Source organism: Cervus canadensis, chromosome 11, assembly GCF_019320065.1.
Source record: "Cervus canadensis isolate Bull #8, Minnesota chromosome 11, ASM1932006v1, whole genome shotgun sequence".
Lineage (NCBI taxonomy): Eukaryota > Metazoa > Chordata > Mammalia > Artiodactyla > Cervidae > Cervus > Cervus canadensis.
In genome coordinates, this window is record NC_057396.1 from 38,483,422 (window position 1) to 38,685,385 (window position 201,964).

General features: G+C 44.2%; 4 protein-coding genes and 1 non-coding gene across 13 annotated transcripts; 2 read left to right on the forward strand and 3 right to left on the reverse strand.

Moving 5' to 3' along the window:
* Positions 1-293: 293 nt before the first annotated feature.
* On the reverse strand, positions 294-25,133 carry CTR9 (CTR9 homolog, Paf1/RNA polymerase II complex component). The gene is made up of 25 exons (XM_043481923.1): positions 24,519-25,133; positions 23,106-23,204; positions 21,061-21,300; positions 20,437-20,554; positions 19,384-19,473; positions 18,266-18,414; positions 17,074-17,181; positions 14,196-14,303; positions 13,853-14,089; positions 13,546-13,635; positions 13,312-13,440; positions 13,023-13,206; positions 11,477-11,565; positions 10,474-10,659; positions 10,306-10,393; positions 10,020-10,168; positions 7,843-7,959; positions 7,557-7,702; positions 6,571-6,642; positions 5,906-6,041; positions 5,608-5,754; positions 5,093-5,250; positions 3,955-4,051; positions 3,632-3,744; positions 294-1,364 (listed from the first exon to the last, which is right to left on the reverse strand). The coding sequence occupies exons 1-25, from the start codon at positions 24,561-24,563 to the stop codon at positions 938-940; spliced, it is 3,522 nt and encodes a 1,173-aa protein (XP_043337858.1). The 5' UTR covers positions 24,564-25,133; the 3' UTR covers positions 294-937.
* Positions 25,134-33,382: 8,249 nt separating this feature from the next.
* On the reverse strand, positions 33,383-33,718 carry LOC122449240 (60S ribosomal protein L36a-like). The gene has a single exon (XM_043480790.1). The coding sequence runs from the start codon at positions 33,716-33,718 to the stop codon at positions 33,383-33,385; it is 336 nt and encodes a 111-aa protein (XP_043336725.1).
* A 28,907-nt stretch (positions 33,719-62,625) lies between these two features.
* Positions 62,626-182,297, forward strand: IRAG1 (inositol 1,4,5-triphosphate receptor associated 1). 9 transcript variants are annotated; one of them, XM_043482089.1, is made up of 21 exons: positions 62,626-63,020; positions 108,414-108,571; positions 123,412-123,512; positions 124,620-124,690; positions 126,997-127,170; positions 128,229-128,306; positions 129,019-129,071; positions 129,276-129,320; positions 130,498-131,115; positions 132,966-133,044; positions 139,290-139,413; positions 147,087-147,117; positions 149,465-149,605; positions 150,064-150,195; positions 152,554-152,695; positions 161,044-161,093; positions 161,995-162,102; positions 163,478-163,542; positions 171,405-171,524; positions 172,857-172,991; positions 178,769-182,297. In XM_043482089.1, exons 1-21 carry the CDS (start codon positions 62,954-62,956, stop codon positions 179,010-179,012), a joined length of 2,736 nt encoding a protein of 911 aa, XP_043338024.1. In that variant the 5' UTR covers positions 62,626-62,953; the 3' UTR covers positions 179,013-182,297. The 9 variants fall into 9 exon arrangements, with proteins under 9 accessions (XP_043338024.1, XP_043338027.1, XP_043338023.1 ...); XM_043482092.1 differs by having other exon boundaries at positions 62,630-63,093; positions 129,273-129,320; XM_043482088.1 differs by having other exon boundaries at positions 62,630-63,020; positions 129,273-129,320.
* TRNAG-UCC lies at positions 137,460-137,533 on the reverse strand. The gene has a single exon. It is a non-coding gene; the product is annotated as a tRNA-Gly (tRNA).
* Positions 182,298-185,694: 3,397 nt separating the features above from the next.
* Positions 185,695-199,843, forward strand: LYVE1 (lymphatic vessel endothelial hyaluronan receptor 1). The gene is made up of 6 exons (XM_043482109.1): positions 185,695-186,080; positions 189,720-189,891; positions 189,998-190,137; positions 196,114-196,437; positions 197,804-197,882; positions 198,429-199,843. Exons 1-6 carry the CDS (start codon positions 185,996-185,998, stop codon positions 198,613-198,615), a joined length of 987 nt encoding a protein of 328 aa, XP_043338044.1. The 5' UTR covers positions 185,695-185,995; the 3' UTR covers positions 198,616-199,843.
* The last annotated feature ends 2,121 nt before the right edge of the window (positions 199,844-201,964 follow it).

The following is a 201,964-nucleotide window of genomic DNA, read 5'->3' on the forward strand; positions in this document are numbered from 1 at the left end:
GCCACACTACATGTGGGACCTTAGTTCCCCAACCAGACACTGAACCCACCCCTACTACATGAGAAGCCCAGAGACTTAACCACTGGCCTGCCAAGAAAGTCCCCATAAACAGCTTCTTGCATCTTTAAAAACACTCCAGAAATCTACAAAGATTTACAAAACTTTTGAGTAAACAGCCTTCAGTTTAATTCAGGTTCTTCTAAATATTTGCAATTTATTGATACTAAATTTTCATATACAAATGTACTGCCCTCCCCCGCCCCCCCAAATGACACAAAGTTTACACATAAAAATTGGTAAAACAATTTTATTATGTGGCTTAGGTAGGTCTTTGCATTCTACTAACAGAAAAGCATTTTCCCACATCTTAGTCAACCTAACAAACGATGTATCTGTGGTTTTATCTACATGGCTGCAGTATTACCCTACTGAAGAACACCTTCCTTTCATTTGTACTTTGGTGCAATTATACAGTAGATACCTCTTTCTCCAGAAAATAAAAATATTCTTCATCTAAGCTTGAAATGGAAAAAGACATTAACACCAAGTTTCTCACACCACTTGGTAAAGATTGTAATAGAAATCCAAACAGTATACTGCTTAAGATACAAAGATGACATGTGCGCCACTGTTGTAGGCAGTCAAAACTCTGTAGGAATGCTTCAGCATGTGGGTTTATTTTTCTGGGGCTTTCACATATGATAGGTGGAATTGTACCATAATGAGGAGTAGTCACCTTTTGCTCAAGAGACTCAAATATTAGACTCTAACACGGGAAACATCTCTTGCGGTCATAGTAATGTACGAATGGATAGGGAAAAAAATTGCCTTAGGAAAAATTTCACCACGGACCAAACACCTGAAATGTTTTTATCACAGCTTTCATATGTTAAAAAAAAGTTTTCTGCAGAGATGAAGCGTATTCATGAAATAATGCCTAGTCGCTATCATCTGAACCACGTTCGGAGCCCCGATCTGAGGCCTCGTTGTTGGATCCCTCGGGTTCGGATTCATTTCCGGAACCTGGGCCGGAGCCCTCATTGTCAGATGCTCTTTCGGAGTCGTGGTCCGACTCGGCGCTCGGAGACGCGGGCCGGGAGTCCATCTCAGAGCCTGCGGAGCGGCTCCGCCCTGATTGCAGGGACTCGTTGTCCGACTGTTCGGAGCCTGAGGGCCTGCGCTTCCTGGCCGGCTGGTCGCTGTCCGAATCCTCATCAGAGCGGGGTCTCCGGGGCCGCCGAGGGCTACCGGCCTCGCTGCCGGACTTGTTCTGGTTCTCGTCCGAGTCGCTCTCCGAGGAGGCACCCTTCTTCCGCCGCTCGCCCTCATCCGAGTCGCTGTTGCTGTGGCTGTTGCGGGGATGCCTGGCAAAGAGAAATGCTTGTTACATGCCAGGCTCTGGCGGACAACACCTGACAAGCAGGGGATGCGCTTTTAAAAGAGAAGGGCAGAATATTCTGGACCTGATTGGTGTTTGTACTATGATATTTCTTTGGTGTACTTTTTTTGGTAAATGAGATGCTGTTCATAATAAAAAGGGGATTAAGTAGGAGAAAAGAATAAGGCACTTTAGCTCTAAGACAGAATAAAAACAGTGAAGGATGACTCTCACTGGTCATACCAGGCACCTTTCATCAGAATAAAGCATTTCTCAATTTCACATGTAAAATCAGGTAAGGAAGGAATACATTTATCTTTATAAGCAAATCCATAGCAGCAGAGGTAAAACCTAGGACCTCACTTGGCTGCAGAGACTCAGGAATGAACCCTCTTCCAAGGGCTGGCTGAGTTGGGTTCCCCTGTCCCATCTGTGTAGGAGTCGGCCAAGGAGCCAAGTCACCATTCCTATTCTGGGATTTGCTTCTGCTCTGATGCCTTCCAACATGACTAGAGTTACTCTGCATAGGAAGCTGGGCTAAGGGGGTTCTGCTGCTTGCTTGTTTACTTTTGCCCAAGTTTCTCCTCTACATACCAAATATTAAAGGGAAGGGATTTGTGCTAATGCTCGGGATGGTGGTGGCAAAGGAATCTTGGCTTCCTGCAGGAACAAACATTCCCTTTCCCTTAACCACCGTGACAGCTGCTACCCACCCCCCCCGCCCACCCCAACCCCTTACTGCACTGCACTCACCAGGAGGGACATGTTTCTCCTCTGGCATATTCCTTGGTTTTGGTTTCCATGACAAATATTCCAAAAAAGGAATATTAAATCCTACAGGGTCAGTCTAAGAAGAGTGATGGAGGTGAAACAGATTACTCTACCCAGCAATGAAAACATCCCTACAGACTGAAGAGAGGGTCTTTGTGTTTACATCTGAAAGAAACCTAGATACACATCATGTAACTCAGGTCACTCTGAAAGGATGTGAAGCGTGATGGAGAAGAGGATGCTGGATATTCATTCCGTATATACACCAAGTACCACTGGGCCCCTGGAATCTAATTCACTCCGTTCCATCTGGCTAAAGGAGGAAACACTTCCTGAGGGTTTAACCATCACGCCTCTAATCAATGGACCAGGATAACACTGTGGGCAAGGGCCAGTGGTTTATAGAAAAGCAATCCAAATCTGTGTCAACCAGTATCTTCAGAGAAAACAGGAACCGAACATCTTCACAGATGCTTTACCTTACCAGGCTAGCCCCTCTGCAGACCCCTAGCCCCTTCAACATGCTAACCTCTCACTGCTACCTCACCTCTAACCAACCAGGCCTCCCTCTCTTGCTTTTATTTAAAAAGCTTTTTTTACTACTGTTTTTTTTTTTTTTTAATTGAAGTACAGGTGATTAGGACTCTTTATTCTTCTAAAAGACTTAAACAACCTTTTACAAAATATATCTCAGTAATAACCCTCACTACTTCAACTCCAGATTACATAGGGTCCCTGGCAAGCAATAAATGGAAAATATAAGTGATAACACTTTCCCCAGTATAATGTAGTTTTGGTTTATCTGTCATTCTCTATTGTTTCTAAAGCACAAATTCCTTTGGGCAGGGTCAATGTCTTTTTCCTCGGAGCACTTAGCACTCATCTCATAACATGGATGTTCAAATATCTGTTGGATGAATGAATGAAATGATGGCCGTCAGTGAAATGATGGCCGTCAGAAGAACAAGGCATAGTATGGTATTAAGAGTCCTAGTCTAGGAATCCAAACGTGGAGTTTCAGGGGCAAGTTCAGGACAAGTAAAACAGAATATTGTTTGACCAAGTGGGCTGTAAGCTAAAGGAGTGCAGGATAAGCCCTCCACAGGCAGGCAGTGCTGAGTCATCCCTGCCTGACAAGGGAGGAAATGGTCAAGAAAGTGCCTCTCTTCCTGTGATCAAGATCCAGCTACTCCTAATACTTTAAGCCAGTCAATGGCAGTGTAGTAAAATGATACATTTTGTGTAGGAGGATGTCATATAGAAAATTTCAACTAATATCCATGAAGAAAGGAGGTTTCAAAATAGGTTTCCTTCTGTAAGGGACAAATATTTGGTAGACAAAATGACAAGATCAGAATAAGGTGTGTGATAAGGTGTCTTCCAGTTCTAAGATTCTGAGAAACTACAGAGATGACATTCTGTCACAGTGACCACTCTCTGTTATCTTTCATTAGGAGAACACACCAAGCAAAAAATTCCTACCCTTCATCAGCAATTTTCAGTTTATCTTCATCAGACGAATCATCACTTGATGATATTATGGCTTTGGATTTTATTTTTCCCTTCATTGAAGGAGGCAGACGTTCTGGCTTGGGCTAAAGAAAGAACACACATAATAGATTAGTGAAGACTCTTTTGTTAGGATGTCATGTTAAATTGGGTTTGCACTGCAGTGATACAATCAAACAGCAACCAACAAACTTCAAAAACAAGCGTCTGTGCTTGAAGACACTGCAGGAGAAGGATGTATTCTAGCAGACATCTTTTATGCCTACCAGGGACACAAAAACGTGTTGGACACTTACAGCCTTCTTCTTCTCCGCTCTTGGTGGACGGCGCTTCTTCGGTTTGGGGCCATTTTCTGTCTCATCATCATCAGATCCTTCATCTCCCTTCGGAGGTCTATAGTGAATACCAAAAGAAAGTATGTCAAGATTCACTCATATGCCTATAAAGCCCAAGACTTCTTTGCCATCCAAATAGTATGAGTCATTCTCAACACCCTTTTCTACGGGTGCTAACTGCAAGCAGACTGTGCGCCCCTCAAGGGGAGAGGCCACAACTTACAGTTGCTGCACAAGGCTCAGCAGTCTGCCATACAAATAAATCATGGATTTATGCAAAGTCTGCTGACTACGTGAGTCACTGTTGAGCCCTCTCAATGAATGTAAGACAAGCTCAGATCTTGCCCTTGGTGAGTGACAGAGGATGTGAGAAAAGATCCAGGCTCCAGACTCAGCATCTTCCCCCTCCTCTTCCTTCCTTCCCAACTACTCATCCTAGGTCTGCTAATATTCAGCCATAGCTTCAATTCCACAGGTCAGTGTGTCTGACTGAATTCCACAAGCAGAGTCAGCCTCGGGTTGGGAAGAACAGGCTTAGGTAATCCTGGAGGTTCTTGGACAGGGAAGCACCATGAGAGGAGTGGGAGAGTTCAAGGGCCCCTCCAGGTAAGAGAGGACAAGGCATCACTTATCCTAACAGTGGATGGCATGGGAGGATTAAAAGCCCTTCTTTCCTTCTTTCAGCTAAATTCACATTTTACACATCCTGTAAAACTTGAAGTGAGCCATGACTCTCACCATTTTACAGAGAGAAACTGACTGGTTCGGGGCTTTTGTAAGTTATTAAGATGGACAGTTGGCATGGACCCACTAACTTTTCTCATTCTAAATTGCATAGGTTTTCCAATTAAGTATTGCAATTTTATAGACATAAGAAAGGCAATCATGACTGGCTCAGAGCTCTCAGAAGGAAATTTGTAGTGTTTGGTAATTGGGGTCCATTTTAGGATTAAAGTAGGAAGCAGGAGAATGAAAGGTTTCTGTCTGGGTGGATTAACAGATTACCAGGTGTTCCCAAATTCTAAACCTAACATTCAGAAGGTGAACAGTGTTTTCCCACTTTCATGAGGTGATTTAAAAGGTTATTCCATGACACTACCTTCTCCTCTTCTTCTTCTTCCTCTCGCCGCCCTCCTCTTCCTCGCCTTCTTGCTCACTACCACTGCCCTTTCTTCGCTTCTTCTTTTTGGAGACAGGAAGGTCCTCATCGGTGTCATCATTGACAAATTCATCGAACTCTCCTCCCTTCTTGGAACGCTGAAATCCAAACGAGACCACAGTCAGCACTTTCCTGGCTGGTAGAATACAGCTGTATGAAATAGGCCTCATGCCATCAGTCCTCTGAGTCACATGGAAAAGGTGCATGGTGAGGCCCATACTCTGAAGACTGCTAATTGGGATGAATGTTTCTCATAGCAAAGATCATCAACTGCAAGGTTGCTACAAGATAAACGATACTAAAACTAACACTGAAGTGCATTTCTAAATATTAGATACCATTTAAAGCACTCTGTGTTTAAGACTATCCGTTAGCAAAGAAGAAAGCCAAAGCTCAACTAAATATTGAGTGAATTTAATCAATTATCTTCATTTCTAGCTGGAGTCATATCTTACCCGTCCACCACCACCACCTCTTTTCTTTTCTTTTGTTGCTTCAGTCTCTCCAGTAAACATAAGGATATTTTTGGTCTTCTCTACATACTGGGCCCGCTGTTCCAAAAGTTTCTTTTGCTCTTCTTTTTCTCTGAGACGTTTCTCTTCCTATGAGGAGAAAAAAGGGTAGGGAAAAATCTCGTCAAAATGTTCTTATGACCCTAAAATCATGGCTATCATCAAAAGAACTTTTTCTAACATACAAAGTGTATGTATGCACACGTTTAATTCTAGTTATCACAGCAAACACAAGAAATACCTGTTCTTTGAGAAGTTTCTGCCTTAGCAGTTCTTTCTCTTGTTCTTGTTTGGCCCGCAACTCCCTTTCTTCTTCGTCTTGTTTGCGTGCCCGGGCCACGTGGTATTGTGCCTGGCTCAGTAAGTCAGAACATTGCCTAGAACGTTCCCAATTTCGAGAAATATAAATGCAGCTAGTATACTTTTTATTTAAAAACTCAGAGCATTACATTATTTACACATATTTAAAAGTTTGAAGCAGGATCATTAGGTGACACCTATAGGAAGTCTTAATTAGCAAAATTAACTTAATTTCTCATAAGCCAATACTGTCAACTATTTTAAGTTAACAAATTATAACTATCTTGCCAAAGCTCAGCTAAAAAGATTCCCAACAATATCTTCACATAGTCGGGAATCGTATCTTGATTCTGACTACACAGCTGATGTTAGTGAAATAGAAAAGTCTTTTCCCATATAACTTCAAGACTTGAACTAAATTAACTTTGGCATATTCCCTGAAAGAACCCTCAAGAAAAAGCCTTGGCCCAGGGAGGAACGTCCCAGAGAGGAGTGTGAAAGACTGACGCCTAGAAGGTCAGAATCCCTCACTACTGTGTCACTCTCCCAGTCCATACGGGTATCACTACCTCACCCAAAGTCACCTTCCATAAATAATAACATTACCTGGCTTCTGTAGCAGCGAGGGCCAAATCAAATCTCATTTTATCTCCCACTTTACTCAAGTAACTGAAATACCTAAATGGAATGAGAAAATAAAATACGTAAAAAAAAAAATTAATGAAACAGACCCTTTAGATTTTTGATCTGTTTTCAAAAAAAAGTTTGAGAGAAGGCTTACATTCTGACTGAAATTAATGAACACTTAATACTTAAATGTATTCACAAAGGGCTGTCATCTCAATAGGAAAAACACATATACAACTTACTTAAAAAAGAACTCTAAATAACATACCACGCAATACTAGCAAGTTCATGAAGATAAAGTTATATTTAACATTACCAGTAAATTCACAAACAACCAAAAATCAATTCCAGCAACTAATATTTACTAAACACCAAATTTACTAAATATGTCAGCACGGAGGTTAGGAGGCTTAAGCCATGAAAGCACATATAATTTACTAGGCAAGGCAAGAACTACTTAAAACAAGAACTCAAAAGAAGGTTGGATAAAACCTGAAGAGATGTCAGGTTTTAACTTTAACAAACACTGAGTTACCAACTAAATACTATAAAGTTACATAAATTGAGTTGAGCCAAATAAACTTATTCAGTTATTTAAGAGGAAAGGCCTTAATCTTAGCTCAAGGAAAACTAATATCTCAAAGAAGACAGTGGTATAACAGGTAAAACCAACATAAGTGAAGTCTAAAAGTTTCTAGTGTGTAAAATGCTGGGTCATATTACTCTCAGATTAATAAAAAATCTAGGGCAAGTCTGTAAAGCTAGCCAGTTATAGGGGTTGGGCTATAGTATCCAATTCTAGCAGGATCCTGGCTATGGTTTGACATCATCTAGTGGCAGCTGTCTGCTTTGGTTTAAAAGTTGCCAGAATGATTCTACTAGAGAATGATTCTCCTTTGAGACATATGGGTTTAAAGAAACAAACAATTTCAAAGGTTGTTTGGAAAACAGGTACAAAATCTTACCTGTGTGCAAGCTCCAGTTCCTTCACAGCATTAAGTACTTCCTTCAGATTACTCTTTTCATCTTTCAGAACAGAGGTAGCTAATCTTTGTAGGACCAAGGCCACATTAAACATAAGAACTGTATCACTGGGTGCCACATGTCTAGCCTATAAATAAAAACAAAGCAAATTTTTCATATGTTATAAAGACATGAAAAGAATTTTAGTTAAGAGTATTAGGCATGTAAGCATGTGTAAAACAGAGTGAAAAATACAAACCAGCACAGAATTGAGTTCTCTTTTTTTACCTTCAGCAGGGTTTGTTTGCATTCCTGTAACTTGCCACACTTGAAGAGGGCCCGGGCCAAATACAGTACAACTTCTGTGTTCTGGTGCTTATAAAACTTTCTGAGGCAGTTTTCATACTACAAAAAGAGAAAAAGTTAGTTAAAGCACAACGATTACATGATACTATTATTTTATAACAAAATTTCAAGCAATTTTAAAGCTATGTGAAAAGGTATTTTATCTTCTGGATGGTTAATTTCAAAGACTAAATTGAGACTGATTCTTGACATTCACCAGCATACATTTTCACAACATAGAAATATGACAAGAAAAATTACATACTCGAAATAGTCTTTCCATTTGAAATCTGGACCAACACTGAAAGGTGAAACGGAAGGTCTTTTTTGTATCTTTAGCAATACAATCTAGAAAAGACTTACTGATGATTTATCAGAAGTCATACACCTGGCTCCTATGGTGCTCTACCACCTTTCTTTAGGACTGGTGGAACCTATTGGCAATCAATATGAGAAGCCTCACAGTTCTGGTTGTTAATTTCTTAGTAAAATTAATATAGCAATACTGGTATTAATTTTGCCACGAACATGTCAGTTTATGACCACGCATATCCTGTCATAGGCAAGTTCTTCTTGGTGACCACGCATATCCTGTCATAGGCAAGTTCTTCTCGGTGAAGATGGTTAGATGGTTTTTCCCCGACTATTCCTAGAAATTGATTTGCAGACCAAGAAGGCTGATCTCCAAAAATACAACCTCTGAGACTACCATATGCAATCAGGGTTCTGTAAATCCTTGTGACTATTTACCTTTCCAATAATAATAATAATACTCATCCTTTTTAGAAAAAATGGTTAACTACTTCCCAGAGCCTGGATTGTTCATGTCTTCTATCTTTGGTCAGAAACTTGTTTTTTTTCTGGCCATAATAATTTCAATAAGAGCATTTTCCCTTTCTCACTAGGTATGCTAAAGATGCTCACTATGCTAAAGATGCTGGGCATGACTCTTTTACTTCAAGTAATCAACAAATATGAAAAGCATAACAAGAATCTCTAGCTATGAAAACTTATCCCCATGGAGGGAGATTTTTCTTTTTAAATGTCTTTTAATCTTTCCATAATGCAGTTCTCTCATCTGAGAAGGAAGAGGATAAAATGAGCAAATGAATAATTGCTCAATTGTGCCCAACTCTTTGCGACACCATGTACTACACAGTTCGTGGAATGCTCCAGGCCAGAATACTAGAGTGGGTACCTGTTCCTTTCTCCAGGGGATCTTCCCAGCCCAGGGATCAAACCCAAGTCTCCTGCATTGCAGACGGATTCTTTACCAGCTGAGCCACTAGGGAAGCCCAAATGAGTAATAAATCCCACTATTTTCTGGCACTTACTGCTATGCTAGGCAAATTAGTGCCAAGTATTTTTCATTCTGGATCCTCATAAAATTCTATGAGGAAAGTTATGACCAACCTAGACAGCATATTAAAAAGCAGAGACATTACTCTGTCAACAAAGGTTCGTCTAGCCAAGGCTATGGTTTTTCCAGTGGTCATGTATGGATGTGAGAGTTGGACTATAAAGAAAGCTGAGAGCCAAAGAATTGGTGCTTTTGAACTATGGTGTTGGAAAAGACTTAATCCCTTGGACTGCAAGGAGATCCAGCCAGTCCATCCTAAAGGAGATCAGTCCTAGGTGTTCACTGCAAGGACTGATGTCGAGGCTGAAACTCTGATACTCTGGCCACCTGATGCAAAGAGCTGACTCATTTGAAAAGACCCTGATGCTGGGAAAGACTGAGGGCAGGAGGAGAAGAGGACGACAGAGGATGACATGGCTGGATGGCATCACCGACTCGATGGACATGGGTTTGGGTGAACTCCAGGAGTTGATGATGGACAGGGAGGCCTGGCATACTACAGTTCATGGGGTCGCAAAGAGTCGGACATGACTGAGTGACTGAACTGAACTGAAGGTACAAGTATTTCTGTCTTACAGAGGCATGCCCAAGATGCGCAATTAATGGTGGAGTCAGGACTCGCATCTTTGTCTGGACTTCAAAGACTGGTCTTAACCTTATAAAATTATAAGCCTCTAAACAGATGGGGCCAGAATGGTTAAGAAAACAACTGCTCAACAATGACCACAAAATAAAAATATTTTGAAAAATAAAACATTACCATCTGAACAGCACTGATATATTGCTTTTGTTCCACGTAGATGTGTGCTAGGTTCAACCACACATCACTGATATCTGCTGTTGCTTCTCTTACTTGGGCAAATACATCACGAGCTTCACGGAAATATCCTTTGTGGGCCAAAACAGCTCCTAAAGTTATAAAAGGTTCACGGAATTAGAACTTCCTATTTGTAGCCAAAAAAACAACTAGAGAGAAATTCTGATCTACAAATATCCTTCCAAAAGCATTTATTTCACAATTATGGATATCCAAATCTTATAATTACCTATGCCATTAGCAGCGTATAGATTCTTTGCATCATTTCTGAGTACTTGTTTGTAGATAGCCAGAGCACGATCTTGATGACGCTTTTCCTATAAAAAGATTATTTTAAAAATTCAAATAAGAATCAAGTAAGCATCAACTTTGTTTTAAAGAAATGAAAAGAGATTACCTTTTCTCTGTCTCGGGTGGGCTGATGCAAAGTTTGAAGCCAGACATTGCCAAGGGCCAGCATAGAATAAGTGTCACTCTGAGTAGCTGGTTGTTTTAATATCCTCTCAAATTTCTTCTGGCCTGGACCCCATTCTTGTTTTGCTAAATGAAGATTACCAATCAAAGACCAAGCATCTGGATGGTCCTAAAAACACACATATAAGAAGAAGCAAAATCTGTAATTTGGATTCGGAGATCAACCATCTTTCCACAACAGCTGATTCCTGGAGAGGTTTATAGGCTACATTTACAACAGTGTTTTTCAAACTGAGAGCTGAGATGGATTAATGACTTGTAAAATCAATTTAGTGTTTAGTTATTAGCATAAGAAATGCAATAAAATGGAATACAGTAAAAATATCAACGCACTGCCTAGGGCAAGAACTCATACTGATTTGTAAAATTTTGATCTCAGCTGTTTGTATACACATGTGTGTGTGTACTAGGCTGTGACACGAAATCTAATTCTTACTGTGGGCCACAATCCAAACATCTAGATGACTCTAGACCCTTTGAAGTGAAGTGAAAAGTTGCTCAGCTGTATCTGACTCTGCAACCCCATGGACTATATATAGCCCGTGGAATTCTCCAGGCCAGAATACTGGAGTGGGTGGCTTTTCCCTTCTCCAGGGGCTCTTCCCATCCCAGGGATCAAACCCAGGTCTCCCTCATTGCAGGCAGATTCTTTACCAGCTGAGCCACAAGGGAAACTCAAGAATACTGGAGTGGGTAGCCTATCGCTTCTCCAGCAGATCTTCCTGACCCAGGAATTGAACCAGGATCTCCTGCATTGCAGGCTGATTCTTTACCAACTAAGCTCTCAGGAAGCCCTTTAGTATCTTTAAAAAGTAAATGAAAAAAAAAAAGGGGATGCCAACCTAGACAGCCATTAAAAAACTGATTTACTGAAGGAAAATGGTGAAGTAATTATTTTTTCAAACCCAAGAGTTATTATTACCAACCTGATTAATCTGAAGAGCTTCCTTAAACCAATCTGACGCCTCATAAAAGTTTCCTTTATCTCTAGCCATTGCTCCTAGGCGCAGATAGCCTGAAAATACACAAGTTCTTATGTTTAAAATATTAGCTATAAAGTAGGATCATAATTTTAAAGTTGTACTTTTAAAATAATTGCTTTTCATTAACACATCACAGGTGAAAAAATATCAAGCATCGATATAACTAATTAAATATCTAATAAGTTAAAGTGCAACTTCGACACCACCAAACCTTCCTGTTTGAAATCTCAGATTCTCTCTTCTACTCCATTCCCCAAGCTGGCACTCTGGATCAAGTCATTATCTCAAGCTAAGTTATTTTAAAAGCTTGGCATTGTTTTGTTTCCAATTTCTCTCTGATATACAGCATTGTGCTTGGCATATCACACAATAGTGAAGACATACTACTAAGGGATTACTAGTTAGAAAACCTGGGCTCTAACTATGTCTCTTTCCCTTAAATGATTTTAAAAGTTAAAGTGTCAGCCGCTCAATCGTATCCAACTCTTTGCAACCCCACGGACTGTAGGAGGCAGGATCCTCTGTCCATGGGATTCTCCAGGCAAGAATACTGCGGTGGATTGTCCTTCCTTCTTCAGGGGATCTTCCCGACCCAGGGATTGAACCCAGGACTCCTGCATTGCAGGCATATTCTTTACCATCTGAGCCACCAAGGAGTGCCACACAAATGTCAAATTGTTATTTTTTCCAGAAAATGTCACTCTCTCAAGAAACCAACGATGGTTTACAGTTGCCTATCAACTCAGTTCAAATTAAGCCTGGAATTCAACTAAAATCTCATTTATTTTAAATCACTTTTTTATTCATAATGGTATGACAGGGGCCAAGTTACTAGCCCTTGATTTGACCAGAGTCAAAACATCATAGCTTTAGGTTCTTTTAAGGGAAGTGCAGCATATAAATTATTTTTAGTTAGAAACTTCAAATTTCACACTGTTCAGGTTGCAAAAACTCAAGGTAGAACATTTTTAGGAATAATTATTTCCAGGAAAGGCACTGTCCTTTATGACTATTATAAACACTATAAATCAAAACAGGACCCACCATAAAGATAAACATAACCAAATATGTCAAGGAGTTGTTAAAAGCCTAGCAAAGGTAGCTGACCCACTGAAGAGGGACTAGTCTATAAAATATGGTCCCACTGGTTTTCAGTTGTTTCCTTCTGTTTCCAGGATAAATTTAAGTGAAGCTGCATTTTTTTTTTTAAGGCCACAAATCTGCTTTGAAAAAAAGGTATAACCTTTAGACTTGGTTTTGGTTTTTCAATAGGTTGTTTTTTTTTTTTGCTGCACTGTGTGGCTTACAGGATCTTAGTTCCCCGAACAGGGAATTAATCTTCAGTGGAATCAAGAAATCCTAACCACTGGACCACCAGGAAATTCCCTAAAACTGTTTATTATTAGTTCCAAGAAAGATTTTTTCCAGGCTAATTTTTGCTGCTGTTGTGAGCATTTAATACACAAAAAATAAAGTTTAAAATTCTTACAGTCAACATAATTAGGATGTTCCCGTAAGATGTTTTTATATAGTTTTTCAGCTTCATGGAATTCACACATCGCCTCATACAGCCTGGCTAAATTGTATGACGTTGTAACAGAAATGGCGTTATAATAATGTTCATCATGCTCAGCTTCTGCCTTTGCACGATCCAAAGATGCCAAAAAGTATTTCTAGGAGAAAGAAAAGAAAATTACATTGTGAAGACTTGGTTGATACATCGAAAAAAGTGTGCAGTGAACTTAACAGTTCAAAAGAAGGTAGTCCTTCGTTCCTACCTTTGCCTCACCCAGATTTCCAAGTCTGAAATGAAGGGCACCCACATTATTCAGAATCTCTGGGGGGACATCGGCCTGCACTTTCTCCTGAAGGATGCGTGTTGCTGTTCCATAGGCTGACAGAGCACCCTGTATTTTCATGGTGGACGGAATAAGGTGTAAGTGAAAAGGAGAGAAACACTATACCAGACTTACCAAAAACACATTAGGTAGATGAAAAATGTGATCAAATACCTGTATATCAGTCTGTTCTAAGATCTGTGCCAACTCAATCCAAGCTTCAACATCATCAGGATACTGTTCTGTGACCTTCTTCAAATGGCCCTGGGATAAAAAAGAGATCATTAAGCTAAGGCATTCCAACTCTAGGCTATGAAAGTAAGACGTGGTAGCTACTCTACCCTGTTTAATGTCAGCTGTTATTTCAACTGGAACAAACTCAGCTATCAAAACTGAGTTCAATATATTTCTATAAGCAATAACAAAAAATGAGCATCTAGGGATAGCTACCAGAAAATAACTAAGACTTTTAAAAATGTACCTTGGCAATATCTCTTTTTTCTTGGTCTTCTGAGGCAGCATATAGAGAGCCAAGAATTTTCATGGTTTCATAATTATTAGGATAAGCTTTCAAAACTTTCTCAAAGCACTGAGATGCATTCTCTTTGTCACCTCGATAAATGTACATTTGTCCCAAACCAAAAAAAGGCAGCACAAAAGAGGATGAGGCAAACTGTGTGGCTTGATAGTAGTATTGGAAAGCTTGGTCATAATCTTCCTAAAAAATGAAAATAAAACAAGACCAACAATACATACAAAAGTTTTTAAAAGATCTGGAAAACCATTAAAGAATTAAGACACTCCAGGGTATAAAATTAACTTACCTGGACATGGAATGATCTAGCCAACTGATAGCAACTTTCTGCTTGCATGGCCTCCACTTCTGTATTATGGAATGCGTGGAGAGCCAAGTGCTGGACTTTACTGTAATCCTGAACAAGGAAGACCCAAAAATCAATGGGTGAGCTCCAACAACTCTACTGGTCTCAGTCATAGGGTTCCTCAAATTTCACTTTAAAATTTGTTAACTGAATTAACAATAACAGCACTGTACCCATATTTACAAATCACTCTCCTTACTACCCGTGCTGATAAATGTAGGGAAGATGGGAACTAACATTTGTATAGTACTTAACATTTGCTCAGTATGTCTATTACTTCATTTAATCCCCACAATAATCCTTTGAAGCATCAGGCCTATTTTTGTGGTAAGAAAACCCAAGAGAAGTTAAGTCCCTTATTAAAAGTAATGGGAGCAGTTATGATTTAATAAGAACTATTATATTCAAGGGCTTCTCTTGTGGCTCAAATGGTAAAGAATCTGCTTGCAATGTGGGAGACCCAGGTTTGATCCCTGGATCGGGAAGATCCCTCAGAGAAGGAAATGGCAATCCACTCCAGTATCCTTGCCTAGAGAATTCCATGGACAGAGGAGTCTGGTGAGATACAGTCTATAGGGTTGCAAAAAATCAGACATAACTAAGCGACTACACTTTCACTATATCCAAAGTACTCTGCTAGGTATACTTAAGTTCTAAGCTTAATCAACCTTCCCTGCAAAGTATGTCATTATTACCATTTTATTGATGGGAAAATAGAAACAAGTTTGTTACCCAAAGTGAAAAGCTAGAATCTCAGTTTACTTTCTTCCCCACTCCAAGGATATGTTCTATCACATGAAAATAACAAGTACCAGCACCTGGACCTGCATATAACTCTATTTGAATGCATGGGTCATGACCTTTCTACTAGATTTGACTTTCCTTTTGATTAATCTGCCAAGTGTCTCAAAGTCAGAGTTCATACATCAGGGGTAGAAACAACATTTCAGTTTTAATAGGAATGTGTTTTATTCATCTGACCAGAAATCTGGTCTGATGTGTAAAGCTTTTGACATTTTTTTTATATTATAAATAATAATGGGATTGCAGCTTTTAACAGTGACTGTTTTCCATTAGGTAAGTATGTAATACGGATATTACATTTAACAACCCTAACTACCACCCCTCAAATCCTATAAAGTAGGTATTATTACTATTTTACAAGTGAGGCAATTAAGGTTTAGGGAAATCAGTATATTGGCCCAAAGCCAAGGAACTATATATAATGGTGATGCCAGAATCTGAACTAAGTGATTCAAACTCCAGACTTTTAATTACATGACACAGCCTTTAGCTAAATTTATATCTTGTTCACTGGAATGAGGGTATGGAAATAGCCTGTGTACCTTCTACAGCTGTTTTAATGACAAACTGAGAAAACATATGTAAACATGCTCTGTAAACCTTACAGACATATATTCAGTGCAAGAGGACCTCATGACACCCAGCACAGTACTGATCATAGATCAGCTGTTCAGTAACACTCAAACAGACTCCCTTGATTTACATATTTCACCTAGGTAATCTTTAAGGTTCTGAATATACTAATTGTGCTCAGTAGAAGCAAGTCTCTATCTTCAGCAGTGGAAGGGTGACTAGCATTGAAAATTAAAAATGCATTATTCTCATTGGTTCAAGGAAACTGTTCTAACATTTGTAAGCACTGACTACTAGATATGCACTCAAATATTCAGAATCATTAGTCTTCAGTTTTTTGTTGTTTTTTTCCAATAAAAACCAATCTAACTTGTGTAAATGTTTTATCTTAAAACAGTAACACTTCATTTACTTTTAAAACATTTCCCTCTTCTCCTTAAGTAGTTGCCTTTTAGTACTGTAACAGCTATAGCATAAAGCTTAATTAATAATTCACCATGAAAGGGGAGTATGCTTCTATAGCCAGGGAGAGTAAAGCATCATGGTTAACAGCTGTGTGACCTCAGTGTATTAACTCCGCTTCCATGACTCATCCACAAAATTAAGAAAATATTACCTATCTCACAGGATTGTTTTGAATATTACATAAATTCATGGCATGCACTTTTAACAGTACTTGGCATTTAGTAAGGATAGAATGCATACCAACAGCAACAATAACAGCAATATAGCATCTATTACTAATAAGGATGGATGTAGTTTTGTGAACTTTTACTTAAATTGCTATTTAATTCAAGTTCTTGGTATAATTTAGTACCTAGTTGCAAAATGACTTATTGAACTCATGCTTACCAATTATATAAAAACTCTTCTAGTATTTGAGAAATCTAGAATGCCACTGCTCTAACAGAATTAGTGACAACTTTAAAAATGACATCATGATCAACATACAAAAATAAACAAGCAAGAAACTACTAAGACTATTTCATAGAGCTGTGCCTTTCTTCTTTCAGCTACCTAGTGATCATCTTCTAAAAACGTAGCTCAAGAGCGTTTTCCTTCTTGGTGGTAAACACTTTTCTTAACCACTTAATCATTTCCTCTTTCATTTCTCTACCACAGCAGGGTAGAGACCTTTATTTTTACATTTACATTTGTTCACAAGTCTGGGTTTTCTATGAAACTGAACTCCTTGAGTGCAAAAACTGTCTTACTGAATTTCACACCTCCATCACAACACTGGATACAGTATACAGGGTCAATAATTATTAAATGATTGAATGAATAGACAGACATACCTAGATACTAATACAAACTCTAACTTGAAAAAACTCTCTTGATTCAAATTTCTTTTGAAGTTAAAAAGATAAAGTGTCAACCGCAGTGCAGAAAAGCAAAGATAAGGATTTAAAATTAAACAACTTTAATAAATGATTTCTCCTACCTTTTTGAAGAAAAAGTGATTTGCTAAGTGGTTTAATACCATAGGGTTGCTAGGATCAATAGTATAGGCTCTGGAAAGAAGTTGGACACCATTTTTGATGGAATCAGCCTAAGAGAAACACAGTGATGGCAGGGATGAGTGAAACATTACTTAAATAGCACTTTTTCAAAGTTTCCTTTCTAGTCTGAAGAAATAAGATTATACAAATCTAAGTTCAGATACCAAAATATAGTTCGTTTTAACTTTCTCACCAGCAATAAAAAATTTCAAACAGTGATGGTGGGATTATAAATTGGCACAGCCACTATAAAAACAGCATGAAGGTTTCTGAAAAAACTAAAAATAGAACTACCATATGACCCAACAATTCCACTCCTGGGTATACAGCTGAAAAAACAAAAATATTAATAGGAAACACTACCTCAAAGTTCATAGCACCATTATTTATAATTGCCGAGATATATAACCTAAGTGTCCATCAACAGATGAATGGATAAAGATGTGATACACACACATATACATACAATGGAATTCAACACAGCCATAAAAAAGAATGAAATGTTGCCATTTGTAACAACATGGATGGACTTGGAAGGCATTACATTAAGTGAAATAAGTCACAGAAAGATAAATGCTGTATGAATCTAAAAAATACAACAAACTAGTAAATATAACAAAAAAGAAGCATACTCACAGATATAGAGAACAAACTACTGGTTACCAGTTAGGGAGGGGAGGGACAATAGAGGGGTTGGGAAGTGGGTGGCATAAGCTATGTTCAAGGATGTAGTGTACAACATGAAGAATATAGCCAAGATTTTGTAATAACGCAAATGGAAAACTATAAAAATTTATAAAAAAACTTTAAAACTATAAAAATTAAAGGAAAAATAATGGAAATAAATTCAAATAGTGAGTTAAACTTTGAGAATTTAGCTTTCTTAACAGACTTTACTGCAGAAACACTGCCACTGGAAAGCATTTCCTGCCCTTTGAAATTGGGTGAATGTAGTAAATATACTTGATATCACTGTCCTAAACACTTTACTGCTAATCCCCAAGGCAAATAATAGAAAAGACTCCAAAAGATTGCATTTTTTAACAGCTCTGTTGAGATATAATTCAATATATAATTTAATACTATTCACTTGACAAAACGGTCAGAAACTAAACAGTTTTTTTAATCACACACCTCTTTATTATTGAGTTCTAGAACAGCCAGTCCCACCAATGCTCCCACACACTTGGAATTGAGTTCCAGGGCTCTGCTGAATGCCAGACGAGCTTTCTCCAGTTTGTTAAGTTTCACAAAGCAATGGCCCATTCCTAAACGAACTTCCGCTACAAAAATAAAATCAAGTTATTTAGCCTGTCAAACTAAGGCATTCTTGGGATTCAAATTTTTTAAAATGCTTAAACACTATTTTTAAGTTGCAAAATCCCAGAATTAACCTCAATACAATCACACTATAAAATCTCTGGGTGTATCACAATCTTGGCTTCACTGGAGGTCGGAAAACTGGAGGTCAGTCTTCCAATATGTCTGGCTATACTGTACCTTCAAGATCTAATTTTTAAAGAGCAATTTTTTAAACAGAGCTTCATTATAGCCTTAAATAAAGTGACTGGCTACATGCACATCTGCAGAACTAAGCTTATAAATGCTTCCCAATTTCAAAGCCATGCCAAAAGTCAACCATGTTCTTATCAAAGGCCAACCTCTCCAGTGCTCACTAGATGCTACCCCTTCTCATCTAAGGTCACTGCACCAGCAACCCTCCCCTCTTTTTCCTGCATCATCAAAATTTCCCTCTCAACTAGATCATTCTCATCCATACACACTCTCCTATCCTAAAAAATCCTCTCTTGATTCCATTTCTCTTTCCAGTGTCACTTCATTCCTACTTTCCCTAGAAAGTCAAGCTCCTTAGATTCTACACTTGCTGCCTCCAATTCCTTTCCTTCCCTTTTCTCTCTGGACTCCACTCTGAGGAGTATCTCACCTCTATCATTCCAACAGAACTGCTTTTATCAAGGTCACTAATGATTTGTATGTTGCCAGATCCGATGAGCAACTTTCATTCCCTATTTTACTTGGCCTAACAACAGAATTTGACACAGTCTGACACCCCTCTCCTTCTGGAAACACTTGACATTTAATTTAAAATTTGCTAAATGAATGTGATTTTGGAAAGAAAAAAGTATAGGGCAAAAAGATGTATTAAGAACTACTTCTACTCAGCCTTTGAATCAAATATCAATATTTTAAGTTGGATCATTTACAGCTTAGACTTGAAGTTTTTCTTTTACCTGGACAACCTGGGTTAGTCCGCAAAGCTTTCTTATAGTAAGCTAGAGCGCCTCTGTAATCCTTCTTGTTGAAAGAAATGCAAGCTTTACCTGTAATGATTTTTAAAAATAAACATGCACTTATTAAAGAACTCAAGTGTTATATACTCTCCACTAACTCACCTAGATCAAATATATCTCCCAGTAAAAAACAATCAAAAATAGTAAAAATGATTTCATATTTAAACTTGCTTTCCATAAGGATGTATTAGCCTATGTCTATAAATAGAATAGTCCTATATTTATGTGAAATGTTATAAAACAAAAATTAGCTTAGAGTTGTCCAAATAGATTGTTTACTGATTCTCTAGAAGTAGATTACAAATTATGCTTAACTAGTATATATTCTATTTCTGTAATTTCAACAGAAATGATGATCTACTGCAATAAGTTTTTTCCGTTTTTGTTTTTTTGGCCATCCTTGGCCATGAAAGCACTAAGTCCCAACCAATGGACCACCAGGGAACTCCCTACAAGAGTTTTTTTTTTTTCTCTTTTTTTTTTTTTTTTTTTTTTTTTTTTTTTTTTTTTTTTGCGCGTTGGTGCCCGCAGGTGGCAGGCTGGCCAGTTTTTTTGCTTTTTAAAATTTTATTTATTTTTAGCTGCACTAGGTCTTTGTTACTGCATGTAGGATCTCTCTAGTTGCAGTGAATGGGAGCTCCTTTTTACGGTGCACGGGCTTCTCATTGTGGTGGATTCTCTTGTTGTGGAGCACAGGCTCTAAAGCACTCAGGCTCAGTAGTTGAGGTACATGGGCTTAGCTGCTCCATGGCATGGGGAATCTTCCCGGACCAAGGATTGAACCCATGCTCCCTGCAGTGGCAGGTGGATTCTTAACCACTGGACCACCAGGGAAGTCGCCTCCCCATCCCATGAGGGTTTTATTTTTAATAAGGTAAAGCTCTTCTATTTTGCTGCCCAGCCCAGTTACTAAGGAGCTATCAACAAAGAGATGTATTTTAGGCACATGCTGAAAAATAAAGATTCCTAAGATGGTTGCTGAAAATGACTTACCAAGCAGTGCTGGAATATTATTTGGAGACTGGTTGAGTACAAAATGAAACTGGGCATCAGCTTGATCCATTTTGTCACCTTCAAGAAGGCAGAAGCAGGCTCTTCCCAACAAATGGTTCTGAAAAAGTAATGTACCATTTTACACTTGACTTTACCCAGGACTAACCATGATTTAAGACAAATGTGTAACATGAAAATGAAAACCATACAGGAGAGAAGTTGAACATCACACAAATTCCTCTATCACTATAGTGTGTTTAAACTATCAGTAAGCAATTGTTAATTACAAATTGAGAAATTATCCCAAAATGCAAGTTGTCTATATCAGGAAAAATGACAAAATGAAAAGTTCAAACTCCTTAAAATACATTTGAAATTCACCTGAGGATGTTAGAATTACCAACTCAACATGTTTATAAATTTCTATGCTAAATCTGCCCATATTAATTCAACAGTATAAGAAATTTCTATTTTAATAAGGAACCCTTCTCCTTTTTGACTATTTTTATCAACCATATTAAAAAAAATTTTTTTTAGAAACTCTGTTGCTTATTACACACATTTTGCTTTCATGTGGCAATTTTTTCCTCTTTCATAAATTCAAAGAAATCTGACTTAATTTACCTGATCATACATAATAATTTTATCTGCCATTGTATACAATAGGGTTGCCTGTGTAATAAGATCCTTCTTGTTGTCCTTATTCTTTTCCTTACGAGCCTGTTGAACATAATAGGCCGCCAATGTATCCAAGCAAGTCATCTGGTCTTTTTCATGGTCTCTATAATCCAAATTGCCATCTATACGCGCTGCTTCCAACAACTTGACAAACTCTTCTGTTTTCCCTTGCTTGTAGTATTCCAGCTATAAGGCAAATAATCAAGTTAGAATTATTGTATGTCCATACAAAAAGTTGTACACAAATGTTTACAGAGGCTTTATATGTAATAGGCCCCAACTGGAAACAAACAAACTGTTGATGAAAAGGTGAACGGACAATCCGTGGTCTATCTGTACAATGGCTACTGCTCAGCAGTAAAAGGAGCTACTGGATATATGCGACTATGTGGATAAACCTCAAACTAATCTTCAGTGACAGAAAGCTGATCAGGGCTTGCATGGGCACTATTTTGCTTTCATTTGGCATTTTTTTCCTCTTTCATAAATTCAAAGAAATCTGACTTAATTTACCTGATCATACATAATAATAAGTGCCTGGGCACTATGGGAGGGTGGGGAAGGGAGAGTTGGGGGGAAAGTTTCAGGGGCAATGGATATATGTGTTATTTTAAATATGGTGATCATTTCACAGGTGTATATATGTGCTAAAACTTCTCAAATGTCTGTGTTGTATTCAGTAGCTCAGTCACGTTTGCAGTTTACTACAGCCTAATCAAGTTGCTTAAAAAATTAAAATCACTACAAATGTTTCCATCGCCTTACTCAGCAATAATTGATTTCAAACTAAATCAGAGCCAAAGAGAGAAAGAAATAGTGAGAGGTATAAAGAATTTCAAACAAAAAACTTGGGTTCTAGTTCTAGATCCACCAAAAATTATCTATGACTTTGGGCCTGTTGAATAACTTCTGTGGATATCTGTTTCATTTGTTAATAATATAAGGAATATCCATCATTAGCCCCTTACTTTGGGCCATAAACAATGCCAGGAGTTTCACAGACATTATCTCTAATCTGTACAACTATCTTTTAATTCAGTGTTAACAACCTCCTATTTTAGATGAGGAAATAGGCTCAGAAGATAGATCATTTGTTGAAGGTCACGGAATTAGCAGCTGAGCTGGAGTTTGAACAAAGGCCTTTCTAAACCTAAAGCCTACATTCTTTCTTGTTTTAACAACCTGTAGCCCACAATGGTTCATGAATTTATCTTACTACAGGTGTCATGCTAACCCTGCAAGACTCCAATTTTCATATAAGTGCTGTGAAAGGAGGCATTCGTACTAAAAAAAAAACTTAAGTACCCTTCTGGTTTTAAAAAAAAATGAGTGAAAAGCATTAATGGCCTGTTTTCCAAAGACTGAGAAAACTTAGCACTTCGAGTCAGGAAGGCACTGCTTGTCACTGATAGTACCTCTCTGTAAATCCATGCCTAAGAAACTCAAGAGTTAGGCTTGAGCAATGGACACAAACCTAATTCCAGATCTATTTCTCTGACTATTCAAGGTAACATTAGATGCCTTGTTTATATCCTTACATGAAAAGTGACCTGTGGCGAACTTGCTTAGGAATAATGATTAAAGTATTCACTATATTTCATTACTATAATCATTTCCTATAATGTTCCCACAAAAAAGAAACATAATCATGCAGCTAGTACTGAGGAGTGTAGAGGGTGTTAGACTGTTTACATTGTGGCACTTTGTTTTTTCTCAGTTTATTTACAAATCATAAGCCAGTCCTCACTGAATAACCACTAAATAATCAAATGTTCAATACGGAGTACTATTTGGCTTAAGTGAATTTTACCAACATATTCTAATTTACCAGAGGCCAGCAGACCACTTAGGAAACTGGAATATAATATAATTAACTTCCACATACTTGGTACTATCATTCACCCAAGCTGGCTATTACTGTATCTGAAAACAGAAACCACATATTTTTTTCCAGTTGACATATAAAAAGTATTTGTTACATGAATACTCACCGCCAAAGCAATCCATATGTGCAGTTGTGTGTGTTCCTGTTTCAGAATACTGATAACTTCATCTCCCTCCGGCAACTGATCAAAATCAAGTTCAATGACCTAAAATACAAAATGTAGGTTTTAATTCTTATTTTTCTTTTTTTGGCCATGCCACCACAGCATGTGGGATCTTATATCCCAATCAGGGACCGAACTTGTGCCGTCTGCAGTGGAAATGCAGAGTCTTAACCACAAGGTGCCAGGGAAGTCCCTGTTTTTCTTTTTGAAATTCATGTTTCTCCTCTGACTGCGCTTTTCCCAGAGATTCATCAGTCTGGTTATAGAATTTTTTTTTTTAAATACATAGGATTTGTGTTCACTTTCTGTAAGGCTAAACAAGTATATGTTAAGAAATATTTAAGGAGCATATGCCAAATACATTACATGGAATAGTAAAGTAAAAGCATAGCAAACAAATCCTGCTAGCTGTCTTCAAATCACTAGAACTATAAAAAGCTCTGAAAAAAATGAAAGGAAACTCTGCTTAATGCATAATGCAGGTAAAATGTAGATAAGCACCCCAAAGACTCTGATGCCATTGGTCTGACAAGAAGCACAATCCTAGAAGCAAGGCAATCTTGAGTTGCCACTGCACACATTCATCATGGAGGCAGCATTTGTGTCACACACACTCCTGACTGTGGCACAAAAATAACAGTAGAAAAATTTCCTAGAATTAGATCGTGGTGGTGGTTACACTGCTTTGTGAATATTACTAAAAACCACTGTATTTTATGGTAAGTGAAACACATCTCAATATTGTACCTCAATCAAACAAACAGGAATATGAGATAGCCAATAAAACAACACCAGTTCTGAGAGCTTTACTCAGACAAGCTACTGGACATCCATAAAAGAGGAGACTGGAAGGGAGAGTGGGCAATTCTACCAGCACACAGCAGCGGCTTGTGGTCTCTATTTGGCTGAGAGAGCCTTGTGCAGCGACACTCGCGTTTCTAAGGGAGGAAGGGCGACATCCTACATATTCCCGGGGAGAGATACTTAGTTTGAGCAGCAGAGAGAACACAGTGACATAAGTGTCCATCTCTATGACCTGTGAGGTGCCTCACATTTGATCACGCTCACTCACACTCCCGCGCCTCTGAATTAGGAAGAGCAGAGGACTGTCAAATACGAACAGGTAGGAGGGGAACTTTCAAGAACTCCTTCTCGGGGTGGCCTCAAGGCTTCGGGGACTTGATGTTCCCAGCCTGGGAGGGTGCCGGGGCTGGGGAAGAAGTGGTCGGAGCTTCGGTAGGGGGGTTCGATCTGGGAGAGAGAATGCTCTTACTTCGGAAGCAAAGTCGAGAGAAAGGGGGAAGGGGAGATCGTCCAAGTTAACGGCCCCCACCCTCCCCCATGCTCGACACTTACCTCGTCAGTGTCCCGAAGGGGAATCTCGATAGAGCCCCGCGACATGGTGAGATGAGAAGGGGAGCGGGCGTCGGGCCCCGCCTCTCCACAGCCGGTACTCCTGGCTTATAGCCCGTCCAGAGACTAGCGGCGGCTCGGGCTCCGGTCGTGACTGCAGCCCCGCAGCGCCGCCGGAGCTCCGGCTTCTCCTTCCCGTCAGCCGCTCAAACAACGAACAGCAGACGGCGACCGGCGACTTCCGGCAGCCCCGCCCCCTGCCCCGGAAACTTTCCCCGCGGGAGGGCCTGTCCGTTGAGAACGCTCCTCCAGTGGCTTAGATTCCCCGATTTTAAAGGAGGGTTCGGAAGATTCGTAGTCCTACCTCTCCGAGGGCCTGAGGCTATTGAACCTGAAGCCGCCCAGGAGCGGGGATAAATAGGTGGAGGGCGTATCCGCCCCGCCCACCTTAGGGGCGAATGAGGCTCGGATTCGGGGCCTGGCCGCTGACTGACATGGGTCAGAAGTGAAGTGAAAAGTCGCTCAGTAGTGTCCGACTCTGCCAGGCTCCTCTGTTCATGGGATTCTCCAGGCAAGAATACCGGAGTGGGTTGCCATTTCCTTCTCCAGGGGATCTTCCTGACCCAGGATCGAACCCAAGTCTCCTGCATTGCAGGCAGACTCTTTCCCGACCGAGCTATAAGGGAAGCCCTTGTAACCCATGACTGGCATGGGAATTCTGGCCAATTATAGCCATCCTTTCCTGAGCCTGATTCCGCCCCCGAACCCCGGACTTGTCCTCTGCCAGGTGGGCCTGGCCAGTCTCTTTTTCTAATCTAGGTTACCATGAATGAGACTATCGGTTCATTCCTTAACCCAAATTGGCTGCTCAGTAAGCTACTTTTCGAAAAGCAGCTACTTTTCGTTCGTTCGTCATCTGTGCTACTTTTGTGACCAGCTTAAATAGAAACGTTGCAGTGAATTCTGTAATCATTGTGCTAGTTCATGTATTTTGTGTGGGTTTTGTTTTGGGTTTTTTTGGGGGGTCTTTGAAGCATATGAGAATCTGCTAGATTTGTGATTTTAATAAAGTTGTTGAAAAATTGGATTAAATTTGTAATCAACCTTTTGATTGTAGAATTCGATTAAGTACATTTAAATTAGTGTTTTCATTAAATTATAGAATGTGATTAGATTAGCTTGTAATCAGTGTTTTGAGTGAACCAGAGAAGAAACTGATTAAATAGATTTGTAAACACTGTCCATTTTACCTAGTGCCTCTTATATGTATGGGCTTCATCTCCACAACCTCCATTCTAGACCAAACCAATAGCCTCACTTTGCTGGAATAAATTCCTGTTTTATCCAATATGTCATCCACTCTTGATCCCAAGCTCCAATCCAGCTTCAGCATGTTATACATCTATCTTTAAAAAAATACCAGTTTGATATTTGTGTTTTCTCCCACCTCTCTCAAAAGCTTTAAGTGGAAACTTCATTAAATTTATGTTTTGATTAGTTGTCCAATATAGACATAATACTAGGTATGTAGGTAATTTAAATTTTTCTAGTAACCACATTAAATAAAAAGAAGTAGATGAAATTAGTTTAATATAATTGTTTTACCCAATATATTAAAAATATAGCTTCAATGTATAATCAATATAAAATTGAGATAGTTCACATTTTTTTTTCATAGTAAGTCTTGCAAATGCAGTATGTATTTTACACTTACATACTTAATTCAGTTGTTTGATTTTAATTGGAACTATTGGACTTGTACTTAAATTTCATAAAATTTGGCATTGAAAAAAAATAGATCCAGGGAATTCCCTGGCAGTCCAGTGGTTAAGACTCGATGTTTTCTTTGCTGGGGCCCTGATTCAATCTCTGGTCAGAGAACTAAGATCCTGCATGCCCCACAGCACAGCCAAAAAAAAAAAAAAAATGATCCACATACTTGAATTTTCCAAACATATTTATAAGTTTTCCAGTAATTGAATCAATGATCAGTTTAAAGTTAAAATTTTAAGTTAATTAAAAATAAACAAAATTTAAAGTTTATTTCCTTAGTTGCATTAGCCATGTTTCAAGTGTTCAGTAGGCACATATGGTTAGTGGATACTGTATTATATTTCCAGGAAATACTGTTTAATACATTTTAAGGTTTATAAAGTGAGCATTAGACAAAAGTAAATTTAGTGATGAATGTTATTATTCTTGCCCAAACCCTCCTGGCCTTAAAGACCCTAGCAATGCATTTGAATCGGTGTTTCAGTTACTGGCAATCAACAGTATCTTAACTGACAGTGCAGAACACTATCACTGAATAATATGAGAGCTTAATTTAGAGTGGAATTTGAAGGAAGTGATATTTAGGTTGCCACTGGGAAGATGAGTAAAATTTGGCTAGGTAAATGCTAAAGTGGAGTGTATATGGGATGGAAGGGACAGTATGCTGGGGAAGAGCTTTGTGAACCTGAAAGTCATTTTGCTGGAATGTAAGAACTGATGGGGAGAGTAGCATGAGTTGAGGCTGAAGACATAAGAAGTAGCCAGATCACGCCCAGGTTTATCCATGTAAAGCAAGACTGGTGCCTTGCCCTGTTTCCAAGGGCAACAGTGTAAGTGTAGACAACACAGTTAGGAAAAAGCAAAACAATTGCACTCTGAGGTAACCAACCAACCAAAATCTGTGTCACACTATCTGTAGGTCTCCAAAGTGAATGAAACCTTCAGTGTTTCCCATGTTATTGATTCCCTAACAAAAACAACTCAACCAATGACATTTGCCGGGCTGACTTTTGCAAGTTTGAAAATATGCAAGAATTTGGGAGAATACGGAAGTCATAAGAGAAAGCTGCTCTTCTTCAGTCATGAATCTGCTGACTATAAACCTTATAACCTTGGGTTGGGGGGGAGAGTGTTTGATGGACCAGTCCTTCTTAAGCCTTAACTCACTTGTAAACTTTGCAAGTATTTTTATAAGGAAATTCTTTTTCTAATGCTTGTGTCTGTGAGACTTCTTTTGACATAAAGTAGATTGAGGAGTTTGGATTTTATCTTAGGTGCAATGTAACTGAAAAGTTTGAAGTTATGTATATGTATCAATGAATAGGTGTCTATGAAAGAATTGTGGTTTTAAAGATTGTCTTGGCTACATTGTGGAGAATGGATTAGAAAGTGTTTGAGAGGATGTGGGCCAAATACATAGAAAACTACTGTCTGAGTAATGTATGATAAATAGCTAGGAATAGGTTTAAGGTGATGGAGGTAGCGCTAGCCACCTGCCAATGCAGAAGACATAAGAGATGCCAGTAGGGAAGATCCCCTGGAGAAGGGCGTGGCAACCCCCTCCAGTATTCTTGCCTGGAGAATCCAGTGGATACAGGAGCCTGGTGGGCTATCGTCCATAGGGTTGCAAAGAGTTGGACATGACCGAAGCCATTTAGCAGGCAAGCAGGCAGGTGGTGGTAGATATATATAATCTCTTCACTTTTCTCCATTTTCATGTATGTGTGTGTGTGTGTGTGTAATCTTGCGGCTCAGCTGGTAAAGAATCCGCCAGCAATGCAGCAGACCTGGGTTTGATCCCTGGGTTGGGAAGATCCCCTGGAGAGGGAAAGGCTACCCACTCCAGTGTTCTGGCCTGGAGAATTCCATGGACTGTATAGTCCATGGTGTCGCAAAAAGTTGGACATGACTGAGTGACTTTCACTTTCACTTCTTTTGCTAATAAACTGGATAAAAGGGTCATTGAAAAAGTGTGTCAGGAAGCACTTCCAGGTTTCTGGCATGGACAACTGGGTGAATGAAGTGTCATTTTCCAAGATACATATGATTAGTGGAGGAGCGCATTTGGGCAAGTGCAGATCCCTAGCAGGGTTTCCTGCCCTGTTTCTGACATCTCTGAGACAGATATCAGACAGGCTGTTGAATATACAGGTCTGGAGCTTAGAAGATAGTTTCTAAGAATTAGAGAAATAAGTCTGAAAGCTGCTAGCATATAGATGAAATTTCAAATTATGGGATAGGTTGAGATAAACTCGAGTGAGAATGTAGCATGATAAGGGAGGACCCAGGACCAAGCTATGAGGAAATGTAGCATATGCAGTAGGCAGGTAGGGGAAGCGGTTCTGTAAGGAATTAGAAGATTAGAAGGAGAGAAAATCATGAGGCAACAGTTGGGACTTAAACTGTAACTTGATACAGAGAGCGACAGGCAGCCTTTTGTGTTTGCATTGGAAAAGACCCTGATGCTGGGAGGGATTGGGGGCAGGAGGAGAAGCTGACGACAGAGGATGAGATGGCTGGATGGCATCACCGACTCGATGGACATGAGTTTGAGTAAACTCCGGGAGTTGGTGATGGATAGGGAGGCCTGGCGTGCTGCGATTCATGGGGTCACAAAGAGTCGGACACAACTGAGCGACTGAACTGAACTGAACTCAACTGTAGCAGACATGGGTGAAATTGGACTTTTTTTTTTTTTAAAGATGTATTTATTTATATATTGGCTGTGGTGAGTCTTCACTGCTGTGCGCAGGGCTTCTCACTACGGTGGCTCCTCTTGCGGAGCTCCAGCTCTGGGCCCATGGGCTTCAGTAGTTGTGGCTCACAGGCTTTGGAGCACTGGCTTAGTAATTGTGTGGCACATGAGCTTGCTTGCTCTGTGACATGGGGGGTCTTCCCAGATCAGGGATTGAACCCCAGCCCCCTGTACTGGCAGGTGGATTCTTAACCACTGAACCACCAGGGACGCCTGAAATTAGATGTTTTTAAGCTGCAGATCTAGTTTGGTAGTGAGTACAGAGATTTTCCTTCAGCTGACATGAGTGTGCAAAGTCCATTCACAAATGCCGGGCTCCATGTAGGGCTTGAGTGGACCAGACCAAGGTAAAGCAGTTAGTGTATTTGGTCAGTGAAGGTTTTTTTTTGTTTGTTTTTTGTTTTTTTTCAGCATAGGTTTTGTTGAGTACGTGTTCTAAATAGATTGCTAAGATTCTTCAGCTTTCTGATGTTGATTCTGTGGTTGGTTGTAGTGTTGGTAAATATGTATATTTAACCATTCTGAAGAGTGAGCTGTTGTACATGTTGATCAAATATAGTACTTATTGAAATATTTGATCTTTTGGTAAAGAATATTTGAGATCTCAGATTAGATATCTTTTATTTATTTATATTTTTTATTATGGGAGTATGATTGTTTTTCAACATTGCGTTCATTTCTGCTATACTACAAAGTGCATCAGCTGTATGTATACATATGTCCCTTCCCTCTTGAGTCTCCCTTCCACCCTGCTCCCTAAATAGCAGGACACAAAGGGATATATTTTAAGTAGTTTGTATATATTATTAAGAAAGAATAGGAATTGTATTCATTTGCTAGGACTGCCACAAGAAAGTACCACAGACCTGGTGACTTAAACAGCAGAAATTTATTTTCTCATAATTCTGGAGGTTGAAAGTCCAAGATCAAGGTGTCTGCAGGGCTGGTTTCTTCTGAGGATTCTTCTCGGCTTGTATATGGTGTCTCCTCCCTCTGTCTCCACCTGGTCTTCCCTTGGGTGTGTCTGTGTCCTAATTTCTTCTTCTTTTAAGGATGCCAGTCATAATTGGATTAAGACTAACCCTAATGACCTCATTTTAACTTAATTACCTCTTTCAAGATCTGCTCCAAATAAAGTCAAATTCTGTGGCACTGGGGGTTAGGATTACAACATCTGAATTATGGGAAGACACCATTCAGGCCGTAACAGAGCCTATCATAGAATATGTGTTTGCAGGTGAATTTTTATTTTTTAAATATTTTTTTTTGGATGAGGACCATTTTTAAAGTCTTCATTGAATTTGCTACAATACTGTTTCTGTTTTATGTTTTGGTGTTTTTGGCCACAGAGGCATGTGGGATCTTAGTTCCCTGACCAGAGACTGAACCCTTGCCCCTTGCATCGGAGGTTCAAGTCTTAACCACTGGACCATGAGGGAAGTTCCCAGGTGAATTTTTAAATTGTGCTTTTCCTTGTCATTTTTAAAAATAAGGCTTGTTTCTGAAGTAGTGGGACACCTGATCATTAGTAAAACTTTTTAGGCTTATAGTTTGCCATTACATTTTTCTGGGCACTTGTTTTATGATCTATGTCACAGTTTCCTTTAGTTGTTTTTTTTTTCCCCTTATTCTTCCCCCACCTCTAGGTTTTTAATAAACTTTCATCTCTAAAGCATAAGCCTATTTTCAGGAATTTAAAACTATATAAAATGTTCCCTTAGATAAGAACTGGGAATGTGAAGATCAACAAAACTATTAGTAATTTCATTATCAGTAAAAAAAGAAAAACTATGATAGAAATCTTAGTTCTGGCAAACTGAAATAACCAGAAAATCCTTCTGCTAGACATGTTGAATATGCTGCTAGATAACCTAGATATGCTGAATAAAAAAAAAAAAAACCATAAGAGCATTATAGTATGGCATGTCCTTGTAAATGCACAGCTGAGAGATCTACTAATCTGAATAACAGAAATTAAAGCCCATGCTAAGACTACCCAGATAGTGGTGGGTAAAAGTAGGATTGTTTTCCATTACTTCAGGGCGTTGAGTTTTAATGCTCACAGAGAGATAGAATTAGAGGTTTTGGGCTTATGCTAGAAGACGTAAAAGGCTATTCCCTAAGTAAAAGAGGGTAAGGAAAAAAATTCCACCAATACAGATAACAGTCTGGTCTCAGGGTATAAAATTTGCCGTTGGTGGTGGGAGAGAGGTGGGAGAATCTCCCTCAAGAAGTTGCAACCACAGGGTCTATATATCAGGTAGATGGAATATCTGGCATTTTCCTCTTGCTCTGGGAATTCCCAAGGCAAGACATTAGCATAGGAATTATCCTTAAGTGTGTGGTATCCCTGGCATGACTGGGCAAGTTACTTAATATTTTTGATTGATTGGCCCTTACTTCCCCTGCTGGTAATTAAATAGTAACTAAGAGGTATTGAATGGTTTGCTTGTTCTAGTACTTGAAATGCCGAAACTCCTTTAATCTTCAGAACAGCTTTATGACATGGGTACAGTAATCTGTCAAAGGTATGGAGGCCAAGGTGGGTGGTCATATCTCTCTCCTGGGATCAGTGTGGAGATGAGATGAGGTATAAAGCGATGGGCCAACGTGCATGTGACTACTTTGGAAACTGCAACCATATGCTCTATCCCTTGGGGTTTTCTACTTCAGATAGGATGACAGACTCTCAACGTCTTCACTTCTTCTCTTTCTTATTGTCCCCAAAGGTAAGAAGCACAAGGTCCCTTCTTATTTTAAGGACATTATAGATTCTTGCTGAAAGAAGAAAAGACTTTGAAGTGGCTTTGAAATGGGTAGGATTTGAATAGGCAGAATGTGGGAACCATCTCAAGCAAAATCTTAATGGCAAGAATACCACTCTTTAAAGGCCAGTGACAAGTAAGTACATCCCAGCATTGTTGTTAATTAGTTGCTAAGTTGTGTCTGACCCCATGGACTGTAGCCTGTCAGGCTCCTTTGTTCCTTGGATTTCCCAGGCAAGAATACTAGAGTGTGTTGCTGTTTCATTCTGCAGGGGATCTTCATGACCCAGGAATTGAATTTGAGTCTCCTGCATTGGCAGGCAGATTCATTATTGCTGAGCTACAAGGGAAGCATTAAAACTTACCAGTTCTTTGACATTCATCATGTGTCTGTTGACAAATATTCAATTAAAAATCACATTAAGAAGAAAAAAGAGGATTTTATTTGGTCAAACTGAGGATTAGAACCCGGAAGACAGACTCTCAGAAGCTCTGAGACCTGTTAGAAGTTGAAGGCAAGGTCATATACATTCTTGAGACTAAGGATTGTACATCAAAATGATATACTGATATGTAATATAACATTCACCAAAAATACATAGTCCAGGTGAACATGTACAAATTGAGCAGTAAGTTCCTACGACTGCCTACAGACTTGGGAAGGAATCATTTGGGAAGTTATGTTGCTAGCATCAGAAGAAAGAAGAAAAAAACTGATGTTTAAGTTCGAGTAAGAATTTCCATCTTTGAGGAGCTCTGGTTAACTTGAAATGCAGATGCACACTGCACATTAGGGAAGAAGGGAGGAGGCCCAAATGGAACAGAAAGGCAGAATTTTGTTTAAATGTTCTTGCCTGCCTTAAAAATATACATTTTATTTCATGTCCCATCTCCTCCAAGAAGCCTTCCTTGTTAACATCGTTCAAGAAACTCTCTCCTTTCTATTTGTCTTATTGACTCCTAAAATAGCTTGGCATTGAACTATATTCAGTTTTGTTGTTGTTCAGTTGCTAAGTCCTGTCCAACTCTTTGTGACCCCATGGACTGCAGCATGCCAGGCCTCCCTGTCCTTCACTGTCTCCCGGAGTTTGCTTAAACTCATGTCCATTGAGTCGGTGATGCCAGCCATCCATCTCATCCTCTGTTGCCCCATTCTCCTCCTTTCTTTTTGGAAGAAAGAATGTATCACCGTATACTAATTTTTTTTTACGTTAGAAAGATTGAAGTATAGTTGATTCAAAATGTTGTGTTAATTTCTGCTGTACAGGAAAGTGATTGTTATGTACACATAAATATATATTATTTTTTAAATATTCTTTTCCATTAAGGGTTATCCCAGGATATTGAATATAGTTCCCTGTGTTATGCAGTAGGACCTGTGTTTATCCATCCTATATATAATAGCTTGCATCTGCTGATCCCAACTTCCCACTCCATCCTCTCTCCCCCTTGGCAACCACAAGATTGTTCTCCATGTCAGTGTATCACATTATATTTAAAATACCTTTTTTTTTTTTTTTTAGGTAAATAACCTCAAATTTCTACTGTCTTCATAGTAAAACAAACTATGAAGTTCAGAACGGGATCATTTGCCTCTTTCTCTTCTTATCTCCTCCCAGCTCAAAATGCTTGTACCTCTTAGCCAAGATTCTCTTGTAGTTGGGCTTAATGCATTCGAGCTGGAGCACAATCTTCTTTGTAGTTTTAGCCTTTTGCCGGAAAATTGGCCTAGTCTGGCCACCATAGTCACTCTGCTCCCTGGCATGATGCCACTCTCCCCAGGCAGGCGGAGAATCCTTGCCCTTCCTGTCCTGTGTCCCTTTGTGCGGTTGGTGCTTGTCACAGTTCTTACAGAAAGTCTGGTGGGTTTTAGGAACATTCAAGCGTGTTTGTGAGAGCAGTGTCGGCATGGAAAGAGGCTAAAACACCAATTTTGTTTGAGTGGCAGGTGAGATCTTAATTACCCAGCCAGGGAGCAAACCAGTGTCCCCTGCATTGGAAGCACAGTCTTAACCCCTGGACCCCCAGGGAAGTCCCTAAAATACCTATTTTGAAGGCAATCTTTTCTCCCCTCTGACTCTTCCTTTCCTCAAGGTCAGAATACTTTTTGAATACTCCCCTCTCCCAACTTAAGGAGCCTAGAAGTTCTCAATACATAAATAGATTTTAAATTGCTTCACCAACCCTCACCCTCACCCCAGGCCTAGGTGTCAGCTGGCAGTAAGGCTCAGAAACTTTTTGAGTTGCTTCTGAGAAACAGGAGGAAAGAGACAAAAGTGTGGTGAGAGGGCAAAAGGATGGCAGAAGGCCAGGTGCTATTTAACACAACTCCATCCCAGGAGCCATTCTCCCATATTTGTGAAACCTGTGCGTATAAATTCTTGGTGTGATTGAGTTTTTCTTGTGCAAACCAGATGAGTGGCAGAATTTTGTGTTGGGGGAGGGGGTATCATAAGGGGACAGAAGTGGTGTATGAGGGAGCTAGCATTTTGAGAGGCAGAAGGGCCAAGAGACTGAGGTCCCCACAGGGAATCAGCAGAAATGCTGGAGAGGGTGTGGAACTCCTCGGTCCATGGGATTCAGAAGTCCAGGCCACTGGACTTCTGGTTCAGAGTTCTGGACATCATGTCCAGATGTTCTGGACATGTCCTGATGTCCAGATGTTCTGGACATCAAGGTTCAGAGGCCCTCAGCAGATGTCTGGAGGACATCGGAATGCATTTAAGATGGGCTCCTTCATGTTGTGCTTGACTCTTTACCTTACAGCTTGATCTCTCTCCCCCGGGAGCTCTCAAAATACTTAAACTCCACAATCCTTCAGAGCACCCATAACTGTCTTATCCATAATTATGTGCATATCTGTCCTCTTATTTACGTTCTCTGTGGGACTCTTAGCTTCTTAAAGGCCTGTCTCTGACATTACTACGTGCACAGAATGTCGTGTATATGTGCTTGTGTGCATTTTTCTGGGGAGAATACCTAGAACTTTAATCGCATTCTAGAAGGGGCCCAGGACCTAGAAAATGTTTGGAAGCTGCATAACGAGGTCTTCCAGGGACACCTGGTCACAGACTCTTTACTGCAATTCAAAGAAGAGTCATCTTTCAAAAGCCAAATCCATTTCGTCCTCTTGCTTGTCTCCCATCGAGGCTGAGCACCCATGGAGCTCTAAAGCATACAGACTATGCAGGAAGTGTAGACTCATTTCTGGTTTCAAGATTCTGTCAGTCAGGGGCTCAACCAAGTAGTGTGTGTTTATTGCCTCTTGCCCGGGACGCCTTGCCCTGCACTCAGAGAGGTTCACAAGCCAAGCTGGCATAGGTCCAGTCCCACTGTGGGTGGGATCCATGGGTGGTGTTGTGGGCTTTCCAGCCAGAGCTATAAATATTTATCAAACGAATGTGTGATGTCAGTCTCTGAAGAGTATCTGGAGTGGTGTGTGTATGTGTGTGAATGTGTGTCATGGGGGAGCCTGCTAGAGAACAAGAACCCCATGGAAGCTGGCACATGATGTCAGCACATTAATGATTGAAAACAAGAGCCGTAAAGACCCATTGCAAGTCAGCATCTCTGACCCCAGTACTGGAGGGAGGTGAACTCTGCTCTAACTAGCACATCCCAGGTACACAGCCCAGAAACCATGGGTAAACATCAGTTGCTGGCTTCTTGACAACTGCTGAGTTGATAGACTTTCTAAAGATCCCACATTTATCTCTTAAATGGATCCAGCAACACTTTCATTTGGCTGACAACTTTGCCTGTGTGGATGGGTTCAGTGAGGGAGACAGTAGAAGATTGGAGAGGGCCAGCTTAAGCTTTTGTTGACATTTCATGGTTTTTAACTTGGAGCAACTGGTTGTTAAAATGAAATGGCTTCACTCCCAGCTGTAGTCGAGGCTCCAAGATCCTGGCACTTTGCAAAGTCAGATCACCTCTGAGGGCCTGCAAAGGGTGGTCCCTCCCTCATTTAAAGATATGAAAGTGTTGAAGTCGAGGTGGTCAGTAAATACAGGAGGGAGAGTTTGAGGCAAACTGTCCCTGTGCTCTGAGTTCTTCCACTCCAGCTCTAGATGAGGTTCTGGAAGGCCTGAACATTTTCTACTCTCAGGAATCACAGAGCTGTCACTCCAGAACCATGCCACACTGGCCACAGTCTCACTAGCAAAAAGATGCCCCTCTCTCTGCCTTCTCTGGATACCCATGAGCTAGTGTCTGAATGCTGAGGCTGCTACCGCCTGTGCTGCAGAAAAAGCAAATACCTCCACGCAGACTTGACAGCAGAAATAGTCAAAGGGATGGGAGCTTGGCTCACACTTGATTCCTGCCCTCCAAGTCATGCTTTTGTGCGTATTACGGGTAGAACCTAAACTCTATCCAGAGCGCTGCTTGCAAGGAAGTCTGGGAAAAATAGTTTTATGTTAGCAGCTCCTGCAGTATCGGAAACACTGGAAGGAGGTTGGAATGGGTGTTGAGCATCAGCTCACCTGATCTAATACATTCCTACTCACACTCCGAGGCCCACATCACATCAGATGCTACCTCCTTTCGGAGACTCCCCTCCCATGGCCTTCCCTCCCCAAGAGGAAACGTTCTCTGTGTTCCCATGGCTTATGTAATCCAGGGGGACTTGTCAGTCTCCTTTGTTGAGCTGAGGGCTTCTTGATGACAGCAATTTCTTTTTTAATTGTGCATAGATGATTTACAACCTTATATTAGTTTCAGACATACAACATAGTGATCCAAAATTTTTATAGGTTGTACTCCGCCTAAAGTTTTTATAAGGACTTCCTTGGTGATCCAGTGGCTAAGACTGCCTGCTCCCAATGCAGGGGGCCTGGGTTCAATCCCCAGTCAGGGAACTAGATCCCACACATGCTGCAAATAAGAGTTCACATGCTGCAACTAAAGATTCTGAGTGCCAAAGATTGAAGATCCTGCATGCCACAACTAAGACCAGGCAGAGCCAAATAAATAAATATTTTTTAAAAAATTATTATAAAATATTAGCTATATTCCCTGTGCTGTCCAATATACTATTGTAACATTTACTTTATACATATTGGTTTATATCTCTTAATCCATGATTCCGAGCTTGCCTCCCCTCCCCCTCCCCACTGGTCATCACTAATTTGTTCTCTGTATCTCTGAGTCAGTTTCTATTTTGTTATATTCATTCATTTGTTTTTTCTTTTTCAGATTCCACAGATAAGTGGTAAAATGCAGTATTTGACCTAAAAAGTCTCTGTGTAACTTATTTCCCTTAGCGTAATGCCTTCCAAATCCATCCGTGTTATTGCAAATGGCAAAATTTCATTCTCTGCTATGTCTGAGGAATATATTATATATATATATATGTAACTTTTTGCCTTTTCATACCTACCAGGTTGGTAGGTGAACAATATGCTACTGAGGTAGGGTGGAAAAATAACTACAGGAAGAATGAAGAGGCTGAGCCAAAGTGGAAATAACACTCCATTGTGGATGTGACTGTGGTGGTGAAAGTAAAGTCTGATGCCATAAAGAACAGTATTGTGCAAGAACCTGGAATGTTAGGTCCATGAGTCAAGATAGATTGGATGAGGTCAAACAGGAGATGGCAAGAGTGAACATCAACATTTTAGGAATCAGTGAACTAAAATGGACAGGAATGGGAGAATTTAATTCAGATGACCTTATATCTACTACTGTGGGCAAGAATCCCTTAGAAGGAATGAAGTAGCCTTCACAGTCAACAATAGAGTCCAAAATGCAGTACTTGGGTGCAATCTCAAAAATGACAGAATGCTCTTGGTTCATTTCCAAGGCAAACCATTCAATATCACAATAATCCAAGTCTATGCCCCAACCTCTAATGCTGAAGAAGCTGAAGTTGAATGATTCTATGAAGACCTACATAACCTCCTAGAACAAACACCAAAAAAAGAAGTCCTTTTCATCATAGGGGACCGGAATGCAAAAGTAGGAAGTCAGGCGATACCTGGAATAACAGGCAAGTTTGGCCTTGGAGTACAAAATGAAGCAGAGCAAAGACTAACAGAGTTTTGCCAAAAGAATGCGCTGGTCATAGCAAACACCCTCTTCCAACAACACGAGGGATGACCCTATACATGGACATCACCAGATGGACAATACCAAAATCAGATTGACTATATTCTTTGAGCTGAAGATGGAGAAGCTCTATACAGTCAGCAAAAACAAGACCTGGAGCTGACTGTGGCTCAGATCATCAGCTCCTTATTGCAGAATTCAGGCTCAAATTGAAGAGAGCAGGGAAAACCACTAACCCATTCAGTTATGACATAAATCAAATCCCTTATGATTATACAGTGGAGGTGACAAATAGACTCAAGGGACTAGATCTGGTAGACAGAGTGCCTGAAGAACTATGGACAGAGGTTCATAACATTGTACAGGAGGTGATGACCAAAACCATCCCCAAGAAAAAGAATGCAAGAAGGCAAAGTGGTTGTCTGAGGAGGCCTTACAAATAGCTGAGAAAAGAAGAGAAGTGAAATGCAAAGAAGAAAGGGAAAGATATACCCAGCTGAATGCAGAGTTCCACAGAATAGCAAGGAGAGATAAGAAACCCTTCTTAAGTGACCAATGCAAAGAAATAGAGGAAAACAATAGAATGGGAAAAACTAGAAATCTCTTTAAGTAGGCTGGAGTTACCAAGGGAACATTTCATACAAAGATGGGCACAATAAAGGACAAAAATGGCAAGGACCTAACAGAAGCAAAAGAGATTAAGAGGTGGCAAGAATATACAGAAGAACTATACAAAAAAGGTCTTAATGACCCAGTTGACTATGATGATGTGGTTACTCACCTAGAGCCAGACATTCTGCAGCATGAAGTCAAGTGGGCCTAAAGAAGCATTACTACAAGCAAAGCTAGTGGAGGTGATGGAATTCCAGCTGAGCTATTTCAAATCTTAAAAGATGATGCTGTTAAAGTGCTGCACTCATTATGCTAGCAAATTTGGAAAACTTAGCAGTGGCCACAGGACTGAAAAATGTCAGTTTTCATTCCAATCCCAAAGAAAAGCAATGCCAAAGAATGCTCAAATTACATACAATTGCACTCATTTCACATGCGAGTAAGATTATGCTCAAAATCCTTCAAGCTAGGCTTCAACAGTACATGAACTGAGAACTTCCAGATGTACAAGCTGGATTTAAAAAAGGCAGAGAAACCAGAGATCAAATTACCAACATACTCTGGATCATAGAAAAAGCAAGGGAATTCTGAAAAATCATCTACTTCTGTTTCATTGATTATGCTAAATCCTTTGTCTGTGTGGATCACAACATACTCCACTGTGGAATATTCTTAAAGAGATGGAACTACCAGATCACCATAACTTCCTCCTTAGAAACCTGTATGTAAGACAAGAAGCAACAGTTAGAACAGGACATGGAACAATGGGCTGGTTCAAGTACGTCAAGGCTGTATGTTGTCACCCTGTTTACTTAACTTCTGTGCAAAGTACAGCATGTGAAATGCCAGGCTAGATGAATCACAAGCTGAAATCAAGATTGCTGGGAGAAATATCAACAACCTCAGATATGCAGATGATACCACTCTAATGGCAGAAGGTGAAGAGGAACTAAACAGCCTCTTGATGAAGGCTAAAGAGGAGAGTGAAAAAACTGGCTTAAAACTCAACATTCAAAAAACTAAGATCATGGCATCCAGTCCTGTCACTCATGGCAAATAGATGGGGAAAATGTTTCCACCAGTGTCAGATTTCATTTTCTTGGGCTCCAAAATTGATGTGGACAGTTGACTGCTACCATGAAATACTTGATCGTTGGAAGAATAGCTATGTCAAACTTAGCCAGTGTTTTTAAAAACAGAGACATTACTTTGTTGACAAAGATCTGTATAGTCAAAGCTATGGTCTTACCAGTAGTCATATATGTAGGTGAGAGCTGGACCATAAAGAAGGCTGAGTGCTAAAGAATTGATGCTTTCAAACTGTGGTGCTGGAGAAGACTCTTGAGAGTCCCTTGGACAGCAAGGAGATCAAACCAGTCAATCCTAAAGGAAATCAACCCTGAATATTCATTGGAAGGACTGACTGCTGAAGCCAAAGCTCCAATACTTTGGCTACTTGATGCGAAGAGCTGACTCATTGGAAAAGACCCTGATGCTGGGAAAGATTGAAGGCAGGAGGAGAAGGGGGGAGACAGAGGATGAGATGGCTGGATGGCAACATTGACTCAATGGACATGAGTTTGAGCAAATTCTGGGAGACAGTGATAGACAGAGAAGCCTGGAGTGCTGCAGGTCATGGGGTCACAAAGAGTCAGATGTGACTTAGTAATGGAACAACAACAGCTATATGTATGTGTGTGTATACACACACACACACACACAACACAAACTGCATCTTCTTATCCATTCATCTGTTCATGGACTCTTAGGTTGCTTCATATCTTTCCTGCTATAAAGAATGCTGCTATGAACATTGGGGTGCATGCATCTTTTCAAATTAGTGCTTTCATTTATTCTGGATATATATCTGGGATACAGTTAGTTTTTTGAGCAACCTCTGTACCATTTTACATAGTGGCTGTACCAATTTACATCTCACCAACAGTATACAAGGGTTCCCTTTTCTCCACATCCTGGCCAACACTTGCTATTTGTAGACTTTTTGGTAATAGCCATTCTGACAGTTGTGAGGTGATATCTCATAGTGGTTTTTGATTTTCATTTCTCAGATGATTAGTGATATTGAGCATCATTTTATGTGCTTGTTGGCTATCTGTATGTCTTCTTTGGAAAAATGTCTATTCAGGTCTTCTGTCCATTTTTTTAAGAATCTTTTTTAAATATTGAGTTGCATAAACTAAATATATATACATACACACACACATAACACACACACACACATATACTTTTTTTTTTTATAGCAACCCCTTATTGGTCATATTATTTGCAAATATTTTCTCCCATTCAGTAGGTTGTGTTTTCATGTTGTCAATGCCTTCCTTTGCTGTGTAAAAGCTTTTAAATTTCATTAGGCACCATTTGTTTTTAAATTAACTGATTGATTAATTTGGCCGAGTTGAGTCCTAGTTGCGGCATGCAGGACCTTCTCTTGTGGCCTGCAGGCTCACTAGTTGCCATGGAGCAACTAAACCTGTGGGCTGCCACTACCCTAGAGCACGGGGGCTTCAGTAGTTGCAGCGCACAGGCTTAGTTGCTCCATGGCATGTGAAATCTTAGTTTCCCAGCCAGGGATCAAACCCACGTTGCCTGCCTTGCAAGGCATATTCTCAACCACTGGACCACAGGGAAGTCCCTCTGTTGTTGTTTTTTTTGAAATATAATTGTTTTACAATGTTGTGTTAGTTTCTGCTGCGCAACATTATGAATCAGCTGTATGTGTACATATATCTCCTCCCACTCACCCATCCCCATTCCACCCCTTCAGGTCATCACAGAGCACCAAGCTGAGCTCCTTGTGCTATACGTCACCTTCCCACTAGCTATCTATCTAACACATAACAGTATATATATATATATATGTCAAAGCCATTCTCTCAATTTGTCCCCCACTTCTTCCCCTCACCGTGTCCACAAGGCCATTCTCTACATCTGTGCCTCTATTCCTGCCCTGCAAATGGGTTCATCAGTACCATTTTTCTAGATTCCATATATATGTGTTAATACATGATATTTGTTTTTCTCTTTCTGACTTACTTCACTCTGTATGACAGGCTAGGCTTACTGACTTGCTTATAATGAATAGACTGTGGCAGAAGTAATGTATGACTTCTGAGACTAGGTCATAAAACGCGTGACCTGATCACTCCCTGATCAGTTCAGTTCAGTCACTCAGTCGTGTCTGAATCTTCGCCACCCCATGTACCACAGCATGCCAGGCCTCCCTGTCTATCACCAACTCCCGGAGTTTACCCAAACTCATCTGCATTGAGTCAGTGATGCCATCCAGCCATCTCATCCTCTGTTGTCCCCTTCTCCTCCTGCCCCCAATCCCTCCCAGCATCACGGTCTTTTCCAATGAGTCAGCTCTTCGCATCAGGTGACCAAAGTATTGGAGTTTCAGCTTCAACATCAGTCCTTCCAATGAACACCCAGGACTGATCTCCTTTAGGATGGACTGGTTGGATCTCCTTGTAGTCCAAGGGACTCTCAAGAGTCTTCTCCAACACCACAGTTCAAAAGCATCAATTCTTTGGCACTCAACTTTTTTTATAGTCCAACTCTTATATCCATACATGACTATTGGAAAAACCACAGCCTTGACGAGACAGACCTTTGTTGGCAAAGTAATGTCTCTGCTTTTTAATAGGCTGTCTAGGTTGGTCATAACTTTCCTTCCAAGGAGTAAGCATCTTTTAATTTCATGGTTGTAGTCACCATCTGCAGTGATTTTGGAGCCCTCAAAAATAAAGTCTGCCACTGTTTCCACTGTTTCCCCATCTATTTGCCATGAAGTGATGGGACCAGATACCATGATCTTAGTTTTCTGAATGTTGAGCTTTAAGCCAACTTTTCCACTCTCCTCTTTCACTTTCATCAAGAGGCTCTTTAGTTGTTCTTCACTTTCTGCCATAAGGGTGGAGTCATCTGCATATCTGAGGTTATTGATATTTCTCCTGGCAATCTTGATTCCAGCTTGTACTTCATCCAGGCCACATTTCTCATGATGTACTCTGCATATACGTTAAATAAGCAGAAAGACAATATACAGCCTTCAAGTACTCCTTTTCCTATTTGGAAGCAGTCTGTTGTTCCATGTCCAGTTCTAACTGTTGTTTCCTGACCTGCATACAGATTTCTCAGGAGGCAGGTCAGGTGGCTGGTATTCCTATCTTTTTCAGAACTTTTCACAGTTTATTGTGATCCACACAGTCAAAGGCTCTGGCATAGCCAATAAAGCAGAAATAGATGTTTTTCTGGAACTCTCTTGCTTTTTCGATGATCCAGCAGATGTTGGCAATTTGATCTCTGGTTCCTCTGCCTTTTCTAAAACCAGCTTGAACAACTGGAAGTTCACGGTTCACATATTGCTGAAGCCTGACTTGGAGAATTTTGAGCATTACTCTCTGATCAGTCTGAGGCAAGCCAGCTGCTGTGTTGTGAGGATACTCAAGCAGCCATATGGAGAGAGATCCACACGGCAAGAAATTGAGGCCTCTTGCCAACAACCAGGGCCGACTTGCCAAGAATTTTCTTCCCCCACAAGGGAAACTCCCGTTGGACCTGGCAGGATGTTCAAAGCTTCTTCTTCCCGTGATTCATTAACATGGTCAAAAATGACAACCTGTTGACTTACCTTTGTTTCCTATGAGTTGAGGCAGGGTGGATAGAACTAAGGCTCTCTGTTATATTATTAAATCCATTTTACAGATGAGGAAACCAAAGCTCAGAGAGGTTCAATAGTTTCCCCCAAATCCCGCAGCTCCTAATTGAGGCTCTCTGTTTTCATTTGGGGTTACTGGTTGGTATTAGCCAAGCCTGATCAATAGAAAGGTGAGGAGGTATATCAGGAGCTGAGAATCCCCTCACCTCTCCTCATCAAAGAGGAGCTTATGGTCTTGGTGAACCCCAGGTTTTGGGGCATGACTCTCACTGGAGAAAGGAGAACCTATCAAGGAGGTGTCTTCTGGGCCCCATCCTACCCTGGTGCACTGCATGTGGGTGACTGGCCTGGGAAGGCTGAAGGAGAAGGGTTGTTACTCCTCAGTAATGGAAGAGTGTCCAGCCTGGCTTCCCAAGCAATGCCTCTAACAGGAGAGACCACCCTCTCTCAGCTTCCTGGGGCAGTTGAGGATAAATGAGCAAACTAGCAGAAGGTAAAAATTAGCTTTTCCAAGGGACTTCCCTGGTGGTCCAATGGCTAAGACTCCATGCTTCCAATGCAGGGGGCCTGGGTTTAATCCCGAGTCAGGGAACTAGACCCCACATGCTGCAACTAAGATCCATGCAGCCAAATAAATAAATGAATAAATACTTTTAAAAAAAGAACTATGTTTAAAAAAATTTTATTTGCTTCTCCAAGAGGGCAGGGCCTTGACAATGCTTAGAAACTTTTCCCATGCTGAAATTCTACATATTTTCTTTCTGACTTACACAGTCAACACATTTTCTTTCTTTCTTTCTTTTTTTGTGTGTGTGTGACTGTTTTTCCTTTATTTATTTAACACATTTTCATTGTAAAATAAAGTACAAACAGTATGGAGTAAAAAAAAAAGAATGTTCTCCTTTATAACCTTAATCCCATTTTCTTACCATAGGAAACAACAGTTAACAGTCTGACTCGCAGCCTGCCAGACCTTATGGATCTTTAGGCTTCACTGTATATCAGATGTGTGATATACATGTATCACACTATATTTATGACCCTGGAGCTTATTTGTTTGTTTGTTTGCTTGTTTTCATTTGACGACAAATCATTGACATCTTTTGTTCATGTCAGCACATACAGATCTAATCCTCCCTCTTTTCTAATAGCGGTTTAATTTCCATAGTATATGTGAGGGGGAGCAATGAAAAACTGTGCTAAGAATAACCACTTTTCACTGCCTTCTCTGCAGTGGGAAATGAGAGTATGTTGAATGGAGCATTTGGCAGGTTTGAGTGGAGGAATGTTGGGGAAGGAGTTATGGAGAGCAGAGTTATTCTTTATAATGGTGGTGGTGGGGGGTGGATTTGGAGCCTCTGAGCCTCGCTCCCACCACCCCTCATCCCACCCCTCTAGATTATCACAGAGCATTGAGCTGAGCTCCCTGTGTTACACAGCTGCTTCCTGCTAGCTATCTGTTTTGCACATGGTACTGTATATATGTCAATGCTACTCCCTCAGTTCGTCCCACCCTCTCCTTCCCCTGCTGTGTTCACGAGTCTGTTCTCTATGTCTGTGTCTCTATTCTTGCCCTGTAAATAGGAACATCAGTACCATTTTTCTAGATCACATAAATATGCATTAATATACAATGTTTGATGTACTCTTTCTGACTTACCTCACTCTGTATAACAGGCTCTAGGTTCATTCACCTCTCTACAGGTCCTCACATCTTTGGCAAGCTTACTAAATTTATAAATGAATATATTCCTCATCTCTTGAGCATATCCTTAGAATAACTTTGCAGGGTGCTATTACTGGATAAAAATGTAGAATTTCTCTATGGTTCTTGTGACATTGTTTGTTAAACTTAACGCAAGGAGCTGTAAGAATTACACTCTCACTCATAAAATTTTGCTTTTTCAAAATGTATGTTGGATTAGAACATACATCCTAAGGACATTCAAAATGCTTATCCATGTCCCACAAAAGTTGGTGAGGAAGTCCTACAATGGAGTGAACATGGGTGAGTAGAACCCAGAAGGGAACCAAGTCCCCTGCCACCAGCTTCCTGAAGGCTGGACTTGGTCCCAAATGATGAACCCATAAGCTCATATCTGGGCCCTGAGACACTCCAGGAAGCAGTGGTGGCCCACTGATAGTGTCTGAGAAACACTCGGGAAGTGGCTGGGCGTTTTGGTACCCTATCTTGTAGGAAGTGAGGGCCTACAATTGGAAGAGAAATGAGGGAAGTGTGTTCTGTCTGGAGTTGTTAAAGGTTTCATGACCTTGGACATGAACTAGACCTAGTAGGGGCAGAGGAACCCCAAGCAAAACCCGGGATGGCTGTAAGCCTGCCGCTGGGGCAACTGCCTTATGCAAGATTTCCTCCATTTGCTTCATTTGCACATGAGGAGTTATTTCTCCAGTAGTTAGATAAGAAGCCTCTTCTCTTCTCTTTGTTGTTCCCACCAAAGTCAAGCCCATGGACATCAGCCTCAGAGACCAGTTACTTCTGACTTTGGGCAGCATCTTCCCTGAGGGGCTCCTGTGGCCTATCCATACCTTCCAGCCTTGAATTTTAGCCTACCTGGTCTCTGTGGATCCCAGATCCTGCATTTCTGCCCCTGTCTTGCCCTTATTCCTCTCCAGGCTCAATTTCTAATAACTACCCATCTATTTCCTGCCTGCATGGAATTCTCATTGGCTTCTCCTGGTCCCCAGTACCACCCACCTTATAGAACCATGACTGAGCCTGTCAGGTCCATAAATACTGGCCCCACTTTCTTGCCAGATCCTGTTAGCTGGGCCTCACCTGTCAGCCCTTGCTGACCTGGTGTCCACCCTGGATCCTGTGTGGCCATCTGGAAACTGCCAAGTGTGGTCCATGCCAGTGGCATGTCAGGAAATCCACTGAGTTGACAACAGTGAGTTGAGCATATCCACATGGGGAGCGCAACTACCAGGCATAGCTCACGTGAGCCTGGTTCCCACGACAGCATTATTCATAACTTTTGAGGCAGTGGTGGGTGGTATAGAAAAGAACAGGGATTTCAAAGTCAGGCAGCAGAAGTCAAATCTTGGCTCCATGACATAATACATTGAGCAAGTTTCTTAACTTTTCATAACCTTAGAGGCCTTGTTTGGAAAAATGAGGATTAAAAAAAAGTACCTAGGGACTTCCCTGGTGGTCCAGTGGCTGAGACTGTGCTCCCAATGCGAGGGGCCCAGGTTCGATCTCTGGTCAGGCAACTAGATCCCACATGCTGCAACTAAGAGTTCTCATGCTGCAATTTAAGATCCCTTGTGCCACAACTGAAGATCCTGCTTGCTGCTGAGAATCCCACATGCCACAGCTAAGACCTGGCACAGCCAAATAAAATAACTAAATAAAGATTTTTAAAAGTACCTGACTCATCAGGCTATTGTAGGGCTAACTGAAATAAGTGATCATGATTTATAGTGAGAATTTCTCAATGGTGAGAGTATTCATTTGTTAGGGATGGCATTACATAGTACCAAGCACTGAGTAATTCAATAACTGGAGTATGTTGTCTCACAGTTCTGGAGGCTGGATGTCTGAATCAGGAGTCGGCAGGGTTTGTTCCTTCTAAGAGCTGATCAGGAAGGATCTATCTGAGGCCTCTCTCCTCAGCTTGTGTATGTTCATCTTCTCCTGTATCTTTTCACATGGTGCAGAGTATGTGTGTGTTTGTATCTGTCCAAATTCCTCTTTTTCTGAGGACACCAGTCATTGGATTAGGCCCACCCTAGGGACCTCATCTTAAATGATTACATCTGCAGCGATCCTATTTCCAATATGGTCACATTCTAAGAGGGTTAGGACTTTCACATGTGAATTATGGGGTAATAAAATTCAAACTGTAAGAGTAAGTTATCATTGTTTGTTAGGAGCTCTTGTGCAGCCCTGATAACTGATGGGATTTTAGTGGAATTCAGTGGTAATGTCAGGCGAGTGTACGCTCCTCAGTTTTTGTCTCGTCACAACAAAGATTTGAAGTGACGGACAGTAAAGCCCCCTCGGCGTGTCACAGCTCTCGGGTCTTGGACAGACCATGTTACAGCTCTTAGATAAATCAGTGTTACAGCTCAATGTTACAGCTCTATTGTATTTAGCAGATAGCAGGAAAATCCATCTTAGAGGCGTGAGGGCAGGTTGATCCAAAGACGCGAAGAGAAGAGCGCCTCAGCGCATGGGGGAGAGAGAGAGAGAGAGCGAGCTAGCTTTGGCTCCTCTTTTTATATGTTTTTCTCTCCCTTGGCCTGTCCTATGTAAATTGGGTCAGCCAGGAGGGCTGTTTGTTTTACCTGAGGTTCTCACTCCTGTCCTCGGACTTTCCTTTGTTGTATTTTCGCGGGCTTTTCCCTTCCAGGTCTTTTAGCCGCCGCTATTCTGGACTCTTTTTCCCTATTCTAACTACCTAACAGTAACCATTCAACATTTGAAGTGAAGTGCCTTCTACTGAGATAGTGGTTGTATCAGTCACACATTGGTAGTGGCAGGCCTGTGGGGCCCCACAAGCCTCCAAATTTATGTGTAGGAGCTAAACTTGCAGATGTTATTTTCCCCTTTTCCCTAAGCTGTGGTGACAGTGGTGGTGGGTAGTGATGGTGGTGGTAAGCTCCCAAAGTGTCAGACAGGCCATCCCCAAGCCCGCTGTCCATGCTGGATCCACAGAGCCTAGAGCTGAGGTCAGATCCCGACTCTGTTCACCTCCTTTCCCTCCTATCTTCAGCCCAGGTCACTGTGAAGAAGCTTCATACCTCATGGCAAATTACTGCATCACTGGGAATTCAATCCCTGATAAGTGCAGGGGATGTCAGCTACCTACTCTCCTTGTTCTATAGGAAACCTAGGTTCCTATTAAGGCTGGAGGACAAGCAGTGCCCAGAACTGAAAGCTGGGCCTTCTTTATGCCAGACCAAGGGAAGTGGGAAAGCTGAAAGTCAAAAGGATGTCAGGGTGTGTACAGAGTGGAACAGACGACCTTTCATCACTGATACCACTTATGCACACCCCAATACATTTGATGCTATTCATGGGAGCCCAAGGTCATGGCTGACTCTCCCTGCCTGCTCCTCCAAGGGGAGTCATATTTAGGAAAGCTTTGCCCTTAGAAGGAAGCAAGAACATAGGTGCTTGAGTCTGGGCTGCACACTTTCAGCATTAATGTGTCAGCATCTTAACACCAAGGAGACCTGAGTTTGGACAGTTGTTGTTTTGCTTCTCACCAGGTCAAGGTTCTATCTCTGAACACTGTGGCAGGATTTATGTGGCTAGAGACAGTAGTGAGCCATTGGGATGTGGCCAAGCCTGAGGACATTGCAACTTCCTCTCCAGCTTCATCCTTGGGGGTGCACTGGCTTTGTGAGGACACAGAGCCAGGTTCTCAACTCTTTCTTTCTTCTATTAACTATCACAGAATTCCCTTTCTAATTTCATCTTCTGGATCAGCTCAGATTTAGAAAATATTTATTGAATATACATACTCTGCTAGCAATTTAATATGTCTTCTTTGGAAAAATATCTATTCAAGTCTTCTGTTCATTTTTTAATTGGGTTATTTGTTTGTTGGATGTTGAGTTGCATGAATTCCCTTCTGTAAGTAGTTGTGATTTTGGTATGCCTGTGGAAAGAGGTGCGTTCAGGGTCTTCCCATTCCATCTTGGCCACAAACCAGCAATCTTTTGCAAGAAATGGCATGGACTGTTTTTGTTTTTGTTTTTGTTTGAGAGAAGTTATAGGCATTTAGGGGATTCTAAAACTTCCATTTCACATGAGCTCATTAGTCTCTTTTTTTGGCCTGTCACTAGTTAGGGCAGTGGTTCTCAAATTTCAGTGGGAATTTCTTAGAAAGCTTGTTAGAAATGACAGAACCCCCTGCTCTACAACCCTCAATCTGGAATAGAATCCAGGAAATTCAATTTAAAACATGTGTAGTAGGCAATCACATGTTGAGAAGCACTACTTTAGGAGAAGCCTTCCAGATGTAAGCCTGTCTTGACAGAGTAACTAGGGGAAGGCCCACAATCTCAATTTTATAGAATTACATTTTTGTTTATACAAGGGTTTTTGTTGAATGCAAAAACCAAATATAATAGAATGTTTAGGCCATCAGGGGACTTTTCCTCACAAATCAGAAGAGAAACCTCTCTAAGCAAAGTGTTTTCCTAGTTTTGGTTCAAAGCATACGGTCACCTTTCAAAGGGTAAACTTTAGCATGCCATTTGTTCAGATGCAGCGGTAATTGCTAACTCTCCAAATGCCAAGTGTGGGGCTGCTTGAGGCCTTGAACAGTCTGCCACAGAAAGACTCTGGCACTTGGAGTATTTTCAATATTTTAAAATTCCTGTGTTGTTCTTCGCTGAATAGGTTTGCTTCTTCTAGAAATGGGATCTCTCCTTGTGAATCAGGACAAATTAGCCTGTGCTCACTGTGCGCTTGCCGGGGGGTCCACTTTGGGGCTCTGCCCCTTTCCTAGCAGAGCTGGGCTCTCCCAGTGTGGAACTGGGGCTGGAGGCTTGCCTTTGGAGATGGACTAGAGGCAGGTAGGTGGCCAGTCTTGGCAAATGAGGGAAGGGCAAGGAAGCCATGACACTGCAGACAACCTTGACCTTTTGGGCTGGTCCCAGACAGGTTTAAAAATTTCGACTTTCAGGATGTGGAAACAGAGAATGGGGATCTTTCTTTGGAGAGGCTCCTGGCACTGCAGTAGCAGAAGGAGTGTCCAAGAGAAAATAGGCAAAGACGTGAAAAAGGAAATGGTGTCAAATTAGTAGAGAAAAAGGGGCTGAAGAGATGATGTCAGAGCAAGGGCATCAGAGGGAGGCAAGCAAATGTGGTTTTGAGAGAAAATTCTGGAGCTAAAGAGGTTTGGGTTTAAATCAGAGCTCTGCCACTTGCTAGCTGTGTACCCTTGGAAAGGATACTTCACCTTTCTAAACTTTATTTCTGTAAAATAAGGGTAAGAATACTACTTACTTATAAATTCTTGTGTGGGTAGTGGTAGTGGTTTAGTTGCTAAGTTGTATCCAACTCTTGCTATCTCATGGACTGTATAGCCCATCAGGGTCCTCTGTTCATGGAATTCTCCAGGCAAGAATGCTGGAGTGGGTTGCAGTTTCCTTCTCCTGGGGGTCTTCCCTAACCGGGGATTGAACCTGCATCTCCTGCATTGCAGGCAGATTCTTTACCATTGAGCCACCAGGGAAGCCCCCAATTCTTGTGTAGATTAAAGTAATTCATATGAAGGGCTTAACAGGACTTATCTGACATGTGTTACTGTGGACTGACTGCTAACTGTTATAACCATAAACTACCTTCACCTTCTTGATTTTGCATAAAATTGTTATGAGCTGCCTTCCCAACTTAGTGTACAAGCAAAATCATCTTCTTTGAAATTTCCAAGCACCCACAGTCCTGTCTTTTAGCCAGCAGTACAGTATCTTCCACTCAAGATGTCTTTTCCCTTGAATTTTCTAATAACCTCAGAGGTTTACTCAGTCCAAGAGTACAGTCTTGCCTCCAAATGCCAAGCAGAGAACTCTAGAGTCTTATTGCTTCTGCTTCTGTTGCCATCATATGGCGTCACAGTTGAAGAAAGTCTCAAGTAGTTGTGGATCATTGCCGTAGCAATGCCTTCATTGGTCTAGAACTCTCTGTGGTAGATTGTCTTTACCCTCCTTGTGAAAGGGTTGTATTTTTCACTTCACTGCTGTCCAGCTTGGTCCTGTGACTTGCTTTGGCCAAACTGCTTCCAATCAGAAACTTCAAGAGCCATCACTCTCTGTCTTTTTCTTCTACCACAAAATTGGCAATGTGGGGTTTGCTCCTTTAGTTTGAGTCCTGGAGTGAAGAGTTTGCAGAACAGAGTCAAACCACAGCCAGAATGTAATATGACTAAGACATAAAGCTTTACTGTTGTAAGCTGCTGAAAATTTGGAGCTTTTTGTTACTATAGCATAACCTTCTCTAACTGACTGATATATCCTCTTGAGTCACAGGAGTGTCTCTTATTTATGTTCTAAAGTTATAGCATTTTTAAAAAAGATTTATTTGTTTGGCTGTGCCAGGTCTTAGTTGTGGCATGTGGGATCTTCAGTCCTCATTGTGGCATGCAAACTCTTAGTTGCAGCATGTGGGATCTAGTTCCCTGACCAGGGATTGAACATAGTCCCTCTGCATTGGGAGTGCAGAGTCTTAGCCACTGGACCACCAGGGAAGTCCCCTAAAGTTATAGTTCTTTTAGTTCATACATTTGACTCAGGCTTTACACCCAAAGCACACCACTATATCAGGGTGGCTTGGTTGAGAGGAGCCTACAGCCTGAGTACAATCTCCACCACCCCCAACCCCCTTCCTCTGTAACTACGGAGGCTTTTATCACAGGCCCCAGCCCAGACCCTCATGGTGTGTGCCCCTCTGGGGCCCTTGGTATCACTTTCTGCTCACAGATTCCAACTGGGGCCCTCCCAATACATCAGTGAGATTGAAATAATATTCCTGCAGAAGGAAAGGGTTAGGGGCTCAATGCCCTTGCTTCCTGTGCAGATTTACCACAGTGGACATATCACAGATGTTTGGAAGAAGTAGTCTTTATCAGACTACAGGAGTTTGTTACATCTCTTTCCTGTGTACAAGTGCCTATTTGCCTTACGTTAGTTAGGGGAGGTCACTCAGTCGATTTTTCCCCCATAGTAGATACAGTCTACCCCAATGTAGTTTGTTATTCCCACTCCTAATGATAGCAAAAATTACAGGTTTTTTGGGTTTTTTTTGAAGTCTCCATTAGCAGCCCCTCTGTTATATGTAGATGTTATATGGAGGTCTTAATGAGAGGGCCTGAGGTCAAATCGCAGAGGTAAAAGATTCACAAAGAGGCAACATCGTTTGTTCTACCTCATTCTCCTGTTTCTCCTTCTAAAAACTCCAAAAAATAAGATGAAACTCTGAGAGTTCAAAGAATTATTCTAATGCAAAATTGAAGGCGACGTCACTCAGGCTTTCATATTAACACAACTAGAAAAAGTATGTGAAGGGTCTGTGGTCAGCAATGGATCTATTTTTTTAAGTTTTGGCTGTGCTGGGTCTTCGCTGCTGTGCAAGCTTTCTCTAGTTGCAGCGAGCGGGGGCTACTCTCTAGTTGCGGTGTGGGGGCTTCTCATTGCGGTGGTTTCTCTTGTGTGGAGGACAGGCTCTAGGCACACAGGTTCAGTAGTTGTGGCACATGGGCTTAGTTTCTCCATGGCATGTGGGATCTTCCTGGACCAAGGATTGAACCCGTGTCCCCTTATTGGCAGGCAAATTCTTAACCACTGGACCATCAGGGAAGTCCAGCAATGGATCTTTTAATCACAAAGGAGGAGGGAAGACCTAGCCAGGCTCAGGGAGAGGAGCTCTCAATACAGGGAGTAGAGACCTTTCAGTCACTGTTGTCTGGTGTCCCTCTGCCAGTGGGTGTAAGCAACAGGGGCCTTTTAGAAGTGTCTTTCTGGCTACTGAGGTGGGGGGACTGGATTGGATTGGACAAAGGCAAGAGTAAAGGCAAGGAGACTCATTAGCAGGAAGTAGAAAAGATACATGTTTATTGAATGAATGAATGAAGAAATGAATAGTAAGCCGTGGATTTTAAGCTGTGACTTTGAGTCCCTGAACATGCACATGCTAAGTTGTTTCAGTCGTGTCTGACTCTTTGTAACCCCATGGACTGTAGCCCACCAGGCTCCTCTGTCCATGGGATTCTCCAGGCAAGGATGCTGGAGTGAGTTGCCATGCCCTCCTCCAGGGGGTGTTCCCAACCTTGGGATAGAACCCATGTCTCTTACATCTCCTGCATTGGCAGGCATGTTCTTTACCACTAGCACCACCTGGGAAGCCCCTTTCTATCCCTACTCTTGGCCAAAGGCCATTCTCTGCGGTGTATGTCGTGTTCCCTAAGGGCTATGGCATGTCTTCAGACTTTTGGAAGAGTAAAACTCTTCCCTTACTGCTGTCCTCCACTGACTCTATGAATCCCCACTCTCTTCCTTACTGGCAGGTCCCTTGGACAGTAGCCCCTGAGATCCTCTCCTGTTTTTCTTTGAGCAATTTGGAGGTTTGGGAGCTTGACCATAAGCTGGCATAAAGTCTGGTTCTAGGCTTTGGCATGTTCCCCTTCTTTACCTCTCATAGTTCTGAGCTGTGGCTTACTTAATAGCAGGCACCACCTTTTCTTAGAGCCTTTCTGATTCACATCACAATTTTAGCCCACCGAAAATCCTCATCCCACTCCATATATCTAAATTTGAAGCACAAGCAGATTCCTGTGGGTCATAGGGTGACAGCCTCCATGCAGAGCCAAGGTGGCTCCCCAAAGCCATGCACTTCCAATGGGTAACTTCTCCCTTTGGCCCTTACGGCTCGTAGGGAACCCGTCACCCAAGGGCCCTGCCCCCAGGGTCCAGTCTTACAGTTTTTCATTCCCAGAGCATTTTCAACATTAAGAAAAACAAAAACAAATCAAAACAAGGAGCAGCATTCCCATCCAAGAAAGATGAGGGAGGTCCCTAGCACCACTCAAAACTAGCTTTTGGAGAATCCAAAACAAGCCATGATGCTTTAAGATGTCTTTTGCTTTTAATCCAGAAGAAGAAGGGATGATCACAAAGGAAGGCTCAGATCCAAAGTGAATTCTTTTGTCTAGTACATAGTTTATTTTAAATGTGAAAGTTCAAGGTTACACAAACAAATGGATTGGATGGGACATTTGTGAATTCTGAAGCATAGACATTTCTCCATGTTTGGAGGATGTGCTCAGATATGTGTTTGTGCAATTTTTGTCATTGTTGAAAAAAAATGAGGTACTGAGCCTGAGGAGCACTGCACCCAGAATGTTGTGAAAAATAAAGAAATGGTAGTACAGGGCCCAGAATCCCAAGGAGGGGAAGGAGAGTAAATATGGCCCTAGTTGATATTATCTTCACATGGCCCCAGGATACCTGGTTGAACAACCTCTTTCAGATATATCACACCATAAGTTGGATAGATTTACTGACTGAATGGAATAAATTGGGCAGATAAACTGCTGTCAAGATGATTGACTTACAGAAATGTTCCTCCTACTTTTCTTTCATTATTACCTACCTGATTTTGTTTAAATCTCTTTACGAACTTGACTTTAGCTTGCATTGACTTCATCAGGAAGCTTTGAGAGAGGGATTTCCTGGGGGTGAAAATCAAATTATTCATCAGCAACTGGATTGAAGGAAAGAGCCTGGGACTTGAGGTAGGACTTGAGCCTGGGACTTCCAGGTCTTTCAAAGAACTGTATGATCCTGGATAAGGAATTTCATTTCACTGCCTTAACCTGGAAAATGCAGACTGAACACTTTGGAGGCATACATTTTGAGAATAAGTGATGGATATAAATCACTGTGTATAGTACCTGGTACAGAGTAAGTTTTGTAAGTCATGATATAACTCATGACGAAAAAAAAATATTCTGCCTGCTTTGTAGGGTCAAAAAAGCAATTAGGAGGCAATTGCATTGATGACTGGCAAAAAATCATAGAGGCCTAGATCTGTAGATTGATAAACGTAGTAAGAAATGGTCAGATCCTGGATGTATTTTGAAAATACAGCCAACAGAATCTTCTGATGGATTCTCTGTGGGGTGTGCGAGGAGCAGGAAGGGAAATCATGAGTCATGTTTTGTGTTTGAGCAGCTCAAAGGATGGACTTGCCATTTACCAAGATGGAGAAAGCTGAAGGCAAAGCAGGCCCTTGGGTTAAGCTGGAGCTGACTGTGAAACACCCAAGGGGAGGTGTTGAGTGGGCAGTTGGATATATGACTTTGGAGTTGGGAGGAGAGGTCCAGGGTGGACATGAACATTTAAGAGTCTTTAGAGAGTTTAAATAGATGATATTTAAAATCATGAGCTCAAAAAGATTCTCTTGGGAATAAGTGCAGATAGAAAAGAGTCTAGGCCTGAGAACCAAGCCCCAGAAAAGTCTAACGTTCCATACTGGGGAGATGAGGAAGAACAAATGCAGGCTCTCTCTCTTCCTTCTCTTCCTCTTTCTTCTGCTTTTGTTGTTATGAAAGGGGACTGTTCTATTTAATTCAGTTAGCCTTCACTTGAACAAAACTACTTGCAAGAGTTCTTTTGGGTTTGCTCTTAAAAAGTGATACACGCTCTTCACAACTTCAAAGTCGTTTTAAAAAGGAAAAACACCCAACTCTGGGCTGTGGAAGCGGTCTCATGGTACAGGCATCCAATCAACAGCCAGTGCATCTGGAGATCAAGTTCCTCTCAGGATTAGTGAAATCGAGCTTTTGTTAGCATTAATTTAATGGTGGAATGTCAACTTACAAATCTCAAAAATCCTTTTATGCTTCACATCTCTTTTCTTTTTTCATAAAGAAAAATGCAAACTCCCAAACGTATGTGAAGCCTGAAAGGACAATCTGAGAAAGGTTTGTCTCTTCCTTTGGTGAGATAAACAATCTGTTGTGTCATGGCACCTGCATGGAAATCCTGTGTTTGAAGAACAAGTTGAGACTACAGTGTTATTCAGGATAGTTGTTGGTGGGGGCCAAGTAGAGAGAGCTCTATTTTGTGATAAAGATCTGGGAGTCTCAGTGGACCATGGATTTTCAGTGAGCCAAGAGTGACTTAGTTGTCACAGCACATGGTTGCTAAGTGCATGATGAAGCGAGTCTTGTTGCCTTCACATCCCAGACCTCACCAGATCCCTGAAAATTGGCTTCTGATTCCATCTATTGACATGGCCCTCCCAAATATCCAATAGCTTATTCACGGTCTTCTTCACTTGTGACTTAAGGGTCTCCTAGAGATCCATATTTCTAAAGTCTATGCCACTAGTCTAGACATCTCTCAAGGAACAATCCTTGCAATCCTGTATTTCTAACCATCTTCTGGGCATCTCCATGTGGGTGTCTCCATCTGGGTATTTCCATCCAGGCATCCCACCAGCATCTCAAACTGAACTGATCTTTCTTGACCAGTGAGCGCCTGCTCCTGACTGCCCTATGGTATTAACATTCACTTTACCTGTCCAGGGATCAAAACTCTGGAGCCACCTGACCTCTTTTTTCCACACCCCACATGCAGTTAGGTCACAAATTTATCGAGTCTTTTTCTTTCTTCCCACCCTTATCACTGCTGTTACCTCTTCTGTGCAGAGCTTCCTGTGTCCAGTTGTCCATGTGTCATCTCCACTGGGATGTTTCACAGTCATCTACAACTTAACGTGTCCAAAATGGGACTCTTGAGTCTCTTACTCCTGTACCCCAGCCGGCTCTCCCATCTCCACAAATGACTCCACTGTATATCCAGTTGCTCAACCAAGGTCATTCAACCTTGAAATTTTCTTCTCTCCTGAGAGCCACATCTCTATGGGGTGTTTCAGGAGCACCTAGGCTAATGTTTACCCTAGCCACTCCACTATAGCCATGTGTTGTTAAAATATTGAGGTACCTCCCTGCCAGTTGGTAAACAGCTCCTACTCTGAGACCCCTGACTCTCCTCCACCACCTCAGTTGCCCTGGAATCTACCCCAGAATTCCCTAGATCTCCCCATGACCTGGCAACTCAGATCGTAGGGAGATCTAGTGTTGGTGCTTCATGCTGCAGGGGATATCTAGGATCCAGTGACTCCAGTAATATAGCCATTGATACCTATTACAATTGGCCAGCGTGTGGGTCTTAACAGATATTTTGAAGATAATCCCCAGTGTTACCCATTTTAAAGAAGAGGAAATTGACACTGAAGAGATTACATAATTTCCCTATAGTTCCTTGGAGTCCATGTTACTCCAAAGGACTTTTATCAGTCATCTCTTGACTGGTCCCACTGTCTTACAACAATATTCCCAAAGCCTAACTTTCACCACACACTAGTCCTCCTTAGAAACCTCCTGGGGCTCCCAATCCACATGGAGTTAAGTCCAAACTCAAGCCTTTGGTTCAAGGTTCCTTCATAGTCTGACCAACTCAGGCCAGCTCCATGACAGAAGCCCTGCCACTGCATTCCTGAGCACTTTGCTGCTTCTACACTTAGACCCACACCACTTATTCCTCTAGGAACACTCTCCCTGACCCACTCTCCACATCTTGAAACCTTGACCTGTTTGGTCACATGACTGCCTCAAATGCCCACTCCTCTAGAATCAAACCTTCCTCAATGTCCCCACCTGTTCTTTCTTGGAGCATCTGCAGCTCTTGGTTCAAGTTCAGCAGCCCAGCCCATCCATGGTTACTAATCACATTCTTCTTTACAGAATAGTTTTACTCTAATGCCTTATGTAAGCACACGGAGAGACAGTTTGTAAACCACTTTCACCCACCTTATAATCACAGATGTTACTTACTTTCTTGCATCTTACCCCGTAAGCTCCTGGAGGACAGGAGTCACGTTTTGCTCATCTGTGTAACCTCACTGCCAACAGAGGTCCAAACACAAGGTATGTGCACAGAGCATGTCCTTGAAACAAATGGGTAGTTCAAGCTCTTGAGGCCAAGTGGAGGACAATTTTTCTGGCAGCACTTCTCTCCAGAACTGGCCTAATGCAGTCAGGATGCCAGGATCTTAGCCACTAGACCACCAAGGAAGTTCCCCAAGTCTGCTCTCCTGAAGTTGACACCCTGAGATTCTAGAGTGGTAAAGATCAGTTTTACAATTGTGAGGCACTAGCAGGCTCCTTGACCTCTCCATATCCCAGGTTCCTCATCTAGGACCTAAGGGTGAGAAGGCCTACATCACATGGACTTGGTGAAGACTGACTAGACCTTATCTATAAAGTTGCTAACAGAGTGCCTGGCACAATTTTCAGTCAATGACACCTGTCATTGTCCCTTCCATTGACACCTGGATGCCATTCCTGCCTATTTGGCCACTTATCTGTTCATTTACTCATCCAGGGCCTAAGTACTGGGCATTTCACAGAGTCCCTACGTATAAAAGGGGCAGGGAGGCCAATACTCCCAGTGAGGTCATCCCAGTCCCTGAGCTGGCAGAGTTCTTGGCAAGCTCCTGCTTCTCCTGGCTTGGCTTCCCTCAGCCCCAAGATGTGCTTTTGGCCTGGGATTTTTAAACTTCTTCCCTGGCTTTGAGTCAGAGGGCCTGTGGGGAGAGCTTCCCCCAGTCGTGTGCCAGTGTGCCTCCGTTGGCCCACCACTTTGATGCTGAGGACACGTGATTGTCTCTGGTGGGAATGAGTGATGGATGAGCTGGAGATTTGGGTAGAGTGAGGCCAAATCCCTGTGTGGCTCCAGGAACAAGGATAAATATAGCCCGAGTAATTGCTCATGCTCTTTTAAGGATTAAAAGTCAGCTTTCAGGCAAGCTGTGAAGCTCCATGACCAGGACAGCAAAGGACACAGTGCCTTTTTTAGAGTGTGGTCAACACTCCTTGTATACTGCTGGGTCCCAGGCCTCCAAATACTGTTACTGTTTAAGTAAGGGGTCACTTTCTCTGGTCTATACCGCATGCGGGCAGGGATGGCTCTGAAGTGTCCCTACCACATCCCATCAGCCAACTCTAGTCTGGCACACCCGAAAAAACATTTTAAATGAATGTGTGAGCTGTGAGAAGACTGTATTTTTAAAATAACTTTTAGAATTAAAGTACTTTTAAGTAGTACTTAATTAAGTACTATTAAAGAATTAAAGTATACACTACTATGCATAAAATAGATCACTGATGAGAACCCATTGTACAACACAGGGAACTGTACCCAATGCTCTCTGCTGACCTAAATGGGAAGGAAATCCAAAAAGGGGGGATATATGTGGTGGCTCAGATGGTAGGGCATCTGCCTGCAATGCAGGAGACCTGGGTTTGATCCCTGGGTTGGGAAGATCCCCTGGAGAGGGGAATGGCTACTCCCTCCAGTATTCTTGCCTGGAGAAGTCCGTGGACAGAGGAGTCTGGCTCGCTACAGTCCATGGGGTTGCAAAGAGTCGGACACGACTGAGCAACGAACACTCTACGCGTGTCTATAGCTGATTCACCGTGCTGTACCACAGAAACTGACACGGCAGTGTAAAGCAGCTATACTCCAATCAAAAAAAAGAATAAAATCTGTGATCTAGTTAACAATAAGGTACCAGTGCCCACTTTCTGGCTTTCCTATAGTCATATATGTTATTACCGCTGGGGGAAGTGTACATGAGACTCTTTGTACTATTCTTGAACTTCCCCTGCATTTCTGCAATTATTCAAAAATAAAAAGTAAAAAACCCAAAATAACCTTTAGTCAGGCTCATGCCAATACTCTGACGCTTGGGGGAGGCAGTGCTGGAAGATGAATTAACTAAATCCCTGTTTCTAGCAACGCTTCTGTTTCATTACTATTTTTGAATGTAAACATGTGACTAATTCACATGATTCAAACTTTAAATGTATAAATAAAATATACAGTGTATACTCTTTGCCCCAACCAGTTAGATTTCCTCCCCATAGGCTACTACATGCTAAGTCACTTCAGTTGTGTCCGACTCTTGGAAACCCTATGGTCTGCAGCCCACCAGGCTCCTCTGTCCATGGGATTCTCCAAGCAAGAATACGATAGTGGGTTGCCATGCCCTCCTCCAGGGGATCTTTCTGCCCAGGGACTGAACGTGTGTCTCTTATGTCTCCTGCATTGGCAGATGATTTCTTTACCGCTAACACCGTATGGCAATTAATGTTATTTGTTTCTTGTGTTAATTTTAGAGAGATTGTGTGTACACACACATATGTACTTGTGAGTATGTATGTGTGAATATACGTATATTTGTGTGTGTGTTTATATATCTATACTGTTCTGTCATCTTACTTTTCCCACTTACCTGTGAGATCTTAGAGACTTTTCTCGTCACTACATAAAGGGCTTTCTTGTCCTTTGCTGTGGCTATACCCATCATTTTTTATGGCTGCCAGTTGGTGGACACTTACATTGTTTCCAATCCTTCTGCTTTTACAAACAAAGCTGCAGTGAATAATCCTGTTTATTTGTCATTTCCCCAAGTGTGGGAATATGTTTGCAAAATAAATTCTTAGGTGTGAAATTGGATCAAAGGATACAAGCCTTGTAATTTTGATCATGCTAAATTGTCTTCTACAGAGCGTGCTCATTTCACACGCCCATCAGTGACGCACTTTATGAAATGCTTGTGTTAATGTAGTGATTTTCAACGTTATTTGGTGACCCCTTTGTGAGTCTGGTGAAAGCTATGGGCCTGTACCCAAGAAAAACAGAAATCACACAGTATTTTGCACACAATTTCAGTTGACTCAGAGACTCCTGAAGGCTATCCATAAACCTTAATTTAAGAAATTAGACTGAAGAGAAGGAAGTATGGTACAGGAGAAGACTTTTAGGGCCAAACCACCCAAGTTCACTCCTTCACTTTACCGCTTACTGGCTATGGAACATCAGACAAGTCTTTTTGCCTCTTCAAGTCTTAGTTTCCTTTTCAAAAGAATGGTATAATAGCTCTATTTCACAGGGCACATAGGAAGGTACATGCTTTTATGCAGAGTGTCTAATATAGTGATTGGAATATAGTAGGTGTTCAATATAAGGTTTATATAACACATACAGACACATAGACACACAGACATACACTCACACCTCCTTCCTCACATGCACACAAACCCAAGTTTCTAGTTGTCTTTACAATAATTGCTGCTGGATTCATAAAATCAACTTTTGGAGTACCATTCCCTAAAATGGGGTTATTGGACCAACTGCATAAGTAAGAATCACCCAAGGGCCTTAATTAAAATGTAGGTTTCTGGACCTCACTTTAGATCCACAAGATTAGAATTTCTAGAAAAGGGGTCCAGAGAGTTTCACATTTGATGGTTCTATTGCACAATGAAGTTGGAGAAACAGCGCTAAAGAGTTTGGTAATTCATTCTAGTCTCTATCCCTGCAGTTCTAGTAGCTATCACCTTGTGGTTTTGCCAGTGGGAGCCTGTTCCCAGTAGATGGATAGGTGTAGATGCCTGAGAAAAAGCGTGGCTAGTACCCAGGAGTCTCCTCTGGTTCCACCTACAAAAATACAGTTATTTATGGGTTTGACAGACAGCATGTACTATGGTCTCATCAGGAGTCTCTTTTGTAACAAGCAAGGAGAAGAGACAGTCCAGGACTGGATGTCTATAGAAGGGGCTGGGATAGAAGCCCAGGGGGCCAGCTTTGGGGGAGAAAGCCTGCCACAGCCAGGAACTGAGGATAAAGACCATATGCAGTCAGACACCTGTCACCAGGAGGGCTTCAGGCCACACGTCTTCAGGCACCAACACCTAGAGCTCTCGGCATGACTGGTGAGCACTTTCTGAGGTGGTAAGTAATGGCCCACGACTAGAGTTGTCAGATTTAGCAAATAAAAATGCAGGATGAGCCATTAAATTTCATTAAATTAGAAATTCAGATTTTATATATATATACATACACATATATATGGGGCTTCCCTGGTAGGTCAGCTGGTAAAGAATTTGCCTGCAATGCAGGAGATGCCAGTTCGATTCCTGAGTTGGAAAAATCCCCTGGAGAAAGAATAGGTTACCCACTCCAGTATTCTTCAGCTTCCCTGGTAGGTTAGATGGTAAAGAATCCGCCTGCAATGAGGCAGACCTGGGTTTGATCCCTGGGTTGGGCAGATGCCCTGGAAGAGGGCATGGCAACCCACTCCAGTATTTTTCCCTGGAGAATCCGCATGGACAGAGGAGCCTTGTGGGTTACAGTTAATGGGGTCGCAAAGAGTCAGACACTACTGAGCAATTAAGCCCACAGCATAGCATATGTGTGTGTGTGTGTGTGTGTAAGCTTGTCCTGTGCAATATTTGGGACATACTTATACTAAATTCAAGTCTACTTAGGTGTCCTGCATTCTATCTGGCAGTCCTACTCAGGGTTTCTCTGAGCTGCCTCAAACTGCAGAAAAGGGCTGGAGCCCCCATGTGACTGGCCAGGTCCCACAGTACCATGATCTTTCTCTGGGTGGGGGACTGCACCCAAGGTGGTGAGGAGTGAATAAGGGCAAGGTGTGGACTTCGGGAGAGAGCAGCTCTCCCTCACCTGTGTGTGAGCAGGGGCAGGAAACTCGCTGGTGTTGATCAGCAAGTCTGAGATGCTAGCACTGTGCTAAGCCTTTCAGTATCATCTCATCAAATCCTCCTACAACCTTAGGAGTTAGACATCATGACCCCAGTGATTCCCACTTTAGAGATGAGGAGACTGAGGCTCCACGAGGTTAAGACCACAGGGCTACTCAGAGGAGGAGCAAGGACTGAAGCCCTGGGGCTGGTGCCAGGTCTGGGATTAGCTGAATCTTCCAGGCCCTTCTCTCTGCTAATCCCAAGGGCTTAAGGTGGGAGCAGCCCCCACCTCCCAATCCCCGGGACAGGAAATGTTCCCAGTCTCGCTGGCGCTGGGCCAGGGTCTTGTCCAGGCTCACATGCTCGCTGGAGACTCCAGGCTGGGAGGCAGATTGGCCGAGTTGTCTTGCTCCCTGCCTGGCCGGGACATGCCCAGCAGCATGAGCTGCCCGTGGGCACTGCCCTCCACTGTGTGGGTGCCCGTGGGAGGGGCCCAGGGCCAGCCACTGCCTCTCAGACCCAGCCTGCACTGAGCCTTGGATGGCCTGGCCAGCTTCCCGGCCGTTTGCCCCCTGAGTCGGGCCAGAGGGGTCCCCGAGGAGCTCTGGGCTCTAAGTCCCAGCCCCTCTCCGAGGAGGCGGGCGGCGGAGCTCGGCAGCCAGAGGCTTCTCAGCTCCAAGCTCCAGAGCCAGATGTAACATTGACCTTAAATGGTAAAAGCTCCCCAGAGTGAAGAGAGGCTGGCCGGAGGAGGAAAGGGGAATAACTCAGTTTTAGGTAAGTCGTCGCTGTCTCCAAGAATAACCTGCCTCTTCAGCCGGGAGCAAGGGAACTCTTCTCCTCCTTAAAGGTACAGGGTGTGCTGGGATGGGGGCGCCTGACTTTAACTTTCTAGGGGAGCTGGCTTGGTCGAATGGCATTTCAGCCGAGTATTTTTATTGTTGCTGTCATCATTTCAAAATAAGATGTGAATCTTAGCCCATCCTGACTTAACTAAATTGTGCTTCTTTTGCTTGCTGTTGGAAAGCATGCACAGGTTAGGGCGAAAACGTGGGTTCTGACTGGGGATCCTCATCCCCAGATTTCCTGTGGACCACTTTGGAGTAATAGAGGGTCCCCGGATTGCGTAAGCCCACTGGGCAGGGCTCCTCACGCACCGCCTGCTGCCCCAGCCCCGCTCTCTGAGCACTTGTGTCTCTCTCTGCCACCGCCCCCCGCCCCCGACACTCTCGTCTCCTGGCACTCTGGCCCTTGTGCTGGCCCAGTCCTGTCTGTCTCCCTCCTTGACCTGCCCCTGTGTCTGTCCCCGCACATTCCATCCTGTGTTCTGGTGGCAGCCCCTGCTTTTACCCCTGTCCCCATCTCTCCTGCCTCCAGCCTTGCCCCCGGTGACCTTTCTCTGCACCCTCGAGGGGTTGTGTGTGCCTGGCCTGTGCACTGAGCCTGCACACCTCCAGAAGCTCGGAGTCAGAGCTATTGCTGGAGTGGAAGGCACTCAGGCTGCCTTTTTCCAAAGGAAAGGCCGGTGGAAGTCAGAGGCCAGAGAGGGGCCCAGTTGTCTGTTCCCTCCTGTCCAGTAAATGGCTATAAAAGCCTGGAGATACCCCACAGATTGAGTAAACGCAGTGTGGGATTGTCAGGGACCCCTGGCTGGTGCTTGCATCTCCCAGAGTTCAGCCGCAGCTGCCCTCTTAACACCCACTTTTCAGGCTGCTCTTTGAAAGTCTCGGTGTCGGGGGAGTCAAGCAGCCCATGGATCTCCTGCAGAAAAAAGGAAGTTGCTTCCCAGGCTGTTAGGCTGGGAACATTAGGGAGTCGGAGCCTGCTGGGGTCCTGTTGTCCCCGCCAGGCGGCAGTGACATGCGGGTGAGACAGGTGGCGTGAACTCCCCTCAACTTCACCCCAAGGCTTTTATGGGGAGGAAACTCAAATTAAGTGGCTTGTCTAGGGTCAGACCACTAAGGAAGAGCAGAACTGGGAGAGCTAGGAGTCAGAGCCAAGTCTGTACGAGTCCAGCTGCAATGCTCCTGCCCCTCAACACAACTGGGAATAAGAGGGTACACTTCTGCCTTGGGTAGTGTCTTGGGCTTTTTGTCCCTAATGGATATTACAATTGTCATTTTCATGTTTGTTTGGTTCATGATTCAGTGGTGTTTGTGTGTGGGTGTGCAAGTCTATAGGTTGTTTTGAAAGTGGCTATTTGAATTCACAGCTGATGTACCTTCCTCTGTGCTTGGTAGTAAGCAGGGTGTTCTTGCATACCATGTAAGATTGGGAGGTGTAATTCTGTACAAACTGCTACACCATGATCAATGATCCCCATAAATGTGAAAAAGCAAACATGCCATTCTTACTATGCACTGCTCTAAGCACTTGCCGTGTAGTAATTCAAACTTCCAAAACCCTACAAATCACAGATTATTATTATCCTCATCATGTAGATGGGACATTTTAGCACAGAGAGGAAACACAGCTGATGACCCCAGGCAGCTCATCTCCACAGGCTCTGCTCTAACCAGCATGCCCTGTTCATCTCTGGCTGGTGCCGTTTCTGAGCGGGTCGTGGGGAAGCACTGACTCTCTTCCAACGCTGAGTGGCAGGCTTTCCATACGTGATTTCATGTGCTCTTGCCAGCAACGCTAAAGGGGATGTGTCTTCACCTCAGTGTCACAGGAGGACACTAGGACCGGGGGATGTTACATGACTTGTCCAAGGTCATCCAGCCATCAGGGGACAAGCAGGAGACTTCGTGTCCTGGATGAAGACAGTTAAGGCCATGGGATGTCTTCTACTTGAAACTACCTCTCAGGTGGACCAGTGGGCTCATAATTTCAGGACAAGGGGTTGGTTCTGTGAGTCTCTGTGTGAGGAAGCCAGATTCCTTGCCTGGTGGACTGAACCTCATATATGGATTCTCAGCTTCCCAAACAATCCTTGCCTCTGTCCTCTTAGTAATAAAGGTGGATGGATGTGCCCACACCTTTAGCAGGAGTGGATACTGAGCTCTCTTAGGTCAGAGACCCCATCTCATTCTGTAGAGTGTGTCCTACACTCAGAATAATGCCAAGAGTATATCAATACAAAGTTCTCAGAAGCGACTTTTTTTCTTATGAAGAAATGGACATAATGCTTATAATGTGGTTTCTGGGTTTATTATGTATGTGTACCTGATGATCAGATTCTTCTGGTGTATCTTGAGAGAATGCAAGGTTGGTGGCGGGGGGGGTGTCTCAAGTCATCCACCCGCTCCTTACCCTGCCACCTCCCCTGGGTAGTAGCCACATGTAGCTTCTAGAGTGCCTCTCAGCCGCCCTCTCTGTGGCTTGGTGGTCAGCAGAGGGACTGTTTGATTACTGAGGAGGAGCAGAGGCCCAGATGGGTGGGGGGGAGAGATCTAGGAGCCTCCAGACTCTGCTCTTTGAGCTCTTGGAGGCAGGGGGACAGAGATAGAGAACTGAGTTCTCTTGTAGCAAATGTAAAAGGAAGGAGGAGAGAAAAATGGATATGAATTGACTTTGTGCCAGGGTGTGTGCTAGAACTGTTATTTAATTTAATCCTGTGGTAGAGATGAGAATGTTGTGGTTGAGAGAGGTGAAGCAACATGCCCAAGGGAACATAGTTGGTGGGTGCTGAACGAGGACTCCAGCTCAGGCCAGTTTGGTCCAAAGTGGGCACTTGTGGTGCTAGATGCCATCCTGCCTCTAGTTAGTAACCAGGATCTCAGGCGGTTATAGAGTGTCACAGTCCAGGTGATGGGAAGGTCAAGGGGATTTGTTTTGCCCCGTGGACCTTGGAGGCCAGACCCTGAGTCCAGGTGACAGCCCAGGGCAGCCTCACTGGATGAGGTGCAGAGGCAACACGAGTCCGTGACCTTGGGCGTGCCCTGACTTCTCTGTGAGGGCCTTCCCCACGGAAGAGGGCAAACAGGTGACAGTCAGCCAGCCAGACAGAAAAGCTCTTCTGCCTCTTGGCTAATAAGCCACAGATGTGAAAAAAGGGTTAGCGAAGGCTGGGGCTTCATCTGCTCTGGTTACTTTCTTCCCATCCCAGTACTTTTTAAATTTATGATTCTTATTCAGATTTTTTTTCCTAGTAATAAAAGTAATGTGTATTCTTTGCTAAACTTTCTTGGAAAGTATAAGTAAGAAATTCAGAAACAAATATAAATAAATGAACGATCCCTGTGGAATCATATCATTCAGAGATAAATACTGGGTTTTTGTTTTTGCCCGGACTGCACAGCATGGGGGATCTTAGTTCTCTGACCAGGGATTGAACTTGTGCCCCCTGCATTGGAAGAGTGGAGTTTTAAGCACTGGGCCATCAGGGAAGTCCCCATAAATATTGTTACTATGGTGTGTCTCTTCCTTTACATTTCTGTATATTTTATAAAACTAGGGTCTTACCATACGTGGTTTTACAGTCTGCTTAAAAACAAAAATTTTTTTAAAGGAACTCCCTGGTGGTCCAGTGTTTAGGACTCAGCGCTTTCACTGCGGTGGCCCAGGTTCAGTCTCTTGTCAGGGAACTAAGATCCTGCGAGCCACACGGCACAGCCAAAAAAAAAATTTTTTTTTTAAAGACTATTTTTTTAAGAGCAGTTTTAGGTTCACAGCAAAGTTGGGAGGAAGGTCTGCACAGAAATTTCCCTGTTCCTCCCCACCCCCACACATGCATAGCCTCTGCCAGGTAACAGCTCCACCAGGGTAATACATTTGTTACAACTGATGAACCTGCATTGACAATTATAGTCACCCAAAGTCCATGGTTTACCTTAGGGTTCACTCTTGGTATTGTACATTCTGTGGGTTTGGACAAATTGTATAATGACATGTATGCACCATTATAGTATTATACAGAGTATTTTCACTTGCCTAAAAATCCTCTGTGCTCCATCTCTTCATCCTTCTCTGATAACCCAAACCTCTAGCAATCACAGATCTTTATTACTGCCTCCATAGTTTCTCCTTTTCCAGAATGTCATACAGTTGCAATCACACACTATGTAGCCTTTCCAGACTGGCTTCTTTCACATAGTAATAAGCATTTAAGATTCTTCTATGTCTTTTCATGGCTTGATAGCTCATTTCTTTTTAGCACTGAATAACATTCCGTTACCTAGATGCACAACAGTTTATCCATTGTCCCAATGAAGGACATCTTAGTGGCTTTTTTTCCCAATTTTTAAAAAACTGAAGTATCATTGATGTGCAATATTATATGTTACAGCTTACAACATTCAGTTCAGTTCAGTCACTCAGTCATGTCTGACTCTTTGCAACCCCATTGATTGCAGCATACCAGGCCTCCCTGCCCATCACCAACTCCTGGAGCTTACTCAAACTCTTGTCCATTGAGTCAGTGATGCCATCCAACCATCTCATTCTCTGTCGTCCCCTTCTCCTCCCGCCTTCAATCTTTCCCAGCATTAGGGTCTTTTCAAATGAGTTAGTTCTTCACATCAGGTGGCCAACATATTGGGGTTTCAGCTTCAGCACCAGTTCTTCCTGATTCACAATTTTTAAAGGTTATACTCCTTATATAGTTTTAAAATGCTGGCCGTGTTCCCTATGTTGTACATTATATCCTCATAGATCATTTATTTTATACATAATAGTTTGCAACTTTTAATCCCTTACTCTTATCTTACCCCTCCTGCTTCCCTTTCCCCACTGGTAACCACTGGAGTTATCTGTGAATCTCCTTCTTTTTTTGTTATATTCACTAGTTTGTTTTTTAGATTCCACATAAGTGATATCATAAGGTATTTGTCTTTCTTTGTCTGACATTTCACTAAGCATAATACCCTCCAAGTCCGTCCATGTTATTGCAAATGGCAAGATTTCATTCTTTGTTTTTAATGTCTGAGTAGTAGTCTGCTTTTTTTAACCAAACATTCTATCATTATCATTTTCTTATGTCATCAAAGATACTTCAAAATGTGACTTTTCAGGGGTTGTATACTACCGAGTAATTCTGCTGTGTAACGTGTTAAATCATCGTTCCTCCCACTGAGCCTTTACAAGTGTGGTTTTTCTTTGGGGCCCGTCTCAGTGGCACACGCATGACAGCTTTTCCATCCACGTGTGGCGTCTGGGAACTTCGTGCTTCCAGGTGGGCTTGTGCGGTATGCTCCAGGGTGTGGGCTTTTTCTGCAAGATGCTAGTGAGTGAGATACTGACTCAGCTCTAAACACACGGATTCACGTCAGAATTGCCTTTTACGTTCTTTCCTGTCCATCTGTGGCAGCCCAGGAGCGCGGGTCTGCAGGACTTGCAGTACTAAAACCAGACATCCCAGGCAAATCGGGGCAAGTTGTTCTCCCGGGTTTGGACCTAGTGTGCCTTCAACGTCTTTCCAATGCTTTCTGTCTCTCTTCTTGACAGAAATGAAAGCAAGTCTTGGGCTTGGAGACTTCGTCAGGAATAGTTAGAATTTAATAACTGTTTTCATTAAGTTTATTTTTACAACTAACTCCTCTCTATTTGTGTTACAAATGGTACTGACTTTTCCATGGATGGTAGGGATATAAAGTTCCCTTTTAAAATAAATGTGATGACAGGGGAGGCTAACACACTGGGCACTTCTCATGTGCTCAGCGATATTCTATTGTTTTCCCTGCAGGACCTCATTTCATCCTCACAGCAGCCCTCTGAAGAAGTTACAACTGTTAGCTCTATTGTACAGATGAGGAAACTGAGGGCCAGAGAGGGTAACAACACAGAGCTGGTAAATGGCCAACAGCTCTGGCCAACAACACAGAGCTGGTAAATGGCCCAGTCAAGATAGCAATCCTGGCTCCCTGCTAATCAAATGAAAAAAATTAAATCACTAAATATTTAGGTGGCTCACAGACATGGGAGAACATGTGAGGGTGGGGTGTAGATGACTCAGGTTTAGGAAACACAAGTTTGAAGGACACGGGTTCTGTGAGCAGGCGTATCAGTGAGTATAAGATGGGGCAATGGGAAACTGAGCCACCCGAGCAAAACTAAGTGAAAATTAGGAGCCAGTAGGCCCAGGAGAGGCTGAAAGGGATGGGGCCATCCAGTGACTGCAGGGCTGCAGGGCTGGGACATGGTGCAGAGGGCATAGTGGTCACTCCGGGAAGGGACACAAAGAGGCTACTGGAGGCTACCCACAGGCTAACTGGAGCATGTTTACAGAGAGCCCAAGTTTCCTGGTTCATCAGAAGAGAAAGAAAGCCCGAAGACACCCTTGACTTTGCTCATACAGATGTCAAAAGAGCGCTGGCTCTGAGTCGGGAGGAGGGCTTGGCCTTGACCTGCTCTTCTCTCACGATCACAGTGGAAGCTAGTGGCTGGAGCTGGAAGTAGCGTCTTGCCTGATGGAGAGCACAGGCCCTGGAGTGACCACGTGACACCACTATTGACACCTTGAGCCACAGCTAACCTCTCCAAGTCTTAGCTCCCTCTCCTGTAAAACAGAGATAATGATGGTGTCCACTTTGTGGGGTTAAATCCCTCAGCTTGGTGTCTGCGCTCAGCAACCCCCTCCCATCTCACCCTTCTGGGTCAGGTCTTAGTTGTGGCATGTGGGATTTTTCATTGTGGCATTTGGGCTCAGTAGTTAGTTCTCAAATCTTAGTTTCCCTGCCAGGGAGTGAACTCTCATCCTTTGCATTGGAAGGTGAATTCCTAACCACTGGACCACCAGGGAACTCCCAGTGTGTGGCAGTCTCTATCAAGTCTCATAACCTTGTCCATGAGCAAGGCCCTATCTTCAGTTTAGTAGGAAAATACAAGTCTAGAACCATGAGCTTTCTATTAGCAGGAAATGCCATGTCCTATGTCATGAGTCCTGAGTCATTCTCTCTGACCCACCAAGGTTTATGCCCAAAAAATTCCTTGACATGGCCAAGGCCATGCAATCTGCTACAGAGGCAGCATGGAGTATGGTTGGGACCTCAGCTGCTCAAATCAAATGACCTAAATTCAAATCCCTACTCTGCAACTTACCATGTGACTTTGGGGGAAAGAATCTAACTACTTTTTTTACCTGTAAGATGAGGCTGAAGATGATAATAATTTAACTTGCTCAGAGAGTTTTTATGAAGATGAAATGGACTGCTGTATCCATAGTACTTATATATGTATAAGCACTCAATAAATAATAACTTATTTAAGCTTAGATTAACATCAAACACATGGAACACCTAGAGTTTTGTGGCTCTAGTTGGTCAGGTTTCACTAAGGGCTGTCTTGTCATGATGTTTTCACTTGTTTGGGGCTTGGATTCCTGATAGAAAGACTGTAATGCCCTTCTGGACTTCTTACCTAAGACATCTTCCCTATTTCCCAGTTGAGGTCCAACTTGTCCCTGATGGAAGATGATGATGATGAAGCTGAATTGTGTCAGGAGGAATCTAGACTGGATGCCAAGAGGACTCCCTAAGGAACATGATCTTGGGGGTATTCCAGGGTCCTGGACCTATCCCTAAGCCTGGTTGTGGCCTGGAGTTAATAATGTATATGGAGACTGACTCATGATAATCACAAGAAACTGAAGTATGTAATTCTGAATGTCTGTGTGTTAATGTATGGGAAAGGATTACCCTTCCAGTGACCAAAATACCTGGGAGATGGAGATTTAGCTCAGAAGGTGGAAAGTTCTAAGGGGTATTTCATGTGAGCCATAAAATGGCCTGATAGCCATCTCTGCTTATAACAAAGAGACTCCCCCAGAGCACAGGATAGGTTTGTCCCCTGGGGACTTTAGATAAGCATTTCTCTTTGGAATTCCTTTTGTCCCTGAGTCTTCCCTGGTGGCTCAGAGGTTAAAGCATCTGCCTGCAATGCAGGAAACCCAGTTTCAATCCCTGAGTTGGGAAGATCCCCTGGAGAAGGAAATGGCAACCCACTCCACTATTCTTGCCTGGAGAATCCCATGGAGGGAGGAGCCTGGTAGGCTACAGTCCAAGGGGTCACAAAGAGTCAGACTGAGCACTTTCACTTTTTGTCTTCTGCAGAAAGATGGGATTTGTTGGAACACAGTTCAGAGAATCAAAGGGAGGAGCAGACCTGCCCCAGGAACACAGCCCCCAGGCAGAGGTAGGGACCTGGCAGCAGGAACTTGCCAGTGTTTTCTTTAGAGCAGAGGTCTTCTCTACAGCAGCAGGTTTTGATGGTTCATCTCATCAACTAAAATATTTTTAGAATGAGTCTCTAATTTATGTGTATATCTTTATTTTTAGTTATGTTCACAAGCTACTGCATTAATGTTGTGCTTGTGCTCAGTTGTGTCCAAGTCTTTTGCAACCCCATGGACTGTAGCCCTCCAGACTCTTCTGTTCATGTAATTTTCTAGGCTAGAATACTGGAATGGGTTGCCATTTCCTACTCCAGGGGATCTTTCCAACCCAGGGATCAAACCTGTGTCTCTTGTGTCTCCTTCACTGTGTCTCCACTGGCAGTTGGATCCTTTACCACTGGCGATATGCAAGTTATTTTATAAAACTAATAAAAATAGAAATTTTTAAAAGATAAGAAAGAGAAAACACTATTTTAAAATCTTGCTTTGTTTTTACCAGTGCCAGCAACTTTTTTCTTTTCACTTTCCTTAAAAGAGTATTCTTTAGTAAGAGAAATGTGATTGCTTATGCCTCATTATGTTTTAAGATCTCAGCACTTTGGATAACCCCTGGCTTTAATAACTGTCATGGCTACATGAGACACGTACCAGTCTCCCGGCGAGGAACCAAGTTTAACTGAGTTGGCTCAAGAGATTTAACAAAAGAAAGAACCATTTATAGAGGTTTAGAAACCACGAGGGATGGTGCCCAGGTACTCCCCCAAACTAGCAACAGCAGGGAGCCAATACCAGTTCCAGCCAGGAGGGGCGAGAGGAGAAAATAGTGTGATCGGAAGCCAGTGACATCTGGAGCCATGGAGGTGGGACCATCTAGGTTGAGCTGTTATTAGGGAACGACACAGCCACTTCCAGAGATGCAACGCTGAAGCAAGAAGGATGCAGGGAAGGAAATGCCCAACCTCTCCCCCTATCCCCCACCTCCTACTGGTCTGTTGGCCAAACTCAGCAAGCACGGAAACCCGCATGATGCGTCCGGTCTTATAGGTGTCATCTGGGAGCCCAGAGCAGAGAGGATGGATCCTGGGGCAGGGCAAGGAGAAGGAGAGCAGGCAAAGGATAGCCAGCTCAGATAGCTGAAAATTGTCCTTACTTACAGAATTGTAAGTGAACTTTTCTAGTTTGATCCACCAGTTTGTAGAAACTTTTGAGAGTTGCTTGTGGTATTATTAGTAGTTATAGTATACTTATTCCACATATTCGAGGGGACATTTAAGCCACTTGCCCATTTTATGATGATTGGCTTGCTTAAAACTAGATATGTTTCATTAATCCACTTGCTCACATATAAACTGTGTCATATGTCACTGAAAGCAAATGAAGACATGAGGGTGTGACTTCAGTCCCTTAGCATTGTAGAATTTCCCGTGTTCCCTCAGGACATCTCACAAACTGGATGTGACAGTGACCTTTCGACATGTGACTGAATGAAGGCATCATTGCCAGTCTGCTTATTTAATACTAAAGAAACGAAATAAGTAATAGTTCCTGATTTTCTTCCCGTATGACATGGATCATCTTGGATATTCCCTGGGTACGCATCCCTCACCCGGAAGACCACCGCACTAGGGCTCAACTCCTATCTTAGCCAGGTTCCATGGCTCCTCGTCTCTGTCCAAGGTCTCAGGGGAGAGACCCTGATAGGCCCACCTTGGTTGGGTCAGTGTTAATCAGCCACAGTCAGGTGACAAGATCGTGGGGCATAGATGCGGCCATAAGGAGTCATTCCTCAGTATGTAAGGGTTCCTCTTAGAGAAGGGGAAATTGCTGAGAGCAAAGTTCTCTCCAAAAGGTGTCCTCACACGCTTATAATTGTCTTCCTGTCCCGCCCCCTGGAGATCCTGGTCAAGCCTCCCACCTCTTCAACCACATTTACAGACAATTTCTTGGGTCACTTCCACAGAAGACTAATCATATCCACTGCATGGAGTTTTTCACATGGTTGTACATCAGAGGGCAGCCTTGTTTCCTTTGCAGTTGTCCCCGGGTACAGCCAACATTCCCAACAATGCTGGGGTTCACAGGGCCTTACGCTGGTTGGGGCAGACTGTTCTGGTCAGCTGGGTTCAGCAGACAAAGATGGACGTGGTGATGACTTCAAGGATCTGGTACATTAGACCCAGAAACACTTGCAAGTTGTCCCTCTGTCATGAGTCCTATAGTTTGTAAACCACAGAAGTTGTGCATGCACGTGAACAAAGAAAGCCTGACTTTTCAGCCTTCTGGGTGGGGAGGTTCCACTTGCTGAATTCCCCAGGAGCTTGTTTCACTTGACAAGAACAAGAGAATAATAATGTACTTATGATCATTACTATCATAGCTGTCATTGATTGAGCACCAGCTACATAGTGTGTTAAATGCTTTACACATATTATAACATTTTTGCACCTTGTAATAAAGGTAGTAATAATATCTCTATTTTACTGATGAGAAATCGAGGCTTTGAGTTTTGCTAGTTCACTCAAGTTTACACAGTGGAAAGTGGCAAGGTCAAGGTCAGATTGCCCTTGCTGCAAAACACATACAGCCCATCAACAGATAGAATCCCACACTTGGAACTATCAGGCTAGAGGACGTAGAGGCTGGGCCAGTAAGACTTTTCAAAAGGTTAGATCATTATGATTTTATTGAGATGTATTAAGGGAAGCTAGAACCATGGCAAGTTTAAGATGGTTTTCAGTAGATAGTGAGTGAATGAAAGCATGAATCTTCCCAGGTTTGAAAACAGTAAAAGTTTGAAGGCAGTATTCCAATATCCATCTCTGGTGCTGAAATGAAGACTGTATATATAAGCAGTGGTCCCAGGTGCTAGGAATGGCTCTGCTTCTAACTCATTTTGTGCCCTTGAGCAGATGACATCTCCCTTCTGAGACCTTAGTTTCCTCATCCGTGAACAGTACACCGACCAAAGCCCAATGGTTCACCCGAGGAGTAGTTGCATGACTGAGGCCAAGCAAGAGCAATAATTGTGTCAGACGCTGCATCTGTGACAAAGGAGGATTGCAGGTGTGTTAGAGCCAGCTATTATTGTCCATTCTCTCAAAGCAGATGCAGTGCTTTTGGGGACAGTCAGAACTGGCATCAGGTCCAAATGGATGGCTGTGTTTTTAAGGAAATATTTACTGCTGAAGGGAATGCTTATTCATTCTCTTTCTTGTCACAAGGCATTTGACTCATGCTTTGAATGTTTGCTGCTTAGATTAGAGATGATGGTCTTGTGTTCATCACTAACAAAAAATGCCTCTGGAGCCTGGTCCTTCTTCCCTTTCACTACAGGGCCAGCTGCTCCAAGCCCTCCAGCTCTGGGAGCACATGGGTGTGTCCTATGCCGTGGGGAGCAGGGACAAAAGGCTGGAAGTCCCTTGGAAGACTTTGGGAGACTAGAATATGACGGCCTCCAGGAGGCATTGAGCACCCCTCAGGGTTCCCTAAGTGGAGATCTTGAGAACCTGGAGAGACTCAGAAAAATGGTCCAAACAACTAACTGCATCTTGGTGACTAAGTCTAATACAAATCGGGATGCCCACCTCCATCTTGTGGCAAGAAGTTCTAAAAGAGACCATCCTAAAAGGAATCAGCATTAAGTGAGTATGGATGCCAAGAACTTCTGGATGAGCTTGGCTGCCAAAGCCATTCTCTGTTGCCCAGTAACGTGTTCTTATACTGTATCTCATGTGATCCTTCCTGCTGAGAGGGCCACAGAGCCATTTTATCTGTGTCACCTTTCATGACTGCTCAAGATTTCACAGTTTTATGTACTATAGAAGGGTTTCACTGATGGCTCATCCAGTAAAGAATCCACCTGCAATGCAGGAGACACAGGAGATGCAGGTTAATCCCTGGGTCGGGAAGATTCCTTGGAGGAGGAAATGGCAACCCACTCCAGTATTGTTGCCTGGGAAATCCCATGGACAGAGGAGCCTGGCAGGCCACAGTCCACGGGGTCACTAAGAGTCAAATATGCACACTCATATACACTATAGTTGGCACAGCCCCTCCCACTGCCCGCCTGCCCTGTGTAGGATTTTGGTGGGATCTAGGCATTTTTGCCTTAATGAGGCCCTTCTTTTAAAAAAAGACAACTACTTATTTACTTTTACTTTTTTGCTGCGCCTTGAGGGATTGCATTTCCTTGACCAGGAATCAAACCCATGCCACACTGCAGTGGAAGCACGGAGTCCTAACCACTGGATGGCCAAGGAAGTCCCCGTGAGCCCCTTCTTGCTTACAAAGTCTATATCTCTGTTGGTGTAAAGATAAATATGTTAATGTTTTGTATTAAAACATTTTCTTTGACCTAAAAGCTTTTTTTCCTTCTGATTTTTAAAAGTGATTAAAACATTTTCAAGGGCCCTAGGCTCTGTTCTTACCATATGTAATGGATGAGTCAGCCCTGCCCCCTCCCCTTCCTATTCAGAACATAGTCTAGTGACCAGCAGCGTCAGCATCACCTGGGAGCTTGTTAGAAGTGCAGGCTCTTGAGTGCTGCCCCAGAATTACTGAATCAGAATCTGCAGGTTAACGAGCCCGCTGGGTCATTTGTATGTATATTGTAGTCTGAGACATGCTGTCTGCCACACTGTCCCATGGTACCGCTGGTATATCAGAATCAGAGGTCACACTGTTCCCCCAAATTACAGCGAGAAGCTTGGTCACAGAAAAGCCCATGTGGAAGGTACATCTAGCGCTAAATGGCTGTGTAAATGCCAAGAATTCCTGGACAGCCCTGTGTGCAAACACTGTTCTCCTCTATTACCCAACTGTGGTTGTTCAGTCACTCATTTGTGTCCAACTCTTTGCGACCCCCTCTTTGGACGGAAGCATGCCAGGCTTGTCTGTCCTTCACCATCTCCCAGAGCTTGCTCAAACTCATGTCCATTGAGTAGGTGAGGGCCCCTCTTTTCCCCTCCCCCCTCACACTCTCAGTGGATAAGGCGGACCCAGGAGGAGGGGGTCCATCTGCTTCTGAGTTGGTTCTTCTAGCTCTTCTATGACGCTCCTGGCCTCCAGAGCCATCTCAACAGGGGCAGAGGTAGGAGGCCCTGCCCTCAGCACCTCAACTCAGAGGTGACACCTGGTCTCTTGGGCCGAGATAGTTATATGGCCCCAATAAACTGCAAGGAAAGCTGGGAAATGCAGGGGAGCATGGACATATCCAGAGAGTATGAACCATCTCTGCTCCAGGTGAAAAATCAGTGAGACAAGTAACAGCTACCACAGAGCCTGAGGCCTCCCAGAGGCAAGAATTTAATAAACTGGGATGTAGACCACTAGAGACTCAGACTTGCAGAGAAGACTTTTAAAAGCTGAGAGAATTAACACATGCTCTCCTCAAGGTCTTGCTTCTCCAATAAGAGGGAGAGGAGTATCAGCTGGGCAACAGAAAAAGGTTTTGGCAGCCAAAGTCATCCAGGAATTCTTGGTATTCACATACCCACTTAATGCTGGCCATATATTCCACATAGACTGGTCTCTTCTAGAACTTCTTGCTAGTGGAGGTGGGCATCGCAACTTGTGTTACACTTAGTCCTCAAGGTGTACATGCAACACCACTAAGATTTTAGGTCTGTTGCAGCAGTTACTGTGAATTATCCTAATTTAGTATCCAAGTCCACTTGTCATATTCCCCTTCTTCCACTTCCCCAAAGGGGAAGACACATACCACCTGTCACTGGTGCTGTCCTCTGTGGCTTGGCCATCCAGCCTCTGCCTGCTCAGTGCTGTAACCCCACCCACTCTGTGCCTTGCCCTTGGTTTAGAGGCTTGTTATGTTCCATGTTGTTGGGACAGAAACTCAAGATCCCACTGGAAAAAATAAATAAGTAGGGTGCAGATTCTTGGTCTTCTGACTCTTATGTGTCTGTCTGTGAGGAAGGAAAAAAATCAAGTAGAAATAAAAGGAGCTTTCACAGCCATCAAGGATAGGAAGGGTTATTTCTAGGGAGCTGTCTTTTAATTGGCTTTGCATCATCTTCACTGAGAGGCTTTATAAAACAAAAAAAGGCTACTGTTGGCCTGGAGGCAGGAAGGCCAGGTGTAGACTCTGACTTGCAGGGCTCAAGAAGGATTGAAAATGCCAGCTGGCATCTAGTGAGTGCTGACTATGTGCTGAACATCATTCTAAGAAGCTTACATATAGAATATAATTTACATTGTTATCATCATCCATGTTTTACAAATGCAGAAATTGAAGTACAGATAGATGAAGTAACTTGCTTGAGGTTCATGCAGCTGCTACACAGCAGGGCTGGGGTGTGATCCCAGACAGCCTGGCTCCAGAGCCCCCGGGCACAGCCATCATGCTCCCTCAGTTCTGGATACCCACTAATTAGAGGTCTCAGGGGCACCTCTGATCAGGGCTTTGAGGAAGACACATTGAGCCACTTCTTGAAAAAGGAGATATTCCCTTTGACATCCCATAATCAAATAAATTTAAGGCTATCTACATATCCTTTCTTAATAGTTTTTTTTTTTTTTAAGTTTTCCTCCCTGTATTTTACTTATTATTTTATTTTTAAAAATTTTTATTTGGAGGATAATTGCTTTACAATGTTGTGTTTGTTTCTGCCAAAGGTCGACATAAATCAGTCATAGGTACATAGGTCTCCTCCTTCTTGAACCTCCCTCCCGCCCCCACCCCTTCCCACTCCTTCCACCCCCTAAGTAGTCACAGAACCTGGCAGAGCTCCCGGCATCATACAGCAAATTCCCACTGGCTATCTATTTTACATATGGTAATGTATATGGACCAGTGCTACTCTCCCAACTCGTCCCACTCTCTCCTACCCCTGCTGTGTCCGCAAGTCTGTTCTCTATGTCTGGATCTATTTATTTGTCTATTTATCTAAACCTTTGACCACACTGCAAGTCATGTGCGATCTTCGTTCCAGGAACAGGGATCGAACCCACACCCTCTGCATTGGCAGTGCAAAGTCTTAACCACTAGACTGCCAGGGAAGTCCTGGGGCTATTTTGCCTCTTAAGGGCTGAGAAGGCCTACAGGACAGACACCTGCCTCATAGTGATATCCCCGAGTGTATCACAATGTGGAACCGTTATTTTCAGAGCTCCTACTATCACCTAGAACACCAGGGTTCCAGAGGACATAACTTGGGCAAAGCTGGCTTGGGACACGTGTGCTTGAGTGGTGGCGAGGCAGATCCCATGGCCACTTTCAGGACTGCCAGGGCAGGGCCAGTCCCACTCCCAAAGCTTCTCCCTGGGAGGCAGATGGTGGCCGGGTGTGGGGCAGCATGGGCTCTGCTGGTGTCCAGTCCTGCCTGGCCACCCTCAGCTCTGTTGCTCTGGAGAAATCACCACAGGGCACTGAGTCTCAGTTTCCTCATCTGCTGAATGACATCCTCCTTCTAGTGCGGTTGGGGGACAGTGTGAGCCAATAGACCTAAAGCATCAGGGACACAGGATGCTCTGATGAATGTGAGTGTTGTCATCGTCGTCCGTTGTCTATTTTGCTTTACATGTGGTCCCACGTGGAAATAGGATACTAGGGTTGGAGGCTTCCAAGCCTAGTTGTGCCTCTTCTCTGTTCCAAAGAGATCAAGGGACTCCTCAGTCCAAGAGAGAGTTTCCTCCTGAGAAGGGGAAGAGGATGCTCTTGGGTTGAACTTGAGTTGGATTAAAGAATGGGGAGGAAATGTCAAGAGGCGGGATTGAGCTGAGGGACACACTCACATTTAGCTTCAGCTCAACATCAAAAGGGAGTATTAACCCAGGATTGCAGCAGGTCTCAGAAGATCCAGAAAAGGAAAAAGTTGATCTTCTTGCTACAGGCAGAATCTGCCCCAGGGAAAAAGTTCTGATTATAAATGAGCTGCCAACTGGCAGCATGTGTGAAGTCTGTGCCAGCACTGACCAGTCACCTAGCAAGGGGCATTTTAAACAGTAATGGAACTTAGAATACATTTCAGATATTCAGAATACGTTATTTCAAAAAAGACCTTGGACAGAGAGGGACCCTGTGGTTACATGGAAAGGGCTTGGTGCTGGGAATCAATCTCAGCTGGTCCCCTAATGGTTACGAAACTTGTCAGTCATGTCCCTCCACTGAGACTCAGCCTCTTCATCTGAAAAACAGACGTCATAATATCTTTCCGCAGCATTTCTGTGATGCACAAATGAAACAAGTGGATCTGAACAGCTTAGACAATAGAAAACTCAAAACAGCAAAAGGTTAATATTAAAAACTGGGAACATCCTTTAAGGATTGCTGTCAGGAGACAGTCATAAAGACGAAATAGCTTACTTTTAGAAAGCTGACGGACTCTCCCAAAGTAAAGTCAGTTGAGCAGACTCAGGATGTTGGTGAAATTAAAGATGCCAAGCGTGAGAGGCTTCCCAGTAGATGTAGAATTACCATGTGACCTAGCAATTTCACTCTGAGGTATATACCCAAAACTTGAAAACAGGTGTTCAAACAAAAACGTGTACAGTAATGTTTATAGTAGCAGTGTTCACAATATCCAAAATGTGGAAACAACTTAATATCCATCAACTGATGAACAGATAAACAAAATGTGATATATCCATGTGGTGAAGTATTATTTGGTCATTAGAAGGAATGAAGTGCTAACATATGCTACAGCCTGGATGAATCTTGAAAACATGATGCTAAGTGAAAGAAGCCAGACACAAAGGCCACATATTGTATGAGTCCGTTTACATGAAATACCCAGAACAGGCAAATCCATACAGACAGAAAGCAGACTAGTGGTTGACAGGACCCGCGGAGAGCGGAGGAATGGGAAGGGACTGCCTAGCAGGTATGAGGTTTCCATTTGGGGTGCTGAAAATTTCTGGAACTGGATCATGCCACCAAATTGTATACTTTAAAATGGCTTAAATTTACAATTTATTTTATATGTATTTTTACCACAATTAAAAAAAGTTTCCTGGTAAAGAGGAAATGTGACCCCAAGGCTAGATTCCCTCCTCCTAGAGTGTGGTTGACAGGAGGGGCGGGGGCCTCAGAGCTTGTGAGCTAGAAGCTGAGGGCTTGTGTCAACAAGTTTACCAAGAGCTTATGGCAGGCAATCCTTGTGTGGGGGTCCCAGGGGGATCCTTATCAAGTATGACATGCTTCCTGCTCTCAAAATGTATACATGTTATTCTCACTTAAGGACAGATTGACAAGTACTATGTATAACCAGGGAGGAAGGGCGGGGCAGTGAGACATTCACTCTGCCTCGGTCATCTGGGCAGGCTTCTCAGAGAAGATAGTTGAGGAGGTGGAATTTTGGCAGACTGGTGAGAAGGGGAAGGTTTTCGGGAAAGGCACAGGGTGTGGGGGAGGGTGCAGGGGAGCATTTCAGAGTAGGGAGCTGGCAGCTATGGATCAGGCACAATATCCATAAAGCAGCAGGTGGGGTGGCGGGGGAGAGGGTCCTGAGAGGGAATTGGGTCAGATTGTAGAGGGCTTTGAAGGTAGAGCTGGGGAAGTGGGGACTTGCTCTTTACACAGTGGTGGGGGCGGGCTGGGAAGGAGCCTTCTAAGTGAGGAGTAACGGGACTAAGCCCATGTTCCAGAACAGTCAGGGTGGGGGATGACGGACTGAAGAGAAGGAGGCTGAGGATGGGAAGGTGGGCTGTGGTATTAGCGCTGCTGGCCTCAAGGAGTCCCTCACCCCACCCTGAGCAACGGCAGGGGGAGTGGTAAAACCAAATCTGGTGAGCTCTGCATTAGCCAAGATTCTTGTTTGCATGGAACAGAAAGGCATTTGAATTAGATTAGACAAGAACCAGAATTTTCCTAGTCACATAACTGAGACGTCTAGGGCAGTTCCAGAAATGACTAGACCCATGGGACTCGTTCCCTCCATCTCTCAACTGCCTTCAGTATGGGATCTGTCTCCTCAGGCAGCCTCTGCCTCTCAGTGGCACTGTGGTTCTTGCAGTTCCCAGCTTATATCCTCCTCTTAGAACATTCCCTCATAGCTCAGTTGGTAAAGAATCCACCTGCAATGCAGGAGACCCCGGTTTGATTCCTGGGTCAGAAAGATCCTCCAGAAAAGGGAAAGGCTACCCATTCCAGTGTTCTGGCCTGGAAAATTCCAGGGACTGTATAGTCCATGAGGTCACAAAGAGTCAGACTGAGCAACTTTCACTTCACTTCACTTCACTTTCAGAACCCCCAGAAGCAAGGACTCCCCCACTTCTTCCAATGAAAGTCACCAAGTTAAATTTATTGGCCCATTCCTTTTCTTTTTTTTTCTGCAAGGGAAATTCATTTTATTTTTCCTTAGTACAATAAGAATTTTAAGAATGTCCATGGTAGTAACAGTTAAACACTTTTATTTTAAAATGGGCAATGATATTTTGTTCCCCAAAGCTATTCATAAAAATAATTACAATGCATTGATTCTCAGTAGGACAATTAGTGTGCAGACACAGGTAAGCCCAGGTGAGAGAGTGTGTATTTGGTGTCCTATTCCCTGGATAGGATGCTGTTTCTTCCACCAGTATTGGCCCATTCTGACCCATTCGGTGTTCTTCCCTCAGTGAATTGCCAGGGCCAGGGGAGTGGGGTGCTCTAATGAGCCTGGCCTCATCCCTCCCCAACAAAGGGATGATGACACTGTTGCTGCTACCAAAAGAAGGGGGACTTGCTGCAACAAGGGGCATAATTTGCAGCTGTCCCTCAAAGCACCAACTCTGAGCCAAGATTTTTACAAATCTCATTTCATCCATGTAACCATCCTAAGGTGGAATCAATTATCTTCCTTTTGCAGAAGAGGAAACAGAGGCATAGGCTAACTTGTCCTCCCTCCCCACTCCCCAAGCACTTTCTCTATTCTGTGCCACATGGGCATCTCCTAAGGAGGCAATGTGGAGCCACTAAGAAGGCTTACAACCAAGAGAATGAGAAGGAAATCACATGATCTTTAAGCTGAGAGACACTCAGACTGCATTCGGTCAGGCAACTCATGCGGTGGTTGGTTGGAGAGCCTCACCACTTCATTTTTGGAAGACTGGAGGTCAGTCCAGTTGTTGGAGATGCTCCTTCCCTGTGTCCCTCCTGTCCTGGGGGCAAGGCAACTGGGAATCCCTGTTGGTTGGGAGGTGGATGAGTCCGGGGTGTGCATCTCTACACATGGAGTACAACCTGGCGGTGATTCAGAAGCATTCACTGCAGACAAATTTCACGAACACCATGGCTTCCCAGTCCTTAGCAAGACATTGCAGAAGAAGGCAATGGGGCATTTGTCAGGCAGGGAAGAGGGGGTAAAGGACATTCATACTTAGAGCAGAAGATGTACAGAGGCACTGAGGCACGCTTGGTATGACAAGTCTTCCTGATGATAAAGTTCCCTGGGAACCCAGAATCATTTTATCAGAGAGAGATAGGCTGTCATGGAAATGTCTTCATTTAGCATCAGCATCAAGCCAGAAGCTCTGCCCCCTACCAGGTGATTCTGCTTTCCTAGTCTTCATTTTTAGGAATTAGTTTGGAATTAATTCACAGCTAATGACATAGTCAAAGCTATGGTTTTTCCATTAGTCAAATCTGGATGTGAGAGTTGAACCATAAAGAAGGCCAAATGCCAAAAAATTGAGGCTTTTTGAATTGTGGCATTGGAGAAGACTCTTGAGAGTATCTTGGACAGCAGGGAGATCAAACCAGTCAATCCTAAAGGAAATCAACCCTGAATATTCCTTGGAAGGACTGATGCTGAAGCTGAAGTTTCAATACTCTGGCCACCTGATGCAAAGAGCTGACTCACTGGAAAAGACCCTGTTGCTGGGGAAGATTGAGGGCAGGAGGAGAAGGGGTTGACAGAGGATGAGATGGTTGGATGGCATCACTGGCTCAATGGACATGAGTCTGAGTAAGCTCTGGGAGATAGTGAAGGACAGCAAAGCCTGGCGTGCTGCAGGTCACAGGGTTGCAAAGAGTTGGACACAACTTAGCAACTAAACAATGACAGAGAGTCAGCCAGGCCACTCTCTGCCCTTCCAAGCCATGTGCCAGGTTAAAGGCCTTTGACCTGGTGGCAGCAAGCAGCATAAATCTAGAGCATTTCCTGTTTGGGAAGCAGGACAAGTGATGTAGCATCGAGAAGGCCTGGGCAGGGGTGAACCCAACCAGCAGACCTTAACAGTTGCCCAGATCCCCACTTGGGTCTGACACAAGGCACTCTGGGTGAATGGGGACATTCTAGAAATACTGACATCCCCAGGGGACTGGCCCAGCCTAGGGTGGAAGGCAATTTTAGATGCTCTGAATTCTATTTTTGGAGACTGGATCACATTAATTCACTACCGTTCCAAATGGTGGCCAGCTGAGGAGGCCTTCAGGGAACCAAGCGCTGTTTCCCAGCACAGCTCTGGTTCAGCCTGTCCAGAGAGTGCGGGCCAGTGCCCCCTCCTCGCATGCCCTGGGTTTTATGCATTTCCTACTTCTCTGCTGGTCCACAGTGCCCAAGGCACTCAATACCAAATCTTTCAAAGAGAATTCTTCACACACTAATACAAAAGGATGGATGGGACTTCCCTGGTGGACCAGTGGTTAAGACTTCGCCTTCCAATGCAGGGGGTATGGATTCAGTCCCTAGTTGGGGAACTAAGATCTCACATGCCTCAGGGCCAAAAAACCCCAAAACTGAAAGCAGAAGCAATATTGTACCAAATTCAATAAAGACTCGAAAAATGGTCTACACCAAAAAATCTTAAAAAAAAAAAAAGGGAGGGGGGATGAACTACCAACTTAGGATATGACTCAAGACTATTTCAGGGATGTTATGTGGCTTGGACTCTGGCTAACTTAGGAGAAAAGGGATCAGAGCCGGAGGCATCCAGAAGCTTCCCTGCCTTCCCTCCTGAATCAGGCAGGGAGCAGACTCTGCGGAGGGAACAGCTCGTCACGTTTCCTGAAGAGCTGAGATCTCCTCTCACACGCTTGTCTGCAGTAGAGGGGACAGAAGACAGGAGAATGGGCAACATGAATGTCTTTATTGGGCTAAATCTGAATTGATGAAAGGACAATTATAACAATGTGTTCTGGGAACTTTCCAGCTGAAAACCCAGAGGAGCAGTCCTGGTGTACTTGTTACAGTTCATATTCCTCTCTGTTTCCAAAGCCAGTCCTTACAGATGAAGGGGAAGGGTACAGGGAAGCTCCTGACTGAGACGAATCCCGTCCTTGAGACTCTTTCATGGAAACTTTAGGAAGAGAATAAAAGACACCATTCCCATTTGTGCCCGTGCTTGTAAAAGTACAACATATTTGAATGTCTTTGCTAGCAGAATCTTAAATGCTTCAGGTGAGAAACGATGTACAGGGCAGGATGATTGACTTAGGGGAATGTTGCATGTGTTGAGTGTGGTCTGGAGTGAGTATGTGTATATGTTTGCGGACCTGTGTACTGCATCCCAGCTTTCACCACCCATGCCTGCAAGTGCCTGATGGCGGCTCTGTCTCTTACCGTGGAACTCAGTGACTTGCTCTAGCTGGTTTCCTAGTATATACAGAGCTTGGCTTTGTAGATGCTCAGTAAATATCTGCTAACTGGAAGAATCGATGCATGATCTGCACACACATCTTGTGTTTCTCTTTCTTTTAGATGTAGTCTTGTCTCCATGTCTCCATGTGTCTGTCTCTCTCAGCTCATGTCTCTGGTCCCTACATCTTTTCCTATTTCTTGTCATCTTTTTGTTGTCTCTTTCTCCTTTATTTCTCCCCACTTAGCCCCATACACAAACAGATATTCCATCTGTTTTCCTCAATCTGTTTTCTTAAATTCTTTGTTTTTTCTTTTCTTTTTTTGGCAAACGTTTTATTTTTTTTTAACAGCTTTATTAAGATACAATTCCTATATCGTATAATTCACCCAATCAAAGTATAAATAAATAAAACATACAATTCCAGTGTTTTTTTATATGTTCCAAGAATTGTGCAGCCATCACCACTGTTTAAAAATTCCAGAAAATTTTCACTACTCATAAAGAAATTTGTACCTGCTAATAGTTACTTCCCATCCTCCCACATCCTGTGAGCCCTAAGCAACCACTAATCTACTTTCTGTCTCTATAGATTTCTCTATTCTTGCCATTTCATATGACTGCAGTCATATAATATTTGGTCTTTTGTGGCTGGCTTCTTTCACATAGCATGAAGTTTTCAAGGTTTGTCCGTTTTTTAGCATGGATCAGTACTTCATTCCTTTTTATGGCTGAATAATATCCCATTGTCTAGATATACCATATTTTACTAATCTGTTAATCAATCGGACATTTGGTTTGTTTCCCCTTTCTGACTGTTGTGAATAATACTGCTATGAACACTGTGTATGTGTTTTTGTGTAGATGTAAGTCTTCATTTCTCTTGGGTATATACCTAGGAGTGGAACTGGCAGATCATATGGCAAATCGATGTTTAATCTTTCAAGGAACTGCTAATGTATTTTCCACAGTGGCTGTATCATTTTACATTTCCACTAGTAAAATAAAAGTGTTCCTATTTCTCCACATCTTTGCCAATACTTGTTCTTATCCGTCTGTTTTATTTTAGTCATTCTAATGGGTAAGAAGTGGTATCTCATTGTTCTTTTGATTTGTACTCCCTGATGGCTAATGATGTTGAACCCCTTTTACATGTTTATTGGCCATTTGTATATCTTCTTTGGGGGAATGCCTATTCAAATATTTTATTTATTTTAAAATTGTTTTTTGTCTTTTTATTATTGATTTGTAAGAGTTCTTTATATATTCTGGATACAAGTCTCTTATTAGTTACAAATACTTCTCCTATTCTATCGGTTGTATTTTCACTTTCTCATTCGTATCATTTGCAGTGCAAAAGGTTTTAATTTTGAGGAAGTCCAATTTATTTATATTTCCTTTTATCAATTGCATTTTTGGTATTGTATTTAAGAAGGTATTGCCTAACCCAAGGACACAAAGGTTTATTCCTATATTTTTATTTAAGAGTTCTATAGTTTTATCTCTTCAATTTAGGTGTTTGATCTCTTTCAAGTTAATTTTTTTATATGGTATAAGGAACAGGTCTGGCTTTATTATTTTGAATGTGGATATTTACTTGTTTCAGAAATATTTGTTATAGAGACTATTCTTTCCCCCACCGAATTATCTCAGCGTCCTTGTTGAAATAAATTGGCTATAAATATAAGGGTTTACTGATGAACTCTCAATTCTGTTTCATTGACCTATATGTCTATTTTTGTATAGTATCTGATATCACACTGTCTTACTGTAGTTTTATATATTAAGCTTTGAAATTAAGAAGTGTGGATTACCTATTTTCTCCCTTCTTTTTTGAGATTGCTTTGATTATTCTTGGACCCTTGCATTTCCATATGAAATTTAGGATCTACTTGTTGGACGTTGAAAAGGATTGCTTTATATGTATATAAATATATATATATATATTTTATATATATATCTCAACTGGGGGACTATGCCATTTTAGTATTTAGTCTTCTGATCTGTGAACATGAGATGGCATCCTGCTTATTCAGGTCTACTTTAATTTCTTTCAACAATGTTTTGTTGTTTTCAGAGTATATGTTTTTCATTTCTTTTGTTGAGTGTATCCCCAATTATTTTGTGCTTTCTGATGCTGTTATGAATTAAATGGTTTTACTAATTTCATTTTCAGATTGTCCACTGCTAGTGTGTAGAAATATATGGTTGATTTTTGTATATCAATCTTGTGTCCTGCAACCTTGCTGGACATGTTTATTAATTCTAATAGATTTTTTAGTGGATTCCTCAGGATTTTCTACATATTAGATTGTGTATTCTGTGAATAGTGATAGTTTTACTTCTTTAAAGCTAGAATTCTTCGGGCCTACTTCAGAGCATTTTTATTTTATTAGAGAGTCCTGAAAGGAGATTTGTGGCTGGCCTAGAAACATGCTAAAGCAATTATTCCCCCAAATTCATTGATACCAATTCCAAAGACTCACTGTTTGAAAAATAATTGACTTCAAACCTGGCATGGCTTAGAAATCCTATCAATAGCTATATTAGTTTGCTAGGTCTCCCATAACAAAATACCAAAGATTAGGTGGCTTAAACAACAGGAATGTATTTTCTCACAGTTCTGGGAAAGTTCAGGATCCAGGTGTTGGCAGATTTGGTTTCTCCTGTGGTCTCTCTCCTTGGCTTGCAGAAGGCTACTTTCTTGCTGTGTCCGCACATGGTCCTTCCTCTGTGCATGTACAACCCTGGTGTCTCTCTGTGGGTTCAAATTTCCTCTTCTTATAAGGATGCAAATCAGATTGAATAAAGTCCTAATGGCTTCGTTTTGATGCCCTCACCTCTTTGAAGACACTATCTCCAGATACAGTCACATTTTGAGGTGCTGGGGGCTAGGGCTTCAATATATGAATTTTTTGAGGACACAGTTCAACCCATAACAATACCCTTATTGTATTTTTTCTGAGGCATCTGATATCTGGTTAGTTGCAACTAGTGAAGCCAGAATTTATTTAAATAACCCATTCACAAGACCACCAAATGACGGGAACTGCAGCCAGAATTAAAAGGCACTGCCTCTAATCCCTGAGGTAAAGTACCCTCACTTGTGGTCCTGGATGTTCCTTGAGTTCATTTTAGTCAGTTTACCCTAGAGCCACATCAAGGATAGTCAGTGACCAGCCATCAAACTTACACATGCATATAACACCTAGAACCTCTGTTTATATTGCTTGCTTTAAAAAGAAAAACAAAAAACAGCAAAAGTGATTCCAGATCTTGCTGTGTAATAGCATGGTGACATACTTGAAGAAGGAGTCCTTTTGTGAAGTGAAATTTGAAGTTCTTAAATGGAAAGACTCCTGTGAAATGAACTTCAAAGTTCTGAAATGCAAACGCTCACTCTAATTTTGTTCTTTTTTGAGCAAGAGTCAGTTTTGGAAGTTCAAGATGTTAACTATTCTTTGGTCTTTATGTCTTTGCTCTTTAATTCTTACAGTAGCCCAAAGCAAAATTAGTTTTGTCTATAAAAACTGAAAATCAAGCTTTCTCTTCAAGTCATCTGAACGGAAGACATATCCCAAACTTGACTGGTGAAATTATCTCCTCTTTCCTCTACTCTCTTTTTCAGCCTTTTATTTTTAACTCTCTTACCCTCTGTTTGTTTTTACTGACATCTGGCCACACACCATTTTAGGAAGCAGGCAGTTATAAATCACCCACAGGGAAATCAATAAAATCCAGCTCAATCCATAGTAAGACTGATTTGCTCCCAGATAACCAGGATTCTGCAGGCTCAGGAGTTAAGCCCATGGGGGGATCTGCAAGGAGGGTGAGGGGTAAGGAGTGCCTTGTGGTCTGATACGAAGGTGGGCAGCCAGCTCCCAGAAGCTCAAGGAAGGGATGGATTTTGGCCACTGTCCATGCTCTTCTCATCTGGCCTCCAGGGAAAGCTCTGTGTTTCCATTTCATCCAGCTCAGATTTTTCCAACCACATCAGTGGCATTTTCTTATCTTCCAAGGATCTGCTTCAGAGCTAAAGTATCTTCTTTAAGCCTCAAGAAAGGGCAGTAGGAATGAACTGCTGAATTTGCTGGGGAGTGGGGAGGAGACAGAGGAGGTTACTGTAGCACAGAGGCAGGAAAGAAGAAAGAAGTTCTATAGAGCTGTCTGTTGTCAGGCCACTACTTTCCATCCCCACCCAAGGAGTCAAAAGTCTGAACGTTATTGGGCAGAAGCCGAAAGCTAGGCCCAGAGAAGTCATGACTGGCCCAAGGTCACAGAGTGGTTTCATAACAAGGTCACAAAGAAATGGCCTCACTGCTTTGAAATCCTAATTTTCTTAGCAAAGGGAACTTTGCTCAGGAAATGCAAACTCATGAGCAGTCAGAACTAAAAAAGAAGTAAGACTAGAGAGAAAAAATATCAGTTAGTTCATTTATTTAAAAAGAATACATCAAATTGCCCACTGTAAGGGACAATTTGGACCAATCATTTCTGCCCTCCTGGATAATGGGAGTGTACTAACTTTGTAAAGAGAATTTCCTAGAAGGAGCTTCTCGTCTCCTTCCATCAAGGAAAATATTCTAATTGCAAGGCCCAGGGTGCTGGAAGTTGGTGAGACCATCTGTGGGTGCCCTGAGAGCAGGGCCTCTCCTGTCTAAGGAGGGAGAATCAGGCTCAGAAACAGGACCATGAGGAAAAACTCAGAATGCCTGATTTTACTCCACAGGTGGCCCTGGTTTCCTCAAGTAGCACATCTCTGAGCTTCTCAGAAGTCTTGTCCACTTTCTCCTTAGGAGTTTTCAGGAGATGTATGTATTAATCTGGGTTAAAGAACTATTTGATTGAGTTCAACATTTGCCATATCCTAATTATATCTGTATCTGTTGCTGGGGATACATAGATGAGGAGACTGGGTTTTGAAGGATGACTAGGAGTCTGCCATGAAACCCACTGAGCTGCTGTCAGTGAAGTGGGGGAAACCAACCTGAAAACAAATAACTGGAATTGTGTTAGAGCCAGGTTGGTCAGCTTTTTCTGTAAAAAGCCAAATAGTAAATATTTTAGACTTTGTAAGTCAGATATGATAGTATATGTCTCACCTACTCTACTCTGCCCTTGGAGTGCAAAAACAGCCATAGGCAATGCAAAAATGAATGGTTGTGGCTGTGTTTCAATATAATTTTATTTACAAATAGAGCCAGTGGGTTAGATTTAGTTTGCTGAATCCTGACTTTGAGAAGTGTCATCATAATATGGGAACCAACCCTCTCGAGGGTCCATTTTCTGGTTCGTTATCAGTTTCTCTTACCTGGAAGTGCAGATGAGAAATTTCCAGAAGCTTCTTAAGAATGACTCAGCTTAAACTCTGCATTGAACTCTATGCTGCTAACCTGTTAACTTAAGGACTTAACCTTAATTTAACAGACAGAAGCTATGTGAATCTGACATTAAGGATAATACCTTCTCCATGATGAATCAGTGAATCCTTGGCCAGAAAAATCTCTTCTGCTCTGGTGCTGCTGTTTCTTTTCTGCCACCACCGCTGCTGGGTTCTGTAATGCCCTCATCATGGTGTGTTGCACAGATCCCTGCTTGGAGCCAGACTATTCTGAGCTCAAACACTGCTTACAGTGCTTGTAATGCCTGGAGCGAATTGCTTAGCCTTTCTGAGCTTCCCATCTGTAAAATGGGAATAGCCAGACCTTGCAGGGCTGTTGTAAGGACTTTTTAAAGGATGTAAAGAGCCAGGAAGAGCACCTCATGCAACAAATGTGTGTTCTCTTCGGTTGATGCCTTGGTATTGTTGCCACGCGCCTGCCATCTTTCCACTGTGGGAAGATGACAACTCCTCTGGAGAGAAATCCTTTATGGTCTTTCCTGTCTCAGATCATTAAGCAGCTGTTGTTGCTCATGCCTGTTCAAGTAGCAACACAGTGAAATCCATGTGCCGCAGGCCACCAAAGTTTGCTATTGGGATGGCCATTCCCAGGCTCCTGCCCTTGCCCTCCCCACCCCAGCCTCCAGGCCACTTCACATCACTGTTTATCATAGTGTGTTCTCAAGCTGTGCTTGAAGACTCAAATCCCACAGCTATTTGCATAGATCTGGACACCAAGGGAATTGCTGCGTTTGACTTAAGCACATGGCTTTTTGTGGCCACAGCCTCCACCCAAAAGGCATCTTTTGAGTTGACCAAACTGCAAGTGCAGTTTGAGTCAGATTCTCTTAGTGAAGATAAGACCCCAGCCGAGATCCAAAACTGCTCCTGTCTCTTCCATAGGCCTCAATGAATGAGAGCTGTGAGCTTCTTCCTTGTCCAGCAAACTGGGGTCCTCATCCCAAACTATAGGAGAGGGTGGGAATTGTATTCACACAGCAACCCATTGCTGGGGCCTTGGAATCTGCTCTCCTTGGGAGGGTTAGCAGTCAGATCACATCTGATTCTGAGCTGAGGAGTGGGTGGTGGAAGGTCCTGGTGGTCAATCACAGGAGGCAAAGACGTTTGATATTTACACACTGCTGTACATGTAAAAAAGGATACCTAAACTACTGTATAGTGCAGGGACCTCTGCTCAATGCTATGTGGCAGCCTAGATGGGAAGGGAGCTTGTAGGAGAATGGATACATGTATATGTATGGCTCAGTTGCTTTGCCGTCCACCTGGAACTATCACAATATTGTTAATTGGCTATATTCCAATATAAAATAAAAAGTTTAAAATGTGTCAATCAAAAATAAAGAAAATAAAATCACAAAATTTGATTCAAACATGTTTTTATGTTCATCATGCCATCTTTTAGGTAAGAACATGCTGGCTGCTCAAACCTAGTCCCTCTCACCTCTGGAGCCTGAGTTTAAGAGAGAGAGAGAGAGAGAGAGTGTGTGTGTGTGTGTGTGTGTGTGTGTGTAGTAGGAGGTAGGGTGGGAGACAGGCCTTGTGCAGGAGGGCTTTGGGCTGGGGGTTCTGGGAGGGTGCTGAGCCCATCAATGAGGGCAGGGAAAGCAGAATGAGGAGCAGGTTCTGAGGAAAGGGGCATGGTAATAAGGTTAGTCACGGAATAACTTAGGGCAAATGCATTTGCTCCAGATCTGAGTTTTTCAGATCAAACTCCCACGTAGGCAGCAGAACAATAAGAAGAGAGAAGCCTTTGGTGTCGAAAGAGACCCTGTACAGCCAACTTTACAAAGACTCAGCTGTTTGTCCCAGTTGGCACTCTTTTTTGCAAGAGACAAAAAAGTCAACATAAGCCAGTTTAAGCAGAAAGGGGTATTCATCAGTTCTTGAAACATAAAAGGCCAGGGATATCAGGCATGACTTGAGCAGAGCCTTAGATGATAGCCTTAGAACTTAGTTTCTTTCTGGATCTTTGCTGTGCTTTCTTTCACACTGATTCCATTCTTAGACAAATTCTTTACCTTCCCAATGAGAATTCTATTTTCACCCTCTTACACTCAAGGTCTGCACTTAAGAATCTCATTCCAGAATGACCTGCAAAGTCTTACTGTATCTCATTGGTTCTGGCTTGTCACATGCTCACCCTTGACACAATCACTGTAATAAGGGAAGTGATACGAAGATGGCCTCAGACTGCCTCTGCCCTGAGGTTGCCAGTTAAGACCTCTCATCACTGGTTGTCTGATTGCTCTCAATAGTCCCCGTGGACCCCAAAATAGTGGGGCACAGTCCAGCAACATAATCAGACCCAGTACTGCAATGGGGAGACTGAGGGCTGCGTGCTGAAGGAACCCATCCCCACACAGGCTGGGGACATCACAATCAGCTCTCCATTCCCCCAGACGGCTCCTTCACCAACCCGTCCTAATTCCTGCCTTTGACCTTCTGAAGCACTTATGGAGCCCGACTCTGCCATGCAGCTCTGTCCAGGTTATCGGGCCTGTCCCCACAGCTTCTGAGAACTGGGATTCCCGACGTGGAGATACACAGGGGACAGGTAGAGCTATGTCTTCTGTTTGCCTTGGGTCGTGCAGCTGCTTCCTGTCTACCCCGGGGGATGCTGGGAGGAGGACTTTAGTTCTGCACCTCAGCTAGGGTTGCCCTTGCTGGCCCTGAGGTAGGGCTGTGACCTGGAACAATCCAGAGCCCCTGTCTGGAAACCTATCCCAGTGCTCTTGTCTGTCTCCATTGAGGTTACAGAGGGACAGAAGGTGACTTTGCTCTTGAGGGAAAAAACAATACCCCATTTTGGGCACAGGAGGCCCAGGTTTTGGTCCTGACTCTGTTCCCCAATGGTGTGACCCAGCACAAGTCACTGAGACTCCATTTTCTCATTTGTGAAATGGAAAGGTAAAACCCTTCCTCACAGAGCCGAGAGGGTTCAAAAGCTAATAAATAACATTTACATAGTGTGCTGTGTGTGGACGATGCCAGATGAAAAACAAGGGTTGATTCTTAGAGTCCTTTCTTTCAAAAGGAGGATCCACCAAGTACTGAGCCCTGAACCCTGCTATGTCCCACAGCTGGGGCACAGATGAGAGCTCTCTGCCTTCAGGCTTGGCAGATGCGGCCAGGATACAGGAAACCAGTGCGCAGCAGATGGGGGCAGCTGAGAGGGCACACAGCATCCGGGAGAGGTCAGGGCAGGCTTCCTGGGGAGGCAGCCTTGAAGGACACGCTGGGAGCCCCGGTGCCCAGCACAGCACTGACACTGAGCAGGCACCCCCACGGCGTTTCTCGAATGAATGAATGAATGATTTAGGTCAGCCACCGGTCAGCCACCAGTCATCCACCTTCTGACGTTACCAAACCAGTTCCTGCATGTAGACCCTGATGGTCACTCCCCAGAACAAAGCTGGGAAGGGAGAGGAAGGAGGGGCCATGGAGGGAAGAATGGCCAAGAGAGGCAAGCTGGGACCTGGACATTTATTTATTATTTTTGTTTGGGGATAGGGGTGTTGCTGAGTCTAGGGAGAAATTTTGTTTTATTTTATTATTATTATTTTTTTGACCACATCATGCAGATTGTGAGATCTTAGATCCTCGACCAGGGATCAAACCTGGGCCCTCAGTAGTGAAAGTTCGGAGTCCTAACCTCTGGGCCACCAGAGAAAGCCCAAGAAATTTTGTTTTTGTTTGGAACAAAATTCCCAAGGTGGTGGCATGCTGTTCCTGGCTTTTCAGACAGGTTGCTGCTGGTGGTTTCCTTTATTTTCTCAGGACACCATCTTTTCTTCCTTTTAACAATTCCATTATTTATTATGCAGGCAAGTCAGGTTCTGTGTAGGAGAACAATGGGAAAATATACACATAAATATTTAAAAGATGTTAGATTGAATTTATTCATGATTCTACTTGAAAGTGTTAGTCACTCAATCGTGTCTGACTCTTTGAGACTCCATAGACTATAGCCCACCAGGCTCCTCTGTCCATGGGATTTCCACTGGAGTGTGTTGCCAATTCCCTTTTCCAGGGTATCTTCCCCACCCAGGAACCGAATCCAGGTCTCCTACATTGCAGGCAGATTCTTTGCCATCTGAGCCACAAGGGAAGATAACTATTGAAGATATTTGAAGATAACTGTTTTTAATGTTTGGGTTTTAACCTTCTTGACTTTCACTCCTTACCCTCATGAATAGATACAGCCATATTTTGATCTACATATATTTCACAAAAAATGTGTACACATAAAAGTATATATGATTTTAAAACAAAAGTAGAATCATGCCACCTGTTCCCCCACACACACCCCCAGTCAATATTTTACAAACAAACATTTCCAAACCATCAAACTTTTATGCCTTTGAACCATTTTGGACAGAATGTTCTAAAATGGACCGTGTTCTCCAGTCTTTCCCAAGGAGCCAGATGCAAGCTCTGCTTCATGCATACCCTGTGGACATTCTAACTCTGTAGCAGGGCTGAACACAGGGGATGTGTTAGTTGCTCAGTCATGTCCCACTCTTTGCAACCCCATGGGCTGTAGCCCTCCAGGGTCCTCTGTCCATGGAATTCTCTGAGAATACCGGAGTGGGTTGCCATTCCCTTCTGCATGGGCTCTTCCTGACCCAGGGCCTGAACCCAGGTCTCCCTCACTGCAGGCAGCTCTTTACCATCTGAGCCACCAGGAAGCACAGGGCCTGAAAGGCTAAGACAGGCCCAGGTCCAGTGACTCCAGGGCCTGGGCCACACAGAGTGCTTGTGTTTGCTCTTTGGAGTGTACTGCTTCCCTTCTTGTGGTCAGTTGTGTCTTCTCACTGTTTTTGATCTGCCATGAACTGGAAAACCAGAAAACCAATCCTGGAGAGGAGCTTATGTAGGTTTGAAGTCAAACCCTCTGTTCCATGAGGTATTAGTGTTATCAACATTTTCTCTCCCAGATGTGAGTAAATGATCATTTCTTAAGTATTTACTGTGTTCTGGATACTTTACATGCCAATTGTACTTAAATCTCATAACAACAGTTTGAGAGGAGTATCTTAATTCTGTCTTACAAACGGCAGTCTGATCCCTTCGAAGTTCATTGCTTTGTCAAGAGCCATTGAGCTGTAAGTTTCAGAGCTGCAATGGAACCCTTGGTCTGTTTCACCCCTAAGTCCCAACTCTTCTCGATGTACCACATCTCATGTTTGCTTCCAGTTCTGAGCTGGGTTTGGTTTGGTGTCATTGCCAGAGGCAGGGCCACTGGACTGAGGAGATGCTTCTGCATGGAGCAAGGCTTGGCCTCCATGAAGGTCTGAGGCCAGGCAGACAACTATCTCCTCAAGCAGCAACTCCAGGGCCTGGACAGCAAGGAGAGCCCCATAAACTCACAAATCACCCGAAGAACCCATGGGGTGGAGCCTCATCAGTCTCTAGGGAGAGCCAGTCTCCACTTAGCTGGCTGGCCTTCTCAGATGGTGCTTGTAGTTGGCACTACTTATTGGACTTAATTTGAATTAGGTTAACTAGCAGGAAAAGTCAAGGGGAACATGTTCGCAGGATATAAATCAGAGGTGATAATTTGTGGCTGCAGACTGAATCTTGACCAGGGATGTGTTTGTTTTGACAAACATTTATAAATTGGAGAGATTTAATATTTATACATCTGGGATTTGTGCTTTTCTTGAAAAAATAGGAGATCCAGCTAACAAAGATGGATATTTTTTCATGAATCACCTCCGCCAGTTGAATAGTAGTAACTGCCCCAGTTAGATGGTACCTATGCTCTGTGGTAGGCCACACCCTATGAAGGCTCTCTTTCATCTCAGCTGCCTGGCTCCTGAAGGATCTGAATCTGTCACCTTTGCATGAATCCCTATTTTTACTGAAGCTACCTGCAAAGCCTTCTTAATCTGTTTGTTAGTGATATGGTTTCATTCGTTCCTTCAACCAACATTTAGTGGGTAGCCATTCTGGCCCCTGTATGTGGGCCATAAAAATATGAAGACTTATTAAAGATAGTCATAAAAATATGAATAAGGTATAGTCCCTGCTGTTGAGGTGCTCAAATTCCAGCTGAGTTGAGGCTAGTGCAAATCGCTCAGGGAGAACAGAGAGAAGTGTGGTAAACTGAATATTCCTCCCCCGCTCCCTGCCAAGAGGTCTGTGCCCTAATCCCTGGACCCTGAATATGTTACCTTAAATGGAAAAAAGACCTTTGCAGATATGATTAGATTAAGTTTCCTTAGATTTGGAGATCATCCTGCATTATCTGTGTGGGCCCAGTGTAATTCCAAGGGTCCTTATAAGAAGGAGGCAGGGAGAAGTCAGACAAGAAGGAAATGTGAGGGTGGAAGCAGAGGTCAGAGAAGAGAAAAGATGCTACGATGTTGGCTTTGAAGATGGAGAAAGGGCCACCAGCCAAGGAATGCAGGCAGCCTCTAGAAGTGGGAAAAGCAAGGAGATGGATTCTCCCCTAGACCCTGCCGAAGGAACACAGTCTGCTGGTATGACTTCAGTCACTGAGACTGAGTTGGGACTTCTGACCCCCAGAACAGTAAGATAATAAATCTGTGTTCTTTTAAGAGACCAAGTTTTTGATAATTTGTCACAGGAACCATAGGAAACTAATATACGAAGGGAGAATTTTTTTCTGGGGTGAATGAAGGACTGTTTGAACTGGATGAGTAGGAGCTTATCAGGTATAGAAAGGGGATGACAGGCAGCCTATGCATAGGGAAAAGAATTGTGCAAAAGGTGTAAAAAAGCAGGGTGTGTTTGGAGGTTAGCTGCTGGTCCATTGTGGTTGGATCATAAGGTGTATGACGGCTGAAGTAATAGATAAGGCCAGTGAGAGGGGTTGGAATCTCACCTTAGATCTCATCCCATGGGAAAAGGGACCAGTTCTAAGTCAAGATTTCTTATTATCTCAAGGAAAGGGAAGGGCAATCCAATTTATGTTTTAGAGAGACTGCTCTGGCTGTTTGGGGAGGGTGTTTGGGAGGGGCCAGACCAGAGGTAAGGAGACCTGCCGCAGTGACTCAAGTCCCATGGGGTCGTGGCAGGGATAGTGGCCACGGGAAGAAGGCAAGTGACCAAAGACACCTAAACTAGGATTGACAAGACTCAGAGTCTAACTGAACGTGGGGAGAGATGCAGAGGGAGGAGTGATGATGGCTGTGTTTTGAGCTTGAGTGTGTTCACTGGGACACAAGAGTGGGCTTGCGGGAGGCAGGGCTGGGGGCGGGAAGAATGATGGGTTCTGTTTGGGGCGTGGTGAGTGTGCAGGGCCCACGGTGCATGTGGGAAGAGTTGTCCAGAGGCAGTTGGCAATCACAAGTCTATAACCCTGTTCTCTGGGGCAATGTTCGTTATCTACATCCCTTCTGCTTCCGGCAAGAGGTGAGGAGCATGGGGCTTGGGACTGAGGGGCCTAGTGGTGTCCTGGGAAACATTTAATAGTCAACTCTCTAGGGAAATAAGACTTTGATATATAACATTTGCTGATTCCTGTGGTAAAAATACTCCCATCATGACCAATTTTAAGCTACTAATTTGACATCACTGAACATGGGGTTGGGAAGAGCTACACAGTAGCAGGTCATTAGATAGTGTTCCCTCCATAGAGATACACTAGAAAAAAATCATCTCAAAAACACAGATAATAGTAAAATGTAGTAAAATAATCAAGACATCATCATTATTGTGGCTATTTAATTCCTTTGTTTCTAAGGTAATTTAATTTTTCATAATATCTGTGTTTAATGACCAGCTCACAAAACACTTGGTGATTTTACACTCAGCTCTTACGCGCCCATACTAGCGGGCACCAGCACACCACACTGGAGATGTTCCTATGAAACACAAGATGGAAGAGCCTGGAAAGCCACCTGCTTTCCAGACAGGCTCAGCGACTCCCCGAGGTCACACACCTGAGGAGGGTAGAACCAGGTCCAAGCTCTAGGAGGCAGTTTCTGGTCCTCCACTGACTGGAGGCAGCACCGGGTCTCCCTGTTGGCCCCTCTGTGCCCTGGCCAGCCCTGCAGCCCTGGTAACACCGTGTGGTCCTTAACCCCAGGAGGATGACTCATGTCATTCTGGAGCGAGTGACTCAGGGAAGGGGCTGCTGGGCAGCCTGGAACAAAGAGAACCAAGAGAGATTTATTTCTCCTGGGAGCTCAATGCGAGACTCGGATATTTTTCTGCTGTTCCCGGTACCTTTGAACTGCCTCTGATGAAGCAATTGTACATATTTCCAAGAAGAAAAAATTTTTTTCAAGTGGACTTGTTTTTAAAGAAAGAATTGCTGAAGTGAACAAGCTGGAGTGGCAAGCTGGGGAGATGCTCTGGCCAACTTCCTGTCCTAGCTGGGGCAGGGAGTGGGGAGGGGGCGGGAGGGTGGAGGTCTGGCTGTGACTCGACAGCTTTTTAGGGCGTGCAGAAGCTGGATCCCAGGCACTTACGGGTCTCCAACCCTCCACTTCCTCCTGAGCAGTGTCTAAGTTCCAAGAGACTTCCCACGTGAGGAGGGCGCCTGTCATTTGACAAGACGGCCCCCTGCTTTCAGTCCTTGCTTAGGAGTAACTTCTGAATCCACCTTCTCAAGGCACCTTTGGGTTTGGCAACTCTGCTCCTAGGTGTGCAGAAATGGTGCTCTCAGCCCCACGCCCCCCACCCCACCCCAGGGATGTAAAAAATCCAGTGAAGATGTCTAAAGGCCTCATCGAGCAAGTCACAGCAAAGAGCCATCTCTTCTCTTCTGAGGTGTCTGGGTAATGGGGCCCAAGACCTCTCGGTTCTCAGATTTGGGGATCTTTGCTTACCTCCCTGGAGAGGAAGGGCGCAGGCCCCCTTTCTCAGGGACTCACCAGAGCTTACCTTCTCGTTGCTCCCACTCCACCTCTCCTGTCTTCCCCTCATCCCGCCATCTTCACTGGTCTTGGGTGGAGAGAGACTTACCCTTAGAATGCTTTTGACCCAATTTTTTATTTCTGAGCACCAACACATACCATGGAGAACCACAGCAGCTATACCAAAATATAATATCATTAAATAGGACACAAATTTGCCCTCACCAGCATTTGTCAGCTCTTGTCTTTCTGATGATAGCCATTCTAACAGGTGTGAGATGATATCTCATTGTTGTTTTAATTTGCATTTCCCTAGTGACTCTTGATGTTGAGCATCTGTTTATGTACCTGTTGGCCTTTTATGTATCTTCTTGGCAGAAATGTTTATCCAGCCCTTCCAGTTTGCCTAAGGGCTAGCCCTTTGTGATACATAAGGCAGAGACAGACTCCCTTTTCTCTACTTCCTGCTGCCACCCCAATACCCCTCTCTCCCGATCCCCTTCCCGAGCAATGGGCACAGAAGGGCCTCACTATTTACTGAAGGGGAAAGGCAGTGGGGGAAGGGAGATGTGAAGGGAAATGAGGAGTCTGATTCCAGATGTGCCATCTATCTGCTGTGACCATCCTTCCCCACCCGCCCCCCCGTCAGCCGAGCATCAGCCTCACTCAGGCACTCTTCCTCCAGGGGCTGGCCCTGCCCCCACTCCTGGATATGGTGCTGGCTCACTTTCAGGACTAGAACAGGGTCTGAATTAGGGGAGGAAGGCACCCCCAGCCAAATGGGCCCATAAAAGATCCTCTGGGCTGGAGAGCACAGCCAGACCCCAGGGAATATCAGGAGTACTCAGGGCTCCCTTGCCCAAACACTGCTAGGCCAAGGCCCCTTTGCTCCTAGTCCCTGGGCCAGAAGGGTTGTGGTGAGGATGGGAAGTAACTCAGGGGGTCCCTTCCAGTTCCTCGTCCTCTCTTCTCTGTTGCCCCCAAGGCCTCTTGCTTCCACCCTTCTACACCCAACCTTTGCTCTCCACTCCTCCTTTTAATCCAGATTTGCTTACAGGATGGAAACTTGGGGCTCCTGCTGACTTGCTGAGGGCTGTGCCCCCTCCAGTCATCCATTCTCTTATTTACCCTATGCAGCCTGAGCACCTGCTCCGGTTCTCAAGCTAGGTTTCATCTCTCCATTGCAGAATGACATTCTCTGTACTTTGGGAGTCGGCACTGGGGTGGCCAAAAAGTCTGGGGCTTTGGAACCAGATATGGGCTTCCCAGAGGGCTCAGTGGTAAAGATTCTGCCTGCCACAAACCCAGGAGATGTGGGTTCAATCCTTGGGTTGGGAAGATCCCCTGGAGGAGGGCACAGCAACCCACTCTAGTTTTCTTGCCTGGAGAATCCCATGGACAGAGGAGACTGGCAGGCTACAGTGCATGGGGTTGAAAAGAGTTGGACATAACCGAGCATCCTTTGGAATCAGATAGACTCGGGACTGACCACAGCCAGAGCTCAGACAATCACAGTACTGCACCCTCTTTCTGTTAACCCACCATTGTAGCCATTGACTGCCCAAGAACAGAGAAAAATGTCAGCATCACCAGAGTGCACAGCCCCTGATGGTCTGATGATCTGCTATCTATTTGTCAGTACGGAGGAGAAGCCCTGTCCAGGCCAGGACTCTGTCTCCTTTATCTGCCAGGGACAGAGCTGGGAACTCTGCCTCCCAGGATGAACACCAAACTCTTACCCAACCTTGGTTGGGTTTTGGTGATGCTGTGGCTTGGAGAACTCAGCTGTCCAATTCAGAGGATGAGAAAGGAACTCACTGAGTGTATACTCTGTGTGGGTACCTTGTGTATTTCCTAATTTAATCCTTTCAACAACTCAAAAAGGTAAGTTCTGTTCCCTCCATTTTGCAGATGAGAAAACTGAGGCCAAGAGGAGCCTAATCCAGCAAGAAAGAGGCAGAGGGAGAATTACAATCTAGTCTCCCAAGGTCCAAAGCCTTCTTTCAACATCCTGAGGTTAGGAAGCAGGATGGAACTATCCTGGGGATACCCGCAACTTGAGCTCACTTACTCAAGATACAGGACCCAGGGGCTTCCCAGGTGGCACTAGAGGTAAAGAACCTGCCTACCAATGCTGGAGACGTAAGAGACACGGGTTCGATCCCTGGGTTAGGAAGATCCCTTGGAAGAAAGCATGGCAACCCACTCCAGTATTCTTGCCTGAAAAATCCCATGGACAGAGGCTCCTGACGGGCTATAGTCCACGGGGTCACAAGAGTCAGACATGACTGAAGCGAGTTAGCAAGCACAGGACCCAACTCTGCAGTTGACCAGGTCTAGGGACCCACAGAGGCACGTTTCAGTATTTTGAGCTGATCTCTGATGCCCAAGGAGACTTCCCAAGTGTGTCCAGGACTGCCGGGGGCAAATGCAGGGAGTTGGGGGCATCTTCACTCTCCCAAGATCAGAGGCACTGCCAGGGGACTCCTGCTTTCACGGCAGAGACACATCGAGTTATTATTTACTGAAAGCAAACTTTCAACATAAGAGGCCAGAAGGCTGATGTGTGTAGTAGGGCTGAGGGGCAGGGGTTCTGGGACCTTCTCTGGCTGCTCCTCACCCACAGGTGTGGTTTGGGTCAAGTCCCTGCCCCTGTGCGGGTTTGTCGGATGGGAGCAGGGGCAGGTCTGGCGCTTCTCCAGTGTCCTCTCTGTCATCCTCTGAGTTTGCAGAGAACTGAGAGGGATGTGTGTGCAGCCACCCCAAACAATTCCCTCCATCAAATTCTTCATCTAGAGATAGACCAGTGGTATTAATAGCAACCTAATCTCTTTTAAATTCTTTGTGCTGCTAAAATGAAAGCAAAAATTCAAAGCTGGAAGGACAAAAAAAAAAAAAAAGAAAAGAAAAACCCTCCCTTCTGAGAATTCTGAGTCACTCCAGAAAGGTCAGTGGAGTCTAGGTTAACCCATTGTTTCCCAGAAGTGCCTCTGGCTCTTCCTACACCCAGAGATTAACAGAGGGAATGTGAAAGCCACTCAGTTTGCAGGCTGTGCTCCTGGGATTCTGTGGTCTCAGAGAGGGGTTTGGTCTCTTCGGAACTGGTCACAGGGCTCAGGGAGAGGCAGCCCAGGGGCCACTGTTAAGAGGCCATGCTTACCAAGATCACCACCCGCAATCCAGTGGACGTGACCCTGCAGGGAACTGGGGAGTCAGACAGACCTGTGGTTGACTTCCAGCACTGCCCCTCATGGGTGATGTGACTTTTGCCAATCTTTGAGCCTCTGTTCACTCATCTGCAAAATGGGACTGATCATGATGTTAATAATAATAGTATATACATCACCTACCTCAAGGGCTGCTGAGAACACCAAAGAGGTTGTAAAGGCCCTTGTGAAATCACTCCTGACAGTGGCCCCCATACCTGCTGGCACATAGGCAGCCCCATAGGAAGCCATCCTCCTCCCATGGCTGAGGTGTGCAGGATGGAGGTCTTCTGCCAGTTGTGGGTGGCAGGACTGTGCATTACGGCCACTCTGTCAGAGAAGCCCCCTCCTGCCCATGGCCTGCAGGGTCCTACAGTGACCATTCTCAGGGGCAGAGTCTGTGCTGCTCACCTAACAAATGTGGGCCTTCCTAGGGTGAACGATTGGATGAACAAACTAATGGACAGTTGCATAAGTAGAAGACTAAGAATATGAGTGGGTGAACACATGGACCCACAGACTGATGGCTGGGTGAATGGGCCACCCTACACAGTGGGGGTCACAGAACCTCTAACAGTGGGCCCCGTCTTCTGGCCTCATAAGACTCCTGGCCTGACAACCTGTTGCTTCTGCTATCTTATCTTATCCCCACTGGGAATGCATTCCCCATCTCTCCCTTGCAGGGCAGTGTGCCCTTGCTGAGTTTGGTGGCTACACTCTAGCAGAACTCCTGATGGAGGAGACCAAGTAGAAGAGGGAAAAGATGAGGGGCCTTCGACTCAAACTTGCCTGGGTTATAATCCTTAGCCTGCCATTTATTAGCTGTGTGGTCTTGAGCAAGTTGCTGCACCTCTCTGATCCTTAGTTCCTTAATACATAAGATGGAAATAATAAACAAGATAGCACATGAAATACACCTAGCCTAGTGTCCAGTACTCAGCAGACCACCTAGACATGTCTAATGAATAAGAAGGAATAAAATTATATTAGTTTGCTTTCTTTGATGAATAGCCAGAGGGAGACTAACATATTTAAATGAGGTTTAGAGAATTTTGACTTTTTCAGTAATGCAACGATTGTGTAGTTATCCCTGCAGAGACTTAGATAGTTTTGCATCAGGTACAAAGGTAGCTGGACCAGTCAAGTTGCTTCACTTCACTGCATCTCAGTTTTCCTTCCTGTAAAATGGGCCAAGCTACATAGCTAAGCAACATCTGGGGGCTGAAAGAGTCAAAAGAGCTGATAGCTTTTGGCAATGATCCACCTAACCCTTTACTGACTAGGTTGGAGAGGCAACAAGAAACGTCCTGAAAACGGGTTAAAGAAGGAGCTGCTCAGAGACCAAACATTACTAAATATTTTTTCCTTTTTTGGGTTGGTGCTCTAGATCACCACTTCCTGGAGATTATATTCTAAACTTGCTGTGATGGATGCGAGGTCCGCGTGCCCACGAGCTCCAGCGGAACCCAGATGTCATCCTGAGGGAGGGACTCTGCTTTTACCTTGCTATTTTAAGCAGCGAGTTTATAATAATGGATGGGAGAGAAAGCAACGGGGCAGGAGCAGCGTGAGAATGGCCTGGGTGGGCGGGGCTCCTGGGTCTCTCCCTGGAGAACTCGGGGATCCATCCTGTCAAGTGTGAGACCTCAGCCAGCCTCCACTCTGCTTTATCCTGCAGTAGCTGACACCTCTTGGTGTTTGTCTCAATTTGTTTCTGTTTTACTTTGTTTTTTGACCCAGGGACTGACTGAAGGTCTTTCTTAAGGAGCGGGAGGTAACGGAAAGGAAGTAGAGATATTTCTGATGCAACTTTGGAATACTGTGGCCCTAGAATCCTATGGGATGGGTCCCTCAGGTCTGTGGTTTGCTGTCATTAGGAGGAGTTCAGGATTTCAGGGAGTCCTAGGGTTGGAGAAAGCCCCTGAAGTAGGTTAGAAATCTTATGACCCTTGCCCCAGCCTTTGATGAGACTCTCCCAGGAAGGGGAGCTCACTACTTTAAAGAGCAGCCCATTTCATGTTCTGATGGTTCCAACTACTAGAAAGCTTTTCCTTGCCTTGATCTCACCTTTCTGTCACTGGCCATGCATCTACCCTTTGGAGACAATAGAACTGCATGAATGGCTTTCAGATATCTGCAAATAGATTTTATTTCTTCCTGTACCAGCTCTTTTCCAGGCTAAAGGTCATTAGTTCTTTTTTTAATGACTTTTTTTATGTGGACGACTTTTAAAGACTTTATTGAATTTGTTAAAATATTGTTTCTGGTTTTTGTTTTGGTTTTTTGGCCACTAGGCTTGTGGGATCTTAACTCCCTGACCAAGGATCAAACATGCACCCTTTGCATGGAAAGTGAAGTCTGAATCACTGAACCACCAAAGTCCCTTTAATTCTTTAAACATAAATTCTTGTCCTGCTTCCCCTTTTTTGAATATACCCCGCATTGTCTGAATCTCTCTTAGCATGTAGAGCACGATACACTTCATGTAGATTAAGACAAAAGAAAAGTGAAACTGTTACCTCCCCTGTTTTGGAAACTATACTGTTAAGACAGCCTGGAGACCTGCACACACATAGCATATCATTTAAAAAGTTTTCTTGGGACGTGTAGTCCACTTTGCGGGTAGAACTGGGGCATGTGGATATTTTTCTGCTGCCCTCAACCCTGCTACTCTATACTTTACCCAGCACTACCGTTGTCCCTCGGCTTCCCTGGCGGCTCAGATGGTAAAGAATCCACCTGCAACATGGGAGACCTGGGTTCGATCCCTGGGCTGGGAAGATCCCCTGAGGAGGGCACAGAAACACACTCCAATATTCTTGCCTGGAGAATCCCCATGGACAGAGGAGCCTGGCGGGCTACAATCCGTGGGGTCGTAAAGAATCGGACATGACTAAGCGACTAAGCACAGCATAGCACTGCTGTCCCTGCTGCTGAAATCCAAGTCGAGGTGATAGAAATTCATCACAGAGCTCACCTTTGGGCAAACCTGTTGCTCAATATACTTATACAGAAACCATTTGGGCTGGGAGGCACAGCTCTGGTCCCATAGCTCTTGTTCCCAAAAGTCAGGTTAAATCTGTCCTCTTGGCAATGACCCACCTTCCTGTCTCACCTCCTCCAGCTATTCTGTTCAGAGAAATTTCATCAGCATTTCAGTATTTATGGCTCAGTCTAAACACCATTGCTAATGTGAAATCTTCCTTAAAATGATATTCCACTCATCCCAATTTCCCAAGTTAGGGACCCTTTTCTGGGAAAGCATCTCACTTTCAAAGTGTTTACCCTCTTTATCTTGTTTTCTGGCTGTCTCCCCCCACAGGACTCCATGCTCCTTTTGGGCCAAGACCACGTCTTCATCTTCATGGTAGAGTAGATGTGAGTGTTCATGGTGAAGGTCAGCTCACAGGTCCTGTGAGATTTCTTGAGCCGACCAGCAGGGGTCACCCCAACTGTTTCACAGTTGAATGGGGTTCCCTGTGACTGTAGAGAAAGACAAAAGTCAAGATGGTGGTCACAAGGACTAACACTCCCAGAGATAAAGTTCCCCAATTCTTAAAATACAAGTCAACATGGATTTCTGGGTATCTGTGATCAGTGGATACCTGTGGTATCGAGATCTGGGTATCTGTGATCCCCTTGCCTGACTCGGGAAGCTCGGTTAGGAGTTGTGTGTTGGGCGGGGGGGCGTCAGTAAGAGCTGAGGCTGATGCCACATCTGAGCCACACCATAGCACAGTGACTCTAGCGCCTTCCTGAGCCCTTTCTTGGGACAGGTGGGACAAGAAGAACTCCTGGGGTTGTGGGTGGTGGCAGGGCCTTCTGGCTCCTTCTCCTGTAGTCTCAGCACCTTGCATAGGACCTGGCACTCAGTAAATAACAGTGTCTTCTGTTTCCCCCTGTGTGTCCCAGCAGCTCCTGACTGTGGCCTTGGCCAGGGTCTAAGGATGACATCTGCCTCTGGTGGTTTTCATCTGCTGTCCCCCAGAGCAGCTCCTTCAAGGAACCCCTGAAGTTGTATAATCAGACTAGTTGTTGGTTCTTTGGGTCCCTGGAGGCGTTCCTCACCCTCCAGCGCAGGGGACCTGAAGGGGTTTAGGGATGAGAAGAGGCCAGGCAGAGGCCCCTGGGCTCAAGCCAAGCTTCTGGACCGCAGACCAGCCTCTGTGGCCTCTGTGAGCACCTACTCCATGCTGAGTGAGCTCTCTTTTCATCTTGGGGCTATTCTGCATGGGAGGCATTCTATCTTTGTTCCCTGATGAGGAAACCAAGGCTCAGAGGTGAAGCCAGGCTTCAAGGCTAAGCATCCAGTGAGGGGCAGAGTGGAGCCTCAAATCTGGATATCTGGTTCCCAGCCTGTGTTCCTTCTACCTTGCTGTCCTGCCTCTCCAGATGGAGACCTGAGATGACTGGTCCCCTTTTCTAAGAGGAATCAGAGGAGCCAGACACATTGGCTCAGGTTTATTGCCAGATCTTGGTCCTACACCTCTTAACAGCAAGGAAATGTGAAAATGCAGTTAGTACTTACAAGTAACAGTAGTTAGTAGTTAGTAAACCCAACTCAAACTGGTTTAAACACTCTGAGACTTAATTCTTTGTGTAACTGGATAATTAAGAAATAATTCCAGCTGCAGGTGAGCTTTGACCAGGGCTCCAGCTCTGTTTCTCTGCAGATCTCCTCGCTCTGCTTTCCTCTAGGTGTCAAGTTTTCTCCTCAGTCTGGCCTTCCTCATGGAGGCAAAATGGCGTCCATAGTACCAGTTCTGCACACTCCACCACCCAGAGCAAGAGAGAGCATCTGGGTCCCAGAACACTGCCGCGTGCTCCTTGGCTTATTCTGGATCTATTGTCTAGCCTTGAGCCAATCACTGGTGAGATGGATGAGATTATGCTGACTGGGGTCAACCCCAACCAGTTGTCAAGGTAGCTACCCCATGGGGGAGGGTTCAGTTCAGTTCAGTCACTCAGTCATGTCCAACTCTTTGTGACCCCATAGACTGCAGCACGCCAGGCTTCCCTGTCCATCACCAACTCCCGGAGCTTGCTCAAACTCATGTCCATCAACTCAGTGATGGCATCCAACCATCTCATCCTCTGTCGCCCCCCATCTCCTCCTGCCTTCAATCTTTCCCAGCATCAGGGTCTTTTCCAATGAGTCAGTTCTTCGCATCAGGTGGCCAAAGTATTGGAGTTTCAGCTTCAGCATCAGTCCTTCCAACGAATATTCAGGATTGATTTCCTTTACAATTGACTGGTTTGATCTCCTTGCAGTCCAAGAGACTCTCAAGAGTCTTCTCCAACACCACAGTTCAAAAGCATCCATTCTTCGGTACTCAACTTTCTTTATTTTTTTCCTTTCTTTTCTTTTTAATTTATTTTTTCAGAGAGCTGAAAGAAAAGGGGAGGGTTAAGTGTGGCTTTGGGGCAGCAACCCAAGGTTGCTGGGGTTGTGCACTGCACAAGGCACATGAGATCCACCCTGGCTGAGCCTCCAGAATCATGACTGTAGCAGAGTCCTGGCAGGTCCAGTGAGGGCTGTTCCTCAACCGAGGGTCAGAATTGCTGCTGAAGGGCATGAGATGAGGCATGGGGCAGGAAGTCAGGAGACACCATCCCTTCTTCCTCCTGCATCTAACCAAGCAAGGTTGTAAGATATAGTGGCCACCAAATCAGGAAGATCTTGATTCAAATGGTTGGTCTTTGTATGATTTGGGCAAGTGGCTTTCACTCTCCAAATAGTTCTCTTATCTATAAAATGCAAATAGTAATGCCTACAGCGTGAGGATTAAATTAGGTGATGTTTGTAATGTTCCTAGATAATGCCTAACACCCAGTAGCTGCTCAATAAATGGCTGACAAACACAAGTCTGGTTCCCATTGGAGTGTCTTCCATCGGTTATGGCTTCGAGGAGTTCGAAGCATCCTTCTGGGATGGCTGTTTCCTGTACAGCCTAAATTAGATGCAAAATCTCTAAGGTCGCCTCTGACTTTGTAAACAGAGCGAAAGAGCAGGAGGAAATGCAATTCCAAATGCCCTCTGCTCGCCTATTTTAGCCCTTGTTGATGCAAACTCAAGCAGGCGCTCTCTGCGGTTTGTGGCTCCTGGAAACGGGACCCGGCATGGGTCAGGGATGGGACTGGATTTGACTTGTCCTTTTGGCGTCTCCTCAGCCTGTGGAGCCCAGGCCTCTTGGAGCATCTTTGGGGCTGACGCAGCGGAGGTTCCGGGCGCACGCAGTCACTCCCGCCAGGAGGCTGCCATGCCCCACATTCCCGAGGACGAGGAGCCCCCCGGAGAGCCACAGGCAGCCCAGAGCCCCGCCGGCCAAGTAAGTGCCCCCTCCCTTCCTGCAGCTTGCCTGGCCGGGGCCACGCCAGGCGCCCTGGGCTGAGGCCGTAGGGTTTGCCACCAGCCTTTGCAGGCGGCAGTGGGCCTGGGGAAGGTGTGTGGCTTCCACACCAAGGAATAAACTATCCAGAGGTCATTTGAGTTGGCCCCCACATACCCTGAGAGTGGAACCTCCTAGGCTGTGTCTGACTGAGGTCTCCTGGGAAGTCACACTGCCCTCCTAGGATGGAGAGATACCTGGAGGAGAACCACCAGCTTGGAGGGCCTTGTCCTGTCAGGGCTGTGGGCACCAGCATAAGGTCACTTAAACTGAATCCTCTTAAAATGAAGATCAAAGTTTCTTAGTAAATAGTGAGAAAGGGTGTCAGTAAGATTTTATTATAAAAAAGGAAATGAAGAGAGTAAATTGAAAGGTTTCAGTGAGGTTGAACTGTACAAATGATATTGTGAAGATAAATTTTTAATCAAACATATCACACAATATAGCTTATATGCTAATTTTTAGAAAGAACAGAGAATTCATCAAGTATGTTGATTTTTGTATTACATGTTTTTTATGCCAATGAAGTGATCTGTTCACATGAGGTCACAACCTTTACGTTTTACTTTATAGCACCCTCATTAAGAGATTCTGCTTGTTTGATATTTAAGGGCTTCATTCATTTTCCAAAGGACCTCTTTCAATCTCTCAATATTCCCTCATGAAGAACCTATCTTTCCATCATCCTCATAATTATGAATTCATTTGTTAACTGGTCCAATGCCATGAGCTCCTCATTGATCTAAGATCTTGTACGTGACGTTCTCTGACATGGTGTTTTGAACTTGATGAACTTTGCAGTTGGTTTGCACTGAACTTATACATCCTGTTGTTGTATCTGACAATTCTCCAAATGTCCCTGAGACCGAGGCAGAGACACTCGTTAAGCGAGGGAAGGTTATATGAGCTGGCATTAATTTGATACATTTGAAAAGTGGGCAGATTCTAAGTGAAAAATTTCATGTTATAATGACATTTGTTTTCTTTTCACATTATAACTGTGGGAACTACGATAATAAATACTTAGAAAAGAACAGCCTCTTGTATCCCCACATCCCAAGCTCATGGGACTGAGATGCTGTAGAACTTGGCAGCCTTGGAGAGCCCTTGAGTTTCTAAATGACAGTGAGCCCAGCGCCCGTGCCCCTGGCCGTAGGCACAGCTCGGGGCTTTACTGAGCCCCACTCCCGGGAGCGTCCTGGGCTATGGTGGGTGCTGCTCTCAGCTGCTCTCAGCGGCTCCAAGCTGTTCCTCCGCTCCTCCGCAGGTGACATCTAGCCTTCCCCGAACTGTGTGCTCTGCTGCTGCGCCTTTCCTGCTGCTGCTCCTAATCACGTGTGGACAATTCCCCCAAAGTGTTACCAACAGTGACTGTAAGGTTTACCCAACAAACATTTTGCTAATCTACTGAAATCTTGGAGTTTAAAGAAGGGACGTACAACACAGAGTAAAACACTTGTGTGTGTGTGTGCTCAGCCACGTCCGACTCCTTTGTGACCCTGGACTGTGGCCTACCAGGCTCCTCTGTCCGTGGAATTTTCCAGGCAAGAATACGGGAGCAGGTTGCTGTTTCTTCCTCCAGGGACTCTTCCTGACCCAGGGATCGAACCCTTATTGCCTGCATCTCCTTCATTGGCAGGCAGATTCTTTACCACTGAGCCACCTAGGAAGCTAGACTAAAACACATCTGGATTCCAATGTCACTGCCCCCTATCCCCAGGTCATTCCCTTCCCCAGGTCCTATCCCCTTAGCATCTCCACCCCTCAGCCCTGGATCAGTTCTTGCTGTGGTCATCCTTGACCCTGTCCACTTTACTCACAATGACAGTGCCCTTAAGACAGGTTCTGATGCAAAATCTAGCTCCTGAATCCTGGGCAACTCCCCTGAACAGCTGCCATGCCCTGCTCCCCAAGTATTCAAGTGTTCCTAAAAAATAAATTAACGAAAGATGGGCAAAGACACAGCTCCATCCTTCAGAGAAGAGATCCTTTACACATTAAGTTCAGTTCCTCTTGGTTTCAAACCTCTCTAATTAAAAGACACTTCAAACCTCCACCAAGATGCAAGACCAGTCAGCACAAAAGCCTGCTGGCCTTTCCCCTCATCATGGCTTCAAACCGCACATAGGTGTAACTTCACTGGGTCAGAGGTGAGGGTGAATTTCTAGGGGTAACTAAGCAGTGAGAGTGTGCCAGGAGCTGACCATACAGATGAGGGTCAGAGAGCCCCAGCGGAGCAGCAGAAACTCCAGATTCCAGCCCCCGCAAAATCACTTTCCCGAACCAGGCTTCTATAACATGGACCCTGGGCCCTCAGGGTCTCTGAAGGTCCTCCATGTGCTCATGGGGAGATAAGAAAATAGACAGACTGTTTGTGGGCCTCAATAGCCTCTGCAGTGCCAGAGTCTATCAGGAGAAGGACCCATGAGGAACCCGGGTGAGCTGGAGCCAGGATGCCCAAATCCTATGAGAGGCCCATTAGCACAGGATTTCAGAACATGGACTCTGTTGGAGTGAGGCCATCCTGGGCTGAAGTCATAGCTCTTCCACATGCTGGCCAAGAGACCTGATGTTGAGTCTGTTAACTTTTCCATACCTCTGGTTCCTCATCTCTTCCCCAGGGCGAGTGTTAGTGGCTGCCTCTTGGACTCTCTCTGTTCAGCCCAGCCCTTGAGGGCCTTCTTTGGCCTGAGGGACTGTGGAGCTGGGACAGGTTAGACCCCATGCTGAAGGCTACATCAGATTGAGTATCCTTTTATTCTCTGCCCTGACTGACAGGCCCTGGGCCTCCCTGAGTCCTCCAGAAGCCCACAGGCATCCTAAGTAAAGAGTATCTTCCTCTGCAGTGCCCATCGGACAACCCACATGGGGCTTCTCCGGCAGCTGCAGCCTCAGGAGACAGTTAGGTCTTGAGAGTTAGACTGGAGCCTTGGGGGCTGGAGCCTGAGTTGCTCAGAGCAGCAGAGGAAGCAAGGGGAAGCAAGGTTGGCCAGGAGGACTGGGCTGGAACTCCTGGTGCCGTGTGAATTCCCACTCTGTGAAACAGGGCAAAAAACAGACCATGCTTCCGAGTTTACAGCTCCCTGGGGTCCGGCCCTACTTCTGGTTCCTCAGGCCCCAGCCCCCACTTCTCATCACTGACACGAGCACTAGCTGAGGCCTTCTCACACAAAAACACAAAAGATCCTGTTTTTCTTTCTGCTCACACACACATACACACACACACACACACAAACACACTCATAAGCACACGAACACTCATATACATGCCAGACCTAAACACACTTTCACACATACACAGACTTGGACAGATAGACAGAGAGATATACTGTTTAAGATACCAAGCAGAAGCTATAATCAAAATGCACAAAGAACTAAAGCCTCCCGACGATGCCCTCTGGTGAGGCTGTGTCCTGAGCAGTGTTTCCTGGGTTTGCCTTTGAACAGGGAAGGGCCGACAGGGATGAGCTGGTAGCCAAGAGGCTCTGGCAGGAACAGAAGCTATGAGGATATGAGCCCAGGACCTTATGGGATCACAGACTGACAGAGCGGGAAGGGATCTCAGGGCACATCTAAGCCCCTTCCTCTAAAGACAGGCAAAATTCTGCCTGGTCTAAGTCACCTGGGAGCTTGTTAACCCTGGATTCCTCTGCCAACTTACACCTGCTGGACCAAAGTCTCCTGGGGAGGACCTGTGCGGTGGTTGGCAGCTCTGCTTCATGGTCAGGCTGGAGCCTGCCTCCCCCGACTCCCTCAGTTCTGTCCTCACAGCGGCCTGTTGTGGGTGAAGACCCACAGATACATGAAGGAGGTTTCTGCGTCTTCCTAGAGCCTCTCTGCCTCCAGTTCCTCCAGGCTTTGATGCCATGGCACATTTCAGAGCCTCCTCCAACCCCTCCCCACACATACCAGCCTGTCTCTGCCTCACTGTGGGGCACCAGACCTGGCCCCAGGCCCCAGAGGCAGTGTAACCAGGACATCAGCTCTTTCCAGGCCTGTGACCAACAGCCATATTAGCACCTCCACTCACTGGAACTGCATGGCCTCCTCAGAGGGGCCTTACAAACCTCAAAGTACGGAGACATTCATATTAACTATAAGAGCCCAGTTCTCACTGGATCTCACCCTTATCCCCCTTCAGGGGCTTTGGAAGGCCCCAGGGACAGGTCAGTGTGAGCTCATAAGCTGACCTCATATCTTTCACATCATCTCCTCTGACCACCATTCTCTAACCACTCCCTTACCCCACTTCTCCATTATCCATAAAGCCACTAATAACAGCTAACCTTGTGCTAACTAACTCTTTTCCTTGTTGTTCAGCCACTAAGTTATGTCTGACTCTTTGCAACCCCATGGACTGCAGCACACCAAGCTTCTCTGTCCTTCATTATCTCCTGGAGTTTGCTCGGATTTATGTCCGTTGAACCAGTGATGCTATCCAACCATCTCATTCTCTGCCGCCTCTTCTCTTTGGCCTTACATCTTTCCCAGCATGGGGGTCTTCTCCAACGTATCCACCCTTTGTATCAGGTGACCAAAGTACTGGAGCTTCAACTTCAGCATCAGTCTTTCCAAGGAATATTCAGGGTTGATTTCCTTTAGGATTGACTGGTTTGATCTCCTTGCTGTCCGAGGGACTCTCAAGAGTTTCTCCAGCACCACAATTCAAAAGCACTGATTCCTCGGCACTCAGCCTTCTTTATGGTCCAACTTTCACATCCATACATGACTACTGGAAAAACCATAGCTTTGACCATATGGACCTTGTTGGGGTTACTACTCTATTAACTCACTTAACTTTCAAGCCACCTTATGAGGTAGGTATCATCAGTCCCATCTCGTAGCTGAGCAAACTGAGGCTCAGAGTAGTTAAGTACCTTCCTCCAGGGTCACACAGCTTGTAAGTGAAAGGCCCAGGATTCGAACCCAGGCAGCCTGGCCCCAGAGCCCACACTCTTAGTCTATGCCCTGCACTGAGCACTGTCAGCTTTGGCACTGGGGCCTCTGTGAGAGGTGCTAGGATCAAGGGAATGCTGTCCTCTGCTCTCAAAACCACTTGTCAGAGTCAGCCAACCTGGGCCCTGTAGCACTCACCGCCTTACAAACCTGAAGTGCCACAGCTGTGGTCCTGATAAAACAGCACGCTTGGGTGTGCCTTGAGCCCTAGAAAACCAGGCCCCCATGCTGTTCCTGCTTCAGGCCGCACACAACTCATTCCTCTCACTCCAGGCCTGCCCGAGCACCTCCTTGGTCCAGTCAGTCCCAAATACGAAGGAGTTCTGTTCCGAGAGTGCCTTTGTAAGTCTAATTTGTTCATAGGTCCAAAAAAGTTAGCCTCGGTACCCAGCTAACGCAATCGGCTGTAGACTACTGTACTGTAATAGGTTTATAATACTTTTCACACAAGTAATACATAAAAAAGCACAGAACATAGTAAGCTTTTATACTTTCGGACACCCTGGGCTTGAAATAAATATACTGTACTCCTGCCCTCTATAGAGTACTGTACAGTGAAGTACACAAAAGCACAACTGCTTGTAGAGGATGCGTGCGTGAGACAACGTACTCTAGATGTGTGAAATAGCGTGATTTTACATGCAAACACACATTCCCATCTTTGAAACTTCACAACTTGAAGGTTCGTATGTAGGGAACTTACTGTACTGCACTTTCTGATCCTCTAGACAGAAACTGATGTTTAACCCTCACACACAGCAGCATCTGGTTGACATGATCACTGCAGCACTCAACTAACCAGCAGCATCCTTGCTCCCACCCTGACCCCTACCCCAATTATTACTTAATTGAAAATGAGGTTGGAGTGTTTTCTGGAGAAGCAGCCCTCTGCATGTAGCCCTAACAGGAAAGGATCTGTTTGAGGAGTTCCTAGAACCTCTGACCATGAAGCTGCGGGGTCTCCCCATCTTTTGGCCCAGAATTGGATAGCACGGTAGCTGCCACCATAACAAACCTGGAACTCTCTCCCTGTTTAGTGTAGTAAGAGACACATCCAGACGCACCACCATCATCCCGCGTGGCTGTCCTGTTAGAAGAGAAGAATTCCAAGCAGGGTTCCCCAAACAGCCAGGAGTTCCGGAAGGCACAGGAAATGCTTCTGTTTCATAGGAACATGAGACGTTAGCCATGTGGCAGAGTGAAGGGGGCCTGCACTTCATCCCTGAGTGTGACCCTGGGTGGGTTATTCATCATGCCTCAGCTTCCTTATCTATAAGCTGAGTGTTACAGTAATAGCCGCTCACAACAGCTAACTCTTAAGGCAATTCCAGGCACTATGCTAGGTTTATGTCTATATGATCTCATTTAGTTTTCTCACTAACTCTGTGAGGTCGGTATTATTGCTCTTCCCATTTATAGATGAAGAATTTAAGCACAGAAAAGAAAGTAAGGTGCACTAGGCAACACAGCTAAGGGGATTGTAAGAGCCAAGGCTCAAACCTAGGCAACTTGACTTTACCAGAATAATATATAGCCAGTGCTAAGTAAAGTACTCAACTTTACTTAGTACTCAACAAAGTTCTCAGTCCCTCATACAGCACAAAATGGTCTATTAAAAAGTTTCCACAGGTATCACTGCTGTTGGTCCTCTAATGCCACTGTGGGGACAGAGATCATCATCCCCAGGAAACTGGAAAGCTCAGATCACTTAGGTATTATATCCGGATGCAAGGAGAGAAACTAACATGTGAGGCTCCTACTGTGTTCTAGGCTAAGCTCTTTACACTCACGATCTCAGATGACCTTTATAATGCCCTGTAAGTTAGCAATGCCTGTACCCATTTTATAGATTAGGAAAGTAAGTCTTGGGGAGGTTAAGCCAGTTGTCCAAAGTCACATAATGAAGAAGTAACAAGGCCTGAATTTCACTGCCTCGTGGCTCATAGCTGAGAAACAGGCCTAGAATGATGGTTTTTCTTCTTTCTAGTCCAGAAAACACCCCATTACAATGCAGTGGAGCTTGAGCACACAGGAAAGGGATGGCAGTTCGCTGACGTGTAGCAGGTACTCAGCAAATACAGAACTGAATTTAATTTGCTCAATAAATGTTTATTGAATTCATTCACCAAGCGTTTATTGAGCTCTAACCATCCAAGGCCCCACTCTCAGGGTGTGTACTTCCTTGTGGATTTACAGTTGAATGACAGGTCTCTCTGATCTGACTTGCTCTCATGACCTTCTCTGATCAGGGACTGGAGGATCTTTGTTCTTTGCCACCCTCAGAAATATCTAGACCTTAACACATGTGACTGTGTAAGATGGATTGCCAGCTTCACTCTCCACTTCGCCTCCCCTTGGCTGTTCAGACCCTGTGTTCACTAGTCAGTGGGCTAGGGTTCCATCTATACCCCAGTGGAGGCCCCTGGAGAAATTCATGCTCTACACTGGTGGGAAAAGTGTTCAGGACTCAAAGAATCAATCCTCTGTCAGGAACAAGATGAAGGTGAAATAGATAATGCATGTTAAATACTTGGAAACTGGTGAGGACTGTGCAGAGTGGGGAGACCCCCCACCACCCTCCCAACTAACCCTTTGAGAACCCTCTTACTTTCTGTGCTTCCTATGTGACCGACAGTGCTCTAAGCATTTTACATGAGCAATTCTAGATCAGTATGATTATTATACATTTTACAGATGAGAAAACTGAGGCAAGGAAGTACACTCTAAGCACAAGAAACTGAGGAGTACCTTGAATATTCCATTTGAAGATTTTGAATTCATCCTTATCTCATCCTGCCCTTTGCAGAAACAGGCTCTGTTCAGATCTTCAGTGAAGTATCTTCAAATAAACTGTCAGTAAAGCATTAGAGTCTGATGTATAAGATATTGGAGATATCTACTGGGAACCCCCAAAGTAGATATTATTATTATCTGAATTTTGTAGAAGTTACATAATTGTCAAAGGTCACCTGATGTGTCATGGCTGAGTGGAGATTCAAACCCATTTCTGTTGAGGTGTTCCCACCACCTTTGCCTCCTTCCCTGGTCCCACCCAGCCGTAAATCCAGTGTCTTAGACACCAGAAATCCCAGGCATGGGAGGTAGGTGCTTGATGCCCCATCCTCTGTGGAAGAGAAGCTCAGAACGTGTCAAGAGGACTGTTCTACCAGGATGGCTTTTAGTGGTTTGGGTCAGAGAGTAAGAGTTGTGAGGTTATAGCTGTGGAACTGTCTGGGACAAAGCTGAAAGTGCTTTAGAAATGTTGGTTATTACAGATGGTCAGGAATGTATATTACAATTATTGATCCTATTATAAGCAATAGAGTAACTTGTCTTTTTCTTTATTTCTCTGAGTACCCTTTCAGGTTGCATTCCTTTAGGGTCAGGAGCTATGTGTATATCTCCAGTCCTGAGCATAGGCTCTTGCATATGTAAGAGCTTAGGGATGGATGGTTGTGTGATAGGCTGGGTGCCTAATTGGCTGTATGGATGATTAAATGCCTGGACTTAAGGGAGGAGGAGATGGACAGGAAGGAGGAGGAGAGGATAGAAGATAATCATGGGTGAATGGCCACCTGGTTGTGTGATACCCTCCTCCCCAACAGAGGAAGGCTAATAGACACTGTGCACTTTCATACTTCAAAGGCTGATGGCACAAGAGTAAAAACAGCGATGAAGAAGGTAGGATAATCTGGGGGTGGGTGACCCCTGACTGGGGCTTCCCTGGCGCAGTGGTAAAGAACCCGCCTGTCCATGCAGGAGTTCCCAATCCCTGGGTTGGGAAGATGCTCTGGAGAAGGAAATGGCAACCCACTCCAGTATGCTTCCCTGGGAAATCCCATGGACAGAGGAGCCTGGTGGGCTACAGTCCGTGGGGTCGCAAAGAGTCGGACAAGACATAGCAACTAAGCAACAACCCCAGACTGGTGGGAATAGACTGGACGATGGCCGGAAAGAGGATCTACAGAGGCAAGGCAGGCCATGAGTGATGGGGAAACCCACACAGCGGGCCACGGGGAGCTTTCCGGGAGCCAGACTCTGATCCTCCGCGCTTGGCAGGGAGGAGCCCCAGGTCCAGCCAAGCTCGGCAGAGGCACTTCTGCTCTCTCCCATGCTCTTAGGACTCATTGCTGGAATAATCATTTTCTCGGAAGTCCCCAGAGAATCCTTTTATCCTGTCACGAGAGTGCTAAGCCTCTTTGCGGCCAGGGCCGTCTCTCCAGAGGCAGTCCTTGTTTGCCCTCCGGGCTGTGAGAGAGGGACCTGGGGATACAGCTACAGCAGTGCCCACCCTCCGTCACCATCCTCACTGTCATTGGCACCCTTAAAACCGGCCTGGAAAATGGGGATTGTTTGCTTCAACTAATTTGAGAACAGGAAGGCCAGGGAAGTTAAGTGACTTGCCCGAGGTCACCGAGGTGAGAAGCCAGTGTAGACCTCCCAACTTCACCACCCCACGCTGCCTGCCTGCACAGTCCTCTCCCAGACCGGCTGCCAGGCTCCCAGTGCAGGAGCTAACTCCCCACTCCTGGGCTGGGGGTGGTCTGCTGCTCACAGCTTCCGAGCCAGGGCTCGTCACGTGACATGGGGGAAAGGAAGCTAATATTCCCGTCTGTGACACTGGCCTATATTTATCCCTGCGCCCAGGCAGTTAGGAAACTGTGGTGCATTCTTGGGAATTTATGAGTGAAATAAACATTTAAATGTTTCTATAAGGCTTATTTAAAGAGAACAAAATGTGACCTGCTGGCTTATTAAAGGGCAAGCATGCTGGGAGATGGCCCAACTCCTGCAGTGCTCGGCTGACTCCAGGGAAGGGGAGGGATCCCTGGGGAGGCTGGGCCCTGGAAGGTGAGAAGGGTGCCCCTGTTATCTTTCCTCCAGCTGTGTATTCAGCCTGAAGGGCTTCCTGGAGGAAGGGGCTCACTGTGTAGGGTGCAATTTGGAAGAATAAGAGAGGCGCGTCAGAGGCCTGCACAAGCACCAGAAATCAGGGGAGGTGAGACCCAAGACCTGGAGACAACTTGTACGGGCAACGTGGGTGGCAGGAGGCCAACAGGCCTGGCGTTTGTCTCTCCCCAGGGTTGTGCAGCCCTGGACAGTCTGGTTTTTATTGTTGTTGGTTAAGTGGGAAGTGAAATATGAAAAAGGGGGAAAGAAAAGAAACATATTCATCCCCTATTCCACACTCAGGGCTTTTGCTTTCGTCTTCTCACCTCCCCTGCACGATTCTGTGAGGTCAGGAGGCATTCTCACCCCACGTTGTTCATGGGTGTCCTGAGGTTCATCCTCGGAGTTGCTGGAAGGATTATGAGAAAACACACAGGAAGTGCCTGGAGCAAGGCCCCGCAGGCAGTGGGTTGGACTAAATGCCACTTCCTTCTATGCATGTTCGTTTCTTTGCTTCTCCTGTAGGTAAGAGTCATCTCTACTTTGTCTGAGATGCAGGTGGTGAGCAGGAGTGGAGCCAGGTCGGGGAGGCCTTGGATGTGGGCTTCCCTGGGAGGCCTTGGTTACTTGGGCTTCTGTGGCCGTGTGTCCCATGAAAGACGTTCTGTGGCTCCATGACCGAAGTGCAAAGTCCTCCTAATTGAACTCCAAATGGTTGTGTAGATGCAAAACTAAGAACAATCTCCTCCAAACCAAAATCCAAAGTCATTAATTGAACCCCAAAGGTACCAATAGCAGACTGTAACATCTGACACTCATTGAGCATTTACTAGCTGCCGGTTGCCCTTCTACAAGCTTACCATCTGGAGCTGCCACACTTAGCAAATGAAACAGTTATGTTCATGCAATATTTGGGACATATGTGTTAGTCACTCAGTCATGTCTGACTCTTTGCTACCTCATGGAATGTAGCCCGCAAATCTCCGTTGTCTATGGGATTCTCCAGGCAAGAATACTGGAGGGGGTTGCCATTCCCTCCTCCAGGGGATCTTCCCGACCCAGGGATCGAACCCTGGTCTCCTGCACTGAAGGCAGAGTCTTTACCTTCAGAGATCCTTCACACTGAATACTTTAGTGTAAGTATTTGGGACCTACTTACACTGGAAAATTAATTGTTCTTTATTTGAAGCTCAAATGTAACAGAGTATCCTGTCTTTTATCTGGCAATCCTATTTCTACATCAGTCTGTGGAATTCTTGTAACTATGCTGTGAGATAGCTATTTTATAGATGAGGCACAGAGAGGTGAAGTCACTTGCCCAAGGTCACACAACTAATGTGAAAAGCTGTATCATGAACTAGTGTGGCTCCAGAGCCTGAGTCCTGAAGTCCTGGAGCCAGGAACCTGCCTGGCAGATTCTGTTTGAATGCGCCGCCCAACAAGCTTTCTTGAGGCCCTGCCTTCTGTTTTGGCAGCTCAGAGCGGGAGCAAGGATGAGTATTTACACAGCATTAAAACCTGGCAGAATTCACCCGGAGGGCCCCTGGACTCTTCCCACACTCTCTCCTGACTGCTGACTCCCCCGTTAAAGTGAAACCCAGCCAGCACAAGACTAAATGTTCCCCACAAAAACAGTTTTGCAGAAAATTAGATATGGCCTGGAGCTTTCTGTGAGCTGATTAGGGAGAGAACAATTTGATTTTATTAGTGTATATTTTGTACACATTGGAAGGAGAGCATGAGGACATTCCAGGGCATTCCATCAGGGGATTAGAGGATTTCTCCCTGATTGCTTCGTGCCTCTTGGCTTTTAAGCAGTTTCAAATTGTGTGTGTGTCTGTGATTACATGCTTGGCACTCGCCACCAGGGCCTCGTTTCTGCCTTTCTGTGTGGGAATCTTTGCCCTTGGCCTTCCTCTGGGTGAGGGTACCAGGAGCCCCGTGTATGACAGTCACCTCTGGAGAGGGACTCATAGTCACCCCTTTCACCAGGAGTCAGGGAAAACTCCACTGGAAAGTAGTCCCTCCAGCGCCTTGCAGACCAATTACCTCACAGCGTCAACCTTGAGGGCACCCAACCGGACCGGCAGGACCGGCGGGACCCTACCTGGGATGGGTAGCAGTGGGGAGGAGGGTACTTCTACCCCACTCCCCTCCCACTGTGCTAGCTGGGGAAGTATTTCAGAGGTCCTCCTGGTTCACCTTTGTCTGCGTAGGCCCTAGCATAGACCATAGCATGTAGTAGGCATTCAATAACTGTTTTCTGGATAAACAGACAGAATTAAGTGTAATAATGTGCAAAAGTTTACAGACTGGCCACTCTCTTAGACTCTAAGACTTTTGAAAACTTTTGTGTCAATCATTAAAAAAAAGGAGGGGGTTAAAACAATCTGCACCATGAAGAATTGAATGGAGCTGGAAGACTAAGCTGGGTTGGGGAGGAACAGAGAGAGGGAGAGAGGGAAAGGGGTGGGAGAAGAGTAAGCAAGTTATTTCACATACTCCATAGTCTATGCTCCAGCTACACTGATGAATCCTTAGTGCTGTTATGCCTTTTACTAAGGCTATTTCCTTTGCCCAAAACCTCTCCCCTAATATCTTCTTTTTAACTAATTAAATTTGGCCTGGTCAGGTCTTAGTTGCAGCACAGGAGCTTCACTGAGTCACGTGGTATCTTTCGTGTGACACACAGACTCTCTGGTGGTGGCTTGTGGGCTTAGTTGCTCCGTGGCACATAGGATCTTCTGTTCCCTGATCAGGGATCAAACACCTATCCCTTGTATTGCAAGGCGGATTCTTAACCACTGGACCACCAGGGAAGTCCCTCCTCTAATATCTTTGTATTGCAAACTCATATTCATCCCTCAAGAGCTAGCTTAAATGTCCCCTCCTCTGGAGAGTCTTCTCCAGCTCCCCTCATAAGAGTTCGCTTTGCTTTCTTTTGAGCTTGCAAAGAATGTGGTTCATCCCTTATCACCTGACATGTATTACCAGTATGAGTTACTTCTCTGTATCCCTTGCTTGTCTGTGAGCTCTTGAGGGTCTTGTATCTCATACTGCTTCTGGCACATGATGCATAATTAAAATGTGTTTGTTGAGTGAGAGAGAAAAGTGATTTGACAGTGGTATGACAGTTTATTGATATATCAGTCTTGTGCTAAGGTACTTTCTCAACATTATTTTTAATCCTCACATCAGCTTTGTGAGTTGTCATGGGGCATAGAGAGGTTAAGTAGCTTGCCTGAGGACACACAGCTAGTGGATGACTAGCAGAAATTTGAGGGTGTGATTCTTCCAAAGGAAAAGGAAAAAGGCAATGCTGCTTCCTACTCCTACCCAGCCAGAGTCCTTGTCCGAAGTTTCCTTCCATGTGCTCAGGGATTCTGAGGATTTCTCCCTGTCTCATCCACTGCAACTCCCTCCTGCTGAAAGATTGTGGAACACAGGGATCTGGCATTCCTTGGCTGGACTCAGAGACTCTTCCCCAGCTCACCTGGCCTCATGTTTGAGGCCAAGGGAGGGAATAGATGCAGATGAAAATGGAAGAGCTGGTTTCACTAAAAGTTGTGGGAATCAAGAAGTCCAGATAACTCTGTATAATACCTACTTGATAAGAAAAAATAATGTGAAAACAAGGGAGGGCCACCTCCCCACTTTGCAAAAAGCCAACCCCTGCATACCAAGGGCTAAAGAACACAGCTCAGCCCGGCTCTGTGGGGGCAGCCCCCAGGCCATGGCTTCATCGAGGCCAGTAGAGGTAAGAGCACTAATGCCCAGAGGCTCTAGAAGGACATGACCTCCATAGAAAGAGGCCGTGGGGACCCACTGCTCTGAAGCTCCAGGAAGCTGCACTGATATTGTAGGTGGTGTAACATGCTCAGGAGCAAAGGGAGACAGGTCTTTGGTGGGAGAGTAGGGCATTCACAGAGGGCTGGAACATCACACACCAGTATGGGAGAGCAGGGCAAGGAGAAGGAAAATGATGAAGGATCATAAAAGAGGACCCCCAGAGAGTCTCCCAGATATAACTGGGAACAATTCTGAGATGGATATACTGGGACATCAAGTGGCAGAAAAATCAGAGATACCATTGTTACTGTTCATTGGTCCTATTTCTGTCTCCAGTCCACTTAGGTGTGGGAAAACACAGGTTGACGTGCATCTTTATGAATTCTGTTGTATATCCTATACAGCATGCTTTTATTTCATTCATTCATTTACTCACTCAACAAATATTTATTATACATATTTGTAACATACAAATTTGTATGTTACATTTGTATACACAGGGTTTTACAATTCACACAGCCATTAGCAGCATAACAGTATACCATTTTTCACTACAGCTGCTCCAACTTACAATGTAATAACTTTCATTTTGGTGGCTAGAAGTTTTGTTCTATTTTGCTTAGTAGTTGCAAACTATCAAAAATTAAAGAATTGGCCTGTAACTTTTGTTATTATTTCAGAAATGTTTATTTATTAAAACATTTTTACAAAGTTAGAAAAGTTAAAAACCATGTTCCATTACCCATGGAAAAAATTACCTTTATTGAAATGTCACAATTAGCCAAATGGAGGACTGTCACTGGGTATCAGGAATGTGTGTGTCATCACCTTTTCTTCTGGCCTGCATCCTTCCCCAAGCAGGCTGGTTGCAGCCTGAGGACTCTACTGTTCTTTTCCTATTAATATATTGTTAGTGAGAAATAACCAGGAATTGCTTTGTCGTTTCCTAATCTTAGTGCCTAAAAGATAAACCAAGTTAAGCTAGGTGAATGAAGGAGAAACTTTTTTTCTTTTTCTTTTTTCTGGATAATCCAAATAAACTGCCTTTGGCCCATATCAAGAAGGCTCTGGTATCACGACGCTGGAATAAAGGTCCCAGCTCTTGGAAGCTTAACTCCATCTGTGTTCTTGTTCTAAATCACCAGGACCCTGCCACCGCAGGAATATCTTGCAGTCCACCCACCATCATCCTGACTGGGGATGCCAGTTCACCGGAAGGAGAAACTGACAAAAACCCGGTCAACAGGTACATCCTATGTGCCTAATCTATGCAATAAAGGCCACTATTTCCTAGCATGTGGGATTAGACAACTCTATTGTTTTTGTTTTTGTTTTTTTTTTTACAAATCTTTTCTTCTTTCTTGATGATTTTATTGATGAAATATAATCAAGCGGTTTTTCAAAATGGGAGAGAGAGCATGGCATTTTTCCATTATCTCCCCCTCCCCCATATTATTTTCTCTCCTGGATTCGGATCTTTGCACTTGGCTAACCTTTAAGAAAAGCACAAATTATAGCAGGGGAGTTTCCTATCATATCTGTCCATATATTTGCAAACAGACCTGAAAGATGTGGATTCTTGACTAGTATTCTGCCCGTGTGGCAGATGACCTCGTGGGAGGAACACGGGCTCAGATGCACGGGGACGTCACTGCCTCAGTCTTACACAGCACTAGCTCATGCCTTCGTCTAACTGGAATGAGATGGTCTAAGTATAATTTCCAAAAAGTTACCAAGATAACTCTAATACAGATATGTAATGAGCCTGTGTCAAAGATTTATTTAACTCATTAATGGGGTGGGGGGACCATCAGGAATACAAAACCAGTTCCAAAGAGAATACAAGAAATGGACATACTTAATATAATCAGTGAGGACAAGAAAGCTGGAATAAGATTGCCAAGTTAGATATAAAATAGGTTAATGTTTCATGGGACAATGAAACCTTATTTTTTTTTTTAATGTTTTTTCCCCAACAGAAATCATCTGCATCTCTACCAGGCAATTACTCACATTTTATGAGTTTTCTGCAAGTTAGATACTCAGAGTCTGAGCCCTGATAGATAAAGTTGCATCTCCTCAGGGAAGTGGTTTAGCGAGCCTCAGAAGCACCTGGTTTTGGGGGGTGGGACTTGTTCAATCAATCACACAGAGTTGGACCCCATCCCCAGAGTTTCTGATCCTGTTGGTGGGTGGGGCCTGAGAATGTGTGTTTCTAACAAATCCCAAGCTTAGATGATATTGAAAGCCATGCTCTAGGATGACTTTGAAAGCATAGGCAAACATCTAGGCACCTATTTACATGCTCAGTGGACAAATTTTCTTAACAAGGTGATTCTGTCCTGTCTTTCAGAGCCCACAGTCCCCACAGGAGGCTTTCTCACCGACACTTGAAGGTTTCCACTGCTTCGCTGACTTCTGTGGGTAAGGGCTAGGCTGATTTCTCTTATTTCTGCAGCCAGAGGTAGAGGGCCAGTTGAAGGTGTGTTTGAGTAGGAAGACTGAGGTCTGGCAGCTTGGCCTCCTCCCCACTCCTGTTTCTCAGATGAGTCCGTTCCTAGAAGCCCAATAGGGCAACATCGATGAGCCCTCTGTGTTTGAGCCCAGAAGTATTACATCTGATTTCAGTTTGTTTTGGTAAAAACAGAAGTCCTGGGCATACAGAGGAAGAAGAGGCAAAGGGAGACAGAAGGGCTGGGTGAGCCTCTCCGCCCCCAGCTAGAAAGGCCCACATCCAGGTAGGTGTGGGCTTAGCTGCAAGGCTGGCTGCCCCAACCACCTTCTCCTTCCCCAGGGTATCTCAGAGCCTGCTCTGGACCATCTGAACACAAGTACAGGTGTGGTCTCTGCCTGCATGTCACTCACTGTTGGTGAGGAGGCTGACAAGTGAATGGATAGAATCAAGACACTGTGTGGCCAGGTCCTTCCCAAAAGGGTTAGGGAAACTGAGTCAAGAAGGGGACCAATTCTGGCTAGAGACGGGGAGGGCTGGATAGGTATTCCAGATGGGAGAGTATCTGAGTTGTGCCTTAGAGAGGTGGACAAGAGGGAGGAAAGTTCATCTGGATGGAAGAAGCAACATTGTTGGGGAGCAGGAGCCTTAACAGAGCAACTGAATGCTTTGCTGTGTGTATTAGTCACGACTCTCACATCATAGAAGCTCAGCTTAAATTAGCTCATGCCAAAAAATAAATAAAAGCCAGGGTCTGTGTTTTCAGGGTGTGCTAACCCCAGGTGCTCACGCTGGGTCATGAGCGATCATCTCATCCGCTCTCCCCAGTCTCCTCTCTCGTGTGCTGGTTTTCCTCTGGGCAAATGTCTATGAGCAACTAATATCCCTTCAGTGAAAAGAGAGTTCCTCTTCCCCATACACCCAACACCTTCCTCAGAATTGCCTCTCACTGCCTCGCCTGGCCATCCCTGAGCCAGCCACCCAGGCGGACTGAACTCATGGACTGGCTGAGGATGGTACACAGTTCCATTACTGGTACATGAGATGAGGTGGGCGACAGGGTTTAGCTCCTTCCAAATTCCCCAACATGACTAAGACTCCAGTGAGCTTCACCCAGTGCAGACTGGGGAGCTCTGACGGGAAGAAGGAGGAAAGGAGGCTGGAGAGGCACAACGGGAGCCATTCACCACGGAGGGGCTGGAGGAGAGGAGTCCGTGGCTTGAGGAAGAGTGGCTGGGCCCAGCTGGGCATCTGATGTCACCCTGGGGACCGTGAGGAATCCTGCTGAGCTGAGGCAGGAGGACTGCATGGGCAGAGGAGGCTCTGAGGATGGTCACTCTGAGAGGCAGCAGAGGATGGGATGGTGCAGGTAACCTGGAGGTGGAGAGGACCTGGGAGGTGCTGATGTAATTGAGCAAGTAAGTTACAGCTGATGAGCAAAAATGGAGATGAGGCACAAGTTCCAGGGATATTTACTTGATGATGAGTTGGCGGGACCTGGGTGGACTGAGAAAGAGGAGAGTGTGGAGTGACTCCCATGTTTCTGAGCACCTGGATGAGAGGTGGTATCCCTCACCCAGGGAAAGTCTCCTGGAGAAGGGGCAGTTTTGGAGAAGGATAGGGGTAAGGTTTGGAGCAGGATAGAATAAGGGTAGAGGGGCTTCCCAGGTGGCACTAGGGGTAAAGAACCCGCCTGCCAATGCAGGAGACATAAGAGACACGGGCTCGATCCCTGGGTCAGGAAGATCCCCTGGAGGAGGGCATGGCAACCCACTCCGTATTCTTGCCTGGAGACTCCCATGGACAGAGGAGCCTGGTGGGCTACAGTCCATCGGGTCACACAGTCGGACATGACTGAAGCGACTTAGCGCAGCACAGGGGTAAACAGTGTGAACAGAGGGAAAAACGATGGAAGGTGGCCTTGGAATTGTGTCCTTGGCTCATTAAAGGAGCAGAGACCCAAAAGGAGGACACTAGGGGAGCAGATAGCACAGGTGGGGCTCCTGATGGTAGAGTTTAGGACAGGGAACCTGGGATTTCATAATCATTGAGACAGAAGACATGCCACAGCCATGGGCTGGTGGGGCTGGGCCTGCTGAGGGAGCCTGTCTGTCCCCACGTAGCCCTCTCCAGGGCCCGGAATTGGGCCGAGGTTTGGCTGGCCGAGTCCACTCTGGGCAGCATCTGTGGGCTCGGGGCTGGGGGTTGGGGGCAGGGCCGAGGCCCTGAGACACCAAGGATTCCATGGGTCTCACCTGGAGCTCACTTGCCTCTGCAGACCCTGCAGGGCACGTCATTGACCTGGTCAATGACCAGCTGCCGGACATCAGCATCTCAGAGGAGGACAAGAAGAAAAACCTGGCGCTACTGGAGGAAGCCAAGTCAGTGAGTGAGCGGTTCCTGACCCGCCGTGGAAGGAAGTCCAGGAGCAGTCCCGGAGACTCCTCACCAGGTAGGACAGGTGGCCTCTCTGAGCCCCTCTGAGGGGCACGGGGGTGGGGAGGGTCAGATAGCAGTTGTAGCAGGAGCCCTGCTTCTGAGGGGTGCCCTCAATGCACCTGCCACCAGGCCTCTAGGCCCCAGGAGAATTAAGCCTCATGGAGAGGATCCTGTGAGGGGAGAGCATCTTGCCCCATATCAGAAGCTCTGAAATACCCAACTCTAGCCCAGAAAACTCTCTTACCTTTCAGTTTTGGGGGGCTATATGTTACCATTGTGTCCTCCCGCTTTGCCAAGAAATGCTAGCCCATGTGATGCCCGTGAACTTGACCTGGGCTCCCCAGTCCCTGAACCCTGAAAGGAGAGAAACCCTCTGTGCCAGTGTGCACAGACCCCTGGGCCACCCTGCAAGTCGGGTCTGTGTGGCCTCCTGCCACCCCCAGGAGGCCCTGTTCTGTGGGCACCTCCCCTGTGAAGGTCAGGAGAGGCTGGCACTGGGTTCCCTCTCCTTGACCTCCAGCTGGAGACCCCGGGAAGGATCCTAGCTACTATGGGGAAGGGAAGGCTGTCTTTGGTGTTTTTATGAAATTTCTGGATTAGAAAGTTTTCCTGGACCCTGAAATCCTCCTGTTAACCCTTTGGCTAAAGTCACTCTTTTTCCTTGAGCAAAAATTTGGGGCAGTTAGACAAGTCTGAATGTACTTAGGAGGCAAGGGGTGCAATTAAAATCAGGGCCATCCTGGCAAGTCTAAGAGGTACAGCCTTTGGAGCCATACCTGCCAAGTGATGCCAGGTCCTCTGTTTCTAGAAGGTACTTTGGGTTGCGGCCAGGCAGACTGAGGAGTAAGATCCAAATTGCCGTCCGTATCCCTAAGTGACCTCAGTGCCCCCTCTGTTGGGACAGGTAGGGGTAGGGCTGTGGCAGAAGCCTTATATAAAGTCTAGAATCAGCTTGTGAACCCGATGAGGCAGACCTGGTCCCCAAGGGTGAGACATAACCTGAAAGGATGTCTTTGTCAGACTGAAGTCCTGAACCTTCACGAATGCTGGCCAATTTGTGTGTCTCCACAGCTGCTTCCCCAAACCTCAGCCCCGGAGCTTCTCCTGCGTCCTCTCAGAGCAACTCCCTCACCGTCCCCACGTCGCCCGGTGAGGTCCAGGCCCCCGACATCGCCTGCCCTGGCTCCTCCCACTGGGTGGCGGCGCAGTCCCTCTCCCTGGGCCCCAGGGCTCCCATCCTGTGGGCTTCCCAGGCAGGACCCCCTCTTGGCCCCTTCCCCTGGGGCCTGACTGGGCTGCCTCAGAGGAGGAAGATATGCTTGCTTTCAGGACTTCGAGCTAGCATGGGGAGATGGGCCTGGCCCAGGGTGAGGATGGGTGCAAGGTGGTGGGAGTGAGCTGTGACCAGGGCCCCTTGTCCAGAGAGGCCTCGGAGTGAGGGGACCTCAGAGCTTCCTGCAAAGGCCTCTACTTGAGCCACAATTTGTATTTTGACTGCTTCCCTTCATGAGGCTGCATTCAGAGCCATAACCACAGCTCAGCCAGGGAAGGAGTGAGGTGCCCAGGGGAGCAGCTTGCCCTGGTTGGAGCTGCAGGGCAAGCTGAGGCTCGGGCCAGGCAACCCGGGTTCAGAGTCCAGCGCTGACTCTCTTGGCTGTGTGGCCTTGCTCTGCCTCTGCCCCAGCCTGCTTATGCAGTTTCCGTGATGATTAGATGGGGGCTCCCCGTGGAGCAGCTTTGTGAGGGGTATTCAACAAACACTGGCTCCAAGCCTGAGGGACCCGAGGGAGGACCTTCTGGGGAGGACAGCTGAGAGTCTGGGGGCGCTGGGCTTCGCTCACCAGCATCTGGACTATTTTAGGTTTGGATGTGTGCAGTGACCCACCGTCCCCTCTGCCCGGAGCACCACCACAGGTAACGGTGCTGCTGTGGGATCTCTGTGCCGGCCAGTCTCTTCTCCTACCCCTTAACTCCTGAGAGGCCCCCCGTGACCCACTGGAGGTGGGGCTGCTGGGTGGGGGAGGCACTGACACCACTGTAGGGTCTCCTTGAGGGTGTTTCAAGAGGAGATAAGGTCTCTTCACGTTGCTGGCTGACCGTGTTTACTTTCTCCAGCAGAAGAGGGATGAGGCCGAAGTCCCTTCACCTCACCTTGGCGAGTCTGTGAGTTTGAGCTCTGCCCAGCTGGGATGATTGGAGTGTGGGAGACACAGTGTCCCAGAAGGCTAGGCCCTGGGCAGCCTGCCAGTGGGTGTGTGTGAGTGGAAGGTCCAGGCTGAGGAAGCTAGAAATTTCCTCTGCCCTGCATTGACTGGAATTCTGAGGAGGAGGGGGTGAGGAGGTGGGATTTAGTGGGAATGACCTCCATGGTGGTCCTGCTCATAGCCCTAGACCCCCAGTCAGGCTGCTGCCAGAGACCCGGGGGACCTCTGGACCCAGCAAAAGCTGGGCAAGTCTGCTGTTCCAGTCAGCTTGCATGAAAATTGCAGGCAAGCTCCAGCCCCTAGTTAGGGCTCTTCTTGGGGGTCACCTGGAAAACTTTATCTTGGCTGATGAGAAAAAGAAGAGTCCCACACCTGCTCAGAGTCAACTGCTCAAGGTGGTGTCAAGGGCAGCATAGAATATAATCTCATCTATTAATAGAACTGGGTCTGGGATAGAGTCCTCTATTACAGTGTCAGCACACACATAGGACAGCCACACAAATACCCACACAGACCCACATGCGCCTCACAAAGCAGGTTTCCCTGGGAAATGAAAGAATATAGAATCTTAGCACTTCTGAACAGTAAAATGTCAGCTTTGCAAGAATCACCTCATTCAGTGATCTGTAGCCTCTTTTGGATCATAGAACTCTGAGAAATTGTTGAAAGCTGTGGATTCCCTTCCCAGAAAAATACATACAGCCCATGAACAGCACATATATATTCGCATATAATTTCAGAGAGTTTACAAACCTGATGAGAAATCTGAGGCCCTAAGAGTTAAGGGCCCTGCTAGGCAGAGTCAGGGCTAGAATCTGGGGCAGTTGAGTCAAAGCCAGAACTTGTGACTGCCCCCGTGCTGCCCTCCGTCCCACTGTCCTCTGCAGCTCCTAGCCCTCGAGAAGTTCTTGGCAGGTTTTGAATGGCAGGTCCCCTTGTCCCGTCTGTTTTACAAACCCCAGGCTTGTTTGTAGGTTCCTTTTACTGGTTCAGATGTGACTTTGCAGTCCTCCCTTTCTACCTAGCCCACCCCCTTTAGCAGGGTCTGCACGGTAGAGACCCCACGGCAGAAGTGAACTCACCCTTCTCCTCTCCAACCTGCCTCTGGGGTCCCAAATTTACCCTGTCTCTTTCAGAATGTTCTCAAAGGGCTAGCTGACCGGAAGCAGAATGACCAGAGAAAACTGTCTCAGGGCAGGCTGACTTCCCACTCTCCCACAGTTGAGAAGTCCAAAGAAATTACAATAGAACAAAAGGAAAACTTCGATCCCCTCCAGCGCCCGGAGGCCATACCCAAGGGCCCAGCTTCTGGCCCAGGCAGTGGTGGGAAGATGGCCCTTAACAGCCCCCAGCCTGGGCCTGTGGAGAGCGAGCTGGGGAAGCCACCGGCAAAGACAGCCAAGGAGGGCAACCCGTTGCCCAGAGCTCCAACCCAGGGCTCTGGGGGGGTGGCTCCCCAGGCCCCCCAGGGGAAGAGTACAATCGGAGAGCCCACGGGGTCCAAGGTTGGCTCCAAAGCTGAGCTGTGGCCCCCAACGTCCCGGCCACCACTGCTGCGGGGAGTCTCCTGGGACAGCGGCCCCGAAGAGCCCGGCCCCCGGCTGCAGAAAGTGCTCGCCAAGCTGCCGCTGGCTGAGGAAGAGAAGCGTTTTACAGGCAAAGCTGGCAGCAAGCTGGCCAAGGCACCCGGACTCAAAGACTTTCAGATACAAGTGCAGCCTGTGCGGATGCAGAAACTGACCAAGCTTCGTGAGGTGGGTTTCTGGGGCCTCCTGGGCGGGCTGTGCATGCCGGTCCCCACCCTGGGCTGAGGACCGCTGGGCTGAGCTGGGCCCTGGAATGGGGTGGCTCTGGCCCAGACGTGGGCTTTGGAGAGCTCTAAAAGTCCCCACCCTGATAAGCCAGGCCCGCTGGGCTGTGCGCTCTGCATAAATATCTTTGAGAGCTTTTACCCGCTCCCTCGGGCGAGGTCAGTTGGGAAGTAGCTGCCACACAAAGCCACATTTTGAGGGGAAAGTGGGTGTATGGAGGGGTACATGGGCCCTCAGTGCTGGGCTGTGTTTCCCTGCTCCAGCCAGAGCTGATGCCTTATGAGCAAGAAGCCTTTGATGGAGCGCCCTGTTGCCTTGGACAGACAAGGATGGGATGGCTTTTCTTTCTGTCATGCCCCCAAGCTTTCCTCCCTGTTGCTTGTTAACAAAGGGCCTCAAATCCATCATACCTGGCCAGGAAGGGCTACTCCCTCTTGGTGAATTTCTCCCAATGTCCATGATGTCCCCAGCTTTCACTGGCCATCAAACCAGACACAACTATCTGTCATGAGGCTGCCATGCTAATGACTGGGGGACATCCAGAGATGGGGGTGGTGGAGAGAGCCCTGGATGTGAGGAAGAAAAGAGGTCACTAAGGCAAAGAAATTCTTACCTGAGCCCTCCTTCCCCAGGGGGCCAATCCAGACCACAGGCCAAGGCAGCCAGGACTCCACAGGGTGGAGTGACGCCAGGAAGCCAAACAGTCAGGCATTTGCCTTCTTGGGCTTCTGGGCATCAGAGGGCAGGCCCAGGCAACAGGCTACCCCCAGACCCCTGCATTTCTCTCTTCAGTAAAGTACAAAGAATCTGGAAGCCTCGTTTCACTAACCACTGCCCTGCATCTGACCTCATCCCCAGCCCTTCACAGCTACCCCAAGCCAGGGTCCTGAGAGCTGCTTGGTTGTGGGCAGCTGGCTAAAGAAGCAGGTAAAGGGCCCTGCCTGTGACTTCCATTTGGGCCAGAGCTCCCTCTGCTGGCCTCTTCCTCTCCTTCATCCAGGAGGCAAACTGCCCAAGTGGCCTCCGCTACAGGGACACTGAAAACCCTCTTAGAAAGCAGAAGTCATGGGGCTGAGGAGCCCTGTCCAGCATTCCTCCTGGGGGTGCAGGTCTTGGACTTGGTACAAGTGTGAGGCTTCCTGTGCCACATACCTGGAGTCAGCAGCCCCATCTCTCCCCAGCTCTGCTGGTGAGGCCCCCAGCAGCAGGGGCTGCTGGCCTTCTGCCTTGAGGCGGCAATCTGCAGTCCTCATTGGTCTGGAGAGTTGAACATCTTAAGAGGTGCCATCACAGGCCGCTGAGGAGCTGGGGGCAGGGGAGGCCACGAGTCCCGGAAGTGGGCACTCGCTGCCCAAGAACAACAAGGCAGGAGGCTCCGGCCAGCTCCCAGCACAGCCATGAGATCACAGAGATTGTTTCCATCTTTGGCAGCCCCACATACACCCAGGGGACCTTCCTTCCCCAGAGCCCCGGGCTCTGCTTCTGTTTGTCCTCCAGCCTTCAGCCACCGTGTGGCTGGCCGCTCTCTCGCTCTGAGGCTCACAGGCCGATTTTAAAAGGTGGCCGCGCCAAGGACAATTCCTGACTCAGGGAATGGGGTGCTGAAGCTGGAGTTTCTAGCACCTTTATGGGCCGGGAGAGAAGCGGTCTTCCTAGCGCCCCTCAGGTATCGTGACGGTCCATGTTCCTAGTGTCGGCTCCGTGAGACTGAGCAGTCACGGAGCCAGAGAACCGAGGGGAGGAGTCCAGCGTGAGGTCGCCATCTGAAATGTTGTCTTTCTTTCCCTAAAAAGGAGCACATCCTGCTGAGAAATCAGAACTTAGTGGGGCTCAAGCTTCCAGAACTTAGTGAAGCGGCCGAGCAGGAAAAAGGTAGGTGGGATTGAAGAGACACTCTCCTCAGGCTAGGGCTGGATTCATTTTCTCCAGATCAAAGAAGCTGAACGTGTAAACACTGCACTTCCTGTCAGGGCCTTTGTCCGTCCTGGTGGCGAGTGTGGGCCGGACGCAGAGCAGGCCCTTGCTAAATATTTGCAGATGGATGAATGAATGAATCAGATGGTGTTTCCTGCTCACTCAGAGAACCTCTAAACTTGCCTCCTTCCAACCAGCCCCTGTTCCAGATCCTACCAGTCCTCCCTGAGTCTCATTAGCACCTAGTGGGTCTGGAAGGGTGACCCAGGCCTGAACTTTTGATGTTTCCTTTTCCTCTCACACCCCGGATGTCACCAACTAGAACACTTCCTCTTTTTGAGACATCAGAGTCATCTCTTGCTTTCTAATCTGCAGTCACCACAGAGTCCAGACCCCAGCCCCTCCTTCCTGGGGACTGCAAGGCCCCACCCACCCTCTTGCCAGACTTATCTTCAGAAAGGAAGACTTGGGGGGAGGTCTTGCCTCCCCTCCACCCCAAGCTCCCTCTCCGGATGGCTGATGCTCATTCAGTCATTCTCAGCACAGAAGCCTTCTGCCTAAGGACTGTTGTGTGTTCAAGTCCACAGTGCCATCAGCTATGCTGGAAGCCCCCAGTCCGACATAGGGGTTTCTCAGGTGGTGCTAGTGGTAAAGAACCTGCCTGCCAATACAGGAGTCATAAGAGACATGAATTCAATCCCTGAGTCAGGAAGATCCCCTGGGGAAGGGCATGGCAATACACTCCAGTATTCTTGCCTGGGAAATCTCTTGGACAGAGGAGCCTGGCGGGTTACAGTCCACGGGGTTGCAAAGAGTCAGACAGGACTGAAGTGACTTAGCACACAGTCTGACATATAATAACTAACACCTACCTATTCAGCATTGACAAGTGGATTCACAGAAGTAAAATATCCAGTAATTTTTTAAAGAACTATTTTTTAAAAAATCATCTTTAGATGAGATTTTTGGAAAAAACATGATATAATCTCTACTTTTAATTTCTAACTTCTTTATTAAAGCAGGTCTAAAACCCTAGAAAAAGATTTATCTTAAAAATTTTGCCCACAACCCCATAAATTCTTAAAAAGCAGCAACTTTTTATTCTCTCTGGTGTATATGTGTTAGTCACTCAGTCGTGTCCAACTCTTCGCAACTCCATGCACTATAGCCCACCAGACTCCTCTGTCCATGGGATTCTCCAGGCAAGAATACTGGAGTGGGTAGCCATTCCCTTCTCCAGGGGATCTTCCTGACCCAGGGATCAAACTCAGGTCTCCTACATTGTAGGTGGATTCTTTACCATCTGAGCCACCAGGGAAGCCCAATTATTTCTCCTTAATTGGGGTAGCAAATCTGTTTTTTAGCCATTTATATATAGTTATATTTGTATTTATCTTACTAATACTTCTGAATTTTGTTTTATTTAATAAGATATATGTATCTGAAGATTTAAGATTCTGTTACCTCAAAGATTGGGCTTCCCAGGTGACTCAATGGTAAAGAAACTCCCTGCCCAGGAGGGGATACAGATTTGATGCCTGGGTCGGGAAGGTCTCCTGGAGGAGGGCATGGCAACCCACTCTAGTATTCTTGCCTGGAGAATCCCATGGACAGAGGAGCCTGGCAGGATACAGTCCAGAGTGTCACAAAGACACCAGACACATTGAAAGACACCAGACACTGTTAAGTGGTATTTGGCCACGAAGTCCAATCTCCTGAATTCTTGTCTAGTTGCTCTATTAATTTTCACTGAATCTTTATATCTAAAATATAATGAATACTCTTTTAAAAAAAAACAGCAAGAGGGGAGAAGTAACTGATTATACACTTAGAACATATTATAAGGCAGTAGTAATTAAAGTGGTATAGTACTTATCAGAATAAAACAGAATCAAGGGCCCAGAACCAGTCTTTGATATACATTTTAAAAGGATGCAGTGTATGATTATCTAAGCCACAAAGAAACAAGAAATATAAACACTTCAAAAATACCATTGAGGTACTGGTGCTGTTGGTCTATTTAGTTACTAACTCACGTCCAACTCTTTGTGACCCCATGGACTATAGCCCACCAGGCTCCTCTGTCCATGAAATTTCCCAGGCAAGAATACTGGAGTGAGTTGTCATTCCCTTCTCCAGGGGATCTTCCCGACCCAGAAACAGAACACACCTTTCTGCATTGGCAGGTGGAGTCTTTACCACTGAGTCACCAGGGAAGGAAGTCCCTTGAAAGAGCGCTTGGATGTTTATACATTCTGGATCTCTATTTCCCCCAGATCTTTATAATGCTACACTGTATTCAGTGTTGCTGAGAAGTCTAAGACCAGCTTATTTACAGCACTTCTCAATCTTCACCTTTCCCTGTAGGTGGCTTACTCTTTCTATGAGGGTAGTTGGAGAAGCATTTCCCTATCCATATATAAAGATCTATATAAGATATATCTACATACATAGAATAAGATTATATATACATGTATTTTTTTCTGTAGTGGTGTGCTTTTTCAGTCTGCAAATTTGGCTTTTCTCTCCATGGAGGAAATTTTTTCTTCTCTCTTGCCTTTGACTCTGTTCTTTGCTCCTTTTGTTTCTCCCCTACTTCAGAGCCACCATAATCTGGAAATTTCTCATCAGTGTCTCCACTGTAGGTCCATTATTCTACCTCTCAATACTTGAATCTTTCTTTCCTTTTTTATTCCTTGAGCTCATCTCAGTTTCCTCCACTAACTGAACTTGAGGTTTTGTTTTTATTTCTTCATATTTCCAACATATTGGTTAGATCTATATTTTTAGAATTTTTTGCTTTTTTTTTATTATTATTTTTGGTCTTCAGTTTATTTTCTCAGATTGTAATCTTCTTCCATCTTATGCCATCCTCTAATTTCACCTCTGGTTCTTGTTTTCATTTTGGGGAGGGGGGCTCTAATTTCCCCTTGAGTCAAAGCACTTGTGGCATGCCCTTGACACAAAATGCATTTTTGACATGTTTCTTGCATCTCTGCTTCCATCCTGACATCTGTGTCCTGCATGTTTCCTTTCTTCTTTCCTTTATACCTTCCTCCCCACTTTCCTTCCTCTTTTGACTATTTTTGTGTAGTTGCCATGACATTTGTTTTCATTTAATTTATTTTTGATAAGAACATTTCTACCTGAAGTTTCTCTGGACCTAGATATATCGTGTAGATCAATTTTCATTGACTTCTTCCTACCTCTTCTGAGATCTGTCCTCCTGGCAGCGCTTAGTTGAGGACCGGGTATTTTGTGTCTGCTTGGTCACTGCCTGGAGAATGGGGAAAAGGGGAAGTTCAGACGGAGCTGTGGGTGGTGGTGATTGTGGGTTGGTTTCTGCTCTTTTTCTATAACTTTGTTCGTACCGTAGCACTTGAATTTATTACAGCAAAGTGGGGGGGTGGTATATCTATTCCCTTGGGTGGGCAGTAGTAAGGCATGGATTATTTCACCAATTCAGGGTAGAATTATAGGGACAATCTGCCCAGGTGTTTATTTTCCACCCTTGACCCATCCATTGCCAGCAGCCACTCTCACTCTTCTGCCAGAGAAAGGAAAGAAAAGACAGACAAAATTCAAAGAGTTTGGCCACTCTGCTATTTCTCAGAAGTGCAGGATGGGTGGGTCAATTTCAGCTGGGGTTTTCCATGTGTCTTCTGCCACTCACTCCATCAGAGGGACTTGTTTGATTTATTTTCTCATGTATCTTCCTTTCTGGTAAATCCCTTTATATTGTTTGAAATCATCAGCTCTGGTAGAATACCGTGTTATCTTTCTGCTTTTCCTTTCTTCTCCTCTCCTCCTCAGTATGAAAAACAAACAGCAGGACAGGCAATTTTTCATCTTGTTGGAGTGTTGTTTGGTGGGGTGGAGATCTTTCTACTCTAGAGAAACTTTCTGAACACCTCTGCATCTGCCCACTCACCCCTTGGTCCTGTTCTCTTCTGGCTCTGTAGTCACAAAAGTGACTACAAAAGTTTGTCACAACCTTACTATTACCTCTGATATCTTCCTCTCTGGACTGATTCTTCGAGGGAGGAAGAAAGAGTTAACAAGGTTGGGAGCTCTACATTTATCTCTAGGAAATTTTTTCTCTGACCATTATTTTTAAAGATTATTATCTTTTCTTGTATTTGAGAGCTGCGATATATTTTTAGTTGACACTAACTTTTTTTGTTGGCATTGTTGTCAATTTGGTTGCAATCAGGAGGGTGGCTGGTTCTGAGAGCCACTAGTTCTAAGATCACCATTTTAAAAAATAATATTTACTTATTTATTTGGCTGTGCCAGTTCATAGTTGCAGCATGCAGGATCTTTGATCTTCACTGTGGCATGTGAGATCTTTAGTTGAGGCATGTGGGGTCTATTTCCCTGACCAGGGATCGAACCTGGGGCCCCCTGCATTGGAAACGCAGAGCCTTAGCCACTGGACCACCAGGGAAATTCCATGGGATCACTCTTAAGACAGCCATTTTAGTGGGTGGGGTTCTACCTAGGGGACTTTTCCAGGCAAAAACCCCCTCATATGACTTCCCTATGATTATTAGATCTTGTATATTTCTGTCAATCCTGTAGATTTCTCAGGAGCCCACTTCTTCATTATCTCCCTGCTGGGTGCAGTGGGGATACATAAAGGCAGAGTAAGGCCAAAGGCAACACAAGGTTTGTCATCTGTCACATGGAAATGTCAGAGAGCAGTAAGTGTCAGGGTAGAACTCAAGAGGTGACAGGTAGCTAAGAGAACTAGCTACGTGAAATGAGTAGAGTCTCATATCCCAAGAAGGATTGCTGACTGCCCTGGCTCTGACAGATGACTCTCCAGACTTTGCTGGATGCCTTGAGGACCAGGAATATCATCAACGCTGTTCAGTTGTTGGAAAGATCTAAGCATGTAAACATTCTTCACCTAGAGCCAAAGTATACCTAATCATCTCACCACGTGATCTCACTTGAGGAGGCTTCTAATTAGCTCCATTTACATGGCTATTACAACCTTGCCCATAGTCCTGATCTCAGGCCTTGACTATCGTTCTGGAAATCTGCTAGGCCCAAACCCATGAAAGATGGTACAAGATGGATAACTATATAAAGTCCTGCAATGGAAAGTAAGCATTGTATGAGACATCGATATTTGATTTAGCTCAAGTAAAAGAGATTTGAGACTTTTAATTCAAAGTGTGCTATGAGCCCGTAGGGCACAGCAAGTCTATGCCAAATGAATAACTGAGGTCAATGCAAAGGACATTGCCAACATGCTCCAGAGATAAGAGTTTGATGGAGCACATTGGAACCTCTGGGGTAGCAATAGCCAGAATGTGGGGGCATGGGATGTTTCTAGAGGCCACGCTGAACAGTTGGGAAAATGGAGAAAGGAAGATTTGGAGTTCTCTGTGAACATGAGAAAAATTTGTGGGAAAGAGGAACACTTGGCTTGTTATTTCTGTCTTCAGAGCACAGACCAAGGAAAGGTTTAGGAGACATTTGGAGAAAAAAAAAAAAAAAAGCTTTTTATTGGTCCTGAGGCAACTCAGGACAACTAACTCAGAGGCAACTATTTCAGAGATCCACAAAAGATCAAAGATCTAATGACCTTAGCTTTACTCTGGAAAAACCCTGTTTCTACTCCTATCTGTTGAAATATGGAAGCAAATGCTTATTTCTAAGCGGGACACAGATGATAGAATTCATTTGAGGAAGATTAGTTGGGCAGCCGGCCTCCTGAGAAGCCTGCCAAATAGAGGGGACTTTTCTAAACAGTATAGCCAAAGAGCCAACCAGCTTCCAATTGCCAAAAACCAATCTCAGACCCTAGACAAAAGAGACTGCTTGGTACTGCGGGGAGCAGTGGGAAGAACAGAGAACTTGGAGCAGATAGAACTGTCTGTAGTCCTTGCCATTTACTAGTTCTGTGACCATAAGCATGGCCAAAGGGTTTCATTGGATATACCCAAATGAACTTTTTGGCCAACACAACATTAATCTTGCTGAGTCTTGGTTTACCCACCTGTAAAATAGGATGATTAAAGTCTAGCTCATTGGGTTATTGTGAGGATAAAATAACAATTATGAAGCCCCTGGCATATAACCAGGTTCTAATGTTAAAGTTCTTCCTTACCCCCTTAAGCAAATTGCCAAGAATATTACTGTGATTTCAAACAGACACTTTATAAGTTAAATACTTTTTTGTGTTTTTCCAGGACACCCTTCTGAACTCTCCTCAGCTATTGAGGAAGAAGAGTCAAAGGGCGGGCTGGATGTCATGCCCAATATTTCTGATGTGCTGCTTCGCAAACTGCGGGTCCACAAGTCCCTCCCTGGAAGGTAAAATCGGGGCATGAGCTGCACAAGAGCGCACACTGGGTGGCCACTGTGTTTGACTCTGGATGGAACACAAGAGCACCAGATTTGAGTTTGGACCCCAGAAGGGTCAAAGTCCAATAGTCCAGGCAGGGCTAATGCACCCCAAACAAAAAGAATAATAAAGGGCCAGGTGAGGTGGTTCCAACTCAGAGAGCAGGTAAGGTTCATAAGTGAACATTCTCTTTGTGATGCAAACAACACCTTCGAGAAAGTGAAGAGACAACCCAAAGAATAGGAGGAAATATTTGCAAAGCATGTGTGTGATAAGGCGCTTGTTTCTGTGATATATAAAGAACTTATAATTCAATAACACAACATTTGTGAAATTTTAAAAACAATTTTAAATTTTTTATTGAAATATGGTTCTACAATATTATATAAGTTACAGATATGCAATATAATGACTCACAATTTAAAAAGGTTGTACTCCATTTATAGTCATCATAAAATTTTATATACCCTGTTTTTGTACAATATATCTTTACAGCTTTTTTTTTTTTTATAGTGTGTACCTCTTAATCCCCTATTCCTATATTGCCCTTCTTCCTTCCTCTTTCCCTCTCCACACTGGTAACCTATGTCTATAAGTCTGCTTCTCTTCTGTTATGTTTACTAGCTTGCTGTATTTCTTCAGATTTCACATAAGTGAGATCATACAATATTTGTCTTTCTCTGTCTGACTTATTTTACCTATCATAATGCCCTCCAAGCCCATCCATGTTGCTACAAATGGCAAAGTTTCAACTTCGTTTTTTATGGCTGAGTAGTGTTGACAACTAATATCTTTAAGTGGACAAAAGATTTAAATAGACATTTCTTCAAAGAAATACATACATACATATGTATGAGGGGTCAATGAATACGTGAAAGTATGCCCAGCATCATTAGTCATTCAGTTCAGTCGCTCAGTCGTGTCTGACTCTTTGTGATCGCATGGACTGCAGCCCACCAGGCTTCCCTGTCCATCACTAACTCCCAGAGCTTGCTCAAACGCATGTCCATCCAACCATCTCATCCTCTGTTGTCCCCTTCTCCTCCTGCCTTCAATCTTTCTCAACTTCAGGGTCTTTTCAAATGAGTCTGCTCTTCACATCAGGCGGCCAAAATATTGGAGCTTTAGCATCAGTCCTTCCAGTGAATATTCAGGACTGATTTCCTTTAGGATGGACTGGTTGGATTTCCTTGCAGTCCAAGGGACTCTCAAGAGTCTTCTCCAACACCACTGTTCAAAAGCATCAATTCGTCAGTCAGCTTTCTTTATAGTCCAACTCTCCCATCCATACATGACTACTGGAAAAACCATAGCCTTGACTAAATGGACCTTTGTTGGTAAAGTAATGTCTCTGCTTTTTAATATGCTGTCTAGGTTGGTCATAGTTTTTCTTCCAGGGAATAAGCATCTTTTAATTTTATGGCTGCAGTCACCATCTGCAATGATTTTGGAGCTCAAGAAAATAAAGTCTGTCTTTCCATTGTTTCCCCATCTATTTGCCATGAAGTGATGGGACCAGATACCATGATCTTAGTTTTTTGAATGTTGAATTTTAAGCCAGCTTTTTCACTCTCCTCTTTCACTTTCATCAAGAGGCTTTTTAGTTCCTCTTCACTTTCTGCCATAAGGATGGTGTCATCTGCATTATCTGAGGTTGTTGGTATTTCTCCCAGCAGTCTTGATTCCAGCTTGTGCTTTATCCAGTCTGGCATTTCGCATGATGTACTCTGCATATAAGTTAAATAAGCAGGGTGACAATATACAGCCTTGACATACTCCTTTCCCAGTTTGGAACCATTGTTCCATGTTCTGGTTCTAACTGTTGCTTCTTGACCTGCACACAGATTTCTCAGGAGGCAGGTAAGGTGGTTTGTATTCCATCTCTTTAAGAATTTTCCACAGTTTGCTGTTATCCACACAGTCGAAGGTTTTAGTATAGTTAATGAAGCAGAGGTAGATGCTTTTCTGGAATTCTCTTGCTTTTTCTATGATCCAGCAGATGTTGGCAATTCGATCTCTGGTTCTTCTGCCTTTCCTAAACCCAACTTGAACATCTGGAAGTTGTCAATTCAAGTACTGTTGAAGCCTAGCTTGGAGAATTTTGAGCATTACTTTGCTAGTGTGTGAGATGAGTGCGATTGTGTGGTAGTCTGAACATTCTTTGGCATTGCCTTTCTTTGGGATTGGAATGAAAACTGATCTTTTCCAGTCCTGTGGCCACTGCTGAGTTTTCCAAATTCACTGGCATATTGAGTGTAGTACTTTCACACCATCATCTCTGAGGATTTGAAATAGCTCAGCTAGAATTCCATCATCTCGACTAGCTTTCTTTGTAGTGATGATCCCTAAGGCCCACTTGACTTCACACTCCAGGATGTCTGGCTCTAGGTGAGTAATCACACCATCATGGTTATCTGGGTTATTAAGATTTTTTTGTATAGGTCTTCTGTGTATTCTTGCCACCTGTTCTTAATATCTTCTGCTTCTGTTAGGTCCATACTGTTTCTGTCCTTTATTGAGCCCATCTTTGAATGAAATATTCCCTTGGTATCTCTAATTTTCTTGAAGAGCTCTCTAGTCTTTTCCATTCTGTTGTTTTCCTCTATTTCTTTGCATTGATCACTGAGGCAGGCTTTCTTATCTCTCCTTGCTGTTCTTTGGAACTCTGCATTCAGATGGATATATCTTTCCTTTTCTCCTTTGCCTTTTGCTTCTCTTCTTTTCTCAGCTATTTGGAAGGCCTCCTCAGACAATGATCTTGCCTTTTTGCATTTCTTCTTCTTGGGGATGGTTTTGATCACCACCTCCTGTACAGTGTTCTGAACCTCTGTCCATAGTTCTTCAAGCACTCTGTATCAGATCTAATCCCTTGAATCTATTTGTCACTTCCACTGTATTGTAAGGGATTTGATTTATGTCATATCTTAACAGTCTACTGGTTTTCCCTACTTTCTTCAGTTTAAGTCTGAATTTTCCAATAAGGAGTTCATGATTTGAGCCACAGTCAGCTCCTGGCCTTGTTTTTGCTGACTCTGGAGAGCTTCTCCATCTTTGGCTGCAAAGAATATAATCAATCTGCTTTCGGTATTGATCATCTGGTGATGTCCCTGTGTAGAGTCGTCTCTTGTGTTGTTGGAAGAGAGTGTTTGCTATGATCAGGCAAAATTCTGTCAACCTTTGGCTTGCTTCATTTTTACTCCAAGGCCAAACTTTCCTGTCATTCCAGATACCTCTTGACTTCCTACTTTTGCATTCCAGTCCCCTATGATAAAAAAGGACATCTTTTTCTGGTGTTAGTTCTAGAAGGTCTTATAGGTCTTCATAGAACCTTTCAACTTCAGCTTCTTCAGCATTAGTGGTTGGGGCATAGACTTGGATCACTGTGATATTGAAAGGTTTGCCATGGAAATGAAAAGTGATCATTCTGTCATTTTTGAGGTTATACCCAAGTACTGCATTTTGGACTCTTTTGTTGACTACGAGGGCTACTCCATTTCTTCCAAGGGATTCTTGCCCACAGTAGTAGATATAATGGTCTTCCAAATTAAATTCACTCATTTCGGTCCGTTTTAGTTCACTGATTCCTAAAATATTGATGCTCACTCTTGCCTCACTCCTGTTTGACCACTTCCAATTATTTACCTTGATTCATGGACCTAACATTCCATGTTCCTATGCAATATTGTTCCTTACAGCATCTGACTTGACTTCCGTCACCAGTCACAACCACAACTGGGTGTTGTTTTTGCTTTGGCTCAGCCTTTTCATTCTTTCTGGAGTTATTTCTCCACTCTTCTCCAGTAGCATATTGGGCACCCGCATCTTTCACTGTCATAACTTTTTGACGTTTCAAAATGTTCATGGGGTTCTGAAGGTAAGAATACTGAAGTGATTTGCCATTCCCTTCTCCGGTGGACCACATCTTGTCAGAACTCTCCACCATGACCCGTCCGTCCTGGGTGGCCCTACATAGTTTCATGGCTCATAGTTTCATTGAGTTAGACAAGGCTGTGATCCAGGTGATCAGTTTGGTTAGTTCTCTGTAACTGTAGTTTCCATTCTGTCTGTCCTCTGATGGATAAGGATAAGAGGTTTGTGGAAACTTCCTGATGGTAGGGACTGGCTGAGGGGAATCCTGGTCTTGCTCTGATGGGCAGGGCCATACTAAGTAAATCTTTAACCCAATTTTCTGTTGATGGGTGGGGCTGTGTTCTCTCCCTGTAGTTTGGCCTGAGGCCAAACCATGGGAGGGGGTCCTCCTTCAAAAGGACTTATGCCAGGACTGTTGTATTCAGTGCCCCTGGCCCCACGGAAGACCACTGTCTACCCATGCCTCCACCGGAGACTCCTGGACACTCATAGGCAAGTCTGGCTCAGTCTCTTGTGGGGTCATTGCTCCAGTTTGTGGGTTTGTCTGCTTGATGGCTCTATGGTGGGGCTCACACACCTTGCTTCCCAGATCTGCTGCTGCCAGAGTCCCTGTCCCTGCGGCAGGCCACTGCTGACCCATACCTCCACGGGAGACACTCAAACACTCAAAGGCAGGTCTGGTTCAGTCTCTTGTGGGGTCCCTGGGTCCTGGCATGCACAAGGTTTTGTTTGAGCCCTCTGAGCATCTCTGGAAGTTATGGGGTTTGATTCTAAATGTGATTTTTCCCCTCCTACCCTTGTTGGGGCTTCTCCTTTGCCCTTGGATGTGGGGTCTTTTTTGGGTAGGATCCAACATTCTCCTGTCAATGGTTCAGCAGTTAGTTGCAGTTTTGGAGCTCTCAGAGGAGAAGGTGAGCGCATGTCCTTCTACTCTGCCATCTTTTAGGTGCCTTCCTTTCCTCACCTTTTAGTCATTAGGGAAATGCAAATTCAAATGGTTTATCATGAATAATAATGTCATTAAATCAGTGATTTATCATTTATCATAAATGTCTAAAATGAGATATAATTTTAAGTCTCTAGAATAGTTATAATAGAAAACGTGTGCTGTGCTATGTTTAGTCGCTCAGTCATATTCAACTCTTTGCGACCCCATGGACTGCAGACCTCCAGGTTCCTCTGTCCATGGAGATTTTCCAGGAAAGAATACTGGAGTGGGTTGCCATGCCCTCCTCCAGGGGATTTTCCCAACCCAGGAATCGAACCCAGGTCTTCCACATTGCAGGTCAATGCTTTACTGACTGTGCCACCATGGAAGCACAATAAAAAACATGGGCAGTAGCAAATGTTGGTGAGGATGTGGAGGAATTGAAATTCTCAGTAAAATGGTATGGCCATTTTGAATAACAATTCATCAAAAAGTTAAACATACAGTTATTGTATGGCCCAGCAATTCCACTCCTACATATATAGCAGAGATGAAAATATGTGCACACACAAAAACTGAAATGTTAATGTTCAGTCACAAGCATTTTTCATAATAGCTAAAAATGGAAACAAACCAAATGCCTATCAACTGATAAACAGATAAGTAAAATGATATATCTGTAGAATAGAATACTATTCAGCCATAAAAATGAAGTATTTGTATATGCTACCAGGTGGATGAACCTTTAAAACATTATGGTAAGTGAAAGAAGTCAGTCATATGTCGTATGACTCCGTTTATATGAGATATCCAGGATAGGGACATCCATAGAGACAAAGTAGATTAGTGATTGTCTAGGGCTCAGGATGGGGGTTGGGAGAGTGACTGCTAATTGGCTCAGAGTTCCTTTTGGGGATGATTAAAAACTTCTAAGTTTGACTGTAATGATGTTTGTACACTTCTATGAATATACTAAAAACTACTGAATTACAAATGTAAGAGAATGAAAAAAAGGGAAGAACAGTAAATGCAAAGGCCCTGGGGCCACATGAGGTAAGTGTGTTTGAAGAGGAAACAGCCAACATGGCTGAAGAGTGAGAAAAAGAGTCTGGTAGGGGACAGTTCACAGAGGCCCTTGATTTTATTCTAAGGCCTCTTAAGGCAGTTTGAATTCTGAGGCACACAGTGACATCCAAACTGGTCTCCTCAAACGTCACCACCTTTCTGGAGGGTAATGGCTTTGCCCCGTTGCCTGCCAGTGACAGTTCATGAGGCAGAGCTCTCTGCTCTGGGAGCTGGCCTTGTCATGCAGTTTCTTTACCTAAACCACACTTCCCTGAGCCCTCAAGGCCTTGTACATTAAAAAAAAAAAAAAAAAAGTGTTCTATAGCAAAAAGAAAAGCAGCTAGTGAGTAATCAAGGTTGAAAAATAAGTTTGGTTAATAATTGATGAAAATATGTAATTTTCACATAATGTCCAAACAAAGTCAAGAGTCAAAGGTAAGCTCAGTAAGTTCTGATACACCATTTAGGCAAGATGTGCATGCTCTATAGGAGAATTGAGGTTGTTGGCTGGTCCCCAGAGGAAAGGGCCTGACGGATGGGGTCGTGGCAAGAATTGCAAGCATCCAAGATCTTTGCACTTGTTTATCTCGTGCTCTGTACTCTGCTGACTGGATGGCCGTGGGGTCTTGTTGTCTCATCCTGACAGGAAGGTTCTCATAGTCCCTTGTCAGGGGTGAGAACCAGCCCCTTGCAGAGACTGCTGACCCCTACCTTTGCTCTCAGGGTCCCTCCACACCCGTCAAAGGGAGGAAGCTGTGTTTCCTGAGAGCCTTATCGATGGCACGCTGTGTTGCCAAGTCCTGTGACGCCGGTGGGACTCCTCCTCGTCCTCCCTCCCCAGCACAGGAAAGGGCCCGTGTGTTATTTACATTGTCCAGGTTTCTGAGCTGGGCTAGCTTTAGTCACCTGCCAGAGTGGTGGCAGAGCGAGCGTGCAGAGTGGAGGATGCTTGCTGGGGGAACCACGCCCTCTGCACCAGCTGGGACTTTCTCGCCCGATCTGATTCCAGCCATCAGAGGAGGTCTTTGTAGGGAGAAGAGCTCTGGCCACTCTTTCCTACCATTTATTCTCTGGCTCACATGCACCCTTGTCACAGTCCTCAAGGGCAAGAGAAGCGTCAGGCTTTGCAGACCTGAGCAGCCCCGGAAAAATAATGGCTGTTCAGATGTATACAACTCATAAAGTATAGAGCTTGTGTATTCTCTCATTAAGACTTCACAACACACCTGTTAGTCATAGTCAACATCTCCTGAGTGCCCACCAAGTGTAGACATCACATGTATATACACAGATGTACACATGCACGCATATACATATGAATATATGCTTGTATATGTATATACACATAAACAATTGTGTAGATGTCATATATGTATGAAAATAAACCCACATATATATGCATATATTGTATACATATTTTTACACACATACACGTATTCTTTATAAGACTCCTGCAAGATAGATACTATTCCCATTTTACAGATGAGCGAACTTAGATTAAATAGCTCATCCAAAGTCACAGTTAGTAGAGGCACTTGGAGAGCACTGACCCCAGAATCTAATATTTTCCAACACACTTCCTCTGTAGGAGTCAGTGTCTGGGCGGTACCTCACTGGTTATAGAACTCACGCAAACTGTACCCTGCATCTTTTCCATCTCGGCAGCCCTTCTTACTCCAATTCCTGGGAACACCTGGTCTGCTGGTTGTTCAAAGGCACCTTTGGGTTTATTTCATGGGTTGGACAAAGTTCATTTCTGTGTCTCTTTCTTTTTCACAGTGCCCCTCCACTCACTGAAAAGGAAGTCGAGGTAAGTAATTCCAGTGCTTTATGAAATTGAGTACTTGGGCATGAGTGGATTTATTCAAAACATTCCCTTCTCCTGCCTCTGCTCCTGACGTTTTTACACAAACATGAGAAGGAGTGACCATGGAGGAAATATGGGCACTGTGATCAGACCAATTGAACCAGCCATCCCCCCACCCCACCCCACCCCACCCCAGTTAATGGAAGATTGTAACAACTTTGGTCAGGGATAAGAAGGTAACTGGAAGTCATGTTTTCTTTAAAACATGACTTAGGTACACAAAGTCAGCTGGGAGGCTGCAGAGTGACATCAAGTTTATTTTAAAATTATTAAAATAGGGTCAGATTTCATGTTTCAAACTTTGGAAGAAGAGGGTGCTTTCCTTCTGAGTGTTTCAGACATAAGGAAGCCAGTTCAGCCACGGTGAGAGACTGTGAGGGCAGCTCTCTCCCTTCGACTGATTCCCCGCAGGGCCTGCTTGTCTCTGCAGAGATGCTGTCCCAGTGAGGGTGGTGAGAGAGCTGGGAGGCATTTCATTCTGGTGAAGGGGTAGATGCACAAAGAGAATGCATCGGAGGTGAGACAGTGAGGACCTCCGACACCAGCAGTAGTTTGTTTCCATGGTGATTATGTTGGTGCTGATAGAAGGAAGGGAGCAAGAACATAGATGATTCCAGAATCTTCACTCCAGGTTAGGAGGATGGAAGGTTTTCCAATCTTATAGCATGGTTTACCCTGATAACAAGAAAGCGAACATACCCTTTCTGAGACGCAGTGGACCACATGAGCAAGAGAGATAGACAATGTGAAATACTGACACAGATAGTAACAATTGCCTGGCACACAGACATGGCACTTACAGCCCGTGACACACACATGTCCGTCCTTTCAGCTGACCCTCTCATCAGCTCTGAGAAACAGGTAGACTAGGAAGCAGAACAAAGGAGGAAACTAAGGGACTAAATGACTCATCTGAAATCCCAGACCCAGTGCTTAGCAGAACCAACATTTGGATCCTCGTCTTCCGACTGAATTTAGGGCACTTTATTGCACTGCTTTTAAAGGGGATAACCCAGGTATAGAGAACAAAACTTTGACCATTACTGGTAAACCTGACTGAGGTTTGGGCAGGACAGAAAAACCCCACCCGCTGACATTGGTGGAGATGGCCGTGGGTGGTTTGGTTAACAGTGCTCAATGTGTACGGACACAATCCGTGGTCAGCACAGTCAAAGGAGCACAGGCTTTGCAATCAGTCTGAGGCTGAATCCTGTCTCTGCTACTCCCTTGTGGCCCCTTGAGCCAGTTAATGACCTCTCTTGGTCTCCATCTCTTTACCCATAAAGTGGGCACGGCAGTTCCTGATGCACAATGTGGTTGAGGGATGAAATGAGCTAAGGTGCATGAAAGTCCTGGCAGTGCTGGCGCAGAGAAGACGTTTGATACAGAGACGATTTCGGTGTTGCTCTCATCATCTCATTGAGTAGCTCAGTTTTTGGTTCTCCATCTGGAGATGTCTACGCACCGTGGACCATGTTACATGAACCTCAGATGTTCAGGCAGAATCAGCTCACCCGAAGGGTGGAAATCTGCTACCACTTGATGCAGGCAAGGCAGATGAAGGCCATTGTTTCCTTCCTGTGTATAGAGTCCATCTGTCTGTCTCTCCTCTCCAGCAGTTTCCTACTAGCCCAGGAATTCCATGTGTGATGAACCCCAACTTTCAAAGTTCATTCATGCAGGCTGCATTTTTGGCATGGAATACTCTTTCCAGAAAGCTTCTCCTAACAGAATCATACCTGGTTTTATTTAATCTCCTGGCAGCTTCTAAAAGCTGCTTTCAATGTAGGATTTGGAATATTCAGGTAAGATGCTGATTGAAATGTGCTTTGGATCAGCAGGCTTACATCTCAAGTGGGGTTTCTTTAAATACGGTAGTTTCATGCGAAACCTCCAAAACTCACGTGCCATAAATCCTAGCATGAATCCAAATTGCTTACACAGTCAGCTTTGTTGGCTTGAGTTTATCTAAACCCAAATACAGGATGTTATTTTCTTGACATTTAAGAAAAAGCCAAGTGTTACTGTCTTATTGTTTATCAGTAAAACGCGTTTGGTCTTCTGGTCCTGGGAAGGACCTAGCACGGACCTCAACTTGCTGTTTCATCATCTTTTGTGCAGTTTGCTCCATGAAGGGAGAGTTTCATTTGTACTCAGCTGCTTGGGGGGGGGGGGGGGGGGGCGCTGGTTCCATGAGGTGATGTAAATGCTCATGCAAAAAACTCACCGGCAGCCTTGGTCCCTTCAGTACCTCCTCCTAGCGCTTCTCCCACACTCTTGTTCCCAACAGAACGTGTTTGTACAACTGTCCTTGGCCTTTAGAAATGACAGCTACACCCTGGAATCTAGAATTAACCAGGCGGAAAGGGAACGCAACCTGACAGAGGAAAACACGGAGAAGGAACTGGAAAACTTCAAAGCTTCCATTACGGTAATTGCAAAGCCTAATTGGAGAACCTTTGCAGGAGGGACTGTCCCCAGGGACTGGGCCAGGTGTCCCGCTTTTCTTAGTCACCAAGAAGAGTCTCGTGAAATGAGAAATGGGGCTGAGGCCCTGAGCCAGGCAGAATCTTCCTCAGAGAGCTGAGACTGAGATCCTGAAGACCTGGTTACCTCAGGGCTGTGTGTAAGGGCTTTGAGTCCTCAGCAGCTTTTCAGGAAGGGGGCTGGGTGACCTGGGATGGCAGAGGGAGCACCTTGGGCACCAGAGACCTGGATGTGATTCCCTTCCTCCGGGCTGGCCAGGTATACAGTGTCCACACTGGGCTTCTCCAACCCCAGAAACAGCTGCAGCTGGTGGCCTACAGAGGCCCCTCCTCTTGGTCAGGACAGTGCAAGTCAAGTCTAGGTCTGTGAGGACCCCAGGTGATGTTCCTTCTCCCTCCCCAGTCCTCAGCTTCCCTCTGGCACCACTGCGAGCACCGGGAGACCTACCAGAAGCTGCTGGAGGACATTGCTGTCCTGCACCGCCTGGCTGCCCGCCTCTCCAGCCGTGCCGAGATGGTGGGGGCTGTCCGCCAGGTGAGCTCTGCTCCGCCTCTTGTAACTGGGGCCGCAGTGTAAGCACTGACAACTGCAGACCCCACTGACTGATGTCTTCCTCTGGGTCAGACATCCTATGTCCGCAATTGCAATTGTTTCAGAGTGTTTTTGGCAGACCATTAAACTCTTAAGGTGCTCCCCCAGAAAAAACTTTTATGCCAGTGGTTAAGAACCCTCCTGCCAGTGCAGGAGATGTGAGAGATGATGGTTCAATCCCTGGGTTGCGAAGATCTCCTGAAGGAGGGCATGGCAACGCACTCCAGTATTCTTGCCTGGAGAATCCTAAGGACAGAGGAGCCTGGGAGGCTACAGTCTGTGGGGTCACAAAAAGTCAGACACAACTAAAGCAATTTAGACTGCTGCGTGCTACCTTCCTTGGAGATTTCTAATGCATGTTGGCATAAGCAAGGCTTTGAGAAGTCCTGTAATGAAAATTCCTGTTTAATGTTACCTGTGTAGTTCTCAAATGTATTTGAATAAAGAACCACCCCTTCCTTCTTTTTTTTTTTTTCTCCCTATAAAATACCTACTCAACTCCCATGGAATTAGTGTTTGGCAAAACATGCTTTAGGAAAACCTGCTTTGTTTCATTAATCCTCCCCAGTAACCTTGGAAAGATATTCCTCAATAAAGATGTGACATCTCAGAAAGGTAATAGCACTAGTGATAGGCAAACCTGGGATGTAAGCCCCAGTGTGGCTCCCTTGCAGCCACTTTGAAGTCTTGAGGCACACAAGGTACTGCCCCCACCCATCATGGTGTTGTGGGGCCAGGTGGCCTGAGTTTTCATTCTGATTCTACCAGGGTTCACTGTGTGACCTTGGGTCAGTTAACGAGCTCTCTGTGCGCCAGCTGCTCTGACTGTAGAATGCAGTGTCTGCCATACAAGGCTGCTGTGACGCTTGTAAAGCACCGGGATGTTGTTGTCACTGTTGCTGTTACCATGGGTCTGTGCACCATGTGTCCCGCTATGTGGATTGCATGGCAGGGGTGTTCCTGGGGCCCGGCCCTGGGCGGTTCTCATAGAATGAAAGAAGAACAGGCCACAGGGCTGTCTCACCTGTGTTCTTCTAGGGAAAAGTCACCCAACGTTCCTGGGAGGCAGCACCCAGGAAGCTATTCCAGCTGGGAGCAGCACAAAGTGAGAGCTTTAGGGAAGTGGCTGGTCTCAGCTCAGGGCTACGGGGACTTTGTCCAGGGTTTGGTCACTGAGCATGCCCCTCTGCAGACAGGCAGGTCGTGGGCTCTCTGAGGGCTTTGAGAGGTGTCGGCAGAGAAGACTCTTCACTTTGCACAGTCCTTGCGAACGTGCTGCTCACTCCAGCCTGCACCCTTCTCCAAGTGGCTTTCGAGTCTCAGTCCTCAGAGTCCTCTCTGGTTCCACTGGACTGGTTCAGGCACTCATCCTCATTTTCCTTGTTGCTCTAGCTGCCACCCATCTTGTTTCTTTCAGACCAGTCTCCACTGGTGAACTGATTATGATGCTCCTTTAAGACATTCAGTGGCTCCCCTCTTCCTTCAGAATGAGTCCAAACTCCTTATTCTAGCACTCAATTCAGCTTTTCTCACCTTTTCGTCTTGTGAACAAACCCAACCATTTGCTGATTCCTACATAAGCAGGATGACCTGTACTTTCCTGGCTTTCCAGACAGTTCTGGTATATGCCTATTGCCCCAGCACAATTTCTGATAAGTAAGTGAAAGTCACTCAGTTGTGTCTGACTCTTTGCGACCCCATGGACTGTAGCCCGCCATGTTCCTCTGTCCATGGAATTCTCCTGGCGAGAATACTGGAGTGGATTGCTATTTCCTTCTCCAGGGGATCTTCCCAACCCAGGGATCGAACCTGGGTTTCCCACATTGAAGGCAGATTCTTTACTGCTGAGCCACCAGGGAAGCCCATGATTCCTGAAGGCATCTCCTTTACTCTCCAAATGATTCTGTCTGGAGGGGGGACCTTCACCTTGATACAAGCCTGGTAATGGACTGCCTCTAGACTTTGGCTCTTGGAGTTCCCTGGCTGAATGCTCTTTGTCATGCCCATAGCTACGTGCCCAGATGCCGCCCACGCCCTACAGCACTTCACCCCATTTCATGGAGCCTCCCCTGACCCATTCTCTGCAGAGAGGATTCTGTTCCTTCTCCCCTCCTGAGGCTTTATGGCTAGGCTTGTTCTTGTTCTACTTGAGGGCAGATGCCTGAGCCTGTTTCAGCTCACACCCCAGACAGCAAACTCTTGGAGAGTAGAGTCATATCCCTGTGACCTTTCAAATCCTGCAGCCCAGAGCCTGGCTCAGAGCAAGCAGGGCTGATGAGCTTTTCCTCTCCATCCCTGCAGGAAAAACGCATGTCGAAAGCAACAGAAGTGATGATGCAGTATGTGGAGAACCTAAAGAGGACGTATGAGAAGGACCATGCAGAGCTCATGGAGTTTAAAAAACTTGCAAATCAGAATTCAAGCCGTAGCTGTGGCCCCTCTGGTAAGGAACTAGACTCCTGCCCACTGCCCTACCTTGGCCCTGACGGATCCAGACTAGGATCACACCTATGCGGCAGTCCCAGGACCCATGTCAGGGTGAGCAAGGCTTGCTGCCCCACCCAAAGCTGCCCACAGGGGCCTTGCAGCCACTGCTCCCGCGAGCCCTGGGGGCCTGGAACCAGAAAGCATGAATGGCCCCCAAGCAACTCCTGATAAAAATAACCAGAGAAGCTGACTAGTAATGCAGAGCCCATAGGCTGTAAGAATTTAACCTCCTCTATGAGACTGACTGGTGACTCAGCTGGTAAAGAATCCTGGCTGCAATACTGGAGACCTGGGTTTGATCCCTGGGTTGGGAAGATCCCCTGGAGAAGGGAAAGGCTACCCACTCCAGTATTCTGGCCTGGAGAATTCCATGGACTGTTTAGTCCACGGGGTCGCAAAGAGTCAGACATAACTGAGCAACTTTCACTTCACATGAGACTGACAGACCCCAAACCTTACAGTCTTTGTGCTTTGGGGTCCCCACTTTGGGCAGCACATCCTAAGGAATTTGCATTTTTATTCTGGAAAGCATTAGGGATCCAACCAAAGATTTTAATCAGGGAGTTGCTATCATCATATATAATTTAGAAGATTCCCTCTGGCAATAGTGTGACAGTTACATCACTGGGGTAAAGACAGAGACAGGGAAACCCACGAGCCAGCTATTACAGGAGTCCAGATGAGAGGTGGAGTCTGGGCAGTGGGGGTGGAGTGAGAGCCTGGCTAAAGGAGTTACTGCTTAGATAACTAGCAGAACTGTGGGCAAGACAAGTACTTTAAAGAAAGACTTTTTTTTTTTTTTAGTTCTAGACAGATTGCTATAGAACCACAGAGAGAGGGCCACCTGATTTCACTTGATACTGAATTGCAGTGTTTTTTTAATCTTTTATTGAAGTATAGTTAATATACAATGTTGTGTTCATTACTGTTATACAGCAAAGTGACTCAGTTTATATACATATGTATATACATTCCTTTTCATTTTCTTTTCCACTATGGTTTATCACAGGATTTCGAATGTAGTTCCCTGTGCTATGCAGTAAAAGAGTTGTATGTTTTAAAGTAAAAATAGGAGTTTTCCAGACTAGAGGGGGAAATACACCCCAGGTGGAGGAAACAGCATGTGCAAAGATGTGGGGGTTGGGGTGAGAAGACTCTGAAACAAACCGTCTTATGTTTGGTTGCGGTGTTGGAGTATGTCAGTGACAGGCTGAAGGTAAGACTTGTTAGACCTGGGCCACATGCCAGGCCCTGAGAACAATCTGGGTGTTTGCCCCGCAGGCAATGAGGAGACACCCGTGAGTTTACTCCAGCTGCCATAGTCAGATCTTATTTTTAGAACATTGCTCTGACTTCAGAGTGGATGATGTATTCGTTGAGGAGTGGAGAGATGAGTTTGGAGGCTTTGCTGCAGTCCAAGGGGAGGAGGATGGTGCTTTGGGCCAGGATCTGTCCTTGGGAGCTGCCAGGGTTTGAGCTCTGGCTGATGAGGGTGGTGTTAGCAGGAGAAAACAGACCAGGAATCCCTATGGAATGCAAACATCCGTGTTACCAAGAGCAGGAGGAGGGAAAGTATAACAGATGGAGAAACCTTTATAAACAGGAGGTTTCACAAGTTTCCTGGGGAATATCAGTGATACTTCCCAGAGTCCGAAGGCAGCACACACTCACTCCAGACCGTCTGTTTTGGATCTTGGCAGCAAGACTCCTGACCCGCATGCATCTGGGCCTCTAACAAACCTCTCTCTGTCAGTATTGGAAGTTGGAGAAGCTGCCACCAAAGAAATCCTAACACGCAGGCTCTTGCATTATTGTCCTGCAAGGTGCAAGGTCTCTTGCGAACCACCTTACCCACAGTTTGTGGAATGAGCACAGTAGCCCATGAGTCTCCTCCATTAGTTCTACAGACATTTATTAAGCACCTCAGATGTGTGCCATGTGATATTGGACTAGAGAGGTGAAGGGTAGCCTGCGCCTGACCCAAGGGAGCTCCCAGCCTGTGGTGAGGGCAGGGCAGGGTAAATGGTGCCATGACAGAAGGAAGCAGACTTTATGGGGAGCACATGGCAGAGTCCCACGTTCAGTCTGGGGGCACAAGAAAGTGCTTACGTTAAGATGGGAGCCGGTAGCTGAGTGTTGAGTGGTGAATGTGTGGTTTTCACAATCTGGTTCCACTCCACTGTTTTTCCAAGTTACACTTCAGTTTGGGCTGGTACAGAGAGGCCAGACATGCCCATCAGCTGCCCTGTGACCACTCCCTGATGGTGCTTGTTCGTTAAGCTTTTATATGACTTCTTTGTTACATATGTAATCTTTCTTTATGCCTGAGACTCTGAAGACTACAGGGCAAGAAAAATATCTCTGATTTCAAGAAAGGTGATACACATTCAAAAGAAAAAAATAACATCTATTTTTTTTCTGAATGTGAAACTTGCCAGTTTTCTGCATTTTGGATTAAGGTAGATTTCCAGAGGTGTAAATACTGGCTCAGGGGAAAGGAATATTTATAAGGTTCTTAAAGTAAATTATTTTCAAATAACCCATTGATATTTCCATTTAATGGGTAACAGTAATGCTCAATTTATCATACCATGGACAGCCCTGTCTTTTTTTTCTTTTCTTTTTAAAAATATTTTTTACTTTGAACCAATATTGTACCTCTTCTCATAGTTTTAATTTGTATTTCTTGACATTTATTTTCAAATGTTTGTTGGGCCTTTGTATTTCTACTTGTGTAAATTCTTTAATTCTTTGTCCCTCTTGTGAGATTGGTTTTTTATTAATTGTATGAACTCTTCAAATACAAAGAATATTTTCTGGTACTGCTATTTTGGCTGACTGGAAAACTTGAAAATCCTTTGACTACAAATACTTAGAAATTTCTGCTGGATAAAGTGAATCAAACATTAGCCTAAAGGAATAGCTGAATCCACAAGAAAAGAAATGGAAATACTCAGATACAAGAAAAGAAAAGAGAACTGAAACCAAGCTGACCCTGCAGCTTCCTTGGGGATAAGAGTCAGCCTCAGCTATCTGGACTCTGGGCTTTTGCACTCACATGCAATCTGAGATGAGGCCTCAGAGACCCCACAGCAGGGAGCTGACTCTGAGCCTCCTATACAAAGTGAAGACTTTACAAGGACTGCATCTTTGGAACAGTCACCAAGTCACAATGGAACAAATCAAGGAAGTTTATCTGCTTCGCCCGGGACTCTGATAGGAAAAAAACTTTCTCCTTCCTCACAGGAAAACTGCAAACCCACAAAGTACATGCCATAACAGAAGAGATGATGCAATATGCAGAGATTCTGAAAAGAACATCACAATGGTGCTGCTAGGAACACTGTTGGAAATAAATACAAACCACTATGGAGAGACACACCCTGTGCCCAGGAAACACAGAACCCTCTAAGTAAAACTTCACAGGAGATGAGTTGACAATATAGAATTATAAAATAAAACAATCTACCATCAGTGAGAATCATCAGACACCCAAACAATAGGACTGTATCTTAAACACAGCAGATAATAAAGCAATCTTAAAAAGTTTTTAAAGTTGTGTGTAAAATTAGAGGCATAAAAGAACAAATCAAAAATATGAGAATAAAAGGATACAATTATAAAAAATATAATCCTTGATATGAGGAATAGAGGCATGAAAATTAAAAACTCAGTTGTTTAGGCGTGGTAGTTACTTTTAGCTCAGCTATTCAGTTGCTCAGTTATATACGACTCTTTTCGGTAGTCGGACCCTTTGGTAGTTCCTATAGTTGAAGCTGTTTCTCAGTATTCACATCTCCTCCTGGGCACACTTCTCTATCCCCTTGAAGTTAGGTGAGGCAATGTGATTTGGCATTAAATGTCAGTGGAAGGACATGTATCACATTTGAGCTGAGATCCCTAAGAACTAGTATGCAATTTGCCCTGTGTTTCCTTCCACCAGACATGATAATCATCCCTGCTCCAGAATAGTAGAAGCTCCATCAGCTTGTGTCCTGAGTGAGGAAATGCAGAGCAGAGCCTGTTGCTGACTCATAAGCAATGTAGCAAAAGCAAGAAATAAATCTTAGTTGTTACAAGCCACAGAGACTTGGTGGTTGTTCAGTTCAGTTCAGTCGCTCAGCCGTGTCCGACTCTTGGCAACCCCATTGACTGCAGCACACCAGGCCTCCCTGTCCATCACCAACTCCCGGAGTTTACTCAAACTCATGTCCATTGAGTCGGTGATGCCATCCAACCATCTCATCCTCTGTCGTCCCCTTCTCCTCCTGCCCTCAATCTTTCCTAGCCTCAGGGTCTTTTCCAATGAGTCGGCTCATCGCATCAGGTGGCCAAAGTATTGGCGTTTCAGCTTCAACATCAGTCCTTCCAATGAATATTCAGGACTGATTTCCTTTAGGATGGACTGGTTGAATCTCCTTGCTGTTCAAGGGACCCTCAAGAGTCTTCTCCAAAACCACGGTTCAAAAGCATCAATTCTTCGGTGCTCAGCCTTCTTTATAGTCTAACTCTCACATCCATACATGACTACTGGAAAAACCATAGCCTTGACTAGACGGACCTTTGTTGACAAAGTAATATCTCTGCTTTTTAATAGGCTGTCTAGGTTGGTCATAACTTTCCTTCCAAGGAGTAAGCATCTTTTAATTTCATGGCTGCAATCACCATCTGCAGTGATTTTAGAGCCCAGAAAAATAAAGTCTGCCACTGTTTCCACTGTTTCCCCATCTATTTGCCATGAAGTGATGTGACTGGATGCCATGATCTTAGCTTTCTGAATGTTGAGCTTTAAGCCGACTTTTTCACTCTCCTCTTTCACTTTCATCAAGAGGCTCTTTAGTTCTTCTTCACTTTCTGCCATAAGCGTGGTGTCATCTGCATATCTGAGGTTATTGATATTTCTCCCAGCAATCTTGATTCCAGCTTGTGCTTCATCCAGCCCAGCGTTTCTCATGATGTACTCTGCATAGAAGTTAAATAAGCAGGGTGACAATACACAGCCTTAATGTACTCCTTTCCTGATTTGGAACCAGTCTGTTGTTCCATGTCCAGTTCTAACTGTTGCTTCCTGACCTGCATACAGATATCTCAAGAGGCAGGTCAGGTGGTCTGGTATGCCCATCTCTTTCAGAATTTTCTACAGTTTATTGTGATCCACACAGTCAAAGGCTTTGGCAGTCAATAAAGCAGAAATAGATGTTTTTCTGGAACCCTCTTGCTTTTTCAATGATCCAGCAGATGTTGGCAATTTGATCTCTGGTTCCTCTGCCTTTACTAAATCCAGCTTGAACATCTGGAAGTTCATGGTTCACGTACTGTTGAAGCCTGACTTGGAGAATTTTGAGCATTACTTTGCTAGCATATGAGATGAGTGCAATTGTGTGGTAGTTTGAGCATTCTTTGGCATTGCCTTTCTTTGGGATTGGAATGAAAACTGACCTTTTTCAGTCCTGTGGCCACTGCTGAGTTTTCCAAATTTGCTGGCATACTGAGTGCAGCACTTTCACAGCATCATCTTTTAGGATTTGAAATAGCTCAACTGGGATTCCATCATCTCCACTAGCTTTGTTCATAGTGATGCTTCCTAAGGCCCACTTGACTTCACATTCCGGGATATCTGGCTCTAGGTGAGTGATCAGACCATCGTGATTACCTGGGTCATGACAATCATTTTTGTATAGTTCTTCTGTGTATTCTTGCCACCTCTTCTTAATATCTTCTGCTTCTGTTAGGTTTATACCATTTCTGTCCTTTATTGAGCCCATCTTTGCATGAAATGTTCTCTTGGTATCTCTAATTTTCTTGAAGAGATCTCTAGTCTTTCCCATTCTATTGTTTTCCTCTATTTCTTTGCACTGATCACTGAGGAAGGCTTTCTTATCTCTCCTTGCTATTCTTTGGAACTCTGCATTCAAAGGGGGTGTATCTTTCCTTTTTTCCTTTGCTTTTCACTTCTCTTCTTTTCATAGCTATTTGTAAGGCCTCCTCAGACAACCATTTTGCTTTTATGCATTTCTTTTTCTTGGGGATGGTCTTGCTGTCTCTCTCCTGTACGATGTCATGAACCTCCGTCCATAGTTCATCAGGCACTCTATCAGATCTAGTCCCTTAAATCTATTTCTCACTTCCACCTTATAATCATAAGGGATTTGACTTAGGTCATACATGAATGGTCTAGTGGTTTCCCCTACTTTCTTCAATTTAAGTCTGAATTTGGCAATAAGGAGTTCATGATCTGAGCCACAGTCAGCTCCTGGTCTTGTTTTTGCTGATTGTATAGAGCTTCTCCATATTTGGCTGCAAAGAATATAATCAATCTGACTTCAGTGTTGGCCATCTGGTGATGTCCATGTGTAGAGTCTTCTCTTCTGTTGTTGGAAGAGGGTGTTTGCTATGACCAGTGCATTCTCTGGGCAAAACTCTATTAGCCTTTGCCCTGCTTCATTCTGTACTCAAAGGCCAAGTTTGCTTGTTACTCCAGGTGTTTCTTGACTTCCTACTTTTATTATTGTAGCATAACCTCACTTATCCTGATTGGTATAACATTTACATCAGATTAGGAACAGTTGAGGAAAAAATTTGTTAGCCAGAATACAGATTTGAGGAAGTCACCCACAACGTGGTTCAGAGAGATAAATTAATTTAAAATATGAAAGAAATGTTATAAGATATATGACATGGGATATAAAATAAAAAAGATTTGAAATACACTTATTAGGATATACATCAGGAGAGAAAATATTCAAATGAATTTCCCAGGAACTGAGAATTTTTCAGAACTAAAGAAAGACATGAATCATTGCATTTAGAAAGTATAGAGACTCCCAAGCAAAAGAAAAACACATCAGAGATAAACTTTAGAATCCCAAGGACCAAATGAAGATCTTAAAAGTAACCAGAGAGAGAAGACAGATTATCTGCAAAGGAGTGACTATTCCCACAACCAATACCAACCAGTACCAGGAGACAATGAAGTAAAGTGTTGAAAGAGCTGAGAGAAAATAACTGTCAACCCAGAGATAATACTACCAACTAAACTGTCATGCAAGCTTAGGGGCTATGGAAAGACATTTTATGACAAAACTGAGAAATTTGACTTCTCACAGCCCATTACCAAAAGAAAAACTAAAGAATGCACTTAAGGAAAAATAAAATTGAGATCGAAAGAAGGTTGAATGCAAGAAGAGATGGTAATCAAACACATTTGTAAACATGTAAGTAAATCTAAACAAATAGCCACTGTGTAAACCAACAGTCACAATAATTTGAGATTACAAAAACAAAGTGAAATAAAAATATTGAAAAACAATATAATTTAAGATTTGAAGGCATGATTGTTTTAAGGACGGTTCAGGAAGAATAGAGATCTTGATTCATTTAAATCTAAAGTCAAATAACATGTTAAAAATTTAAGGGGGCACACTAAAGATTACAACTAAAATATATAAATTCCAAATCAATTTAGGGAGGGGTAGTTAGAATAAATTTGATTTATGAAGCAAGGTAATTAGAAAATACAAAATAAGGTGGTAGAAATATATCAATTGCAAGAAATATAAACAGCTTAGAACTGTTGTTTAATAGAAAACCTCAGATTAGATTAAGAAAGATGTGTTTAATTATGTGCTTTTCAAGAGAGACACCTAAAATACATGAATGTGAGAAATAGACAGCCATACAAACTGAAGCAAACTGAATTGAGCTGTCAAAAACCTTTCTCTACACATATTTGTATTTTCTAGTGGCAGTATTATCCATGTGTGGTGCTAAATATTTAACATAAATTTTATCACTTAATATATGTACTAAGCAGAAGAAAATCTGAGTATGCTGATTTCCTTTGTTCAAAATTATTTTGTAGATGACATATTAAAATTACTGTTGTTAAGTTTCCATTTTTTATTCACACCACACCTTCCTTGCTCATAATTTCCTTGACTGTACACCCCTTGAATGAGTAAGATGATCCAATAAACCCTGGTATTGCTGGGAGGAATCCTTACACACTCACCAGGGCATAATCCAGAGATGGTGCAGTGGTGTCAGGTGCAAGACCGAGACTTCTCATAGTGTCCAGAGGAGTTAGGATGAAGGTCCTGTCCCCTAGAAACCCCACTCTGCAGGTGACTGTCTCAAAGGGTCAAGTGTCAAAGTCAGTGACCTCGGCACCTAGGCCCTTGGGGCATCCCTTGAGGGTCAGTTCTGGTCCATAGAGACCTTGGCTCAGTTTCTGTGATCGGCTTCCTGCTGGAGCCTACTCCGAAAACTTACCTGGCTTTTCTTCTCTGTTTCCTCCTCCTGCAGAAGATGGAGTCCCTCGCACAGCGCGGTCCATGTCCCTCTCCCTGGGAAAGGTATGCATATTCAAGGAAAACTGGGGAGAGAAAGAAATTTCTACAGTCAACCAGGAAATCATTCATTCTTGGATACACAGGTGCCAGAGAACCTCTGGACAGAGTTTCTCATTCAGCTTCCCACACTTGTTAGCTCATCCTCCAACCTTCACTTGCTCTTGACTTCCCAGGCTGTACCATTTCTTTAATGAACATGAAATGATGCACACACTTTAGTATTGTCATAGATAGTTTTCCTATGCTAGTCAGGATTTCATACACTGTCAAATGACTAGGGGTCATTTTTGTTCCATTTCTTTAGATCTGATTAATTAAAATCAGAATTGGAACTTCCCTGGCAGCCCAGTGGTTGGGAAACTTCACCTTCCAATGCAGAAGGTGTGGGTTTGATCCCTGGTTCCCTCATAGCTCAGTTGGTAGAGAATCTACCTGCAATGCGGGAGACCTGAGTTTGATCCCCTGGAGAAGGGAAAGGCTACTCATTCCAGTATTCTGACCTGGAGAATTCCATGGACTGTATAGTCCATGGGGTCACAAAGAGTCGGACACGACTGAGCCACTTTCACTTTCACTTCTCAGGGAGCCAAGAACCCGCATGCCTCATGGCCAAAAAACCAAATCATGAAACTGAATCAATATTGTAACAAATTCGATGAAGACTTTAGAAATGATACATATAAAAAAAAATCTTTAAAAAATCAGAAGATGTTGAGAAATCACTCCTCAGTAATAAAAATATTTATTAATTTTGGCCACTCTCTCCACCTCAACCTCCACCACCATCATTACCCTAAAGCCAGAATATCCAATGAATACAGCATTAGGAATTAGTAGGCATTCCCAGGCCTTTCTGAACTTTGGGTGCTTCCTCTGTGACAGTGGATCCATTCTCTTTCCACAGAACATGCCCCGCCGGAGGGTCAGCGTTGCCGTGGTGCCCAAGTTTAATATCCTGAACCTGCCGGGCCAGTCACCCAGCTCATCCCCCATCCCCTCCTTACCAGCCCTGGTGAGTATCATGATGCTTGCCTCTCAGGCCTCAGGCTCACAACTGTGGAGGTGACCTGGATGGGGCAGCATCAAAGAAGTGGGGAAATTCACAGCACAGATTCTGTGCTATAGGCTATAGGCTGAGAAACCTCAGCATAGACCAGGCTCCATGTCTTGCACTGCCTAGAGAAGAAGACATAGTATCCTTGAGCAAGGTGCTGGCCACTCAGAGAGTGTTCCTTGCAAAGTGTATCTCTCTTCATGCTTAAACCAGAACCCTCCATTCCACAGTGGGTTTAAACAGCTGAAAGTTGCATTGTGGAGTAAGTGGTGCTGAGCTTTGAACCCTAGGTGCTCTGATTCCAGAGCCTGAGTTCTTCAACCCAGTGTTACCCTGCCTTGATTCATCACTGCACTGTTTACAACATTGAAAGATTGGACATAACCAGAATTGCCACTAATAAGAAATCTATTTAATTAAATTATGAATAGCCCAATAAGGAGTTTCTATGTGGTTGCTAAGTATAATGACTAAAATGTAAATTTTTATTTATTGGCATGAAGAAAGTCCATAATTTATTACAAACAAAAAGCAAAACCCCAGTATTTACAGTGTAGCTCTGTTTTGTAGTTTTAAAAAAGTGTTTTTCTATCTATGTGTAGACATAGAATATTCTGAAAGAATATATATGGAACTACAAATAATAGGTATTTCCAGGCAGTGGTAAAAACCCAGGCAATTTTAATTTTTTGATCCCTTTTTATATTTCTATAGTAAAACTCTATTACTTATAATTAGAAAAAAATGCATTTCAATTTTTTTTTAAACAAAGACTGTTCCTATAAACAGTTCCTATAAACTGTTCCCAGAACTTTGTGAATCTGGTTAATCCTATTTAAAACTCTTTAAATTATTTCTCTAGTTGTTTCTGTATGCCCTGTTCATGATCAGCACTGTTCTACAAAGAGCCAATCTGACTGTATAAGCAAGGAAAAGCTTTACTATACTAGTAATAGGTGGCAATAACTCTAATATTTCTTTCACTTCTTCTGACCTTGAGCATTTCAATCATCCATGAAATCAATACAAACTCCCAAATCACTCACTAAAATAAAGCAATTTGAAAAAAATTTTTGAAAAGGAGCTTCAGGCGTACTAGTTAGTATGTTTTAATGGAGACTATTTCCCAAACTATACTAAATGTACAATGTGGTTTCCAAATATACATTCCTTTAGACTAGGGGTTGGCAATCAGGGCTGTCCATTAAAATCACACAGGATACTTCTAGAACATTCAATGCCTAGGCCCTACCCCAGGATTCAGAGACCGGTCAGCCCTGGCTTCTTCTTTCCTAGCTCATCCTCAGTTCAATGTCTCCTGTTTTCCATTTAGTCAGAATCATCCAATGGGAAAGGCAACCCACCTGTCACCTCAGCACTGCCTGCACTTTTGGAAAAGTAAGTATGTCCATTTTCTTCTTAACTTTGAGGATCTCGGAGGAAAAGTTCTCCAACCCACCTTCCTCCCATCCTCACTCGCAAAATGCAATGGGAGGCAAATTAAGTTCTAGGGGGAAATGAATGGTACTCTGAGACCCACAAAGATTTCAGACCCAGTTTGCAAAATTCCTGGACAAGGAAGATGCTGGAGATGAGTCTAAGTGTGTCTCAATCCTAGAAGAGCCCAGAGGGGACAGAAGCCTTCTTTATTCATTAGGATCCTTTGAGTTACAGATACAAGAAAGCCCCAAATCAAAGGTGTTTAAATAGTAGGTGAGGCTTTTCTGGTATGGCAGGGCCCCAGCTCAGCCTCTATAGTTTCCTTTTCTCTGCCCAGTTTGCATGTTGACTTCATCAGCAGATTTGTGGTAAATGGCTAATGCCAGGTGTTTCATCCAGATATGACAACATCTTGAGGGAGAAGGGGCCATCTTGTCCCATGTTTGTTAGGAACCAGTCTTTCAGTCTTCCTTTTTATCTTGTTAGCCGATTTGGAACATGGTCCCTTTCTAAACCAATCACAGGCAATGAGATTGTCATCATAGTTTTAATCTATACCCTGGAGATGGGAAGAGAAGATCAGCTTCCCATGGAGCAAATGGCTCTATGAAGAAGAGTAAATTCCCAGGCAAAATCATGTTGCTGTTAGGAAATAGGAGGAAGAGTGAATAATGGGTTGGCAACAAACAGTTTCTGCTATATGTAACTTTTCTAGGCATCTATGCTATTTGCAGTTCTTTTCATCCTTAGCTGAAGCAAGGCAGGCTATTTCTACATACTCAGAGAGGTTTATAACTTGCTTTTCCAATTCTTTCACTTGCTTGCTGGAAACATCTGGATCACAGCTGCCACCTCTCAGAACTTTCCCCTTGTGTCTTTCTTCATTTGGTAGAACATACACCTCTATTCTTCCTTCTTCCTTGCCTTGAGACAGCTTTAGTACTTCATTTTTCATTGCTGTTAGAATAGTTTTGCTTGACCTGGCAAGGAAGGTCTGTGTCGTGTGCCTTTTTTTAGTACAGGCAAGCTCCCAGCTCCCCACCCCAGACTCAGCCTGTTTTCCTCACTTCTCAGTATACGCAGCCACCAATCTATCACTCAGTGATTCATTCTCTACCCATTAATCTTGACGTTGGCTGGGCAGTTTTTCACCTTGCCACCTTACCTCGAGAAAGCTTACAGATCCTTCATGTTGAGTAGGGTGTTTTGCTTGTTTCTTTGTTTTTTTGATCACTGCAGTGACAGTATAAAGGGCTGACAGACTCACAACCGTGTGGAGGTAATGGAGCCTACAGAATCTTGCCAAGTCCCTAGAGCCATAGTGTCCAGTCCATGGTCTCTGAATCTCTCCAGAAACGGTCATCTGATGCCCTGAGTGAGAAGCATGCTAAAATTCTCCCTCGAAGTCCCACCTTAGGACACACCAACCCCTTTTCCAAGAAGGCCCTAACGAGGCTCCATTCTCAACCCTCAACCTGTAGAGCCAGTCAAGGCAGAAGATCTATATCCCCTTTCTCCCCAGCAGACTTTTAGGATGGGGCAGGGCCTGTACTCTGTAGAACGAATGCTCAGGCCAGCTGAGAGCTTCCATCTGAGGCAGCAGAGATCATCAAGGATCTGAACTGTCCTTAAGTAGGAGAAAATGAGGTACAAAACTGGGGACAGTAGGCGGCACCCTGAATCAGGAGTGGCAATGAATGAGGATCAATGGCAGCAGCACCATTCCAAGGGTATAGAACCAGGAGAGACAGGGACAGAGTGAGGACTGAACCTAGTCGAGCAAGAAGCCCTGAAAAAGCAACTGTGTGCTGCTCATTCTTATGGGCTATTCAAAAAGACCACTGTGATACATTACCCATGCTATGGTTGACTTGCCTGTTGGGAATACGTCCAGTCTATAAAGATGACTGCTAAAAGGGGAGGGGCTATTTAAAGGAGGAGGGATTCAGATTAGCAACAACTCTCTGCTCTGGATTTCTTTCTTTTTTTTCTCTTTTCTTTCCCACTCTGAATTTCTAAAAGATGCTAAGTAATTTTGATCTAAATTTATGGAACTGGAAATATCTAATAGATTGCCAAGAGATTGGCAATGAGTCAATCTGTGAGTGAAAATGAATTCATAATTTCCATTCTAACAGAAATACAGTTGTTTATAACTGCCTTTTCCATACTGTTAAAGAGAAACAATGCATTATCAGTTAATATGTATTGCTATCTAGATTGTTGTATTTAAATGATCTCACATTTCCCTAAGCATACAATGATTGAGCAGGAAGGGAATTGGCTAGGCACAAGAAAGATGGTGAGAAGATCATATTTCCTGTGGATAGTTCACAAGCAAATATCTGATCACAGACTGCACTCCCAATAATAACTTGAAAGAATTCTGAGCCTTGTTCTTCCAGATGACTTCATAGAAACCTGTTCTTCACTCAACAAGGGTCTAGGAACCTGTAGACTTAGGAAGAATAGAGTGATATTTAAAATTAGTATTAAAGATTAAAATAGAATAAGACTCAAGAACAGTTTTATAACTTGAAAAGGCTATTTATTCATACTTTCATTTCTTCACCAATTAATGACCAAAACCCAGGCACCTGGAATGCACTCAAGGAGCTCACAGGATAATGGGAAAGACAGATGGAAAATAGCCTATTGCAATATAGTGTGATGAGTGATATCAGAAGGAAGAACAGGTTATAAGGAAACAACACACAAGAAAATGAGCACATCACCCAGTTTTGGTAATGGGGGTTGCTTAGAAAACATTTCCTCTAGGAATTTATGTTAGAAGTGAAACCTGAAGATTATAATAGTTAACCAGGTAACTGGGAGGTTAATAACATTCCAGTCACTAAGGCAATAAAGTATGGAGTAATCAAGGAATAATATTGAAGATAATGAGAATTACTCTTATTATTTACTGAATGCTTACTTTATGCCAAGTTCTGTTCTAATTGCTTTACATTAATGATCTCCTTTAATCCTTATAATACCATGAGGAAGGTATACTATTAATATCTTTGTCTTGTAGATGAGGAAACTGAAACTCAGAGAAACCATCACATACCTGAGGATACACAGCTAGTAGATAATAGATCTCATGTGCTTAACCTCTTAATAGACACTCCAACTGGAAAAATGGGAAGAAATTCGGTGTGATATGCAAGAAGGGAGTGGATTTAAGGGCTATTTTTGAAAAAGCTCCTGTGAGCTATTGTGAAAGAACTTTGTGACTGGGCGTAGAGTGGAGGGCGTAGTGGGTGGGAGTGCAAAGTGCACACAGGGCCATTCACTGAAGGATCAGTACCATCATAAATGCGGACGGTGCACAGGGCTGGCTTCATAAAAGGGGCCATTATATTGCGATAGCACAGAGCAATTCTCTCTTTAATCTGTAAAATAACCATTTTCTACATTTTTAAAGCAGTCGAGATAATTGCTTAAAGGTTTTATATGACATTAAATATATACAGTTAAACAGTTCCCCTTTGCTGATAGTGTTCCGGAATGGATTAGCCCTCAATCAACCTATTAGTGAACTCCAGGAACCTGGGACTGAGTAACCAAGAATAAGGAAGTTCTTGTAGCCAAGGTCCCTCAGGCTGGACTTGTCTGAGGGAACCTTGGTAATGGGGGTGGCTTACAGACATAGCTGAGTCCGAGAAGGTAAAATCTGACCATGGGAAAGGACTGGAGTCACTTTCAAATACTGTTGACCACGTGGGAAAAATAGAATCTAATATATCTGCAGGTCAAACAACACATTTTGACTAAATATCTCTTCACGTTACTGAGAGCTAAGCACAATGGCAAACATTTTTGACCCAGTGGACAAGAGAGAACAATGAGCCTCATTCTAATCAGTCATCTCAGGAAGAAAGCACACAAGATTATGAACTGGGAACAGATGCCAAGATCCATGAGTGTCTGACCCAGAAATCTCTAGGTGGGCACAGGCTGTGCTCAGCTCCAAGTTTACAACCACGCGTAGGGATTCCTTCGGCTCAGTCCAAACACTGAGTTCTCAGGAAAGAGTCATTTACATAGAGGACCTGCCCATTTGGTAAGATTAACTGGCAGGGGATGAGCCACAGTGAAGGCAACACAGCTCAGCAAACACTTAAAGGCATTTCCCATGAGCTAAGCATCATTCAAACGAAACAGTCTTTCTCTGCAATCACAGTCATACAGAAGGAAGAGCATGCGTATAGAAGTGCCATAGCTCTGAGTTATGCTGTAAAAGAGGTTTCCTGAGGGTATAAAGGGAGAGAGAGATCAAATTTAACCAGAAGGTATGAGAGAGAGGAAAGCATTAGCAAGAGTTCCGCAAAGGAAAATATATTTGAGCAAAGCCTTTGAAGTGCACGGGGAGAAGATTCCAGATAGTTGGAGAAGATATTTAAGGAACTATAAGCTCAGTCTAGGGGCTTCCCTGGTAGCTCAGACGGTAAAAAAATCTGTCTGCAGTAAAAGAAACCTGGGTTCGATCCCTGAGTCAAGAAGAACCCCTGGAGAAATGAATGGCTACCCACTCCAGTATTCTTGCATGGAGAATTCTACGGACAGAGGAGCCTAGTGGGCTACAGTCCATAGGTTTGCAAAGAGTCAGATACAAATAAGCAACTACCACACACACAGGCTCAGTCTAGGGGTCAGGAAATAACTGCAAACATTTTACCCCCTACCATATTTTGTAAGGATTTCACTCGTAGCTCAGTCAGTAAAGAATCTACCTGCAATGCAGAGACCCGGGTTCGATTCCTGGGTCAGGAAGATCCCCTGGAGAAGGAAATGGCAACCCACTCCAGTATTCTTGCCTGGAGAATCCCATGGACAGAGGAGCCTGGCCGACTACAGTCCATGGTGTCGCAAGAGTCAGACACGACTTAACCGACTAAACCACCACCGCCACATTTTGTAAAAGAATGGCTTTCCCTGCCCTTGGCTGTAGCTCTGTTTTTCTGCTCTTTTTCCAATCGTTTGGAAAAATAAGAAACTGTACATTAGGCAGAGGTCACATAGAAGGGAGTGGATAATGTGATTTTAAAAAGGAGAAATGTTATGAATAGCTGATATTTTTAGAGTGTTCTTTCTTGTTAACAATGGGTTTTGGTTTCCAACGTGATCAAATGTAAATTTTACAAGCCCTGAAGGAAACTAAGACAAGGAAACTGATGCCGAGAATGAGGAGACTCACTCATGAAGCCTGGCTGCGAGGTCGGGGAGGGTAGCAGCTGTGAGCTTCAGAGTCCTGGCTGCAAAGCCCTAGTCACTGTTCGGGCTTGTTTGTGGTCTCCGCCATGACAAGACTCCCACTGGAATTCCAGGCCCTAGGTGAGCTGCAGGATCCATAGAGAAGGCACGGCCATCAGGATATTTCCTTTCAACTAATGATTTCATACCTCAAATGGACTCCTGGCACCATCAGTTATCCTACTTTAATTGAACACATTTGTCCCCCTTACCTCTACCTCATGATGCTTATGCCTTCTCTTCCCTCCTCAAGATTGCCTAGCCTCCCTACTTCTCACTTTTAGTAGATGACCTTGTTTTTCCATTTTATAGAGAAAATTTGAGCTCTTGGATGAGAAGATTCCTCTCATCTTCCTTTTCCAGATTCCCAACCCACCATCTCCATCGCCTTCCTGCCTTTGTTATGACTAAGGAGAAGTTTCTCTACCTTTCTAAGGTCTGTCCCTATTTTCCTTTTCAACGGATTTATTTCTTTGGTCCTCCATTTTCTCTTGTCCCCTCTACTGAACCATTTCTATCCACATCCAAATGTGCTTTTGTCCTTTGACCCACTTCTTCAGCTACACCGTCCCCCTACTTCCTGTCCTTGTCAGTTTCCTGTGTCTATGTCTTCACCTTCCTCACCTCCCAGTCTTCACTGAGCCCTTTCCAATCTGTCTTTGGCTCCTACTGTGTCACCAGAGCTCTTCCTGACCTCCATGGCATCCAATCTAAGAGTCACTTTTCCTATACACATCTGAGTCAGATTCTCAGAAGTGTGTGTGTGTGAGAGACAATGCTCCCTCCTTGACATGCTTTCCATGTTCGGGGCGGGCGGGGGAAGAGGGTCCCGTTGCTCGCCACTTACAAAATCAATAAAGTGGTAGAAAGGAAAATGCCTTTCATCAGAATGCTGGTAGTCTGTGAAGATGGTGGACTCACTGCCCCCCCAAACCACCTCCGAAGATCCTGCATGGCCAGGAAACCTTTAAAGGGAAGGAGGGAAGTCATCTCAGTTAATCATTGGGATGGGGGTCGGAGTGGTCACTATCCCCCCACTGCATGTAGTCTCATTGACTCTAGATGTTATATTGTTCACACAGTTTGGTCACATGGTTTGTTTGGGAAATGACTGAAGGGGGAGCTAGGGAAGAGATCTGGTCATCTGTTACTTATTCTTCATTTCTACCTCTTTGATCTATAGGAGGAACCAAAAAGTTAGGCAAGTTGTGCTTGAGCCAGAGATAAGTAGAGCATGGTGGTGCCTGGTTTAAAAATTAGTTACACAGACTTTCTTGACAGACCAGTAGTTAAGACTCTGAGCTTCCAACACAGGGTGGGGTGGGGTGAGGTGGGGTAGGTTGATTCCTGGTCAAGGAACTAAGATCCCATATGCTGTGTGGCATGAATAAATGAATGAATGGTTAGTTACAATATAGCTTTGCTAAAGCGACAAGAAAAGGGGCTTCCTGCTGAAGGAGGTTTCCCACAAAGAGCTGCTTGCACTTTCTCAGCTCCCAGGACTCCACACTCTCCGGTTCTCCTCTTACCTCTCTGGCTGCTACTTCTCTACCTGAGCTAAGGGTGGACATGCATGTGGCTTGGTCCTGGGTCGTCTCATCTTTCCTCATACTTGTCCCTAGACATTCTTTTCCATTCCTCTGGCATTAAGTACCAGCTATCTTCTGAATATCTCCAGTCTAGACCTCTCCTCTTACACACTATGGTACATACAACTACCAACTTGACATCTCCACCTAGATACCTCACAGGCATCAGAAATATGTCTTGTCCAGAAGTTAACTCTTACTTCATTGCCTCTCTTCAGTCCCTCAAACTTCACATCTTTTATATCTCAAGGTCTTCACACATCTGCATCCTCTACCTGGGATGATCTTCCCTCTGCCACAGACATGACTGGCTTCTCATCTTTCAAGTCTGTTATTCCATCTCTGAGAGTCCTTTTCTAGCCACTCAATCTAAGCAGATTCTTCCCTTGTTATTTTCTGTCATTGCCCAGAGTTTGTTTCTCTCCTAAAAGTCATCACAATTTGTAATTAATTTTATTTATTTTTGTGTGTGTGTGACTTTTTTGGGCATTTTCTCCTGCTGTTCTCCTTGTTGGCTAAGACTTTTTCTTTTGTTTTCTAATGTCTCCCCTGCACATTACAAGGTGCCTGTGACTTAATCCTGGGTAGATATTTAAATGAATGAAGCAGAAAATGGACTGCAGGGATGGGATGACTCTGAACATTTGGTCCACCCCCATCTTCTTCCTCTTAGTGCCCTGGAGCTCCCAATAGCTGTCTGTCTACTCACAACATCTCCTGGAATAAGAATGAAAGTGGATTTGAGAGCAGGAGGGAAAAGGGGTGCTGGTACAGTACTGGATGTTTGGGGGTCTAGGGAGGATTCATGGACCAGGGCCTTTAAAAAAAAATCTTATCTCAAGATAGAAAGATTGAAATAGATTCAACCTAAATGAGCTTCCTCACTTCTGGCCAGGAACAGGCCAAAGACATGGTTTGGTTTTCAGATGCCCTATCTGTCCCTGAAAGGATGTCCTGTGCTTGCCTTCTCACTAGTGGAAAGACGAATGGGGACCCAGATTGTGAAGCCTCTGCTTCTGTGCCGACTCCAAGCTGCCTGGAGGGGATCAGCCAGGAGGCTAAGGCCAGGATGGAGGAAGAAGCCTACAACAAGGGGTGAGTCAGCTGTCAGCCGCCCTGAGGCCACCTGGCACGTCTCGCAGATACCTTCCCACAGACCTTTCCTGTTTCTTAAAGGATTTAGGGAAGCAACTCATGGCCCTAGGACCTCCTTGCCTGAGTAAGGAGTTATATAGGAAAGAGCAGTACTGTTCCACAGGAAAGACAGGAGGAAATGGGGCAAGAGGGTGTGGTTAGATAATAACCAGACTGCCCTCTTTTTAGGCATAAAGCCACCAGAATGATCTGGAAGTCAAAGGCTCTGGGTGGGTTCCTCTTGGCGGTGCCTGAGGCTTCCTGACACATGCCCAGCGCAGTCACGCCGCTGCCAAGCCCGCTGTCCTGGAGCAGCTGCAGCCGCACTTCCTAGAACTGCCCCAGTCGTCCCTTCTTCTTGTCACAGGAGTCCCCTCAACTTCTAGCCACTCCCTTCTCCAGTTGAGCTTCAATAGCACCTTTGGTCTGTTGTCAGTCACTGACGGGACAGAATACTGAGCAGGGCCCCAGCCCAGCCAGGTAAAGAATTACCTCTGACCAGGCGCTGCATCCAGAGCATCTTGCCCTGTAGCCCCTGAGGGAGAGGCAGCCTCTCTCTGACATGGAACCTGTGGGCTTTGGTGTGGTGGCACCTGCACCATAGTGGGGTTTGCCCCAGCCCAAATTTGCTGGCCTTAAACACTCGGTTGTTAGATGAGCAAAAAGTATGTTCAGGGTAATATTAATCCTGGGAGAAGGAAGTCAGAAGATTTCTCTCGAAAAGGCTGTCTTTTCACCCATACCTGTCCTCTGTACTTAGAATGGAGGAGAGTGAATGCTTCCATTGGCTTTGTGACCATTTACTGAGAACTTGTGTGCATTTCACTTCTGCAAAGCTTCCCAACAGGCCTGTGTATGAGCCCCACCTTCCCGAGGCCAAGCTATACTCTTGTCACTTTCTCAAAATGTTCCACCACCTGTGCAATGGGTGCCAGCCCCTCCTTTTCACAGGGGAGTAGCCAAGGCTCCACGGCCACACAGAGAGCAGATGCAGTCCTTAGCCCTCCCAGATGGTTTGTTGGAGACGAATCTAGCCAGGAGACTGCACCCACATTTTTTCCCTATCTGTTTTGTCACACTTTCACATAAACAGGAAGGAGGACTGGGGGTGAAGGGAAATCGTCCTGATGTGAGCCACCGTGGGATGTGGTGGCTTTTCCCTATTGTGTGGAGCCACAGGAAGTGAGAGCACAATCACTGCAAGTGCTCAGTGCCCCTCCTCTAGCAACTCGGGAAAGGATGCTCTGCATCTGCTGGCCTTTCCAGACTCAGTTGTTCATTGTGGCCTTCCAGATACCAGGAAGGTCTAAAGAAAACGAAGGAGCTTCAAGACCTGAAGGAGGAGGAAGAAGAACAGAAGAGTGAGATCCCCGAGGAGCCGGAAGAGGCAGAAGAAACTGAGGAAGAGGAAAAGGAGCAGAGAAGCAGGTTGGAGCCCTCACAGTTGCTAAAATGGGTCTCAGTTCCCTTCATTGCACAATGTCCCTAGAGGGGCCAGTCCAAGGCAGTCTAGGGCCTAAGTGAGCAGCCAACAGAAACTGAGAGGGAACTCATGTTGGAGGAGGAGGCAGAGGGAATCCCAAAGAGTCCAAGTAGTCAACAAGGGGGTGTTGGCAAGGGTTTAGGGGTCAGTGGTGGCCAAGGGTGGGGTCAGGAGTTCCTAAGAGCTGAGAAAATGCAAGGGACCACAGTTAACTTACTGCCCAGCCATCCCCATGAGAGATCCAAGGTCAAGGGGGTTGGTCTGAAGCCTGAGAGGAGGATGGGGGTGGAAAGAACACATGGAGATATGATATGTGGCAAACATGAGTCTCCAAAAGGTTCCTTCCATAGTGACCACACAAATTTCGTCATCTGGACATTGTTTTTACTTTGGATTGGAAATACTCAGATTTTTCTTTTTTAATATACTTTATATTTTAAGTGCATTTTCCACAAAATCATGAAAAAATCTATGTAACATAAAGGTAATGTAGATCCAGCATCTTCCCCTACCTGTGCCCTATGGATCTAGTGACAAATTGACACCCTGGATTTTAATGGAGGACCCCAATTTTGTATATCTGGTCCTATTATCTCTATTGGAGAAGGAAATGGCAACCCACTCCAGTTCTTGCCTGGAGAATCCCAGGGACGGGGGAGCCTGGTGGGCTGCCGTCTATAGGGTCGCACAGAGTCGGACATGACTGAAGCGACTTAGCAGCAGCAGCAGCATTATCTCTACTAGCACATTTAAACTAGAAGTCTTGAGTTTTGGATTTTTAAAATGTAGTTACGGCTAACTTGGAACACTTCACCAAAATTACTGCTTTTAGCCTCCCAGGTTACCTTCAGTCCAGGATGATTTTAGTTAAAAATGATCAATTAATCTAATCAGCTGCTTCATTTGGGATGGGGTATGTTGTCTGTGTCTCATTACTAGCAGACTCTGGAAATCATATGCATGCCATATCATGTAATAAAATGCAGATTCAAAGTGAGATGGATATGCTTCAAAGCATATAAGAACAAGCAGCAGAGCCCAGTTGGAAGATTCAACCGGAGTAAGAGGCATTAGCCTGCAGGAGTCAACTCCAGTGTTCATGGGAAGAGAAAGTGTTTCACAGTTGGAAACAAACCTGTGCTAGAGTGCACTACCTCTTCTAGGGAGAGAAGCCCAGTGTTCACAGTCAAAGCACAGTCCCTGCTCTGAGCGACTGGGTCCTGTCTTTCTCGGTCTTCTGTCCCTCCTGGGGGTCCTCTGCTCTCTTTTTGTGAGCCACCACACTGTCTCCTCTCCTTTAATGCAGTCAAGCCCAGGCCTGACAACAGCCCTTTCTTTGGCTCCCTTCAAAACAAAAGACAGGCTGGGACTTCTAACCCTTCCAAACACCAAGAAAAAACAAAAGGAACAGAACACAGAGAGTACATGGACTATAAACAAATTGGCTTACAAAGTACAGAGCTGGAAACCTTATCTAGCTGGTTTGATCTTGGGTCATTGGCGGCTCCCTCCTAATTTGTGAAATCCCAGCAGAAGAGAGGCTGTGCCCAGCTCTCCTCCTGTCTAGCTCTTGGTCAGCAGTGCACGGCAATGGCTGCCCTTCACATCCATCGTCCAAGAGGGTTCTCTTGGTCCTGCTGATCCTGAAAGGCCTTGTTCTCGCTCCCAACCCCTGCTCCCTCTCAGATTCACTTTCTGATCTTAAGAACATGCCTGGACCTCAGGGAATGGATACCAGGCAGCAGCACACCCTCAGAAGGGTCCTTGGCACATGGTGCATCTTCACCTGTTAAGGTTCAGCAGTGCGGCATCATCTTCTCCATAACGACTGACACTGCTATCAGAGAAGCTGCCCACTCAGAGTCACAGGATCCCTTCCTCACCCATCACCCAATCCAGACCAATCCTGAGAGCCATTGTCTTGAATGCCAGACAATCCATTCATCCTCAAGTCCCTAACACACACAGTTGCCTGCAGGCACCTCTACTCAAGCACAACTCCCACCACGAAATGTTGGCATCTCACTAACAAGCAGGGTCTGAAGTTGTGAAAGGTTCTATGTCCTATTTAGTGCATTTTAAAAACACTGGGATCACCCCAGCAGCCAATCCTTTATTTAAGACATTCAACCTCAAACGCCAGAGTCTTTTTGTCTGAATCTCTCCTCTATTATAATAATATAATCTGTTCTCAATATTACTTTCTGGAGGATCAGCTTCAATGAACTTTGGGTGAATCAACCCAATATCTTAACTATATTAAAACAGAGAACACAGGTCTTCTAACATTCGTGTAATACACTGAATGAATGAGACTCTTAAGATGCAACAGAAAACTGTTGTCTTGGCTCCCAGTGTCTCTTCAAAACTGCTCCATGGGGTGAAGATGATATTAGGCAGACTCCTTTACTTTTCCAATAACTCTCAGAAAATAGAAGTCCTCTGGTCAACTTTAAGTCCCAAGAATAACCTCATTTCAGTCATTTAAATGGCTAGATCCCTGAAATAGTCAAAATCCTGAACTTAAAAAGTTCAACCTTCTATCCATCCCTTCCTGCCTCCAGTCAGCTTGTCTCTGCTTCAGGAAGGAAGCGTATAGTGAGGACAGAGTTGACTTCTTGCTCTCTGTCACTCTTGCCCTCCACCGAGCTTAGCTAATGCAGCGCCTGACCTCTCCGGGGCTGGGAAAGGGGACGGAGATTAAGAGTAGGAAAGGTATTATTTCACTGGTCTTATTGTGAGCGGGCTCCAGGCCTAAGCAGGGATTTAAGGCTGATTTTTTTTATTTTTTTATTTTTACTAATTTATTTGGTGTGCCAGGTCTTAGTTGTGGCTTGTGGGATCTATTTCCCTGACCAGCAATTGAACCCGGGCCCCCTGCATTGGGAGCTCGGGGTCTTAGCCACTGGACGAGGGAAGTCCCCTGACCTTCTGATTTTGTTCAGTGTGGTGTTTTATGGAACCTTCAGAGAACACCACACACACACCATTACTGAGGATCTCTCAAGAGCAGTTCCCTTTGTGAGGTCAAATGCGGCTCTTCTGGCTGGCCACTGATAATCTCTCTCCCAGTCCTTGGGCAGCTGGAAGTGTACCTTCTGTGCTCAGCCTCTGGGTAGTGTTTCCAGGTCTATGACATCCTATGCCAGCTTTCCTTCTCCTGTCTATACCCTGTTGAAGTGAAATACGCATCTCTGGCCCACTAGGGGTGGGAGGATGGTTCTCGCTCTCATGGCCCCCTGTTCGGATGGCATCAAGTAGTTCAGCAAGATTCTCATTCTTCAGATCCCTCAGGTGGGAGTCACACACCAGTCCACTCACCATGTGCCCAAACTGCAGTGTATTGAGCTCCCCACGCAGCATCTCCTAGCCCGGGTGAGGGGGGAGCAACGTCACCCCTCCTGATAGAGGAGTAGGTAGACCTCAGAACAATCAAAAATTGATTTCCAAAGGAATTCTATTTCTAATCAATAATTCTATTTCTAACCAATAATTCTATTTCTAACCATTTTTATAGACTTTAAATGGGTAACCAGCTGAGGGTCACGAAGCCTATCTTGCCCTCCTCCTTCCCAATCCCTCTAAAGGTTGGAGTGAGAGTGGGATTCTTCTAGCTCCAGCAGCTTGTTTTGGGGCCCAGAGAAATACAGCCCAAAAGAAAGACTGTGCCATAGCATCCAACTGTATCTTAATAGATATTAAGGAATAAAAATGGTGCCAAAAGAAAATAAGCTTCCATTTCCAAATTCTCTCTCCCCTACAGTTATGAAAGTAGCCAATAATTTTCACCTTGGCTCATGTGCTCACTGTTTTGCTTTGCTTAACTGCTTCTGAAACAATTATCAGTGGTTTCCCAGGTGGAAAAGAAATCAACCAATGATTTAGCATCCAAGGCAGGTACCCTTTGTACAGAGGGTATTTGTTTAATCTTTCTACCCATCGTAAGGCATCTAGAGCTGTCTACTTCTCAGCAAGTGGCCTGCATATTGCAGGGTCTATGTGAACCTCAAAATCTGGAGAAGGCCCTCCTGTCACTTCTCACCTCCTCCATTTAGTGATGCTCAGTATTCTCAGTTTTAGATAGACAGATCGATTGATCTGGAATTAGAAACAGGAAGAAATTCCAGCGTAATGAATGTGTCCAAGGCTTCTCCAGAAAGCTTTAAGAATGGACTCTTCCAAGTGGGCCACCTGACCAAATGTCTGTTCACTTCAGTCGCTCAGTCGTGTCCAACTCTTTGCGATCCCATAGACTGCAGTATACCAGGTTTCCCTGTCCATCACCAATTCCCAGAGCTTACTCAAACTCAGGTCCGTTGAGTCGGTGATGCCATCCAACCATCTTTTCACTGGGCCACAAAAAAAGAGTGGAAAAGTTGAAAGGTGGTCAGGAAGAGAAGAAGAAGGAAAGGAGGGGGGAAAGAAAGTGAAAGTGAAGTCGCTCAGTCGTGTCCGACTCTTTCCGACCCAATGGACTGTAGCCTACCAGGCTCCTCTGTCCAGTACTCCTCCAGGCAAGAGTACTGGAGTGGGCTGCCATTTCCTTCTCCAGGGGATCTTCTCAACCCAGGGACCGAACCTGGGTTTCCTGCATTGCAGGCAGACATTTTACCGTCTGAGCCACCTGGAAAGCCAAGGGTGCAGGGGGGGACACAGGCAAAAAGTAGAGGTGAGGGGATGAATGGCAAAGAGAGAAGAGAGAAAGTTGAGAAGGGAAAGAAGTGTGGAGCGACCAGAGAAAGTGGAGGAAGAGATATTTGGGAAGGAAGATTTATTTTAAATTTATATATATATATATATATATTTAATTGAAGGATAATTGCGTTACAGAATTTTGTTGCTTTCTGTCAAACCTCAGCATGAATCAGCCATAAGTATACATATATCCCCTCCCTTTTGAACCTCCCCCCATCTCCCTCCCCATCCCACCCCTCGAGGTTGATACAGAGCCCCCATTTGAGTTTCCTGAATCCTACAGCGAATTCCTGTTGGCTGTCTATTTTACTGGGAAGGAAGATTACTAGGACTGAGAAAATACTTGAATAAGTCACCCTGAGGTTGCCAGAGGCTAGGCGTTCTCTGGAAGCCCCTGGGATGGTTTGAAGTGAGTTCTTGAGGTTACTGGTTCCATGTCGTTGATTACTCAACATCAAGAATCTTCTAGGAGTTTATCACAGCCCTTCCACTCTGGACATGGTCATATGTGTAACTGAGCACAACAAATTATGCATCTGAACATGGAGGCAGGGAACAGGTTATAACTTGGAGCTGATCACTATATTAGTGACACTAAGTACAGAAAAGATGCTGGGCCTGCATGGATGCATGGGAGTCTGGGTCAGCCAACCTGGATCTTGGGCCTTGGGGAAGTTCAGATGTCAATGACCATCTCATGAATAGACGAGGGCATGTGTGAAAGGCTGAATGATCACACAAACAGTCACTAGCCCAGTCACTCCTAATATAAAGGTTATGGACTGTTAGCATCAGAATCACCTGGGAAAATGTTTTAAACTGTAGACTCTTAGACCATATCTTTGAAGATTCTTAGTCTGTAGTCCTGGGGTATTTTAAATAATTACTGCTAAGCAACCCTGCACAGCTGAGTTGGAGAACCACGGCTCAAGACAACATGGAAAGTGTTCCAGATGGAAGTATGGGTTGGGGCATCTTATATGTGTCCAATATACTAAACCCTCCACCTATTTTTTTCATTTGACAGCAAACTTGAAGAATTGGTTCATTTCTTACAAGTCATGTATCCCAAACTGTGTCAGCATTGGCAAGTCATCTGGATGATGGCCGCAGCGATGCTGGTCTTGACTGTCGTGCTGGGGCTCTACGGTTCCCATAACTCTTGCGTAGAGCAGGCCGACGGGTCCGTTGGGAAATCCACGTGCTCGGCAGCCCAGCGGGACTCTTGGTGGAGCTCAGGACTCCAGCACGAGCAGCCTACAGAGCAGTAGAAGACCCGACGCTCAGTCAGCGCCCTGCCCCAGCACACAGCCTGCTGCCCTTTCCTCAAGCATGATGCGTCGGGCCCGGGCCTGGGCATGCCACTGCTGCCGTCAGGGGAATGAGCAGGGGTTCTTTCACACTTGGCGCCCCTGTGGGAGCTATTCACACACAATAGCTGATGTTCCTGGAGGATCAACAAAAAGCATCAGTGGACAAAGAAGCAGCCATCACCAGGACTTGAAGAGAAGGGAAGGTGGCTGCGCCAGTTCAGATGACTGGGGAGAAACAAAATACCTTCCTCACAGGCGAACGTGAAAAGCCCACTCTCCTTGGTTTTCCTCTCTACACCCCATCGGAAATTAGGAACGATTGTGCCTAAGGGCTAACTCTGCCCTGAGGATCAGACCTGGAATTTGGAATAGCAACATGAGTATCTTCCCATTTCACATCTCATTCTTACTGACTCTCCTTCAGCCTCCCAGCCTCCCCATGGCAATCAGAGTTTCTCTTTACAGAAGACGGAAAGGTTTCTCACAAAAATATTTAGGCTGATTTTAGCTCAGTGCTTGAAATGAAATGGGAAGATGTAAATTAATACATATGCCTCTGTACACATACAATACACACACACACACACAGCTCACACATGCATGAAGTCAACTATCCTCCAAATGTGTGCTCTGGGTGTGTGTTGGGCAGAAAGCCAACCCACAGATTTTCACTATGTGTGGGGCAGTCACCAGGCACTTCCCTGTTCAGTGAGCTCTCCACGTGGATTTACGATGTTTGAGAAACACTGAAAACTCATGACTTGCGTGGTGAACTTGCTGGTCTCCATTTCCAGTGTTAATTCTAAGCTGCTATACAGCGTGGTGGGGGCTTCCCGGGTGACTCAGGGGTAAAGAACCCACCTGCCAATGCAGGAGACACAGGTTCGATCCCTGGGTTGGGAAGATCCCCTGGAGGAGGAAATGGCAACCCACTCCAGTATTCTTGCCTGGACAATTCCATGGACAAAGGAGCCTCGCAGGCTATAGTCCATGGGGTCACAGACAGTCAGACACGACTGAGCACACATGCATGCTTACCGCATGGTCTATCCCCACTTTGCTCTCTCTGGGAAAGGAGGAAACACAGTGTGCTTGACTCCGCTGTGCCCACGGGCGAGTGTGCATCTCCGCCGCAGTGCTCCAGTTTCAGTGGGATTCCCAACCCAAGTGTAGCTCTTGGAGCTTTCCCATTGCTTAGCAGAAAACAGAGCAAATCCTACCTGCAGCTTGACTTCTTGCTCCACCTGGAGAGCCACTGCCTGCCTTCTTGCCGCATCAGATCTGGGGAGTGTTGGTTTCTGTGTGGCTTTTGTAGTGGCGTCTTTGCTCTTGTTTTGCTGTTGTCATTTGTTTTAGCTGCTGACCCTATGTAGAACTTACTATGAGCCAAACACTGGTATCATATAAGGATTCATTCATTGTGTCCTCAAGAAAAAGAAAAAAAAAAGCTATGACTCTTCCCATTTTCACATAAGGAAACTGAACACACACACACACAAGTAACTTGCCAAGGATACCCATGGGGTTGGAAGTCAAACCCAGCCAGGCTGGTCCCAGAGGCTGTACTCTTAACCCTGCACTAAATTGCCTCTTCAAAGGTCTTCTATCTGGACACGTTCTGTTTCAGCCCCACACCCCCAGGTGGCCCTTCAGCCACTCCAAGTCATTTCTGGTTCCCAAACTAGACTGTTTTCTCACACTCGTTTTTCTTCCACCGTGCTCCTCTTTTCTTCTGGTCACTCTTCAGGACCAAGTGCAAAAATCACCCACTCCATGCAGATTTAATGGCCTCCCTCCAACTCCACACCAGACCACATTAATAGGTCATACCCTTCTCTGTACTTTCTGGCACTTTTAAAGCATTTTCATTACTACTACTAATGAACATTACTACAGTGTATCATAATATTAATAACTTATTTATGTGTCTGTCTTTCCAAGTGTTTTTCCTCAAAGACAAGAACCATGTCTTACCCATTCTCTGGGTAAGTGCCTAGCATGGTGGCTGATGCTTGGGAGGGTGTCATTTAATGTTGGTCAGAAGAATGAGTGAGTGTGCAAGGTGGTGGAGAGCAGTCTGGGAACAGCTGACATTTTGCATACTTCCCAGCACCAGCATCCTCACCACCACCATCTCAAATGGTGAATGAGAGAAATCGCATCTTTATTAACCTCAACTTATTAGTATTTTTTCAATCTACTCTGTGACCTAACACCATCATTTCCAAACTAAAGGGTTGGGCTTGAAGCAACCACTTCTTTCAGAAAGACCCACCTAGATCAGGCCCCCCAGTAAAACAGCTTGTTTTTTTTTGGGGGGGGGGCACCCTTTTCAGTGGCAAGAAAACCACTGTGAGAGAAGTCCAAGCCAGAGTTGACCCAGGATGTGCCATTAAGGTAAAGAGGCGCAGATCAAGGCAGACAGACATTGGATTCACGGATGGATGGTTTGCCCTACCTCTTCATGGGGGATCAGACACACCGAAGGAGCTTTAGGCCCTCAGAGCCAAAGGCAGGATGTAAACAGAGCTCCGGAGAGTGTGGCTGTGAGGCAGGACTCTGGGCTGGCCAGTCTCAGCCTGCCTTGAAGAAGGACCGGGCCGAGCTGACCCATTGCCCACTTGGCCACAGGGTTCCCACCTTTGTTTCCGGTTGAGACAAAGGCCAGGAGAGGAGCTGCAGTGAGCTCTTGAGCCTCCAGCCGCTTCATAGAAAGGCCTGCAAGAATGCTTCCAGACCAGGCCCTCAGCCAAACAACTCTATGAGTAAGGGAGGTCAACGACAAGAAGTGACCAGAAGGAACAAACGAATAATCACATTACCAAGGGCATTCCTGAAACAGGACTCCTCGGTATTTCTTAAAAGCGAAGATGGACCTAACGCAATTGGAACTGTTGCCAAAGCAGCAGTGAAATGGAGAGAAACAGGCCCTGTATGTCCAACAGTGAGTGATATTGGTCAGAAATAAAAGTCCCCTTCCTTCACCATGCCTCTGAGGTCTGACATTTCTGCTTGGCCCTAGGACTCTGCTGTTGGTGCCGCTCTGTCCCCTCCTAAAGGACCTCCATTTTCTGTGTCACTCCCGTGCACAGCCTGGCGGAGTAAGAGGAGAGGGAGATGCGGGGTTTATGTACCACTGGCTGGCAGTTCCTAATGTTGTTAAACCTCACACAGGTGTGCTAGCATCGAACTATAGAGTGTCACGTACCTGAGTTTGAAAATAAAAGCACATTTCCAAACCTTTGGCAGCAGCCAAATGCCTCCTCATTTTGTGGAGCTGAGTCAGAACCTTGCCCAGCCCTGAACTAGAAGCTACCTTTGGGTGACAGGGCCTCCCAGTCCTTGGGTCACCAGATCCCTTCCAGGGGCTGGATCAATTCCTCTCCTCATCCTCATTCCTGACCCTAGTTTCCCATATCTTCCTGGTCTTTGTGTTGTGTGTTGTTTTTTCTTTTCTTTTTTTTTTTTTCAGTACATTTTTCTGTGATAGAGACTGCTACACTTTACCAATCTGATTTCTACAGCTAGACAATCTTTTTCATCTTTTCTTGCAGCAAGGGGCAAGCAAATGTGAACCTTCCAGATCGTTTCCTAAACAGACTCTCCTGTGCAGTACCTTATATTCCCTGTAGTCCCCTTTCTGCCTGCCAGACTCAGAGCATTCAGTTCAGAGCCCGAGGGCCAAGAAGTTGGTGGCACCACTAAGTAGAACCTGAGTCTTCATATGGGCATTCACAGAATTCAACGGACAAGCAAGAAATAAGATTTTAGCATATTAAGCCACAGAAATTCAGGAATGTTTATTATAGCAGTTAGCCTACCCTGACTAACACATACAGAAGCAGAAACAGGGAACTTCAAGAACAAATTTTCACAATAGGAGACACTGATTTAGCAGTCAAGTGGCAGGAAACCAGAACACTGGATATCAGGGACTGGAAATATGGTGACCTGTGCTGTGAATAAAATAAAAGTAATAGGTAAAGTCTTACCCATGATAACTTAAAGGCAGTCCATGGGCAACCTATAGCTCTAGGAGAAGCGGCTGAAAAGAATCAGAGTATTGAAGTATGTGAACCCTTTTTGGCTGACTTTTGAGAAGAGATTACAAGAAAAAGAAGTACTTGGGAAAGAAGTGGATAAATTGAAACAGAAAGGAAAAAGGATACAGAGTTCTTAGACTGAAGGGTTAGAAAGCCTGACTGCTTCTAAAGCCCAATTAGACTGAAAAGAGCTTTGAGTGAAAAAGAACAAGTAAAACTTTTCAGCTGAATTCAGATCAGACCAGCCCTATGGTAAAGGTCAGAGTCAGGATATGGTCCTTCCATCTGTGTTTTCAAATGAACTCAATAGCCACCACTAAATTAGAGGGGCATGGGGCTGAGACCAAAAAAAAAAAAAATCATCTTGAGCATTGTGACTGGGAAAGGATTTGGGGTATGATTACTGGCATGTGAAATCAAATGGAAGCAAATAGACCAGAATCCTGTTTGGGAAGGAGTAGTATTTACAACTGGCAACCCACTCCAGTACTCTTGCCTGGAAAATCCCATGGACGGAAGAGCCTGGTAGGCTGCAGTCCACGGGGTCACTAAGATTCGGACATGACTGAGCGACTTCACTTTCACTTTTCCCTTTCATGCATTGGAGAAGGAAATGGCAACCCACTCCAGTGTTCTTGCCTGGAGAATCCCAGGGACGGGGGAGCCTGGTGGGCTGCCGTCTATGGGGTCGCACAGAGTCGGACACGGCTGAAGCGACTTAGCAGCAGCAGCAGCAGCAGCAGTATTTACAAAGAGATACAAGCCACGACTAAAAACTCCAATTGTTAAGTTAGAAAACAACTTTTGGCATCCTAAGCTCACATCAGCAGAAAGCAGACTGTACAAGCTGTGCTACCCCCAGGAAGCCTTGGGGGAATTTGTAATTCCCACTACAAATGTGGCCAGGGAAGATTCTATCCAACAAAGGGCTACAGAGAACAGTAGACATGGGACATGGGCCTTTCTCCTAGGAAGTAGAATCAGGGTCTAAATGAAGTAGGGAACTATGGTTGACAGAATTTCTGAAGTACCTCACCTCAGGATGTCTTCTACACCTCACTCCCTGGAACTTTTGAATGTGAGACATCACTCCTGTTATGTTGCATACTGCAGTTGACCTTGAAGAGGGAGATCCTTTCATAATTCTCTTTTCCTTTCCTGTCTTCCTTCCTTCTTCCTCTTTGTAATACTTTATCAAATGCTTGAAGGCTAACTCTCTTTCAGGTGTGATGCTAGCTTTAAGGATAATGATGAAGAGGACACAATTCCTGTTTTCCTATCTCCCTGGCTCCATGGTGATAGAGTCATGTATGTTTCTGAGGTCCCTGTAGCCTAGGTCTTGTGCTCACCCAAGTAATGAAGTCTAAACTACAGCTATTTAAGGTGTATTAAGGTAAGTCCCCTGGTCTCTGGGCTTCTCAGGTGGCGCTAGTGGTAAAGAATCCACCATCCAATGCAGGAGATGCAAGAGATACTGGTTGGAACTCTGGGTCAGGAAGATGCCCTGGAGGAGGCATGGCAACCCACTCCAATATTCTTGCCTGGAAAATTCCATGGACAGAAGAACCTGGCAGGCTACAGTCCTTGGGGCTGCAATGAGTCCAACATGACTGAGTGAGCACAAACAAACCCTATTTACATAGAAGTGCTCTATGCCTCTGCAGAGCAGATTCTCCTTTCATGTTGGTATCTTCCACACCAATATCTAACTTCATGACCAATACCATTTGTAAAGGAAAGAACTAGTTACCCATATACTACTCCTCATTTTTTTTTTTTTTTTTGGCCACACTTGAGTCACATGGGATCTTAGTTCCCCAACCAAAGATCCAACCCTTATCCCCTGCATTGGAAGCATGGTATTTTAAACACTGGAACCACCAGGGAAGTCCTTATACACTGTTCCTGAAAATGCATTCCTTTTGGAGAAAACTAATAACTCTTTGCTCAAGGCATTACTCTCAAGCCAGAATTCCATAATTATCATGCGAGATAAACCACTGAAACTCTAGCTGGGAAAAGAGAGCATGCAGACTGCTCGTACATGTGCAGAAAAATCTCACACTCATCAAACGAGAAAGGGGAAGTCTGAGTTGAATTTTCACCTACCAGAATATGAGAAATTATTAAAGAGAAAGTTATATAAAGGCCCTCTGTGGTGATTGCTATTGTAAAGTATTACTGATTTTATAAATTGCCCCCCTAGTCATGTTTTGTATGAATCTTCAATGTGTCTGATTTCTTTGAAGCAGGAATCACCTATAGTGGGGTAGAAATTTCAAATGATAAAGAAATCTCGAAAGGGAGCATGAGGATTCTGTTCTTGGTATTTAAATAATCATTTGTTTTCATGACTCTTAGCCTCATTTCCCTACAGATCACAAGGATATGCAATTGGGGGATTAAAAAAAAAAACCCACTGATCGGAGGAGGAAAAGAAGCGCAATCCATGTTCAGTCCCCTTTAGAGACAGAGACATTCCTACGAGTATATAAATGAGCAGCTACACAGACAGTAACAATGAACCAGATAGGAACTGAGCTGGGGGGGACATGGGTGGTGGTAGGGGATATGAGAATTGGGGAAACCTCCAACAGTTCACCCTGTGCTCTCTGCCTTCCTCATTTGTGTGTTTTCTGAGTCAGCATTAGCTAAATTTTCCAGAAAGCCTTCCACAAAGTACAGCCTGGGCTTACAAGGACGTCACTCATTTCCCCCTAGTGACCTTGACAAGTCAGAAACTTGAAAGCAGGAAAATCCGGATGTCTCGGTTATGAAGCAGAGCAGTGGGGGCCCCACGTATTTCCAGAAGTCTCCAGCCACTGGTGATTATTGTCTGCCTTTGATACTACCAGTGCTCATCTGACCTGCTTCTCTGGCTCTGAAGGTGCTGGCACAATGGCCAAGTTCTTCAGTCTGGGGTTGCTTCTTGCCTTCATCTGGACCACAAGGCACCTGGTCCAAGGCTCTCTCCGCTCAGAAGGTAGGTTTCTTACTAGATGCCAGCCTGAGGCAAGGAAAGATGCTGCATATTTTCCTAAGTCTACTAAGTTCTTGATTGAATTTCTGGGGTGGGGGTGGCCCTCAGTGTCAACAGAAGATCTCATTGGTAGGACCGTTCTGGCAGAAATGTTTTCACCATATTGTCAGCTTCACCAAAATGATTGTCACTTACCTTTATGTTATCTTGACTTTTATTTTTGGCTATGGGATATTTTTAATGAAAATATTTTGACACAATGAAGAGAGATCACTTGATTTAAAAAGTGCTTCATTGAAGGAGCAAAGAATGATTGTGAAAAATTTTAAGCAATCGTGAAGCCTGAGAAATAGTTAACTTTCACAGAATATTGGCCTGCTTTATGTCTTTGGAAGTGTCAATGTGATTGTTTTAATTTTAGTTTTACTACACTATCATGGGATGCATACATTTTTAATATGTAGTAAACAGCGAATTAACTGAAAAAAAAAACTGAAAAAAATACAGGTTTGAAAATTAGCTATCAGCTCCCTACCAAAGGAATGACTTAAATGATTTCTGGGCTTTTGAGATGCCTAACTGGTAACTTCACTCTGCACTGTAGGCAAAAAAAATGTGACCACAAATCACTCATTACAGCTCTGGGTAAATGAAAATATAAGCACTTTAAAAGGAAAATTATGTGTTCCTCTGTTGGGAGATGCCCTGAAGTATAAAATATGTTGGGAACAGACATCCAGACTTGATTTAGATATTGTTGCATTCCATTTTATAAAGGTTAGAGTTATAGGATTGATTTTTTTTTCAAATGCCAGAATATGTTACTTTCAAATAAGTTTGAAATAAGTTTGTTGAAAGTAACAAACTTATTTGACATACCCCTGGGGAGACTCTTCACTTTTCCCCAAAATACTGCCATTACTACTCAAACTATTATGGAAATTTTTATTTGACCCTGATTCATCACACTCTTTGGACCATCCTCAATAATGGCAACATTTTCCTAAGGAAATTAAAATTTTGTAAACAACTGAAAGTTATCCAGAGTCATGATTAGGGAGGAGGTGCTTGATGAAGATAAGTGGATGGGAATGGGCACTAGTATTTTTGAGGGCCTATTTTTATATATTGTATATATAGTATGTAAAATATATATAAAAGAAATATATGTATATATATTTCTTAAGAATACATTTTATAGATGAAGGAACTGGCTCAGTGAGGCCAAGCAACTTGCCTAATGTCATAAAAGCAGTAAATAATAAAGCTTGGGTCTGAATTCAGCTCTGTCTGATTCCTAGGTATATACTCTTTCTACTACATTTGCAATTTTCTAAAAAAGCTTAAAGAAGGGGTTCCTGGAGGATCCCTTAGGTTCCAGCTCCCTGTTTTTGTCCTTACATAGGAAAACATAAAATCTACGAATATTTGTCGACTGCCCCCTTATGGACCCAGCCTCCACTAGGTACAAGTTATATATTTAAAAATTCTGACAAATATTCTGTAAAGATATAACCATCCCCCTTTTACAGCTGAGAATACTAACTTCCCCAAGGTTAGACAGCCAACTAACAAGAGAAGAAATGGTCAAAGCTAGGTCTATTGCCCAGAATAGGTCTATCATTACTCATAACAATAATATTTAGAGCAAAAATGATGTATGATGAGAGAGCATTAAGACCACTTTGCAGTGTAATTAACATGCCTTCTCTATAAGTATTCCCAAAGATGCTGCTATAAGCAAGCTTATGAGTTAAACGAGCCAAATTCCAGGACAAATGGTGTGTTGCAAGAGTTCAGTTCTAGGCTCTGTGTGTATCTTCTCCCCATTGCACAGTGAGAAGCAGAACAGTGTCCTAGTTAAGAACTGAGGTTTTCGTATCAATCACGGCTGGATGTGTGCCTCTGAACTTCCACCTAGCTGCTCTATATCCTTGGGTTGGGAAAGTTTCTTATCTCCCTGAACCTCAATTTTCTGTTAGAAGAGTCAGGGTTTGGCACAGACTGGCATCTACAGATGATAGAAGTTGGAATGAACATCGGCATTAGTATTAATATCAATGTTGGTGTAGGTATTAGCATTAGTGAACACAGTCATAAAAAACTGTTCTGCCACAAACACGTATAATGGGTGTTGGCTCTCTAGTCTCTCTTTTGGCAACAGTAGAGTCTGGAAACAAATAAGGTTATCCACAAATGCCATACATCATATTCATTTCCCTTCCCCCAGTCCCCTGCTCCACAGCAAGGTCTCCTGGAGTACTTAGAAAGGCTCTTTGCATGTTTGCAAGAAGAAACTTCCTTTAAACACCAACTTAGACAGTGGTCAAACATTTGACTAAGCATCCAATGCACAGATCTGTGTTTAAGCAATTACTCAGGAAATGCCCTTTCATGAACTTTCGAGGGTGAAGCCCAGTAGGAATAAAGTACCTGAATGCAATGCAACTTTGCAACTTCACACAGGTCTAATCCCAGAATCCAGAGAGAAGGGATCAACAGAACTCTCAGATTCATTCGATTTTGAGTAAGATATTATTCACATCTTAACTGTTCAACTGCCTCAGCTTCCCCAGGAAGATCAATCATTAGCAAACTAAAACTAAAGTGCTTTGAAGATGACATAATGAAACTATGTTATTATTTATTGAGCACCTACTATGTGACAGGCACTGTACTAAGCACTTTTATTTGAATTAATTCATTTAACTTTCACCACCCTATGCTGTGGGCTTCTCTTGTAGCTCAATTGGTAAAGAATCTGTCTGTAATCCAGGAGACCCGGGTTTGATTCCAGGGTTAGGGAGATCCCCTGGAGAAGGAAATGGCAACCCACTCCAGCATTCTTGCCTGGAGAATCCCATGGACAGGGGAGCCTGGTGGGCTACAGTCAATGGAGTCGCCAAGAGTCGGACACAACCTAGTGACTAAACCACCATCACCTTATACAGTAGATACTGTTGTTCTTTCAGTTTTCTAAATACGGAAACTGAGGCTCAAAGAGATGAAGTAACTAGCCTAAATTCACAGAGCTGACAAGCAATCTAGATTAGATTCAAATCCAGGTCTGACTCTAAAACGCCACTTCCTTTATTTAGTTTCTCTGCCATGCAAGCTTTACTATCTGACTCCTCCAGGAACTTCTGCGTAAGCCTGCCCCCCAATGGTCAGAGACGACCTGGGACTGAGAAAGTTCACATTCTATTATAACAAGTACAACATTTTTCAGCCCATCTCAGAAATAGTGCTGTCTCCAACCCACACTAGTTGGGAGTATTGCTATTATGTTTATGCAGAGCCCTGGATTTCATCTTTCTCAGTGTCTCAGACCCTTCATTTTATAGACTCCAAAAAGGTTTGCAGCAGCTGCATCCCCTAGACTTGCCCTTGCCCAGGAACTAGTAGCCAAAGTCTCCATGTAATGAACAAGGCACCTGAACTCAGTGAGGTGGGGATGGACTTGGACCCGGTGAGAGACACAGCATGGATCCAGGCGAGCACCTACCTGCCTTATCTGTGTCCTGTTATTTCTGAACTTCAATCCCAGCTGCCGTGTTGACAGTGAGGCTCTACCCAGAAGGAGAGCCCGAGGGCTGAGACAAAGACAGCAGCCCACTGAGGGGCTTTGTGATTCCTTTGCAGAACTTATCGTCTCAGGACCGTGCAGAATCATGGGGGTCACCCTTGTGACCAAAAAGACACAGCCGCTTCTGAATTTCACAGAAGCCCAGGAGGCCTGTAGGCTCATGGGACTCACTTTGGCCAGCCAAGACCAGGTTGAAGAAGCACGGAAATTTGGCTTTGAGACCTGCAGGTGAGAAACAGACGCACAAACACTGTGGGAGGTTTGGTGGCTCTGTGATCTTGTTCAGCAACAAGAGATCTGTGTATCCATTCAATTCATGTGTATTCTGTTACAGCTATGGATGGGTTAAAAATCAGTTCGTGGTCATCCCTCGAATTATCTCCAACCCCAAGTGTGGGAAGAGCGGGGTGGGCGTCGTGATTTGGAGAAGTTCACTCAGCAGTAGGCACAGGGCCTACTGTCACAACTCATCTGGTGAGTTAGATCTGTGGTCTCTCCATGTGGTGTGTTTTGTCTGGATTTCAATAGCTCTATAACCAGGACATCTCTGGTAGCTCAGAGGCAAAGAATCTGCCTGCAAAGCAGGAGACGTGAGTTCAATCCCAAGGTCAGGAAGATCCCCTGGCAAAGGAAGTGGCAACTCACTCCAGTATTTTTTCCTGGGAAATCCCATGGACAGAGGAGCCTGGCAGGCTACAGTCCATGGGGTCGAAAGAGTTGGACATGACTTAGCGACTAAACCACCACCACCATGACCAGTCTGAGAAGAGTAAGCCTGAGCATAAGCAGAAGCAGTCTCAGTGATGGCCACTGAATCCTCCCAAGACTGAATCTTTACAAGGCTAGAGGTGGCAGTGTCCCCCTCAGAGGAAAAATTTAGGGGAAATATGACAGATTGGCAATATAGGGAGAGGGTACCCCTAGAGGCTCCATCCCCTCCTCTCATCGCATAAGATAAACAGGAAGAAGGGAAGGAAGCACCCATGGCCAAAGCAATATACTATTTATCTCACTAAACCTTGACAATGTCCATAGGAGGTATGCTTTATCATCCCTATTTTGCAAATGAAAAAGCTTAGGTTAGAGGATATAAGTACATTTGTCTAAGATTTCCTTACTATGAAGACTCACACACAGATCTCCTTCATTTATCCCACATTCCTTTACAGGAGTGGAAGTTCAAATGCTACAGTAGATGATTTTAAGAATAAGATCCAATTTTCATTTTACGAAGGAAGGAATTGAAGCTAGAAAATAGAACTGATTTGCTCATGGTCATCCCTTTAACCTTGGAAGATCTTGGCTGCCTTAGCCCAAGTGCTTTACCTAAGTAACTTCTCAGAAAGCTTTTGACTAAACACTTGTTCTCCTCTGTCTCATTTATTACTTTTCATACATATTCACAAATCTGACCTTCTAAAGGTCAGTGGCTCAGTGGTCATTCTCTAAGATCCAGGAGGTAAAATTCCACCAGCAATGTTCTGTTGCCCAAAGGCAGCAATTAGATCCAAGCGGTTCTATGAACTATGGGGCCTTGGCCTCAAAAAGTCTTGAGATTTTTCACTTCCCTTACTTCACAGATGAAATGACTATAGCTCAGAATGGAGGTTTGTCTTGTTCGAAGACTTACAGTGAGCTTCCAGCTATGTAAAGACTAAAACATAAGCTTTTTACCAACTTTTTTCACCATCCCCCTCTCCCCACCTCACCCACCTATCACTTTTGGTTGGGGAATTGGTGGTTTGTTTGCCTGCTTATATGACACCAATGCATGCCTGTCAGATGGCCTGGCCTTTCAAATGCCCGCCCTTCCTGACAGCTGTCAGCGTGACAAACAAACACCCAGTCCTCTGGACTAACTGAAAAGGAGTCCAGGTAGATGACTCAGGTTTGTGTGTTTCCTCATGGTTTCATTTAACCTGTACTTCCATTCTCTATGCTTCCTATATACTTAAAGTTAAGTATAGAGGCTTGATTAGACACACGGTTACTAGTTTGGGCAAAAATACTTGATAGGTTAGATATTGTGTACTTTAGATCATATCCCAACAAAAGGCACTGAATGTCACTATATCCCAATATTAATATGCTAACTTTGATCATCTGAATAAGATGGTGACTGCTGGACCTCCCTAATGAACTCAGATTTGTTTTCCCTTTGGCAATGAGGAGGGAACCTCTAGTGTGATATTTTGGCACCATGCAAATACCCCCAATCATCTTTTATCTAATAGTTCAAGCAGACATTGATGATCCTTGCTGGAATCAGTTATATGCAGGACTACAAAATCTAAATACATTCTTCCTTCTTCATCTATTGGCTGGCATTCTTTGATAAAGAAGAATCTCTCTCTTTCACACACACACATATACACACACACATCTTCTCCCTTCCCCTAGTACTATAATGCATATAGTACTAATACTATAATCACATAGATGAATAGCATTTTACTTAGTCTGTGTGTTCCATATGTTGTCATCAATTTTACAGTTATTATTACTTTATTCTTTATGATGCTCAAATGGTCCCACATTTGGCAAGTGGAAACCCCTGCTACTTGACTTTTGTCATGCCATTAGTATTTGAGCAAGTCATTGCTTTCTGTCGTAATAACATGTCACAGGCTCACTTTGTGCTTCCTTTATCCTAGACATGAAATCAGCCATATATAGCTATTTCTCCAAGAGAACTTTTTAATAGAGGAGGTTAATTAGAAACCAAGATCTGCATTCAAGTTGTTCTAATTAATACTTTCATTTTCATTACTTCTCAGCCCTTTTTAGTGGGCAACTAGGAATATATATGTGTGTGTATACATATACATTGGCATCTTTTTTTCTCTTACATGGAAAATTATTGTTTTCAATAAATAATATATTTTCTTATCCTATAATATTTTCAAAATTATAAAAACAACATTATTAAGATAATAAACCTACTGAATGGAATTTACAGTTCATTTGTATTTCTTTTAGTCCTCACAAGGTATCTCTCTGAGAATGTACTGTCAGAGAATTATATATAAAAGTGACTTGAGAAAATTTGCTACCCTTTTAAAATAAATTAGGTTCACTTGCTTCTGTTTGCCATCTTTGTGAGGATCAGAGTTACCCTAGCCCTCATCTTGCCACTGACCTGGATTTATCTTACGCTTCTTTGTTTTTGTAACTTTCCTTTTTATTGCTGTCTTATAGGCTCTGAGGATCAGAGTAACCTGAAACCTGACTCCAAATGTTATCTTCTTATTGCTGTCTTTGTGAGCTTTGGGAATCAGATCAAGGAGCTTTTGATGCTTGGCATGCACCGTGTGTTTCGTGCTGTTCCCTCTGCCACAATGCCTATCCTCTCATCACCTAGCTGACTTGTATCCTTTATTCAAGTCTGAATAAAGACTTCCTTCTTCAGGAAGGCTTTCTGTACCCCTGATTCCTAATCTTTCCTCTTGGACACCAACCACACTGTGCTTAATAATCTAGCAAAGAATTTGGCATATTCTAGAGAAATTATATTTCCTGTTCGGAGGGAAGAGGACCCAGGTCCTATCACTTCCGGGTGAGACATACTGTGCCCTCAGCTGGTAAGGAACCAGATTGCTGTTGCTCCCTCACGTGGTAGCCTTCTTGCCTAACCTTAATGAACAGGGAGGCAATGGAAACCAATTCTTACAGAGCTTACAGATCATGTCATAGATTATGCGAGGCCCTGCACATTTACTGTCTCATCGCTCCGCGGTGAAGTCACACAAGGGTCACCACTACTTTCCAGGAGAAGTAACTTGTGCCTGAAGTGTGCTCAGCAGTGTCAGCAGTCACTAAGGACAGAGCCAGGACTTAAATCTTGGGCCTGGGGTGACTTCCTCATCACCTTTCCTGGTGATTACCAGGCCCAGGGTGGGTCCTTCACAAGAATATGTTTTCAAAGTTCCCCAGATGATTCTAATCTGCAGTCGGAGTTGAGAACCACTTCACTAGCCAAGGTCTCTAAGACATAAGTTCTAGAATTCCAGGTACTCTGGATTCTCCTAGTTCTGTGCAATAACCTCTTTGTTGGCTCCTGAAAATTAAGTAAAAATGACCATGTTTACTCTGTCATCTCTATTTCATCCTCCACACACCTTCGCTGATGATCATGTCACTCCTCTGCTCCATAGCTTTGGGTGGCTTCCCATCTGAGAATCTAATGTGAACTATGAAGACTTTTTTCACATAAAACTGGGTGTAGATGAGAACTTCTATATGTCAGTTGGAAAGTTTGCTGACTCCAGTTGAAAATTTCTTCTCTTACAGAACAAATTCCAAATTCTTTACCATGGTAGTTTTAACTCTTAATACTCTGGCTCCCACCTATCTTCCCAGTCTCATCTCCTCCTTGCAGTCTTTCATGTTCCCAACATAGACACGCCCTGCACGCCAGCCACATTATGTGCCCTGTTATTTTCTGACATGCCTACACTTTCAAATATCTCTAATCTTGGGTCACGCTGTTTTGACTGACTGGGATATTCTATTCCCTCTTCCATATTAGAGGAGCTGGGGCTCTATCCTAACCATACTGGCCTTCTTATCATCAAACAGGCCAATATTATTCACTTTCTGGCCCTTAAACTTCCTGTTCTCTTTACTTAGAATGCTTTTGCCTGAGATCTTCAATGACTCACTACTTTTATCATTCAGGTTCCAGCTTAAGTATCTCCTCCCCAAGGAGACTTACTCTTATCACCTTATCCAAAGTATCTGTTCCCATTCCTGCCTCTTCTAGTTTGATCCTGCTTAATTATACTCTCAACAATTATCATCTTCTGAAATTTCTGGCTTATTTTGTGCTTTTTTATTATCTATATCCTTCTTTCCAATAACATATAAGACCCTTATGAGCAAGCACTTTGTCTTATTTGCACTATGTCCCTAGCACCTAGCACACAGTTGGAGCTCAATAAATATTTGTTGAATGAGCACATTAACCCTCCACATACTGTTCATACCATCTCATCTGTGAATCCCCAGTTATCTCCCCCTACTCTCATCAAAATACTTCTCTAGGAAACAGGAATCCCCCCTTATTTGATTCTGTATTCTCAGTTCCAAGCACAGTATATCATGCTCAGTATGCTTTTCCCCTTGATATTTAAAAATGTTCATTTTTTGAAGGAAGAACTTAGCACATGCTCAAGAATGGAAAATGTAGCTGAAAATCCAGGGCAGCGTTAGTGGTATAGTGGTGAGCAAAGCTGCCTTCCAAAGTCCAGGGTAGAGGTCAAGGATGATGCCTATTTGAATAGAGGTCTTTTCAAAGTAAAAATAGTATAAAACACTGACTGAATGCATGTGGGGTCAAAATGTTTTATCATATTCACCACAGACTTGGTTGGTAATTTTTACTTAATTTTAAAAAATAATAGAATAACTTTTCCTTTATGGCTAACATTCCAGCCAATGTTACCCACTCTCACAAATAACTAGGGATTTAAAAGAGATACAAATGCATGTTGGAATATATTGCATGTCTCTAACACTTACTGGCTACATGACTTTGGGCAAGGTATTCAATTTCTCTGAATTTCAGTTTCTCCTGTACAAATGAGGGTTTTTTAAAATTGTAAATGAATTACCATGGTTGACTCAAGAGTAAGATATTCATCAAATGCTAGTTTCCTCTCTATCACATTCAACAGATTGGAGAGAAAACCGACGTCCCTCCTCTGTTCCCCACTTCCTTTAAAAACATTTTTTTTTTTCAATGAACACAGAACAATCTGGTTTTAGTAGATCTTTGTCCTGAAGTGGTGTCATGTATGTATGTTTGGCCTCCCCATCTACTCCTTTCTTCATTTCACATTTCCTTCTTTCCTTTAATCATCAAATATTGAGCATGTACTATGTGCCAGGCATAGGGCACAGACCATGATGATCAAGACAGACAGGAGCCCTGTTCCAGGGAGCTCATGGTCCAGTGGGGAGCAGTATAGTGAGAATCATGACAAAGGAAATACCAGGAGGTACAAGACTGCAAGTCTAGGGATCCAGACTGGCCTTCAAGTCTGTCTAAGAAAGAGACAGTAAGTTTGAGACCTGAAGGACAAGGAAAAGTTTAATAAAAAGGGGCTTCTTATAGGTGAAGAAAGCATCCTGGTCAAAGACTTGAATATGAAAGAAAGCACATCAAAGAACTGAAGGAACTCCTTTAAGGCAAGGGGAATGAGAGAAAGACTGATCAAGTGAGGCAGGCCATGTCAGCAGGCGCCAGGTCATGAAGGACTTCATAGGCCGTGCAGTATAGTAAGGGAAGGATTCTAAAGAAGAAAGTGATATGATTACATTCACAGTTTTGTAAGACCATTCCAGTTACAGCATAAAGAGAATGGAGGAAAGTAAGACTGGAGGCAGACAGACCACTTAGGAGGCTATTTCAATACGTACTTCTTATTTTACTTTTCCCTCCCTGGACAGATACTTGGATTAACTCATGCCTTCCAGAAATTATCACCACTGATGATCCCTTATTCAACACCGAAACTGCAACATACACAACGAAAATGATGGTCACAACAAAAATGATAGTCAGTGACAGTACACACTCAGCATTGTCTACTGATGGTCCTGACTATGTTACAACGACTGTGGCTCCCCCTCTGGCATCCACTTCTACTCCACGGAAAAGAAAATTAATTTGCATAACAGAAGCTTTTATGGAAACTAGCACCATAGCTACAGAAAGAGAATCAGATATTCAAAATAGACCAGCCTTCAAGAATGAAGCTGTTGGGTTTGGAGGTAAAAACTTTCTGTCTATATTGTGTGTGTGTGTGTGTGTATAATAGACAATACATAGAAACTAGCCTGTATCCAGATTGGGCACTCAGGACCTGACAAATGTTAATACAAATAAAAGCTTAATGCAAATTCAAATTTCATATAGTCATAGAACTTGAGGTCTGTAGAGAACCTTAATGATTAAACTAAAAACCATGAGTCTAAAGGGAATCCCTGATGACTCAGCAATAGAGAATCTGCCTGCATTGCAGTAGATGCAAGTTTGATTCCTGGGCCAGGAAGATCCCCTGGTGAAGGAAATGGTAACCCACTTCAGTACTCTTGCCTGGAAAATTCCATGGACAGAGGAGCCTGAGGGGCTAAAGTCCATAGGGTCGCAAAGAGTCGGACACAACTTAGTGACTAAACCACCACCACCATGAGTCTAAAATAGATTCACTTTTCAGTAGCTTGGAATAAAATTCTAGTGACAATGGCAAAACACTTTTCTAGGAAGTATATATATCACTTAAGTCTTCAGGGAATTGTATGAGATATCCAGATATCAATGATTTTGAGAAAAACAAAAGGACTCCAAATATGACGAAGTTTTAGGAGGGCCTTAACCAATTATTTTTCTTATTATACATGTACAAGAATGATATGTAATAAATATCTACATTTAAAGAAATAAAATAAGATAGCTTGACTTTTAAAATATAAAAACTTTTCAGAATAAATTACTATCTATTCATATGCAGACGGAGAAGGCAATGGCACCCCACTCCAGTACTCTTGCCTGGAAAATCCCATGGACGGAGGAGCCTGGTAGGCTGCAGTCCATGGGGTCTCGAAGAGTCAGACATGACTAAGTGACTTCATTTTCACTTTTATGCATTGGAGAAGGAAATGGCAACCCACTCCAGTGTTCTTGCCTGGAAAATTCCAGGGATGGGGTCACACAGAGTTGGGCACGACTGAAGTGACTTAGCAGTACAGTAGCATTCATATGCAGAAGTTTTAAAAATATATCTAGACACCTTAAATCCCTATGACCAGTAAGTTGTTTTTCCTATTTAAAAGGAAGGGTCTTGCACTTAATTTGCTCCAAACTCATTGTCTTCAAGGCCACAGACAGGAAACGGATTCTGTCATATTGCAACTAACAGAGTAGAGAGTGTGAGAGGCAAGACCAAGGATTCTATAGGCAAGAAGGAAAGAAGTACATGTGAGCCTAACACCCTAAGTGGCCCCTGTGTGGTCACAGAGAAGGCTCTTCCCCTGCCTGTCTCTGGTCTCCATCATGTGTAAAGATGAATCGTTAGAAGACCAGCCCGCAGCAATGTCTGTGTGAAGGACCGACAGGCCCTGTCTCTGTCTCCCTCAGGTGTTCCCACAGCCCTGCTGGTTCTCGCGCTCCTCTTCTTTGCTGCTGCAGCTGGCCTCGCAGTTTGCTACGTCAAAAGGTGGGGTTGTTGGTGCATGGTCAGTCTCCTCATTTTTGTTGCATCTCTATCTTGTGTTTATCCAGGGTCGTTATTAGCATTTCCCTTTTCCAAATGGAGAGGGCAGTCCTCTTACACTGTAAACGTTCTCCCTCACCTCACTGGTCCTCCCTACCACACAAACTTCCCTACTATTTCAGCATATGCATGTTATCCAGCTTGAAGATATAGATCAACAGCTGTCCCTTTGAATATCAAGAAATCAAAAGAAAAGACTGGCATCTAGAAGGAAATGGATATGCTTTCTTTGATTTTCAGTTCTTTGCTTTTGACGAGAGGGTTTTAAGACCAGGCTAAAGTTTGGCCTGTGAACCTACCATTGCATCTAAATGAATCCATTCAGGTCAGGATAGGTGAAGGTATTTGAGCATGCATGCATGTGTCAGCATCTCTCTGAAATAAAGGAACGCAGTGTACTTTGCCAGTATAGGTCTTTACAAAGTGTTATCTGTTGTTCTATGTGTTATATAGAAGTCTCTCATTTTAATTTTGTGTTTATGCCTACAGGTATGTGAAGGCATTCCCTTTTACAAATAAGAACCAGCAGAAGGAAATGATAGAAACTAAAGTAGTAAAAGAGGAGAAGGCCGATGATAGCAACCCTAATGAGGAATCAAAGAAAATGAATAAAAAACCAGAGGAGCCCAAGAGTCCACCCAAAACCACAGTGCGATGCCTGGAAGCTGAAGTTTAGACAAGCAAAAAGTGAGAGGACACACTTCAGGCTTATTTCCTTCCTGATACACATCCTGGTCCCAGATGGGGAGCCTAAAAGGAACAGAGAACCAAGCAAGCAAGTTTACCCTTGGTTCCTGACTAGAGTCAACTCAGGGCTACCTTTCAACTCTGGAGTACACCAAAGGGAATTCCCTTTTTCTTACAGTCCTTTCTGGATCCTACCCTCCTACCTCCAAAGCTTCCTACAACCTTTCTAGCCTGGTTATGTCCTAATGATATCCCAGTGGGAGAAAGGAACTTGTGCAAAACACCAGGACCTAAACAGCTAAGCAGAACATGTTTGCCAAGTGGCCTTTATGCTGCCTGAGAATAGGTGAGTTGAGAGTCAAGAAACCATTGAGATCAAGGCTTTGTCTGTTGATTGACTCTACAACCCAGATCCTTTCTTCATCTCTGGAAAGGAAACACTTTTTACCACCTGGCATGTTCTTCTGAGCCAGGCAAGAGTGAAAGAAGGAAGGAAAAGTTTAGTAACTAAAAGACATAGATTCCCATGATGTGAGACCTAATCTCTGTAAAGCCAAAATAAATAGAGAAAAAGAACAGGCTGGGGATATGAGAGTATTTGTCAGTAGGGACTATAAATACAGACAGAGCAAATGTTCATCTCTGAATAATTTGAATTGAAATCACTTATCAGAAGCTACACACACTTACTTTTCTCTCTTGAGCTGCTGCTATTTTCTCTAGAAGACTATACTATTACAAGAACCTGCCCCCCCCAAAAAAACCTCTTACAAAGTTCTATTTTAATCCAAATTACAGAAATTATTAGTGAATAAAATTACTGTGTTAAAAAGCAGCAAAGTTTAATAAACATTTGCTGAATGCCTACTCTATGTCAGGTGCTGTGCAAGTTCTTACATCCCATAATTGTATATTATTCATCAAAATTTTCATGTAGTAGAATACATGAAGATAATTTTTTCACTGTTAATATCCCAGCTTGTCTACTTCCAAAACCCAATTATTTTTTTCAGAGACTAACCTACTCATTATTTTCTCATTAATATGACAACCATTATAGCCTTAATTTATTATTAACATACCTAAAAAATACATCATTACCTCTATACGCTTTTTAGATGTCACTACCAAATGTATTGCTAGCTCTCCTTCCAGCAAAAGAAGCCTGGGAGGTGCAGAAATAATTGTGCTGAAAAAATAAAAGCATTTATAAAGTTTCTTTGCTCTCTTATTTACACTGAGGCTTTACAACTTCCTTGCAATGAAGTAACCTGTTGTCCGCAAAGAGTCGGATATGACTGAGCGACTGAACTGAACTGAACCTGTTGTTTGCAAAAGTAAACAACTTTGGTTGTTGAAATATATTGGCAAGGCCAATAGAACATACGTCACCGTGTGGGACTTTACTTGCTTCAGATGGGCTTATTTTAAGTAGGTCAATTATACACATATAAATTAGTCCTTTACTTAGTATTCAGGTCCTATATTCCAATATGTTTCAGAGTTCACAGGAAACTGGGGACTCAGGACCTCTCATTTGTCCTGTCTCCCTAACTTTCTCTCTACATGTATACATAGTCTTTCTCTCTCAGACTGCTGCTATCTTCTTCCCCTCATTGCTAAGTGCACAATTCCATGATCCTTTCAGCTCAGAGGCCATAACCTGTTGGCATAGTCTTTTATGGTTGGCCCACGAAGTATTCTCTTAAAATTAGGTTTAATTGCCAAGAGTTAAACATCAAGAGATTTCATATTTATACTTCTGTTCCCTCGAAAACAAGCAAGATCTGGAGCTAGAGAATGCTTACTGCCTCACAGTTTCTATAGTTGCTGATCCTGAGCTGTGGCTGCTCCCTTAAGTGGACGGTGCTCTCTGCACCTCACCACAGTCCTCACCATTCCTGACTGCAACCTCACACCAAAGTAAAGGAGCCATTTCCTATGAATCTTATCGTACTGTTGCCTTTTGTTTTTCACACCCAGTCCATTTCATTCATTGACAACATGCCTGGCTGGCCCTGAGGTCTATGAATTTAAAACCCTGGTTTGTCAGTCCTTAAGCTTAATCATGGAGAAGGACATGGCAACCCACTCCAGTATTCCTGCCTGGGAAATCCCTTGGACAGAGGAACCTGGCGGGCTGTTGAAGAGTCAGACACAACTTAGTGAATAAACAACAATAACAACAAAGTTTAATCAACCTCAACCAGTTCACAAGAAGTGAAGAAGAAAAGGGGGAAAAAGCCTCAGGGGGGGGGGGGTCTTCCATCTGTGGGGTTTAGCTGGAAAAGAATCAGCTCATCTACACCAGGTCTTCCATCCATGGGTACCTACCGCACTTGCTGTTTTAGTTGCTAAGTCATGTCCAACTCTTTGCAATCTCATGGACTGTAGCCCACCAGGCTCCTCTGTCCATAGGATTTCCCAGGCAACAATACTAGAGTGGGTTGCCATTTCCTTCTCCAGTGTCAGGAAGCATTTAACAAGAGGCTTCCTGTGTGCTGTTTTGGATCTGTCAGGAACCCTCTGGCCCTTATAGATTCCTGAATATTCAGGAATTAAGAGGAAAGGCACGCCTTTCCCAGGGCTGAGGAATCCAGGCATTTCTCATTACAGTGATAAGTACCCTCTTCCTTTTTTGAGCCAAATGGTAAAAGGTGATTGTTTGCAACTCTCTCTCTGATAGGGATTATCTTATGTTTTGTAAGTCTGGAATTTTAATCTTTGTCTTTGCTGAGAATAACCACCTTGTAAGACAGTATATATGCCCACCCCATGTTGATTAAAACACTTTTGCTCCATCAGAGCTTTGGTCCCCGTGTCTTTCTTTCTTTCTATTTTTTCTCTCTCTTACTCTCCAGGCCACCAGGTTCCGGTCCATTAAAGGACCAACAAGCGCTATCAGCCTTTCTCTGTCTTACTTTCTTATCATTGACTCCGGACCACCAGGTTCCGGTCCATTAAAGGACCCACACTCCAGGGGATCTTCTCAACCCAGGGACTCGCATCTCCTGCTTGGCAGGCGAATTCTTGACCACTGAGCCACCAGGGCCCATATACCACATAGGATCTTGTATTAATTTAGACAAGGCTATGCCCTATTCAGGAGGAGGGAGGAGGAGAGACTAAAACTCTACACAGCCACATATAACTGCTAGTCCAAATGTCAATTGCAAAAATACTGGTGAAAATGTGTAACTTCCATCATTATGGAAGAAAGGAAATAAGAAAAGAAAGAAGGGAGGGAGGGAGGAAGGGAGGAAACTATCCTTTATTGAGCACCTACTAAGTGACGGTCATTTTCTCATGTTGTTCTATTTAATCACCACATCTTCCCT

What these genes read in the sequence shown, in the direction of transcription:
- CTR9 (XM_043481923.1), bottom strand. Translation starts at nt 24,563, where the DNA reads ATGTCGCGGGGCTCTATCGAGATTCCCCTTCGGGACACTGACGAG. An exon ending in AGAAACTTCTCAAAGAACAG is followed by an intron (nt 5,755 to 5,905) that starts GTATTTCTTGTG and finishes TTCTCCTCATAG; the next exon opens with GAAGAGAAACGTCTCAGAGA. An exon ending in CTGAAAATTGCTGATGAAGG is followed by an intron (nt 1,365 to 3,631) that starts GTAGGAATTTTT and finishes TCTCTTTGCCAG; the next exon opens with GCATCCCCGCAACAGCCACA.
- LOC122449240 (XM_043480790.1), bottom strand. Translation starts at nt 33,718, where the DNA reads ATGCCGACACTGCTCTCACAAACACGCTTGAATGTTCCTAAAACCCAC.
- IRAG1 (XM_043482088.1), top strand. Translation starts at nt 62,954, where the DNA reads ATGGTAAAAGCTCCCCAGAGTGAAGAGAGGCTGGCCGGAGGAGGAAAG. An exon ending in TGCCCGGAGCACCACCACAG is followed by an intron (nt 129,072 to 129,272) that starts GTAACGGTGCTG and finishes TACTTTCTCCAG; the next exon opens with CAGAAGAGGGATGAGGCCGA. An exon ending in TCCCCTCCTTACCAGCCCTG is followed by an intron (nt 162,103 to 163,477) that starts GTGAGTATCATG and finishes TTTTCCATTTAG; the next exon opens with TCAGAATCATCCAATGGGAA.
- LYVE1 (XM_043482109.1), top strand. Translation starts at nt 185,996, where the DNA reads ATGGCCAAGTTCTTCAGTCTGGGGTTGCTTCTTGCCTTCATCTGGACC. An exon ending in TTTGGCTTTGAGACCTGCAG is followed by an intron (nt 189,892 to 189,997) that starts GTGAGAAACAGA and finishes ATTCTGTTACAG; the next exon opens with CTATGGATGGGTTAAAAATC. An exon ending in TGAAGCTGTTGGGTTTGGAG is followed by an intron (nt 196,438 to 197,803) that starts GTAAAAACTTTC and finishes TGTCTCCCTCAG; the next exon opens with GTGTTCCCACAGCCCTGCTG.